This window comes from Gopherus flavomarginatus, chromosome 5, assembly GCF_025201925.1.
Source record: "Gopherus flavomarginatus isolate rGopFla2 chromosome 5, rGopFla2.mat.asm, whole genome shotgun sequence".
NCBI lineage: Eukaryota > Metazoa > Chordata > Testudines > Testudinidae > Gopherus > Gopherus flavomarginatus.
Window position 1 is genome coordinate 158,586,437 of NC_066621.1, and position 241,245 is coordinate 158,827,681.

The following is a 241,245-nucleotide window of genomic DNA, read 5'->3' on the forward strand; positions in this document are numbered from 1 at the left end:
GAGCAGAGTGGAAGAATTCTCTTGTCTTGCTTACAACGCTCCTGCTAATACATCCCAGAATGATGTTTGCTTGTCTGCAACAGTGTGACACTATTCACTCACATTTAGCTTGTGATCCACAATGACCCCCGGAACGCTTTCCACAGTACTCCCTCCAAGGCAGGCGTTTCCCATTTTGTATGTATGCAACTGATTGTTCGTTCTTAAGTGGAGTATTGGCATTTGTCCTTATTGAATTTCATCCTATTTACTTCAGACCATTCTGAATTTTAATCCTACCCTCCAAAACACTTGCAACCCCTCCCAGCTTGATATGGTCTGCAAACTTTATAAGTGTACTCTCTATCCCCTTGTCTAAATCACTGCAGAAGATATTGAACAGAAGCCAACCCAGAACTGACCTGGGTGAGACCCCACTCAATATATGCCCTTCCGGCTTGACTATGAACCACTGTTAAATGTGCTCTGGGAACCCAAATATGGGTTTAGGGCTCACCACAGTCTTTCCTCTTGATTTAGCATACTCTTCTCCCCCTCCCCTGCCCTTTGCTTTCTGTATTGTAACTTATGTCAATATATTTGAAAAAAGAAAACATCCAAAAATATTTAAATAAATGGTATTGTTATGTTTAACAGCGTGATTAATAATGATTGATTAATTAATCACTTGACTGACCTGCTAGCAATACCATCCTTACTTCTGTGCTGCTGGTGGCGGCACTGATGCCTTCAGAGCTGGGCTCCCTTCCAGCAGCTGCTCTCTGGGTACCCAGCTCTGAAGGCAGCACTGCAAAAGTAAGGTTGGCAATACCCTGTCCCCCTTCCAGTCACCCTGTGCCTCCCCTCCCCTGCAAACCCTGTGGGTCAGGACCCCTACAGTTACAACACCATGAAATTTCAGATTTAAATATCAAATCATTATATTTACAAATCCTATGATCGTGAAATTGACCAAATTGGAGTATGAATTTGGTAGGTCCCTAACAATAAGCTATGCGACTTAAAAGAACCTACCTGCTTGTCACTTCAAAAGCATCCAGAGGGAGGAATAGCTCAGTGGTTTGAGCATTGGCCTGCTAAACCCAGGGTTGTGAGCTCAATCCTTGAGGGGGCCACTTAGGGAGCTGGGGCAAAAATTGGTCCTGCTAGTGAAGGCAGGGGGCTGGACTCAATGACCTTTTGAGGTCCCTGCCAGTTCTAGGAGATTGGTATATCTCCAATTATTACCATGAAACTTTACTGTAATGGAGTAGAGCCATTTTCTAAAATTTAAACATGAATCAGTGAAGTAATCATCAGATCTAGGTTATGAGAACTAGATTCAAACCACAGTGCTTATGGAGACCTCCACTGTTAATCACATTTCACTACAACTTGTTCTGCAGCCTAGCAGGGCCTGGGATGAACAAATGGGGTGTAGAAAGGCCAACCGAGTCTTCAATACTATGTTAGAAATAATCACTTATGAGCAAGAATTTCTACTTTTGTTGCTTACCTTAAAATCCATACAATCGTCTTTCTGAAAGCTAACTATGGTTGCTGTGGAAAAGAAACAGGAAGGCTTTCACTGAGATATAATTAGTAGTATCTTTCTTAGGAAGATGGGTAAAGACAAAGATTTCTAATATTAAGCAAGGGAGGACATCTACTAATAGATTCCCCCACCCCCCCCCCCAATTTCCACAAGGTGGCAGCAACATACTGAGCATTGTTCCCTGGTCTTAGGGCTAGTGTTTTCCAAAATGATTTTTCATTTCTGGAATTGCAAGTCAGAGTGGGTGGGGTATGCAGGGTCACATTCCCTCCCACCCTCCTCCAGATTTTTGCCCAGGGACACCTGACCGATGGAGCTTCCCCTGGGTGGGTAGGGCACTTGGCAGCAGGATGCTGAGCTTTCTCACTCTGCTGCGGAATGGATGGTGCTTGCACCTGCTCTCAGCAGTGCCCACAGCACCTCACCCCTCTGCCCAGCAAACAACTGTCCTGGCTGTATTCCTGTGCCCAGCATCTGTCCCCTTCCCCTGCACACAGTTGGCTCTAGGACAGAGGCCTGTGCCCAGCATCTGTCCCCCGCCTCTCCAGCATAGTTGCCTCTAGCATTTTTTTGTATTAACATAATACATATCCAAAATTATTCTGTTTTCGTTGCCAGGGAACACTGGCCCTGCTGGTTTGTATCATTACATCAAATGGTTCCTAGATACACATTGCCAAAGAACAAAATGACAAATGGATCAGCACCAGGATACTGACACTTTTTACATCATGTTTCTGCATTTGAATAATGTTTCAAGAGCGGAAAGCCATGGGGTACAATGAGCTACCACAGTTTTTACTCCTGACGCGAGAACTCAGTTTGAAGGTGTACTAGATGTGGAAGGATCAGTTTGGTGTGGAGCTTAATATTTTTCTATAACCCAGCAAAGACCCCAGCTTTAGTCTACCTGTGGAATACCACCATCCAGCTGCGGTGCCAGACCATTCTATGTGGACAAGTACCTAGAATTCATGAACAGCATGTTAATTCGACATGCTTTGGGCAAGAGGAGCCACATGTACCACTCAGCTGACAACCTTGCTTCACTATTAACCAGTTCAGCTGTAACAATGCTGTAACCCTGACGTAGTAATAAGCTATATATATTATTAGCAAGAGACAGGGAGAATTCAGATGGTTCTGGAAATCATTTTGGCATCTTTACACAATGATCAGCTTGCCCACGTGATGGACATCTGCCAGGGAAAGTTTTAATGACATGATCCCTGCCCATCTTTGGCATACATACTTACAGTAACACCTTTCAAGTAACATCTAGCTATAAAAAAGGATAAAGTAGTACCTTTGTCACCATCTCATTCCTGTAGTGAAGGGGCCCATGTAATGTGATGCCCCTCGCATAACACAAGAAGGTTTATTGCCCAAGTTATAGAAGCCTTCTTCTGTAAGTCAAAGGCAGAAGTAGACTCATACATTCCTGTGTATGGCCCAGCCACTAGCGGAGGACTGAGCCACATAGCTCACCATGCAAGACAGATCTTCTCTTCCAAAAATTATTGTAAGAGGGATGGCTAGAGTGGCCCTGGTCCAGCAAATGCTTCCCCCAAGTACCAACATGGTAGATATTTACCATCTCATTCTGTCACAGCAGCACAACTCAACATCCCCTCTCCCTCTATAAAGAAATATATTTTTTGTGCAAGGATTTATTTACATATTTTACAGTAAATCATATGTAACAATAATAAAGTGCACTGTTTAAAAATATATTGCCTCAAGTTCCAGAGTCCAGACTTGTGTCTCTCTCAGTGTGTTGCTGTTATGTGTTACTCTTCCCTTTGGTGTGAAGTTTTTCAGGCAGCATTTGCAAGTCAAAGCCAGAATGGATATAGCGGTAGATCTCCTCAGCCTTCTGCTGACTCACTTTGGCACCGGTGGCTATGTCCTTCGGGGAGCTGTAAAAGACATTACACAAAAGAGGATATTTCAGATGCCGCTCTGAGCTCCAGCACACACTAGGGGAAATGCCAAGTGGGACAAACGAAACAGGTGCCTGTTCAATCTGCTACATGTATCTGGTACAGGTAAGTAAGGGACCAGAGATGCCAGGGAACTTCTCATAGTATTCTCTCATTGGGACTTGAGGGAACTCCCCCATATCAAATGAGGCCAGCCCAATGCAGAAAACAACTTGGGACACAATGAGGTGAGAGCAAAGGCCAGGCTGAGGAAGGGGGCTTATGTCACATTCCAGAGCTAGGCTGATTGGTTAGAAAGGGAAGATTAGCAGGGAGCCTAGAGAGAAGTACTGGGGGGAGACACCTGGAAGCAGTGAAGCAAGGAAAGCACATGTTAGGGCAGGGCGTTCTCAGCACATTTTTTGGTAGCCTCAAAGTACGGCCACCGACACTGGTGGCTGCTCTGACAATTTTTTCCTAAAATACTTAACTTTAGGAAAAACAAATAAATACGCATAGATACACACCCAAATCAGTGTAATTTATTTATGTAAGGTTTTTTTGTTTTTTTTTTCCCCCAAAACTCAATCAAAATAACGTACAATTCTTTACTGGACCTAAACAGAATAGAATAAAAAATAAGGTGCTTTGCATGTTCTTGTCTTTTATTGTTGTTGTTTTGCTTTTTTGTTTTAGACTTGCTAGTTAGTAAGTGAAAAGCAATATTTGTATGTCTGTTAATAGCATTTTTCACAAAAGCAGTCTTGCTAGCTAGCTGAGAGGCAGTGAAAAATTGTATTAATTTACAAATATCACTTTTCACAGCAAATTTACTCAGACCTGGCTGGGGGACAAATTAAGCCCTGGATGGGGAGGTGGGTAGAGAGGCAGTGGGGGCCAGGGGCAATAGGGGGGTAGAGAGGCAGTGGGGGCCAGGGGCAATAGGGGGGTAGGGAGTCTGGGGCCAGCGCCTGAAGCCCAGGTCTGGGCTGAAGCCCTGCAGCCAGAGACCACAGTCTGCTGCCTCCCATCCCAGGGCTGAAGCCGGAAGCCTGAGCCCCACCGGCCCCAGGAAGATGGGGAACTCACACCAATTGCCTGCTCCTCCAGCACTTCTGGCTCCAGAGGGGGGCAGGGCCCAAGCTCTGCTGGCGGCCTAGGAGAAGAGTCACCGTTCTCCCCCGCCCCATCACTGCCCAGGAGGTTGTGGCTGCAAGAAAAGCCCCTGGTACATTTGAGAAATGCTGTGTTAGATTAACTTTATTATGAGCAGTGCTGTGGCAGAGGCCACGTCCAGACTACCCGCCGTATCGGCGGGTTAAAATCGATTGCTCGGGGATCGATATATCGCAATATATCGATCCCCGAGCGCGCTTATATCGATTCCGGAACTCCATCAACCCAAACGGAGTTCCGGAATCGACACGGAGAGCCGCGAACATCGATCACGCGCGGTGTGGACGGGTGAGTAATCCGATCTTAGATATTCGACTTCAGCTACGTTATTCACATAGCTGAAGTTGCGTATCTAAGATCGATTTCCCCCCCTAGTGTGGACCAGCCCAGAGATTGCTACCCCAAGCCACTCTAGATGATCCCTGCCCTGGCAAGAGATCCTGTGTGAGAACATCAAGGAAGTGGCATGAAAAGCAAGGGCACAGAGGGAGGTAAAAGGATCACCTGCCAACTTCACTTTCCCCTGTAAAATGAATCCTGAGGTATTTGCAATGCAATCTTGTCATAAACAGATAGCTAAGGGTTAACGTCTCTTTCACCTGGAAATAAGTATCTGAAGCACCTGACCAGAGGACCAATCAGGAAACAGGATTTTTTCAGATCTGGGTGGAGGGAACTTTGTGTGTGAGTCCTTTGTTCTTGGTCTTCTGCCTGCACTCTCTCGGCTATGAGGGGATTTCTATTTCCTGCTTTCTAATCTTCTGTTTCCCAGTTGTAAGTACCAAAGATCAGATAGGGATTTATGTGTTCTTTTGTATTTACATGAATATAGTTGCTGGAGGGCTTTGAATTGTATTCTTTTTGAATAAGGCTGTTTATTCAATATTCTTTTAAGCAAATGACCCTGTATTTGTCACCTTAATACAGAGAGACCATTTTTATGTATTTTTCTTTCTTTTTATATAAAGCTTTCTTTTAAGACCTGTTGGAGTTTTTCTTTAGTGGGGGACTCCAGGGAATTGAGTCTGCAGCTCACCAGGGAACTGGTGGGAGGAGGAAGTCAGGGGGAAATCTGTGTGTGTTAGATTTACTAGCCTGACTTTGCATTCACTCTGGGTGAAGAGGGAAGTGCTTGTGTTTCTAGGACTGGAAATAGAGAGGGTGGACTCCCTCTGTTTAGATTCACGGAGTTTGTTTCTGTGTATCTCTCCAGGAACACCTGGAGGGGGGAAGGGAAAAGGTTTATTTCCCTTTGTTGTGAGACTCAAGGGATTTGGGTCTTGGGGTCCCCAGGGAAGGTTTTTGGGGGGACCAGAGTGCCCCAAAACACTCTAATTTTTTGGGTGGTGGCAGCTTTACCAGGTCCAAGCTGGTAACTAAGCTTGGAGGTTTTCATGCTAACCCCCATATTTTGGACGCTAAGGTCCAAATCTGGGACTAGGTTATGATATCTACCCTGCCATTACCTGTTAACCATCTTCTTCACAGAATCAAAGCCATGACACATGTTCAGTGCAGCTAAGTAGCTGATGTTGGGAATACTCAGATAGAACCGGAGAGCGTCTTCTTTGGCCCCTTTCACTTCTGTTGGCACACAAATAGCAACATTCTTTCTCTGTTCTATCAGAGCCAGATCTTTCAGCAAATGGGCAGATTCCTCTTGGCAAGAGCTGAAAAGGATTCGGATTCCAGCCCGGATTAAAGCTGAGAGCATGGTATCATAGTACTTCGTCCTTTGGAATAATCTTGAAGTCTCTCCTGCATATTTAAAATAGAAGAGTTGAGAATCAGAGTTTTCAGAGAGACTGAATTCTGTTAAAATCTGGGATTGTTAAAAAGGAATATTTGTGGCACCTTAGAGACTAACAAATGTATTTCAGCATGAGCTTTCGTGAGCTACAGCTCGCTTCTTTGGATGCATAGAATGGAACACACAGACAGGAGATATTTATACATACAGAGAACATGAAAAGGTGGACGTATGCATACCAACAGGAAGAGTCCAATCAATTGAGATGAGCTATCCTCAGCAGGAGAAAAAAAACCTTTGAAGCGATAATTGAGATGACCCATAGAAGGTGTGAGGAGAACTTAACATAGGGAAATAGATTCAATTAGTATAATGACCCAACCATTCCCAGTCTCTGTTTAAACCTAAGTTAATTGTATCTAATTTGCATATTAATTCGAGTTCAGCGGTCTCTCTTTGGAGTCTGTTTTTGCAACAAAAGAACTTCAAAAACTTGAATCTATTTCCCTATGTTAAGTTCTCCTCACACCTTCTATGGGTCATCTCAATTATCGCTTCAAAGGTTTTTTTCCTCCTGCTGATGATAGCTCATCTCAATTGATTAGACTCTTCCTGTTGGTATGCATACTTCCACCTTTTCATGTTCTCTGTATGTATAAATATCTCCTGTCTCTGTGTTCCATTCCATGCATCCGAAGCAGTGAGCTGTAGCCCACGAAAGCTCATGCTGAAATAAATTTGTTAGTCTCTAAGGTGCCACAAGTACTTCTGTTCTTTTTGCGGATACAGACTAATATGGCTGCTACTCTGAAACTTAAAAAGGAATATACATCAATAATCATGATCAGAACTTTGTAGGCTACTTTACAAACAACAAGACTGTTTTAGAGAACTCACTACATAAGACGACGAAATGAGGGAAAACTACTCACATAAAGAGACTATTGGGGAGAAGGCTGGTTTCTTGGAAGAGGGAAAGAGAAAATGTGGCAGAAACGAAGTAGGAAGCTGTACCAAATACAAGGGCTAGATGACAAAATGCTAGGTTGAAAATGCAAAACAGATGAAGAGCAGTTAACATGAGGGATTGGGAGGAGACCAGGCGCAAGCAATGGAGGAGAAGAAAAAGCCAAAGATGAAGAGAGATTATATAGGGCCATGAAGGTAGGGACTAGGTGCTTTTCCACAAAGTGGTAAGAGATGAGTAGCCAGTGAAGAAACTTGAGCAGATAAGTAACATGGATGAGTAATGGGGAAGGAAAAGGAGGAGAGCAGCAGCATTTTGGAAACAGTGGAATGAGGAAAAGTGAACAGGATGTTACAGGAATGAACAATGTGTGCAACAGCATCAGCAGTGGGATAGTGAGGCACCTTTAAATAAGTCAAGCCACTTATTTTTGTGACTACATAGAATTTAAGCACTTCACCCTCAGTGTCTGTGTCCAAAGCTTGCATCAATCCCATAGTCCTCTGCCAGTTTGTTACATAGGGCAGGGATCAGGAGTACTGGGAGTTACAGATTTAAGCATTTATACTTCACATAAAACAAAGCTACATTTACAAAAATGTTTGGTTTCAATAATTCAATACCTACAACGGCTGGACAGTGTCTCTTCTCTCACTGATTTCAAAGCAAGGCCATTGTCTACATAATCTGTTAGATACTAAATGTCTTGGCAGCAACATGGCAATTTTGATGGAACAAATTGTCTTCTTAATGCTAAGTAAGCTTTAGTTAAAAAAATATACAGTATCCCGTTTTGAAGGAACATTGGCGTTTACCTTTATAGCGCTACTTAAAAAATATTTTCAGCTAAACAAATAAGAGAAGGTAAATTGCCTTCCTCTCACTGGGCAAAGCTGGCTTTTGGCTGCTTCAGGGACTAGCCTTGCTAGGAATCATTGTTTGATTTTGCAAATAACTTTACATCCATTTATAAAACCTTTCACTATACAGCAAATTATATTGCTCAGCTTGTAGAGATGGGTTCTGGCTTACGTAAGTTCTAAAACAAATGTTCTTAAATCTCCACTGATTCCAGTAGTATATAAAGCCAATGCTGTAATTATTAATTTTGCCAGTCACAGCAGCAGTGTGAATACTAGCTAACCTGCTTTAATCCTGTCCTTTTCCACAATCACACATATCCTCTCGAACATGCTCTGCAAATGCTGAATCCGTTGTGTAACTCTGTTCCTGTTCATACTGTTCAGCAGTTCTGACTGCGTTCTCCTTTCCACTGCCATTCGATTGCTCACAATGTAATCACAGCCACCGAGAGAGCAAACCTGCACCTTTACTCCATGAACTGCTTTTAGGGAGGAAATTATTTCCGATCCAGAGGAGATCTCACGACTGTCGACCAGAATACAAAGGGAGGCTTTTCTCTCCAGAAGACCAGCTGAAATAGGTGTTGCAGCAGCAGAATTTCCCTTGGAAGCAGAGCACCATGTATCTGAAGTGTTTGCACAGTGGTTTTTTGAAGAACCTTCCACCTGCAAACATAAAAACCACATACCACACCATGTTTGTAATAGCAATATGGAGCAAAAGGATGGCACTCCCTAAGAATGTGGATTTAAATACAGCAACAGACTAACAGACGTTTTGGAGCATGACAGACGTTTTGGATGTCCCATCATCTCGGGCATTGGCACTCTCACTGAAGGACTGTCTGGATATGTGGACTCTCTACTCAGACCCTATGCCACCAGCACTCCCAGCTATCTCCGTGACCAGACTAACATGGCTACCCCTCTGATACTTGATTTAAATATAAAAACTTAGCCACATCAAGTTTTGTTTCACGCTCATCCTGGCTTTCTCTCAGAAATCATTCAGTTGCATCTTTTGATGAGAAATTCACTTTTATCTCATTTGTAACTTTTCTGTACTGCAGAGACTTAAGCTTCAAGGTCAACATTTTCAAATCTGTCTGTCTAAAGTTAGGCTCCCAAATCTGTATTAGGTACCAGATGAGTGGCCTGAACTTTAAAAGTAATCAGCACTCACCAATACCAGTGGCATCATTGGTGCTGCAGGTACTCAAGCACCTTTGACAACCAGGCCACCTTTATTTGGATGCCTACATAAGGATTTAGGAGTCAAATTTTAGGGTTTGATTTTGGACCAAGTGTACAAACCTATTATAGGAATTATAAATACAGGAATTATAACAGAACCCTGATTACACCCCAAACTATCTGAAGCTCCCCATGATCAGAAATGTGATCATGTCCCTCAACGACTTAACTGACAATTCTGTCAGTTTCCAACATCTTGACATTGACCATCAAAGGCAGACTGTATGCAGCAAAGCTCCACTTAGTGAGTGATAAGGGGATATGGCCACTTAGCACTACACTGCACTGCCCCTTTAACGTTCTCTCGAATGGCACCAGATTCACAGTCATTATTATTACCTGTATGTACAGCAGCACAAGTAGCTAATCGATAGGGTCGGGGCCCCAGTTTGCAAGGCACTCTATAAATACATGTGAAGTGAAGTGGCGGTCTTATGCCTTTGAAATAATACGTACCTTGAGTTTTGCCTGAAAATCCACATCTCCTCTCTCGGAATCATGGCTGGCAATAGCCAGCGAAGGCAGCCTGCCTCTGTCCCTATTTTCTGGCTGAAAGTCCAGCACTTCAGACACTGAAGTCTTCAGGTTAATTAGTCTCTGACCCTTGTTCTCCTGGGGCGGAAGAATAGGGTTCTTTCTAGCAGGAGTGTTATGCTGTCCAGGAGAGTCTGAGGGAAATGACATGGGTAAGTGAACATGGCTGTAATCTGTCCTGGGAGAAGCTGTTTTTACCGGCCTCTGATTACTGACATTTGTTTCATCCCCACTAGAATCATCAAGAACAATAATTCGGGACCTTTTCTTTGTCAATGGAACTGCACAATTTTGTTCCGTCTTGGCCTGGTTTAGTTTTACTCTGCGGCGAGTGAAGTATTGTTTCCTTCCACTAGCAGAGCGCTCATCCATTACAAGGTCAGAATTGACACAGGCTTCCTCGTCTTCACTAGAGTCACTTTTCCTGAGACTTTCCTCTTCCTCCTCCTCAACACAGAAACTATCTGCTAAGTAAGCCTCATCTTGCTCAGGAATCTGGAAGGAATTAGAACATGATCACTTTGGCCTTGCACTATACGTAAGTGGTTTGTTCATTTATCTGTTTTATACAAACTGCTGAATGCAAAACAGGTACCTAATATTTGAGCTATTTGCAGTAGCCAACCCTGCAGCCCCCACAGGTGTGTGATTCCCCAGGGAGTATGTGGGAAACATGCCAGTACTGCAGGCTCAGGCCCATCATTTGTCACTAGAAAATATTTATAGTGAATAGGACTGTAATATAGCAGGAGAAATTCAATGAGATTTACTGGCTAACAGTGCTTAGACTGCATTTTAAACAGGCAATCCTAATTTCAGTTTTCAGTATGTGTTATAGCTAAATATTTCAGATGATAAAAAAATAAATATTTGTAATTTCATTCTAGAACCTCAAACTTGTACCCAAAAGACAAAATTCTACATTTTTTTACATGAAACAATGCTGATGACACACAACCCACATTCTACTATCTATACAATGCAAATTCCACAACATCTGCAAAATTGCTTCCACTAGGCTTATACAACAGATTTTACAATAATGAGATAGGCATTTTGCTAGACGTGTTTTCAAAACAAGCTATTTACTCCGCACAACACATCTCAATGCACAAAGATTTGGGAAATGCAAAATTAAATTCCAGAATGCGGGCAAGTTCGGAACATAAGCTTCACAGTTTACAGATACTCCACAACCTTTGCAGATTCAGAAAAAAGTAGCTTCTGCACAGATTGTGCAGTCTATGTGTGCGTTGTGTATGCGTTGTGTAATTTATCTGCATGAAAGTAGGAGACAAGCTTAATTACTATGCTAGTTTAATTTTTCATTTATGAATAGCAAAATGTTAAGTTTCCACCTACAAAATCAGCTTGGTCATGTAATATAGTTGCTCAGTTACAGCAGTGATGAGGGCAATGTAAGGCCCTATATTGACTCTGAAGAGGCCACCGGCAATAATTAATACAATTGTCCATTTTGCATTGTTCAATAAATGGAAGATGACTAAATATTGGAAACCAAACCATTTAACTTCGGATGAGGTAATGAGCTCTCTCTGACGGAAAGGAGAGTAGTATAAACGTATAGACGCATGCACATTCATCAATGTATGCATTTTGGTCTCTTTTGTAATAAATAATAAAACCATAAACTGGGATTTTGCTAGAACTCACTATTTAGGACCAATGGGTTGCAAACAAACCTTAATGAAAGATTAAATAGAAACACAGTCTTACACGTTACATTTCATGAGGAAAGCAGAGTCATTTCACTTCATACCTGTGAGAAAACTGCAATACTATTGAATCCTCTGTGCACCATTTTATACCTGTTGCCGAGAGCTGGGCTACGCACAGATTTTAGATAAACTCCTTCCATCTCAGAATCTGAATAAAAATTATGAAAACAGAGAGACACAACATTTTATTAAGGGTTTAATTACACAATGGTTTTTCACCAACAAAATAAACATTTCCATAAAGGTATCGCCCAAAGTAACATTCCATACCAAAACAAACTTCAAATTTTTCCTGACTTGATAAAGACTCAAGATTCTCCCACAAAATCCTCACATGCTCTTGGCAAAATAGGGGACTGGACCTACCCAGTGTTCTATCAACAGAGAACTAGGAGTCATTGAATTAAATGAATAGGCAGCAGGTTTAAAACAAACAAAAGGAAGAACTTCCTCACACAACACAGTCAATCTGTGGAACTCCTTGCCAGGGGATGTTGTGAACGATAAAACTATAAAAGGATCCAAAAAAGAAGTAGATACGTTCATGGAGGACAGGCCCATCAATGGTTATTAGCCAGAATGGTCAGGGATACAACCCTATGCTCCAGGTGTCCCTAGTCTGTGTTTGCCAGAAGCTGGGAGTGGATGACTGGGAATGGATCACTCAGTGATTGCCTATTCCGTTCATTCCCTCTGAAGAACCTGGCTTTTGCCATTGTGGGAAGACAGGCTACTAGGCTAGATGGACCATTGGTCCGACCCCATATGGCGCGTTGTTTTGTCCCATAAGATTTCTCCAATAGGCAGACCTCATGAAGCTCATTATAGCTCCCAATAGAGAGAAGGCTGACATCATGCATCTGTAATATCCAAATCATCCACTTCTCCACTCTGCAAGTCTCCGTGAAAATGGATCTAACCATCATCTCTTCATGGTGACAGGTTTTGGAGTGGTAGCCCTGTTAGTCTGTATCAGCAAAAATAACAAGCAGCCCTTGTGGCACCTTAGACACTAACAAATTTATTTCTCTTCTCTTCATGGGTCACTCTGAAAACAAAGGATGGCATTATCGAAATCCAATATAAACAGGGAACAATTGAGACCTGAGCTGCAGGAGAAAACTCCTCAGTAACCGCCTTTAAGAATCTATCAAATCAAAGTGAAGATGAATCCATTCTCCTACATCTCTCCCTCAAAGACGAAATTAGCCTTCCAGACTCAGAGCACCTAATTATTTAAACTGAACATGACGCCCTCCATTAGCATCAATTTCTTCCCACCTTCCTACATGAAATGTTTGTTTCCAAAGCTGGTGATTTCCAACATTTTGCTGGCCGATAGTCCACAAATCTCACACTTACTTCCTCCCTCATCCCCTTATACAGGACCATTCAGAACTTGGGAGCAGAAAGTGGGGAATGAAACAGATGCAAGTCTGGCATAGTGTATAAAAATGCATCCTTATTGCTAAAAGAATAATTCAGAATAGAAAGCAGAACAGATTTTACAGGCCATCTGCCAGATCTATTCCTTGGGGGAACAAACCTCAGACAGCAATCTACTGGAGTAACCACTCACTTCATTGCGATTACAAGGTCAGCTCCCAGACTGCTGCACTGGGCAGCACAGCATGGGGAGGAGGTGACCAGCCCTCTGTGGAGAAAGAAGTGGTTCAGGACTATTTAGAAAAGCTGGACGAGCACAAGTCCATGAGGCCGGATGCGCTGCATCCGAGGGTGCTAAAGGAGTTGGTGGATGTGATTGCAGAGCCATTGGCCATTATCTTTGAAAACTCATGGCGATCGGGGAAGGTCCCAGATGATTGGAAAAAAGGCTACTGTAGTGCCCATCTTTAAAAAAGGGAAGAAGGAGGATCCAGGGAATTACAGGCCTGTCAGCCTCACTCAGTCCCTGGAAAAATCATGGAGCAGGTCCTCAAAGAATCAATTCTGAAGCACTTCGAGGAGAGGAAAGTGATCAGGAACAGTCAGCATGGATTTACCAAGGACAAGTCATGCCTGACTAACATAATTGCCTTCTGTGACAAGATAACTGGCTCTGTGGATGAGGGGAAAGCAGTGGATGTGTTATTCTTTGACTTTAGCAAAGCTTTTGATACGGTCTCCCACAGTATTCTTGCCAGCAAGTTAAAGAAACAGGCCTGGATGAATGGACTATAAGGTGGATAGAAAGCTGGTTAGATTATCAGGCTCAATGGGTAGTGATCAATGGCTTCATGTCTAGTTGGCAGCCGGTATCAAGCAGAGTGCCCCAACGATCGGTCCTGAGGCCGGTTTTGTTCAATATCTTCATTAATGATCTGGAGGATGGTGTGGACTGCACCCTCAGCAAGTTTGCAGACAACATTAAACTGGGAGGAGTGGTAGATACACTGGGAGGTAGGGATAGGATACAGAGGGACCTAGACAAATTAGAGGACTGGGCCAAAAGAAAGCTGATAAGGTTCAACAAGGACAAGTGCAGAGTCTTGCACTTAGGACAGAAAAATCCCATGCACTGCTACAGACCAGGGACCGAGCGGCTAGGCAGCAGTTCTGCAGAAAAGGACCTAGGGGTTACGGTGGATGAGACACTGGATATGAGTCAACAATGTGCCCTTGGTTGCCAAGAAGGCTAACGGCATTTTGAGCTTTGTAAATAGGAGCATTGCCAGCAGATCGAGGGATGTGATCATTCCCCTCTATTGGGCATTGGTGAGGCCTCATCTGGAGTACTGTGTACAAGACGGATGTGGAAAAATTGGAAAGAGTCCAGCGGAGGACAACAAAAATAATGAGGGGGCTGGAGCACATGACTTATAAGGAGAGGCTGAGGGAACTGGGATTATTTAGTCTGCAGAAGAGAAGAATGAGGGGGGATTTGATAGCTGCTTTCAACTACCTGAAAGGAGGTTCCAAAAAGAGGATGGATCTAGACTGTTCTCAGTGGTGGCAGATGACAGACCAAGGAGTAATGGTCTCAAGTTGCAGTGGGGGAGGTTTAGATTGGATATTAGGAAAAACTTTTTCACTAGGAGCGTGGTGAAGCACTGGAATGGGTTACCTAAGGACGTGGTGGAATCTCCTTCCTTAGAGGTTTTTAAGGTCAGGTTTGACAAAGCCCTGGCTGGGATGATTTAGTTGGGGATTGGTCCTGCTTTGAGCAGGGGGTTGAACTGGATACCTCCTGAGGTCCCTTCCAACCCTGATATTCTATGATAGTCTATGATTACTAATTCCTTGGTCCTGCCTCATCCCCCACACAGCCAACCATTTGCACAGAAGTACTAAACAATGAATCCTCTCAGCAGAAAAACTTTGCTGCCTCAACTTTATCAGTATGTTCACACCATTTTATCTTAAAAAAACACTTGGTCATAATCCTCACTTTATATAAAAAGCATTGTCCTAGGAGACCTGAAAGATCCAGACAGCCTCAAACTAGAATGGAAAACTGAGGGTTCTCTACATTCATAATGGGGGGAAAAATCATGTAAGGAAAGACAGCCTGGTTATAATCGGTCAAACTTTGAAGAGCTTCTTCAACCTTGCACGACATTGTCACACCTCAGAAGCCACCAGTGAGGAATAAACTGCATTGTAAATCGATGTGGACATGAACACAATGACACACAGACACTATAGCAGAGTTAATGCAGTGGCTATTGCTTTATTTAAAACTATTATCCAACTGGAGTGACCACTCCAAACTACCCTGCAGGGTTGTCCCAATGTACCTCATCTGGCACAGACAGCCCTGGTGGATTATAAAACTTGAGGGTGGATTTGAAAGCTGTGCCCCTTTCTGCAGCCTCAAACCTACCCAGACTGGAAGGCAAAGTGCCAACTTGCTCCCTTCCTTCATGTCATAGGTAGGAGAGATGAGAGGAAGGGACCCATACACCATGTCACAAAAAGGTGCACCCTCTCTCCATGCAGGGCTGTGCCCAGCACCAATGTCCAGCAGCTGCATGGGTTACAGGGACCTCACATAGACCATTTCTACCCCTCCACCTGCACTAGAACCTGTCCAGGTTGTGACAACTGTCAGCTGAACCCCTCAAAACCAGACCTCCAGGATATAGAGAGAAGATGAAAACCCCCATAGTAGTTGGTCAGTTTTGGCATATGGGAAAAATCCCTTCTAGACCCCAAAGCTGGTGATCTGCCTACCTCCCAGAATCACAAGAGATCCAGCAACTAGATTAAAGGTGAGGCTGAAACAAGGAGCCCACAAGGCCTACCCCCACCTAAACAGAAAACTGTTTCAATCCTCCACACTCCGCCACCAACAGGACCCAATCACCCAGCTCCAGCAGCAGGACAGGTCCCAGTGCCTGGGGTCAGATGTAGTATGTGATTCCAAGCCTTCCAGAGCCCACATGCCCCGCAGCGTAAGGAAGGAAGGTGGAGGGGTGGGGGACAGAGAAGAGAAGCAGCTGCCCCTACATGATGAAAGCAAATGGGGGAGAGAGAAAGGAAGGAAGAGGGGGCACATAGTGTACTGCCTCAGCTAAAATTCCTCATCCACACACACCTCTCACTTGCACTAGAAAATCTTCCCCTTTTCCTCTCCAACACACCCTCCTTCCTATCGTTCTCCTTTCTTTCTCAGATCTCACATACAACAATTGGACAATGTCTATCTCCCCCTTTTAACACGTTGCTTTCACCGCATGGAAATATTTGGCCTTTTATGCAATATGTTCCTTGATAAAATGTGTCTAATGGTTACCTGTGAGATCAGATCTTCAAGAGAAAAGCCAAATAAAAATCTCAAACACTGTTTTAATAGAAAGGAAATTGATTTTCTTCATTTACCATTTAAAACCTCTGTGAACTGTGTCTCATCATTAAGGAACTGATTGAGTGAGGAGTTTAGTTCGTTCTCTGAATCACTCTCATCAGACGAAATATCCTCTGCCTCTTGTAGGGAAAGCTCAGCTTCTTCATCTAAAAACTCTCTGGCTGCACTCTACAAAAATGCAAACAAGTGAGTAATTTACAGTAGCATATTTCAGAAGAACTCATACCATAGCTAAGTAAAATCAATTAATGAATTCAAGAGACACAGGGCTCTCTGATGACAACAGCTTTTATATGTCAGACTTTGAAATCAAAGGAAGAGAAAGCCATGACAGAGTATAATCAAAGTGCTGCAACTGAGATTAGAAAGGAGTAGCCAAAGACAAAATGGGGGTTGAATCAAACGCTGAAAGCAGAGAGTGTATAATCCCATGCTGAGCTGTTAGAATAACCAGGAGGTGAAAGGCAAAGTTCTGCAAAACATCACATGTGGTTACCTGTGACACTGGGATATTTTAAAGCGTGAAACTGCATTTTCAGTATTTTACTTTTACATTTTACTACTGAATTTACTCACAAAAAAGTTATATTTTAATAATACTATTGGTCTGCATCAAACTCATTAGCACCAGAAATTTTAGATCTGAACTCTACAGCACCTTTTATTTTGCCCTCTTCCATGCTTGCCTTAGATAGGGCCAAATTATTAATTTAATCATTTCAGCACTCGGCAATATGACCTACTATTCCGCAAATATTTACAAATGCAGATTTGTTGCATGGAAGGGTAAATGTCACACACCAATTGCAGTAAAGGAGGAATGTGCTGTAAAATGAAATAAGGTTCCCACAACACTGGACTACAGACTATACAGATGAGGACAAGGAGAAATCACAAAGACATTTAGCATAATGCACTCCAGTGAAAACTAATTTTTGCTCATCATAACTAACATATTACTGTAAAAACTGAAACAATATAAATGGGAAAAGCCAGTATTTAATATTTATCTCATAATTATTCCCAAAAGGTGATTTGTTTTCCAAATCTATTATTTTTTTTAATATAAAAATACTGAACTGTAAACTTTACTGCACACAAATGAGATATATAGTTTAGAACAGGTTCCAAGTGCTTGAATACCTTTCTCTGTGGATGGCATCATGTGTACTTCAAATAAAATCTGCTTTTCTGAGTCTCTCAAGACCCATTTCTTTTAGGACCAATCCTTGTCTATCTCAGCTGCCTAAATCAAGCAGTGGGGAGGACTTTGCTCACAGGCATTATTCACACTTCTTTGCCAGAGGCTTCTGATAGTTCTCAAATACATGGAGGTCCACTCACTTCAAAGAACAGCACTTAATGCCACTTGCCAATTGCTGGCTAATCTTAATTCTTCTATTAGGGAAAGATGACTGAGCTGACCTAAGCTTTGCAGGTCTACATGCATTTGGACTCCAGAGACTATCAATCTAGGGTCTGGTCTTCATTTGAGTATAAGACATTATCAGGGTCCTTGAATCATCTCTACTGGTTTTAATTTGGTACCAGCTAGTTACCCTCATATCCTCATCACACTGGCCTTCAGCACACTTTTCATACAACTGATCATGATTTATTGCTTCAATATTTAAGAGTACTATTGACATGCCTGGACCTTCAAGTCTGTGTTCTAATCAGACATAGAAGATAGGCCCCCATAACCAATGCAAATTGAGTGTCAGAGTGATCTTGACATGATGAGTCTTTTGGAGATCCTCTACACTTCTTCTCACCATTGTGGGAGGATCTGCAAGGACTAGAACCCAGTCTGTGGGATGCAGGATGTCTGACATCTCCACGCCACTACCCACCAGCTGGAATAGGGCCTTTGCATTGTCACATAGACCCTGTGATGATAAATACCACAGGAAGTACCACCTTGAATGGCTGAACTGACAGCTTCCCTAGTGCCCTCTGACTGATCCAAACCCCCTATTTAAGCCCAGGAGGAGTCACAGGAAGTGTCCGTGCAATAGAGCGGACTCCCCTGCCAGCTGTAGCAATGGACCTGCCTCTCAGCTCCTGGCTTTGACCCCTGTCTCTGACTTCTGGCCTGGCTCTGACCTTCAATTCTTTTCCTGGCCTCTGACTGTGACCATTAGGCCTCACCACTCAAGCCCTGGTCATGACACATGGGCTGGAATATCATCAGTACACAGAATATATAGTTATAAAGAGTTGTACCAATTTTGCTTCAGGGACACTGCACTTTCCGTCTCAGACCTGCAGAAATGCTTAGATGATGGTGCCAGCTGGATGAATCAGCGGCCTTATTTCTGCTCTTCCCTCTCCAAAACCCTACTCCCACGAAAACAATATGTTGGTGGCTGATAGAGATCTCCATTACAAGGATGATGTTGCCTCCTTTGAGTACCACTTACCAAGGAGACTCATTCAACATAGCCAATGGAGTTAAGAACCTCAACATCACTTTCAGTCATGCCCTTTCCTTGTGTTGGACCTAGGATTAAATTTTAACAATCTGTGCAGACTGGGCACCAATATTTATCCTGGAACAATCCAGAAGCAACAAAACATGCCCTTGTGATCAGGAAGCTCGATTAATCCCTCCTAGCAGGATTCATACCAATGCATCTCCTTCATTTGCAGATTGTTCAGAATGCAATAAGCATTGTTCCTCCGTGGCTTATTGTGGTTATACTAAACCTACCCAGGTTCCTTTACATTGGATGCCTAGGTAGTAGTGGATTAACTTTAAACTGTCACTGTTTTTTAAACCCTTTAATGGCATAGGCCCTGGTTATGCACAAGACCTCCCTGAGTCTCACTCTGAGGAGACAACATAACTTTTTGGGATCTCGTGATTTGCAATTTACATTTTTAATGTGTTTCAGAATGTGACTGTGTTGTTAATGCACGGACGCCCTCCACTGAGGATGAGGGATGGAAACAGTGAGAGCTTAGCAAACAAAATTATGGTCCAGTGTTCTGAGAACCGACCTTATTGTATAATTTACTAAAAATGTGCAAGAAATATGTATCAAACTCAGCATCATTATCCCATCACTGAAAAATGAGCATTTGTCCAACTGTTACATGTTGCCTAGTGAGATACAGGACATGTATACATGCACAGTGCTGCAGCTGCACTAACGCAGCATGTCTGGAGAAGATGCTCTATGCTGATGGGTGGGAGAGCTCTCCTGTTAACATAATAAAACCACCTCCACGAGCGGTGATAGCTGTGTCGGCAGAAGAAGCTCTCCCGTCAATATAGCGCTGTCCACACCAGCACTTATGTTGGTGTAACTTATGTCGCTCACAGGGGCTGGTTTATTCACACCTCTGAATGACATAAATTAAGCCGACATAAGCTGTAGTGTAGACACAGCCACAGGCATACAGTGGTACCCCAAGGCCATAACATATCACATATGCATACAGGGCAGAGTTAAAGATTCTGTGGCACTCAGTTCTAAGGCAATGGCTACACTGGAGTTTTTGCACTGTCAGTTTCAATTGTGATAGTGAACTGGTGAGAGAAAAGTGCTGATTTGTGGCCTCACTCACTTCCACATGTGTTAGAGAGTGTTTACATTTGCAGCACTTCCGCGCACTGAGGGCAGCTATTCCACAGTGCAGCTCTCTCCATTTTGATGACAGGTCTTGTGGGCGGGGAGGGGGATGATTGCGGGCACAGCCTCCTCTTTCCAAACACTGATCAGGTCCAGTAGCTCAGCATTGCTCCAAGCAGGGGATCGTTTGCTCCATGGAGCAGGCATTGTCACCTGGCCAGATGATAAGTGAGCACTTGCCAAGAAAACAGGAAGGGGAGTTTCAAAGTTCCCAGGGCTTTACAGGGAGAGGGGAGCATGTCTGTTTACCTGGCATCAGAGCAGCAGAGCTGCTGGCCAGAGTGGTCACCTAAGCACTGTGGGATATCCTGCAGAGACTAAAAGCTCTGTAAACAGGAAGAACACATGTCTTCACTTGCACATCACTGCAAAAGCATCACCAGTAAGAGCTGTATGCCTCTCGTCAAGGTGGTTTTCTTGGAAAGAGTCATTGTGCAAAAATGGGACTTTTTCCACTTTAAATGGCAAGTGTAGACATGTCCTAAGTCACATGTCTTCTGGCCTTGAGAACTATCCTTAATGTCATTTTTATTTTTAAATAAATTTCCCAAGTTAGACTATTAAAACTGACAAGTTAGAAAACATGGACATCAACATTCACCATTTAAGCTGTTGGTTTACTTCCTTCAGCTTGAGCACACTGCCTGGTTTCTCATACATTAACACAATTTGGTTATTTGTGTTCAGAATAACAGAGGGGAATATATAAATCTAAACAAGAAAAAAAATGTACTGAGTTGCTTAAGAAAAGTCACAAAAGCATTTCTGTTTATTAGGTTTTCCAGTATTACACACACATGTAGTTGTGTTGTGATAAATGAGAGCGGGGGTAGTTCCCTTTTGTGGGCATCCAGCCAAGCAGTTGGCTATGGAATCCCTCTTGGTGGTTGTTCTCTACTTGCTTTATTTATAAAGGGTTAACAAGCCCACAGGTAAAAGGAAAGGTGTGGGCACCTGACCAAAAGAGCCAATGGGAGGGCTAGAACTTTTTAAAATTGGGAAAACACTTCCCTTTGTCCCTGTGTTGTGGTTCTCCGGGAAACAGGGGAACAGTTATGCTGTGAGAAGTTTTAAGCCAGGTATGAAAAACCATCAGATCATATCTAGAGATTGCTTATCTGAAATGCCAGATATGTAAGTAAATCAGGGAATGTCTAGGAACACGCGATTAGGGTTATTTCTTATTGGCTTGTTGACTCCTCTGTGCTTTTTGTTTTGCTTGTAACTTTTAATTTTTGTAAGTGGGATTTTTAAATCTAGTAAGAGCCTAAGATCCAGATATATTTTCTCTCTTCTTGTTTTTAATAAAATTTACCCTTTTGTAAGAACAGGATTGGATTTTTGTGTCTAAGAGGTTTGTGCATATGTTGTTTAATTAGCTGGTGGCAACAGATGATTTCCTTTGTTTTTCTTTCTCAGCTCTTCCCTGGAGGGTGGGGGGTGAAAGGGCTTGAGGGTACCCCACAGGACGGAATTCCCAACTGCACCTTTCTGGTTTCACAGGAATTTTTTGCACTTGGGTGGTGGCAGCATCTACCCATCCAAGGTCAGAGAGGAGCTGTAACCTTGAGAGTTTAATACAAGCCTGGAGTGGCCAGTATTAAACTTTAAAAATCCTTGCAGGCCCTCACTTTCTGCACACAAAGTGCCAGAGTGGGGAAATCAGACTTGACGTGTGTATATAATATTGCAAAATCTAATAGTTAACTATATTATAATTTAAATGTAAACTATTCCAAGCCTTTAAGATCCATACAAAAAGCATATCAACAGCAACATGTAAAGCTCTTACCTTGAACATAAAGTTGTCATCACTCTTTTGCCTTTTGACACCTTTTAGTTGTTTCCTCTTACGGCTCATGTCGCAATCCACAGTCCTGTTTGATTTCTTGTGAAAATCCATGCCCTCATCACTAGATAAGTCTGACTAGAGTATGTTACAAACACTTCAGTGAATAGGAAAAAGACTGTCATGTAACCATCCATAATTACTAAGTTGCTCTTCTTCAATATTAACTATTATCTAAGAAAGTGGTTCTCAAACTTATTTGATTGTGCCATCCCCCTTTGTGTCTGTAGTCATTCCTGCCACACAAGTACATATATGGCTGCCCAGCTCTGAAGGCAGTGCTGCCATGAGCGGCAGTGCAGAAGTAAGGGTGGCATAGTATGGCATTGCCACTCTTACTTCTCTGCAGCTGGTGGCGGTGCTGCCCTCAGACCTGGGTACCTGGCCAGCACCCACTGCTCTCTGGTTTCTCACGCATCCGTTCCCCCCCCACCCCCAAAATATATTCCAAGACCCCCAAGGGAGGCATGACCCTAGTTTGAGAATCTCTGACCTAAGTAATCTGTGAGTCTGATATGTTGATTATTATACTCCCACATAAAGAACATTAATAGTAATCTTTCAATGAAATAAGGAAACCATCCATTTTTGAGGAAGGGAGACGAAAGCGTATGTCATTTGGAAAAGAGATCAAGTCAAATATGATATGAAAGCTTTGTGGGCTTACTGCACGACTCTTATTTTACTAATCCTTATAAGGAGAAAGGCTCTGTTCTTAAAACTGTGAATGTATATTTCTTTGCCACATACACCTCCATATGCATCTTATATAAGATATTCAGAGGACAAAGGGAGAGAAAAAAGAAACATTCTAGTGAGTTTGGGTCAGATGTTTTTGGTCCTGTAGCAGGCCCCTGATGAGCCAGTTCTTGAAGTCCAACATAAATGATTTAACTTTATAAACAACTTAAACAAGTGCATCTTTGTTTCCAGTTCTGAATACTATTCCCTTTGATTAGGTTTTGCAAAAGGCAAGCCAAAAGATCTATTAATTCATTGTCCAATTATCTTTTTAAACAAAATCTTAAAACCCCAAATCAGTTTTATTTAACCATTTGGTATTTTTTAAATATACTGCTGAATATAAATGGTATTTAAATTAAAATGGCTAAACTGGTATAAATTGGCTTAAACCAATATAAGTGTGTTCACGCTAGGAGTACGTAGAAATTTAATTAAATTAGTTTTTACAACAATTTTGTAAAATCAGTGCAAAAAACTGTATACACAAGCCTCAGTTTAAATCATCCGAGCTACTGCAGAGTCTGCTGCTATTTGCCTACCTGAAACTGGAAATTCATTCTAGTTTTACTTTGTAATTAAAGGACAACATACAGATGAGCCGTGGAACTGAAATCCAACAGTTCCCAGAATTGTATCGTCTTTGTTATTTCCAGAAGGGCAGGGGTGACAGCAACTGGCTTGCTGGGCCTCACTCCAGAGAATGCCAAAGTTGCCAGTTAATGTCATTTGCAATGCTGGTTTGAGTGATGTGGAAGAGATCTATCCAACTAGCAACTGGACCAGACAGCTTTGGAGGCAGGAAGAGGGGAGTGAGGGGGAAAGGAAGACACTAGCATAGCTACTCTGCAAAATAATCTACCATACATACCCTAAGACTGGCTCCCCCAATTTTATTTTCCAAATGCTGTTTTTCAAAAAGTTTCAGATATCTTCTAAGACCTTTAGAAAAGCTGGACTTTCACCCTGAGGAGGGAGTATTTCAGAAATTAAGTTTGCGTCCAAAAATGTGACCAAGAGCCAAAATTTGAGAAATTAAAGATTAGCATTAGAATGAAAAGGAGGCCATTTTGCAAGAGATGCTGTCCCTCAGCACATTTAAAAATGCACTGTAAACTTTACTTTGCTGCATTTTGCATGCTTTCTGTTAGTGAGTCAGCGTCTCTTATAGTACACCAAAGCAGTTTTTTTTCTTTAAGTAGGAAAGATTCTATAGTGATTGGGAAAGTGTTTGCCATTTTAAAATAAGCTGAGTGAAACTTTTTTTTTTTTTTTTTTTTTACACATTTTCTTTGTGTCTTGTTCAAGCATTTACTTACTGTGTTAAGTGGATGCCTACGCTTCTTGACAGCATGAACTGGTGATTCAAAATCACTGTTATTCTTAACCTTGGTAAACAGAAATAAATTAAAATGTAATTACAGATTCCAGATAGGAGTTTTGCTTTGGCGTTTAATGAAACTTTCTTTCTTTTTTTTTTTTTTTTTTAAATGACTCACATCAGGAGACTTCAAAACATTTCCTTTTTTCTTATTTTTCCTTTGGAAAACAATCTCTTCTTCACTTTCGCTGCTACTTCCTACTGAGGAGCAGTAAACAGATAACAATCATAAGAAAATGTATTCTCCACAACACAATATAGCTCTAACCAAACAATCAAAATCTATCTGGCTTTGAAGAGGACTAAAAAAATTACTTACTTATTGATGTATGTACTAAGTATTGTTCCTGTTAGCCCTAGTAACCAAAACAAGTATTTTCCTACTGAGATACACTGTAAACCTCACTTTCCTTGTATTCCTTTGCACTGAAGTAATTACCCATGCAGCACAGAAGATGCAGAGTGGAGGGAATAAAGTAAGAGAGGGTAAAACCCATATTAGTAGGGAACAAGTATTCATTTTCTTTTTAGTCACCACATTCTTCTTTTGTTTCAGCACACCCAGGAAAGTGGAACTGACTGAAAACTCTTCTTACCAAATCTGCAGCAGTCTGTGTATTCATTTTCTAGTGAACTACAAAGAATTATATCCTCTTTGATGTATTCTGAAAGATACCATATTCCCTATACTGCCCAAAATATAGCTGTCCATTGTGACTCTTACATGGAGTTCCTTGACCGAGAGATGTTCTCTGATGAGTTTTCTAATTTGCCAGTAAGAGCTATGAAGAGGCTATTTTAGCAGTCCTTTCACCTTCTCTAATTTCTTTCTCCAAGGTGTGCCTGAGATTTGCTATAGCCACAATTGGCAAGGTTATTTATTTATTTATTTATTTTTAATTTTGGTGCTTGCAACAGAACAAAATTGAAGTGAACACTGGTTTTATTACTTTAGGGAGAAGCACTAATAAGTCATAATACCTACAACTTCTATAGCAAGGACTTCAAACATTAAATTGTAATGATCCTTATTCTTGCCAGCAAGTTAAAGAAGTCTGGGCTGGATGAATGGACTGTAAGGTGGATAGAAAGCTGGCTAGATCGTCAGGCTCAACGGGTAGTGATCAATGGATCCATGTGTAGTTGGCAGCCGGTATCATGCAGAGTGCCCCAAGGGTCGGTCCTGGGGCCGGTTTTGTTCAATATCTTCATTAATGATCTGGAAGATGGCGTGGACTGCACCCTCAGCAAGTTTGCAGATGACATGAAACTGGGAGCAGTAGTAGATACGCTGGAAGGTAGGGATAGGATACAGAGGCATCTGACAAATTAGAGGATTGGGCCAAAAGAAATCTGTTGAGGTTCAACAAGGACAAGTGCAGAGTCGGACGGAAGAATCCCATGCACTGCTACAGAGTAGGTACTCTATGGCTAGAATCATAGAATATCAGGGTTGGAAGGGACCTCAGAAGATCATCCAGTCCAACCCCCTGCTCAAAGCAGGACCAATCCCCAGCTAAATCATCCCAGCCAGAGCGTTATCAAGCATGACCTTAAAAACCTCTAAGGAAGGAGATTCCACCACCACCCTAGGTAACCCATTCCAGTGCTTCACCATCCTCCTAGTGAAAAAGTTTTTCCTAATATCCAACCTAAACCTCCCCCACCGCAACTTGAGACCATTACTCCTTGGTCTGTCATCAGGTACCACTGAGAACAGTCTAGATCCATCCTCTTTGGAACCCCCTTTCAGGTAGTTGAAAGCAGCTATCAAATCCCCCCTCACTCTTCTCTTCTGCAAACTAAACAATCCCAGTTCACTCAGTCTCTACTCACAAGTCATGTGCTCTAGCCTGCTAATAATTTTTGTTGCCCTCCACTGGACTCTTTCTAATTTTTCCACATCTTTCTTCTAGTGTGGGGCCCAAAACTGGACACAGTACTCCAGATGAGGCCTCACCAATGCCAAACAGAGGGAAATGATCATGTCCCTCGATCTGCTGGCATATGAGTCAGCAGTGTGCCCTTGTTGCCAAGAAGGCTAACAGCATTTTGGGCTGTATAAGTAGGGGCACTGCCAGCAGATCAAGGGACATGTGTTTCTATGATTATTCACTACATCTTGTTCTAGTTGGAAATAACTGACCAAATTCACTAACTCTATTTTTTTTTTTACTAGGTTTAATTTTAACTAGTCTTTTTTAATTTAGCGAATTTAAGTGTTTACTGAAGTTGCTTGCTCAAACATTCTGAAGATTGACCAGATATAGACATAGCACAGGGAGAAGTGTGAGTCCCAGAAATGTGCCTCAGACAGATTCTACAAGGAACCTATGTTTCTGACAAAAACAAACAAAACAAAAACAAACAAGGTGTGTTGTAAACAAGACACGAGAAGTCATTCTTCTGCTTTACTCTGCGCTGGTTAGGCCTCAACTGGAGTATTGTGTCCAGTTCTGGGCACCACATTTCAAGAAAGATGTGGAGAAATTGGAGAGGGTCCAGAGAAGAGCAACAAGAATGATTAAAAGTCTTGAGAACATGACCTATGAAGGAAGGCTGAAGGAATTGGGTTTGTTTAGTTTGGAAAAGAGAAGACTGAGAGGGGACATGATAGCAGTTTTCAGGTATCTAAAAGGGTGTCATCAGGAGGAGGGAGAAAACTTGTTCACCTTAGCCTCTAATGATAGAACAAGAAGCAATGGGCTTAAACTGCAGCAAGGGAGATTTAGGTTGGACATTAGGAAAAAGTTCCTAACTGTCAGGGTAGTTAAACACTGGAATAGATTGCCTAGGGAGGTTGTGGAATCTCCATCTCTGGAGATATTTAAGAGTAGGTTAGATAAATGTCTATCAGGGATGGTCTAGACAGTATTTGGTCCTGCCATGAGGGCAGGGGACTGGACTCGATGACCTCTCGAGGTCCCTTCCAGTCCTAGAGTCTATGAGTCTATAAGAGACTTGAGAGAATCCAGTAACCGGAGAGACTGAGAAGGTGCGGAGCAGGCGTAGGGGGAGAAAAGAAAGACTCTTCAGTTGCAAGAAAAGACTGCTCAGCAGTGGGTTATTTTCAACATTTAAGAGTAATGATGAAACCATGATGCAAACCTCAGTATTCCCTAGGAATCAGGTTCAGTGAAGGACAGTCACCTGTTCCGTAACTGGCGTTCTTCGAGATGTGTTGCTCATGTCTATTCCACAGTAGGTGTGCGTGCTCACCATGTGCACTGGTGCCAGAAGTTTTTTCCTTAGCAGTACCCATACTGGGGGAGCACCGTGGCGATCCCTGGAGTGGTACCTGTATATCGCACTATAAGGGGCGCTATGAGCTCCCGCCACCCTCGGTTCTTTCTTGCCGGACAACTCCGACAGAGGGGAAGGAGAGCGGGGTGTGGAATAGACACAAGCAACACATTTCGAAGAATGCCAGTTACGGAACAGGTAACTGTTCTTTCTTCTTTGATTGTTTGCTCGTGTAGGTGATTCCAAGCTCTATCTGTTGGAGGTGGGGAGGAGTTCACGATAGACCGGGACGGAATACTGCCCTGCCGAATCCAGCGTTGTCCCTAGACTGGGAGACAATAGTGTAATCCAAAGTAAATGTGTGAACTGAGGCCCAAGTGGCTGCCCTACAAATGTCTTGGATAGGGACATGGTCTACGTAGGCAGCTGATGAGGCCTGAGCCCTTGTAGAGCGTGCCCTAAAGATCGGAGGCGGGGGAATCCCTGCCAGATCGTAATATGTGTATGCATGAGGTGATCCGGCAGGAAAGACGCTGGGTGGAGATAGGCTGCCCCTTCACTCTCTCAGCCAAGGCGACAAAAAGTTGTGAGGATGTCCTCAACAGCTTAGTCCGTTCCAGATAAAAGGCCAGCACCCTATGCACATCAAGCGTGTGGAGGCGGTGTTGCTCGTTGGAGGAATGGGGCTTAGGACAGGGCACTGGGAGAAAGATGCTCTGTTCCATATGGAAGGCGGAGACCACCTTCGGGAGGAATGCTGGGTGTGGGCGAAACTGGACTTTATCCCTGTGGAAGACCGTATGGGGGGCTCCAAGGTCAAGGCCCTAAGTTCCGAGACCCGCCGGGCCGACGTGATCGCTACAAGGTCACCTTCCATGAGAGGTGAGACCAGGAACACGTGGCCAGGGGCTCAAAAGGGAGGCCCCATGAGTTGGGACAAAAACAGGTTTAGGTTCCATTGCGGCACGAGGGGTCTAGCGTACAGAAATGAACGGTCGAGGCCCTTCAGGAAACGGGAGGTCATAGAGCAGGAGAAGACCGAATGCCCTTGCACTGGCGGGTGGAAGGCCGATATGGCCACCAGGTGTACCCTGACCAACGCGGGTGCTGGTCCTTGGGCTCTAAGGGACAGGAGGTAATCTAGAATGAGCTGGAGGGGTGCAGAGGAGGGGGAAACTCCTCGCCCATTCGCCCACTTGGAGAACCTGGACCACTTCACCAGGTACGTCTGGCACGTGGACAGCTTCCTGTTTTCCAGGAGGACCCGCCTTACCTGCTCCGAACACTTGCCCTCCTCCTCGTCTAGCCATAGAGCAAATACGCTGTCAGGTGGAGCGCAGCTAGATTGAGATGGAGGAGGCGGTCCCCATCCTGGGAGAGGAGGTCCGGGCGCAGTGGCAGCATCCTCGGGGGCGCCACCAAAAGGTGAAGAAGGGTCCTGTACTAGAGCTGGCGGGCCCACACTGGGGCTATGAGGATGACTCTCACCTTATCTGCTTTTATCTTTTGCAGGACTTTGTCGATGAGGGGAAATGGCAGGAAAGCATAAAGGAGCTCGCCTGACCACCACGGGAGGAACGCATTGGAGATCGCACCCCTCCCTACCCAGCCTCTGGAGCAGAACCGAGGGCAACACTGGTTCTGGCAAGTTGCAAAGAGGTCAACCTGGGGAACTCCCCACTCTCGGAAGAGCCAGTGAGCGACCTCCGAGTGGAGCGACCACTCGTATTGAGGGGAGAAATGCTGCTGAGGCAATCCGCCTGCGTATTGCGGACGCCCAGGAGGTGTACAGCCCTCAGAGAGATATTGTGGGCTATACAGAACTCCCACAGGCTCAGAGCTTCCCGGCAGAGGGCCAGGGAGCAAGTCGCGTCTTGCCTGTTGATATAGTACATGACAGCAGTGTTGTCCGTGAGGACTCTGACCACCTTGCCGCAAAGGTGTGTGTGGAAGGCTACGCAAGACAACCTCACTGCTCTGAGCTCTTTGCCCTTTATGTGGAGGACAGATTCGGGATCGACCACGTCCCTTGAGTCTGTGTGTTCCCTGTGTGGGCCCCCCCAGCCCAAGTCTGACGCGTCGGTTACTGGGTCTACAGATGAGCTGGCATCCCGAAGAGGAATCCCTTGCAGCCTATTGCTTGGGTAAAACCACCATGGAAGGGAAGCCAGTATCAGGGACGGAACTGTGAGAACCTTGTCCAGCCGTTCACAGGCCTGAGAGAATTGGGAGGCTAGTCAGAACTGGAGGGGCCTCATTCTGAATCTGGCATGGTGGACCACATACGTACTTGCCGCCATGTGGTCCAGAATTCGAAGGCACTCTCTCGCTATTGTCACCGGGAAGGCCGTGACCGAGGCGATGAGATCTTTCAGTGCCTCGAACCTGTCTGTGGGGAGAGAGGCTGTGGCCGTCGAGGAGTCCAGTAGTGCTCCAATGAACTCTATGCGCTGAACTGGAACTAAGGTTGATTTGATCTCATCCACCACTAGGCCGAGACTGGCGTATGTCGAGAGGAGCAGCCCCACATGGGCCTTTATCTTGGAACTCATGTTGCCCTTGAGAAGCCAATCGTCCAGGCTTGGGAAGATCTGGACCCCCTCTCTCCTGAGGTAGGCCGCTACCACAGCCATACACTTTGTGAAAACCCTGGGTGCCACAGACAGGCCAAACAGGAGGACTGCAAACTGATAGTGGTCTGACCCCACTAAGAAGTGAAGGAAGCGCCTGTGCCCCTTGAAAATATGGATGTGAAAGTACGCATCCTAGAGGTCCAGGGACGCATACCAATCCCCTGGCTCCAGGGAGGGGATAAGAGAGGCCAGGAACACCATAAGGAATTTGGAGTGGGCCAGAAAACGGTTTAGGCCCCAGAAGTCCAAGATGGGTCTGAGGTCCCCTTTGGCTTTAGGGATCAGGAAGAACCGGGAGTAGAACCCTTTGCCTCGGAATTCTACTGGTACTCTTTCCACCGACTCCAGGTGCAGAAGACGGTTCACCTCCTGACCTAGGAGGAGGGTGTGCTCTGGGTCTCTGAGGACTACCAGGGAGGGTGGGGGGGTTTGGTGGGGATGAGGTGAACTGCAACATGTAGCCCCTGGAAATGGTGCTGAGGACCCATTGGTCCGATGTTATACCGGATCACGCCATGCGGAAGGCAGACAAACGTTTGCAGAACACAAACTTTATTAACTGGGGGGGTCTCCGTGGCAACTGGCCCGGTGCCCCGCTGCAAACAGTCAAAACCGCCTCTTCCCCTGTCTCTTGCCCTTAGAAGGTCCAGGCTGTGGGGCAGAGTGGGACTGTTTGGTCTCTTATGCGGGGGCTCATATCTGCTCCTCGCAGGTTGAGCCAACAGTTGCGGCCTGGCCCTGTCCTTAGCCGGAGGGACATAGAGGCCCAAGGTCTGCAGGGTGGTACAGGAATCCTTTATCCCCTGCAGTCTGATGTCTGTCTGGTCCGCAAAGAGTGCCCTTCCATTGAATGGAAGGTCCTGCATCAGGGATTGGGCCTCCAACGACAGACCCAACAAGAGAAGCCACGATGCCCTACGCATGGAAATTGCAGAAGCCATCGAGCGGGTCACAGTGTCTGCTGCATCCGCCACCGCTTGCAGGGCCGCTTTAGCCACCACTGCCCCCTTGAAGTCCTTCCTGTCCTGATCTGGGAGGAGGGCCTCAAAACTTAGACAGAGACTCCCAAAGGTTAAAGTTATATCTGCTCAGTAAGGCCTGGTGGTTGGCTACCCTAAGCTGGAAACTGGCAAAGGAATAAAGCTGTCTACCGAAGGAGTCCAGTCATCAGGTGTCCTTATTTTTGGGGGTGGGCGTGGGCTGGCCCTGTCGCTCCCTGTAATTCACCAACTCTACTACAAGTGAGTTAGGTGCTGGGTGGGAATAGAGGTATTCGTGGTCCCTGGCTGGCACAAAGTACTTCCTCTCAGCCTTCTTGGAGATTGGTGCCAAGGAGGCAGGAGTTTGCCACAGGATGTTAGAAATGTTGGCTATACCCTGGTGCAGGGGCAGAGCCACGTGGCCCGGTGCCGAAGGAGACAACACATTGAAGAGGGAATTGGACGGGCCCTCCATCTCCTCGGCCTGCAGCTGAAGGCTGGATGCCACCCGCTTTAGCAGGTCTTGGTACACCTTGAAGTCCTCCTGTGGGACTGAAGGTGGAGGTGCCGTTATGGTGTCATCTGGTGTGCTGGAAAGGGCCCACATAGAGCTGAGGGACTCGGTCGATACCGGGGGGGTCGAGCCCCAGATCAGAGTCCGTGTGTGGATCCGCTGACTCTTGGCCTGCCGACTTGTCTCGCAGGCGTCCGGACTAGGACGATGGAGCCTGAGACGCTCTGGCAACCGAGTGGGTTCTCATCTGGGCAGGCATCAGTGGCCATGGGGCCCATTGGCACCACTGCCCTTGTCACGGGACCCCTTGCCACTGACCCGGCTGGGAGCCCGGTGGCACTATCTGTCTCGGATGAGCAGCGTGGACCGAGGACAGGCGGCTGGATGCTGAGGCCACCGTCGAGCACGTTGTCTCGCGAGAGAGGTAGGAGCGGCGGTGCTTGCGATGCCATCTCCCTCTGGATCCAGACCTTAATGTCGAGTAACGGTACCTGCCCAAAGTGCTGCTTGGGTACCAGTGACGGTGTCGGGAAGTCCAGAGCCCCTGTGCCGAGGCATTGCCGGGGGGAACCTTGAGCGCGACATCTAGGCGAGTGGGAAGCGGAATAGGAACGACGACATCTATCCCATCGAGAGTGGCTGTGGTAGTCACGCCACGAAGGGGAGCCTCCCCGGTGCCTACGCTCGCTGGCAGGCAGCGTCGAAGGTCCCTGAGGCTCCCGTCTGGGCAGTGGCCGGGATGGCCTGGCCGGCATCGAGGGTGGGCGCATGCTATAGGAAGACTGGTCGCTGAGCGCCGAGTGGTGCGGGAAGTGGCCCTCGGAGTGGGACTGTGTCCCACCAGGGAGGCTTGATGTGCACCCAAAGGAGGCTTGCCGCGGGAACGGGGGCCCGTCGGCTCATCCCCTGCTGCATGCCTGGGATTGGCAGGCTCATGATGTCTTTTGCAGCCTGCATTGCCTCTGGCATCGACAGCATCTGTACCAGTGGGGATGCGTGCATGGACGGCATCGGGCTGCTCCACTCAACCCAAGCCGGAGGCCTTGAGCCCAAGGGGGATCGAGGGCTGCCCGCAGCAGGACCAGCCTCCCCTCTATCCTTGTCTCGGCATTGCTGCAAGGTAGGGCCCTTCCCTTGTTTCTTGGAGGGAAAGCAGTGACGGTTGGTCGAGGGGGCCTTGCTACGCCCAGACGACGCAGCAGCAGGTGCGGAGTCTGCTCAGCACGCCGGAGTTGGGGCCAGCGCCGACTCCATCAGGAGAGCTCTAAGTCTAATGTGTCACTCCTTAGTCCTTGGCTTAAACAACCTCCAGATCTTGCAACCGACGCTGATGTGAGTCTCACCAAGGCAGTGGAGACACTCATCGTGCGGGTCACTCCTAGGCATAGAATGGCAACAGGAGTCACATGACTTGAAGCCTGGGGTTTGGGGCATGCCCCAAGCCCACTCTAACAACTGAAGTAAACAATCCACAAATGGTACCACTAAGGTTGAGAAGAAAAGCTGCAGCAGAGCTGGAGCACAAAGTTCTTACTACCTTCACTGGCGACAAAACAGAACTGAGGGTCGGGGGAGCATGTAGCTCCCTTTATAGTGCAATATACAGGAGCCACTCCAAGGGTCACCACTGTGCTCCCCCAGTACGGGTACTGCTAAAGAAAAAACATCCAGCACCGGTGCACATGGCGAGCACACACACCTACTGTGGAATACACATGAGCAATCACTCGAAGAAGAACATTCGATCTTGATTATTGTCACAAGCAGTTCAAGGTTATTTTGCGATAAGTGGGACTGGAGGGACAGAGGAGGGAAGAGAAGACTGGTGGCCCTGATCAGTTGGGAAGTTTTGGGCTTTTAAGGACAGGATTATGGAATTTATGAATTTTGTGGTATAGATGCACCTAGAACAATACATCTATCTAGATAGATAGAGAGGGAGAGAGATACACACACACATACAGAGTGGGGGAGAAAGAGAGAGACAGAGACCTTTATAAACTGACATTTATAAAAGCAACCCACGTTCCAGCAGAAGTTGTCGTCAGGAAATATTTACCATGCAAGTCAGTCACAGTGCAATTAAAATGAAACAGATCTGTCAATACAATTTCTGTCCCATTTAGAACAATGATACAGAAATGTGAAGGCATGGATTTAGGGGTTACACAGTAACAGATCAGGATGATTACAAATAAGACACAGAGGATTAAAAAGAGGCTTTAAAGGCAGCTACAGTTCACATAACTGCATCTCACATGTTCACACTATCAGTACGTGTGCACAGATTTTAGAGGTTTAACCTAGATTGCAACTGCTGCAGTACTCAGTCATTCAGCCTGAAACAGAAACGTTTAAATAGGTATTCTGCATGTTAACCAAGAAAAGCCAAGTGAAATCTGAGGCAAGCTTTATAAAAACTAAAAGTTCCTTAGGATTATGCTCAAACATTTCTCTTCCTTCTTCCCTCAAAAATCAGATTGTATAACCCACTGCTGAGTCTGAATGCTTCCAATAAAAAACACATTCTCAGCTGTAATCCAAAGGAACCCTTATTGAACAAAGAATAATTCTTTCATTTATGATAGCTCAAGGGTGATGAGAAAGTAATTTATTCCTATTAGTAAAACTGATAGGAGTTATTAGCTGATGTTCTGGCAATCTGCATACAATGTTATCCATACTGTGTTAATCATCCAAGAGAGTTTTGGGGACCATCCTCACCTAGCCATAAAAGTTGCCCCTCCCACCCACCCCAAGAAATCTAGGGGTTGTGATTTTTCCCACACTCCTGATGTCACAACCTAAAGGTTGAGGATCTATGAATTATTGAATTCTACAGGAAGATTTTTTTTTTAAATGGAAGTATGAGCAACCTTTTAATTAACTACACCTGACACCTTACCTTCAACAGGAAACTTCTGTGGAACATGAAGGTGTTTATGGTCAAGGTTTTCAGTCTTTCCTGAGGGGAGGTCTGGTGTATCAAAAGTTGAATTTAGCAAGACTTTAACAGTATTGGTATTTACTTTATTTGTAGGCAGCATCTGGGGAATTTCCTGCCTGACTCTAGAAAAAGCATTCATAGAAATTCTTTTGAGGACTTTAACATTCATAACCTTTCTACCTTTCGGTGTGGAAAATGCAGAAGCTAAAGAATTATATGATCCATGTTCCTTTTCTTTTGTTAGCTTCATAGGAGAAATGATTGGGATACAGTTTTCAGTCAGTTTTACTCGATTAGTTCTCTGATTTTGGGAGGACAATGGTGTAGAAGAGTTTGTTCCTGCAATGCTTTCATCTTTCAATTTTGGTGGAGATGGATGTCTCAAGTTATCATTTGGTAACTCATTTTCACCGGTAGTAGGTTTAACATCTACATGAGTGCCAAAGATACCATCTGAGTTTTGAATACTACTACTATTCATATCTGTCTGTTCATCCTCAGACTCTTGAATAGAAAACCCTAGATCAAAGTTAACAGAGAACAATTCCTGAGAATAGTCATAAAGATCTTCATTATCCAGAAACTGTTTGCTTATAATATTCATATTTTCAGATATTTTCAAAGTTCTGGTTCTATAGCTTATTAATGATTCCTTGGGGTTTGCATCACTGTCTAGAAAGCACTCATCTGAAATATGCCCTTCAGAAATTTGTCCAGCACTTGGTGCATCTTTATCACACAAATCTGATGTCATTAAAAGTTTGTTGCAATTGTACTTAGAAAGGCTTGTGTTGTTAGCATCAGAAAAATGTTCATCTTCAAATAAATTTATGCTCTCATCTTGGTCAATGGTCATATTTTCCTGGAACTTTTCAGAATCTTCTTTATGCCCATCAACCGAATTTCTGTTCGAAAGGCTATTTGTCAGAGCATGATCTACCATTGTCAGATTGTCCTTTTGAATTTCTGTGTGCTCTCCATTGTCACAGCTGAAGATGTCGTCCCAGCTAACACCATTATTTGTCTTGCCAACAAAAGTCTCAGAAAGGAAGCTTGGTTCTGAATGACAATTACTTATAGAGGAACACAATTTACTGGAGACATTTGATTCTGAGCATTTCTGAGGGGGAAGTGATGGATTCTGGAACTCTGTGAAAGAGACAGAGGTTTTGCCCTGCAATCCCTCTGTGAATGTGCTGGAAATAACTTTTTGAAAAGGAACAGGCTGCTGGATTTCATTTTCTCTGGTTCTCTCCAATCCTTCACAATCGTGGAGTTTATTCAAAGGTGGAGGAGACTGTGACAAAAGCCTTTTTACATTTGTTAATATTTTTATCAATGAAGGATCCTCAGCTGGAGTTGTGAGTGCAAATGAATCCAATGCTGCTTCAGGTAGGTAAAACAAGCTACATGAAACTGGTGATTTCTCTTCTGTGAAGCTACTGTAACCAGAATCTGCACAGTTTCTGTCCAGTGAACTACAGGCTTGATTTACAGGTTGACATTCCTTTACTATTTCATTTGCACAACTAGTGACATTTCCACTGAGATCACTTGGGGCAGTAAGTTCATTTAAGTGAAATGTCACATTTTCTCTGTTATCATCTGGTAGACTTTTATGTACAGTACATTCAGAAACAGGGTCCTCTGCAGTTGAAAAAGAATCTAAAGTGTTAACTTCTGTACACGGTGCAGGCACTTTCAAATTTAATGCAGATGTTCTTTTTGTGGTCTTGAAGTTGGATGTTTTAAACAGTGAAATACATTCTGTATCAAGTTCGCTTAAGGAATATGAACCAAGTTTTACTTTTGATCCTCGTGTCACGTTTTTTCTGGATGAAAATGCTTTCTGAGCCTTGGAGTTGCTGGTGGAAAGACATTTACTCCTTTGAGCATTTGAGGTTTTAACATCGTCCATATTTAAATAAGGCTGAATTTCCAGTTCATAGCTGCAGTCTCCCTGGTGAGAAACAAACAAATGGAACATTTAAAATCAGATAAAAACAAATAGATTTTTTCTCTCTCTCACACACTCATTTAAATAAGAGAAAGTGATCAAAATTTGAACCTAAACTCTACTCTCATTTAGGGAAACCACAAGAAGCTTATTTTCTGTAACCACCAGCAAGCGGAAAGTAGTAATGAAGGACGGGGAAGGGATTACGGAAGGGGCTTCTATACTGTGGATTTGAAGAAAACTGTACCCAAAACAGTATGTATGTGCATTTACAATCCCTGCCCCACCAAAATTACTAATTACTCTGCAAACAGTTCTGTCTCTTCTGTGACAGGGTATGCAATTTCTACAGTCTGAGGCAATATCATGAAGGAAAAAGCAAAGACATGAAGTTTTATCATAGCTTTTAAGAAACTCTGAAGAATCAATGACACTTAACAAAAGCTATTAGTTTGTAATATACTTTCAACTCTGGGATCCATTTTCACCAATGCTTGATAGACTTTAAAGGAATCTAAGATATAGGGATTTCAGCAGGCTTCATTCTTAGTTGTCTGTGCATTAAGTATAGCTATATACACTGGAAAACCAATTTAAGAATCAAAAGGTAATTTGACAAATTAACATCTAAAGATATAAGTGTAGATCTCCCAATATCCAGTAGAATATGTATAATGTACAGCCAATTTATATATGAACTACTTAAAACAGGCATACAGAACTGTGTGTCATGTCTACCTGGCCAGTGCTCAAAAATCTTCTAACATCTAGGTTACTGACATCTGTCCTAATTTCAGGCTTACAAGGAGTTACATAAATGTTCTAGTTTGCTATAGTGCAATGCTAAATCATACAAAGTGGTTTCTCCAAAGAAGACTGCTTACTACTTACTGATGAGTGCAAAGACAGAGTTACAAAAGTCACATTTTAGCCTGAATACATACAATTTCTAAAGACTTAAAATGTCATCTGATAAACTACTCCACAATCTAGCAAGTTTCAACAGTGCATCAGCTGCTCGGTAAAGTAGGTCATGAGAAAGAGGAAAACAACCCTCTCTCTCACAATGTTGTATTAAACCAACAACCTTGTCAGAATTACTGAGTTTAGTTTTTCCTAATACACAACTGGTTGATTTGGATACAGAAGACAATGCCCTATACTGCACTGTTCAGAGGAAAATACTGTAGTTCTCTTTTAAAAAAGAAATAACAAGGCTTGTTTCAGTGGAAGTTGTTGTACGTTCCAGTATTTCTTTGATTATTACATCCAGTAAACAACAAAATGGACCTTACTAATAAGCTGTAACAATAAAACGGTAAAGTCAAACGATCTCTCAGAGAGGATTCATAGCAGCAAAATATGACAGCCATGGTAGCAGCTAAAGTAGCCAGTATCATCAATGTGGTTCTACAGAGGTTAAGAGGATCTCAAAGAACAAATGAAATATTAGACTAATAGATTAATATGAGTTGGAGTGGTTATACTGTAGAATTGTAGACCATTCTGCATGCAAATGATAGCTAGTTTGTATTACAAATGCCTGAAATGGTGTGGCTTCAATGATTTTCTCCTGTATGGAAGACAGGCCTAACGAGCACCTGAGAAAGTCCCCTGAAGCTAACATGTTGGAGTTCCCAGTAGTCCACAATTCACCACTGTTGGAGTGCTATCATCATGTATTTTAAAACTCTTCAGGTATGATGAAAAATATAGATAAACTAAACCTAATAAAATATGGATCCCAAACTGTTTCAAACAAGTTTTCAAGTACATAAAACTATGTTCCCCCTCAGTCTTCTCTTCTCCAGACTAAACAAACCCAATTTTTTCAATCTTCCCTCATATGTCATGTTTTCCAGACCTTTAATCATTTTTGTTTCTCTCCTCTGGACCTTTTCCAGTTTGTTCACCTCTTTCCTGAAATGTGGTGCTCAGAAATGGACACAATACTCCAGTTGAGGCCCAATCAGCATGGAGTAGAGCGGATTAGAACAGGAGTGATAGGAACCCCACACTGATATTTATTTTACTCTCTACGTGACATGCTGAATAAAAATTATGTCCTTAGTAAGATGAAAGCACAAGGGTGCAGTGGTGGTCGTGGGGTGTGCTGGAAGCTGAGGGAGCAGTGCCAGGGGAGCACTTAACACGTTAATGCCTCAGTATAGAGGCACTAGGTTCCCCCTCACAACACTGAGCGCACAGCCCCCAGGTCCCACAACTAAAACTCTTTCCCTGAAACCACATAACTTGCTAACTCCCCGTGCCCCTACACCTGGCTGCTCATCTCCCCAATGTCTGTACTTTTCCTTACCTTAAACACAAAAAATCTGGACAGTTAATAAAAATAAGAACTGCCTGCATTTAAGGCCAGTAGCAGTTTTAACACGTGCCTAGTTAAAATATGGCACAGTCTCAAACTATTTTAACTATCTGTCAACAGGATCAGAATGTTGGCAATATTGCAAAAGGGAACTATCATAATCAAAAGGCTGTAGGGTAGATTTTCTCCTTTGTCTATAGCTCAACTTCTCTCCCACTGCAATTTTCAAGATCCATAATTGTAATATTTACAATAATGCTAAAGCACCCTACAGTACACACTTTATCCAGAAAGCAATTTTTAAAAAAATTAATTGAGCCAAAGGAGGACAATGCAAGTAAATACTATTGTAGGCAAAGTATTAGCCATACCAAAAGTATTCAGTTAAGCACTGTGTATATCTGCTCATGATTCTGTCCTGCATTCAGCAGAATTTCCAATTTTGAAAGAACACATAAATCTGTCTTGTTCATTCCAGATGGAAAACATATTATTTTAATTATTTTCCTTTATTTGTACAGAAATACTTAAATTTACACAAATGTATTCTAATTATTAGTCTGTTCTGACCTTGTATAATTTAATCTTCAAGATGTTTAAATGCTATTAAACTGTTTTGGAGTTTAAGGGTCAACTTGGTTTGTTACCATGTTACACAGAAATCCTTGTTAACAGTCAGTCTCCACTCCATCTGCCCAGTTCTCGTTGCCTTAGTAATAAAGCCACACAAGCATTAAAAGCTTCCTGCAGTACATATGTTTGTTACAAAGGGTCAGATATAAATATATATTTTTAATGTTCCAATTTCTTCTTTGAATACATGGCAAACAGGCTAAAATGGATAACACTTACTAGGTTCTCAATTGCCATAAAACAAAATAAACTCAAAACTCTATTAAATGCAACATAAAAATACAACATAATCTATTTTTAGTTTTAAATGTTTTAATTGTATTTGTTTAGTCTTTTTCGTATGAAAACAGCTGCAGGGTAAATTTGAGGTTTCTTCAAAATCAGATTAAAAGGGCACAATGACAGGAGAATAATAGTTTGTTTTCCTCTTTGCAACAAGCCTATAGAGAATACACAAAACATCTACAGAGCAAGTAAGTCTTCAAACATTTATATTAGAATCAGGTATTTTAAATTACACTGTTCCAAGTAAGTGCTTAATAGTCTCACCATGTACTTCCAGTTTATTTGCTGGTTTTGAACAAAACAGTGTTGATTTCCTTATACAAACCATTGTTGTCTGAAGTGCAACATCTTGGTTATTTAAAGTGGTGGCTCTGACTTGCATTTGCCTTAATATTTCTATTATTAAGGGCTGTAAATTAACGTTACAGGAGGATTAGTAGCAGAACATTTGGCTATGTATATTTATCGTAGGTACCTGGTAGTACCCCATAATACCTGAGACTGCAAAGTGATTTCACTTATAACCACACCACTCACTTTCTTAAAAAACAGCCTTTTTAGGTTGCAGTTCTACAGGCTTGGTCTCTGCCTAAAGGTTAATTCTCAAGAAGTTACAGTAAAACCCATTCATCCATTGTTGCGAGCAGTGGGGAAGGGTCTATACATATAACCACCTTAAGGTACGTCAAAACATCTGAAAAGTGACATGGTTGGAGTCCTCACTGAGGACTAGTGCCTTAACTTCATTTGAAGAACAGTGGTCTTGATTAAAAGAAAGTGCTGATAATTTTAAAATTACATCCTGACCACATATAATACACAGTCCACAGGTGCATACCTAGATGCACTATGTCTGCCACAATTCAGGGCCACTGCACCTTTATTCCCCATTAGTAGTCCAGCTAGGGCATGCACACTCTCAGGCTTCCAGCCCCCAAGCTGTTGCCTCTCAGGTGATGACACACGTCTCTCTTACTGCTGACCAGGGCATTTCCAGGCTGAACGGTTCCCTGAATTCACTGTTATTCCCAGCAAAACACAATTTGCTTCAGCAGGCCTGCTTCACTTCTCCCCTCAGAGACTGTACAAAGTGCAATTGTCCCAGTTATATGGTACCACACAGTTCTTTCTAAATAAGCATATTTTATTCTTAAGGTAAAAGCTCTACACTGAAAACATTAAAACCAATTCAAGAACCTATATGCATGCTAATAATCTTACCAGCGATTTCCCCCACCCCCCCATATTTTTCCAATAAGGGCTCCAGCAAGTGAGTCCTTCACTCCCACTTCTCCCCACCCCCTCCCCCCAAGAGATCTCTTTTGTGGTCACAAGTTCATAACAGCCTCGGCTCAGAACTAACTCTCAGGTCTTATGGGGCGTCAGTAAGCCAAGTCCTTTCAACTCTTCCTTAAGGATTGGGGCCTTCTATGCAGGGACAGCTTTAGGAACTGCAGGGCCCAATTTAAATACTTGGCGGCGGTCCGGATCTTCAGTGGCACTTCAGTGGCGGGAGGTCCTTCGCTTGCTCCAGACCCCTGCTGCCAAAATCCCGGAGCGAGTGAAGGACCCCCCACTCCCGAAGTGCCAAAGAAGACCTGGAGTGCCACCAGGTATGTGAAAAAATTAAAAAGGCACTTAAGGCGCGGGGCCCTCCTAGACGTGGGCATGGGGATCTCTTCGGCGCGGGGTCCAATTCCAGGGAATCGGGGGAATTGGCTAAAGCTAGCCCTGCTTCCATGAACCAGAGGTCCTGCCCATTTGCTGGATCAGAACAAAGGCCCTGAATCAGTTTAAGCTGGGGTTAGATATTCAAAAGTCCTTTCCTTTGTCTGATGGTCTCTGGTGAAACTACATTGGTTCTTTGAACTGTCCTTATGTCACAGGTGATCAGCAAACAAAAAGATCCTCCCCTCTACAACGCTTCAAAGACAGTCTGTAGGTGGGGTTTTGCAATATCCTCCTCCCCAGTACTTCCTAGAAATTTCACTTCATACTTATTGTCCCAAAGAGAAATCACATCTGCTATATTGTTCAACAGTCATTTGAAATTCACCTTATTTCCCAGAGATTGCATTAATCCTTTCTCCTACAGAAGTCCCATACAATTCCCCCACTACCCCAACACAGATATTAAATGTAATTCAGTAAGGTTTAACTTATTTCCATAAGGTTTGCCCAGGATATTGCTGGATATTGTCATATGTGCCACAGTGCCTATATGTTGATGCCTTGATCCTGCAAACATCTAAGCATGTGCTTCAAGTCAGTGGGATTTCTCATGGCGCTTAAAAGTTACATGTGTGTAAATGTTACCAGGATCAGAAACAGGTCATAAATACATTGCTTAGCCAAGTCTGCACTTGTTGGTTCAAAGAAATTTACACGCTTTATTGGCTAAGCCAAAATCTTCAAAACAATTGCTTCCAGATATTCTTATTTTCCTTTTAGATTTTGCAGGTTTTTTTGCATTTAATTTCATAACAAAATGTTAGTCTTGAAAGATTAAAAACTCCTTAACTAGTAAAATCTTAGAACTAAAGTTATTCCAGTATAATCATCTCATCCACAGAACTTTCTGTTAATCTTTCTCTTGTTAACAGCATGTGCAACATCGCCAAGTTAGTTTTGCCAAAGCACGCCAAAATTTTGGAATTTCCTGACTTGACTAACATTGCACACAATATTACTACTGTTTCCCATTATTTCCTATTTCATGAAGGAATTCTGCATGTATGACTGGCTAGGCTTGACTGACTCCTAGACTTTTAGGAGGTGAAGTAATGCCACATTATTTGAAAGGTAATGTCCCTTAGATTTGGGTTCAATCTATGAATTTGAAACCACACTAGTATTCAAGTTGATGCCAATATAACATTTTAGCAAATTAAAATTTTTTCAATTTTATACAATTAGAATAGCTATATATTTAACATTGTATCTCAACTCAGTATACATATTGAGGAGGTGATTCCAGTTGTTCATCAAATAAGCATCAATGTAATGAGGCGATTACGTTGGAATTGTGCTCTCTCTCAAATTACCAGAGGTGGGTACACAATAACGGACAGATTCTTGAGTGTGGTATTCAATTTATACATTTAGATTTTTTTTTTAATTTAAAGGATAAAGGAAAACATCAATTGGCGCATGCATATAACATTTTTAAAAGTCCCCCCCTCTTAAAACCAGTATTTAAAAAGAATACTTATTTTACTTACAGATTATTTAAAAGTTAAATAGTTGTTTCAGCTGCCATCTTTCTGAGGTAACCAAATCCATTGCTGACAACTGTTCCTTATAGGGAGGGTTTTTGTTTTTGTAAGAGTAGTTGATTTATCCATTAAAATGTGGGAGAGCTACACTAATTCCAGCTCTCCCAGTATACTCCCCCTAATGCTGACCTATTATCCGCTCTGGACTCCCCATCCCTGCCGTTGCTGCTTGGATGAACAGTTTAGTTCTCAAAGTGCTACCTGAATTCCATGCATAAATATGTCTCTGTTACTGCCACAGCTAACCAAGCCTTAACACGTAGATACAGCTACAATGAAGATTAAGGGAAAGATTCTTACTGATGATTAAGATTATAACAATCTTCTCTCCTAAAATAAAATCAGAAGAGTTAGCATTAGGACTCCACCTGCCCAGAATCAAGGAGCAGTGCAGCTATCATGGCTAGTATGACTAAGCCTGCTTTGACCTGAGGACATGGAACTCTGTGTCTCAAGGCTCATCTCCTAGTACTAATTCTGTTTATCTGTTGTTATCCTTCAAGATCACTCAAGAAGAAAAGAAAAAGAACGACAGATAAAAGATAATTAGCAATCAGGGTGGATGCACCTCTTAGAAACTGAGGTTGCTAGAGGGCAGGTTTCACCATAAATTTTGAAATCTCTTAGTGAAATGTTATCCATCACAAATTCCAGATTCAAGATGGAGTTGGCTTACAGACCTAAGGCAAGTGCTATTCTCACCACCACAGGTGGTTTTATACATGGCTTTTTCTTTAAAATATTTTATACACAAAGGATCTTCACTCTGCAGCTACCCCGCACTACATAATTATACAAGATGTGCCTGTTTGCTAGCTTTGTTCTCACAGGTCACCCTGACTTACTGATGATCTGCAGCAAATGAGATAGTAGCGAAGACAGTTAGACCAGCAGTGGCATAAGTCTCATGCCAAGGCTGACTAGCTGCAGCAAAAGTTTTTAAAGCTTTCTGCTGTGTGGCCTGGGAGGAAGCAAAAAAGTCATTTTCCTCCACCATAGTATCCACAAAATCTTAGACGGCAGATTTGTTTTGGGTGGAAGAGCCCAGTAAATCCAGACTGACTGAGCTCAGTAGCTGATCTGAGCCCACCCCACTGCAAGAAAATGTGTTATTTTGCAGAGAAGACTGATCAGTTTAGGAATGGGCTGTCTGCTTCTATGGCGAGACAGGGCAAGGCTTCAGGGACCAGGGCCTCACCTTTCCTGCTAGTTTCAATCAGCAATGATCACTGGGGTAATAGAGGTGCTGAGAGAACTTCATCCCAAAACCTATGCATGGGATCCATGTACTTCTTGGCTGGGGAAGGTCAGTTATGAAGTACTGGATCCCTGGCTTGAGAAGACTGTCAATGGTTCTCAGAAAGGGCAGGTTGCCGATTGCTTTGAAAGAAATATTAGTCTGGTTTTTGCTCAGAAAAAATAATCGCTTGATACTGATTGTTTAGTTAAATTTCAGCCAGTAGCGCATCTTCCTTTCTTGAGTAAGTGACACGTTCCCCTGGTGTTATCTGGACCAGAGATCTGCTAGGTCACTCCAATCCTTTACTTTGGGAGCCAGCTTTACCCCGCTCTGCTGTGAAAACCCCTACTCCTGGGCTGTTCATGCACAGTCTCTGTCATGTAAGATGCTCCTTGGATTGTGCAACCAAATGATTTAGTTGGGGATTGGTCCTGCTTTGAGCAGGGGTTGAACTAGATTACTTGTTGAGGTCCTTTCCAACCCTGATATTCTATGAATCTATGAAACTTGCGCAACATTTCATTCTATTTCATTTTATACTTTTTAAAAAAAGTATTATTTCACGTTTTCTCATATTTGCAAAAAAACACCAGGCTCTACCTATGAATTCCTAACTAGCCTAGGTCCAGCCTACTTGAGGGACTGACTCTCTCCCTGAGTCACCCTCGTCAAAAGAGGGGGCTGCTGGAAGACTGCTCTCTGTGACGACCCCAAGATTCTGGGACTTGCTTCCCTGCTTCACCTGAAATGGCCTGCATCCAGTGACCTTCCAGGAATATCGCAAAAACATCTATTTAATAAAAAAGAAAGAGGAGTACTTGTGGCACCTTAGAGACTAACAAATTTATTTGGGCATAAGCTTTTGTGGGCTAAAACCCACTTCATCAGATGCATGCAGACTAACACAACTATCACTCTGAAATCACTTTGATAGGGTTTTTGGAGAGGGCTGTGGATATGCTACTTAGATCATGTCTGGCAAAGTTCCTCCTTGAATTATTTTATTGCTGCTGGGTTTCTGTTGCAATACTCATAAGTTAGGGCACCTACAGCACTGCATAAGCATATTTTGTATTTAAATAAAATAAATAGGAAATTAATCCTCAAAATGCCATAATCAAAATGCAGCAAAGAATCCTGTGGCACCTTATAGACTAACAGACGTTTTGGAGCATGAGCTTTCGTGGGTGAATACCCACTTCTTCAGATGCATGTGCTGGAAATTTCCAGGGGCAGGTATATATATGCTAGCAAGCAAGCTAGAGATAACGAGGTCAGTTCAATCAGGGAGGATGAGGCCCTGTTCTAGCAGTTGAGGTGTGAAAACCAAGAGAGAAGGAAATAAGGAAACAGATCAGCAGAGCCAGACGTGTACCCAGAAGCCTCCTACTGCAAGACAAACCCAAGAAAGAAACCTACAGGACTCCACTGGCCATCACATACAGCCCCCAGCTAAAACCCCTCCAACGCATCATCAAGGATCTACAACCCATCCTGGACAATGATCCCATACTTTCACAGGCCTTGGGTGGCAGGCCAGTCCTTGCCCACAGACAACCTGCCAACCTGAAACATATTCTCACCAGTAACTGCACACCGCACCATAATAACTATAGCTCAGGAACCAATCCATGCAACAAACCTCGATGCCAACTCTGCCCACATATCTACACCAGCGACACCATCACAGGACCTAACCAGATCAGCCACACCATCACTGGTTCATTCACCTGCACATCCACCAATGAAATATATGCCATCATATGCCAGCAATGCCCCTCTGCTATGTACATCGGCCAAACTGGACAGTCTCTACGGAAAAGGATAAATGGACACAAATCAGACATTAGGAATGGCAATATACAAAAACCTGTAGGAGAGCACTTCAACCTCCCTGGCCACACTATAGCAGACCTTAAGGTGGCCATCCTGCAGCAAAAAAACTTCAGGACCAGACTTCAAAGAGAAACTGCTGAGCTTCAGTTCATCTGCAAATTTGACACCATCAGCTCAGGATTGAACAAAGACTGTGAATGGCTTGCCAACTACAGAACCAGTTTCTCCTCTCTTGGTTTTCACACCTCAACTGTTAGAACAGCTCATGCTCCAAAACGTCTGTTAGTCTGTAAGGTGCCACAGGATTCTTTGCTGCTTTTACAGATCCAGACTAACACGGCTACCCCTCTGATACATAATCAAAATGTATAGTCATGATTATACACTAGAACAGCATTTATTAAATCTACACCATGACACCCGTCCTTCCCTATTCCACGACTACCTTATGAGCCTTCTCCCACTTAACAATATGTTCATGACTCCAGACTGAGAAACTATGCTCTAGAAGGGCTCTAGACTTCTAGTGTTCTACGCTGAAATGGAAAAGATTAAGCTGGCCCTAAAATGTACATTTATAATTTACCATTAACTCACTTTCCTGGCAAGAAATGCAACTGCAATGTCTCCATTCTCTCCCAATGATTAACCATGCCTATTCAAGAAACTTTGGCAGCTAAGCAACAGATTCTGATGACCTGGAAAACTTCAGGACACCAAAGAGCAACATTTATGGATTATGCTGAAGCTAAATTGGAGGAAAATGCAGAATAGTGTCCAATTAAAATCTGCAAACTTTGTTGATACATCTATCTGTACATAATCTCACCTACACACGCATTTTACTATAAACAGCTAAATGCCACCAATCAATGACAATCTAAGGAAATCAATAATCCCAACTTAATTTTCATCCCCGTATATTTGATTGGTGTACTCTTGACCTAGCTCTTACCTTTTAAAACCCAATGGAGAAGGTTCTGACTTTTTTTTAGTATTTTATACTGTGATAATTAGAGCACTTTTTGTGAGATATTCCTGAAGTATATTTTCAGTGCTTGTATGTGATACACAAATTCATCATTGTCACGAATGCATTTAATACATGCAAGTGATATGTAAGTACTTCAAAACTTTTCATGTTCTTGGATGATTGGTAGTGTCCCTTTTTGTGATTTTGTTATTATGTTGGTTCCTTGGTATGTATTTATTTATCTTATTGTGGGTTTTCTGAAAAGTGATACCTGGATAAAAATAGTTATTAAAACTAGAATAAACCTATGTCATAACATTCTGCAGAAAAAACCAAAACATTTACCTTTTAAACAACAGTTCAATAGCTCAGGATAAACATTTGAAAATAAAAGACTATAAGTGAGGGATATTTTAAGATGTTCAGTTTTGTAAATATTTGCTTGGCCACTACGCCGTCTTTAAAAACTACATACATTTTTTCCTCCTTTCATCTTGACTGACAAAGATACAGAGACTAAAGCACTATTTGGGCTTGTCTACGCGCAGAAAAAGGCTGTGAAAAGCTAATGCAGTATAGCTATCACTCAGTATTAACCTAAACTGCTATTGTGGTTTAGATTAACCCACTTCTTAATCTAAATTGCAAAAAGGTACTCAGTGTGGAATAAGAATGCCCACATAAGGAATTAGTGTGGAACAACTAACTGCACATTAAATTTACACCCAGCTATTTCACGCTCACCTCTGTGAATTTTAATGTGGATAAGCCCTCAAACATATTAGAATTTCCTTTTTTTATTATTATGCAGTTGATGTATATCTATGCTTGCATCCCTAGTCAAACATAGTAACTCAAACAGCCTACCTCTTCATGTCTCATCAGTTCTATCATTTCCATAACACTAATAAAATGGTAGCAACGATCTGAGTGGTCAACCAGATAGGTAGGAAAGGGACGATTCTGCCAAAGTCTCCATTCAGATAAGGAAAGTTCACGAGTCCCTTCCACTCGAGATGCCTGCAGTTTCAAATAAATATTAACATGAAGATTTCAGTCATGCAATTGGTTCACAAAACAAATAGAAACAATGAAGAGACCTTGTGGCACCTTAGAGACTAAGAAATATATATGGGCATAAGCTGTCATGGGCTAAAACCCACTTCATCAGATGCATCAGATGTTGCATCTGATGAAGTGGGCTTTAGCCCACGAAAGCTTATGCCCAGATAAATTTGTTAGTTTCTAAGGTGCCAAAAGGACTCCTCATTGTTTTTGCTGATACAGACTAACACGGCTACCACTCTAAAACAAATAGAGTCCCAGTTCTCTATGGAAACCACCCTCAAATGTCCTGAACAAAAGAGAAGGCCAATAAACTTATTATTATAAGGGAGATATGTCTGTTTTAATAAAAGGAAATATTCTCTGCTTTTAGTCTTGAACTATGTATTCTGTACTTTTTTCCAAGTAACCAAAAGAAACCCGTAACTATTGCCATTTGTCATGCACAAAGCATGCGGATCTAAAATGTGAAGTGACAGATGGGGATCCCTATTTATTCTTCACATCAAGAAAGAGCCCACTGAGTGGGAGTCTTGCCTTCTCTAAGTTAACAGAGGGATTTCAAAATACCCATAATTACTGATCATCACCACTGAGGATATAGTCTCCTTTTTACAAAGGAGTGTATATAAAACTTTTGGAAGTGTTAACACAAGTTATTTGTATCCAACAGAAATAAGTTTCCTATGCCTATAATAGCAGCAGGAGACGACAATATTCTACAAATATTTTAATTTACAGGAAGTGGATTTCAGGTATTAGAAAAATCTCACATGCTGAACAATCTTGGATTACAATTCCCTGGTTCTTTCTCATATAGATATCAGAATGTCCTTAAATTATATTTTTTAGATAGGCTTCCTTAGAATCTTTTTAATTTTATTCACTACCCAGAAGTCTTTAGGATTATTTTCCCTGTCAAAGGATTTCTTTGAATTGTTCTCAAATATATGAAGAAGAATCTTGATCTGGGAAACACATTAGGTAATATTCTGTCAGCATCTGGCATCACCGCAGCAGAAGTAGTTTAGATTTCTCTATAATATTACAATAATTTCTACACTGTAAAATTATCTGATCAATTCTAATATTAAGGAAAAACACGTCCAAAAATCAGTGGCAGAGATTCACTTCTGTAATTTCTTCTGAGTCTTCTAGTGACATTACATTAAGGTTGAACTTACTGCTATTTCCTCCATATTTTCTAAAGTTTCAAAGCGACTTTGAGACAATATTGGTTCTTTGACTCCATCACTTTCTTTTAGTTTGTATAAGCTGTTCCATACTTCAAATTCCTCTGATGTTAGGAACCAATTTTCATGTGAGTCTGTTAGCTTTGTGCCTGCAAATGGGAAAAAATGAAAACATCTTAGGAAAAATAAACCTATGTAACAAAGAAAAAGACACAGTGATTAATTAGGACCTCATATGATACTAGCCACAGGAAAACAAATTCCTATTGCCACATTGGTAGTAAACATTAACCTTTTCAGTCCTTTTTTTTCTTGTATATTAAATTTGTTTGCATATTAACTTTTCTCCCAGAATCTTTCTGATATCAGTAAAGAATGGGTTTGAATTTGAAGGCCAGAGTGCTAGTTTATAACCTGTGAGTGATCGTATTCACATGACCCAGTATTGGGCTATACTTTAGTATGGCTGGCACCTCCAAATATGTGGGGAAATATATGTCTAGGAAAAAGACCAAAGTACAGAAATATGTATAAACAAGAGTGGGTGGCTGATGAGGGGTGCCTAAGATTTAGTTATGTTGTTTGATTGATAAGAGGTACTTGTTATTGCAGATGTCTTCTGTAATGGATAAAATAAGGATCACTGAAAAGATGTTGATGTTAACTCAAAAAGAACAAGAGTACTTGTGGCACCTTAGAGACTAACAAATTTATGTCAGCATGAGCTTTCGTGAGCTACAGCTCACTTCTTCGGATGCATCTTGTGCATCAAATAGTGCTTTAGTCTCTGTATCTGTCAGTCAAGATGCATCCGAAGAAGTGAGCTGTAGCTCATGAAAGCTCATGCTGAAATAAATTTGTTAGTCTCTAAGGTGCCACAAGTACTCCTGTTCTTTTTGCAGATACAGACTAACACAGCTGCTACTCTGAAACCTATGTTAACTTAGTAAGAACTGGCAGTTGTCACAGCTGTCAGTAATAATGACCAGATTAGAATCCTCTTTAGTTTATCAATCATGCACCTTAAAGATTTCATAAGGAAATTCCATCAATAGTTAGGTAAAAAAAAAAGGTCAAAACAGGTCATAGTAAAGTTAATCATGGGAAGTATTTTCCCTCCAAAAAGAATTTCTCTGTCTCAGAGGTTCTGGGAGTTAGATTGGGAATTAACAATTGGCATTCCAGCAAGTACAGAGGAAGGAACCAAACTACCTTTTCTTCACCTACATTAAATGGTAAAGTATGTCTTCTTTCTGTATTCTGGATAGTGCTGTACTAAACTCTGATTGTTAATCTTTGATTGAATAATTCTATTTCAGCCTGTTATTTGATAATCTCTAATTGCTATTGACTTCAAACATGCAACAACACAAACTGAAATGGATAGGCAGAAGAATCAGTTAAAAGCAAAAAAATTCAAATGTTCTGTTTTATGGAGGAGTAGTGGAGAGAGGTGTGTGTATACTTGTAAACAAACACTGGCATGCCCTGCAGGTGATGATAATTGTCACACAGGGCAAACATAGTCCCTCAGTTAATCATATGTTGTCAAAAGACCAAGGAGAAAACAGAAACTATCAGATGGAATTATTGCACTGCCTAAACAGTGAAAATCTGTTAAAACCAAACAACTGATTAATCCCTTGACTATTTGGGTCCCCATTTTACCTATCAAGGGCATGTGGATGGGGAAGAGAGTACACAGGAAAGAACTAAAGCAATCTTCGGGGAGGAGGAAGAGAAAGTAAGCAGAGTACCCAGAGTGCTAATTCTTGTCCTCAGTTGACACCGTATGTAGCCAACACCAAACTCCTGAAATGAACACTCTGGCATTGGGGCATCAGAACAATGGAGTGAGTCCTCAATTTACAAGGGGCTACCCCACTGTTCATAACTGTCCTTTCCAGGTGCCTCACTCAGATGTCACAATAATGTATGACTTTCATATATCAATTCAAAGGCTGGTTCATGATATATGATCATAGGTAAAAATAAACTGTGGAAGGAAATTGGTTACATGTAACTTTTATACTTATATGAAAGGCATATTTGTCCTCAGTATATTACAGTATAAACATATGCAGTTTTTCAGATTACACATGACATAGAATCAAATCATAGAATCATAGAGTATCAGGGTTGGAAGGGACCTCAGGAGATCACCTAGTCCAAAAAGCCCTGCTCAAAGCAGGACAAATCCTCAGACAGATTTTTTTCCCCAAATCCTTAAATGGCCCCCTCAAGAATTGAACTCACAACCCTGGGTTTAACAGGCAAATGCTCAAATCACTGAGCTATCCCTCCCCACATCCACCTAAATTGCTTTAAGTGCACAACCACACAACACACATCACAATATTAATAAGAGCACAGAATTATTTTTCAAATATCACTTTATGTTGAGACACTAAAAAACTCCCATACCCCCAGAAAAAACCAACCTCTCCCACCTTACCTGTGAGAAAAAATGGGTCGTATAGTGGCATCAGACTTGGAAAAAGGAAACTGGACCAAACACAGAAAGCAAATTCCAGGGTGGACTGTCTTCCAACACCACCACCCTGCTTCCAATCATACAGTACACCACTACCTCGATATAACTCCATCCAATATAACACGAATTTGGATATAACGTGGTAAAGCAGTGCCCCGGGGGGGTGGGGCTGTGCATTCCGGTGGATCAAAGCAAGTTCAATATAACATGGTTTCACCTATAATGCGGTAAGATTTTTTGGCTCCCAAGGACAGCGTTATATCGAGGTAGAGATGAAGTAGGAATCATCCACGCAAGAGAACCAAATTTAAAGGTACAGCATAAAGATCTGCAATATCGAGGGCCAAAACCTACTTGTTTTTAACAGATAAAAAATAAAAATAAAAAAATCCATCCAATTTCACCCATAAACTTTATAGGAGCCAGTGCAATCTTTGGAGCAAGATTAAATATGTTCCCTGCGTTAAAGATCTATGTAAACAGGTAGATTCTGTAGAAGCTGAAGTTTCTCAGCATTTAATGCTTTTAAAATACTCCATTCATCCCATTGCCTGAGACTAACCTTATTTCACCTCTAAAGTGCTTAAGATTAATAAAGATCAACGTTCCTTAAAGACACTTAGTGCCAGAAGAAAGCTGTTTATTACTTTGCTACATTACAATCCATTATATAATAGTACCATGCACCAAGGTTCAATGTTAGGAGGCGAGAAACAGAAGCACTTAAGTAGCACAACCAAAGACTGGCTTTAAAGAAGGCATGACCTAAATAGCAGAGAGAAACAGTTCAGCTTTGTTTAAGTATTAGGAATCAGATTTGCCTCTTTTGTAGTATGTTTCCAAAAATCCACAGAAAGGGAAATTCTTTGTAGTTGTAAACAAAGGATTTAGAAAGCAAACTCCAGTGTTATTAAATGCTGTTACAATGTCAGTTTCAAGAGACTAAATGGACAAGCCCAATATTTAGCAATTTTGAGGGAGATGGAGATGTGGAGTAAGAGAGACACTTTATAAACGAAAAGGGATCAAGGTTGACCACCTCAAAAATGACATACATTAAAAATAAGCTTCTGATTCCATTTAAGAGACACCACAGAACTACAGATATTTCTTTTCCTAAGAAATTGTCATATACATACGCAACAGGAGCACCTATTCCAAGGAGTTTTCAGCCACCTGTAGTGTGGCTTGGGTCTGTGGTCAGTCTGGAGAGCAACTTCTGTCAATGACCAGATGCCCTGAAGATTCTAACAGATACTCAGATACATAAAGAACAAAAAAAAAAAAAAAAAAAAAAAAAAAAAAAAAAAAAAAAAAAAAAATAGGCCCAAAATGAACTATTTACTCCCTTAGAAGAGTTAAGCCTCCCTGCTCAGCTATGACAGAGCTCAGGAAAGAAAAAATATTGCAAGTATGCTACCTTCAAGTTGTCACTAACTTAAAAGAACAGTGAGAGCATATGGAGGATCTCCTGTGGACTGGCTTTGAAACAATAATGCAGTTATGGACAAGATTTGAGTCTCAGAAACCGATACACAGATGATGTTCCTGCTTTTTTGTTTGCAATAATAAAATCTCACTCATAGCAGAAGTGTGATCACCTACCAATGGGCGCATTACATATAGATATACATGTACGCACACATGAGAACAAGTAAGTCTCCAGACCATCCCTGGAACATACACTACTGTTTGTGCTTTTCACAGTGGCATCACTACCTTGAAAATCAGAGGGGTAGCCGTGTTACTCTGGATCTGTAAAAATCAATGAGTCCTGTGGCACCTTAAAGACTAACAGATGTATTGGAGCATAAGCTATGTTGCTTTTTACCCTGAAAATGACTGCTCCACTCAAACTGAAGGTATACCTTGTATTTCTGACCCCTGCCTTCCTGTTAAGGAAGAATTCAATTGCTTAGAATGCATCTCAATATCTAAAGCTATGGGCAAATACAAACTCTGTGCTCCTAAGTCTTTTCATTTTCCATAAAAATTAAGAAAATAAAACTGAAATCAAGTCTCTACTTGCTGTTTACTAATCTTGCTATTTGACATCCAGAATGTGTGTAAGAGCACTTCTACACTACCCGCCGGATCAGTAGGTAGCAATCGATCTATCAGGGATCGATTTATCGCGTGTAGTGTAGATGCAATAAATCGATCCCCGATCGCTCTCCTGTCTACTGCTGAACTTCAGCTCGGCGAGAGCTGGAAGCCTCTGCTTACCAGCCCCAGCTCGGGGCCTGCTGCAGCAGGGGAGGGAGGGCACACCCATCGCATTAGAAAGGTAAGACTACTGATATTAAAATATGAGTTGTGTGCTTTTATTTGTAGAACAAAAAACGTTAATTATTATAAAGTTTTTTTTAATATAGCGCTTTTATCCAAAGCGCTTTACAATAGTTAGTTAATGGTACAAACAACATTTGGAAAGATCATTAGGTGGTCTGCCAAGCAATTTTCAAGTAGTCCATGAAAAAAAAGTCTGAGAATCACTGGACTAGATGATCCTTGTGGTCCCTTCTAACCCTATGGTTCTACGATTGTTTTTCTGCTCTCCTCCTCGTGAAGAGGAGTCATGCAAGCGGACTCCTCCCATCAGCTGAGTTTGCAGCTCAGAGCACATGGCAGAAGAGGAATAAAGACCCCAAACAAAGGAACTAGCTATCTCTATGCTGCTTGGATTCTGGGGAAGGAGGAAGAATGAGGAGTACTTGTGGCACCTTAGAGACTAACACATTTATTAGTCTCTACGGTGCCACAAGTACTCCTCCTTCTTTTTGCTGATACAGACTAACACAGCTACCATTATGAAACCTGTCACCATGGGGGAGTGGAATAAGCAAGAGATCCCCAGCTGCTTAGCCTGGGTTAGCCTAAAGAGCAAATAGAGCTTGCTGATGATAGAAGCCTATATTACTGTAACTCATTTCTGTGTCTATGTTTGCCTGATTTAACCTTGTCAATAACAATCTAATTTCCTTCTCTTCTTTAATAAACCCTAACATAGGTTACTATGTGATTGGCCACAAGCACTGTCTTTGGTTTGAGACCCAAAGTGCAACTGACGTGAAGTAAGTGACTGGGGTCCTTTGGGATTAAGAGTAACTTGAATATTGCTGTGATTCTTGTTGTAAGGGGCCATCACTCATAAAGATACGCTCACTTGGGTGGCAAGACAGACTGCAGTACTCAAGGGGACTGTCTGTAACTCTGTGCTGAGGCTGTTAAAAAGTCTTTGAAGAGTTGGCACTTAGTGCAGTTGGTTGGTGAAATCTAAGCTTGGAACTCACAATCCGTTTGGGGTTTATGCCCTGGTTTTTAACAGTCTGCCCTGAGGTTGGTACTCATACTTTTGCGTCACCTTTGAGTTTGTCACACATGATGCACTTTAACACCCGCTGGGTAAGGTACTTCATTTTTCTGTAGTGTACAAACTTGCAAAGGTAACACAGTGAAGTGAATATCAGAGTGAATAATGACTTGGTCCTGAACTAAGAGAGTGTTTACAATTTAATACCATGTTATTTTCCTGTAATGTTTATCCTTTCTTGAAGGATCCGGGATATGGGGAAAGTGGTGGATGTGATATATCTTGACTTTAGCAAAACTTTTGATACGGTCTCCCACAGTATTCTTACCAGCAAGTTAAAAAGGTATGGACTGGATGAATGGACTAAAAGGTGGATAGAAAGCTGTCTGTCGGGCTCAACGGGTAGTGACTAACTGCTCGATGTCTAGTTGGCAGCCAGTATCAAGCGGAGTGCCCCACGGGTTGGTCCTGGGGTCAGTTTTGTTCAACATCTTTCTTAATGATCTGGATGATAGGATTAATTGCACCCTCAGCAAATTTGCAGATGACACTAAACTGTGGGGAGAGGTAGACACTAAACACACTGGAGGGTAGGGATAGGGTCCAGAGTGACCTAGACAAATTGGAGGATTGGGCCAAAAGAAATCTGATGAGGTTTCATCAAGGACCAATACAGAGTCCTATACTTAGGAAGGAAGAATTCCATGCACCGCTACAGGCTGGGGACTGACTGGCTAAGTAGCAGTTCTGCAGAAAAGGACCTGGGGATTACAGTGGATGAGAAGCTGGATATGAGTCAGCAGTGTGCCCTTGTTGCCATTAAGGCTGACGGCATATTGGGCTGTATTAGTAGGAGCATTGCTAGCAGATCGAGGGAAGTGATTATTCCCCTCTATTCGGCACTAGTGAGGCCACACCTGGAGTACTGCATCCATTTTTGGTTCCCCCACTACACAAGGGATGTGGACAAATTGGAGAGTCCAGTGGAGGGCAACGAAAATGATTGGGGGCAGGGACACATGATTTACAAAGAGAGGCTGAGGGAACTGGGTTATTTAGTCTGCAGAAGAGAAGAGTGAGGGGGGATTTGATGGCAGCCTTCAACTACCTGAAGCAGGGTTCCAAAGAGGATGGAACTAGGCTGTTCTCGGTGGTGGCAGATGACAGAACAAGAAGCAATGGTCTCAGTGTGGGGGAGGGATAGCTCAGTGGTTTGAGCATTAGCCTGCTAAACCCAGGGTTGTGAGTTTAATCCAGGGGTATGCAACCTATGGCACACATGCCGAAGGCGGCACGCAAACTGATTTTCAGTAGCGCTCACGCTGCCCAGGTCCTGGCCACCAGTCCAGGGGGCTCTGTATTTTAATTTAATTTTAACATTCAAAATCTTAAACATTTTAAAAACCTTATTTACTTTACATACTACAATAGTTTAGTTATGTATTATAGACTTATAGAAAGAGACCTTCTAAAAACATTAATGTATTACCGACACGTGAAACCTTAAATTAGAGTGAATAAATGAAGACTTCGCACACAACTTCTCAAAGGTTGCCGACCTCTGATTTAATCCTTGAGGGGGCCACCTAGGGATCTGGGGCAAAATCAGTACTTGGTCCTGCTAGTGAAGGCAGGGGGCTAGACTCAAGGACCTTTTGGGGTCCCTTCCAGTTCTATATCTATCTATCTATCTATCTATGGAGATATACCTAAGTTGCAGTGGGGGAGGTCTAGGTTGGATATTAGGAAACACTATTTCACTAGGAGGGTGGTGACGCATTGGAATGGGTTACCTAGGGAGGTGGTGGAATCTCCATGCTTAGAGGTTTTTAAGGCCCAGCCGGGATGATTTAGTAGATGTTGATCCTGCTTTGAGCAGGGGATTGGACTAGATGACCTCCTGAGGTCTCTTCCAACTCTAATATCACTGCTCTACAGTCAAAATGCTTCTGAAATAAATGTAGTCCAACTTTACTAATTCTGGGTCACTGAGAACGAAAATGATGCTAAAAATTGTTGATTGGCTCTAGTTTTCAAGATATGCTATTGGGTCAGTATATACAACCCTTTACTTGGGAATGGCGGAGGATAAGTGAGTTATAAAGGGAAGGGATCTCAATTTAAACCAGCAATGACTAAAATACATCTTTGACTGGATCTATGAATAAATCTATGACAGGGTTTGGACAGTACTGGCTTTTGAGGCAAAACAATGAATGATGCAATCTGAAGCTGGTATTGCATTATACATGATATGAATTGCATCATGTTATCCCTAGAAGTCATGGATGATGCAATCATAAGGAAGCTTACCTCACTCTGCTGAACAAATTGCCCTGTATCAGCTCTAGAAATCATACAGTGGCATGCTCTCTTATTTGTCAGTGTTTGATTTTGCAAAGGGACACATTTCTGTTTAGCCAGAGTGAGCAGAGATGCCTCGTACTTGTATGAACAGTGCAGATAACTTCTGCTATGTTTGTGGTGAAGTGACTTTTGCATCACAAAAGCGCAATATAACCACTATGGTTAAGAAAGCCTATCCCCTTTATTTTGGCTGCAAAATTGGAGATCAGGACAAGAGGTGGGCCCCACACATATGTTGCAATACTTGTGCAACAAATCTTCGCCAGTGGTTGAACAGGAAAAGGAAATCTATGCCTTTTGCAGTGCCAATGATTTGGAGAGAGCCAACAGATCATACCAGCAATTGTTACTTCTGCATGGTGCCTCCAGTTGGGAAAGGTGTGTCAAAGAAGAAAAAGTGGACTGTGCATTATCCAAACATTCCATCAGCTATACGTCCAGTACCCCACGGAGAAGGACTGCTGGTTCCTGATGCACCAGAATCATTTTCACTTGAGTCAGATGAGGAAGAGGAAGAGGATGAAACTTCTAGTCCTGAACCATCAATGTCACAGGACCCACATTTTCTCCCATCCTCCTCCTCTGAACCACACCTCACAACACAAGGTGAACTGAATGACCTTGTCAGGGATTTGGAACTACCCAAGAGTAAGGCAGAGCTGTTGGGCTCCAGACTACAGCAGTGGAATCTCCTGGCAGGCTATCAGGGCAAATGGAGCCCATCAATGCTTGCAGACTATTGCTGGACAGTGACAAGAGATGCTCCATTTAATGAATACAAGATACAAGCCAAGAAGCGCTGAGTAGACACTGAATAGGACTAAACTATGTACATAATAGTTTATTGCCTTTTGTTTCATAATACATTTTATTAATATAACCCTTTTGCTAATTTTTAAAGTGTTTTACATAAACAGGACAGGTGAAATATTCTCATGTAAAGCAACCATAAACACATGAAAAGACCTAGGTTTACAATTTATGATTAAAACTCTACTATCTACACAATATACATAGACATAAAATGTAAAAACTTAAATATCTTAGAAACAGTAGCCAATCAGTTGTTTTAATTGTCATATATGAATTCAGCACATCAAAATACATAATAAATATCACATTTTATCTCTGAAGCAGATGACTTCTCAAAAATTGTAGACCAGTGTATTCTATGATTCCTTGATCTGCCTTTTGTGAACTATTTTTCAACAGGAATAATCTTCTCTAGTAGCTTTTTAAAAAACAGACTTTTTCCACTGTTGTAGCATGGAGCGGACAAATCTAACAGATATTAAGATATAGGCTTTCTGAGCTCAGTTAAAAACTTCATTGTTACTTAATGACGTGAATGTAATCTGTTTGTTCTGAAGTATAAAGTGTATCACTTGAGATGGAATATGCTAAAGCATCGTGATTCTAAACTTGTTCCTTCAAACAGATTAGAATGGTTAATACTTAGAAAGCTATATGAAAGATTTTCTTGTTAACCAAAATAAATCTATGATGTTCAGCGCACCACACTATTATGTTTGGACCATACTGCAAAATCCCCAAACCCTTCATGCATGTTGTCAGAAAGTAACATAACATTCAGAAGGACTCCTGGAGCCCTTTTTAATTTGCTTTTAAAGCCGAACATTCAGGCAGGATTCCTGAAGTTAAGTTTTACTGAGTTTTTGTAAGTCCCCTTGAACAACAGTGTAATATCACAGGTCAGCATGATTTTGCCTTCAAACTGAATGTGTAGGGAAGTCATGTGACGCAGCCTAGCAGCTAAGCAGTGTTTCAATGAGCTCCCTACTAAATCCATTTAATATCATCTCAATAGCTAATTTTTTGGCTCCTAATAATTATAACATAGAATAGCTTTCTACACTAATATGAATTTTTTTTATGAGCATCAGTGAAGACAAATCCTGCCGAATTTAGTATCAAAACTAGCAGCTGTAGAAGAGTGGGGAGAGACCAGGACGACAGTCAAGGTGACTGAGTAATTTGGTCTGCAACACCCAGCAATGTGGCAACCAAGATCAAGTAAAAAATTAAACAATCAGAAATTACAGTCTTGTCTACATCAGGCTAATTTTTTTAATATTTCCCATTATTAACATCAGTTCTGCTGTATCACTGTTAGCAACATCAGCATCCCACGTGAAAGCACTGGATGATGACACAGTACCAACCAGATGTGCTCTGACCAGAGGGTTAGAAGACATGGTGTGGAGAGTGGTATCTGCAGCAAGGCCAAGCAGTCATATGTCATTTGACTAGTATTTTCATCCTTCCATGACAAATTATTCAACACATAATAAAGTTCTTCAGTACAGCCATAACCAGCCTATAAATATGATATTTAGACATTTTAATTTACTCCATACACTTCAGTCACATAAAACCCTACAGTGACAAGTATAGAAAGGTTTTACTGCCTCAGCATTTTCCATTTTATTTCCAAGGGCCCTTTACCAGTTATGCCTCTGGATTCCAGAGCAGGCTCAAAAGCAGCACTCTCTGATCCAACACATTGGACATTAAAAAGCCAGATTAGGGAATTAGCAGTTCAGTAATATTTTAAAAGTGTTTAAAAAAAAAAAAAGGAATTTTAGAAAAAGATAGCTCATTGCAATGACCATGTTGGTGAGATAGCACAGGGATGGAGGCAATGTAAATACTCTGATTAAATAAAATGGCTGAATCAATCTTCTGGAGAGTAGCTTATGAGTCACAAAAAGTTCCTGGGGAGCACCTGCAATTTGTGTAGATCGGTTTTAAAGTCTAAAGCCTTCCATGAGCTCTTAATCTTCTCAATATCCAGGTCAAGAGGGAAAGCAGACACATTCTTATGTGAGAGTAGCATTCCTTGATGCAAAAGTTCCAATACAAAGGAAACAAGCTCAAAATCCTTGGTTTGGAATTGTCTGGTCGTACCAGGAAAATGATCTTCCTTTTCCTATGGTGTGCTCTAACCTTTCCTTCTAAGTCCTGATATTTCTAACTGCTGGAATGAACCAGCTGGAAACAAATAATCTCTCCTCCCCAAACCCTCATGCTTTCTCAAGCAGGCATCAGCTTCAACAGAGCAGCACCACAGTGGCTGACCATCAGCTGCTGGAAGCCTGGCAAATTCCCAATGTAGACCAGGCCTCAGAGAGGTAAGCTTCTGAGAGGAGAGCTTTCAGCAAGAATCAAACTTGCAGGCAGCTGCTGCTCAAGGAGAGGAAAGTGGCTAATTGAACATGCTCTACCAAGCGACACCTGAGTCTGGCATGGGCAACGGGATGGAAACAAGATGGAGCTGGAGGGAGCAGAGTCTGCAAGTTTTACCAAGTTCCCTTCCTTCCAGGCCTTCTCAGAAGCTGGTTAAGAAACCAAGCCACAGAGGAATTAATCCTACTGAGTTGAAGAGGCTGCAGGCCTCTTTCTTCAGATGCTTACTTCTGAAGCAGGACAGCAGCAATTTTAGGATCCATTTAGATGAGGTACCTCTCAAGTACCTACCAGGACTCAAACTCAATGGATCTTCATCCTCCCAGCGGAGAAAGAGAATGTATCAAGATGAGAGGAGGTGCAGTAAGGGCCGGCAGAAAATGGCATAATGACTGTACTACAGGCTGGGCACCTAATTCCTTCCCTTGACCCTTGCGTACAGTCCTGACCATCTGAACCATATGTTAGGTAGTACTCAGGCTACTGGAGGAAGGTGAGGGCTGGAGTTAAGATGAGGTTGCCAGAACTTCAGAAGTATGATTGCATGCACTTTGGTTGGTGGCAATGGTCAAACAGCTCACTATTCCACACGATGAGTGGGCTATTACAGCAAACACTATATCTAAAAAATAGCCTCTTAAACAGATTACTCAAATAATTAGGATCTCTGGTTTAAAAACAATAATAGATACTGTTCCACTCACCAGCAAGTACATTTATCTCATAGGAAAAGAAATGTGCCAAGCAATTGGAGGACACAGTGCGATTTCACACCAACGAGCAGTGTTGTACTAAAATGTAGAGGAATGGGGAGGCATGTTGGCACATGTTGGCACAAGTTTATCAGCGATCCCTCGAGGTCAAGGATGATCTCTTTCACAGGTTTTATTTTGATGGGTCCTCTGGTGAGTGAGGAATCTAATCTTTGAGCCGCAAACTCATTGGCAGACATTGCAGGTAGTGTTGGAAGTCAGGCTTGGGCCAAGATTGTTGTGTGACAGTCATCTGTCCTTTCTTTTCCGGTGTTTTTCTGCGATCAGGGCAAGGTGATTTTCCTCAAAAGTGGACGGCCCTTTTTTGACAAGTCTTCACTAGTTATCCCTATCCTGGACTGCTGTCTCCCAGTGTGTGGTGTCGATGTCGTGTCTCTTGATGTTTATCTTGAGGATGTTTTTAAAGCGTTTCTTTTGGCCTTCCAGTTTCTTTTCTCCTTTGGAGAGCTGGGCATACAGTAGTTGTTTTGGTAAGCGTAAATCGGGTATGAGCGCACAGTGCCCCCTCCACCGCAGCTGGTGTTGGATAATGAGGAACTCAACACTGACGATGTTGGCCTCTGTGAGGACACTGATATTAGTGCGATGATCCTCCCACTTTATGTTGAGGATCTTCCAAAGAAAGTGCTGGTGCTGGCATTCCATGTTTTTCAGGTGTTTTTTGACAGGCCACCCAGAGTCACAAGCAGAGAGGAGACTTACCACCACTTTGTAAACTAAAAGTCCAGTGTGTGTTCTGATGTCATGATTGTTGGCCAAAAGCAACGCTGGCACAGCAGATACATTTTTACCTTTTTAAAACCCCAAATTAAAGCATTCATTTGCAACAAGAGACATAAGATTTGTCACTACGAAAAACGCATCAGCACTCTTAAATATGATGTAATTAAAAAAAATTTCAGACAAATTGTTGTCTACTGAAACAATCATATATTGGTAATAAGTAGGGAACTTTAGAGCTAAAGAATAACTGTAAAAAAGATATATGTGACATAAGTATATTACTTTAATACAAAACCACAGATCAGAGGCTTACTCAAGTTCAGTATGTGAATGCAGAAGAGTATTTGAAATTACAAGCAAAGTTCTAAGTAAAAAAAATTGAAAAGGCATTTCAAAATACGGTAGTGATTAAATTAATGGAAATAAATGAACATTTTACTGTTGGTCTTATAATTTAGATTGTTGTCTACAACATCTAGAAATATTCATTTGTTTGGCACCATAGCCATAAGACCAGCCATATTGGGTCAGACCAAAGGTCCATCTAGCCCAATATCCTGTCTTTGATCTCAGTGTCTGCCCCCTCCTTCCTCCCCCCAAGTATAATCTTACAAAACTCCATCTTTCTTTGAGAAAAGGGATTAAGAGGGATTTAAAGACATATTCTGTTTATGTAAGTTTTCAGTAGTCCTATAATGAAGTACTAGAATTCATTGACATTTTCCTTTAGGTTGTACACCACTGGAATGAGCCAAGTTGTTTTCAGAGATGAATTATCAACTCTAGGGAGGAGAGAAGAAGGGAAGGGGCTAGATTATGTCTACTACAAAAACTTTTAGGAGGAACCTAATCTCAAGTGGTAGAACAAGCAGTTCCCAGGACACAAGCTGTGGTGTTGATCACACCTTTACCTTTTCTACTATATTAGAAGAGTCTTTGGTCAGAAGAGGGGAACTCTCAGAACAGATAGGAATAACCAAACAGGAGAATGAGAAATAGCCAATGGTATCTACATGAGAAACAAACATTTAATAATGGGTTCTTCAGTTTAAGCAGAGAAAGGTATAACATGACCCAAAGGCTATTAGCTGGTGCTTGACTGGAAATGAGGCATAAATTTTTTGGCAGAGAGTGTACAGGGTAATTAACCGTTTGAACAATTTACCACGGTGGATTCTCCATCATTAATTTTTTTTTTAATGAAGACTGGATGTTTTTCTTAAAAAGATTTGCTCGAGGAATTATTGTGGGGAAGTTCTATGACCGGTGTAATGCATGAGGTCAGATTAGATTATCACAGTGGTCCCTTCTGATTTAGGAATCTATGGTTCCAATGGATCAACTCTAAGTCCTTGCCATTTTTCAGACTGAAACAAGAGCTCTGCAAACAGGGAGCATTGCATCTATAGTTATCTGCTAAAATGTGGTGAATTTTCAGCTGTTTTTCTATTATTATTAAAATTAGTCAAGAAAACAATTTCTGCTTAAGTTACGGAGCCTGATAAAGATGCAAAAACATTTTGATGCAATATTACTTGTTTAAGACCTAGCAAACACTTGGGAGTGGCATTAAGGAGATGTCAAGGTTTTTTCCCCACTCTGAACTTTAGGGTACAGATGTGGGGGACCTGCATGGACCCTTCTAAGCTTAATTACTAGCTTAGATCTGTTAACACTGCCATCACCCAGAATTTCAGTGTCTGGGGCACTTTCTGTCCCCCCGAAACTTTCCCCTACCTGGATTGCCTTGAGAGGCTTCACCACTTCCCTGGTGAACACAGATCCAAACCCCTTGGATCTTAAAACAAGGAGGAATTAACCATCCCCCTTCCTTTCCCCCCACCAATCCCTGGTGAGTCCAGACCCAATCCCCTTGGATCTTAAAACAAGGAAAAATCAATCAGATTCTTAAAAAAAAAGAAAGCTTTTAATTAAAGAAAGAAAGATAAAAATCATCTCTGTAAAATCAGGATGGAAAATGCTTTACAGGGTATTCAGATTCATATAGCCCAGAGGAAACCCCCTTTAGCCTTAGGTTCAAAGTTACAGCAAAGAGAGGTAAAATCCTTCCAGCAAAAAGAAACATTTACAAGTTGAGGAAACAAAAATAAGACTAACACACCTTGCCTGGCTAATTACTTACAAGGCTGGAACATGAGAGACTGACTCAGAAAGATTTGGAGAGCCTGGATGTACGTCTGGTCCCTCTTAATCCCAAGAGCGAACAACAACAACAACAACAACAAAAAGCACAAACAAAGACTTCCCTCCACCAAGATTTGAAAGTATCTTGTCCCCCTATTGGTCCTCTGGTCAAGCGTCAGCCAGGTTTACTGAGCTTCTTAATCCTTTACAGGTAAAAGGGACATTAACCCTTAACCATCTGTTTATGACAGGAGAAGTGATACAAATAGCTGATTCACCCTATACACATTAAGGGAATAACTGATTCAAGGATGCTGAAAGAATTGGAACTTGTATATAAACAACTGGTCTCATCATAATATTGGAACTGAAAAGTTTTGAGTAAGTTAAATTATATTTTTACTAACAACCCATAACACTTATGAACAGTTTTGTGCACGTTTCAGGACCACAATGCAGTCAGGACATCAGTTTACACCAATGGTTCTCAACCTGCGACCCAATGAGCACACAGCTGCGGTCCATGTGACATCCTGAGGGCCATACAGGTAGTATTGGATATGGCCCACAATGGTAACTAGGTTAAGTACCACTGGTTACACTAGGGGTAGGCAACCTATGGCACGCGTGCCGAAGGTGGCACATAAGCTGATTTTCAGTGGCATTCACACTGCCCAGGTCTTGGCCACTGTTCCGGGGGGCTCTGCATTTTAATTTAATTTTAAATGAAGGTTCTTAAACATTTTATAAAACATATTTACTTTTCATACAACAATAGTTTAACCTAGGGACCTGGAGGATGCTGCCAGCGACAGACCACAGTGACGTGCAACAGTCAGGAATACCTGCATCACCTTTGAGGAAGACTGCCAACGGCGTCTATAAGAGGCACGCGAATGATGTCACAGAGCACCAGCAGCACACAACCCACTAACCGCGAACTTCCCATGCATCATCTGCAGCAAAATGTGCACCTCTAGAATTGGCTTGTATAGTCAGCCGAGGGCACACCATGAGACCAACAGATGATCTGCACAGATTTGTCATAATCGGATCGATGGACTACCAAGAGAGTTTAGTTATATATTATAGGCTTAGAGAAAGAGACCTTCTAAAAATGTTAAAATGTATTACTGGCACGTGAAACCTTAAATTAGAGTGAATAAATGAAGACTCAGCACACCACTTCGGAAAGGTTGCTGACCCCTGGGTTACACAATACATATAAAGAAATCATCATAATCTTACTTGTGCCCATGGAAAAGAGAGCGGATTTATGCCGGAGTGAGCTGGATCTTCTCTCTTTGGAAAGTGATCTTGAATTATTTGGTTCATATACTGCGGGAGTGATAAACATTTTGTGCAACTTTGGGTTTATTCCTTCAGGAATCAGACGAGGACTTTGCTGGTAAAAGTGAAGCATTTTGTTTTCTGAAATTGCTTTGTAAATGCTCTTTTTGTTGGACTGGCTTTGATTGTAAGTCTGTAAAACAGAGGATAAGCCACTTGTTACTGGAGAGTTTCACCTTCTAGCTAAGAATTAAAAGGGCACTTAAAAATATAATACGTAACAAAAGTATGAATGTTGGAGTCCCCAAACACATGTTACAAAAACAAAAAAATACAGGCCAAATACACCAAAGCCAGATTGTGAGTCCTTTACTCACATGAATCGCCCCAATGGAGTCAATGGAACTACTTGTGTGAGTAAGGGGTTCACAATCTGACCCCATCTCAGGGCAAACAGAGGAAAAGGAGAGAGATATAGATGACAATCAGGTCATCTGGTTACACAGAAAAACATGTCCACATCTTAAAAGTTCCAATGGGGACAAAAACCCAAAACACAGAACAAAAAAGATTGCCACTCCCTTTCTTCCCACTCCATTCTTGCCGTTCCACTCACTTACCGTAGGCAAGTAAAATGAGGTGAAGAGATGGCCTGACAAATTCATTTATGAAAACCATTCCGAGCATAATATATAGCACTGAAGAACATACAGAGATGTCTGAGAATGTCATCTGAATAAGAAACCCTCAAGTAAGGCATAATGACAACAACATTATACAGAATTTAATTTTTTGTACATAGTATCAAAAGTGGGCATGCCCCTTGGAAGGGGGAGGGGGAAGAGAGAGAGAGACGTAGAAGGGGGAACACCCTTGCCTGTAGTTTAGGGTAATCCAGGTTAGATACAATGTGACTAGGCTTGGCCAAATTTGATTTCTATTTTTCAAATTTCGATTAATAGCTATATTTTAATTTTTTCTTTTTTTTTAGATTTTTGGCTATTTAAATTTTCCCAGTTATGCAAAATTATGGGGTTTAAAACTATAATAGTCTATATACTCTTTCTTCACCAGGATGAAACTTCTGTATAAAACACAACAATGCTATTTCTTTTGTTTTTCTTATTAAAAGCATGAAAGGAGAAGTCCAATAAATGCCAATTAAAAGTGATTGCTTCTGTGATGCAGACATCTGTCTAATAGGACCATACTGAGACAAAAGAGGCCATCAGTTGGCAACCACTTCTGGTCACTGCTAACTTGGACTGTATTTGAAAAGATTACTTACAAGTGAAGAATGCCAGCTCTCAATCAGTTTGCAAGAAGTTTTTGTTAGATGATACTTTTTAAGGGAGAAAATGTATGTAGGGAAACAAACATTGTGCTAGTAGGTCAGCATACTCCTTGAAAAATCTGTATGGAATTGTCTGACAACCATCCTGAATCATTTTTCTCTTCAGAGCCTATGGGGCTGAGATTTCAAATGCCTCTTACACTTGTTACCCCAAAATCTTTGGATGTAAAGCTGAGACCTGATTCCCCACTCCCACCATTCCTATCTTCCTTCCAAAAGTGGGGTTTAAGTTCCTCTGACCAGCCTGTGCTAAAGTTGAATCTAAAGCTTACAAATGTATGATCATACCAGTCTGCCTCAAAGGTTTCCTGAAGGTCACAGGAATCCAATTGCTTCAAAAGGAAGCTTCAGCAAAGGACCACATTAGTAACCCATGACATAGGGAGCTTTTAAACATGTACAATAATCAGGCAGATTTTGTAGGTAGGAACTGAAAATATCTGCTTATGACATTTAAACAAGATATTGCCCACTTTTTTCTTTTCAAATACAATATGCCCTTCTGAGAGGTTCCTCTTCAACAGACAGGAGTGACTTAGGATACCTTGTCTGAGAATCAAATCTCTGTCATCTCAAACTCTAAGCCAGATACAAACATCACGTCTTGGACTGGAATAGTATTGAGTGAGAATGTTAAGCTGGGATGGCATGCTCAGCTCTTTAACAGTCACAGGAGATTTCCATTTACGTAAGTCTCCTCAGACCTCACCTCACACTCGGCACTGCTGTTCCAAGGTGCTTATCACTAAGGCTACTATTTAGTCATGGAGGACACAGAATCCATGACTTCCAAAGACCTCTGTGACTTTAGGCACCACCAGATGGGAGCTGCAGGGTCCCATGCTGCCTGCGGAGGCAGGGAGCTATGAGGTACTCCTACTGCGCTCCCTGCCGCAGCAAGTGCCAGAGGACTGCTGCTGAGCCTTGCTGCCGCCGTGAGTGGCAGAGGACCCCTGCTCCGCCTTGCCGTTACTGAGAGCAGTAAGGGACCCCGGCAGCTTGGAGCCACCAGTGGAGGGGGATCATGGAGCTCCAAGCCCCCACTCTAATGCCAGCTCTGACACTAATCATTTTGTGACCCTGAGCAAGTCACAATCTTATATGCTTCAGTTTACCCATCTGTATAATAGGTATAATTACTTACCTGCCTCAAGGGCTTTGAAAGACTTAAGACTGAAAAAAATCCCAAACACAGATGAAAGCTTGAAGTACTAAAGTTCCACATTTCCAACATTTCTGGAATGTGGCTATACAAAAGGAGGACTATCAAAGTGTATTTGCAAATCCAAAATGGGACATTTGAACTATTAATGCAAAGAGTTCACCACCATCATCAAGCTCCCCAGGATTTTAATTAATCTACACGTAATTGTTTTGTGAGACTAAGTGATGAGACTGAAAAGTTAGAAAATACGAGAGATTTCTTAACTCACCCGTTGTTCCCGTCCTTCTGCAAGTATGACAACAATTCTGCCTTTCCGCTTGCGCCCAGTTCGACCCATTCGCTGCACAAGACGAATTGGACTTTTCTGAGCATCAAAACAGATTATGAGGTCAACTTCTCCAATATCTAAACCTTCTTCTCCTACACATGTAGAGACTAGTGTATTGTAGCCACCTTCACGAAAGCATTTTACCACCTAAAAATGGATTAAAACACATATCTTAAATCTCCTCTACTGTTCAAATAAATTCTCACCATCTTTTTATATTCCAGCCTTGTGATTAAAATTTTTTCGGCTTGTTTAAAAATTGTAGAAGCACAATCTACCTCCTTCCAAAACAGTGAAGTATTTCATTTTAAACTGCCGACTGATAATACTGACACACACAGCATTTGTTAATATTATTCTACCCTTATATACAAAATCAAGACATTTCACACCTTATCCAGCCTCAAACTACCACATACATAAGACCAATCTACTCCTACTAATCAGTTGCTCAATTTTACAAATATATATTTCTGCTACTCCACTAAGTCAAGACATAGCCTAAAATCTTAACTTTTAGAATTCCAAAAAACATAGGGAAAAAAGCACTGTGCTCAATTCATTCCACGCACATTTCCATTCTTTTCAAATATTGCATATTTTTTATTAAAAGAAATCACACAACAAAATTACTAAATGCAAATATTTTCTCTTTTATACATTTCTTTTTGGTCAGATGATCTGAAAGAAAAATACTTTGCAAGTGGATGTCATGCTTCCCAGAGCTGAGAGGCACCTCACTATCATCTGACTTTAGCCTAAGGAAGCCATGTCTGTGTATGCTGGGGGGTCAGCTCCCCAGCCCCACTGGCCATGGGCAACACAAGGACTCCCTCCTCTAGGCCTACGCAGGCCCCACTCTCTCTATACAGGTTAGCTCCAAGCATCTCCCTGGAGTGTCCAGCTCCTGAACCACTAGACATCCACAGCATTCACAGATTTGCTACTTTCAAAGCACAGTACATCCCTGCTTACCACTTCCACGTCAAGTCACTGCTTCATTTAACACACAGAACTTAAATAGGTTTATAGAGAAGTCAAGTATAAGTTTATTTAACGTAGCACAGAGATTTAAGTAATAGCTATGGAAACAAATTGTTACATATAAAATAAAATCATAACACGCATTCTAGAGCCTAAACTTAATTAACTACTCTCATGTGCTATAGACTATTGCTCACCCAAAGTCCTTTCAGTGTTTTACAGTCAGGCTGGCTGTTACCCTCCTTTCATAAAACATACTGTTAGTTTGTCTCCTCAGTGAAGGATCCTGTGTTTTTCTTTGCAATCCTATATAACAGGCTAGTCCTTTGGTCCTAGTCATAAACAGGATACCCCTCCACTGATTATGCAAATAGGCATTCATTGTGAGACACACAATACTTATCACCAAACAGAGGGAAAATCATCTGTTACCTTCTGTCTGAAAAGAACATGTGTGAGGTCTGTCACTTCTTGGTGACTTGCCTCAGCTCCCAGGCCTTAAGAACATAGTTTTTATTATAGATAAATAACTCCACAAATATTATGCATGCCTGCATTTCACAATGATTATGATGACCAGTGGACCCTTGGATTTCAGTAGAGACCACACATGCCACCCTTTGGTGAACTATTATGCATGTATATGATCCAGAGGATCCCTGTAAAATCCTATGCACCCCTTGGGTCCTCTCCAGTTGGCATCAAGAGGTCTAGAGATCACAGTTGTTTACTTAGTACAGTGGTTTACTTAGTACAGCAATTTACTAATGGAACTTGAAACTACACAGTCATTTCTATACAATATATATTAGCACATCACATTCCCTACAGCCATCTTCTCAAACAAGACTGATTACATCTTTACCTCAAGCTGCTCTTTTTGTGTAAAGCCCTTCATGCTCTTTCCTGTGGAGTGGCCAACGAAGGTCATTACTCTGACAATTGGATGGTGCTGAGAAAGCATTTCAGCAATTTCTTGGACGCTGTCTCGAAACGAGGAGAAGATCATAACTCTGGTATCACTGGGTTTGCTTTCAGATATGTTTTCATCTGTTTAAGACAAAATAAGTCTATGAGCTAGAAAAGGATTTTATATACACAATAAATAAAAAACATAGGGCCAGATCACCCCTTCTTTGGGCATGCGTAACTCCCATCACTTCCATAAGGATAAGTTTGTGCCCAAATAGATTCCATTTCATTTTCTTGATTTACACAGTGTGCCTATCCCATTTGTGCTAAGAGCACAAAGCCATTCAAATTAACATAATACTAAGAAAAACGACAATTACAAACTTCCCAACTTATTAAAAAAGAAAACTCTCCTCATTAACTATAGAAATGATACAGTCAATCCCTGGAACATACCAGGCAGAACTAACACTGGCTCTGCTCTGGAATCTGATCCAACAGAGGGCCCTGCATTGAGAATACCTTGTCCCCAAGTCACAATTTATTATAACGTATTGCTTTATAAAGCCCAAAAGTGCACTCAGTAGATGCCTCAAAATAAAATTAAGACATAGTTGTGCAACAAAGAATCTGCAATTTAATTTCAGACCCAAATATATAATGACCAAACAAAAGAGATAACGAAAGTCAGGAGAGACAGGTGAAGTAAGGATGACTTACTAGCAATAAAAATACACTGTACTCAGGAAAGGCTAGTGCACAGCATAGTAGAGCAGAAACATGGGGTTTAAGTTATAAATCAGGACAAATATCTTAGGCCTGGCCTACATTATGCATTTAAACCGAATTTAGCAGCGTTAAACCGATTTAACCCTGCACCCTACCACACAGAGGCCCTTTATATCGATATAAAGGGTTCTTTAAACCAGTTTCTGTACTCCTCCCCGACGAGAGAAGTAGTGCTGAAATCGGTATTGCCATGTCGGATTAGGGTTAGTGTGGCCACAAATCGACAGTACTGGCCTCTGGGTGGTATCCCACAGTGCACCACTTTGACCACTCTGGAAAGCGATCTGAACTCGGATGCACTGGCCAGGTAGACAGGAAAAGCCCCGCGAACTTTTGAATTTCATTTCCTGTTTGCCCAGCGTGGAGCTCTATCAGCACGGGTGGCGATGCAGTCCCAAATCCAAAAAGAGCTACAGCATGGACCGTACAGGAGATACTGGATCTGATCGCTGTATGGGGAGACAAATCTGTTCTATCAGAGCTCCGTTACACAAGACGAAATGCCAAAGCATTTGAAAAAAATCTCCAGACTATGATACAGAGTTCACAGGACAGTGCTGTGTGACAAGCGTAACAGAAAGCCAAAGAATCAAATGGACGCTTATGGAGGGAGGGAAGGGGTACCGAGGACTCCAGCTATCCCACAGTCCCCGAAGTCTCCGAAAAGCATTTGTATTCTTGGCTAAGCTCCCAATGCCTGTAGGGTCAAACATGTTGTCCGGGGTGGTTCAGGATATATCTCATCAATTTACTCCCCCTCTCCTCCCCCCCCGTGAAAGAAAAGGGGAAAAAACTGTTTCTTGACTTTTTTCAACGTCACCGTAAGTCTACTGCATGCTGCTGGTAGACACGGTGCTGCGGCACTGAACAGCAGCATCCTCTCCCCTCCCTTTCTCTAGTGGCAGACGGTACAGTGCAGAAGGACTGATAGCCGTCCTCGTCATCATCCTGTGAGTGCTCCTGGCTGGCCTCAGGTGAGGTCGGCCAGGGGCATCTGGGTAAAAATAGGAATGACTCCCGATCATTCCCGGCAGATGGTACAGAACGGCTGGTAACAGTCTTCATCATAGCAACTGGGGGCTGAGCTCCATCAGCCCCCTCCCTTTCATATGTAAAGAAAAGATTCTGTACTACCTGGACTATCATAGCAGCGGGATGCTGGGCTCCTCTCCCCTCCACCGTTTAATGTCCTGCCTGGACTATCATAGCAGCTGGAGGCTGCCTCCCCCTCACTTTATCTCACTAAAGAGTCAGTGTTTCTTATTCCTGCATTCTTTATTACTTCATCACACAAATGGGGGACCCTGCAATGGTAGCCCAGGAGGGTTGGGGGAGCAGGGAAGCAACGGGTGAGGTTGTTGCAGGGGCACCTCCTAGAATGGCATGTAGCTCATCATTTCTGCGGGATCTGACACTGATCGGTTGTGCTCTCTGGTACACTGGTTCTCTAGTACATTTGCCCCATATTCTAGGCAGGACTGACTCTATTTTTAGATACAACATAAAGGAGGGAATGACCCAGGGAGTCAATTCTCATTTTTGTCTTTGCGTCTCCGGCCGACCTCAGCAAAGGTCAGCCAGGAGCACCCATGACAGCAGCAGATGGTACAGAACGACTGATAACCATCATCTCATCACCAATTTACAATGGCATGGCAGATGGTACAGAACGACTGATAACCATCTCTGCTGTCTTGCAAAGGCAAATGAATGCTGCTGTGTAGCACTCCACTACCGCCTCTGTCAGCAGCATCCAGTACACATACGGTGACAGTGACAAAAGGCAAAACGGGCTCCATGGTTGCCATGCTATGGTGTCTGCCAGGGCAATCCAGGGAAAAAGGGAGCGACATGATTGTCGGCCATTGCTTTCATGGAGGAAGGAATGAGTGACAACATGTACCCAGAATCACCCGCGACGCTGTTTTTGCACTATCATGCATTGGGATCTCAACCCAGAAGTCCAATGGGTGGGGGAGAATGCAGAAACTATAGGATAGCTACCCACAGTGCAACGCTCCAGAAATCAAAGCTAGCCTTTTACATGGATGCACACCACCAAATTAATGTGCTTAGTGTGGCCGAGTGCACTCGACTTTATACAATCTGTTTTACAAAACCAGTTTATGTAAAATCGGAATAATCCCGTAGTGTAGACATACCCTTAGTTGATGAAAAAATCTAGATACTGATAGCCTTTATCAAATACTACTAGAAGTCTGCAACTTTGGCTTCCTGTGTGAGCTCTCAGCTTACTGAGTAACAGAGCAATAAGATAAGCTGCATACCAGGACTTCCATTACGCTGTTGCAGCATCCAAACTGCAAATTACTGAGTGTTCTAGATTCACACCCTGGCTTGCCATGTAAACAAGCCCCTAAGAGGCAGTTGTCCTGCCACTATTTAAAAGGCTCTGCTTTACCTACCATCTTCAGCCAAATGTTTGCTACATGTAGGATCAGCACGTGGTAAAAGTTGTTCCAGTATAAGAATGAGACCCTGTCTCTCCCTGAGCCCCTTTCCCCTAACTGCCAGTGCTGCTGCTGTCACATGGCTAGCACTGGGAAGCTTTCTTTGCCTCTGCTCCAGCAGGGGTCTTTCAGCTGACAGGCTTCCTGCTCAATGCTTCCCCTAGCAGGGAGTCTCTCTGCTCATGGAGGTGGCCTTTCGCAGAGGCACCCAATCCCTGCAGCAACAGGAGCATCAGACACAGACCCACGGTTAAGACACAGGTGATTTTTAAGCCCAATTTAAGAGTCTCAATTAAAAGCAAACAAAAAAATATCAATTAAAAACCTTTTCCAAACAATCGTGGCTCCCCCATGAACCATTTATTTACGAGTTATAGTTTAGTACTGATTTAACAGATGCAAAGGAGGAAAGACAGGTTTTCTTTATTTCTTCCACAGAGAGGGCATAGGCTTACAAAAATTCCTTATGTTGGATGCGGTCTGCGCCTGCCTGTATTTTACACTGCTGATGTACAAATTCTCTTCCTCTGACGCCTGTCACAGATTGCAGAAAACCGGGGAGATCTGTTGGGAAGGATGTCACTTTGCTGTCAGTGTCAATCGCTGTGGTTATGGAATAGTCCCAGTGACTCAGTCAGTTTTTGGTGACGCAGAGTTACATGCAATGATGCTTTGGAATTTTACTAGATCCGGGAGCTTCTAGGGGTGGACTAGTATGATTGCTTCTTGTCTGCAGGAGGGAGATCACCAGAAAGTGTTTCTTGAATTACCTTTATTTAATTAGACTCTGAAAATCTAGTCCAGAGTGTGACTGGCTGCATGCGTGTAGATCAAGATTACATGGAAGAAATCAAGGGTACAAAGGGTAAAAGTGGTGGTTTGGAGCCATTGCAGTGTCAACACAGTGTTTAAATATACGTGGACAACAAGCCTTGGAAACAGCATCACTATTTCACACAGTATCTCAGTCAACTACTTTTCAAAAGTCTATAGATTAGTAGGATGCCCATGTTGCTAGATTCACGGAGCAGGCTGGTGCCCTGTGTTGATTTTTTGATGACGACACTGTGAATTATAAAGGGCTTCCTGATCTCTGACCTTGTGTTGATCAACAGGAGAACTACGCTATGGTGTTTGCCTTTGTTATAAACATGTGCAAAGCAGCTGTTCCATGTTTTAATTTGATTGGCCACAAGTGCCACCTGAACTGCTTTCTGAATGCTCGTTTACACTTCCTGTGGCTGTTCTTTCCAGGAAAGACTTGGACTGAGGAGAAGTGATGGATGTATGTTGTGATGGATCAATGATACTGATGATGCCCAAGATAGCAAGCATATGAATGGCAAACATGGTACAGTAACTTACCTTCTGTGTTACAAAAGACTTCGTAATAATTTGTGTACATTTTAATTTTGCATTGTAACTGTAAAATTGTTAATCTCTTGCTTAGAACTGATCCATAGCACACATTATTCACCCACAAGGTTCAGAAATCTCGGTCCATACTTAAATATTGGAAATCAAACATTTGAATTGAATTGAATATTAATTGCTTTTAAGAGTTCTGGCAAGCCCTCCTGTCCGTGATCTTAAGTAGCCAGGATTTACTGATTTCAGGACACATTGCAGGGCCAACATGTTACAACCTATGACTCTTCAGAGGTCGAATGAAAGGCCAGAAAGGACCATATTATGATCATCTAATATGATCTCTGCATCAAGACAGTAAGTTCTCTCTGAGCAAAAACATCTCCCTTAGAAAGATGTCCAGTGTTGATTAAAAATCTTAACTAATGAAGAATCTACTGCATCCTTAGGTAAGTTATTACAATGAATTACTCTCACTGTGAAAAGTGTGTGCCTTATTTCTAATCTGATTTTGTCTAGTTTTAGCCATTGGCTCTCATCATGCCTTTTTCTGCTAAATTAATAACTGTCTACTATCAGAAATCTCTTCCCCTTGTACTTGTAGACCATGGTCAGTCAGCTCTTAACCTTTTACTTGGATAAACTAAATGTACTGGAGCTTCTTTAGTCTCTCCCTAGTTTTCCAGACCTCAAATAATTTCTGTAGCTCTCTTCTGAAGTCTTTCCAATTTTTCAACAACCCCTTTGAAGCATGGAAACCAGAACTGAACACAGTATTCCAGTATTTATGCAGAACTAATAACCTCCCCTTCTCCTACTTAATATTCCCCAATTTATGCATCTGAAGATTCTGTTCATCCTCTTAGCTCAGACAAGTAGGAGATGAGAAGATGACTGGGTATGTTAACATTAATTATGAGCTGCTGCTTGGTAGATGAGCTGAGCTGATTAAACTTTACTGGATTTGGAAATTTAAAATAATTGACACGGTACTCAGAGCACATATCCAGGAGCTTTTTATGTTTATAAAAGAGAAAAGATTATTTAGCACTACAAACAGCAACTATTGCAGAAAACTGGAAGGTGACTAATGTTGCACACCCAATTGTAAAAAAAAATTGCTTCTCTTTTTCTGTTTCATTACATAGGGAAAAAAAAATCTACAATTTTTTACTTTGTAGGAAGCTTCAATAAAATGTTTTCCAGACCTAGACGTATAAAATGAACAATAAGATCTTTATAACTGAATAAATCATAATAAGTAGCAACATAGCTCCAGTAAAATTTCTGCAGTCTCTCAAACCTCAACTGTCAACACAAGCCTCTTACTTCTATGGTTATTTGGACAAATTATTTTATGTATTATTTTGCTAAGCATACACCAAAAGCATCAAGCTGTTTTATCTAAAATGGGAAAATTAGTGTTTTACTGACAAAATTATTTTTGTGCTTTTGGCAAAAATCCAATGCTGTTACAGTAGAAAAATCTATAAATCAACAAGTGCATATCTGGCAAGAAGGAACTGAGCGTGGGAGGAATTGACAGTGCCCTATATACCGCAGCATGTGCGCGCCACTCCAGGGGGTGCTAGAGCCTGTCCCCTACGGATTCTGCTGAGGGAAAAACTTCTGGCACTGGTGCATGAGGTGAGCACGTACACCTAAGTTGAATGGACATGAGCAATCACTTGAAGAACCAGTCAACTTGGAGAGAGCACTGTTCTTCTGGAACTATTTACCACACATACACTGTCCATCACACTCATAAGTATATGCATATTACACAGATATAGATCACTCTCTCTATATAAATCCATTCTGTACTTAAAGAATAAGTGATATACATTTGAAAAGAATACACTGTACTCTTCATATATAACTAAGAGGTTAAATTCCTGCTTAAAGTATAAAGTTCAGTTTAACCTTACTATGAAGCCATGGCCAGTACCTCCGTATATAAATGACATGTATACATACTCATTGTGACCGAATATACCCCACCACACTATTATTATAATCTTTTCACAAAGAATGCCTTGTAAGGCATCATTTGAAAACTTAATTGTCTGATAAAGTATGTGTGGCAGGATTATACCCTAGTATGTCACATATGACATGATTCCATGTGACCAGAGAGATGAGATCAATTTGCCAAGGTGGCCTACCTTAAATTTGTTTCTTCTCGCATTCCTTAATTTTAGGATTCCTCTGATTGTTCTTTTCAAATCAATGGTTTAGGCACTAAAAACTGTTTTATTTTCAAACATTTAACTTATGCTTCCTGATGCCAGGGCATATAAAAATATATGGAGTAGGACTGAGAGGGAAGAGAGGCTGGTTTTGGTGTCAAATTCTCAATGATGCAAGGACTGATTGCTCTACAAAAAGAAGTCTGAGAAATTCTGAAATTAAGACTGGAAATACTTTTTAAAAAAGTTAGACTTTTTAAGCCTAACTAACTTGATACAGTTGAATCATTTAGCCTTATCTGAAAGTGCTCTTTTCTCTTTAGTATCAATTAAACTATTATATCAAAATAAACATTTTGCATTATTTAAAGCACAAATATATGCATTGATTATCTGAGGTGACTTTTATGGCTTTTCACAGAATCCCAAGTTAGAAATGTCAAGCTTTGTATCCTTGAACTCCATAATGAAGAGTGATACACCTTTTCCTCCCTATTAACTGAAGTTTTCAGTGGGAGAGCTCTTCCAATTCTACTTCCCAAGGAAGAAACTTTTGCATAATTAAAATATGAATTTTAATTTTCTAAACATTATTAACAGCACACAAAATATACCCTATAAATCACACTAAAATGAATCAAGTAAAAATACTACAAAGAAAAAGAAAACTCAAACACATTAAGAATATATCAAGCATATGAGGATTTTGTTTATTTTTAATCCAACTCATTCTTGAAATTTCACATTTTTCCTTTAGTTAGGTAGAAGTCAAGAGCTTCGTTTCAAGTTCTCTTCCACTCAGAAAGATGACATTTCATCAGGTCTTGTTTACACTTTAAATGTTCCCTGCACAACCATACTAACAAAAAAATTTTTTTTTTAATGGAAGCATAGCTTCAGGGGCATAATTCTGCATAGGGAGTTGGATTCCACAGCCTGTCCCATGGCTATGAAATTCTGGAACAAATGAGACCCCAGTAATAAAACTAAAATGTTTATTATCGTTTTAACATTTGGTTAGAGTTGTGCAAGAATTTATAGTAAAATAAGGTTAATGAAACCTATAAGGAAATTTCACTTAATAAACTGTATGATGGCAACTTGTTTTTTCAGTGATTGCAATGGGGTCCACTCACCACTCTGGCACCTTCTCAGCCTACCTTGGGAATTAGCTCTGTGGCTGAGTGCGCCCCCTTCGGGTGATGCATTGCTGCCGTGACTCCTGCTCTTGGACCCACGTCCCTCCAAGGACCATGGCGTCCTCTTCAGTGACACAGCCCTCCAGCCGTGCCACACACTGTGCTCTCCTCTTCTGGGGGACCCTGCAGTCTGCTGTTCAGCCACTTCCCGCCAGTGGCAAACTGCAGTCCACCATCTAGTCATTTCCCAAGTGGCTCCGGCACTCTCTTTACCCTTGTATCAGGGCCTCAGTCTGCAACTCCATGGCAGCCAGCCAGGAGCTGTCTCTGGCCTGGTCTACACTACACGTTTAAACCGATATTAGCAGCGTTAAACCGATTTAACCCTGCACTCGTTCACACAACGAGGCCCTTTACATCGATAGAAAGGGCCCTTTAAACCGGTTTCTGTACTCCTCCCCGACGAGAGGAGTAGCGCTGAAATCAGTATTACCATATCGGATTAGGGGTGGTGTGGCCGCAAATAGACAGCATTGGCTTCCGGGTGGTATCCCACAGTGCACCATTGTGACTGCTCTGGACAGCAATCTGAACTCGGATCACTGACCAGGTAGACAGGAAAAGCCCTGCGAACTTTTGAATTTCATTTCCTGTTTGCCCAGCGTGGAGTTCTGATCAGCACGGGTCGCGATGCAGTCCCAAATCCAAAAAGAGCTACAGCATGGACCGTACAGGAGATACTGGATCTGATCACGGTATAGGGAGACAGATCTGTTCTATCACAGCTCCGTGACACAAGACGAAATGCCAAAGCATTTGAAAAAAATCTCCAGGCTATGATACAGAGTACACAGCACAGTGCTGTGTGACAAGTGTAACGGAAAGCCAAAGAATCAAATGGACGCTTATGGAGGGAGGGAGAGGGTACCGAGGACTCCAGCTATCCCACAGTCCCCAGCAGTCTCCGAAAAGTATTTGCATTCTTGGCTGAGCTCCCAATGCCTGTAGGGTCAAACACATTGTCCGGGGTGGTTCAGGGTATAGCTCATTAATTTACCCCCCTCTTCCACCGTGAAAGAAAAGGGAAAAAAATTGTTTCTTGACTTTTTTCAGTGTCACCTTATGTCTACTGCAGGCATCTGGTAGACGTGATGCTGCGACAGTGAACAGCAGTATCCTCTCCTCTCCCTTCTCCGGTGGCAGACGGTACAATATGACTGCTATCTGTTGTCATCATCATCCCGTGTGTGCTCCTGGCTGGCCTCAGGTGAGGTTGGCCGGGGGGTGCCTGGGTAAAAATAGGAATGACTCCCGGTCATTCCCAGTAGATGGTACAGAACGGCTGGTAATCATCTTCATCATAGCAACTGGGGGCTGAGCTCCATCAGCCCCCTCCCTTTCATGTGTAAGGAAAAGATTTTGTACTGCCTGGACTATCATAGCAGCGGGATGCTGGGCTCCTCTCCCCTCCACCGTTTAATGTCCTGCCTGGACTATCATAGCAGTTGGAGGCTGCCTCCCCCTCATTTTATCTCAATAAAAAGTCAGTGTTTCTTTTTCCTGCATTCTTTATTACTTCATCACACAAATGGGGGGACACTGCAATGGTAGCCCAGGAGGGTTGGGGGAGCAGGGAAGCAACAAGTGGGGTTGTTGCAGGGGCATCCCCTAGAATGGCACGTAGCTCATCATTTCTGCGGATCTGACACGGATCGGCTGTGCTCTCTGGTACACTGGTTCTCTAGTACACTTGCCCCATATTCTAGGCAGGACTGACTATTTTTAGATACCATAAAGGAAGGATTGACTCAGGGAATCATTCCTATTTTTGTCTTTGCGCCCCCAGCCGACCTCAGCCAGGGGCACCCATGACAGCAGCAGATGGTACAGAACGACTGATAACCGTCATCTCATTGCCAATTTACAATGGCATGGCAGACGGTACAGAACTACTGATAACCGTCTCTGCTATCTTGCAAAGGCAAATAAATGCTGCTGTGTAGCGCTGCAGTACCGCCTTTGTTAGCAACATCCAGTAGACATACGGTGACAGTAAAAAAAAAGCTGAACGGGCTCCATGGTTGCCGTGTTATGGCGTGTGCCAGGGCAATCCTGGGAAAAAGGGCGCGAAATGATTGTCTGCCGTTGCTTTCACGGAGGAAGGAATGAGTGACAACATGCACCCAGAATCACCCGTGACACTGTTTTTGCACCATCATGCATTGGGGTCTCAACCCAGAATTCCAATGGGCGGGGGAGACTGCGGGAACTATGGGATAGCTATGGGATAGCTACCCACAATGCAACGCTCCAGAAATCGACGCTAGTCTTGGACCATGAATGCACACCACCGAATTAATGTGCTTAGTGTGGCCGCGTGCACTCGACCGTATAGAATCTGTTTTACAAAACCGGTTTATGTAAAATCGGAATAATCCCGTAGTGTAGACATACCCTCTGTCTTCCTCAGCCCCCGTTTTCAGCACTGCTCTGTCCAGTGTGCTGGCAGTTCTCTTGGCACTTCATGGACACAGTCCTTCCTCCCTGGGCTCCCAGCAGAGAACTGCCTTCCTCTGCCTTGCAGCTCTCTTTTTATATGGGCCTGATTGGCTCTGACTGGCTACTCTTTTCAGCTCACCTCTGATTGGTTGCTTCCGGCGCAGCCTACTTAGGGCTGCTTTTAACCCCTTTTATTCTAGTGAGGGACACCTGCCCCATCACAAGGATATTTTTTCAAGTGGATAAAATAAAAATACCTAGCAAAATATGCAAGAGTTTCAATCAATTAAAGAATAAGAACATAAGAGCAGCCATACTAGGTCAGACCAATGGTCCATCTAGCCCAGTATCCTGCCTTCCAACAGAGGGCCAATGCCAGGTACTTCAGAGGGAATGAACAGAACAGGTAATCAAGTGATCTATCTCCTGTCGCTCATTCCCAGCTTTTGGCAAAATGAGGCTAGGGACATTTCAATTTATATGAATGAAACAATTAAAGAAGAATATTATGGATTCATACCCAGATAGTGTGATTAGATTACATTCTGGAGACTAACATTTACCTGTACATCCCTTCCAGGATTTGAAGTGTTCTACTACGACTTCTTCTAATTTCTTTAATTTTGGATGACTGTAGATGATTTTATTTTTATTTGTAGGTCCTGTAAATCAAATAAGGTCATTTTTAAAAATATACCTTTGTGTCTTTATCTGGAGTAAGTATATACGAGGTTCTGTGAACATTGTTTTCTTATTCTACTTCTCTCTTCCAAATTTGACAAGCATCAATTCCCAACATTTCCAGTCTAATTACAATAACTATCTAGCACATGAACTTCAGGAAACTCATTACTGAAACGCATATTTGCTAAACCCAGTTTTTCAAGACCTGCACATTACTTTTGTTGTGGTCAAATTAAAAAAGTATTGCACAAGGCTAGTTAAGAGATTATAATAATAATTTATCGTTAATTCTAACTGAACTTCACTGCTTCAGTCCTACAAAAGTGTAATTGGAAGGCAGACGAAATTGATTAAATAGAACACGTAAAAGCTGCAATTGAACTACTATCCAGTTTTGTGCTACCTTAACCTTAAAGTGCACTAGGAAAGAGAGAAAATGCTCTTTTAGAAAAAAGCCAGGAAGCAAATATGCTGACATCAAAGGTAAACACTGACCTGTTCTATTGTTGTAAAGAAGATTTCCATTTGCTGAAGTCACAGACGTGTCTGAAAACATAGTTTCAAGTTGGCGATACAATTTCATGAAGTCCTCATTCCGGCTAAGTTCATTCCTGGCACGAGTCAAGCCTTTATAAAAAGATAAAATGGTTTAATATTCAATCTCTTGAGTAATCTTAAAGATTTGGTGTTTTGCTACATATAACTTGAATTTAATTTAGAATCAATTCCACATTTCCTTAACTAAAATACAAATAGAATTTTCTGAAGAAGCTAAAGTTATTATGGAAAGGCTTATGTAATTGGGAGTCAATATTATTTCAGGGAGTTTAGTGTGTACATACGAGGATTAAATGCACATAACAGAAGTCTACATCCTGTTCAGGCAAATCAAAAATTATTATTAAAGAAGTCTTAAGCTTGTCTTTTTCACCAACAGAAGTTGGTCCAACAAAAGATATATCTCACTCACCTTGTCTCTTTAATAGCACCCAGTTTATATTAGGAAACTGGCCAGCTGTTGAAGATGCTTTCTGAACTCAGGGACCCATAGCTGAAAACAGCTGAGCTACTAGTGTAAGCAGGACAGTGTTATATGTCTTCTTGAATGTTTCTGTAACAGTGCAGAAAAAAGGTTTGTCCTGGTTACCCTAACAGCTGAACTATTGCCAGCACTGGTTCAAGGGAACCTGCTGTGACTGAGGATGTTGTCTGTAAATCAACTTCCCATTGTAGAAAGGGCTTAAGGGAGCAGTGAAACTGAAGAACTCTCTATTTATTAAAAATAATGAATGCATACTCCAGTGCATGCATCTACTAATACAACAGTACTATAAAAATGTCAAAGTAAGCATATATGAAAGCAGTACATTGTAAAACTACCGATGCACGAATGTCACAAAACACTAGCATACACATTATTATTTGCTAATCGTTTCTATGATCTGAGGCATTCTGTAAGTTTTGTTTTTTTTTAAATTGGTATCAAACTTCACTCTCAGACAGCAGTAACAGCAGTCACCAATAACTCATTTAGTAATTTTGTAGCTTGCATTCAACCATCCAGAAGTGATAATGGTATCATGAATGCAAGATTCATCAATTCATCAAGACTTGAGCAATAAAATGGTAAGAATCAAGATGGTTGGTCTACCCTACAAACCTGCATCAGCACAGTTGCACTGTTGCAGCTGCGCCACTGTAGCACCTCTGGTGAAGATGCTGTAACCCAACAGGACACAGCTCCTATCAGCTTAACAACTCCACACATCTGCGAGAAGCGGTAGCTATATCAGTGGGAGAAGCTCTCCTGCCGACACAGAGCTGTCTACACAGGGAGTTAAGATAGGTATAACAACATTGTTCACGCCCTAGACTGTTGTAGTTATTCTGAAGTAAGTGTATAGTGTAGACCTGGCCAGATTCATATTAGTTTCTTTCTAAATTAATAAGGGCATTGGAAATCCAGGGGCAGACTTAGATGTAAGCCCAACCCCCCTACCACCCACACACAAATCTTTCTGACTTGGGTCAGCAAGCACTCAGGACCTGGTTCCTTGGATCCATCTGGGGAATGTGTAGAGGGATCCAAGCCCTAGTCCTACTGTGATCTGGGTCCAAGCCCTGTCAGTTTGCGGTGTGGATGCAGTTCAAGCCACAAAATCAAGTCAGAACGTCTGCATAGTGCAGTATGGACATGCTAGCATGGTTGAGAGACCTGGGTCCCACAACTGTAGACACAGGTTTACAATGCAATGTGGACACTCAAGCATGGGCTTCAAAATACCAACTCCACAAGCGCAGGTCCCACAGACCAGGGTTTACAACACAGCGTAGACATACTCTAAGTGGTTAAAATATATTGTGTATCTTACTCCATGCATCTGTTTGTTCCTGCTCCCTTTCTAGATAAGTGGTTCTCAGCTTTTTCCATATCATGGCCCCATGTTACAAAAGAAAGTTTGAGAACCAACATTCCTTTCCATCTAGCCACAAAGAAAGGGTGGGTGAGGTTACTCGCCAATAACTGTTATTGCTTGAGAGTGACACCCCTGCACATTCAGACTTCTGTGGCTGGCATCTTCTGGCATGGAACTGCACAATCATCTTGAGAGCCATTTTGACCAAGGCTCCAACCAGTCCTAGTTCATTGCGAAATTTTGGAATTATTGACTTAAGACTCAAAAGAAGTGGAGGAGAGTTGGTGAGGAGTGGGAATATGCAGAGGTGACATACTTGAAGAATAGTTACTGGTAAATCTCTTTTCGAGTGGCTCTGCATTGTCCCATTTGTGGGAGATTAGTGAGCAGTACCTCTCAGAAAATGGGATGAGAAGTTCCAAGTGAACAAGAACTTAAAAATGAACATCATCTTTAGATGACAGATCAAGAGAGTATTAGAAGTGCCCACAGTCTTGTTCTCCCAAATCAGACCTCAGTGAAGGACAACAATTTTTTTTGCTTTAAGAACATACACAGTTTGTCAAGTAATAGTTTTTCAATTTCTATTAAAACAAACTAGTAAAACTAGTAAGAAGGCCTGTAATATGGGTGCTGGGTTCAGATTAGTTAATATCTTTTGATATAGCCAGGTAATTGTACATGGGGAAGTCATAACAAGGGCATAAATGAGACTTGGAAAATACAGACAGGTTAGTGGCCTGTACAAGATGGAAACAGATGACTTGAGACTGAAAATGGGCATGAGGACACTGACCAAATCACATTTCTCATATGCTCTACAGTTTAGGGAGTATTTGCCATCTGGCCTGTATCTAAGTAAGTCTGTGGGCTGAAACTATGACTATGAGGAATGCCTTCTTCACAGATATCTGCTGAATGGTACAGATGACACTGACAAACCAGAGGTCCCAAGAGCTTTGTGAAACAAGACTCCAATCTCAAAAGCAGAAAAAGAGATACATGAAGCAGAGGAAATATCCCAGGACAGCTACATCCATATCATGATGCCCACAGCACAACCACATGTGTTGCTAGGAGCAAATCAAGTTTCCTTTGGTGTAGCCATCAAAGCAAAGCAATTACCTCAAGCAACCTTAAGAGCCTCGGATCAAACCATCCATAATACACGTCGTAGTAAGGTGAGCAAGGACCGTTGCCCCTAGATTGCAAGGGTAAAAACTGAAATCACAGCCCATGTAGCCTAAATGAACTCAAAACAGTTCTGAATGTTCAAAACATAAGTGATGGCAATGTTAAAAGCAAGAGGTTTGTTTGGTCCAACATTCCTGCTTTTTGATAGGATCCACTGAACTTTTGGAGAGCATCTGAACAATCCAGAAGTCAGAGTGTGTCAACCACTGGAGACTCAGGCTCTAACAGATTTTCTTACTCAGTTTGAAAACAAAGATCCAGTGAATTGAGAAAACATATCATATTCAAAGACAAACCCTGGTAACAATTACTAACAACATCTTGGCTCCAAGCCAGCTGATCTGCAGACAGATCTCCTGAACCAATAGGATCAAAGAGAATACACAGAGGAATTCCTGGTTCCAGCCCAAGAGAAGGGGCTTCTGTCAAGGACATCAGGTCTTGTTTGACCATGTATCAGAACTGGAGACAACGCGTGGTCTCCTTGCCTAGTCAGGACTACTCTTCTTGTACTACATAGTACCTGAACAAAATCTAAGACAGACATCTGTGTCACTGTATGAAAACTCTCTCAAAGTATCTGCCTAGACATAGCTCTCCATCCTACACTACATGACTATTTGGCCAAAGAGAAAGCTTTCATCTGGGACCAGATCCACAAACCTTGAAAAGGTGGGGGTGGGTGGCAAGATAAATATCCCAGTCCACTATCTGGAAATATTCCTTTAGAGATGGTAAGGGAAGTGAGAAGGGAATTTCCTTATATGCATATGTTACCTTCACCTTTTTCATCCTGAATGATCTGAGATTTAAGTGGTTCAGTTGTAAGTAGGGTCAAGAAGAAGTAAAGGTTTTGTAAATCAGTGTTGTGAAGACCACAGATATAGCCTGGGTGCGGTATCACCCAGTTACACTGTTAAGGAGCCTGTCTGTGGGCCAAGGTCCAGATGCAGAAATGAATGAAAAAATGCCCTGACATCTGAGAGAGAGGTGGTCAGAATAGCCAGGTTTTCTTTAATTTTTATTTTTTAAAGGTGCCATTTAAAGCAAAGCATCTCCTGGAGACCTGAGGTTAGTTGTACTGATGTAACAGGGCTGGAGACTGTCCTGTGAAAAGAGGCAATATAAATGCCAGTGTTGATTTATAGGTTGTAATTTTCAGCTACTGTGTTGCCTAGAAACAATTCCTTAATCACAGTTGAGAATGAGAACTTCACAAGTTAAGTGCTTTCCACTGGGCACTGTCAGTACTTGAGTGTGCAGGCTCAGGAAAGTTTAAACAGCAAGAACTCTTCTGAGGCACCTGTGCCTGATATTAGACTGCCTGCTGTGCTCAGATGGAAGACAGGTTGAGGAAGGATGTTCCAGAAGTTAGAGCCCTAGCCTATGACTTGAGAGACCTAGGTTCAAGTCCCTTCTTGTATGACCGTGGGCAAGTCATTTATCTTCTCTGTGCCTCAGGTCCCATCTGTAAAATGGGACCTACAGAACTTCCCTACCTCACAGGTGAGTTGTGAGAAAAAATACATGAAAGATTGTGATGTGCTCAGATACTACAGTAATATGTAAGTACCTAAAATAGGATGAAAGTCTTAATGGCACTGCAGAAGAATAGGTTCCAGGGCTACAGCACTGGAGAAAACGTACCTGAAGACTCACTCCAATTGGAACAGAGGGATTTGGTGCCCAGGCAGCAAGGTCCATGGAATGGCTGCCAACTTTTCTTTTTAATTTATTAAAGTATAGCATCTTAGAAACTCAGAGTTTCAATGAGCAGTTCATTAGACATGAATAGAAAAAAGCATGCCAGTAGTGATGCAGCATTGGCTGATGACAGTGGAGCACACTCCAGGAAAGCTCTTTATGAACTCGCTTCAGAAACAAAGCATTGATGCCAATGTTTGGAACCTAAGTGTCTCTGGACACTAATGGTTTTGGACGGTTTCAAGGTCAGGGCACTGGCACCAGATAATAAGTCTTGGTCACTTTCACAGCCAATAAATAGTGAGGCACTGATGAGAACCAGTAGGAACAAGAGCCACCTCATATTGAGCCTGGGAATGGTTTTCAAAGGTGTTGGTGCAGAGGGTGTCTTGCACTTAAGCACACCTTGCACTTGGTTAAGGAAACCATCTAAAGAATAGTGGAGCTGATAAAGGCCATGCTAGATACTAACCAGAACCTCAACCTGGAAACTTGAACATTTCCACTGATTTCATCTGGAGGACTCCCACAAAAAGAACTTTGATACCCTCAGTCAACTATTTCTGCAGGCACTGAAAGTCAACCATCTGTAACCATCACCTTTGTGTAGTGTTCATCTGAGATTAAGTTTCTGATACTGGAAAGACTCCAGGACAGATCTGGGTATAAGAGTGCCAAGATAGTAGACCCCAAAGGATCAGGGGACTATGGTGCTCCCTCTAAAAGCAAAGTTAACCATGCCAGGTTCTCAACACCAGCTCTAGCCAATTCAGATAGGTCTGGGGACCCATCCTCTGAGTAACTTATGCTAGACAGAGGCTCACTGCTTGTGAATATGCTGTATTGCACTTAGGCTGGTACATCACCAAAGCTGATGCTAGATGAGGAAAGCATCGAGGATCTCGTGTGCAATAACTGCACCTTTGGCAGTAAAGAAGGAACTGAGAAGCAGTTGGGACCATTCCCATTTTATACTCTCAGGACCCATCACCATGTAAATATATGTGTGTGCATATGCGCATTAGGGAAGGGCAAGTGGCCCCAGACACTGCCCTATAGAAGATCACACAGCTTGATGCCAGGAGGTACTAATCCCACACACAGGAATATGCAGGAGGTCAGTCAAAGAAGAATCCAGGTTTTATATCACAGTAAGATAAGACGGTTACTTACCTTTGTAACTGTTGTTCTTCGAGATGTGTTGCTCATATCCATTCCAGTTAGGTGTGCGCGCCGCGCGTGCACATTCGTCGGAAAACTTTTACCCTAGCAACTCGGTGGGCCGGCAGGTCGCCCCCTAGAGTGGCGCCATCATGGCGCTCGATATATATCCCTGCCGGCCCACCCGCTCCTCAGTTCCTTCTTGCCGGCTACTCCGACAGTGGGGAAGGAGGGCGGGTGTGGAATGGATGTGAGCAACACATCTCGAAGAACAACAGTTACAAAGGTAAGTAACCGTCTTTTCTTCTTCGAGTGATTGCTCATATCCATTCCAGTTAGGTGAATCCCAAGCCTTACGTAGGCGGTGGGGTCGGAGTGAAATGTGGCAGAATGAAAACTGCTGAGTCAGAGGCTACAGCATCTCTTGACTGTTGAACCAGGGCATACTGCGAAGCAAAGGTATGGACCGAGGACCAATGGAGCTGCGCGACAGATCTCGTGGGTAGGAACACGAGCCAGCAAGGCGGCAGATGAAGCCTGAGCCCTGGTAAACTGCACGATGATGTGGCTTGGGGAAAATATGAGCCAAATCATAACAAGTTCGGAAGTCTGCCATCACCCGAGATGTGATCCTCTGAGAGGAAAACAAGCAAGCCCTCCCTTTGGCCTGCTACCGTGACAGAGCTGGGGCACCTTACGAAATGGTTCTGGCAGCGCAATATAAATGCGAGCACTCCACAGATGTCCAAGGAGTGCAATGGTTGTGCCCATTGCGTTGAGCTGTGGGTAACATGAAAGGCCGAAACCACCTTAGGGAGGAAAGCCGGGTGCGGTCATAACTGCACCTTGTCTTTGTGAAACCTAGTGTACGGCGGAACCCTCGTACGAGCTCTGAGCTTGGAGACCCGTCTGGCCGATGTAACAGCTACGAGGAAAGTTTGTCGTCCAAGACGGGTATATCAGAGGGCCAGTCGTGAACGGCTCGACTGGGGGAGACATAAGTCTGATTAAAACTAGGTTGAGGTCCCAGGTTGGGGCTGGCGGCGCACCCGAGGGTGCAAGCTCTCCAAGCCCTTGAGGGATCTCGAACCCATAGAGCATGAGAACACGGAACGTCCACCTTAGCCTGGCTGGAAGGTAGAGATGGTTGCTGAGTGTATCCTCAGCGATGATACCGCCAGGACCTGCCGCTGAAGGCCAGAGGTAGGCCAAATAGAGGGGGTCGAGACCTCAGCAGGAGCAAGATCGAGCGTATTGCAGCTGTAGAAGAAACGCTTCCACCTGGCCCGGTACGTTGACCAGGTGGAAGGCTTCCTGTCACCCCGGCTCAGTTACGCAGCGGCCACACCGTGAGGCGAAGAGGCTGCAGGTCCGAGTGACGAAGCCTGTTGTTGCCCTGAGTGATGAGGTCTGGGTGGGGTGGCAGGGTAATTGGGTCTGTTATTGACAGGCCGAGCAACGTGGTATATCAGTGCTGCCTGGACCACTCTGGAGTGATCATGATGATGCGCGCTCTGCCCCTGCGGAGTTTGAGCAGGACCTAATGAACCAGTGGGAACAGTGGGAAGGCATAATGGAGTTGGCCTTTCCACGGCATCAGGAATGCGCCCAGGACCGATCCTGAGGAGAGACCTTGGAAGGAGCAGAACATCTGGCATTTTCTGCTCTCTCGGTGAGCGAACAGGTCTATGTGAGGAAACATCTCCGCTTCTGGACAGCAGAACGCCTCACATGGGGCAGAGTGATCACTCGTAAGACAGGAAAGACCTGCTGAGTCCAAGCGCCAAGACGTTCCGAACGCCTGGGAGAAAGGACGTCACCAGCTCCATCGAGTAGGCCATGCAAAAGTCCCGGAAATGGATGGCCTCCTGACAAAAAAGGGGGGGGGGAGGACCATGTCCCTCCCTGGATACTTATGAAGCACATGGCCGCTGTGTTGGCTGTAAACACCGAGATACAACGGCCTCGCAGCTGCCGCTGGAACCCCTGGTACGCCAGGCGGACTACTCTCATTTTTGGGGCATTGATGTGGAATGCCAGCTCCCGAGAAGACCAAAGGCCTTAAGCTCGGAGGTGACCGTGAGCACTTGAGCAGAGAGATGACGCGTCCGTCGTCAGGGGCAGTGAGGGCTGGGGCGGAGGAAACCGCCTCCCTGCCCACACCAGGGAGGGAGTTAGCCACCACTCTAGGGAGCCTAAGGTGCTCGAGGAAACGGTGACTACCATGACCATTGGCTCCCTGTCCGGGTGGTACGCCGAGGTGAGTCGGACTTGGAAAGGACGGAGGCGGAGCTTGGCATGTTTGGTTACCAACTTGCGGGCAACCATGGACCCAGGAGACTGAGACAAGTACGAGCCGAGGTCGTTGGGAAAGCCTGCAGACCTCAGATGATTGTTGCCATCGCCTAAAACCGCAGTTGTGATAAGCAGGCTCCGGCTAGGTAGGAGACCAAGATAGCTCCTAGGAAGTCCAACCTCTGCGTGGGAACCAGAGTGGATTGCTCTATAGTAATCATCAGGCCTCGACCTGTGAATAAGACCGTGACGATGCCCACGCGCTGAGTGGTTTGTGTCTCAGAGTCTCCTCGGATAAGCGAATCGTCCAGATACGGAAAAACGCATATCCGACATCAGCGAAGGTAGGCGGCGACTATGGCCGTAAACCAGAAGTACTGACAGTCAGCTAGAAAGCGGAGGTATCTCCTGTGCGGAGGGAAGATGGCGTAGCGAAAGTACGCGTCCTTCATATCCAGGGCGGCATAGTAGCCCCCAGGAGGCAAGGATGGAATAATGGTTCCCAGGGATACCGTGCAGAACTTCAACCTTATCCTAAACCGGTTGAGTCCGTGCAGGACTAGGAAGGTCTGAGACCTGCGTTCGAGTGGGGAACTAGGGCATAACGGGAGTAAAACCCCTTGCCCCTTTCGTCCATCGGCGTCTGCACCTCTTGTACGAGGAATTGCTCGTGAGAGGGGTCCCTGAATGGGGACAGGGCTGGAACAAATTAGAGGTGGTATCTATGCTCCACCGTGCGCAGGATCCAGCGATCTGAAATTAACTAGGGCCACGCCAGGAGAAAGCGGGATTGGGATCCCGGTCTGTGACTGGTACACCGCCCTCAGGCGCACCTTGGAAGGTTCGTCTTTGGTCCCAGTGGTAATTGCAAGGGACCTTGACCTGGGCTCTTTAGGGGTCCTGACGTTCGTCTGCGACCGCCTTGGCCTCGCCGTTTGCCAAAGTCCTGTCTCTGGCTAGGCACAGAGTATGGCGGGTGGGGGCAGAAAGGCCTGCGTTTGGTCGCTGGCAAATGCATGCTGAGAGAGCGCATTAGGACCCTATTGTCCATTAGGTTTGGCAGCCTGGGGCTGTCTTTGCCGCGAAAGGCCTTTACCACAAAGGGTAAATCCTGAATGGCATACTGCAGCTCCGGCCGGAGGTTTAAAACCTGGAGCCATGAGATGCACCTCATGGCGACACCAAAGGCCAGAGTCCTGGCCGCAGAGTCTGCTGCATCCAACGAGGCCTGGAGGGATGCTCTGGGTACCTTTTTCTTTTCCCCCGTCCTCCAAGACGGCAGCGAACTCTTGGCCGGTTTCGGGGCTGGCGCCCGCTGGCCATCATATCAGAATCGTGCTCCTGAGCATAAGATCTGCGCATGTGGGATGACACGCATGCGTGTCCGGATGGCCATGGAGGTACTAAAAGAAGGCACAGGCAGAGTCTCTGACTCTATCGGACCTTGCCCAACTCGGCACCGGGAACCAGCACCGGGATGCGTACCGGTACCTGGAACGAGATCCAGACCCGCAACCAGAATGGTGCCTGGAGGTCGACCGAACTCTCGAGGCTCGGGGAGAGGCTACAGGAGTCAAAATACCTGTCGCGGTGCCGGGAGTCGGAACGGTGCCGATAGCGGGTCGGCGAATGGGATACCGACCGGTGCAGCGAGTGCGACTAGTACCGATGAGGAAAACAGCACCGGGACTGCAAGTGGTGTCGGGCGTGCCGACAGGATCTGGAGTGTCTGCGGGACCGTGATCATGAACGGTGCCGCTCTGCTGTGCTGACAGAGGATGGTCACATGAAGAGACTGTATTACCCGCACCGGCGGTGCCGGGGTCAGGCAGCATCGACTCTGTCATGGCAATGAGATCCCTCGCCGTTGGTAATGCCTCCAGCATGGAGGGAACAGCAGGCTCAACCACAGTGCATACTGGGGAGCTGTCAGGCACCGGATTCGACGGCCCTCATGGGACCGGGATCGACGGTACCGAGGTCGTCAGAGCTTCGGTGGGCGTCGGTGCCGGGCGATCCGAGTTAGATGAGCTGTGTGGCTGCGGTGCCGTCGGCACGGAAGCAGCAGGAGCAATAAGCTCAACCACGGCGCGCGCCGGGGAGCCGTCAGGCACCGGATTCCACGGCCCTTGCGGGACTGGAATCGACGGTGCCGACGTTGTTGGTGCCTCAGAGGTGTCGGTGCCGGGCAATCCGACTTAGACGAGCTGGCTGCGGCGCCGTTGGCACGGAAGCAGCAGGAGCAGTAGCTCAACCACGGCGCGTGCCGGGGAGCCGTCAGGCACCGGATTCTACGGCCTTTATGGGACCGGGATCGACGGTGCCGACGTCGTCGGTGTCGCAGCAAGTGTCGGTGCGGGGCGATCCGACTGAGACGAGCTCTCTGGCTGCGGTGCCGTTGGCACGGAAGCAGCAGGAGCAGTAGCTCAACCACGGCGCGTGCCGGGGAGCCGTCAGGCACCGGATTCTACGGCCCTTGTGGGACCGGGATCGACGGTGCCGACGTCGTCGGTGCCGCAGCAGGTGCTGGTGCCAGGCGATCCGACTAGACGAGCTCTCTGGCTGCGGTGCCGTTGGCACGGAAGCAGCAGGAGCAGAAGCTCAACCACGGCGCGTGCCGGGGAGCCGTCAGGCACCGGATTCTACGGCCCTTGTGGGACCGGGATCGACGGTGCCGACGTCGTCGGTGCCGCAGCAGGTGTTGGTGCCAGGCGATCCGACTTAGACGAGCTCTCTGGCTGCGGTGCCGATGGCACGGAAGCAGCAGGAGCAGTAGCTCAACCACGGCGCGTGCCGGGGAGCCGTCAGGCACCGGATTCTACGGCCCTTGTGCGACCGGGATCGACGGTGCCGACGTCGTTGGTGCCTCAGCAGGTGTTGGTGCCAGGCGATCCGACTTAGACGAGCTCTCTGGCTGCGGTGCAGTCGGCACGGAAGCAGCAGGAGCAGTAAGCTCTACCACGGCGCGTGCCGGGGAGCTGTTAGGCACCGGATTCAATGGCCCTGGGGGACTGGAATCGACGGTGCCGATGTCATCGGTGCCTCTGCAGGTGTTGGTGCCGGGCCATCCGACTTAGGCGAGCTCTCTGGCTGCGATGCAGGTGGCACGGAAGCAGCAGGAGCAGGGGGCTCTACCACGGCGCGTGCCGGGGAGCCGTCAGGCACCAGCAGGAATTGTAGGCTCTCTCAACCTCGGAGGAAGGGAGCGGTGCCGAGTCGACTTCGGTGCCGGCGACGGCCGGTGCCGAAAGGCCTTGGCAGTACCGGCGGAGTCCGGTGCCGAGGAGGCGCTTCCGCCAGTCGCTTGATCATCGCTCGGCGCCCAAGGTGGAGGGGTAAGTGAAAGTCCCGCTCCTTTTTGTTCTCGGCTTAAAAGCCTTGCAAATGGGGTACTTAGCTGTCAAGTGATTCCCTGAGGCACTTCAAACAGGAGTCGTGTGGATCTCCCTTCGGCATCGGCTTCTGGCAGGCCGAGCCCATTTTAAAACCCGGTGAGCTGTGCATGGGCTCCGGCACCGGGTTCATGGAAGGGGCTACTTCCTGAACCCCGCTAACAATTATCAATCTAACTATGTTAGCAGAGAAAAACGTATAACTATACAAATATATATATAAAAGAATTATAACTGTATAACTATATACGAGAACTACGAGTAGCTAGGGAAGTGGAGGTCAGCTAAGCCGCGCTCCACTGTTCCAACGACCGACACGGGCGGTAAGAAGGAACTGAGGAGCGGGTGGGCCGGCAGGGATATATATCGAGCGCCATGATGGCGCCACTCTAGGGGGCGACCTGCCGGCCCACCGAGTTGCTAGGGTAAAAGTTTTCCGACGAATGTGCACGCGCGGCGCGCACACCTAACTGGAATGGATATGAGCAATCACTCGAAGAAGAACTTTTCTATACCATCAAAAATGGAACAAGCTATACTCCACTGGTGATGGCAAGATAAGAAGATGTAGTGCAGACAGTGTTCAGGCATTTTACCATCACTCTGCAGGGCCAGGAGACATGATGGTAAAAACAACAGAGTATTGCCATACTGTGTCTCCCACGGCTGCTATTACCAATAGAGCTGAATTGTTGGGAATTACAGGTCCATTTTTTTTTGCCAGCATAGAGATTACCTTAAAGACTTAATCCTTTTCTGCAAAAATCTTTTAATGGCTAGTTCTGTCTCTTTTCATGTCTATTGCTGTATTGGGTGCTGAACTCTGATTACCTCTTCCTCATACTTCATTGATCTATCGCCACACACATCATTGCTTTCTCAATCTAACTACATTATCTCATCTACAGATTATTTCTAAAGGCTTACGTTGAGCATGATATTTTCATCAAAACGTAAGCCGCAAAAAGAAAATATACAAATTTCATGTGCAACCCATTTGTTAAGCTGTTTTTGTTCTAAATAATTTTAAATACTCATATAAACCTGGTACTCAACATAATATGTTTTTATTTCCTGAAAATTAAATTGGAGGAGGAAATAAGGAGCAGAGAGAGTTTGTTTGTGAATGCATTTTACCTTTTGATCCGTCCATAATTCCACACAGGAAGATAAATAATGATCGTGTTCCCATCTGCAGCAGTAGTTCATAACCATGATACAAACTAATGCAAAGAGCAAAATCTCCTTCAATTATGCCCTGTTGTATCCCCTAATAAAAAAATTATGACACATTAGAATAAATTAAAGAGGTCAATAAGCAACAGGAATCATACTGCAATCTTTGATGCCAAAAATCAGTTTAACATTTGAAAAACAAACTGCAAAAGAAAACAATACTGAATTGGTGGTTTGTCTCCCAAAAACCTCATCAACCAGGCTGAAAATGGTTTGGTAAAGTTTCCTAATAATTAACAAAAGTAACCTTTTTTTCTCAAAGGAGTCATGGAAGAATTTTGATAAAAGGAATCACTTGAGAATTATGGACATTGGCAAAAATATTTTCAAAAACACCAATGCTGTTTTGCTTGTCCTCTGGAATGAATTAACCGTCTGCCTTATCAAGGGAATACCATTTTGTCTTACCGCTTGTACTGCTGTTTTTGTTGTACTGCTTATTGTGTTTGGCAGGGTGAAATTTCCTTTACGCTTACCCAACCTAAGCATCTTGAGTTGATAAAATTGTACTAGTTATTATAAGTTACATTCTCTATTATGCTTAAGGCACTCACAGGACTTTTGGAAAACCGTAAATGAACTGAGTTTCTCTGCATAGCTGTCACCCGGCTTCCTGAATAAACAAAGGGCAGATTATAGTAAAAATCCTGTGGCTATTTAGACAAGGAGGTGCATTAGGTGAATTTTCAGACCTCAGTGTAATCTGGGCAGTTATATTTTACATGTCTAGTTCCCTATATAGTTTCAGATGGATACAGTATTCTTCCTTCTTTTCCTAAATGGTCCTGCAGTGATGTTGAGAATGGTTAAACAAGTTGGCACAGTCCATCCCAGGGCTGCATATCTGTGGTAATTTCTATTTATAGTTTGTCAAGCATTTTGAGATCCATTGGTATTTTATGTACTGTGTAAATGTAGGAGTATTACTACTATTTATTGCATACTGTACATTTAGCCAATTACATTACTAAGTAACATTTACCGCATTGTGTGAAGAAGGGTTTTTCCTAAACTGATCTCTTGCTAGAATTATCTGGTACTTTGTAAGGCTGGGAATATCACGCTGTGCCAAAACTCGAATTTTAATCAGGCGGCCAGCAAATGTTTCCAAAACCTGCAGGTAAAACGAAAAGCACATATGTAATACAAAGATAAGAAATAATTATGCTTTTTCAAAATTTTGATTGTATGTCTATAATAAACAGTCAGCTTTAAGGCACAGTTATCTGCCAAACAGAGATAAAATAATCAGAATGTAACTGACTTGCTTAGTCTGTAGGCTAAATGGTAATTTTGTAGAGACTATTTTATGATTAAATTCACTTCAGGAGAGTTTATAGTATAGCAGATGGATATTGCCCACGTTACATCCCATTTCAGTGTTCTCCACTGTCAGTGTAATTTTCTTGCATCTTCCAGGCTGTAAGTTTTGGGGTTTTTTTATTTAATTCTGTTCATACACATTATGCAAGCCTGTTTTCCACTTCAGTGGCGCAAGGGAAATGACCTGCTCCAAGTCATCTTAATACTGTTTTTCTCCTTTGTTCCTTTGCCAAGAGGTGGTCAGGATTTTTTTCTATATACTTAGTTTTGCATGAGCACTAACTCTACAGTTTTATTATTAGAGTACTCAGATTTGCTCTAGACAAATGGCTTTTTCAATATGTTGGTCCTTTTGGATAGCAGTATCAAAAGTGTCTTAGCACTCTGTAACACCATCGCAAGTTTTCTCCAAAGACATCTTTGGCTTAATTTGACAAGAGACCATTAACTCTGAATTCATGCTAGCTGTATGCACTAGGAATTAGACTGAGGTAGTGTCTATACTAACTATGTTTACAAAATTCCCCAGAGGTTGTAGGATGAGTTCAGTTGAATTGGTGTAAAAGCCAGTGAAAGCTGTAACATTCAGAAAGCTCTGAATGGCAAACCTGTTTATAACCATTTTTGTTAAACATGATGAAAAACGAGGCTAACTGCAATAGTAAGTACAGGTCTGCTTGTTGGAATCTCAGGTAACAACAGCTCCCACCAGTTTTAACACTGGTTAAGGCTAAACCAGAGGGAAATGGTTTGGGAAAGTTCCCTCTGTGTCTAGAGTGAAATGTACTAACAGCAGGAAATCAATATCAGATAAATCACAGTTTTAGAAGCAGAACAACATGTTTATTCCAGATGTCAACTATTCCAGTTTTACTTTGCACATACCTACAATATTCTGATCTCTTTAACTACGGGAGTTATCAAGTCTACAATTCATCTACGTGTACCCACTACGATGACAATTTAGCGTAGCTCTTTTTGCCCACTTTGCCCACCTGCCTCCCTCATCTACAGAGATTTCTCCCATACTCCCCAAAGAATCACCAATGAGAAAGGAAAGGGAGTGGGAGAGGAGGGAGTGGGATTCAGTAAGGGAACATATCTCCATCCCTGCAAGTGACAGACCTGTAAGATGTGGAAAACCTAAGTAGGTGACTATAAAGTCAGCAGACTAAGCAGCCCATTACGAAATGAGCTGTGGACTGTTTATTGGAAAATGAGTCTGGAACTCCAACTACCAAAGTAATGGTCTGTTGGGCGGATCTGGGTCTGCTTCTCTTGCCTCCTTCTGTGGTTTTGCATTGGGAGACAGAAATGATCCACCTCTAGGACCATAATAAAATGCTGAGACTAATGTAGCAGGTTCATGCAGCTTGTCAGTAGCAATTTCTACTTTGGGAGAACTGCCTTCATATCATTGTGCCACTTGCTCCCTCCTGGGAGGAAATGAAGCAAAGTAGGAAAGATCAAGGGGATTGCTTGCTGCTTCACTGTTGGGGATTCCTGACTCTTTTCTGGCTCAGGAGAAGGCAACTAGGGTGACTCCTTCCTGAGCTGGCCACAAAACGAGTAGAGCTTATTGTCTATGCACTGTCGGGCAATAAGTGCATGAATATCAATTTTTCCCTCTAGGCTTTTTTCTGCTTGATTGCTAGGCTACAGGGGCATATGCTGCTGCAGTACTTCAGAAAGAAAGGGAAGCCAAGAATCCAATGTTTGTCCTAAAAAAGCCAGTGAAAAACACTTGCCCAGATTTCTGCAACAGAAATTTAAAAACATTACCGTTTATTTTAACTTAGGAAAATAAACAGAACATCCTAAATCTCTTGCAGCAAGGAGTTCTTGTTCACTTTGCCTGTATCTGTGGAGGCAGAATAAAAGTGGCATGCTCTTCAGCAGAACAATTATACCCCATGAGCCAGTAAGTCAGTTCTTCCCCAAAAGACCTATTGTACAATCTGTAGGGACCTTACTGAGCTGAAGAAATACATGTTCTATCGCATATATCAATGTAACCTGTAAATGACAGCCACTAACCACTAAAATTAACAACATGATGGGACTTGAGTGAGATCTGCATTACACATTGGAATAAAATATTTAAATAACCAACATGATTTGAGCATGTCAGGGGAGACATTAACTGCAATGGAGTGCCGTAAACTACTATATTCTAAGAGAAGCAAAAACGTCTATAATGCAATACTACTATGAGATCAAAGAAATACTTCAAGATAAGAACATGAAAGACCTGAATGCAAAAGTATAGTGTGCATTACACCCAAAGACCTATATAATGTACATTAGTATTTGAATATAAGCTAATAAACATAAGCCAGACTTCTAACTAAAAAATAGTGTATACAAAATATAAAAGCAAACATTTTTCCTTTAAAAGGAGCCAATGCCTGGGCTAAATTTTGATAACATCATAGCTGTGGTTTTATGCACAGGTTTTTTTACACTATTATTTCTTGTAATTAGATACATCTTTTTAATTTTTCATTATGTGTGCTCGTTTTCATCTCCTTGACCTAATTTGCAGTATAGAAGAAAATGATATTGTCACTACATACACAGTGTACAAGCACTGACTATCTGATTCAATCATCTTCTACAAAACAAACCAAGAATGACTATTATGAAAGACAGCAGGACTCAATCACCTGGAGCTTCGAAACTGAAGCAGATAAGGACAGTAAACATAACCTACTTAGAAAAGATACAGCAGCATGAATCACTCAGATATAAGTGAACTATTACATTTAACTAATCTTCCAGTATTTGATTTAAATCACCTATAATTAAAAAGCAGAGTAACTTAAAATCATTTCAATCTTTCCAGGACATTTTAGTTATACATAATAGTATAAGATATTTTTTAAAATGGAAGAACTGTAGAACAAGTAAATTTTCTTTCAAATTTAAATATGAAATTCTCAGTAGTGCCTGAGAATTTGTATACCTCAATGAGATCAGTTAAAAAAGCAGTTGAATATATTACCAACAGTACAGACAAAGACATGCATACATAATTATCTCACTCTGTCAAGTGGGAAAGCAGCCAAGAATGCAGTGGAATATGGTATCAAATTAAATAAAATATTTTTCCTTACTGAACAAAATCAACATAACTTTCATCACTTAAAAACTGATCAGTTTTGTCCCCACAGCACCTAAGTTACTAAACCACAAAAAAGTTTCCCATGGCCCACCAATATCCTCAAGTATACATGGAACCATTTGAGACCTGAACTCAAATCTAGCATAGACTGCAATATGGATGTTTTAATATATTTAAGAGTATGTACATTAAGTCAAATCTGATAAGATTTTTTTCAAGAACCCCTGTGATCTCCCACTAGTTCATGACATTAATTTGTTCTCTTTCGGCCTAAATAAAAATAAAGGCTGTAGGATTATTTCTAGAGACAGAAGATTTAGGCAGGAAATAAACCCTGTCATTAGACTGGTCATTTAACTCCACACTACCAAGTTTCCCACAGTTAAAATTATCTTTAACAGTAAACGATGATCCGAAAAAAAAGGTTTAATAGCTTGTGCATAGAGAAGTCAGCCTAAATTGCATCTTTCTGGGGAGAAGGATTAGTTTGAGGGGAACTATCATCTTAAGAACATAACATAAGAACAGCCAAGCTGGGTCAGACGAATGATCCTTCTAGCGCAGTATCCTGTCTTCCCAAAATGCTCGATACTAGCTGCTTCAGAGGCAATGAATAGAACAGGCAGTCATCAAGTGATCCATCCCCTGACGTCGACTCCCAGCTTCTGGAAGTCAGAGGGGCTAGGGACACCCAGAGCGTGGAGTTGCGTCCTTGGCTAATATCCTCCATGAATTTATCTAATTCTTTTTTAAACCCTCTTATAGTTTTGGCCTGCACAACATCCCCTGGCAACAAATTCCATAGGTTGACTGCAGTGTATGAAGATACACTTCCTCTTGTTTTAAACCTGCTGCCTATTAATTTTATTGGGTGACTCCTGGTTCTTGTGTTATGTGATTGATTGTATCCTCTTAAAAATAAAGATGTGAAGATCTAATCCACACCTGGCCTCCCATAAACACAGGAAGTTCAAAGTCTGATCTCCTATCATAACACAAGCTATGGGGCTTCGCCAAAATAATTCCTACAGCATATCTTTTAGAAAAACATCCTTCCCCACTTCCAGGGAGTGGAAGACCTTAAGGTCTTAGGCACACAGAAGCTGTTTATTGTTTTAAGATCTGTTTTCACTTAAATGCTTTGAATTCAAGAAAATCTGGAACATTTTATCCATAGAATTACCAAATATTAAGAGACAAATGATACCTTGAAATCCTTTTTTAAATTCTTCAAAACTAAGTCAACATCCAAAGCTAAATAAACTTGCCGGCAAGTTAAAGAAGTATGGCCTGGACGAATGGACTATAAAGGTGGATAGAAAGCTAGCTAGATCTTCAGGCTCAATGGGTAGTGATCAATAGCTCCATGTCTAGTTGGCAGCTGGTATCAAGCGAAGTGCCTCAAGGGTCGGTCCTGGAGCTGGTTTTGTTCAACATCTTCATTAATGATCTGGAGGATGGCATGGATTGCACCCTCAGCAAGTCTGCAGATGACATTAAGCTGCAGGGAGAGGTAGATACACTGGAGGGTAGGGATAGGCTACAGAGAGACCTAGACAAATTGGAGGATTGGGCCAAAAGAAATCTGATGAGGTTCAACAAGGACAACTGCAGAGTCCTGCACTTAGGACAGAAAAATCCCACGCACTGCTACAGACTAGGGACCGAGTGGCTAGGTAGCAGTTCTGCAGAAAAGGACCTAGGGGTTACAGTGGATGAGAAGCTGGATATGAATCAACAGTGTGCCCTTATTGCCAAGAAGGCTAATGGCATTTCGGGCTGTATAAGTAAGGGCATTGCTAGCAGATCGAAGGACATGATCATTCCCCTCTTTTCAGCACTGGTGAGGCCTCATCTGGAGTACTGTCCAGTTTTGGGCCCCACACTACAAGAAGAATGTGGAAAAATTGGAGAGAGTCCAGCGGAGGGCAACAAAAATGATTAGGGGGCTGAAGCACATGACTTCTGAGGAGAGGCTGAGGGAACTGGGATTGTTTAGTCTTCAGAAGAGAAGAATGAGGGGGGATTTGATAGCTGCTTTCAAAAGGGGGTTCCAAAGAGGATGGATCTAGACTGTTCTCAGTGGTAGCAGATGATGGAACAAGGAGTAAGGGTCTCAAGTTGCAGTGGGGGAGGCTTAGGTTGGATATAAGGAAAAACTTTTTCACTAGGAGGGTGGTGAAGCACTGGAATGGGTTACCTAGGGAGGTGGTGGAATCTTCTTCCTTAGAGATTTTTAAGGTCAGGCTTGATGAAGCCTTAGCTGTGATGATTTAGTTGGGGACTGGTCCTGCTTTGAGCAGTGGGTTGGACTAGATTACCCACTGGGGTCCCTTCCAACCCTGATATTCTATGATACTAAACCCAGACTTGGTATGGAACTCATTGTAGTGTACCCAATAACAGCACCTATATCCCTCCTTAAGTTGTCTTTGTGATAATTGTATACATTCATTCAGATCCTTCAGCCTTTACTTACTTCTCACTTGCTTTCTGGGCAGATGAATATATATTATTCATAAAAAGATTCAGAGGGTTAGGTTCCTTTCAACATCTTGCAGTAATTTTTTTTCTCTTTCTCTTTTTAAAGTTGTCTGAAGCTACACAGAACAGAATCCACATAGTTTTCTTGCCTTTGTATTCATTAAGCTAAAAACAGATATCATACATAGTCTTGTATAACCAATTTTAAACTAAAATGAAAAGGAAAAAACAGTTACCTACCTTTCCTAACTTTGTTCTTCGAGATGTATTGCTCATGTCCATTTAATTCTATGTGTGTGTGCACCCATGTGCACAGTCCTCAGAGATTTTTGCCTCTGCGGTATCCGTAGGGTCAGCTATGGTGGCCCCTTGAGTATCACGCTCATGTGCTGTTATATTAGGTGCTGCCGACCCCATGCCCTCTCAGTTCCTTCTTGCCAGCAACTCCAACAGAGGGGTAGGTGGGTGGGTAATGGAATGGACATGAGCAACACATCTTGAAGAACAACCGTTATGAAAGGTAGGTAACTGTTTTTTGTTTTTGTTTTTTTTGACTGCTTGCTCATGTCAATTACATTGTAGGTGACACATAAACTGTATACTCAGAGGTGGGCTGGGAGTTCAGAGTCTGGCAGCTTGCAGTACTACTTTACCGAAGCCAGCATCGTCCCAGGACTGCTGGATAAGTGTATAATGGGACGTGAACTGTGGACAGATCACCAGGTGGCCGCCCTACAGACGTCCTGGAAAGGCACTTGAGCTAGGAAAGCTGCCAAAGAGACTTGCAACCTGGTTGAGAGGGCAGTTATAATTGCCAGAGGTAGCATCTTTGCCTGATCATAGCATCAGCGAATGCAGGCAGTAATCCAAGAAAAAATTCTTTGAGCCAACACTGGATGACCTTTTATCCTGTCGGTCACTGTAATGAACAATTGTGTTGACTTGCAAAATGGCTTGGTCCTTTCAATGTAGAAAGCGAGTGCCCTCCTGACATCTAGGAATGCAACCTACGTTCCTCCTCTGCCTGATGCAGCTTTGGAAAAAAGACAGGTAAGTAAATGTCCTGGCCAGTATGAAACTGAGACACCACTTTAGACAGGAAAGCCGACTGTGGCCGCAGCTGGACGCTGACTTTGTAATAGACCATATGGGGCGATTCTGAGGTAAGCATTTTAATCTCAGAGACTCAGCAGGCTGATGTTATTCCAACCAAGAATGCCACCTTCCAGGAAACAAGGAGAGAGTAGGAAGCCAGAGGCTCAAAGGGGACACAAGTTTCAGGTCCCATGGAGCAATGGGGTCCCTGCTGTGTAGGTAGAGGTGCTTGAGGCCCTCAAGGAACTTGGCAGTCATGTCCTGGGTGAAAACCAACCTACCCTGGAGCGGCGGATGGAAGATCAAGATAGTGGCCTAGGGCAGTAGTTTTCAAACTTTTTTTTCTGGCAAAGCATTTGAAGAAAATTCTTGATGCTCGTGACCCAGTGGAGCTGAGGATGAGGGGTTTGGGGTATGGGAGGCGCTCAGGGCTGGGGCAGAGGGTTGGAATGCAGGGATGAGGGCTATGAGGTGGGGCTGGGAATGAGGGGTTCAAGGTTTGGGAGGGCTCAGGGCTGGGGCAGTGGGGTGGGGTGCGGGAGGGAGTCAGGGCTCTGGGATAGGGGTGCTGGCTCTGGGGTGGGGTGCAAGAAGGGACTCTGGGTTCGGGGGGGGCTCAGCGCTGGGGCAGGGGATTGCGGTGCAGGCTTACCTCAGGTGGCTCCTAGTCAGTGGTGCAATAGGGGTGCTAAGGCAGGCTTCCTGCTTGTCCTGCCACTGTGGACCACACTGCGCCCCAGAAGCGGCCAGCAGCAAGTCTGGCTCCTAGGCGGAGGCACACAAGCAGCTCCGTGCGGCTCTCACCCCCAGACACCGCCCCTCACCACAAACTGCAGAGTGTAACCTGAAGATATTATATCGAGCACCCAATGATCCGAGGTCAGCCAAGACCAGGCCAACCGGAAATGGAACAAGAGATTGAGGAAAAAGTGGGAGACTGGAGTGCTGTCCTTGAGTGCAACCCCAAAATGTCTGCTTCTAGCCTCCTTGGTTCCCGGGAGGGCCAGGCTGAGCAGATGAATGGGAAGATGATGGCTGTCACCACTTAGACCCCTTGTCTCTATCCTTTCTCCTGTAATTGTTCAGCCGGGGAGTCCCCCAGGATCTGGACTGGGGAGGTGGAGGACGGAACAGCTTCCTGCCCTGGTGAGGGGTATGAAGGCCCAGGGAGTGGAGAGTGGTACAGGAGTCTTTAAGGTCGTGGAGCCTTGTGTTCATGATCTCAGAGAAGAGCCCTGCCCCCTCTAATGGGAGGTCCTGAATAGTGGCCTGCATCTCCTGGAATAACGCGGAGAACTGCAAGCAAGAGCTGCGCCTCATGGCCACTGTAGAGGCAACCACCCTGGCTGCGTCTGCAGCATCCCAGGCCATTTGCAGGGCCCCTCTCGCCACTGCTGTGCCTTTGTCAACCAAAGCGGCGAACTCCTGGGCTCGGTCCTGTGGGAGGGCCTCCTAGTATTTCATAGGATATTAGGGTTGGAAGAGACCTCAGGAGGTCATCTAGTCCAATCCCCTGCTCAAAGCAAGGCCAACACCAACTAAATCATCCCAATCAAGGCTTTGTCAAGCTGGGCCTTAAAAACCTCTAACGATTGAGATTCCACCACCTCCTTAGGTAACCCATTCCAGTGCTTCACCACCCTCCTAGTGAAATAGTGTTTCCTAACATCCATCCTAAACCTCCCCCACTGCAACTTGAGACCATTTCTTCTTATTCTTTCATCTGCCACCACTGAGAACAGCTGAGCTCCATCCTCTTTGGAATCCCTCTTCCGGTAGTTGAAGGCTGCTATCAAATCCCCCCTCATTCTTCTCCTCTGCAGACTAAATGACCCCAGTTCCCTCAGCTTCTCCTTGCAAGTCATGTGCCCCAACCCCCTAATCATTTTTGTTGCCCTCTGCTGGACTGTCTCCAATTTGTCCACATCCCTTGTGTAGTGGGGGGACCAAAACTGGATGCAATAGTCCATATATGGCCTCACCAGTGTCGAACAGAGAGGGATAATCACTTCCCTCAATCTGCTGGCGATTATCCTACTAATATAGCCCAATATGCCATTGGCCTTCTTGGCAACGAGCGCACAGTGCTGACTCATATCCGGCTTCTCGTTTACTGTAATCCCCAGGTCCTTTTCTACAGAACTGCTGCTTAGCCAGTCGGTACCCAGCCTGTAGCGGTGAATGGGATTCTTCTGTCCTAAGTGCAGCACTCTGCACTTGTCTTTGTTGACCCTCACCAGATTTCTTTTGGCCCAATCCTCCAATTTGTCTAGGTCACTCTGGACCATATCCCTACCCTCCAGCGTTATCGACCTCTCCTCGTAGCTTAGTGTCATCTGCGAATTGGCTGAGGGTGCAATTCATCCCATCATCCAGATCATTAATAAAGATGTTGAACAAAACTGGTCCCAGGACCAATCCCTGGGGCACTCTGCTTGATATCGGCTGCCAACTAGATATCAAACCATTGATCACTACCCACTGAGCCCAACAATCTAGCCAGTTTTCTATCTACCTTATAGTCCATTCATCCAGTCTATACTTTTTTAACTTGCTGGCAAGAATACTGTGGGAGACTGTATCAAAAGCTTTGCTAAAGTCAAGATATATCACATCCACCACCTTCCCCCTATCCACAGAGCCAGTTATCTAATCATAGAAGGCAATCAGGTTGGTCAGGCATGATTTGCCCTTGGTGAATCCATGCTGACTGTTCCTGATCATCTTCCTCTCCTCCAAGTGCTTCAAAATGGATTCCTGGAGGACCTGCTCTATGATTTTTCCACAGACTGAAGTGAGGCTGACTGGTCTGTAGTTCCTCGGGTTCTCTTTCTTCCCTTTTTTTAAATATGAGCACTATATTTGCCTTTTTCCAATCGTCTGGGACCTCCCCCGATTTCCAAAAATTTTCAGAGATAATGGCCAATGGCTCTGCAATCACATCAGCCAACTCTCTTAGCACCCTTGGATGCATTAGATCTGGAACCATGGATCTGGGCATGTCTGGCTTCTCTAAATAGTCCTTAACCAGTTCTTTCGCTATTGAGGGCTGCTCACCTCCTCCCAATACTGTTTTGCCCAATGCTGCAGTCTGGGAGCTGACCTTGACTGTGAAGACTGAGGCAAAAAAAATGTTGAGTACTTCAGCTTTTTACACATCATCTGTCACTATGTTGCCTCCCTCATTCAGTAAGGGTCCCACACTTTTCCTGACCACCTTCTTGTTGCTAATATACCTGTAGAAACCCTTCTTGTTACCCTTCACATCCCTTTATTTTTATTAACGGAACCTATCTCCTAGAACTGGAAGGGACCTTGAAAGGTCATTGAGTCCAGCCCCCTGCCTTCACTAGCAGGACCAAGTACTGATTTTGCCCCAGATCCTTAAGTGCCCCCCTCAAGGATTGAACTCACAACCCTGGGTTTAGCAGGCTAATGCTCAAATCACTGAGCTATCCCTCCCCCCTTGCTAGCTGCAATTCCAATTATGCCTTGGACTTCCTGATTACACCCCTGCATGCTCTACCAATATTTTTATACGCCTCCCTAATCATCATCTGTCCAAATTTCCACTTCTTGTAAACTTCCTTTTTGAGTTTAAGCTCACTGAAGATTTCACTGTTAAGCCAAGCTGGTCGCCTGCCATATTTGCTATTTTTTCTGCACTGTGCCCTCGATAAGGCTTCTTTAAAATACAGCCTGCTCTCCTGGACTCCCTGCCCCCTCATATTAGCTTCCCAGGGGATCCTGCCCATCAGTTCCCGAAGGGAGTCAAAGTCTGCTTTTCTGAAGTCCAGGGTCTGTATTTTGCTACTCTTCTTTCGTCCTTTTGTCAGAATCCTGAACTCAATCATCTCATGGTCACTGCTGCCTAAGTTGCCCACTTTTACTTCCCCTACCAATTCTTCCCTGTTTGTGAGCAGCAGGTCAAGAGGAGCCCAGCCCCTAGTTGGCTCCTCCAGAACCTGTACCAGGAAGTTGTCCCCAACACTCTCCAAAAACTTCCTGGATTGTCTGTGCACTGCTGTATTGCTCTCCCAGCAGATGTTAGGGTGATTGAAGTCCCCCATTAGAACCAGGGTCTGTGATCTGGAAACTTCAGCTAGTTGTCCGAAGAAAGCCTCGTCTACCCTATCCTTCTGATCCGATGGTCTATAGCACACACCCACCATGACATCGCCCTTGTTGCTCTTGCCTCTAAACTTAACCCAAAGACTCTCAGCAGGCTTTTCTCCAGTTTCAAACTGGAGCTCTGAGCAATCATACTGCTCTCTTACATACAGTGCAACTCCTCCACCTTTCCTCCCGTACCTGTCCTTCCCGAACAGTTTATACCCCCCATGACAGTGCTCCAGTCATGTGAACTGCCTCACCAAGTTTGTTATTCCAATCACGTCATAGTTCCTTGACTGTGCCAGGACTTCGACTTCTTCCAATTTGCTAAGGGAGTCCCACAGATGAAAACTGTACCTCTTAACAGAGTCTGGTGGCTAGACACCTGAAACTGCAGGCTGGCTGTCAAATAAACTTTTCTGTCAAACAAGTTAAGTCTTTTGACATCTTTGTTTTTTGGAGTGTCACTGACTTGGCCCTACCTGTCCCTTTCATTCACAGTGGACATGACCAGTGACGATGCTGGAGGGTGAGTGTACAAATATTTGAACCCTTTTGCAGGGACGTAGTACTTCTTTTCTGCCTTCTTAGAAGTAGGTAGAATGGAAGAGGGGGGCTGCCACAGTGAGTTGCAAACCTTAAGGACCCCTGGGTGGACAGGCAGTGTGACCCACGCTGAGGTGGAAGAGGATATAATATTAAGAGTCAGACTTCTCCGTGAACTCCTCAATTTTTAAGTTTAAACTGACAGTCACCCTTTTAAAGAGGGCCTAGTGCTCCTTGAAGTCGTCAGGAGGACTCCCCTTTGGGAAGAGACCTGCCACCGCTTCATCCAGAAATGACGATGATTGCACCGCTGGGGAAGGGGCGGGTTCCCCTTCCCTCTCCAGGGATGGCTCGCTTACGTGTTGGAGTTTCCTGCACTGCCTCCATGTCAAATTCAGTTCCACATTCCGACTGTGGCGCCGGCGATGCCGGCGGCAGTTTGTCAGAGGCGGCAAAGGAGGACTGGCGGGAATATGGGACTGGATCATCAGAACAGCCCATGGGTTCCAGCATGGTCATTGAGTGGGCCACTGTCCCTGCCACCATGCTGCTGCTGCAGATGCTACACTGGTCTCGTGGGTCGGCCGCGAATCAGCCCTCCTTGGTAAGGGGCGGAATTCCTGGCATGACTCGTACCATTGCCCTTCCGGCAACCAGAGTGGAGCCTTGGAGGCCTAAGTCTGCCTACTGACCCTGGTTGGTGACTGGTGAGATAAGGGCAAGGATCAGTGCCTTCCTGACAAATGATACTAGGGAGGTGGAGACCAGTGCCGTGAAAGGGAGCAATCCCGCCCGAGGGGGACCAACATCTAAGAAACTATCTAGGTGAAGATGACCTGCGCCACGGCAATCTTTGGCGGGAAACTCGCCAGTACCAGGAATACAGGGATTATTGCCTCAACTCCGGTGTTCCATGTCTTGTAGGGAGAGAGTGCGGCACTGGGGACCTGGGCCTTCTGACCAAAGACCAAGAGTGTGGTGCTGGGGTCCTAGGCCGCAGAGATGGATATCTATGCCTGCGGACCCAAATCCCGGCCTCGAGTCTCAGAAGCCAGGTCATTTGACTTGGGCTTGCAAGGCGAAAAATATCAGTGTAGACATTTGGGCTCAGGCTGGAGCCCAGGCTCTGAGACTCACCCCTGTTATGGGATTTCAGAGGCTGAATATCCACCCTGGAATTTTTAGCCCTGCAGTCAGCGAGACAGCTGACATGGGCCAATCACAGCCATGCTGTGGCTTTTTTATAGCAGTGTAGATATACCCAAAGAGATTACAGTTAAATGGTCAGCAAAGCTTCAGCTGTCTGGATGCACCTCATGCAACATTTCTACATCTGTCCGTATGTGCAGCTTGATTGCTTTGAAATACTACACATCCTGCAATAAGAATCAAAAGCATGCATTGTCCTTTTAACACATGATGACACAAAAAATGCTAGTGATGACAAACTGTAATCTCAGTTTATAAAATTGAATAATTGCTTCTCTGTTGTGTCTTTAATCGCCTTGAGAACAACAAAAAACATTAACTGCAGCACAATTTTCTCCAAACAGCTGTGTTTCTTAGCCAGCATAGATAGAGTCTCGTTAAACTCCAATTGATACTGCTGGAAAGGATGACGGCTAAGCAATGTATTCATGTTGAGCCCATCACCCTGGTATCTGGGCACAAACAGCATGGGTTATGTAGGAGTATTGCAAACATATTGCTTAAGAGTCAGTTTATCCCTACCACCTTAGCCGCCATTAGATATATCAGAAATGCAATGCATTTGATTGTATGTATGCATGTTATATCACTATGTATCAAAAGAGCATCACATTTATCTATAGCATTGGGGTCCTTTTGGAGTCTTTGCTCCTGCTGGAGTCTCAAAGAGCTACAACAGTGAAAGATGACTTTTTCCACTTGAAAATGGCTAAAAGCCCGTGCCCCATCCTGTCTGATGATGACTTGAAAACAGCAATGCATACCTGTGTGACCTCCAGGCTGGAGGTCTAGTACAATTCACTATGACTACCTGTGAGTATGCAGATCTTTACAAAACATCAGTCCAGAACGCAGCCTGCCCCCAGAACACAAACAGTGGGATACAGCAGGTCATCCTGATGTTACCATACTACCAAATCAAATTCAGAGTCTGGTCTTAATTTTCAAAATCCTCTGTGTAACTGTCTGAATAGGACACCTCTCTCAGTGCAATAATTCTCTTTCAAATACATTTCCTCACAAGTTAGGAATTTGTCAACCCGAAGAGTGGAGCCTGTGAAAATGAGAGACCAGGCTTGGCAACAGGGCCACGCCTTTGGCACCTGTGATTGAAGCTATTTAGAATGATGTTGTGGCCTTCAGAACCACATGTAAGACTCACTCATTTGACTTGGCTTTCCTGCAGTCTCAGTTAAAAACAGAAAAGTAGCAAAAAGGAGGATAGACCAAAAGGAGGTGATGTCAAGAAGAAATAAAAGGGACAGAAAAGAGAAGAGAGAGGAACTAAAAACTAATTAAAACTCCAAAAAAGGACACACAAATCCAACTGCCTTGAGGTGAGTAGAGAGGAAATAATGCAATGGGCCTTTTTAAGATTTGGATTTGATTCTTTTCCAGGCGCTTGGATACCACAATGTTGGGTGATGTTATAAGAAAAATATATATGGTGGGCAAATCTATTTGAAGAGTCTGCACAACGTGCCTGGAATTCTGTGCAGACAAGACTGCATCTTGGGTTGTACCCCTGCTTTCCTAATTCCAAACAACAATGCCACATATAGACCAGACCACAAAAAAGTTCCTTTCTGCCCACTCCTAGACTGATTCTGATGGAAAGCCTCCATATGTGCCGAGTTTCTAACGCGCCAGGGGGCAGTCCCCCAGCTCCGCACCTCCTGCGCCCCTTCCCCCAAGGCCCCACTCCACCCTGCCTCTTCCTGCTCCATTCCACATCCTCCCCCATGCATGCCCAGCCCTTGCTCCCCCCCACCCAGAGCCTCCTCCATGCCATGGAACAGTTGATCTGCGGTGGGCGAGAGGCGCTGGGGGAAGAGGAAGGTATTGACTGGTCGGGCTGCCGGCAGGTGGGAGGCACTCAGGGGAGGGGGAGGTGCTGATAAGGGGGCGGACAGCAGATGCTAAGCACCCATCTTTTTTTTTTGTGGGTGCTCCAGGGCTGGGAAACACTGTGGCCCTGGGGGGTGGGGACACTGTGTGGGACAACATGGAGGCAGCATAGGCTGCCCTGGGGCCCTGGAACTCCATCCAGGCCAGGCCATGAGAGCAAGTGATGCAACACAGGTGTAATGTCACAATCTGCTGCTTTGCTGTTACAGTAATATTTGCTGAAGCCACCCCTTCACTCTGCCCTTATTTGGGACTCCAATGTGTTCCCTGCTGTTTACGGGGGTTCAAAGGTGCATGGGGGGAGGAGAAATGAATGAATACACAGGATGGTCAAACAGCTAGAGGAAGGAGAAAGGCAAAATCACAAGCAGGGAGTAGGAGTTGGGGGTAAGAATGGGACAGAGACACTGTCACATATTGGGAAAAGGAGAAAACACTGGGATAGGAAGAGGTAGAGGGGATAAGTTACCATAGATAGAGTGAGCCACCTGCAGTGGTTGCAGAAATAGGTGTGAGTGACACAAATGGAACATCTCAGCACCCACTTCCCAGGACTGTGTTCTTAAAGGCACAGTGCATCCCAATACCTAGACAAAGCAGGTCTTCTCCATCTGAAATGATATGCTGAGCTACTAAAAAGGGACTTAAGTCACTGAAATATTATACACACTTACACTCCTAAAAAAATCAAAATTGCCATACATGTTTTTAGAGTTGAAAATAATTTCTTATTAGTTTATATGTCTGCATAAAACCACACAGCAGTACATAGATTTGTCTTATCTGCTGTTCTGATACCCTGGACTTGAGTCATGATAAAGAGATTGCACTACAGTACTTGTATGAGGTGAATAGAAAAAATACAATTTCGTTTATCATTTTTACAGTGCAATTATTTGTAATAAAAATAATAATATAAAGTGAATACTGTACACTTTGTATTCTATGTTGTAATATAAATCAATATATTTGAAAATGTAGAAAAACATCCAAAAATATTTAATAAATTTCAATTGGTATTCTATTATTTAAGATTGCGATTGTGATTATTTTTTTTAGTTAATTTCATGAGTTAACTGCAAATGACAGCTCTAATTAAAAATAATAATAATTGCTAGTAGTTTTAGCAATCACAATCAAGCAGTTTTAGTATAACATTTTCTATGTTTTTTATTGTGAATTTGTAACTTGCGATTTTTATAGTAATTTTATTATTTAGGACTCAAAAGTCATGACATTAAAAATATTGATTCTTTCAATTTGCCTTTTTGTTCCTGAGCCTTCAGGTGCAGTAGGCCCAGATCCACAATGGTATTTCAGCTCCTAACATCCACTGACTTCAATGGAAGTTAAGAGGCTAAACAGCTTTGTGGATCTGGGTGTAGACTTATTTTTTTGTTATCTCTTCCAAAGAATCCATATACCTAAAACAGTTATATATTCCTATAACATATAATGCTATTTTGGACTCCCTCCACCCCAATTTAAAATTAATTACAAATCCTGATTTCGTTAAGTAATTCCGCCATCTTGCAAACAGTGAAATAAATGCCCTATATTCTTCTATGACTTCATTTGGTGCATACATAGATGCTGATTTTTCTACTGAACTTATTTCTAATATGGTTATAGCAATATATATATGAGATACATACTTGTGCTGTGATACATTTCTGTGGTGTTCTTCCTACTGATGAGATTACTGTTTTGTACTACCAAAATCAAAGATGTTTTAAGAGTGAATCCATTTTATGATGTTACTCCTTTGCACTGGTCAGGCACGGGGGCATAGTGCTGACCTCACCTAGTTTACCCTTCAGTGTAACTGAAGGGCATGGTCTCTGCTATGTTTTTATAGCAGGTCAGGTAATGCATGCTAGTTACTTCATGGTAAAAAACACATCTTGTCATTAGCAAAACATAATGTAAGCCTTTTTTTCATTAATAACATGATCCCAGGAAAACATGACTTACAAACACATTAGAGAGACATTGTAACAGCTTTTATTGGACCAACTTCACTTGGTCAGAGAGACGAGCTTTTGAGCTTATACTGCTGAAGTCGACATACTCAGATCTACTTATTGTGGTGTATTCACTGTGGTAAGTCGATGGCTGGCACTCTCCCATCGACTATGCCTGTGCCTCTCACCCCGGTGGCATATTGGAGTTAATGGGAGAGTGCTTCGCGGTTGATTTATCGCATCTAGACTAGACGTGATAAATCAACCTCCGCTGGATCAATCACTGCCCATCAATCCAGCAGGTAATGTAGACTAGCCCCAACCAGCATGAACCGGAAAGCAAGGGAGGGGGAAAAAACAGCCTGGGGAGGTGGAATGTTAGTGGGTTATAGATTGGGATGACTTAGTTGATGTTGGTCCTGCTTTGAGTGGAAGGTTGGATTAGATGGCCTCCTGAGGTCTCTTCCAACCCTGACATTCTATGATTCTATGACTGTTATAATGAACTGCAAATCTGGTGTCTCTAGTCCATGATTTTTAGAGTCTAGAAAAGTTATGAATTTAAGCTCGTCTTCTGAAGGTGTTCACAGTACAAGAAAAAAGGTTACAGCCCAGTATCCAGACAATTGCATATAGACTCAATGGAATAACTGGATAAGGATCAAATTGTGATAATGTTAGCAAATGTTTCAGCTGTAGCCAGTAGTCATATCTTCACTAATAATTACATGTAGCTGTAAAGTTAAAAAATATAACAGAAGTTCAAGGAATATTATTTTATAATCTTACAAGTTAATTTAGATTATATTTTGAATAATTAATTGCATCATTTTTCATCTGCTATTTTTCAAAGGTACAGTGAGACTCCTGCAAGAGGTGGGAACAGGTGTCCTGCCTTCCAGAGAGAACCAAGGAAGACATCCTAAGCAACAGGAAAGAATACAGCTGCACAAAGCATGTATAGCTGTTTACAAAACACTTACATTGTATAATTATTTGTGAAGATAAATATTTTGGTTTTCTTGCAATCATACAGTTGAAATGCAAATGAGTAATATTTAGAGCAGTTCAATTTGAATGTCTATTTGAATAAAAATAGGAATTGTTTTTAAAACCACACTCAGATGCTTGTTTTGGCAAGAATGCAAGGTAAAGCAAGCCACTCCTTTTTCTACAATGGTCACATTTTCCAGATGAGAACACCCCCCCTCCCTGTCCACATGTCAGACGGTAACAAACTGACGGCTGGGCGACCCCCTGGCCAGAGGGCTGGGAAAGGCAAAGGCAGCAAACGGTGACAGGGACTAGCAGCTGTCAGTAAACGCTCCGAACGGCGGATTGTGCCGGCGCAGCAGTCGCCAAGGCAGCTCCGGGCTGCCCCCGCCTCGCCGAAATCCCTCGGCAGGGCGAGCAAAAGCGCCGCCTTGCCAGCCGCCGCCGCAGGGCGCAGAGCACGTCGTCCCTGGGCCCGGCGCGGCAGGACAGCGACCCCCACACCATGCAGCAGGAAGCGGTCAGCTGCCGCATGAGCGGCGCGGCCGGCGAGCCCGGCGCCCCGGGGGCGATCACCCTGGAGGACCTGGACAGCATGGCCGAGGAGCCGAGCCCCGACTCGCCTTATCACAGCAGCGGCTGCGGCCAGGGGGACGAGGCCGAGCAGGAGCGCCTGCTCAGCTACTGGCAGAGCGTGGGCAGGGGGCACCAGGTGGACGTGCCCAGAGGTAAGAGCCCGGCCCCGAGGCGAGGGGGCTGCACCCCGCTCGCTGCGCGCTGACCGCTGAGGAGTCCCCTGGGCTCCCCACCGCCTAGGTCCCAGAGGCAGAGGGGGGTGGCTATAGCCGAGCGCGGGTTAAAGAGACCAGACGAAACGGCAAGCCTGGGGAAGGGGCAATGCATTATCAAACGGGGTGTTTTTTGTGCTGCAGCCCCACTTCTCAGCTTCATCTCCAGCCTCAGCTAGTTTTTCAGTCTGCCCCCCTAGGCGTGTAAAACGGGCTGGCCCCACTCCGGGTGACACTGGAGGAGGTTGGTGCTCTTACACCCGTTTTAAGGTAATTGAAGGGCCCCTCAGCAGACTGGGCACCAAGTTATAACAAAATACAAATTTAAATCTGAGCCTCTCTCTACAAGTGTATTTAGTTCACTTTAATGTAGTGAACGAATGTGCCTGTAAATGCCGAAACAGTGTCTAGCTAGGTTAAACCTCTTAACAATAAAAACAAACAGTTTAGGATTTAGCCAGATTATGCAGAAGGAACCGAGAAAGAAGGAACATATATATTAGGAACGTGATATTCCATGTTTATCAGAATACCTTTCTAATTCTTTTAGGAATCTTACAATACTGTCCTACCATTAACAATTTTACTTTTGTTTTATGGACGATACAGTTTTTTCAAATGCTTTGGCTGTATAGTGAGATTGAAAAGAAAGGGAATAGGAGCAATGATCCTTCCAACCACTGAGGAGGGAAGAGATTACAACTTGTTTTATCACACTGTGACTCTTTAATAGAATTGGCTTCCACACTGGTGAAACGGAAAACAATTTATGTACAGTTATGAGGCTTGCCTAGGTGAAAGTTTATACTTCTAGGAAGAAAACTGATACATGCCTCTGACTACAGGACAAGGTAGGGAGCGCCATTTAGACTGTGGTTCTACTGTAACTGATCTCACAGCTTGGACAAATAGTTTTGAAACAGTGACTTCTGTAGGGCTGCTGCTAAATATCTGATTTGCCAGCCAGCTTTTGCACCTTCTAATTTATATTTATTGTCATATGTATCAAAAATTTTAGTCACTACCATCATGAAACTTCCCACAGTAATATTTTAATGGGAGGGTGTGGCGAGGAAGAGTTCATATTAAAGTTTGTTGGGTGTTAGCTATTGTGTTACAAATACTGCCTTTTGACTATTGTTAAGGGAAACGTAAATTAGACCTAGTTTCAGGTGTTTTGGGGAAGTTATGCTTCCAATTCTGAGATGTATGACCTGAACCATCAAGAACAGAGCAGTGTTCATATGACGTAACTGGATCAAACCATGGATAAATGAAGTCACAGCTAAATCTTTGTTCAAAATAATTGTAGAATTTTTTTTTTAAAATTGGTCAGAGTAATTTTTCAGGTCCTAGGAACTTGACTCATTTGTACTACAGGACATAACACTAAGTAAACAAATTGGACAGCTCAGCTCTAAAAAGGAGTTTTTGAATTTTCTTTGGTTTTGTTTTTTGTAAACATCTGTGTCACCATCCTTGATCCTCATTGTTTTTTTACACAGTGAACAGAGACAGAATTAGAACAGGGTAAGAAAATTCGGTTTAGTGACCTACAATAGGCAAAAAGTGACTTTTTGCCTCTTTATAATAGAACAAGCCTGAAAGGGGTGGGTGGGTGGGTGGGGGTGGGGGTGTGTGTATTTTTTGTTTTACTTCCATTTTTGAGAAGTTCAGGAAGGTGAGAGACTATAGTTATTAGAGAACTTGTAGGAAGACATGCAAGGAGAAACAAAGATAAGTAGTCTGAATAAAAATCAACCAATCATTCTGTTAACTCTTGTTGGCATTAAAACTGAGAAATACTTGAGAGGGTTTTCCCCCAACATCCCTCCCCTTTCAGCTTAAGTATGAGAAAGCTCAGTCCATAGCTGAGATCAACAAGACTTCAACAAAATCAGCAGAAAAACTAGACTTTATATTCCCAAGATTAAAACACAACACACCAACCAACAAGTCACAAACCCCAAATTATTTTTCATTTCCGGTCATGTTTACATTTCTCTTCCTAACCTTAATTCTCTTCTTTCCTGTATTACAATTAGGGATGGGCAAACCGACAAACCCTTGCCCCTCCCTTAAAACTGAAAAGGCATTATAAATAGATTCAGGCAGATACTGTTTTTGTACATGATGACAACCCACTACACTTTGCCTTCTTTTGGGGGCTTCCTTAGAAGATACTGTGTCTAGGAAGTCATCAGACCTCATGGGGTTTTCAGTGTCTGGCCCAAATCCAGTAGGTAGTGGTGCTGGAGCTATGTCTGTAAGGAGAAGGGAGCAAAACCAAGAACTCAAGCTTTCCATGATGAAAACTGAGCAGAGCCCTTCCCAATTTGAGATTCATATAACCAAGGTGAAGGCATGTCCGTTGTGGGGAAAGGTAACCCCTTCACACAAAAGAAGTCAATTTCCTAATACCTCTATATAATATTTGATTATACAGTTTTACTAAGATTTGCTAGACAATATTACAATATTTACAATATTTTGGAAACATAACAGAAAGGAAATTATTTTGCAGCACCCACACTTTTGTAAATACGACCTTTCTATAACCTATTTTGCAAGGCTGAGTAAAGGTTGAAAAGGGAAACAATGAAAATTCTGGATTGAATTAAAACTATACCTTTGTACTAAGGTAAGATTTTTCCTGAGAGAGAAAAAAGTGACCCAAGTAGACTTCCCTACTTGGGCAAGCACGTTTGTGTTCTGCTCCACCATGACAAATACCACAAAACACTTTTATAGCTATTTTTATCAGAGGATTTCAAAATCCTTTAAGTTAGATATCATTGTCATTTTACAGTTGGGGAAACTAAGGCACAGAAGGCAAGCGTGTACCCTTGGGCCATGTCTTCTATAGGAAATGAGTGAGAATTTGCAAGACTTGAAGAAAGTGGAAGTTCACAGGCATAGCGTACTAGATGATGAGAAGTCAGAGGAGGCACATAAGATGAAATCAAGTTCTGAAGGCAACTGAGGCTGTTGGACTAAAATTAGAGAAAAGTGTTTGCTATGGCAAACCCTATTACAGCTCTTAAGGCATTCAAACAGAGGGGGGTTGGTGGCAGATCCAGAAAAAGTCAAAGCTTTAATTGAGATGCCACCCCCTAAAAATGTGTTTTATAAGATGCAACTCCTTAGTATAATATAATTTTGGAATGAATTCAGACTTGGTCTTCTGAGGACAGACTAAGACAGAGTCTACGTATTGGAGATTAAAACACAGAAGCATTGGCTAACAGAATTTGTTGACTACATCCCTAGTATGGTCTTTTTTTGCTGTTTCCAATTCTACAGCAGTTGACATCCCACCTTTAGCGAGGTCTCTTTGGGAATGTCTTCCACTTCCATAGAGATGAATGGAAGCCCATAGCATTGTTCTAGTTTTCAGGCACTGAGACCAGGTACGCCCAAATACAACTAATACTTTGAGAGCATGAGAGAGGTTCACAAGATATTTTGAGGGTCTTTAGATTATTTTCAAACTTGTGACAGACCACCACCAAACTCATAATAAACACTGGAGACCAAAATAAGGTCCTGCCTTAGATGCCAGAGATTGCTTATGTATTTGAGATTTGAACTTGATTTAATATACACACCAAGAAAGGCTGCAGTGGTAGTTGATACCTTACCATGGAACCCTTTTGATCACCCAGATTCACCAGAGGCTCAGAATGATAAATACACACAAGCCTGTTTAGATTTCCTTTACATCTCTAGAAAGACAGGCAGAATGAGCTGGAGTATGTCCTGGCAGTATCTCTATTGTGAAACAAGGTGAGAGAAGTAGCTTTCAGAAGGATACTGTTTATTCTAATAAGTTATTTATTTTTAGTGTTTGTAGAAAGTGACTGATACTCAGTTACTGTCGCAACAGCAGGCCCAATAGTCAAATCAATACCTATCCACTGGACCATGGCAAACACCTCAATATAACAAATACAAAATCTTCCTTTAGTTATAAACACAGTTCCTTCACTATCATCATCAGAAGCAGGAAACCTATAATAGCAGGTATTTCAGGTTCCTTTATTCCAACTTAAATAAGAGACTCCTTACAAAGCTTTAAAAAACTGGCTAAACCAAGCCTATCCTACTTGCTTTAAGCATCCAGTTGCTGAATTTTAAAGTTATTAGCCAAGATATTTAACGCCATCATAAAAATAAAAGACATTGCGGGTGCCATATACCTACTTAGGTTAGTGACTGCCAAGTAGAATCCTTCTCTCTTTTCTCAAGTGAAGCCTACAGCAGGTATGATGAATTTAGATCAGGTGCCTGGTATGACACTCAGAATCTGGTGAATATACCTGCTAATAAGACCCACCACAATTAGAGGTTACCGAATCTTCATGTTAACGAACTTCTAAACCAAGTTCTGTCAAATATATCAGACTACTCCTATCCTCTTCCCACTGAAATCACACCAGAAAGACTTGCTCCTTGTAGAACACTCACATATAGTGTCAATCCTAATTACCATTTTAAAATTTAAATAATTGAACCTTCAAGATGTACACATACGTATACTGAATCACCATCTAAGTGTAGTGCTGCAATTCATCCTTCTTTAGCCTGTCCCCTCCCAAAGTTATTTCATATCTTACGTCATGTCTGAATGTTAAGCTTTTAAGGACGTGCACCATATGTCTCAAGTACCTAGCACACCTGTGGGCACTATTTTAAAAATATATGATATACTAGTTTTCATGGAATGCTAAATCCATAACAAACGTTCAAATTTAAAAGCAGTTTTAATTGAGCAATACGTATTTTACTTCACAGCTCCACAACACAAGTTGCTTGGCTGACATTCCAAAGACTTACCTTTAGGTTAAACATGAAAAATTTCCTCTAATGGAATTTTTTTAAAAAGGTCACTAGAAGGGATGAAATAGAGCCTATAAAGAATACCTTATGCACCCTTTGCTACAGAGATTTCGATATATCAAAAACCTTATTCCTAAGATAAAGGTTAAAAAATCCTATTACTATAAGCAGCATAGACAGGAATGTTATTCAGTGATTTAGCTTAAATTAATTTGCTTTAGAACAAAGTTTTTCTACCAACTCTCAATTTGGGTAAGGTTATATATTTTATTGGACCAACTTCCCTTGGTGAGACACAAGCTTTTGAGATTATATGGAACTCTTCTTCAGATCTGGGAAAGGTACTCCGAGGGCTAATGCAGCTGCACTGCTGTAGTGCATCTGGTGAAGATGCTCTAAACCAGTGCTTTTCAAACTTTTTGTATTGGTGAGCCCTCTCACATAGCAAGCCTCTGAGTACGACAACCCTCCCCCCCAAAATAAATTAAAAATGGGGAGGTAATGTAATTTAATGGGGACTTGGGGTTGTCAGCCCCACAAAGCTGACAGCTTGCGACCCCCATGTAACTACCTTGTGACCACCTAAGGGGTCACAACCCCCAATTTGAGAACCCCTGCTCTAAACTGACTAGGGAGATCTCTCCCATTGACTTATTTACTCAACCCCTGTGATAGGCGGTAGCTGTGTCAGCTAGAGAAGCTCTCCTGCCGACAATGCGCTATCTACATTGGCGCTTAGATCAGTGTAATTTACATCATTCAGGGGTGTGGATTATTCACACTCTTGAGCGATGTAAGTTGCGGGGAAGTAAGTGGTAGTGTAGACAAGCCCAGAGTGTCACAACTAAATAGAAGGTTGAACAGATAGTTTAGCACAAGTAGTTAGCACCTACTCTAAGGGACTACTCAAGTTGAAGAAGCCCATTAACACTCCCGCAGTCACAGGACAAAAAGGAGGGTTAGTGGGTTACAGATCGTTGTAATAAGTAGTAAATCCGGTATCATTTTTAGACCATGATTTTTAGGGTCTAGTAAAGTTATGAATTTCAGCTCCCAGGCTTGTCTTTTGAATGTGTTCAGATTTCCTTTGAGGATGAGGACTGATAAGTCAGATATAGACCGATCGCTTTGCAAAAAGTGTTCATCCACAGGTGATAGAGTGTTTTTGTCTTTTATCATTTTCCTGTGTGAGGTCATCGAGAACATAGCAATTGTCTGATTTCAAATGGTCCCTTAGAACACGTGCTAACTATGTGTATTACGCTATCTGTTCGAACTTGTATTTAACTGTGACATGAAGTACCTTTCCCAGACCTGAAGAAGAGCTGTGTAGCACAAAAGCTTCTCTCCTCCAAACAGAATTTGGTTCAATAAAAGATATTATCTCACTCACCTTGTCTCTCTAATATCCTGGGACCAACATGGCTACAACTATACTGCATATCAAAATTGTAAGTCAGCCTCCAGTGGTATTAAAGCAAGAGCTTATGTTTTAATTACTAACCAAAATACTTAAGGTTTAAACCAGAGGTCAAAATTAATCAATTAATATTAACATTTTCAATAACAGTTCTCTTCATTAGAAGATGATATTGGATAGAAAATAATAAAATATAAAGAGAACTACTGTAAAGATTTAAAAACGTAACTAAATTTTCCACTCAACAAACATCTATATTTGTGGTAAACAAGATGAAACTCAGTCCTACTAACAAATATTGTTACTTACCTTCCAGTAACTGTAGTTCTTAGAGTTTTTTTTTTTTTTTTTAAACACACATTCCACTCAGTGTCCATGTGGGTGAGTTGGATTCTATTGAGCATCAACGTCTGCTAAGGCCACACTAGGTGCCTACAGTCGAGGACATGAAGGGTGGGGTGGCCACAACCCAAAATCAGTTACTTCACCAATAAGAATCCTGTAGGACCAGGAGTCCTATGAGTAGTGATGGAGGGTGCTTTGTGAAATCTGTGTAGACAACACATCTTGAAGAGCCACAGTTACTGTAGAGTAAATAACTGTTCTCTCTTCTTTCAGGGATTTGTCCACACATTCTACTCTGTGACTAAAATGGTTGCCCGGAGCTAGGGTGAGCAGAGGCTTACCTGAAGAATAGTTGTAGAATCTTCACTCTACCAAAACTAACATCCAACCTGGTAGCTTGTATCAGGGAATAATGAGTGGTGACGGTATGGATTGAACTCCATGTTGATGCCCTGCATCTCTCTCATATGGGGATATTACCCAAGCAGGTCACCAAAGCTGCTTGAGCAGTGAATGAGCTTTAATCTGTCCAGGTAGATCTTTCTTAGCCAAAACTTGTCATAACACAATCAAAGACCTGCTTTGACAGGCTCTGATGACATATGTTGCTCCTTAGCCCATTCCACAAATGCCACACACAGTCCAGATGTACACCTGAATGGCATGGTCATAGCTAAATAAAATGACAATGCTCAGGATTATCCAGCATGTGAAGTCTCATTTTATCTGGAGTGGAATGCAGTTTAGGGAATGTGAAAAAACCGACGCAGAAGTTGGAAACCACCTTAGGCAGAAACTTAAGGTGAGATCTGAGAGTGACAATGTTCTTGTGAAACAATGTTGGGGGGACCCCACTGCAAAGGCCTGAATCTCTCCTATTCCCCTGGTTGATGTGATGGCCACCAAAGAGGCCGTCTTCCTCAACATGTGAGAGAGACCTGGTAGCCAGTGGTTCAAAGGGTGGACCCCTCAGTCCGGTCATCAACAAGTTGAGGACCAAGGCAGGAGAGGGTTCCCACTTCAGACCAGGAGGAAGTTTTGAGCCCTCAATGAAGAACCTTGTGGGATGCTAGAAAATGGTACAGCCTTGTGCAGGAAGATGATTCACCAACGTCTCTATCAAAGTATGGGTCAAGTTTTATTGTTTTAGAGAAAGTAAGTCGTTCAGTATAGCTGAAATCGGGGCTGTTACCAAGCAAGAACTGATGCTGCATTGCCCAGACAGAAACCTTCTTCCATAAGTCAGTCTGGGCAAGAGTTTCCTGTTTTGGAGCAAGATGGCTTGAAATGCAGGAGAGCAGATCCTGTCTGTAGATGTTAACCAGCCAGCCAGCCAGCATCCAGGCTATCAGATGCAGGATTCAGCCATTGTTCTGTAAGACCAGATCTGGTAAGGAGATGAGATATCATCGTGAAAGGTTCACAAGGCTTGAGTACCAAAGCTGTCTGGACTCTGCTAGAATTATGATAACCCAGCCTGCTTCAATTTCCTCAAGACCCTAGGTATCTGACCCTGGGTCTTAATGGAAAGGCATACATCACACCAGGAGCTCACCAGAGGAAAGTGAAAGCATTAAAGACAGCATCTGCGCTTCCCGTGCAACAGAACCTCAGGTACTTATAGGTTGCAAATAATGATAGAACTTTAAGAAATGGACCAACCAGTCCATGCTATGCCTTTTTGAGGTTGGTGTATCTACCAATCTTAACCACCCTTGCAAAGACTGCAGGTGAAGTCTGGCATGCTGCCTGTGATAGATGTCCATTCCAATGTGTACCCCAAGAATCTGAGGCTGTTCATACTCAGAGCGTGTCTCAAGTTGCTCGAGGAGGATGAGTATAGTCTGCAGTTTCATAAAGGTATGCTCTAATATACCTGAAATCTAACAGTACCTCAATAAACTATGCTCAGAGACAGGGTCAGTGTGGATTTTTCCTTGTTTACTCTGAGTCCCAGCATAGTAAAGAGGCTTGGTGTCTTTTGAAATAAGTCTGTCACTTGCTGGGAGGATTCTCCCTGTATCAGCCAGTCATCTAAGTAGGAATACATCTGGATTCCTTGTCTTCTCAGACAGGCCTCAGCTAGGACATGGGGAGTAAATGCGGGGCTGTGGAGAAACCAAAAGGTAGGATTCTACTGATAGTGAATTACATATCAGGAACGTCAGTTATTTTCTGTGAGCAGGATGCATTAGATGTGAAGTTAGGCATTTTGAAGGTTGAGAGCTGGCAAGCCAGTCCATGGGATCCAGACAGGGGATTTACAGAGGCAAGAGTCACAATATGGAATTTGAAGCAACGGACAAAGGTTTAGATGGTGAAGACTGAGGATAGGTCTTCAACCCTCCTTTCTTCTTTGGGACTGAGAAATAGAGGCAAATGGGACAGTGGTTGCCAAAAAGGAGGACAGGAGGCTGATCTGCAGATGGTCTAGCCAGACTCTCAATATACATGTCAAAACTGGTTTAATGTCAGGAGCCCTGGAATGGCATGGAAGAATGTGGTGAAATCACTGCCTCTTCCTCAAGGCTCGGAGGACTGTTAGTGCGGATGACGACTGTGGTCTGTCATACAATTATTATTGTCTCAGGTGCTTCCTTTTTGGGGATGAGATGCACAAGTCTGAAGATCTCAAAGTAGTTCTGGAGTCTTTTAGGACATAGAGAGCCTCATCCATATCACTGTTAAAGAGCTCACTGTCTTTGAATGGGAGGTCCTCTATGGTGACCTAGACTTCCAGTTTCATTTCCAGTGATTAATGCTACCAAGACCTCATCACTCTGGCACTAGCCATTGATCTGGTGGCTGCATCTGATACATCAAGTGCCACTTGGAGCACTGTTTGGGCTGAAAGCTTTCCAGTTCCTCGAGCTGTCCTTTCCACAGTTTGTCTCATAAAGAAAAGATGTATGTGGAGAGCAGCACTTCAACAATCACCACTCCCAACTAAAGTCTTACTTGGTGTCACCATGCGTTCGTGGGTCACAACTGAGAATACCAAATTCAGGACAAGCTGCTGGGGAAAATGGGCAGACATGCCCCAAAACTGGTGGTTATTCTTCCATGAGATATACCAAACCAGCAACAAAAGTAAACTTCTGTCTCACCACACTGGCTAACAAAAAGTCAGAAATGCAACCACCTTAGGTATGCCAGTCCTGGATTCAACACCCAGACACTAGACTTAAAAATTAGTGGTTCTTTAAAAGTCAGTTTAATCAAACAAAAGGTTCTCCTGATCCCAAAGGACCAGCCACACACCCGAGTCAATATATAACTCGGATCTTACCCAATAATCATGCTGTTGCCAATCCTTTAGTATTTACAATCTAAAGATTTATTTATAAAGACAGACAGGAGTTAAAAATGGTTAAAGGTATCAAATACATACAAAAAATTCAAAGTTCTTGGATCAGGATGGAGTAAACTGCTGGCTTAAGTCAAGTCTCTGGTTGCTTCCAAATCAATGGAAGGTCCTCAGTCCCTTGGTTAGCATGCTTAGTATAAGTCCGTAGTCCAGAGGCTAAAGCAGTAAAGAGGCCAAATGGAGATGTTTCTAGGCCTTTTATAGCTTCTCCCACGTGGAGGGAAACTCATTGTTCCAAGCAAAGCCCTCAGCACAGTTTGTGGAAAAGTACAGACATACAAGATGGAATTCAGTACCACATGATCTAGTCGCATGCCCTTGCATGCTTCAGTGAGTCATAGCAGCCATTACCCATAGTCTGGCTGAAACGTCCTCAGGAAAGTCCATCAAGTTCTCTCAAATGAAGCAAAATCCATTGTTCTCACTGTGGAAAATTACAGGTAGCAAGATGGTGTTTGGGGTCACATGTCCAAGTCACATGTCCATGTATGATTTCGCTTAGTCACAGCAGAAGCCATTACCTATATTCCAGATGGAACGTTCATAGGAAAGTCCATTAAGTGTAGATAGGCGACTCCCATGGTACATTGTGAGTTAAGTGTTCCTTGATGAGCCATTTTAACTTGAATAGTCCCTTCAAGATGTGCAGGCTAAATACCTTGTGGGTGCTACCCAGGTGCAAACATTTGAAATCCAGGTATAGAGCCAATACTCCTAACTTTAAATACAAAAATGATACATGCATACAAATAATCATATGCAGCAAATAACTTTTCTATTGACACCTTTTTTGACACACTTTGTACAAGATTTGTTGCAAATATATAACAGTGGTAGCAATAATGATTTACATGGTAATATTTTAATGAGACAATGTCACACTTGGGAATACATTTTCCTCCAAAAGAGGTCTGATTTCTTCAGGTCTTTCTCTTGAGAGGAAGGCTGTGGTTGCCCCTCCTGCTTTGGCTTTGCATGAGCCGCCTATAATACAAGAGTACCGGTAGGTTTTCACAGAAGTATTCAAACCCTTTACCTAGTGCCTGATGTCTACTGTTGAGATCTTTCGATGTTGCTGTGATTAAGACAAGCATATGCCCAATCAATTAGGCTGGTTTGAACAGTCCATCATTAATGGCAATGGCCACTTGCCCCAAGGAGGAAGGCTGTAGGATATCCAGAAGCTTATGTTGATTCTATTGGATGATTCTCCACAGGAAAATATCCAGCATCTCCACTATTCTCTTTAACGGGTGCTAGAAGACCATTAGCTTGTCCATAGAAGCAGTGGATTGAGGATTAACTGCCTCATCTGAGGAGCAGGATGAGATGGCTAAAGGCAGGTGACCTTCAGGAAGTGGTCACCTCCACTGTATTCTTTTTCTCCCTCCATGAATTGAGGTTGAGCCAGGAGAGGGGCCTGGGCTGACAGAAACTGTTTCTTTTGCAAGACAACCTTAGATGAAGCTAACTTTCTCCAGTGCAGAACAAAAAACTTTGAAACCACAAATATTTTTTGTGGGATCGAATTCTTATTTTCTAACCAGCCTTACTTACAAGCCTTAGAAAAGCCACAGTTTGCACATGCTTAGTAGAGACTTATTAGAGAATAACAGCTAAAATTGATGAAGACTCTGTCCTAACTGAGCATGCTCAAGCTTCTCACATATCCTACTACTGTACTGGCCAGACTGCACATGTGAATCCCCACAGAGCAACTGAGCATGTGTCATCCCCTAACAGCTCCTACATGTCACCATACTGCACATAAGCCATCCCCATAGAATGAGTGAACATGCTGCAGTCCACGGTAACAGGGGCAAAGACAGATCTTCCATGAAATGGCTGCTCCAGGCTGGGATGGGGCTGGGCATTGGGACTCGAAGCAGAGCACTTGTCTATCTTGTGTTCTCCAAGATCCTCCTGCTGGCATCCAAGCAGCATGGAGGAGAAAGCTGCCAGATTCAAATGCAGAGTAAAACAAAAGCTAGACCCGGGGAAAGGAAAGTAGCTGGGGAAGGGGACAAGAAGTCTGGTGAGACTGGGACTGTGGGGAGTGGGGTAGGAGAGAAACTGGGACACATTGAGCAAGGAGACTAGGGTGATGGGAGCCAGTAGGCTTTGGGGCACAAACACTGAGATTGGACAAGAAGCTGGGACTGGCTGGACGAGGAGCCTGGGACTAAATCAGCATCGGAAAGAATGGGGGTGCAGGGGAGGGGAGACAGATCTGACAAGGGGCTGGGTGTTCAGGGAGAATGGAGACTGGCTAAACAGAGAGACTGACAAGGAGCCAGGTAGGGGAAAAGGTCAGGGGAGATACGGAGATTGGATAAGGAGCTCAATGAAGGGAACCTAGGACTGGAATCTGGGGAGTGGGCATGGGAGAGAAGAGAAGTTGGATGAGGAGCCTGGAGAGGGACACTAAGACTGGCTAGGCAAGGAGACTGGCATGAAACTGGGTAGGCAAGAAGAATGTGACTGGAACAAGGAGCTTGGGGTGGATAAAAGACTGGAGTGGGACTGGGCAGAAATGTTTGTACCCATTAGAACACACTCCCCTCCAGAGTCTCACCATTCCTCTACTGTTAGCAACTATCTTTGAAACACACACACAAAGTATCTCTCCTTCACCTCGTGCTGACCCACACACAGGATGACAACCTACAACTGCTATCAGTTACTCCATTAGCTCAAGTGGCAGAGGTCTGTGCAGTAGATCTAAAAGGTTCCAATCCAGCAGAGGACCGATGTTGGTGTCCCTATAATGCCACATGAGGGAATTTCTTGTTATTCAATTTGCTTTAAAAAAAACAAACCTAGGAAATTACATACAAAAACATATTAAAAGACTATTAAGGTCACAAAGTCAAGCACTCAGAAGATAATTCTGGCATTGCCTTAGGGACCTCATGCCACCTTAATTCAGCTGCTTTGGTGCCAGGACTGTGAGCACAAGCAACACACACGACACTTAAGAGGCTCATTTTTTATATTCAGTACCCTCTTTACTTACAAACAAAGCAAAGAAGTATGCAAAATGCTAGTGTGCCTTTTAACCCAAACAAAAGTGGTAGCTTTTTTATTTTAGACTTGCCAGTGTCTTCTGTTATGGCATTATGACTAATATTAAAATATTAATCCACTGTGAATTCTTTCTGCATCAGGATGTGAAAAATTTACAAATCTGAAGTTATGAAACCTATTTTGTCCTGATTCAAGCTTTTGTACATTACAGCTTCGTTTTGCTAGAAAGTCAATATTTACTATTACAAAAGTTGACCAATTAATTTAGTCATTTTAAGTATTGTGACAGACCCAGGCCAGTGTGGTACAGGAGTCTGGTAGAGGGCAAATATACTGGTCACTGGGTGAGTAGTTTTCTGTTTCGTGAGTGACCAGAACAGGGGCTGCACTAGAGTAATCAGGAACCTGCTAGAACCAATTAAGGCAGACAAGCTGATTAGAACACCTGCAGCCAATCAAGGCAGGCTAATCAGGGCACCTGGGTTTAAAAAGGAGCTCACTCCAGCCAGGGATAGGGGAGCCAGAGGAGAGGAAGTGTGTGAGAGGAGCTGGGAGCAAGAGGCACAAGGAGCTGAGAGTGAGAGGGTGTGCTGCTGGAGAACTAAGGAGTACAAGTGTTATCAGACACCAGGAGGAAGATCCTGTGGTGAGGATAAAGAAGGTGCTTGGAGGAGGCCATGGTGAAGTAGCACAGGAAAGTGTCGCTGTCATGCAGCTGTTACAGGAGGTACTATAGACAGCTGCAATCCACAGGGCCCTGGGCTGGAACCCGGCGTAGAGGGCAGGCCCAGGTTCCCCCCAAACCTCCCAACTCCTGATCAGACAAAGGAGGAGTTGACTCAGACTGTGGGGAAGGCCACTGAGGTGAGCAAATCTGCCAATAAGTGCAGTACACACCAAGGTAGAGGAGGAACTTTGTCACAGTATCTTCTGCACCTTCAAAGCTAAAGTAAAATCCCTTATCAAAAGTAGGTTATGTATCTAATCACATCATTATGACAAATATGTATAAATTATGATGCAATTGATGGAAACAATTGCAATTTAAAGAGCCTTTGACATTGCAGGTCTTAAAGTAGAGTGTAGAAAAATTCCCCATATTATTTAAATATTGAATTAGGGACCTGTGGCTGTTTAAGATAAGTTTTCAAAGGGCATGGTCTTCAGTGAAACATACAGCTGGCATGTTTCATAAGTTTGGCCATTTTATTCCTTCTTAGTATAACTCAGTGATTCCTCCGTGCAAGAAATCTCAGTCTTTTTTAAGGTTAACAAGACAAAGCAAACTTCTTTTCAAGTAAGCTGTAGTGCCTATCTGTGGTATTTAGATACCATATTAATGTCACACTTAATTCTGTACAAGTTGCACGCATGAACTCCTGATCAGTTCTGTGACTGAAATCCCTTGTTTTGCTTCAGGGCTTTGGGTTATTTTTTAAAATCCTCTCCTACTTCGAACTCCTTGTTATTAGGGAAGGATTGTGTAAGGAGGCAGATATTGCCTCATTCCAGAGGACATGTTTCTATGCTGATGACTCTTGTTAAAAGAAAATGAGTTAATTAAATTTGTTAATGAACTTCTGGGGGGAGAATTGTATGTCTCCAGCTCTGTTTTACTTGGATTCTGCCATATATTTCATGTTATAGTAGTCTCAGATGAAGACTCAGCACATTGTTCTTTTTAAGAACACTTTCGCTGTAGATTTGACAACACACAAAGAAGGTACCAATCTGAGATTTATAAAGATAGCTACAGCACTTGCCCCAAGGTTTAAGAATCTGAAGTGCTCCAAAATCTGAGACACACGAGGTGTAGAGCATACTTTCAGAAGTCTTAAAAGAGCAACACTCCAATGTGAGGACTACAGAACTTGAACTACCAAAAAAGAAAATCAACCTTCTGCTGGTGGCATCTGACTCAGATGATAAAAATGAACATGCATCAGTCCGCACTGCTTTGGATTGTTATCAAGCAGAACCCGTCAACAGCATGGACACGTCCTCTGAAATGGTGGTTGAAGCATGAAGGCACATATGAACCTTTAGCACATCTGGTATGTAAATATCTTGTGATACCAGCTGCAATAGTGTCATGCGAACGCCTGTTCTCACTTTCAGGTGACATTGTGAACAAGAAGCAGGCAGCATTATCTCCTGCAAATGTTAAACATTTGTTTGTCTGAGTGATTGGCTGAACAAGAAGTATGACTGAGCGGACTTGTAGGCACTAAAGTTTTACATAGTTTTATTTTTGAATTTTTTTTTAAAATAATTCTATACTTTTAAGTTCAACCTTCATGATAATGAGATTGCACTACAGTACTTATATTAGGTAAATTGAAAGATACCATTTCTTTTGTTTGTTACAGTGCATATATTTGTAATAAAAAATAAATATGAAGTGAGCACTGTACACTTTGTATTGTGTTGTAATTGAAATCAATATATTTGAAAATGTAGAAAACATCCAAAAATATTTAAATAAATAGTATTTTACTATTAAACAGAGATTAATTACAAAATTTTTTAGTCGCGCGATTAATCGCAATTAATTTTTTAATCGCTTGTCAGCCCTTATAGAGAGAGTATGGATGTGGCCTATATATATAAAAACCCCATATAGCCTTGAGGATGTCACATGGGCCGCAGTTGTACGCTGATTGAGGCCGTACGTTGAGAACTACTGGACTAGACTCTTATCTAGGCATTGCTTCCTGAACAGTTGTACATGTTGGGCTTCTCTACTGGGGCAGTGGGAGTGTCAGTAATCAATAGGGAGTATAGTAAGACTCGGACAGTATGGTACTTTGTGATATGAATAAATAGGAAGTTTCAAATCTGCTATGATTTTAGAGGTGCAAAGGTAAGAAAGTCAACTTACTGTGCCTTTCTACACTGAGGTCAGTCAGGCTCATTTTTTAACAAAAGCAAACTAGACCAAAATAAAACCAGATGTGCTTATTCCTTATTTCTGTAGTTTCAATTCTAAAATTAAAAACATATGATATCATTGCAGACATGGCAGAGCCAATCCAGCAACTGACGAGAAATAATCAACCTCAGGAGAGAGAAAGTATCCCATTTACACTGATACACCGCAAAGAAAAGGTAATTCTTTTCCTGCCAAGTATTTATTCCGGTATTTGAAAAGAGTACACTTTGATAAGCAGTTTAATTTTCTAAGTGTTGCAAGACTGATGAGGTAACTGAAAACATGAGGAAACAAACCTGGCCCTAATGTCTAACAGTCCATAACTGAATAAGGGGAGAACAGTGCACACAACTGATTGAAATCAGTATGCCTAGAATGAAAGTTAGGTGATCCAAAACCACTTCAGTATGTCAACATCCCAAATCAGTAACTGAATGTGTACTTCAGAGTTTAAAGGATATTTTCCCTTTATTTACCTTGCCAGATATGCAACAGATGTTATTTTCAAATATAATTTAAAAAAAAATAAAGTCAGTGTTTTCCCAAGCAATTAGATTAAACCCAAATTAAACAGAAAAAGTTAAGATGAGAGAGTATGAGATTTGTATGAACACTGCATAATAGCTACTGAAAGCTTAATGCAAGCTAAATACTTAGATATTTTAACTTCAAAAGTAAGAGTCCAAAAAAAGACTGCCCTCAAGTGTGCTTTTGATTTGTGAATTTGCCATTTTGTACAATCCATGCTTGCTCTGATCTAGAGAACAGAATACCTTCTCCCTACTCAGAGCCTGGGTCAGTTACAGTCTAGTTCTGCTTTGCAGATTTCAAGAATACATATGTGGATATCATCTTTAAAATGCCTCTGAGATAACATTTCCACTCCTTAACTATTTGAAATTCATTTCTAGTTTTCCATTTCCACTCTCAAAATGTATCACTAAGCTGGCTAATCAAGAGGTGGGATTAACTTCTCTATTTATCGGATCCATTGTTTTATCAGAACACAAAGGCTGTTACCAAAAGTGTGAGTAAAAACAAATATCGACATATTTAAAAGCAAAAAGGTGAAGCCAGCAGAGTTGAATTATCTATCTATAGCTAATTCAATTAATTTCACCCTGTTTACAAATAGACAGTACTAGTTGTTACTGGAATTACAAACAAACATTCAATGCAAACAGATTTCAGAGTAGGGATTTTTCACCAATTGTATGTGCTCTTTACTAGTCATTACAAATATCAGCTTGGTCAAGCAGAAGGGAATCACAGAATAGACTATCAGGCTTGGAAGGGAGATCATCTAGTCCAACCCCCTGCTCAAAGCAGGACCAATCTTTTTTCCCCAGATCCCTAAATGGCCCCCTCAAGGACTGACCTCACAACCCTGGGTCTAGCAGGCCAATGCTCAAACCACTGAGCTATCCCTCCCACGTTGGAGGAGTGTAGGCAGAAGAATCTGTGCTCTGTAGAGCATACTCCCACCCAGAAACTGGACTCTAACCCAAGATTCCTAAGACTGGCTGTTCCTCTCCTATCAGCAACTGTGAAACCCATCAGCAAAGCGTGCATCGCATCCCCCTCAAGTGAAAGTCCATACAGCAGTAGTACGTTATCATCCTCTATCCTTACTCCTTTACTTCAAGTGGCAGAAGATCTAAAGTTTCCACACCTACTGATAAACCATGTTGGTGTCACTATGATGCCAGATGAGGGAATTTTTTTCTTTAGTTGCTTTTTTAAAAGCCTAGGAAATTATAGTGTTATAGCTGTGTTGGTCCCAGGATATTAGAGAGAGAAGGTGCGATTTCATAACCTCCTCCACAGGGCAGGGTTGCTACAGCTCCTCTTCCAGGAACCAGAAACAGTGGGTGGTGATTAAGGCAAACCATGGGATCACAGAATATTAGGGTTGGAAGAGACTCAGGTGGTCATCTAGTCCAATTCCCTGCTCAAAGCAGGACAAACCCCAGCTAAATCATCCTAGCCAGGGCTTTGTCAAGCTGGGCCTTAAAAACCTCTAAGGATAGAGATTCCACTATCTCCCTAGGTAACCCATTCCAGTGCTTCATCACCGGCCCAGTGAAATAGTGTTGCCTAATATCCAACCTAGACCTCCCCCACTGCAACTTGAGACCATTACTTGTTGTTCTGTCATCTGCCAGCACTGAGAACAGCTGAGCTCCATCCTCTTTGGAACCCGCCTTCAGTAGCTGAAGGTTGCTATAAAATCTCCCCTAACTCTTCTCTTCTGCAGACTAAATAACCACAGTTCCCTCAGCCTCTCCTTGTAAGTCACATGCTCAGCTCCCTAATCATTTTTGTTGCCCTCCACTGGACTCTCTCCAATTTGTCCACATCTCTTCTGTAGTGGGAGAACCAAAACCAGATGCAATACTCCAGGGGTGGCCTCACCAGTGTCAAGTAGAGGGGATTTATCACTTCCCTGTATCTGCTGGCAGTGCATCTCCTAATACATCCCAATATGGCATTGGCCTTCTTGGCAATGAGGGCACACTGCTGGCTCATATCTAGCTTCTCGTCCACTGAAATCCCCAGGTCTTTTTCTGCAGAACAGCTGCTTAGCCAGTCAGTCCCTAGTCTGTAGCAGTGCATGGGATTCTTCCGTCCTAAATGCAGGACTCTGCACTTGTCCTTGTTGAACCTCATCAGATTTCTTTTGGTCCAATCCTCCAATTTGTCTAGGTCACTCTGGACCCTATCCCTACCCTCCAGTGTATCTACCTCTCCCCGCAGCTAAATGTCATCTGCGAACTGGCTGAGGGTACAATTCAGCCCATCATCCAGATCATTAAAAAGATGTTGAACAAAACTGGCCCCAGGACCAACCCCTAGGGCACTCTGCTTGATACTGGCTGCCAACTAGACATCGAGCCATTGATCAGTATCCGTTGAGCCCAACAATCTAGCCAGCTTTCTATCCACCTTATAGTCCATTCATCCAGTCCATACTTTTTTAACTTGTTAGCAAGAATGCTGTGGGAGACCATATCAAAAGCTTTGCTAAAGTCAACATATATTACGTCCACCGCTTCCCCATATCCACTGATCTCATCATAAAAGGCAATCAGGTTGGTCAGCATGATTGGCCCTTGGTGAATCCGTGTTGACTGTTCCTGATCACCTTCCTCTCCTCCAAGTGCTTCAAAATGGATTCCTGGAGGACCTGCTCTATGATTTTTCCAGGGACTGAAGTGAGGCTGACTGGTCTGTAGTTCCCTGGGTTCTCTTTCTTCCCTTTTTTTAAATATGGGCACTGTATTTGCCTTTTTCCAATTATCTGGGACCTCCCCTGATCCCCATGAATTCTCAAAGATAATGGCCAATGGCTCTGCAATCACATCAGCCAACTCCCTCAGCACCCTTGGATGCATTAGATCCAGACCCATGGACTTGTGCATGTCCAGCTTTTCTAAATAGTCTTTAACCTGTTCTTTCACCACTGAGGGCTGCTCATCTCCTCCCCATACTGTGTTGCCCAGTGCAGCAGTCTGGGAGCTGACCTTGTCTGTGAAGATCGAGGCAAAAAAAGCATTGAGTACTTCAGCTTTTTTACCCACTGTCACTATGTTGCCTCCCTCATTCAGTAAGGGTCCCACACTTTTCCTGACCATCTTCTTGTTGCTAACATACCTGTAGAAACCCTTCTTGTTACCCTTCACATCCCTTGCTAGCTGCAACTCCAATTGCACCTTGGCCTTCCTGATTACACCCCTGCATGCTCTACCACTATTTTTTCCTCCTCCCTAGTCATCATCTGTCCAAATTTCCACTTCTTGTAAGCTTCCTTTTTGAGTTTAAGCTCACTGAAGATTTCACTGTTAAGCCAAGCTGGTCACCTGCCATATTTGCTATTCTTTCTGTACTTAGGGATGGTTTGTTCCTGCACCCTCAATAAGACTTCTTTAAAATACAGCCAGCTCTCCTGGACTTCTTGCCCTCTCATATTAGCTTCCTATGGGATCCTGACCATCAAATCACCCACATGGCCCCACCACCGTACCACTTCCTGAGAAGGCTCACATATACTAATTCAGACTGGATTCTCCAGAGACCAGGAGACAGAGAAAGTACTGTAGAATAAACCGCCTGAGTTTTAACTGACTTCAGGCTCTTTTTCCTGTTTCAACAAACAGAATTTTTCTGTAAGGGAAGGAGAGGCTGAGACTAATGGGTAACCTTTAGTGAACTTTGGTATACATATAGGAAAACACTTCTTTTTATTTTGTAAGTTCTCTGCATAATGCTTTTAACCTTTTGAACAAAAAGCGCTGTTCAAGAGCTGTGTGGTAACTGACTAATGTATTGCCAGCAGTTCTCAGAAAAAAAAAAAAAGAGCAGACACTAGTCTTTTAGGCAGACTGGCTTGCTGGGGATACACTAGTGTAGATCAGGTAGTGCTGCAGCATTAAAACCTCTGTCAGGAGGGCATGAGACAGTTCCCAGCCAGGAGAGGTGATGGCTGGAACCTGGAAATCTTTAAGCAGGTTCCTGAAGGGACCATAGAGGGATACTACAAGTGCAGTTATCCTGAAAATGTGACAATTACATACTATTTCCCTCTACAGGATCTGTGCCTCATTCAGTGGATGTGATGGAAGGTGCTCTGGGTATGAATCAAGTGTGTAGTACAGGAGGCTGTTGTCTATAGGACCCTTGTCTCATTTGTTGCAGAAATTAGAAGGTGTGTAGGAATGAGGCAGGGGATTGCAAGAAGAGAAAGATGGTCTCACAGTTAACACAGCTGAATGCTGCCCTGGAGAATCAGATTCTATCCCCGCCTCTGCCCCCACGCTCTTATGTAATGCTGGGCAAGTAACTTAAAACCAAACTTTTCAAGGGTGTTCACTAATGGTGCTCCTCATTTTCTGGGTGCCCAATTTGAGACACTAGGGTATTATTTGAATAAATGCTGAGCACTCTCAGCTGCAACTGAAGTCAGTTGGAGCTGTGCTTTGAACATATGAAGTGTTATATAATGCTAAGTACACTGAAAAAATCACATTGTTGGCCTCTCAAATTAAGCACCCAAAATCAGTGGATACTTTTGACCTGTATCTCTGCTTTCAGCTCCTCTTTGGTAAAATGGGGATAGTAATATCCCTTCATCTCACACGAGTGCTGCAAAGATTAATTAATTAAGGTTCATGAAGCACTCAGACACTGTATGATGAGTTCGATAGAAAAGCCCAGGAGGAAATTAATACTGTCTTTAGAGCTGAGTTTGAATAGTGTGGAGTTAATAAGATGTAAAGCCACAAATTGAACCAGGAGGATAAAACAAATACAGAATAGCTGCTCATTAAGTGAGTACTGTCCATCCTGTGCACAGAATGAGGCAGGGGTTCTGGGGGAAAAATAGTAGGTCATCATGTAATTAGAGACTGTACCATAATGCATAGGTGTAAAGGGGCTGAATTAAGGTTGCATGAGCAACTTTAATGCTGGTATTTCTTTATCTTTGAGTGCTTGACATTGAAACCTCAATGTTCTCTGAACATAGTAATTAAGTAATTTACAGTGATACTGCAAACTCACTGAATGCTAAATCAGTGCAAGTTATATTACCTTGCCACTAACCGCCACATAAATCTGTTTTATGATCAAGTTACAGCATCATTGATTATGGCCCTTGTCAAGGTAATCATTTATTTTGATTCGAGTTAATGGAAAACTTGGAAAAAATTAATGTATCAAAATCTGCAGATGGCCCCACTACCAGAGTTTTAAGTCTTAAAAAATCCTGCCACTTACCAGGGTAATAGTCTTTTGAGGCAAGTGGCTAGTACACAGCCATATCTCAGAAGACAAAGCCCATTAGATAACCTTAGTGTTTGAGCTAGCTACAAAAAGTAAACTAAATATTAAGATTTGAAAAGCAATATTCTTTCCAATATTTTTAAATTGAAACATCGAGACTTTAGTATTATCACTAGTCATTCTTTTCATTCTTCCTGCCCGTGTACCAGTTAGCTTATTTCTTTTCAAAACAGGTGAAGGCTCTGACTTAGTCATCTTAAACACTGAGGAGTTCTTTAAATTATGCATACCAAAGCTTAACATCAAATTAAGATACTAACTCATTGTCTGATTTTTTTGTTTGCAGTTTGGGGAAGTGCTTTACGAAAAACGTCAGTATGGAAAAGCTAAATGGGCTTGTATTAAAATGCAAGAAGAACAGTATGAACAGAGCATATGTCTGGGATTCATGAAGCTTATGAAATATATTTGTGAGCAGAACTCTTCAGGTAACTACAGATGCTAGTTTTGAATTAGATCATCATCTGCTATTTATGCTCCAGCACCTCTCTTCAATTCTAGTTTGATTTGCACCAACCAGTTTCAAATACACAATCCTTTATAGTACAAACAGCTTTCTGTGACAGCTTTTTTGTATTGGAAATGAGAAAAAAAAATCCCCAAACTGAAGTGCCTCTTTGCACACCGAGTACACGATCAGCACTAGACAAATGAGTTTTTCCTGAAAGGCTGTCTGGATATTGGTAGTTCAAATATTTCTAACTGTTAGAATACTACTGAAAAATTCTAAGAGTCAGTTTGCACACTAAAGGCCAGAAAAGACCACTGGATCATCTATTTCTAATCTGATTCCTTGTGTAATACTGGCCATTAAATTTCACACAGGTACCTCTGTATTGAGCCAAACATGCTTTAGTCAACACAAGCTATCTTCCTTGTATTGGAAGGCATCCAGTCTTGATTTGGAAATTTGTTCCAATTATTATCACCCTCTCTGTTAAAAAGTTGTGCCTAATTTCCAGTATAAATTTCTTTGGCTTCAGTTTCCATATATTATTTTTGTGCTCTTTTCTGCCACGCTACAAACCCTGTGTACTAAAGGGCTCTTCTTGCCTCAAAAGTATATATACATTAATCAAGTCACCTCCAGTTTTTCAACTTCCTTTCTAAAATGTGGACACCAGAAATGGACAAAAGCATCCCAGTATCAGTCTCATCAATACCCACATACAGAGGGAAAAATCACCTCTCTACGCATATTCCCCTCTTTATCCATCCAAGAATTGAATTAGTCCTTTTTGCCACAGTTATCATATTAGGAGATCACATTGAGTTGCTTGTCCACTATGACCCCTAAATCTTTTTCCAGTCACTGCTTTCCAGGATATAGTCCTTCATTCTGTAGATATGGCCTGCACTACTAGATGTGTAATTCTGCATTTGGCTGCGTTAAAATGCAAAATAATGATCAGGTGTGTGTGTTTGTGTGTAAAAATACATACAAACCCATTAGGTTAATAAACCTAAAAAGACAAGTGTTCAGAATTAAGGCAGTTTGTGTGGTCTTCTCTACACAGGGAGTTATTCCTGTGTAACTCCATGTCTGGAGGCTCCTATTCTGCAATAAAAATGCTCCTATTCCAAATCCAAGTGGATTTAAGTATCAGAGAGGTAGCCGTGTTAGTTTGGATCTGTAAAAGCAGCAAAGAATCCTGTGGCACCTTATAGGCTAACAGACATTTTGGAGCATGAGCTTTCGTGGGTGAATACCCACTTCGTCATGCATGTTAGTCTATAAGGTGCCACAGGATTCTTTGCTCCTTTTAAGTGGATTTAAGTTATTGCAGAACAACAGCATCCACTTATGGAGTTAATTGGGAATAATTAATCCGCTTTAAATTCACACACTACATTACTCCATGATTAACTTTCTTGTGTAGACAAGCCCTGTCTTTGCCAAACCTAACTACATCTAGTCAGGGAAGAGCTCTCAGAACACTTCATTTTAATATATTGTATGTGCTGCAATTCCAGAGCACAGTGGAATGTTAATATCAACAATTGCCTCCAACAGCACCTAAAGCCACCAATTTCTAAATCTACTGAATTCCATTCTGCTATGAAAAACTTTTCCACTCTACAGTACTTGATCTATGCTTAGCTAAAGAATGTTCTATATTAGTTTTAAAACTTCATACATATTAAGTGCAAAAGTTCTCTTCTGTATTCTCTAGAGTGATGGTCCTATATTTTTCTTCAGGATTGTACTTGGGGATGACTATACCTATTGTGACTCTAGTGCAGACTAACGAATCTCACTCAGAGTTAACACGTTCAGTGACAGTCGCATACTACCTGCCTGAACTACTGCAGGAGCAGCCACCTCAGCCTTATGATTCTGACATAATTATTGAAGAGTGGCCTCCTACTGTTGTTTATACTAGGTAAGAAACATATATTAATCCTGTTATAGTAATGCCTTAAGCAGTACAGGTCTCCTTCTATATATTGAAAATAGGATATGACAAATACAAAAAGCTAACATTGAAAATCAAAGCTTGTGTTATATCTTTATTAAATATCACTTGTTTCAGAGACCAAAGTCAAAGTCAACTCAGGAGGTAACTATTACATTCTGTAGATTGTTGCTGACGTTATAGAAGTATTTAAAATTTTTGAAGTAAATTAGTTAATGGTGATACTTGTATTGAGCCTTTCTATAAAAAAAATTGAATGATGAGCGCAACAGAGAACATTACACCTGACAATTGTAAATTTTGGGTTAAGAAACATTTTAGTAGTTATCACCATATATGATGCATACATTAAGCAGTATTATTGAGAATCACCATAGAACCACTGGGAAGAGGGAAAAAATCTAGAGGGGATGCAAGGAAATACAATAAAATAATAGAATATAATTAAAAATTGGTTGTTGCAGGAGCTTCAGAGGGGTCACCAATGAAGACTCTATAATGAGAGAAATAAACTTTTTGGCAGAACTTCTGGAGAGCCCTGAGCTATGTTTGCAGAATATATTCATTGTTGCAGGATACACCAATCCAGCTGCTGCAAATCGACACAATGAAATATGGTTCCTGCAAAGACCGTAGCCTCCCACTTCTGATACCTAGCATTATCCAAATTCAGTATGTACACAATGGCGCACTTAAATTTGCAAGTGAATCGTGTCAAGCTAGTCAACAGCTTTATAAGTCTTTGTGATAAAATATACACAATTTTTAATCCTATTTTCCTAAACTACATATTGCAGTCTGTCAAATTAGCATGACAATCAATCCAATTTAGTTATTGAGCCATCAGTGTTAATATCTGAAATTTTACTGCTAATTTTGAAAAAAAAGTCATTCACAATTTCTTATTAGATACTTCAGTTTTACAGTTTATCCATATTTCTTTGAGATTTATAGTACTTTTCAAATTGATTCATGTGATCTTCTTAAACAGGGGTAAAGTCAAGTCACAAAGGTATACTTTATAAATTCTAGTGTTAAACTGAACTGTTTAGATTTTTTTTTAATATTAACATACTAAATATTTTTCCACTACAGCATCTCTAGGGTGCCCTAAACTTTTAGCTTCAGATTTTCAAAAGTGCTCAGTGTTGGCCCAACTCTGCTCAAATTGAAGACCATAATAAAAGTTGGGAGCAGAGTTTAGTCAATGCTGAGTGCTTTTGAAAAATCCCATTCTTGAGTAGAGGTTTTCCCCACTTTTCTCAAAAAGATATTTAACCAAAGTATTTGTCACCTTCAAAACTGTGTGTCCAGGATGCGAAGAGTCAGTTGCATTGCTCATCCAAGTTTTGTTAGTAAATAGTTCAGTTTTTCATTTTTTTAAAATTCACTACCATACCCCAATATATGACTGAATATGGTACGCAGCAGACAGAAGATAGGCATCATTCCTGCTCAGCTATTCAACTTACTGAGTGACATGAACTTTAAAAACTAGAGCTTTGCCTAGATATTCAGAATATAGTAATCAAGGCAGATTAATTGGCATCACAGAAACTTGAAGGAATAAGTCTCCTGACTGAAATATTGGTATTTAGGGGTACAGCTTGTTCAGTAAGGACAGGAAGGGCAAAAACTGAGGAGGTCCAGACGGAGATGGGAGGCAGACCAGCTGAAAGTCTCTGGGTAAAGATAAAAGGGGGAGAAAATGTGTGTGACATCATGGTAGCAGTCAAATATAGACCACCACGAAGAGGTGATGAGGAATCTCTAGAAAAGACAACAGAAATATCAAACAAGACTGGATGGTAATGGGGGAATAACTAGGTAGACATCCGTTGGAAAAGTAATATGGCAAAGCACAAGTTATTGGAATGTACTGGGAACAACTTGGTGTTTCAGAAAGTGCAGGAAGTAACCAAGGGACAGCCATTTTAGACCCGATTCCAACCAATGGGAAGGAATTGGTAGGGAATCTGAGGGTCGAAGGCAATTTGGGATAGAATCTACCATTTCTTGATCAGTTTAAGGAAAGAGAAGGGAGAGCAGCAGAATAAGGACCCTGCACGTCAAACAAGCAGACTTTAACAAACTCAGAACTGGCAGGTAAAGTTCCATGGGAAGAAAAATCTAAGTGATAAAGGAGTTCAGGAAACCTGGCAGTTTCTCAAGGAGACAATATTATAGGCAGAACAGTCATCTATCCCAAGTGAAGGAAATATAGGAAGAATAGCGAGGGTCAAATATGGCTCCATCATGAGGTCTTCAAGGACATGAACATCAAAAAGGAATCCTACAAAAAGTGGAAACATGGACAAACTACTAGGGAGCAGTACAAAAAGAGGAACAGCACAAGCACGTAGAGACAAAATCAGAAAGGCTAAGGCACAAAGTCCGTTACACTGAGCAAGGGATATAAAAGGCAATAAGAAAATGTTCTTTAGCTATATTAGAAGGAAGAGAAAGATGAAGGAAAGCATAGGTTCTCTACTTAGCAGGGAAAGAAAGCTAGTAACTGATGACATCACCAAGACTGATGTGTTTAATTCCTGCTTTTTTTTTTTGCGTTAATAAATGTCTATTATTCATTAAATACTCAACACAATTAATATTGACAACAAGAGGGAAGGAACACAAGCGAAAAGAAGAAAAGAACAGGTTAAAGAATATTTATCTAATTAGATGTATTCAAGTTGGCAGGGCTGATGAAATTCATCCTGCGGTACTTAAACTAGCTGAAGCAATCTTTGTGCAATTTGCAACTATCTCTGAGATCTTCTGGAGGTTGGGTGAGTCCCATAGGACAGGAGAAGGGACAATGTAGTAAATATTCTCTAATAAACTTTTAAATCTAGCTTTAAAAAGGGAAAAAAGAGGACCTGAGGAATTCTAGACCACTCAGCCTAACATTGATACGTGAAAGATGCTGGAACAAATTTTTAATCAGTTTGTAAGTACCTGGACGATAATAAGGTTATAAAAGATAGCCAGCACAGATTTATCAAGAACAAATCATGCCAAATCAAACAAACTTAATTCTTTGACAGGGTTATTGGAGGGCTATTGGAGGGTTATAGGAGGAAAGATGTGATATATCTTGATTTTATTAAGGCTTTTGACACAGTTCCATATGACATTCTCATTCTCAAACTAAGAAATTGTGGTCTAAATTAAATTACTATAAGGTGAGTGCACAACTGGTTGAAAGACCATACTCAGAGTAGTTATCACTAAGGCTGCAAATCTGTCACAGAGGTCACGGATTCCATGACCTCGGTGATTTCTGCAGTGGCCAAACACTGGCTGCTGCTGGGGCAGTCTGCCCCTCCTCCCCCCGCTCCCAGCAGCAGCAGGAGTTTGGGTGGGGGGGCAGGACGGGGTGAGGGTTCTGAGTGGTGTTTACCCCAGAGGGGCTCCCTGGAAGTGGTGACATCCCCCTTCCTCAGCTTCTAGGGGGAAGTGCAGCCAAGGGGCTCTGCGCACTGCTCCTGCTTGCAGGCACCATACCCACAGCTCCCATTGGTTGCAGTTCCTGGCCAATGGGAGCTGCAGAGCCGGTGCTTGGGGAAGAGGCAGCGCACAGAGTTGCCTGCCATGCTACTGCCTAGGAGCTGAGGAAGGGGGATGTTGCCACTTCCAGGGAGGTATGGAGCCAGGTAGGGAGCCTTCCAACCCCTCCCTCCAGCACCAGTGGGGGTCCCAGGCCGCCCATTCCCCCGTTCACCCTGCCCGCATGCTTCCTCAGGGCTCTCTCCAACCCGAGCACCGGCAGTGCCCCTTGAGCTGCACCTCTGAGAAACCGCAGTGCCCCTCGCCCCATCGAGCATGTGCAACACCCCCAGGCCGTCCCCCCATCCCCGATTTAGTTAGGGGTATATAGTACAAGTCATGGACAGGTCATGGGCCTTGAATTTTTTTTTTTTTTTTTACTGCCCATGACCTGTCCATGGACTTTCACTAAAAAATACCAGTGACTGAAACGTCGCCTTAGTTATCAATGGTTCATTGTCAGATGGTGCAATGTACCTAGTGGGGTCCCCTGGGGGACAGTTCTGGGTCTCGTGCTATTTAGTATTTTCTGTAATGACTTGAACGATGAAGTGCAGAGAATACCTATAAGATTTTCAGATGACACTTGGCGGAGAGGGGCTGCAAACATTTTGGAGGACAGGATTAAAATTCAAAATGACCTTGACAAATTGGAGAATTGGTCTGAATTCAACAAAATGAAATTGAATGAAGACAACTGCAACGTACTTCACTTAGGAAAGAAAAATCAAATGCACAACTACAAAGTGGGAAATAACTAGCTAAGTGGCACTACTGTTGAGAAAGATCTGGGAGTTATAGTGGATCACAAATTGAATACTAGTAAACAATGGGATACTGTTGCAAAAAATGCTAATATTCTGGAATTCATTAACAGAGTTGTCATATTTAAGACACAGGAGGTAACTTAACTGCCCCACTCTTCGAGGCACTAGTGAGGCCTCAACCAGAGTAGTGTGTCCAATTCTGGGTGCCACACTTCAGGAAAGATGTCGACAAACTGGAAAATCCAGAACAGAGCAACAAAAATGATAAAAGGTTTAGAAAACCTAATCTATGAGGAAAGGTTACAAAAACTGGGCATGGTTAGTCTTGAGAAAAGACTAATAAGGGGGAATCTGATAACAGTCATCAAATAGGTTAACGTCTATTATAGAGGAAGTTGATCAATTGCTCTCCATGACCACTGAAGGCAGGACAAGTACTAATAGTGTTACTCTGCAGCAAGGGAGATTTAGGTTAGATATTAGGAAAACTATAATGGTAGTTAAGCTCTGGAACATGCTTCCAAGAGAGGCTGCAGAATCCCCATCACTGAAGGTTTTTAACAAGTAGGACAACCACCTGTCAGAGATGGTCTAGGTTTATTTGGGCCTGCCTGAGCGCAGGGCATTGGACTTGATGACCTCCCAAAGGCCCTTCCAGCTCTACATTGCTACCACACAGACTTATTCTGAAATCCAGTAAGAAGTTCATCACATTACAACTGAAAAAGTGTATTCACGGGAAAAGTTCAGTGGTTAACTGAATACAATATTTATTAGATACATTAAAAGAATTTTCAAAGTAGTTGTTTTTAGATGACGTATTTGTTTCAGTACCTCCAATCACAGTGAATACAGTTTATGTCTCAGTGGGATGTCTGAATGTTACAGAACTATACTTTCCAGAAAGAGCTTAATTTGACAGACTAGGGCTGAAACGATATACTTTTGAAACTTTGCTTTTCAATATCTTAACTGTTTTTCCAAAATATGTTTTATTATATTAAAACATTTTGGTTGATTTCACAACTGTAAAAGCTAATCCCTCCTTTCACCCAAATATTTAAAGAATACCATGAAAATTACAAGTGTACTGGTTTGCCTGAATTTTTCCTCACAAAAATTGCCTTGACTCAATGAAATGTTAATGGCAGATCTGCTCAAGTATATGATCAAATTGCCATCTTGTGGCGACTGCCTACAAGAGATACCTAGGGAACACAGGGACAGAAAGGAGAAAAAGAAAGACGTGGGAGCAGAGGGGAGGAAAGAGTATGAATAGTAGGAAAAGGGAATGGGGAAGCTACCTGTCTCAGGTCTTACAACATCGTGAATTTTTCCTGGGTACTGCTAGCAGCTTTTAGAGAGATTCAGTCTTACTTTGCATCCAGTTGTAAAACTGGCAATTTCCCATTTAGTGATTTACAGTGATTTACTGATTAGAATATTTCACACCAGCTTTGCTTTAAATAGCTATATATTATAAGCTTTTCCCCAGTGTCTCAAAGATATCTGAAGTTATATTAAGTGTAAATATATAGCTTATACAGATCTGATTTCATTACAGGATCCAAAGATGCAGTTAGATTTCAGTTTCTATCCAATCAATTCACATACGTGGGAAATACAGGAAAGGGGAGAAACAGCTTACCAAGATTTCCTGGCAGACACTGAAAACTTTTTCATTTTGATTACTCAGTAGTAATACTATGAAAACATGTTGTTTTTGGCAATTCAAACTTCATAAATCTATGGGAAACAATTCATGCCTATAGTCTGAAAACGTCAGTTTGTATTTAATCTACAGAGCAAATAAAACCTCAAACAAGTCTCAGTTGTTATGCAGTTTTCAGTTCAATTACAGAACTATTTACTACTTTTGTGGGTGTCAAGTAAGGTCACATAAGAACATGCCTGTTAATGTATAAGCTACAAAAAAATCTTCACACAGTATCTGAATGTGTGTTCAACACCTTGAAAACTGCAGTAAAATGTACAGTGTCATTTTCTGTAAAACTATGGATTAATGTAGAACATTAGTATTTATTATGAGTTGTGTTAGATTGCTTAAGATGCTAGAAGCACCAATTAAATTTCAAGTTTGAAGGTACACTGTATGGCTATGGAAAACTATATTATTTCTATAGATGGCCAATACACTAATGGCTGCTAGGAGACATGGTTTCCTCATTTATACACAAATCTATAAAGAAGCATATTTTATAGGAACATTGATTAAGCTGATTGAAATCTTGCTTTTCTTACATACTAACATTTGAGGAGGCTGGGGAATACATTTTTAACAAGTCATAAAATTCACATTTGTCATGCTCTGGTACCTGCTTCCTATTATCTGGGTAGACATTTTATGATGTTCCTGTTGCTATACAGTAGAATCTCAGAGTTACGAACACCTCAGAATGGAGGTTGTTTGCTACTCTGCAATGTTCATAACTTTGAATCAAACATTACTGTTTTTCTATCAAAAGTTTACAACTGAACATTGACTTAATACAGCTTTGAAACTTTACTATGAAGAAGAAAAATGCTTTCCCTTTTTTTGTTTTTTTAAGTAGTTTATGTTTAACACAGAACTGTACCATAGTTGCTTCCCCTTCTCCCAATCTCTGCTGCTGCCTGATTGTGTACTTCCTGTTCCAAATGAGGTGTGTAATTGACTGGTCAGTTCGTAACTCAGCTGTTCGTAACTCTGCGGTTCTACTGTACTTCCTCGAACTGTTTAAATAGTTTGGACACAATACATTGTTAAAAGCCGCTAACAAAACTGCACCCCTCCGATCATACCCCGGCAGTTTAAATATTTCCGCCTTAATACTGAAACATTGTTGCCCTGCCTACTTTGTACTTTTCAAACCAGTATTAGTGCCTAAGAAGTTTAATCCAGTTACTGTGAAACTCAGGGCCTTGCTTATTTACTTTTACAAAAATAACTGTTTAACTACAGAACTACAGTGGGATTTTTCCAGCTTTGTTGCATTACTGCTGTAGCTTGTTTTACGCTGTCCTTCACTTTCTCTGAAACTTGTGTCTTGTTTAATGTTACAGATTGTCATAAATAAAGCTTCAGATTTTATTGTGCATGGTGCACATTGGTCTAACTTTTCAAGCACATTATGTGCTTAGCACGCATATACCAGTATTTTTTTAAAAAAACCTGGACATCTAATCTATGCTTACAGATGCTGAGAAATTTTATTTAACCCACATATGTCTACTCTGGTCTTGCAAGATTTTGCTGAGAACTTGTTGGGAGCTCTTAACTGAAATTTGGAGTTCAGACTTTTCTCCAAACTATTTGAAGAACAAGAATTGTTAAAAAAGCAGTAAACAGTGTCAATCAGATTTTATTTCCTTGGTGCTGTGATGTCATCCTACTAGTTTCTTAGCGGCATAGTCAGAAAATGACATAAAACAAGCTGACTTTTCAAAAAAAAGCTTTTTGGAACTCTGTTCTACTTCAGAATCTAGTTGTGCACCTTTGCAGATCACCTTGAATCCAAAGCATAGCTAGTAATGAAACAGCAAAATCATAAAAGGTATAATTCTACATCTACAAGAACCAGTTAGTCTAAGCTGTAAATTGGTAAAGATTAAAAACCAAAAGGTTTTTTAAGCTAACTTTCTAATAACAAGCCACACACTCCTTGCCCAGCTTGAAAATAGGGAACTAGTACACCTCTACCCCGATATAATGCTGTCCTTGGGAGTCAAAAAATCTTAACGCGTTATAGGTGAAACTGAGTTATATCGAACTTGCTTTGATCCGCTGGAGCGGGAGAGCTGTTTTACTGCGTTATACCTGAATTCGTGTTATATTGGAGTAGAGGTGTATGTACAAATAGTCTTATGACTTTGCTACCTAGAAGCTGTCAGCCTGGAACTGCTATTTGAGGGTACATCTACTGTGCAGCTAGAGGTGTAATTCCCAGCTAGGGTAGATGTGGATATGCTAGCTTTGACTAAGCTAACTTGCTAAAAATAGTTCCAGTGGCATGGGAGGCAGCACAGTCTAGCCACTTAAGTACAATCCCATCCACGCACACACTGGCAGCAAGCCCATGCTGCCGCTTGCACCACTGCAGCTATACTACTATTTTTAGCATGTTAGCACAATCAAAGCTAGCGTGCGAACGTCTATCCAGATAGGAATTGCATCTCCAGCTGCAGTATGCTCTTCAGTGTGGGGAAGGTCTCCTACTATGTGTCTGAAAAGTGCCTAGAACAGAGATGCCCTGATGTTAGTTGGGCATCTCAGTACTATAATAATACAAGTCTTTAACAACAATAGCTGCAGAGGGTCACAAAATCTTAAGAGTGAGTTCCCATGATTCCCACTGGAGGCCAAAGATCTAAGAGTGAGAATAAACAACATAGGATGTTTTAGAATTAATTGTTAAAAAAAAACCCACAAAAAACACCACAAGAGGCATTTAATAAAGAGTGTCATGTGTGCACATTAAAATGTTTTCCTTCCTTGCCCCATCACCATGTATACTTGAAAATGCTGTGATAGTGACTGGCCCTGGAGGAGGACGGAAGGAGCTCTCCCTCTTGTACACCTATCAGGGAAACCACAAACCTGTCCTCAGGGAGTGCAAGGGCCCAGGAAGGCTAAGTGCCAGTGTGTGAGACACCTTGAGGGCCAGCAGGGTCATGACTCCATCCTCTTTTGAAACAGGGGATGCACAAGTGCAAGGAGAGTGCATACTATATCCCTGAAAGGGTACTGGAGTTACCTGAGCCAGTCCCCTGTGCCATCTGAGGCATTTAGCCTGCCTGTGTAACCTACAAGTAGAATGCTGAAGAAAACTGATGCAGTACCCTGTCACTCTACCTCCTTCAGTGCAACTATGCTTAGTGTAGGCACAAAAAACATCTTACATTCCAAATCAAAACAATAAAAACCTCAAGTTCTCAGTGCCAAATCCCAAAAGTAAATTAACACATGACTGACAGCATACTGGCACCCATTACAGAAAATAAAGTTTAGTGTACACATAGAAACTACACTAGTTTAAACTGATACAAATTTATAGTGGACACTAGTTTCAGTTTAGCTTAAATCTGCCCTAAATGGATTTAAATTAAACCAAAATAAGCTATGTTTAAGCCAAAATGAGTGAAGGTTTGCACAGGTTTAAAACTTAATTTAATTAAACCAGTTTGACTGTCTCATGGAGATAATCTCTAAGCTTAAAGATCTGAAAATAGCTCCAAGTTAAAAGCTCTGTCCTAAATCTAAAGTTGTACAAATAAGAAAATGTTCTTCAGACACTTAATATGACTCTTCACATAGACCCTAACAAAACTCATCATTAACTACCCCTTCAACAACACTGTGGATGACCACTTTAAAAAAAAAATACACATTTGGAGAAAACATGTTACTAAATCTAGCAACTTTGAACATGTATAAGCCCCATCCATTAATAAATACCTGATGATTTCTTGAAAGAGCCTCCGTTTTTAAGTTAAGGAATCTGAAATTCATAGCTAGCAGACTGCTTATTTGCTCATTCTGTAAGAACTATTATTCTCTGTATAACTTTTCTTCACAAAGATAAAACTTCTGTATAAAACACAACAATACTACTACTTTTGTTTTTCTTATTAAAGAAGTCCAACAAGACGCCAATTATAATGATTACTTCTGTGATGCAGACATCTGTCTAATAGAACTTGACTGAGAACAGACAGGCCACTGAATAGCCATCAGTTGGCAGCCACTTCTGTCCATTGCTAACCTGGACTGTATTTGAACAGATTACTCATAGATGAAGACCACCACCTCAGTCAGCTCCTCAATCATACAGTTTGCAATAATTTTTTGCTAGGCAATACTTTTTAAAGAAGAAAAATCTATTTAACAGTACACTTACAAAGCAGCTAAATCAAAAGTTACATTTTTACAGGAAGACAGACAAGCATTTAATTCAATACTCATAGTATAGGAATAACTTCTGTTTAAGTATAGCAATGAAATGGATAGCTTGAGAATTTTACCCATCATGTTAATACTCTTACACCAACCCACTTAAAATAAGCTGTCAATTTAGTGTAGGCTCAAATGTAGGTTCTGCAAATTTTTTTATTTTAATCAAAGTTTAAACTTAAACATTACCTCATGCCCTTGTGAAGCCAAACAAAAACTTGAAGCAAGTGAATCAGAAGCATTAAGTGATACAGTAGTAACAAAAGTGAAATTGGCCATTCTGTTTTACTATCTGGGCTAAATATAAGCAAAAAGCCAACTGCATAAATAATGTAAGTTAGCTTAACAGAGTACTTGTCTTAGTATTTAGAGGCATTAACGACATGGATTACTATTTCTATAGTGACATGAGCTCTTTAATAGTAAAAAAAAAAAAAGTAGTAACTCACCCTGATGTAAGCATTCTGAATTTCTGCTAGTTCTTTACCAAGTGGAACAACAATTTTTTCAACTTGTCGCTCGTGAGAGTAAGGCTGAATATCTGGGGAATCTTCAGAACATAGCTCTATCTGTGCTATCAATAGATTGGAAATAACTTCCTGTACAGCCTATGAAGAAGTCACAGGAAAAGAGTGTTTTACATAGTCTATGTTTCTTAATGTCATCTCACTGCTGTAAATCACAGATATGTGAAAGTTATTAACACAGGGCCTGTAAAACTATTTGAAATAGCAAAGAAACATTACCTGTATTGAGGGATCTGCAGACAGCAATTTATTTTTCAGCAGTTTCCACTACAACTAAGGGCCCTGATTTATCATTTCAGCCATTTTAAACATAAGACAAAACAATGTAGTCAGGAAATTGCCCTATCACATCATATACATAGCAAGTAAAATAATCACTAAAATAGCAATAAGAAAAAATACTTGAGTTAGAACTATTCTAGCACCATTTGTTAAAAGTTTTGCTATAAAAATTATGTCTATATTAGCTGCCATAACTCTCCCTTGCTCCACCTCATCAGGCCAGTAGTCCAGTACATACAAGTGCATTAATATGAGAGGGTATCAGAGGGTAGCCGTGTTAGTCTGGATCTGTAAAAGCAGCAAAGAATCCTGTGGCACCTTATAGACTAACAGACGTTTGGGAGCATGAGCTTTCGTGGGTGAATACCCACTTCCTCAGATGCATGTAATGGAAATATCCAGGGGCAGGTATATATATGTGTACTAGCAAGCAAGCTAGAGATAACGAGGTCAGTTCAATCAGGGAGGATGAGGCCCTGTTCTAGCAGTTGAGGTGTGAAAACCAAGAGAGGAGAAACTGGTTCTGTAATTGGCAAGCCATTCACAGTCTTTGTTCAGTCCTGAGCTGATGGTGTCAAATTTACAGATGAACTGAAGCTCAGCAGTTTCTCTTTGGAGTCTGGTCCTGAAGTTTTTTTGCTGCAGGATGGCCACCTTAAGGTCTGCTATAGTGTGGCCAGGGAGGTTGAAGTGCTCTCCTACAGGTTTTTGTATATTGCCATTCCTAATGTCTGATTTGTGTCCATTTATCCTTTTCCGTAGAGACTGTCCAGTTTGGCCGATGTACATAGCAGAGGGGCATTGCTGGCATATGATGGCGTATATTACATTGGTGGATGTGCAGGTGAATGAACCAGTGATGGTGTGGCTGATCTGGTTAGGTCCTGTGATGGTGTCGTTGGTGTAGATATGTGGGCAGAGTTGGCATCGAGGTTTGTTGCATGGATTGGTTCCTGAGCTAGAGTTATTATGGTGTGGTGTGCAGTTACTGGTGAGAATATGTTTCAGGTTGGCAGGTTGTCTGTGGGCAAGGATTGGCCTGCCACCCAAGGCCTGTGAAAGTGTGGGATCATTGTCCAGGATGGGCTGTAGATCCTTGATGATGCGTTGGAGGGGTTTTAGCTGGGGGCTGTATGTGATGGCCAGTGGAGTCCTGTTGGTTTCTCTCTTGGGTTTGTCTTGCAGTAGGAGGCTTCTGGGTACACGTCTGGCTCTGTTGATCTGTTTCCTTATTTCCTCGTGCGGGTATTGTAGTTTTGAGAATGCTTGGTGGGATATGAGAGGGATAATTTGTGACATTATAAATGTGAGTTTGGGAATTCCTTGTTTCCTCTGATATTATTTGGGAGAAAGTAGCATAACATATTCAGACTAGTACTGTACAGCACCATTAACACTGCCGCAGAAGCCATTTGTGCCTGACTGGGATCATGCAATTCTAATCAGCAAACTGCTGCTGCCAAGAAACCACCACTCATGTGATGATCACTCTTCTGGGGGGCTCTGTGTAAGAAGGTGGGTGAGGGGGGGGAAAAAAAAAAAGAGGATGAAACACTATGGATGCAAAGAGGACACCATAGAAAGCATGGTGATGTGGAAAGGAGACCCAGAGGAAAAGGTGTAAGCAAAAGGATAATAGCATTTTGCTCAAATGAGCTGCACTACAGATGAAAACTGACATTACAATACCAAGCCTTAGGTAAGCACTGCTATGAGTCTCAGTTAATTTTTTTCTTGGATCAAATAAGCAATTTATCTGAAGTATTTTAATCAAAGATTTCTATCAAAAAGCTAAAATAATTCATAAAATGGGAAGTGCCAACTCAAGCGAAGTAGGAAGCATTGTACACCACGTGGAAATTTCTCCTATGATGGTGTCTTTTTTATAATGCCCCCATGTACAGGATAGTGTATCAATAACACTAATTGTTATCAACCGTGGGATGCTATGCCTACTTGCAACGGGGTTAGTGAAGCACTGTCAACCTAAGCCAGATTGCTTTGTTTCTATTAAATCCCAAAATGAACTAACAGTCAGGAGACAGCATGGAAACACAGAACTTCCTTGCATTTCCAGATACAGTGTGTACAGGATAGAGGAAAAAAAAACCTGAATAGTACCAAACTTATTTCCTAAATACATTATTTTCATGTTCAGTACTTAATTTTTAAGTAGAAATAATTTGGGAAACTTCATATAAGGAAAGCACCTTACTTTTATTTTAAAGAGTAAGGTGCCCAATTGCCTTAAATTCTGAAAATTCCAGCCTTAATTGTCCAGTCACACTGTGCTGGATAGAGTAAAAACTATTTTACTTTGAGCACACATTCTTTTCAATCAGTACAAGCAACTGAAAGTTTATCATCATTATTATTTTTTAGCACACAAAAATATGCTAGGCACTTCACTGTACAAAGAAGCCAGGGTCTTTGTCTGGAGAGTTTACAATCTAATTTCAGACAAGATATCATGAAGGGATAAATGTAGGAAAAGGCAGAGATTATAACAATAAGAATGCAGTTACTCAAAGGCTTCTGCATAGCATAGTGGAATAATCTTTATTTGGTGCATTTGAATAGATTTTTCACTGCCTTCCATGGGATGCAAACTGGTAGTAAAAATAGCTTCTACTGAAGCCACTCTAATTCTCAGTCCACTAATGCAGTACTTGACTCACCTTTGTGTCACTGCCTGGTGTGGCACTTAAAGCCAAGATTCTAAATTGGTTTGTGTATTTGCTCAGTTCCTTCACAACCTGACAAAAAACACAAGAATTACATTAATACCCTTAAAGCAGAAAAGCTCTTACTCTCAATGGTTTACATATGTGAAAAATTAAAATTTAAATGTTCAGAAAAGTGTTCTCACAAAGTTAGTATCTAGCCTAGAAACAGAATCCAACAATAAATGATTGTCAATGCCCTCCCACCCCATCCCAAAAAACTTTAGATTATGTGCACTAGCTTTAAGAGCTAACTCTGCATAGTAGAATAGGGGTATTTTGGGGGGGCGGGCAGGATCAAGGTCAAATTTATTAGTCAAGGTATAGTCAACATCCAGACTCAAGAGAAAATAATAAAAAAAAGTAAATAAAAAAAGATTGCGGGGTCCGCTGAAAAGCATCCGGCAGTCTGGATTTGGTCCGCTGTTTTGACTATTGACTACCCCTGTACTAGAATTACTTGGGTGAGCACTGAAAGGATTATTACTGGATTCAGCAAGTGGATTCACAGCATATTAGCCAAATGAGCTGCCAAAAAGCAAATCTGGAGGAGCACTCTGAAAAGCCAGCATTTGCAACCAGAGTGCAAAACTAGTCTGAAATTATGAAGAAAATGGCATGACAAAGAGCTGGACTAGGGGGCAAGAGCTGCATAAAACCACATGCACCATCTGCCTCTCATTGTGAACTTGTTTTTATGGCAACTGGGAAACTGGCAGGCTGTTCCTTTGAAGCCATCTATATTCCCGTCCTTCACCCAGATCAGCTCAAAGTCAAATACACAATTAATACACAGGGCTAGAGGATCAAGCAGCAGCCTGGCAACACAAGCATCTATAACACTTTGATATACTGTGACCAATAGGCAGTCTTCTGCTGAGTGGGGAAAAGTATGTGAACCACTGGAAGGGCACAGAAAAATGCTACAAATATCAAATAGAAATTTCAAAAAAATACAGAAAATGAAAGTCAACAGATACAGGACAAGGGAATTAAATATACACATTAAAAAGAGATGGTAGCCATGCCCAAGGATAGCAAGACAGGACAAGGAAAAAAGCATTAGAGAAGCATTTTATATAGCAATGCCACAGCAAAGGTGACTAACAAAGGAAGCTGGGAACCACTACTCTGCATTAAGTAAGCTCACAAAATTCTCAATGAAATGTGAATCTTGTTTCCACATAACACAATGGTAAAAAAAAAAATAATAATAATAATTTAGACTAATTGAATAAAAAAGTATTTCAGCCTTTGTCAGATACTCAGAAAGCAACACAACCTATACATTTACATTATTACAAAATGAAAACAAGTTACTAAAGTGTTTGAAATTGGGGAGGGCTGCAGGAAGGAGGAGGTGCAGCTATGGTGAACAAGCTTGTTCTCTGCTTTAATTCTAATAAAAATGGAAGCCTCAACATTTTCCTTTGTGCACCATATTACACAAGTCTGCTGCTTGTCAGCTTTCCTATGCTAAGATCTAATAGGAAAGCCACATGAGTTTACTGCAAATTGCTCAATACATGACTTGCTTCATAACTTTAAAACAAAATATTGATAGAGAGGGATTTAACCAAGATACTTCAAAGCATTTTTCACTGCATGAGACAAGACCTCAACTGAACGGACAACAGTGGGTCATACTGGACTCAGAATTTAGTTCAATTCAAATAAAGTGGTTTTTGTTTGTTTGTTTGTTTGAGAAATGTGGTTTAATTTGCAATCTCTAAGATTGCTGCCACCAGGGTCTCCTGTTTAAATTTTTAATTCCTTGCCGATACATGCCACACAGACTGCAGTAGATTGTGTGCTCATAAACATGCCCGTGCCCTGTAGAAACAGCCCCTCTCTACAAATGCAATTTTAATTTCTTACAATCTAGAGTTTAAAATTAATTTCTGAACAGAAAATGCAGTTCTATACCTAACCATACAAAATTCTTATCTCCCCATCTACTTAAGATTTCATAATACAGTTAGAATGCTCAGCATCTTGTGTACTCTTGTTGCATGCAATTTATCCATGACTGGTATCAAGGTATTGTAAGCTATAAAATAATGTTTTGTCTTTGCTAATTTCTTACCAAAATCCTCAGTTTAAAAAACTGCAGAGCAATCTGCCTACTGTAATACATTTGTGCTTAAATTATCCATGATTGCACAAGGAATGGCTCAAAAGATTGTGCAGTTCACATTAGTCTACCATTACCTGGCAGTAGGCGTAGTTTCCAAGAGCTTTGTGGGCTTCATCAATAACCAGACATTTTATTTCTGCAGCAAGGCAGGTTCCACGAGAAAGATCGTTTACCATTACTTGAGGAGTAAGAAAAAAGACCCTCTTATTGTGCCAGATTTCCTTCCGATTGTGAACCTGGGTACCCCCTGAAGAAAAAAAAAAAGCACTGTTACAGATTACAATCAGTTAACACCACTCAAGAGAGAAATCTTGGAGTCATTGTGGATAGTTGTCTGAAAACATCCATTCAGTGTGAAGCGGCAGTCAAAAAAGTGAACAGAATGTTGGGAATCATTAAGAAAGGGATAGATAGTAAGACAGAAAATATATTGCCTCTATATAAATCCATGGTCATCCTATCTCAAAACAGATATATTAGAATTGGAAAAGGTTCGAAAAAGTGCAAAAAAATTATTAGGGGTATGGAACAGCTGCCATATGAGAAGAGATTAATAAGACTGGGACATTTCAGCTTGGAAAAGAGTCGACTAAGGGGGGATATGATAGAGGTCTAGAAAATCATGACTGGTGTAGAGAAAGTAAATAAGGAAGTATTATTACTCCTTCTCAAAACACAAGAACTAGGGGTCACCAAATGAAGTTAATAGGCAGCAGATTTAAAACAAACAAAAAGAAGTATTTTTTCGCACAATGCACAGTCAACCTGTGGAACTCCTTGCCAGAGGATGTTCTGAAGGCCAAGATTATAACAGGGTTCAAAAAGGAACTAGATAAGTTCATAGAGAATAGGTCCATCGATGGCTATTAGCAAGGATAGACAGGGATGGTGTCCCTAGCCTCTGTTTGCCAGAAGCTGGGAATGGGCAACAGGGATTCCCTGTTCTTTTCATTCTCTCTGGGGCACCTGGCATTGACCACTGTCAGAAGACAGAATATTGAGCTAGGTGGACCTCAGATCCAACCCAGTATGGACTTATGTTCAACAGGGGAATGTGCCTTTTTAAGTCTGAACAGTTTTACTAGCATTTCACCTGCTGAGTGACTCAAGGCTTAAGTTTATTGTAATCAGTAAGAAATACTTCACTTAAAACAATAGGATGCCCCAAAGGTTCCATGGAGAGTACAATCTGCTATGATACAGGCGCCATAGATCAAGCTCAAGTTTAGATCAGTGACAGCTTGAAAGGAGGAAAGTGAAAATTAGTTTGAGAATAGGAGTAATGCAGTCTGTTCCCAAGGTTACATCCACACTACATGCTAGGGGTGTGATTCCCAGTTCACATACACATATTCATGCTCACTCCCATCGAGCTAGCACAGGTATAAATAGTAGTGTAGCTGTGGTAGCATGGGCAGTGGCACAGGCTAATCGCCCAGAGCATAAACCCACCTGAAAACAGTGGGTACATCCTTGGCACAGCTTGCCACCGCCCATGCTGGGTCACCGATGCCCAGGCTACCACGGCTACACTACTATTTATACTTACCTTAGCGCTCACTGATCTAGAATGAGCGTGCATACATGAGCTGGGAATCACACCCCTAACTTGACATGTAGATATACCCTGAAGATCCCCTCATCAGTGGCAAGCTATACACACAGGTATTACAAGTTGAAGTTCATGCTCACCCTCTGCTTCAGGAAAGAAGGAAAAAAAACTTTCAAACATGGATAATATAGTTTTCTAGAAATATCTAGCCCACCTTTTGGATAATATGTTTGAGAAGAGATTACTTTGTGTATTGATTAAGCCAGTAAACATCACAGATTTACAGTTTAGATAAGAGGTGTGAGCATCCTGCTAAGCTGAAAACTGATACAACCTGGTCTCCCTACTGCTCCAATTGAGAGTAGTTCATCACTAAGGTTGCAAGTCTGTCATGGTGGTCACAGAAGTCACAGATTCTGCGACTTTCTGGGACCTCTATGACTTCCACAGTTGCCGGTGCGGCTGACCCTGGGGGCTGGCCACTCTGGAGGCCCTTGGACTGCCTGAGCAGCGGCTAGTGCCACTGGAGTAGCAGTGGTCCTGGAGCAGCAGCAGTCCAAGGGGACGCTCTGGAGGCTGTCAGAGCAGTGGTCTCTAGGGGCCTTGAATCCACAGGCAGTAGGAGGCGGCCAGCCCCCATGACAAGAGCAGCGGCCAGACATCAATTGCCAGTGCCCCAGGAGCTCCTAAATTTTAGTCAGGGGCATTTATACTGAAAGTCATGAATAGGTAATAGGCTGTGATTTTTTATTACCCAGGACCTGTTCATGACTTTTATTAAAAATATCCATGACTAAATCTTAGACTTATTCAACGCCCATACTTCTGTCAGCTACTAAATCAGAGGTGTTCTAAATATATCCTGAGAGTTGGATCTAGGCCCGTGTCATTCAGTTTCTTCAGAACTGAGTTTTTTTCTAAGCAGCAAAGATAACCTTTCAAATGTGACTTGAGTGTAACTGTTGCAGTAATGTCCGAGTCTGTAGGCAGCCTGATACAATGATTCCAAGGTATGAACTGCACTGTCTCCTATTAATGTGATTCAAGTATCTTTGTCATGACATTTTAGTGTCAATATTAACTACTGACAAGTGTTCACTTTAACAGATGAAAGGAGGGTACTGAGTAATACAGAAAGCTGCAAAATGGAAGTTGCTGCACAGAAGGAACTGCAGAGAAAAGAACAAAAGAAACACAGGAACGGGAGGGAAGAAAGATGAGAATGGGAAAGGAAAGAAAAATAATGGTAAACCTAAAGCATATTTTCCTCACTGAGTGATGATGAATGTGATAAGGCACTGAACAAATAAAACTACTAAAACATTTAGTTACTACACAGATGCCACATTACCCCCTGGGCCTTAAGCACAAGCCTCAAGACCAGTACGCATCCCACTGTGAGGAGTAACCAGTCCTGAATTTCTCTCTCAGTCCACGGGACATAATAAATAGAATTAAGCCCTCTCCTCTGAATGAGTTTAATATTACCACACTAAACTACCAGAACAGCATAAATGAACAGCTGACTTTAAGGTTATCATGATCAAACATACTGCTCACAAGTGCACTTACAATGCACATTTCAGATTCCTTTTAAACAAACTCATTGGTTGACAGATAAAAACCAATATTCCTCTTAATTTAACCCATCTAAATTTCAAGTGATAAGTTTTAATGAGGCTATGCTTTTTCTTACTCAGGAAATATGGATTAATACCTGTCTGGTGTAACAGGTGGATGAAGTTTTTTGGCCTGTCAACCTTACCACATCCATTTAAGTTGAGCACTTTCCAGTTCCATGTGCAGAGCCAGTTAGACAGGCAGAACTGCAGGGTCCCTATGCGTGGATAAGACAATGGTGTAGGGAGGAGGTGTTGTCTTGATTTATTAGGAACTGGGGATACTTTGGGGAAAGTGAGAGCCTATACAGGAAGGATGGGCTTGCTGTATCAAGTAGGCAAGGTACTAACAAGCTTCAACAGGACTTGATTTTTACAGTGGAAACCTCTTTACCAAGCTGCTGCTGCACCCTCTGTAACTCTCACTCAGCCTCCTCACCTCTTCCCATCCCCTTCCTGTCCTTCCAGACTCCCAACAGCCAGTGCTCCCAGTTCTCATAATTACAAGCAACATCCAAATACCACATTCCCTCCTCTCTTAAGAAACTTTCCCAATTAAAATAAACATTGTTGTTCTAACCACAGGAACAAATAGGAAACAAGATACTATACTACTGGTAGAAATTTTACACTGGAAACACTGTAGATACTACATAACATAGCCTTTAGTCCAGACAGGTGGCCGTCTGGGTCTGACAGGCTGTCTCTCAAGCCCCGGTTCCAGTGCAATGTCTTGTGTTGGTTCTACGGTGAAGTCATCCAATGCAGACTGGGTGATGCCATAATCTCCTCTTGGTGCATAGGTAGGTGCAAAATAAGAAGCATTCCATACCTGCCCATCAGAAAGTCCATAGGTGTAAGGTCCCTTCTTCTCTATGATTTTACGAGGAGCTGTGAATTTATGGTCCCCTTTGCATAAAATTCCAGGTTTTCGTATTCTAATGAAGGAACCACACTCAAACTTTGGTTCCTTAGCACCCCGTTGCTTGTCTGTGAAAGCCTTATACTTTGCTTGGTTCTGTTCAACTGTTTTCTCACATCATCCTCGTTTGGGGCACCAGGTCGTGCCTTAGGAATCCAGCAACGTTCAGTTTAATATTCATCTGTTTCCCATGCAGTAACTCTGCGGGTGATCTTTGTGTTGTGGCATGCTGTGTAGCCCGGTATGCTTGCAAGAAATCAGTAGTCCTGTTGGTATCCACAATCGCCCTTCCAGTTTAGCTATTTGCAAACTCTCTTTTAAACTTCTGTTAAACCATTCGATTTCCCCATTGGCTTGAGAGTAATATAGGGATGACCTTCTGTGTAAAGTGTTCCTCTCTGTTAGAAAGGTTTCAAACTCCAGGGAAGTAAATTGACTACCATTATCAGAAACCAGTTCTTTGGGGTTACCTTCCCTGCTGAAAACTGAAGAGAGGAACTTAATTACTGTAGCAGAAGAGATTTGTGATGTAAACGCTACCTCAGGCCATTTACTGAAATAGTCTATTAAAGTAATGTCATAACAACAGTCAATTGGAGCAGTATCAAAGGGTCCTACAATGTCAATCACCACTTTTTCCCCATGGAGATCAGGAAGAGGAACAGGCTGTAATGGAGGGGTACATATCACTGCTGTCTTATGCATTTGCAAGTGACACAGGATTTTATGAATGCTTCAGCTTGAGAGTCCATCCTTGGCCACCAGTACAGATCCTGTAGTCATTGTTTGGTTCTGACAATGCCTTGACGAGTATCGTGTGCCAGGTGTATGAGTTTTGACTGTAATTATTCTGGAACAAGTAGCTGGTGTGTACCTCATAGCACACAGCCATCGAGCAAAAAAAGTTCATCCCAAACTCTAAAATAAGGCAGCAAAACTGGGTCAAGGTTTTTAGGGTTACTGGGCCATCTCTTTATCAGAAATTCCCATAGTTTTTGTTGAATTGGACATGCTGAACAAGCAGCGTGAAATTGCTCTCTTGTAAGTGCAATAAGAGTGCTTGTAATAAGCACAACTACTACATCCTCATCCTCCGGTGGAGCACCTGGTGAAGGCGAAGGCAGGCGAGAAAGGCTATCAGCTACCACATTTGTGTTTCCAGGCTTATATTCCAGGTCATAATTGAAAGAGAGTAGTCTTGCAGACATCTAGCAATACGATATCCTGCTCTTCCCAGTCTTTCATGGTGAGCAACGTCATTAAAGGGCTGCGGTCTGTGCGCAACTTGAACGTGTGGCCCCACAGGTAAGTTCTCCATTTTTCAGTAGCCCAGACACAAGCAAGTACTTCTTTTTCGACTGTAGAATATTTTCTCTCAGCATTACTCAGTGTCCTTGAAGCAAATCCAACAGTCCTCTGTGTTGCCCTCATGAAGTTGTGTGAAGACAGCCCCAAGTCCATAATCAGAAGCATCAGTAGTTACAACTGTGGACAATGCGGGACTGAATAGTGCAAGTACTGGACTATGTACAATCAAGTCTTTCACCGTTTCGAAACTAGCTTGTGCATCCATTGTCCACACTAAGGTTGAACTTCCCATAGTAATTCTCGTAATGGTTCAATGACAGAAGCGTAATTGGGAATGAATTTTGCACACCAGGAGGTAAGACCCAAGAAGGAACACAAGGTTTGCAAATCTGTTGGAGGAGGAGCATTTGAAATTGCCAGGATATGATCTGGATCAGGTCTTAGTCCAGCCTGTGAACTTGTATGCCCCAGAATGGAGAGTTCAGTTTGTCAAAATTTGCATTTGGACCTATTGAGCTTGAGGCCTGCTTCTGCTGATGCAGTTTAGTACAGACTGCAGGTTATTGTCATGCTCCTCAGTAGTATTTCCAAACACGATAATATCATCCAAATAGCACTGAGCTCCATGTTGATTCTTCGGAATCAATTACATCATTTTTTGGAAGGCACTTGGGGCTGATGCAAGACAGTATGGAATAAGTTTAAAACAAAATAGTCCCTCATGTGTAATAAATGCTGTAAGGTCTCTGCTGTCTTCATGCAACATAACCCGGTGGTATGTGCTCTGCAAATCAGGAGTAGAAACTTTTATGTGAGGAAGAGGATGGCTGTCAATCACAATAGCTTTATTTGGCTTCCTTAAGTCCACACAAAGCGAATGCCCCCACCCTTCTTCTGCATCACCACTATACGTGAAACCCCTTCCGAGAAGTTATTCTCTTCAATAAAGCAATTTTGAACAAGTTTTCTAAGTTCCTCTGAAACAGCTTCCCTGACTGAAAATGGTAAGCGCCATAATTTCTGTCATGTGAGCATCACATTATTCCGCATTTTAACTTTATGCAGAAACCCATAAATACAGCCGAGTTTCTCCTCAACCTGGTGTTGGGTCCCAGCTGAAACTGGTGTGTGTACCGCAAGAGTGCTTTGCTGAGGAAGATCAATTCATCCATTAACTATCCTGAGATTTAAAGCAGCCAATAAATCTCTGCCAAGGATAGGAGTGCCATTCTGGACAATGTAGAACTCTGCAGTTACACAGCAATCACCAAAAGTAACTATTGCTGGCACGCAGCCATGTACTGGAATATGTTTTTTCAAATAGCACACCAGCTGAATTTGGGTTCAGTAAGAGGCACATCTTTAAAGTAATGCAAATAAATGAAATCAGGTAGTATAGATACTGCTGAGCCAGTGTCCAACATTAGCTGAATAGAGTGTGATTTGCCTGGGGGGGGGGGGGGGGGGGGGGGGATAGCTCAGTGCTAAACCCAGGGTTGTAAATTCAATCCTTGAGGGGGCCACTTAGGGATCTGGGGCAAAAATCAGTACTTGGTCCTGCTAGTGAAGGCAGGGGGCTGGACTCGATGACCTTTCAAGGTCCCTTCCAGTTCTAGGAGATAGGTATATCTCCAATTATTATATTATTTATTATATCATAGGGTATGGCAGAAACATTTACAGCACACTTCAGCTGTTCTGGAATATGTGCAGTAGTGATTTTGTCCACACACAGCACAGTAACATCTAGTATTGGGACTGAATGCACCTGTTGATTGAACTGGCTACTGTGACATACTTTAGCAAAATGCCCAATCTTTTTTCAATGATTGCACTGAGCTACTTTTGCTGGACATCCTGTGTAGCTTTCAAGATGTTGCGGAGAGCCACAGCAAAAGCCATTTGCTGATTCAGCGGCTTTTTATTAGTTTTCCTCTTGCAATTGTTTGCCTGCAGCAATAGTGAACTTTTCTGCAAAGGAATCATAGCCTGGACTGTGCCTCGTGTATCGTTGCTCATTATTTTTGGCTTCAGCTGTAGCTGACTCAATCTGAGTAGCAATGGTTATTGCTTTTTCTAGTATAAGTTGTGGTTCTAGAAGCAGGGCCGGCTCCAGGCCCCAGCGCGCCAAGTGCATGCTTGGGGCGGCATGCCGCGGGGGGTGCTCTGCCGGTTGCCGGGAGGGCGGCAGGCGGCTCCGGTGGACCTCCTGCAGGCATGCCTGCGGAGGGTCCGCCGGTTCTGCGGCTCTGGTGGAGCTGTCATAAACAGATAGTTAAGGGTTAACGTCTCTTTCACCTGGAAAAAAAGTAACCTGAAGCACCTGACCAGAGGACCAATCAGGAAACAGGATTTTTTCAACTCTGGGTGGAGGGAAGTTTGTGTCTGAGTTCTTTGTCTTCTGTCTGCCTCTCTCTCAGCTATGAGGAGTGATTTCTATTTCCTGCTCTCTAATCTTCTGTTTCCAAGTTGTGAGTACAGAGATCATAAAAACCATAAGGGTTATTGTTTTTTTCTTTTGTATTTACATGTGTGTAGTTGCTGGAGTGCTTTAAATTGTATTCTTTTTGAAAAAGGCTGTTTATTCATATTTCTTTTAAGCAATTGACCCTGTATTTGTCACCTTAATACAGAGAGACCATTTGTATGTATTTTTCTTTCTTTTTTATATAAAGCTTTCTTTTAAGACCTGTTGGAGTTTTTCTTTAGTGAGGGACTCCAGGGAATTGAGTCTGCAGCTCACCAGGGAATTGGTGGGAGGAAGAAGTCACGTGGAGATGTGTGTGTGTTAGATTTACTAGCCTGACTTCGTATTCCCTCTGGGTGAAGAGGGAAGTGCTTTTGTTTCCAGGACTGGAATTAGAGAGGGTGGACTCCTTCTGCTTAGATTCCCGGAGGTTGCTTCTGTGTATCTCTCCAGGAGCACCTGGAGGGGGGAAGGGAAAAGATTTATTTCCCTTTGTTGTGAGACTCAAGGGATTTGGGTCTTGGGGTCCCCAGGAAAGGTTTTTGTGGGGACCAGAGTGCCCCAAAACACACTAATTTTTTGGGTGGTGGCAGCAGTACCAGGTCCAAGCTGGTAACTAAGCTTGGAGGTTTTCATGCTAACCCCCATATTTTGGACGCTAAGGTCCAAATCTGGGACTAGGTTATTGACATGGTGTGCAGTGGTGGGATAGACAGAATCCAGAAGCCAGTAGGAATATTATATTTTTCTTTTCTCTGCTAGGGGCTTTTTAGCAGAGAGAAACAGTTTGGTTTTAAAAGGGAACCAGAAAATTTTTTTTTCTGCTCTCTCTGGCAGCTGTGGCTTGCATATTAAGCAACCAACCATTAAGGAGCTGTTAAGGGTCTTTTGTGACAATAACACTCCCATTAGGAGGCAGATACCAGCACTATACTCATGCAAATAAAGTGGTTTTTCTGGTTTACTTTACATTGAAAAAATTAGCTAGGAAGACAGGGAAAAAGGCACTGTTGCTAGGCAGACCCCAGGAGGCAACAGAACCTGCAGTTCAGAAGATAAACACCAGAGGGCACCCCAACACAAGAAAACAGGAACCATGACTTCTAAGGCAAAAATGGAGGCCGAAGTACAAATAAAAGACGCCGAGCACAAGCGAGATATGGAAAAAAAAAATACAGGAACTAGAAATAAAACAAAGAGAGATGGAGCTAAGAGAAAGAGAAAAAGAGGCTACCCACAGGAGAGAGTTGGAACTCCTGAAAGAAACCCACCGACAGGCCATGGAATTAGAAAAGGCTAAGCAACAAAACCCAGCCAATCCTAACAACCCTTCGCCAATTATTGTTCCACAGCACAGGAAATTTCCCACCTACAAGGCAGGTAATGACACCGAGGCCTTCTTGGAAAATTTTGAAAGAGCCTGTCCTGGGTACAGCATCCCTGAAGACCAGTACATGGTAGAATTGAGGCCACAGCTCAGTGGACCTTTAGCAGAGGTGGCAGCTGAAATGCCTAAGGGGAACATGAACAACTATAAACTTTTTCAAACCAAGGCCAAATACAGAACGGGGATCACCCCGGAGCATGCCCGTCGGCATTTCAGAACCCAAAAGTGGAAACCAGATGTGTCATTTCCCAAACACGCCTACTACGTTGGGAAAAATTATGAGGCCTGGATATCAGGACACAATGTTAAAACCTTGGAAGAACTGCACCTCCTCATACAAATGGAGCAGTTCTTGGATGGTGTTCCTGAGGACATAACACGGTACATACAAGATGGAAAACCCAAAAATCTCGCTGAGGCGGGGGAGATTGGAGCCAGATGGATGGAAGTGGCAGAAAGCAAGAAAGCTACTGTCAAGGGGAACGAATACACCAGTGGGCACACCGACCATAAACCCTACAACCGAGGACAGCCAAAGACCCCACATACAACCCAAGTAAAGCCACAGACGCCCTATTCTTCCACCTCACCAGTCTCCAGTAACTCACCTCGGCCCAGTGATCCATCAGATGGAAGATGCTTTAAGTGTAATGAACTGGGACATATCAAGGCCAACTGTCCAAAGAACGCCATCCGAGTGCAGTTCATTACACCACCATCACACCAAAGATCCCCAGGCCCGGATGCCTCTCTAATACCCTTGGAGCGAAGGGAAAATTTGAGAGTGGGCGGAAAGAAGGTTACTGCGTGGAGAGACACGGGGGCACAAGTGTCAGCTATCCACCAATCCTTCGTAGACCCCAAATTCATCAACCGAAAGGCCCAAGTGACAATTTACCCCTCCATGTCACAAGCTGTAGACTTGCCTACAGCTCAACTGCCTGTCCAGTACAAAGGCTGGTCAGGAACGTGGACTTTTGCAGTCTATGACAATTATCCTATCCCCATGCTACTGGGGGAAGACTTGGCCAACCAGGTGAAGCGGGCCAAAAGAGTGGAAATGGTTACACGTAGCCAAACCAGGCAAGTTTCCAGACCCATTCCTGTTCCTGAGCTGTCCACAGAGGCCCCGTCTGTGTTACCAGAGACCCAGACAGAGGAAGTGGACCCGGATTCCATGCCAACCACTGAAACAGCCACAGCTCCTCCAGTCCCAGGCCCGGAACTGGAACAGCAACCAGTACCAGCAATTGCAACCACATCTTCAAACTCAACGCCAGAGGGCGCCAGCGAGCCAAAACTGGCAGAAGCAACAGACAGCGATACCCAAAAGGCTCAGCCAGAGCCTGAAATACCCTCAGGTGCACCAGCGGAAAGCGGTTCACCAGCAACGGAAACAACCCCATCACCTACATCGCTTCCAGAGGGACCAAGCCCAAGTCCACAGTCTGAGGAAGAACTGGTGACCCCAGCCTCAAGGGAACAGTTCCAGACTGAGCAGGAAGCAGATGACAGCCTTCAGAAAGTTTGGGCAGCAGCACGGAGCACCTCACTGCCTCTCAGCTCTTCTAATCGATCCCGGTTTGTTATAGACCAAGGACTTTTATACAAGGAGATTCTTTCTGGTGGACACCGGGAAGAATGGCAGCCGCAAAAACAGTTGGTGGTTCCAACTAAGTACCGGGGGAAGCTCTTAAGCTTAGCCCATGATCATCCCAGTGGCCATGCTGGGGTGAACAGAACCAAGGACTGGTTGGGGAAGTCCTTCCACTGGGAGGGGATGGGCAAGGACGTTGCCAAGTATGTTCGGTCTTGTGAGGTATGCCAAAGAGTGGGAAAACCCCAAGACCAGGTCAAGGCCCCTCTCCAGCCACTCCCCTTAATTGAGGTCCCATTTCAGCGAGTAGCTGTGGATATTCTGGGTCCTTTCCCAAAAAAGACACCCAGAGGAAAGCAGTACGTACTGACTTTAGTGGACTTTGCTACCCGATGGCCGGAAGCAGTAGCTCTAGGCAACACAAGGGCTAACACTGTGTGCCTGGCCCTAACAGACATCTTTGCCAGGGTAGGTTGGCCCTCCGACATCCTTACAGATTCAGGATCTAATTTCCTGGCAGGGACCATGGAAAAACTGTGGGAAACGCATGGGGTGAACCACTTGGTTGCCACCCCATACCACCATCAAACCAATGGCCTGGTGGAAAGGTTTAATGGAACTTCGGGAGCCATGATACGTAAATTCGTCAACGAATACTCCAATAATTGGGACCTAGTGTTGCAGCAGTTGCTGTTTGCCTACAAGGCTGTACCACATCCCAGTTTAGGGTTTTCACCGTTTGAACTTGTGTATGGTCACGAGGTTAAGGGGCCATTATAGTTGGTGAAGCAGCAATGGGAGGGGTTTACGCCTTCTCCAGGGACTAACATTCTTGACTTTGTAAGCAACCTACAGAACACCCTCCGACACTCTTTAGCCCTTGCTAAAGAAAACCTAAAGGATGCTCACGAAGAGCAAAAGGCCTGGTATGACAGACATGCCAGATAATGTTCCTTCAAGGTAGGAGACCAGGTTATGGTCCTGAAGGCGCAACAGGCCCATAAGATGGAAGCATCATGGGAAGGGCCATTCACGGTCCAAGAGCGCCTGGGAACTGTAAACTACCTCAGAGCATTTCCCAATTCCCCACTAAAGCCCAGAGTGTACCATGTTAATTCTCTCAAGCCTTTCTATTCCAGAGACTTACAGGTTTGTCAGTTTACAGTCCAGGGAGATGATGCTGAGTGGCCTGACGGTGTCTACTAAGATGGGAAAAAAAGACGGTGGCGTGGAAGAGGTAAACCTCTCAACCACCCTGGAACGTCTGCAGCGGCGACAAATCAAGGAGCTGTGCACTAGCTTCGCCCCATTGTTCTCAGCCACCCCAGGACGGACTGAACGGGCATACCACTCCATTGACACAGGTAATGCTCACCCCATTAGAACCCCACCCTACCGGGTGTCTCCTCATGCCCAAGCTGCTATAGAGCGGGAGATCCAGAACATGCTACAGATGGGTATAATCCGCTCATCTACTAGTGCATGGGCATCTCCAGTGGTTCTGGTACCCAAACCAGATGGGGAAATACGCTTTTGCGTGGACTACCGTAAGCTAAATGCGGTAACTCGTCCGGACAACTATCCAATGCCACGCATCGATGAGCTATTGGAGAAGTTGGGACGTGCCCAGTTCATCTCTACAATAGACTTAACCAAGGGGTACTGTCAAGTACCGCTAGATGAACCTGCCAAGGAGAGGTCAGCATTCGTCACCCATGCGGGGGTGTATGAATTTAATGTCCTTCCTTTCGGCCTTCGAAATGCACCCGCCACCTTCCAGAGGCTGGTAGATGGTCTACTAGCAGGACTGGGAGAATTTGCAGTTGCCTACCTCGATGATGTGGCCATTTTTTCGGACTCCTGGCCCGAACACCTACTACACCTGGAAAAGGTCTTTGAGCGCATCAGGCAGGCCGGACTAACTGTTAAGGCCAAAAAGTGTCAAATAGGCCAAAACAGAGTGACTTACCTGGGGCACCAGGTGGGTCAAGGAACCATAAACCCCCTACAGGCCAAGGTGGATGCTATCCAAAAGTGGCCTGTCCCAAGGTCAAAGAAACAGGTCCAATCCTTCTTAGGCTTGGCCGGGTACTACAGGCGATTTGTACCACACTACAGCCAAATCGCTGCCCCACTGACCGACCTAACCAAAAAGACCCAGCCAAATGCTGTTAAGTGGACTGATAAGTGTCAAAAGGCCTTTACCCAGCTTAAGGCAACGTTCATGTCTGACCCTGTACTCAGGGCCCCGGATTTTGACAAGCCATTCCTAGTAACCACGGATGCATCTGAGCGTGGTATAGGAGCAGTACTCATGCAGGAAGCAACGGATCACAACTTCCATCCTGTCGTGTTTCTCAGCAAGAAACTGTCTGAGAGGGAAACTCACTGGTCAGTCAGCGAAAAGGAATGCTATGCCATTGTGTACGCCCTGAAAAAGCTACGCCCATATGTTTGGGGATGGCGGTTCCAGCTACAAACTGACCATGCTGCACTAAAGCGGCTTCATACGGCCAAGGGGAACAACAAGAAACTTCTTCGTTGGAGTTTAGCTCTCCAAGATTTTGATTTTGAAATTCAGCACATCTCAGGAGCTTCTAACAAAGTAGCTGATGCACTCTCCTGTGAGAGTTTCCCAGAATCTAGTAGTTAAAAAGCGTTCTTACACTGTAAAAGTCTGTTAGTTATATACTTGGTGGTATATGTAACGGTGCATGTGTTGTATTAATCTGTTTAGTTTAAAGTTCTAGGAGGAAATCGCCGCCAGTGAGCTTCCCCACTGTCTGCAATTTGGGGGGCGTGTCATAAACAGATAGCTAAGGGTTAATGTCTCTTTCACCTGGAAAAAAAGTAACCTGAAGCACCTGACCAGAGGACCAATCAGGAAACAGGATTTTTTCAACTCTGGGTGGAGGGAAGTTTGTGTCTGAATTCTTTGTCTTCTGTCTGCCTCTCTCTCAGCTATGAGGAGTGATTTCTATTTCCTGCTCTCTAATCTTCTGTTTCCAAGTTGTGAGTACAGAGATCATAAAAACCATAAGGGTTATTGTTTTTTTCTTTTGTATTTACATGTCTATAGTTGCTGGAGTGCTTTAAATTGTATTCTTTTTGAATAAGGCTGTTTATTCATATTTCTTTTAAGCAATTGACCCTGTATTTGTCACCGTAATACAGAGAGACCATTTGTATGTATTTTTCTTTCTTTTTTATATAAAGCTTTCTTTTAAGACCTGTTGGAGATTTTCCTTTAGTGAGGGACTCCAGGGAATTGAGTCTGCAGCTCACCAGGGAATTGGTGGGAGGAAGAAGTCACGTGGAGATGTGTGTGTGTTAGATTTACTAGCCTGACTTCGTATTCCCTCTGGGTGAAGAGGGAAGTGCTTTTGTTTCCAGGACTGGAATTAGAGAGGGTGGACTCCCTCTGTTTAGATTCACAGAGGTTGCTTCTGTGTATCTCTCCAGGAGCACCTGGAGGGGGGAAGGGAAAAGATTTATTTCCCTTTGTTGTGAGATTCAAGGGATTTGGGTCTTGGGGTCCCCAGGAAAGGTTTTTGTGGGGACCAGAGTGCCCCAAAACACACTAATTTTTTGGGTGGTGGCAGCAGTACCAGGTCCAAGCTGGTAACTAAGCTTGGAGGTTTTCATGCTAACCCCCATATTTTGGACGCTAAGGTCCAAATCTGGGACTAGGTTATTGACAGGAGCATCCACAGGCAAGCCTGCAGGAGGTCCACCGGAGCCGTGGAACAGGCGAGCGGCAGAGCGTCCCCCGCGGCGTGCCACCGTGCTTGGGGCGGCGAAATGGCTAGAGCCGGCCCTGTCTAGAAGTAAGCGTTCTCTTACACAAAGTATGGTTGTTTTCTCAATGAGCTGGTCTCTAATCATCTTATCTGCCATATTCCCAAAGACACAAGTTACAATCAGACTCCTCAGGGAAGCAATATACTGCATTGCAGTCTCCCCTGGTTTCTGCTCACGCTGGCAAAATCTGTAGCGATTAGCTACTAAATTCACTTTTGGCACAAAAAAGTTCTTTAATGTAGTGAGTGCAGTCTCATTTATTATCTCCAAGGGGAAAAGTGTAAAATATACGCTGCCCTTCTGCTCCAAGGCAGTGGATTAGCAGACAACACTTTCTTACTTCAGAAATCTCTGTAACATTGATTGCAAGCAGATAAGTCTCAAACATATGGATCCAGACAGCAATTGGAGGCTCACCTGGGCTTTACAGAAAGGGTACAAGTGGGTTCAGAGGCAGAAGATCCATCCCATCCTCATCGCCAAAATGTTGTATCAAGCAGGCAAGATACTAACAAGCTTCAACAAGCTTTATTTTTACAGTGAAAACCTCCTTACCAAGCTGCTGCTGCACCCTCTGTAACTCTCACTCAGCCTCCTCAACTCCTCCCCCTTCCTTCTCGGTTCCTGTCCTTTCAGACTCCCAACAGCCAGTGCTCCCAGTTCTAATAATTACACGCACATCTAAAAACCACCTAAACCAAGATGGAACCAGATTGCTGGCACTTAAAATTAAAAAGGCCATAGAGCAGTTTTTAAACTAAGGACTAGGGGGGAAGCCACAGGTGCAGAAGAGCACGTGGTTCGGACAGGGACATCCCTTAGGAGAAGATCTTCTAATGGAGATTCTCTATGTCCCAGTAAGGAGAAGAGGATGGAAGATGATCAAATACAGGTAGGATCTGATGAGGAACAGCCAAATGAAAAAAATCCCATTCAATTACATCATGTAATGGGAGACAGCTGAAAAGTGACACGTTTTTAAAGTGCTTATATACAAATGCTAGAAATCTAAATAATTAGATGGGTGAACTAGAGTGCCTTGTATTAAATGAGGATATTGATATAAAAGGCATCACAGAAACTTGATGGAATGAGGATAATCAATGAGACACAGTAATACCAGGGTACAAAATATAATGGAAGGACAGAACAGGTTGTGCTGGTGAGGGAGTGGCACTATATGTGAAAGAAAGCATAGAATCAAATTAAGTAAAAATCTTAAATGAACAAACTGTACCATTGAATCTCTATGGATAGTAATCCCATGCTCTAATAATAAGAATATAGCAGTAGGGCTATATTACCGACCACCTGACCAGGATGGTGATAATGACTGTGAAATGCTGAGGGAGATTAGAAAGGCTATTAAAATAAAAAAAACTCAATAATAATGAGGGAATTAAACTATCCCCATATTGACTGGGTAACATGCCACCTCAGGTTGGGATGCAGAGATAAAGTTTCTTGACACCTTAAATGACTGCTTCTTGGAGCAGCTAGTCCTAGAACCCACAAGAGGAGAGGCAATTCTTGATTTCGTCGTAAGTGGAGCACAGGATCTGATCCAAGAGGTGAACATAGGTGGATCACCTGGTAATAGTGACCATAATATAATTACATTTACCATCCCTGTGGTGGGGAAAACACCACAGCAGCCCATCACAGTAGCATTTAATTTCAGAAAGGGGGACTACATAAAAACGAGGAGATTAGTTAAACAGAAATTAAAAGGTAAAACAGAAAAAGTAAAAAAAGTTTCCATGCAGCTTCCAGGGATTTCAAAGACACCACAATGAAGGCTCAACTTAAATGTATATCGCAAATTAAAAAACATAAGAGAACCAAAAAAGTGCAACTCTGTCTAAACAACAAAGTAAAGGAAGTAATGAGAGGCAAAAAGGCATCCTTTAAAAACTGCAAGTTAAAGCCTAGTGAGGAAAATAGAAAGGAGCATAAACTCTGGCAAATGAAGTGTAAATAATACAATTAGGAAGGCCAAAAAAGAATCTGAAGAACAGCTAGCCAAAGATTCAAAAAGTAATAGCAATCTTTTTTTTTTTTTTAAATACATCAGAAGCAGGAAGCCTGCTGAACAACCAGTGGGACTACTGGACGATTGAGATGCTAAAGGAGCACTCAAGGCCGATAAGGCCATTTCAGATAAACTAAATTAATTCTTCGCATCGGTCTTCACAGTTGAGGATGGGAGGGAGATTCCCAAACCTGAGCATTCTTTTTAGGTGACAAATCTGAGGAACTGTTCCAGATTGAGGTGTCATTAGAGGAGGTTTTGGAACAAATTGATAAACAAAGCAGTAATAAGTCACCAGAGTCAGATGGTTTCATCAAAGAGTTCTGAAGGAACTCAAATGTGAAATTGCAGGACTACTATCTGCAGTCTGTAACCTATCATTTAAATCAGCTTCTGTACCAAATTACTGGAGTATAGCTAATGTAACACCAGTTTTTAAAAAGGACTCCAGAGGTGACCCCAGCAATTACAGGCCGGTAATCCTGACTTCATACCAGGCAAACTGGTTGAAACTATAGGAAAAGAACAAAATTGTCAGACACCTAGATGAACATTATTTGTTGGGGAAGAGCCAACGTGTTTTTTGTAAAGGGGAAATCATGCCTCACCAATCTACTTGAATTCTTTGAGGCAGTCAACAAGCATGAGGACAAGGGGGATCCAGTGAATATAGTGTACTTAGATTTTCAGAAAGCCTTTGACACGGTCTCTCACCAAAGGCTCTTAAGCAAAGTAAGCTGTCATGGGATAAGACAGAAAGTAAATGAGGAAGTGTTATTTACTCCTTCTCAAAACACAAGAACTAGGGGTCACCAAATGAAATTAATAGGCTGCAGGTTTAAAACAAACCAAAGGAAGTATTTCTTCACACAACACAGTCAACTTGTGGAACTCTTTGCCAGAGGAATCTGAAGGCCAAGACTATAATAGGGGTCAAAAAAGCACTAGATAAGTTCATGGAGAACAGGTCCACCAATGGCTATTAGCCAGGATGGGCAGGGATGGTGTCCCTAGCTTCTGTTTACCAGAAGTTTGGAATGGGCAATGGGATGGATCTCTTGATGACTACTTGTTCTTCTCCTTCCCTCTGGGGCACCTGGCATTGGCCACTGTCAGAAGACAGGATTCTGGGCTAGATGGACCTTTGATCTGACCCATTATGGCCTTTCGTATGTTCTTACGTTTTTAAACTATTCAAGAAATCTCATGCACCTTCAGACACAATCTACCTTAGACTGCAGACAATATATACAAATACTAACAGGCATGCTCATCTGAATATGAGAGCAGGATGCCTCTGAATTTCAATGTATTGTCTCTATCGGCTCCTAGAAATGGAGCACACCAGCATAGCCACAAAAAGCCTACAGGTCAGCAAAGAAAGGGGTGGATGAGAAGACTGGCCTATCCTGTGGCTTCTGCTGATGTTAGACAGCACCAGCTGGAGTTTCCCGGTAAATTTCCCATGTACACAGTGGGGGGATGAGATCTCTGAATGGATGGCACCCAGAGAAAGACTGAGCACAGCCACAGCTGTGCTAAGGACCATCTCCATAGCGCTTCACAACGCTAGTGTTCTGTGGCCCAGACTTTAAAGGCCTATGGCTACTACGGATGCAATGAGTTTCTGCTGGCCTCTCATCTATGCATTCTGCCACTGGTGCCTCTGCCATAGCTATATGGACTATCAGGGTTGGAAGAGACCTCAGGAGGTCATCCAGTCCAATCCCCTGCTCAAAGCAGGACCAACATCTACTATTTTTTTGCCCCAGGTCACTAAATGCCCCCCTCAAGGATTGAACACACAACCCTGGGTTTAGCACGGCAGTGCTCAAAGCACTGAACTATCCCTCCCCATGAGAGGCAGCACTGGGCCGGGCTGTCACAGCACACGGGGCCTGTGGCTCCGCGTGGGGCCTGGAGTCGCCTGGCTTCCGTGCCCGAGCTGCGAGGCAGTGGGTGGGCTCGGGGGGCCGGGGACCCTCCGTACCTGTCATCTCGGCCATGTGGTGCTGAGGGATGCCCATGACGCGGGCGCAGGCCTCCATCTGCTGCGCCACCAGCGGCTTGGTGGGCGCCAGGAAGAGCACCTTGGCCGAGGGGAACCAGCGGTAGAAGTTGTACATGACCACGGCGGCGATGAAGGTCTTGCCCAGCCCGGTGGGCAGGCACACCAGCGTGTTGGCCAGCAGCGCCGCCCGCGCCATGCGCACCTGGTAGCCGCGCTCCGGCCAGTTGGTGGGGTAGATCCACAGCGCGCCCGCCGCCGCGCAGAACCCGCCGCCCGCGGGGGGCTCCGCGCCCCCGCCCGAGCCCCGCTCGGCCTCGTCCGCCGCCGCCAGCAGCAAGTCATCGTCCGCCTCCGCCTCCTCCTCAGGGCAGGGCCGCGGTCGCTGGCGCCGCACCCCTCCGCCGGGGCAAGGCGCGGGACGGGGAGCCGCCTCCTGCCGAGGCCCTGAGGGTGGCCCCGGGGCGCGGCTAACGCGGGACCCCCAGCTCTGGAACAGCGTCCTCTGCCCGCCGCCGCCGCTCATGCTCTGTGGGGAACGCCCGGGCCCCTCAGTCAGCGCCGACCAGAGCCCCCGCCGCCATCTTAGGGCCGCCTGCAGCTCTCCTGGAACGCTTGAAAACCCCGCCACGCTCTGAGGGCTGCCGCGTGAGAACCGGCCCCCGCAGCACGCTGGGAAATGTAGTCATTTAGGGCCGCTCCGTGCGGCCAGAGGCGCTGCGGAATGCTGGGAAATGTAGTCATGGGGGGGCTTACTGCTAGCTGGCGGTGCGGCATGCTGGGAAATGTAGGCCGTGGTCTAAGGGCCTGACTAACTCCCCTAAAGGGAAGGCAAGTGCAACCCTGCAACCACCAGGACTCAGTCCCGCCTTCTTACGTGCTCCAATCCCGGTGCATTTTGTTTAGGAAGGCTGTGCTGGAAGACTGCCCACAGCATTGCCATTGCTTAGAACTGAACAGAAGTTAGTCACCTATTTCACTGACCCGTAATGGTCCCATTTCAAACAATGGCAAAACCTTAATCAGGCATTTTATCAGACTCTCTGTTAAACCAAGGTCACTGATTATAACACGGTAAAGAAAGATAAACACCGCACAACCTGACAAACAGCTGGTCAGGTACCACAAGGGTTCAGCACACTATAAGAAAATAGATTGACTACCAGTACACAATGACAAGCACCATTACATACTTTTTGTCAATATTTAGGTTATAAATTCTTCTAATGACAGCTCTAGGATAGTTGTGTTTTCATGTCATCCCATTATTTACAATTAAAATCTGTTTCCTTATCCTCTTCAGAGTTACGGAACAGCCCACCTGGAAGCTGGACTGCTGCAGATGTGGCTGTTTAGAAAATAATACCGGATACTCTGGAGAAGTTTGAAAAGTAGAGTTGCAGTGGGGACCTGCCTCCTAGTCCCACTATCAGAGGGTAGCCGTGTTAGTCTGGATCTGTAAAAGCAGCAAAGAATCCTGTGGCACCTTATAGACTAACAGACGTTTTGGAGCATGAGCTTTCGTGGGTGAATACCCACTTCCTCAGATGCATGTAATGGAAATATCCAGGGGCAGGTATATATATGTGTGCTAGCAAGCAAGCTAGAGATAACGAGGTCAGTTCACTCAGGGAGGATGAGGCCCTGTTCTAGCAGTTGAGGTGTGAAAACCAAGAGAGGAGAAACTGGTTCTGTAATTGGCAAGCCATTCACAGTCTTTGTTCAGTCCTGAGCTGATGGTGTCAAATTTGCAGATGAACTGAAGCTCAGCAGTTTCTCTTTGAAGTCTGGTCCTGAAGTTTTTTTGCTGCAGGATGGCCACCTTAAGGTCTGCTATAGTGTGGCCAGGGAGGTTGAAGTGCTCTCCTACAGGTTTTTGTATATTGCCATTCCTAATGTCTGATTTGTGTCCATTTATCCTTTTCCGTAGGGACTGTCCAGTTTGGCCGATGTACATAGCAGAGGGGCATTGCTGGCATATGATGGCGTATATTACATTGGTGGATGTGCAGGTGAATGAACCAGTGATGGTGTGGCTGATCTGGTTAGGTCCTGTGATGGTGTCGCTGGTGTAGATATGTGGGCAGAGTTGGCATCGAGGTTTGTTGCATGGATTGGTTCCTGGGCTAGAGTTATTATGGTGTGGTGTGCAGTTACTGGTGAGAATATGTTTCAGGTTGGCAGGTTGTCTGTGGGCAAGGATTGGCCTGCCACCCAAGGCCTGTGAAAGTGTGGGATCATTGTCCAGGATGGGTTGTAGATCCTTGATGATGCGTTGGAGGGGTTTTAGCTGGGGCTGTATGTGATGGCCAGTGGAGTCCTGTTGGTTTCTCTCTTGGGTTTGTCTTGCAGTAGGAGGCTTCTGGGTACACGTCTGGCTCTGTTGATCTGTTTCCTTATTTCCTCGTGCGGGTATTGTAGTTTTGAGAATGCTTGGTGGCATTCTACAATACCCGCACGAGGAAATAAGGAAACAGATCAACAGAGCCAGACGTGTACCCAGAAGCCTCCTACTGCAAGACAAACCCAAGAGAGAAACCAACAGGACTCCACTGGCCATCACATACAGCCCCCAGCTAAAACCCCTCCAACGCATCATCAAGGATCTACAACCCATCCTGGACAATGATCCCACACTTTCACAGACCTTGGGTGGCAGGCCAATCCTTGCCCACAGACAACCTGCCAACCTGAAACATATTCTCACCAGTAACTGCACACCACACCATAATAACTCTAGCTCAGGAACCAATCCATGCAACAAACCTCGATGCCAACTCTGCCCACATATCTACACCAGCGACACCATCACAGGACCTAACCAGATCAGCCACACCATCACTGGTTCATTCACCTGCACATCCACCAATGTAATATACGCCATCATATGCCAGCAATGCCCCTCTGCTATGTACATCGGCCAAACTGGACAGTCCCTACGGAAAAGGATAAATGGACACAAATCAGACATTAGGAATGGCAATATACAAAAACCTGTAGGAGAGCACTTCAACCTCCCTGGCCACACTATAGCAGACCTTAAGGTGGCCATCCTGCAGCAAAAAAACTTCAGGACCAGACTTCAAAGAGAAACTGCTGAGCTTCAGTTCATCTGCAAATTTGACACCATCAGCTCAGGACTGAACAAAGACTGTGAATGGCTTGCCAATTACAGAACCAGTTTCTCCTCTCTTGGTTTTCACACCTCAACTGCTAGAACAGGGCCTCATCCTCCCTGAGTGAACTGACCTCGTTATCTCTAGCTTGCTTGCTAGCACACATATATATACCTGCCCCTGGATATTTCCATTACATGCATCTGAGGAAGTGGGTATTCACCCACGAAAGCTCATGCTCCAAAACGTCTGTTAGTCTATAAGGTGCTACAGGATTCTTTGCTGCTAGTCCCACTGACAACAGATTCTTCCTGTTATCCACCTGTGCTTCATAAACAAGGAAATTTTAGACACAACAAATCCTGCATGTTGGTAGGCAGTTAAACCAGATGACCCTTGCAGTTCCTTCTAACCCTGTGATCAGGGCCATCCCTAGCTATTCTGGGGCCCTACGCAGCCCTTCTGCAGGCAGGAGTGGTGGTGCAGGCCTCCGCAGGGGGAGGCTGGCTTGGGGGACAGGGGAAAACCACCCCCCAGCACTCACCAGCAGCACAGCTGGGCCAGGTTGCTGCACATTCCGCTGCTGGTGAGTGCAGGCCCGGCCTTGCAGCATTCCTTAGGGGCGGGATGAGGCAGGGCTGGGGCGGAGCAGGGTCCAGATGAGGCAAAGGCGGAGCAGAGCGATGGCAGGAAGCCTGGGGAAGAGGCGGAGCAGGGTATGGAGCAGTATGCAGCTGCACAGGGCACCAGGAAATTTGGTGCCCCAAGTTTCCTGGTGCCTTATGCGGCTGCGTACTTTGCGTATGGGTAAGGACCGCCTTGCCTGTGATTCTATGATTTACTTACTTTACTTGCCCTGTTAGCTTTCTACCACTTTGAACAGCGTCACGGTAATAAAGTGAAGCACAATAAAGTTTCCACTGCAGAGTGCCAGTCACCACAAGATGTTGCTTCTCTTTCCTTGTACCTGCATATTTAATAGCTTCTTCATTCCTGTAGGTGGGTGTCTTGAGAGCAGCTCTTCCCTTCAGCCAGGAGGACCCAACTGCTAATCTTCAAGAGCTCTGTGTGGCTTGAAAGGTTGTCTCTTTCACCAACAGAAGTTGGTCCAATAACTATATTACGTCACCCACCTTGTTTCATAACATTCAAACTGTCCTTTGTCATTACCGGTACAACTTCACCCACACAATGGGGGTTGTACTGCTTTAATTATACCCAGAGAGTCAAAATGGATACAGGCTTACTCTACCTACCACCCCACTGGCCCTGCCCACCAACCCCCAGCTCCTCCCTTACCCCTTCAGCCCCTCCCATCAACCTCAGGCCCCTCTCTTACCCCTTCGGCACCGCCCACCAACCCCCAGCACCTCCCTCACCCCTTCGGCCCCTCCCACCAACCCAGGCCCCTCCCTTACCCCTTTGGCCCCGCCCACCAACCCAGGCCCTTCCCTTACCCCTTCGGCCCCGCCCACCAACCCAGGCCCCTCCCTTACCCCTTCGGCCCCGCCCACCAACCCCAGCACCTCCCTAACCCCTTCAACCCTGCCCACCAACCTAGGCCCCTCCCACCAGCCCAGGCCCCTCCTTTACCCCTTTGGCACCGCCCACCAACCCCAGGCCCCGCCCTTACCCCTTTGGCCCCGCCCTTACCCCTTCGGCACCGCCCACCAACCCCCAACACCTCACTCACACCTTCGGCCCCTCCCACCAACCCAGGCCCCTCCCTTACCCCTTCGGCCCCGCCCACCAACCCCAGCACCTCCCTAACCCCTTCGGCCCCGCCCACCAACCCAGGCCCCTCCCACCAGCCCAGGCCCCTCCTTTACCCCTTTGGCACCGCCCACCAACCCAGGCCCCGCCCTTACCCCTTCGGCCCCGCCCACCAACCCCCGGCAGTGTCCGCAAGGCGCTGCCGTGCCTGCACTTGGCCACGCGCTGCGCGGGAGCCGCTGCGGCGGAGTCCGGGGGCGCGGCAAGATGGCGGCGGCGGCCCCGCCGCGGCAGTGGAGCGCCGAGGAGCTGCGCAGCGAGGCGCTGCCCAAGAAGGACCTGATCAAGTTCCTGCAGGAGCACGCGGCGCAGGCGGTGCGGGGGAGGGGCGGGGCTCGCGGCGGGCCGCTCCCCAGGGCAGCTGCACAGAGCTCGGCCGGACCCTGCGGCCACCCAGACCGGCCCCCCCGCCTCTCCCCGGCCGGACCCCTCCCCGCCTCACCCCGACTGGATCTCACCATCCTCCCCCTCCGGCCGCACCCCACTGTCTGGACCTGTCTCCCTGGCCCACCCCCCCGTACCCCACCATTCGCCCCAGCCCCCCGCCTCACCCCGACTGGATCTCACCATCCTCCCCCTCCGGCCGCACCCCACTGTCTGGACCTGTCTCCCTGGCCCCACCTCCCCCGTACCCCACCATTCGCCCCAGCCCCCCCGCCTCACCCCGGCCGGACCTGCCCCCCCGCCTCACCCCGACTGGATCTCACCATCCTCCCCCTCCGGCCGCACCCCACTGTTTGGACCTGTCTCCCTGGCCCCACCTCCCCCGTACCCCACCATTCGCCCCAGCCCCCCCGCCTCCCCCCGGCCGGACCCCTCCCCGCCTCACCCCGACTGGATCTCACCATCCTCCCCCTCCGGCCGCACCCCACTGTCTGGACCTGTCTCCCTGGCCCCACCTCCCCCGTACCCCACCATTCGCCCCAGGCCCCCCCGCCTCACCTTGGCCGGACCGCATGAATCTCTCCAGCCCGCACCCCCTAACTCACCCTAGCTGGATCCCATGCCCACCCCTGACTCCCTCCTCCTGCCCAGCCCCCAGACTCCACCCCAGCAGGACCCCATGACCAGCCCCATCTCTGCCTTGGCTAGATTCCATGACAGACACACACACACCCCCGGGCTGCCTCCTCTCTTGACTCCACCAATGACACTTTCACCTCCCGATTCCACCCTGGCTGGGCGCACACCGCCCCAGCACCCCAAGGATGTGACAGGTCTATCCTCTGAGTGCAATCTGCCACCCCCAGCAATGCCAGCACCTTGGCACTTTTGGGGCAGACTGCAGGCATGACGCTCGACACGGAACGCCCTGCCAACTCAGCTAAATTTCCCCCTCTTGTCTCTAGTTTCTTGCAGAACACAAGTTACTGGGGCAAATAAAAAATGTGGCCAAGACTGCAACCAAAGACCAGTTAGTTACGGCCTATAACCAGCTCTTTGAAACTCAGGTGGGTACCTGCCTCTCCTGGGCCTGTGTGGGACAAAGTGCCCCTTGTTATAGTGCTTGCTTGTGACTGAGAACACAGATGGTTTTCACTCTAGCCTCATTTCCGTTTTCTCCAAACCATTTGCCTGTTTGGCTGAATTGTTCTGTAGCTGAAGCATATTTTTGTTTTTGAAACTGAGCAAAATTTTTGCTGCTTTTCATTTGTGTGGGAAAATAGTCTTCATCTATTTAAAGGGATACTGTCAACTTCACAGTCACACTTGCAGTGGAATAGTGTGTGCCTGTTGTGACTCCTAAGGCAGTCATTTTTAATTGAAAGATGAGATTTTTCTCTGTCCTTCTCTTTATGTGTTTGACAGCACTCCCTATAGTCAATTCCATCATTTGTTGATCATTTGTTCTTCCCCTCTCATGCACACTTTTGCTAATAACTTTAGCAACAAAATTGGAACTGAAGAGAGAGATGGTGTGTGCTCATAGAGGAAGGGGCTAGAGGGGAAAGTCTGATACTGCTTTCAGATCTCAGCAAAGGGCCTTCTGAACATCATTATGGGAACAGAAATACCCAGATATTTGATAAAAATAACTTTAAAATTATGTGCATGTTATTTATACGGTGTGCTATCAGAAACACTACTTGTTCACGTTAGTTGAAAAAAAAACAAGTTGATAGAACTTTTTAAAAGGGTATTACCATGATTCACAGAATAACACAAACACGGATAAAGTTTGATAGCTGACACTTGGTATATAAGCAGCTCTCAGTGAGTGGTGGTTTTGCTGGGTTTTGAATTTTTCCTTTGACCCATCAAAATCCAGAGCATCTGAATATATATATTTTTTTAATCTAGAGGAACATATTTTGAATGTGCATGCCCCTCAAAACAAATTAAGATAACCAGTCATGCAAATTCATCCTGTGCATCTTCATTTGTCAGAAACAGTGTGACATCTTTTATCCTTTATAAATATCCTGCATTATTATACGTATTTAAATAACTTTCAGTTTGCAGTGTTTTAGCCATGTTGATCCCAGGTTATTAGGGAGATAGGGTGGGTGAGGTGGTATATTTTATTGGACCAATTTCTGGTGGTGAAAGAGGCCAGCTTTCAAGCTACACAGGCTCTTCAGGTTTGGGAAAGGTACTCAAAGCATTGCAACTAAATACAAGGTAGAACAGATTGCTTAGTGTAAGTAGTTACATATTCTAATCTAAGAGACCATTCAAGCTAAAGCGGCCCTTTAGTACCCCCCATAGCACACCTCTCAAGATCCCTGGGTCCTGCACATGCCTATCACAACAGGCGGCATACTTCATCCAGTACACTAAATGCTCCCATAACAACTTTGTGGGTGAAAGCAGACAGTCACTATTCTCTTGAATGAACTCTCACAGAAAAATGGTAGAAGATCACCTGTGGGCACTTTTCATGAAATGATCTGACCTCAGTTCTCATCGTCAAAGGAAACCTGTACAACACCTTCAAAAGACGAGCCTGGGAGCTTGAATTCATAATTATGCTAGACATTAAAAAAAATCATGGTCATAATAAAGACACTGGATTCCAGGCTTATGACAACATTCTGTAACCCACTAATCCTCCTCCTTTGTCTTAGGACTGGAGCAGTGTTATCTGGCCACTTCGCCTTGAATGGTCTTTTAGAGTATGTTAACTCCTTATGCAGGACCGGCTTTAGGCCCATTTGCCCGATTCCTGGGAATCGGGCCCCGCGCCTAAGAGGGCCCCATGCTTTAGGCGCCTTTTAAATTTTTTTACTTACCCTGGCTGCGGTCTGCTCCGGGGTCTTCCATGGCCCCGCTCCCCTGACCAAAGCGCCGGCGGGAGCGTGGCTGCCCCGCGGCCCCGGCGGGAGCTCCGGCCAGAGCACCGCAAGCCCCGTGGCCCCGGCTGGAGATCCAGGCCCTTTAAATAGCCCCCAGAGCCCTGGGGTAGCAGGAGGCTCTGGGGGCTATTTAAAGGGCTAGGGCTCCAGCTGCCTCTGTCACCCCGGTCCTTTAAATAGCTGCCAGAGCCCCACCACCCCCATGCATTCCCCAGGGCTCCCGCGGCTATTTAAAAGGTCTGGGGCGGGGTAGAAGCAGGGGAGCCCCGGGCCCTTTAAATAGCCTCCAGAGCCCTGGGATAGCGGGGGGCTTGGGGGCTTTTTAAAGGGCCGGGGCTACAGCTGCCTCTGCTGCACTCCCTGCCCTGCCCGTGCCTGCACCAGCCCCGCCCCCCGCTGCCTGCAGCCAGCTCTGCACCCCCTGCCCACAGCCAGCCCCTACCAAACCCCCTGCCCTGTCTCCAGCCAACCCCTGCCACACACCCCTGCCCGCACCCCTGCACTACCCGCCCTGCCCTGTCTCCAGCCAGCCCCTGCTGCACCCCCCTGCCTGAAGCCAGCCAGTCCCATACTCCTGTCTCCAGCCCTGCCAACCCCTGCTGCACCCCCCTGTGGCCCTGCCTGAAGCCAGCCCGCCCCACACTCCCCTGTCTCCAGCCAGCCCCACACCCCTTGCCCTGCCTGCAGCCAGACCCTACCTCCAGTCAGCCCCTGCCCTGCCTCGAACCAGCTCTATGGCCACTGCTGCCCTGCAGTTCCCAGGCCGGTAACCTGCACACCTGCTTCAATGAGGGGGGCAGGAAGCAGTGGGGACCCACACATGTGCACACCCCCAGGGAGTGGCGGGGACTCACACATGTGAAACGGCAGTCATTAATAACCAATCAACAGCATATATGATGCAATGTACATAATATATAATTTTATTATTTATGTAGTTATGGAAAGTAAATAATACATGGAAGAAATGGAAGGCTTTTTTTACACTTTTTTCTTTTTAAGTCATCCCTGCCAGGGCCCCGCCGAAAGTGTTCGAATTGGGCCCCGCACTTCCTAAAGCCGGCCCTGTACTTATGCTAAACAATCTGTTCCACCTTGTATTTAGCTGTGACACTCTAAGTACCTTTCCCAGATCCGAAGAACTCTTTGTAGCTTGAAAGCTTCTTTTTCACCCACAGAAGTTGGTCCAATAAAGGATATTACCTCACTCCCCTTGTCTCCCTTGTATTTCAGTTACATTATAGAGCCTTAATACTGCTGACTATTGGAATCCATGGTTGTTTTGCCTCCAGAATTGGTCCTTAAGTATATAAAACCTGTAAAGTAGATTTTTGACAGCCTTCTGAAGGATTTCCTATCCTGTTATGTAGCAGGTAATGATAAATGCTTTCCTTACAGCGCTTTAAAGGCACGGAGAGTGCAGAGAAAGTGACGGAACAGGTAAAGAATATCAAGATTGATGAAGACAAGGCAAAAGAAACTAAGCCTGAAGAGACTGTTGATGAGGTTTGTATAGAAAACTACTTTCTTAGATTAGAACGATTGCCTGAGTCAGTGATTCTTAACCTGGGGTGCACACACCTGCTGGGGGTGCGAGACATGCCAGTTTTTTTAGAAGGTAAATCATCAAAAACACAAATTAAGCACAGGCACATAAGTACAACTACTTTGTTTCATCAAGCCGATGTGTTTATTAACATTATACATTTTTTTAATGATTACTGTAATATGCAAACAAATATATCTAGGTTTAAGGGGTGCGAGAACATATTTTGATTTTTGATAAGGGGTGCGAGGACATATTTTGAGAACCAAAGGGGTGCAGGCTGCAGTAAAGGTTAAGAATCACTGGCCTATGTAGTAGCACAAACGCTTTTGAAACCGTGAATGATAAAAGGTAGAGAATTTGAGTGGGCTGGGTTGAGGAGAATTGCTAATAGTGTGCGCAGCCTGGAATGGATTCAGACATTGATTCTGAAATTGTTTAAAGTGAACAGAACAGTTCTTGCAGTGAAGTGATATGGTGGACAAACATTCACTAGTGAGATCTTTGGTTGGATGGCAATATCCAAGCAGAAAGTGTTAATATTACTGCAGAATGTTTCTTTTATGGGTACAATCTATCCCCTCAGCATTTTCTCTCTTGTTGGAATAGTCACCAGCTGGACAGGGGTACATTTGAGGGCCAAAACCCTAATGAAGAAACTTTCAGTGATGTTAAGAGAGCTGATCAACTTAGCATACAAACTGGTAAAGAGAAATTGAGTGCTCTTGGCTTGCTTTCTCACCAGAAGTGACTGCAGTGAAGTGTTTATTTACAAGTTGTTCTTCATAAGTCTGTATTTGCAGTTTTCTTGAAGACCCTCATCTGATTAAAAAATTGGACCTTGATTCAACTTCTCACTTATCCAGCATATTTTGAGCCAGTAGTCATTCTCATGCAGATTTCTCTCCAAAGTTTTAAATAACTTGGACGTCAGGACCAATCTTGGTTTGGCATAGACTACATTTATATAACCCTTTCCTTCCCAAAGGATGCTGAAGTACGGTACAGACTATATTAATTTAAAAGCATATATGGGTGCTGTTCACCTTAGTATCTGAAAGTGGTTCATTCAGTGGCTTAAACTCAATTAACTTCAGCTGGTCCATCTTGTGCTTTGTTGGTAACTTGGGATGAGTCATTAAAGTTGTGGTAATTCTCTATTTCTGTCTTAATTTAGGGTCCACCAAAATATACGAAGTCAATTCTGAAAAAGGGGGATAAAACTAACTTCCCCAAAAAAGGAGATGTTGTTCATTGCTGGTATACGGGAAAGTTACAGGATGGGACTGTCTTCGATACCAATATTCAAACAAGTAAGGTCACACGGATAACAAGGTCTTGCAGGTTTAAAGAGTTCAGATAGTTTACACTACATAGGAGTGGAAAAAATTAGCTGGAACGCTAGTCACCACGTTGTCTTGTTGGACAGTGTTTATGCTTCTTAAAGGCTTGAATGGCCTGGGTCCTCAGAAACTGCTTCTGCCCACGTGTCCTGTTGAGATCAGGGTTGTCTTGCTGTCAGTTCTTGGGATGAATCTTTCCAAGAGAGAAAACAGGGTATACTCTGAGGACTCACTTTTATAACATGATCCCTGCATCTTGCCATAGGCTAAGTATGGTATTTCCAGGCCATGGATAGTGTGAGAGATACTGATTTAATCAGGCCTGTGGCTCTGCAGAGGGGCAGAGATAAAGGCTTTTAATTCAGAAAACTCTGTTTAGCTATAGAACCTGAGTGGTGGTAGCTTATTTAGCTCCCCAAGCAGACAGCTGGTATAATATTTATCAGTTTAATGCAGAGCTTTGGGGAGAAGCATGTAAAACACATAGCTTATGGGGGAGACAAGTGCTAGAAATGTACATTTTGCAGCAGTTTTATAGCACTGTTAAAAGTAATAGGTTGTAATTGCAATACTATGCAAGGTTCAGCTCACTGTTTTACAATCTGCTTTTCTACTCCAGACACGCCATAGAAAGAGATCTCTGTTTGTTACATCAATATCCGCTCTGGTGTTGGTGCAACTTAACTGATTTAAAGAAACTATGGGCACTTGCATCAAGACTGAATTTGCCCCCATTGTTTTTCTATTTAGCTGCTATTTTGAATGATTACATTATATGAAACATGGACAAATCCATTTAAAGCTCATCTATAATGTATATCGTGGGGCAGTAGATGCTTGTGGTGCATAACCGTAGTGGTAGTTCTAATCAGAAATATTAGTGTGAGCTATTTAAGGATTTAACTCTGGCTGAGTAAATCCTATATACAAGTGTCTTTCAGGTTCAAAGAAGAAAAAAGGAGCCAAACCTTTAAGCTTCAAAGTTGGTGTAGGAAAAGTTATCAGAGGCGTAAGTAAACCATATAAAAGTGTGTCAAAGTCTGATGAAGTCCTTGGTCTGTAGGATTACCCCTTGATGTGCATCTGTTGGGTGCATCTCTGGATTGTCTAGGGAAGTAAGTGAGTTTACAGCTCTTATGCCAGTAATGTGTTATATTTCAGGTTTTATATAAATGCTCTTCTCTAACTTCTCAGTCTAGGCCCTCCCCATAACTAAACCTGTGGACAGCAATATTAGAGTGTATGATCTTTGGGTCAGAGATAGTGTTTTAGATATGTCTACTGCACTTAGCATGGTGAGCCTTGATTGGAGCCCCTGCGTGTGACAGGCTGCGTTCACAAAGACATCTAACTGCTTGGGGTCCTACCATCTAGTAGAATTCACAGCCCTGAGTGAGGTGCCTAAGAAAGGGATTCTCAGAACTCGGCAAGCTGAGTGGGGAAGCACCTAAGCAGAAGTGTGAAATGCAGAAGAAAGGACAGGCGCTTAGGGCCCAGATCCACAGTGGTATGCAGGTGCCTAATCCCCATGGGCCCAGACCTTAGGCACCTGATAGACATCTCTCTCTGCTTGGAATTCTCCACTGTGATACCTCTCCTGGAGTCAGGGCCTAAGTGACATCAGCCCTTTCATGTGATATGGAGAGGGACAGGCCACCATCCCACTGTAGCCAATAGCCCAGTGGTCAGGGCACTCATGTGGGATGCAAGGGTCCTGTTTTCAGATCCCTGGGAGGAGGTCTCCCATGTTCCAATTGAGAGCCCTACTGCGGCGGGGTGTGATTCTCTACAAGTAATTAATATTCATTAGGCCAGAGAGAGAGAGTTAGCGAGTATCTCAGTACCCAAATGGTTGGTGAGTCAGGTTCAGGTCCCTGCTCCAGTGAATAGTCAGGTTTTTTTTACACAGTGGACCAGCACCAACAGAAGAGAGAGACCAGCCACAGACTAGTCAGGCACTCTCCTGGGATGTGGGGGTCCTGGGCCCAAGTCTCTGATCTAGATCAGGCTGAGGAGCCATCACACTAGCCAGGTCAGGGCCCTAACCATGGAGCTGTTGGGTATTCTGATACAGATAGACAGCCCCCAGAATTCCCAGCTTTGCCCTGGGCTGTTGTATGCAGGTCAGGTCTGCTGAGAGCAGACCAGATGCCCAGCAGGTGAGAGATGCGGAGGAATCTGATAAGGCTTGTGTCAAGGTTCTTTCCCCACTTTGAACTTTAGAGTACAAAAGTGGGGACCTGCATGAACACTTCTAAGCTTAATTACTAGCTTAGATCTGGTACGCTGCCACCAGCCAGAAATTCAGTGTCTGGCACACTCCCTGTCCCCCCAGAACCTTCCCTGGGGAACACAGATCCAATCCCCTTGGATCTTAAAACAAGGAGAAATTAATCATCCCACCTCCTTTCCCCCCTCCAGACTTTCCCCTCCCTGGGTTGCCTTGAGAGGCTTCCCACAGATCCAAACTCCTTGGATCTTAAAACAAGGAGGAATTAACCATCCCGCTTCCTCTCCCACCCCCCACCAATCCCTGGTGAGTTTAGATCCAGTCCCCTTGGATCTTAAAACAAGGAAAATCAATCAGATTCTTAAAAAGAAAATTTTTACTTTTTTCTTTCTTTAATTAAAAGCTATCTCTGTAAAATCAGGATGGAAAATGCTTTACAGGGTACTCAGATTCATGTAGACCAGAGGGGAGCCCCCCCAGCCTTAGATTCAAAGTTTCAGCAAACAGAGGTAAAAATCCTTCCAGCAAAAAGAAACATTTACAAGTTGAGAAAAAAAGCATAAGACTAATCCACCTTGCCTGGCTATTACTTACAATTTTGAAACATGAAAGACTGATTCAGAAAGATTTGGAGAGCTTGGATGTACGTCTGGTCCCTCTTAGTCCCAAGAGCGAACAACAAACAAAACAAAAACAAACAAAACAAAAAGCACAAACAAAGACTTCCCTGCACCAAGATTTGAAAGTATCTTGTCCCCTATTGGTCCTCTGATCAGGTGTCAGCCAGGTTTACTGAGCTTTTTAACCCTTTACGGGTAAAAGAGATATTAACCCTTAACCATCTGTTTATGACAGCTTGCCTGAGCCAGGACTCCAGCCGGCTTGCCCACCACTGGAAACCTATGCACGTAGTGGTGATTTAGGTGCCTAGAATAGTGGTAGCCAGACTTTAACAACCTGTGGACCCCTTTACTAACATGTCAAGTCTTGCGAACCCCTCCTAAAAACAAATATTTCCAGGGATTTTCTCCTTTACTTGAGTATAAATTATAAAAGCATGCTTATTACACACTATTTACTATTTATTAATTATCATTACAGTATTTTTATAACATTATGAAAACAGCAACACTCTTCTAAGATCTCTTTCGTAGCTTGTATCACTTTGAATAAGCCTGTTATAAGACAAGGCTCCTATGTTTCATCAAGGAGTATCAGATGTGAAACACCACAAAGGTATTTAAGAAGCCAACTCAAAGATCTCCTCCTACACAAGCATTCAGGTCTTGAGCAGTCCAGGCAAACAACTTGTTCTTCATAACCATTTTAAAAACAAGACTAGCTGCCTATTTAATTTTAAAAACAGCAAAAAATATCCACCTCCCTTTCCATTTCTTATAAGGAGTCTTAAAGTTGAAATCTCAGTGTGATAGACATGCTTGCTTTGATCTGCTTAGCTCTTGGAAGTCCAGGGGCTCCAGGCTGCTGGCCCCATGTTGCCCAGAGTCCCTAGGGACAGTTCTCTCCGCCATTAGGGATTTTTTTCCCCGAGAACCCCCTGTAACATTTTGTGAATCCCCAGGGGTTCACGAACCCCAGTTTGGGAACCACTGGCCTAAGGATTTGGTGGCATTTGAGTGGTAGTTGTGCCTAAAGAAGTATCTAGGCACCCAAGTTTCTTGTGCATCTAGCTCTACCACAGTGCAGTATGTGCTGGTTCCAGTAACCCGACAAGTCAGTCAGCATATCCTTGTCTCCCACCAGAGCCCCTCTTCTACACACTCAGTCACTCCTCATGCCAAAGCTAAACAGACAAGCTAAACAGTATCCTGGAAGTCCCCACGCTCTGGTGCGTGTCGTATTGTCAGAAGAACAGTTGTGTGTCTGGATTTCACTTCAGAACTCTGAAGAGCTGATCACACTTCTTTGTACTTAAGCTTGATCCTTGCACAGGGCACAGCATGGAGCTCCAGATTGTCACTAGTGCACGTGAAGGCTGCTTTTAAAAGAATGGGTAGCTGGGTATAGTCCTCTGGGCAAAGCAGATGTGTGAAGCCCTTTACACAACTGTCTGCCTACTTTCCCTAGAGAGCCTAGAGAATGGGGGCAGGTGTGGATGTAGTGTGGGTGTGTCTGAGGAGATGGTGGTGTATCCTCTTACAATGAAATGCTTCGCTACAGCCCTGCTCTTTGCCTCCCATCTGCTAGTGGGCAGCAGGAACTTGGTGGCTTCTCAGTGCAGGATCAGTTCCTCACTAGTGCTGTGTATCACCGCTGTGGCTCTGCGTGGATGTACTGTGACAGCTAGTCGGGGTAGGGGACCCCCAAAATGTCGTTGGTCTTGTGCCCACTGCTGCAAGGAAACACTTGTTTCAGTTTTTTGTTACAAACTTTAGTGTTGCTGTGACACTTCCATGCTTGGATTGTTGCCATAACCTCAAACAGCTGAGATCTGAACACCACCTGTTCATTGTGATAAGCTGATACGGTGCTAAACTCTGAAGACTAGCTAAGAAGTTTGGCATGGGGCGGGACAAGCACTGAGATAAAATTAGTATCAAACTTTATAAAGCCTGGCTGGATAACAGCTTATCTGTACATCCCAAAATAAGTGGAATCTCTAAAAACAAACACTCTGAGTTTCATACTCTTATTGAAATAAGAAAGATTCAGCCTACTAATATCTCCACATTAGGGGGATAATAACCTTCGAGACTAGTTTCCACTGTTCTGTGTGTTCCTGGGCTATAAATCCCGATCAGTGGCAGTAAATCCTAGACCAGCTCTTGAGCAGGTGTTACTGTGGAACATTTTCATTTTTTAAAAGGAAAAGTCCAGTTGTCAATCACTACTGCTTGGAAGGCCATCTGCAGTTAGTTAAGCTGCAAGCTGGGAAGCATTTACTGGCTCAGAGCCCAGGCACTTAAAAGGATAGAGTTGGAAATATGGAATTCATATTGGTTTTTGAAGTTCATATTACAACATAGTTTTTTTTTTTTTAGTGGGATGAAGCTCTGTTGACGATGTCTAAAGGGGAGAAGGCTCATCTGGAAATTGAACCTGAATGGGCTTATGGGAAGAAAGGACAGCCTGATGCCAAGTATCCTTTTACTTGAAAATATGAACAGGATTGAATGTACCTTTTGGGAATGTACTTGTTGTTCTTAAAGTCTCTGTGCAGTAAGATCTTTCCTTCTGGAAACATATAACCAAGGCAAAGATGGATTTCTGGCAGGGTGTACCTTGGCAACACAGTGCTTGAGACAATGGTGTAGGTAGGAAGGGTTTAGATTTATTAGAAACTGGGGAAACTTTTGGGATGGAGGAGCCTATACAGGAAAGATTGGCTCCACCTAAACCAAAGTGGATCCAGACTGCTGGCACTTAACATTAAAAAGGTTGCAGAGCAGTTTTTAAACTAAGAGCTGGGGGAAAGCCAATTGCTGCAGAGGAGCACATGGATCGGACAGAGACCTCTCTTAGAGAAGAGTCTATTGATAGAGATTCTGTAGGTTTTAGTCAGGAGGTGATGATGGAAGAGGATAAAGTAAGGGCCAGATCAGACGAGAAACATTCACATAAAAAAGAATCTGACACATCAGAAAAGGGCAGACAGATAAACAGCGACAAGTTTTTAAAGTGCTTGTACACAAATGCTAGAAGTCTGAATAAGATTGGTGAACTAGAGTGCCTTGTGTTAAAGGAGGATATTGATATAATGGGCATCACAGAAACTTGGTGGAATGAGGACAATCAATAGGACACAATCATTCCAGGGTACAAAATATATCGGAAGGACAGAGCAGGTCGTGCCGGGGAGGAGGGGGGAGAGGGGAGTGACACTATATGTAAAAGAAAATGTAGAATCAAATGAAGTAAAAATCTTAAACGAATCCACATGTTCCATAGAATCTCTATGGACAGTAATTCCATGCTCTAATAAGAATATAACAGTAAGGATCTATTATCGACCACCTGACCCAAACAATGATAGTGATGATGAAATGCTAAGGGAAATTAGAGAGGCTGTCAAAATAAGGAACTCAGTAATAGTGGGGGATTTCGGTTGTCCCCATATTGACTAGGTACATGTCACCTCAGGATGAAATGCAGACACTAAATTTCTCGATACTTTAAATGGCTGCTTCTTGGAGCAGCTGGTACAGTAACCCACAAGGGGAGAGGCAATTCTCAGTCCAGTCCTGAGTGGAGCACAGGATCTGGTCCAAGAGGTAACTATAACAGGACCGCTTGGAAATAGTGACCATAATGTAACAATATTTAACATTCTTGTGGTGGGAAGAACATCTCAACAGCCCAACACTGTGGCATTTAATTTCAGAAAGAGGAACTATGCAAAAATGAGGGTTAGTTAAACAGAAATTAAAAGTATCAGAGGGGTAGCTGTGTTAGTCTGGATCTGTAAAAGCAGCAAAGAATCCTGTGGCACCTTATAGACTAACAGTCACTCCCATGCATCTGAAGAAATGGGTATTCACCTACGAAAGCTCGTGCTCCAAAACGTCTGTTAGTCTATAAGGTGCCACAGGATTCTTTGCTGCTTTTACAGAAATTAAAAGGTGCAGTGACTAGAGTGAAATCCCTGCAAGCTGCATGGACTCTTTTCAAAGACACCATAATAGACGCCCAACTTAAATGTATACCCCAATTTAAAAAACACAGTAAAAGAACTAAAAAAGAGCCACCATGAATTAATAACCATGTAAAAGTAGCAGTGAGAGATAAAAAGGCATCTTTTAAAAAGTGGAAGTCGAATCCTAGTGAGGTAAATAGAAAGGAACATAAACACTGCCAAATTAAGTGTAAAAATTTAATAAGAAACTCCAAAAAGGAGTTTGAAGAACAGCTAGCCAAAAACTCCAAAAGTAATAACAAAATGTTTAAGTACATCAGAAACAGGAAGCCTGCTAAACAACCAGCGGGGCCCCTGGGTGATCGAGCTACAAAAGGAATGCTTAAAGATGATAGTCATTGCGGAAAAACTACATGAATTCTTTGCTTCCGTCTTCACGGCTGAGGATGTTAGAGAGATTCCCAAACCTGAGCTGCCTTTTGTAAGTGACAAATCTGAGGAACTGTCACAGATTGAGGTGTCACTAGAGGAGGTTTTGGAATTAACTTAAAACTTAACAGTAACAAGTCACCAGGACCAGATGGCATTCACCCAAGAGTTCTGAAAAGAACTCAGATGTGAAACTGCAGAACTATTAACTATGGTTTGTAACCTGTCCTTTAAATTGGCTTCTGTACCCAATGACTGGAAGATAGCTAACATAACACCAATATTTAAAAAGGGCTCCAGAGGTGATCCAAGCAATTACAGACCAGTAAGTCTAACATCAGTACTGGGCAAATTAGTTGAAACAATCGTAAAGAATAAAATTCAGACACATAGAAGAACATAAATTGTTGGACAAAAGTCAACATGGTTTCTGTAAAGGGAAATCGTGTCTTACTAATCTATTAGAGTTCTTTGAAGGGGTCAACAAACGTGGACAAGGTGTACTTGAACTTTCAGGAAGCCTTTGATAAGATTCCTCATCACAGGCTCTTAAGCAAAGTAAGCTGCCATGGGACAAGAGTTAAGTTTCTTTCGTGGATCAGTAACTGGTTAAAAGGAGGGTGACCATATTTCCCTATGCTGAATATAGGACACCTGGTAAAATAACTTGTATTCAAGCAAGTTCAATGGCAATCAGTGAGAACTGTGCAGTACAAACATTCAAATTAACATCCAGTTGACTGAGCCCCTGTTAAAAAAAAAAAAAAATCCAACTCCACAGTATTTCTTTTTATTTACCTTCTTATCTTTAAAGCTTTAGGGTTCACATGGGGAGAGGTGACATACACTCCCATACACCTCTCACATGGGCCGTGGGTGATCAACTGACCTGACCCTCCCTGCCCAGCCCTCTCCGCCCTCAGTGCCTGCCTGGGCCTTTGGGACAGACCTGCCTCTCCTGGTACCTGGCATGTGGGGTGCACACAGGGTCACATGCCTCCCCCTCCCCCCAGATTTCTGCCAGGGTTCACACCAGAATGTAGCCGGCAGCAACCTTTCAGCACTGTGTGGGAGGGAAGGGATGGGATGGGATCTGCTTCCAGCTGTGGGCAAGGGATGACCTGGCCTGAGTCTCTGCAGAGCTTATCTCTTCTCCCCTTCCCCAGTGGCTGGAAGCAGCTTGTCCCTTCCTGCCTGCACAGTGTTGAAAGGCACCTGACATCTCCAGGCTGCTGCTGGCCACCAAGATAACCTAGCTACTCTCTGTCTCCTGGTTACGGTGCAGGCAGGAAGGGGTTAAGCCCTATGGATGCATTGTGCACCAGAGAACCTGACTGCAGGGGCTTCAGCAAACCTGAGCAGGGGAGAGTGCCTAGGAGACAGAGCAGCCCTTCACCCCTTGGGGGCAAGATCCAGGGCAGGGGTGGGGGGTGAAGAGGGTACTAAGCCCTTATCTGTGGGGCTGCTGTGGAGCCTGAAGGTTCAGCGTGCAAACAGGCTGGAAATTGCTTGTCCCCCCACTCCAGAGCTTTGCTGAGGGGTGGAGAGGCTGCCTTGTGCTAGTGCTTTGTGGGGCTTTGGCACATGCAGGGCTTGGCTCCTCCTGGCCAGTGCCCTAGGCTGGAGGGTCTTGGGCTTTCCCGGGGTGCCGACCCAGCCAGAGGCAGTGGGGGGAAGGAAGGAGCCTGCCGGCCAGGCTGTTGGTGAGCTGAGTGCTCCGACCAGGGGCTGGTTCTCCGCACAGCTCTGGGAGTGGCATGCGCCCCGCTGGGGAGGATATGGGGGAGCAGCAGGGCTGGGGAGGGGGTGAAAGGGCAAAGCAGAGGACAGCGAGAGGGGGAGCATGTAAAGGGCCAATGGGTGGGCAGCAGAGATGACATGTAACTGGCTGCTACCTGGCGTCTGCTCCCACTCACCAGCTACCGCAGTGTGGGCTGTCTGGAAACAGGATGGGGGGTGGGTCCCTGCTGGCCAAGGGCCAGCATGGAGCAGGGGGAGCGGCTGTCCCCATGCACTGCCTCTTCACCCCATCGCCAGCCTTGCACAGCCACCCTCATCGCTGGCCACTGGACCCCCCACTCACCACGGGTGGGTGGGCGGCTGGTGAGTAGTGAACTGGCCAGCAGCAGGATGTGCCAGTACTGTTGGGGATGGGAAACAGAAAATACCGGATAATTTGCCTGTTTTTAAGAAGTTGGGACACCTGCAAGCAGGGCTTAAATATGGGACTGTCCCTTTAAAAATGGGACACGTCACACTAGTTAAAAGAGACACAAGCACAGTCAATCAGTGGAACTCCTTGATCGGATGTTATGAAGGTCAAAACTATAACTGGGTTCAAAAAAGATAAGATCATGGAGGACAGGTCCATCAATGGCTATTAGCCAAGATGGTCAGGGATGCAGCCCCATGCTCTGGGTGTCCCTAAACCTGTGACTGCCAGAAGCTGGGAATGGATGATGGGCTGGATCACTTGATTACCTATTCTGTTCATTCTCGCTGGCAGTGACCACCGTCAGAAGACTGGACTACATGGACCACTGGTCTGACCCAGTCTGGTCATTCTTATGTTCTTACCAGTCAGGAGGTGGGAGACAGCGAGAAGTCTGCTGCCATTGCTTCAGCAGCAGTTAGGAAGCGAGGCAGTAGTGAGATTCAGATGCGCTTATGTTCCAGGATGCCTCTGGATGGAGGACACAAGGAGCAAATGGGAGTAGGCTGACCTGCTGAACACTCGCTACATCCTACTTGGCTCTGTTCCTTGCTAGCTGGTAGGAGGAGAAAGGAAAAATGCCCCTTCTTTGTTTCCAGCCTCGCAACTTGTCCCCCCTTTCCCAGAATAATGGAAAGGAGACAGGAATCCCACTGCAAAACTGCTCGGCAGACTCCTAGCAGTGTCCCCTCCCCCCCGCTGACATGACTGTTTGGAGGCTACAGTTCTCCCCTTGCTCCTGCTTTCTGGCTCTTTTTGGACCTGCCAATGAGACATGTCGATGCTCTGTCCAGAATCTTGTGCTACTTTCGCCCCACCTTCCTTCTAGAAGCTAAATCAGCACCATTAATAGTACCCTAAAATGGGAAGAGTTATGGGGTTATACTCCTGACTTGCTTACGTCACTACCCTAACTGGGCTTTACAAGAGGGAAAGTCTCATGCCACAAGCATTTCATTAAGAGCTTGTGGAAACCTGCCTGCCAAACGGTTGGCACTGAGTGTTTCATATGATCACTGCCATGTTATAGATACAGTGAGTGATTTAATAGCTTGGTTTTAGTATATAAACTAGTGGAGGTGAAAACTTCTTGCCAGAGGTTACTGAAATGTCAAACTTAACTTTGAAGAGTCAGGTTGAACAGCTGGGGGTAAATCACAAGTTATGTCTAGCCAGGTTATACATCCACCTGGATTGTATTAAAAAGTCTTTAACTCTTGTGCAAACAGGATTCCTCCAAACGCAAAGCTCTTTTTCGAAGTTGAATTGGTGGATATTGATTGATATGAAGAATTTGTTTCTTCAGTGCTGTGAATTCATCAATAAGTGAGAAGACATCTGTCCACTGCAGTTCTGTTCTTACAGCTTCAGGAAATAGTCCCAACGGTGGCCTTCTGTTTTGAAAATCATTTTGTTTTTCCCCCAATTGCTGTACAGTAAAACATCACTAAAGAAAATAGATTATACATACAGGTAGTTTAACTGACTTTTTTTTCGCTTGTGCTTCCATACTTCAGTAAACTTATCTGGAAAATCTGTTGTTCTGCAGTGGAAGCGGACACTGGGTTTATTTGTACATGTGATTTACACAATCTGTTGCAACCAGCGGGAAGGGAAACACACAAATTTTGTCAGCATTTTTTCCCTCCCTGTTGGCCTGGATGCTAAACATTCCCTCCTATGCTGTTGTACTCTCTGCCTTCCATTAAGCCCCACAGCAGTGCCTGGTTCAGATCCATGTAAGCTGGGTCTTTCTTTCCACTTTTGTAGTTTAGCTCACGGAAAACACTGTTTAAGGCTCAGCACGCAATGTATTAGCCTCTTCAGCCTTGCCAACCTCTTACTGCAGTTGGCTAAGTTGTCTTTAGTTTAGCTTCCTGATCACAGCAGTGACATGAGTGAATTTTTTTTTTAGTGGTCAGCAAACTGGACTCTATTTGGAAAGGAGGGAGGGTGGAAAGAAACACCACTAAGAAAGAAATGAGTAAGAAGCTCATAGTAACCTTCCAGGCATTGCTCAAGATTTAGCTGAACCCTCTGGAGGTGACAGCATCTGGTTCTTCTTGACCTTTTTGGAACAATTGACCAAGGGTTGCTGTGGATTCTCCATCTGACAATTTTAAAATCCAGAATGGATGTTTTGTGGGAGTTGGGGAGAGCATGTACTTAACTTTTCTGTGTCTAAGTTTCCCCATCTATGAAGTGCATTATGTGCTTACCTCCTCATTTTAAGACTTTCAGATACACAATAGAGGTGGTATCTAGGGTTGATTTGCATTTGTTTTTTATACATCGGAAATGTGGCGTCCCAAGCGTTGCAGTATTGAAAGAGTAAGAGGTCCATGCGGTGGTGGTATACCTACAGAGTTTACAGCTGAGTGAAGTCAGGGAGCAGGTTTGCAAGGTGGTTGTGTCAGGCCTGGTCAGGCAAACCCCACAATCCCATCTCATTGCTCTGGTGACTAGGTTGAGCACTGCAGAATACCAACTATGTTTTGTAGCCTTGACTTCCATTGTAGGACTCTTGTATTGCTGCTTCAGAATTTAGGTCTTCTCAACTAACAACCATCTGGCATCTGGGGATGTGAGGCAGATCCAGCAGTAGAAAATTACATACAAGTTTTACATACTCAATACTGCCATACTAGTCTCTCATGGAGGTTTAATATAAGGTGTCTGGGGGTATGGCTACACTTACAGTTTTGCAGCGCTGGTAGTTACAGATGTGTTCGTACAGCTGTGTAGGGCCAGCGCTGCAGGGTGGCCACACTGACAGCTACCAGCGCTGCAGTGTGGCCACATTTACAGCACTTGCAGCGCTGTTGGGAGTGGTGCATTGTGGGCAGCTATCCCACAGAGCACCTCGTCCCATTTTGGCGCTGTGGCTTGTGGGAAGGGGAAGGAAGTGTGCGGGTCTTTCCGCTTCCTGTTCCAACGCCCCGTGGTGCTTTGCTACATATTCCGAGCAGTTTGGCGGCATTGTGATTCTACAGCGCGATTTCTGAGATTTCTGTTACAAATGGAGCCTGAGCTGCTGAGGACCTTGCTGATGAATGTTGCCAGCACATCACGCATGGCAGTGGAGCTATTCCTTCAGCTGCAAAGTGACAGTGAGGAGTCAGACGATGATATTGAAACGCCTGACGCTCAAGACACTCAATTGCTTGTGGCAGTAACAGACGTGCTCAGCACCATGGAACGGCGCCTTTGGGCTCGGGAAACCAGCACTGAGTGGTGGGATCACATCGTCCTGCAAGCCTGGGATGACGAGCAGTGGCTACAGAACTTTCGGATGAGAAAAGCCACTTTCATGGCACTGTGTGCTGAGCTCGCCCCTACCCTGCGGCGCAGGGACACGAGATTGGGAGCTGCCCTGCCAGTGGAGAAGCGGGTGGCTATTGCAATCTGGAAGCTGGCAACTCCAGACAGCTACCGATCGTTGGCGAACCAGTTTGGAGTGGGAAAGTCCACCGTTGGAATGGTGCTGATGCAAGTTTGCACAGCCATTAATCGCACCCTGCTAAGAAGAACTGCGACTCTGGGGAACGTGCAGGACATTGTGGATGGCTTTGCAGAAATGGGTTTCCCTAACTGTGGAGGGGCAATAGATGGGATGCATATTCCTATTCTGTCCCCACCCCACCTGGCATCAGAGTACGTTAATCGCAAGGGGTATTTCTCCGTGGTTCTGCAAGCGCTTGTGGATCACCGTGGGCGTTTCACTGACATTTACTCAGGATGGCCTGGAAAGGTGCACGATGCACGCATCTTTCGGAACAGTGCCCTGTTCAGGAGGCTGAGGGCCGGGACTTTTTTCCCAGACCACAAGATCACAGTAGGTGACGTCGAAATGCCCACTGTGATTCTTGGAAACCCCGCTTACCCCTTAATGCCATGGCTCATGAAACCGTATACAGGGAAGCTTGACAGGAGCAAGGACCAGTTCAACTACAGGCTGAGCCGGTGCAGAATGACTGTGGAGTGTGCTTTTGGCCGTTTGAAAGCCCGCTGGAGGTGTCTTTATGGGAAGCTAGATTTGGGGGAAAGCAGCATCTCCGCTGTTATATCCGTGTGCTGTACCCTCCATAATATTTGTGAAGGGAAGGGTGAAAGATTCAGTGAGGAATGGACCTCCGAGGTTCGACGCCTAGAGGATGAATTTGCACAGCCAGAGAGTAAGGCTACTAGGGAGGCCCAGGAAAGGGCTTCAAGGATTAGGGATGCTTTAAGGGAGCAATTTGATGCTGAGAGCCAACAGTAATGTTTGGTGCCTTTGCTGTGCTCCTTTCTACCTTGGGATACAATATTTACCACTTCCTGCAATAATAAAACGTATTGTAAAAGCCATAAAATCCTTTATTCAAAGTACAGTACATAAAAGGCCAGGGGGGTTAGGGTGGTGGACTGTACATTCAGAGGTTTGAATATGTCCTGTTTTGATTACTGTTCAATGTCTGCTGCACTTCAGGATTACTACGCTGCAGGGTAATGGGGGTGGAGTGCACAGGGTAAGAATTATAGTTATCAGGGCTGGTAGGTGATCGTACAGGTGTTGGGGGCAGCTGGGGGTAATAAGAAACTGGCTGCTGGAGAAAGGTGCAAATACAGTATTTTGTGCAAATACTGGGGAACAAGAAAGAGAGCTTTGGGAGGGGTGTGGGTTACCACGGTACAGATCTGCCTGCATGGCTACGAGAGACTCAAGCCTCCTGGCTCGCCAAACTGAGTCTTTTATCATCTGCTTTGAGGTTTTTTTGATAGCCAATTCCTTTCTCCTGCTTTCTGTTTGCCTCCATTCATACACTTTCTCTCTCCATTCCTGTCTTCCTATTTTCTCTGTTGTAGTGAATCATAACTGCTTTGATCAATTCTTCTTTTGATTTTCGGGGATTTTTTCTCAAGTTCTGCAACCGACGTGAGGCCGGTGATCCGGCTGCATTAGTCAGGGTCACTAAAATAAACATAGATAGAAACATGTAATACACAGAGGCTACATGGTTTATTATCACACAATGAAGGAGTTTTTAGACTTTTTGTAGCATCCTTCCCACATACCTCACATAGCACAGAGAGGGCAGGGAAGCGAAGGCATGGCGAGCAATGGGGTGAGTGTTTCTGCCCCGACTGCACCGGGGAGGGGGAATTGACCGATGGGTCACTGGGGTTTATCTGCACTGGGTTCAGGAGGTAGCTGGTGTCCTGCACAGGGGACAGTAGTGAACAGGAAGGTGGCGAGCTGCTGGCGGGGGGGGCGGTCCGCGTAACTGCCGGCCTGCTGGTGAAGGGGGGGGGGAAAACCGGAGGGCACCGCAGGGCTGGCTGCCTGCTGGGAAGGGTGGGGGAAGACCGGAGCGCACCGCGGGGCTGTTTACGTGCTGGGAACGGGGGGGGGGGGGAGACCGGAGGGCTCCATGGGGCTGGCTGCCTGCTGGGAAGGGGGTGGGGAGACCGGAGCGCACCGCGGGGCTGGATGCCTGCTGGGAGGGGGGGGGGAAGACCGGAGCGCACCGCGGGGCTGGATGCCTGCTGGGAGGGGGGGGAAGACCGGAGCGCACCGCGGGGCTGGCTACGTGCTGGGAAGGGGGTGGGGAGACCGGAGCGCACCGCGGGGCTGGATGCCTGCTGGGAGGGGGGGGAAGACCGGAGTGCACCGCGGGGCTGGCTACGTGCTGGGAGGTGGGGGGGAGACCGGAGCGCACCGCGGGGCTGGATGCCTGCTGGGAGGGGGGGGAAGACCGGAGCGCACCGCGGGGCTGGCTGGCTGCCTGCTGGGAGGGGGAGGTGGGGAACACCAGAACGCACCGCGGGGCTGGGGGGGGAACGCGAACCTGGCGCCCTGCACTCAAGTATCCCTAAATTCTCAACAGGGTTTCCTACTGCCAGATATATCACTGCTGCGTGTTACCTGGGAAGAGAGGGAGGGTCTTCTACAGCAATGTGGATTCCGCCCTGGCCCCTATGCAGCTTGCCTGTGTGCAGCCATGGTCACCCCACCCCTCGCTGCACAGTGGATCGGACAATTTAGCCTGACCGGGACAAGGACCACAGTGGCTCTCCCGATAAACTTGAGAAAGCACATTGCGCACGCTCTGGCTGCAACTTTTCAAGAGATTACCGAGGCAGATTACAGAGACGTGATAGAGCAAATCAATGGGCTATTCCACGTTTAGGCATGCATGCAGGCAGCCATAACCCAAACCCTCCTCTCCCAAAACATAAAAATCTGCTTACCCCGAGCACGCTCCTCTGGTTCTTCCTCACCAGCAACTTCCCGCTGCTGCGACTGGCTAGCCTCCTCCTGGCTTGAGAAGAGCTCCTGGCTGCATGCCTCCTGGGACTCCGGGGTGTCTCCCTCCACGCCAGTAGCCTCACTCTCTGCTTCCTCTACACCCTCCCCCACTTCTCCCTGCTCTGAACTCTCCATCGTGGTCCTCGGATTGGCAGTGGGGTCACACCCAAGTATGGCATCCAGCTCCTTGTAAAAACGGCAGGTTGTGGGGGCAGCTCCTGAGCAGCGATTTCCCTCACGGGCTTTGCAGTAAGCACTCCTCAGCTCTTTTATTTTGACCCTGCACTGCAACGCGTCCCGTTCATGGCCCCTTCTCAGCAAGGACTGTGATATCTGCCCATAGGTATCATAATTTCTCCTGGAGCGCAGCTGTGCTTGCACAGCCTCCTCACCCCAAACACTGATGAGGTCCTGCAGCTCAGAATTGTTCCATGCTGGGGCTCGTTTGGGGCGTGGAGGCATGGTCGCTGATTGATTGAATGATTGATTGCACTCCACACCCGGCTGAGCAAACAGGAAGGGGATTTTTAAAATTCCAGGGGGCATTTAAAGGAGGGGTCAGCTGAGCCCAGGGCAGTGGAGTGTGCATGATTACCAGAGAGGCTTCTAAGGTATGCTGGGATACCTCCTTATACCCCGGAGGTCAATAAAAGCGCTGGTGGGCGTCCACACTTGCTGACCAGCGCTGGATCACCAGCGCTGGAATCCCTACACCTGAGGCTCGACCGAGTGTACAGCCAGCGCTGCAACCAGGGAGTTGCAGCGCTGGCCGTGCTTTGCAAGTGTGGCCACATCCTAAGTTGCAGCGCTGTAACCCCCTCACCAGCGCTGCAACTCTCTAGTGTAGCCAAGCCCTGGGTGAGGATGGTTAAGTTCCTTGAGATCTCCACCGCAAGATTCCAGGATTGTTAACTATGCATGTCACTCTGAACCTTATATCTGCAGAAAGACATGGTGGGTGAGGTAATGTTATTGGAGCAATGTCTGTTGGTGAAAATGAAGCTTATACAGAGCTCTTCATTAGGTCTAGGAAAGGTACTTAGCTGGGATCTACAAATACTGATTTGTCAGCATAACAGGCTTTGTCTACACTAGCACTTTCCTTGTTAAAGCTTTTGTCAGGTGTGTGAAAAAATGCCCCTCTGAGCAAAAGTTTTAACGATGCAAAGTGCTGGTATGGAGAGAGCTTCATTGGCAGGAACTGCTCTCCGGGCAACAAAGCTACTGCCCCTTGTCAGGTGGTTTTATTTTGTTGTTGGGTGAGAGCTCTCCTAGCCCCAAAGAGCAGCTGTACTGCCTGTTGTAAGGTATATGGTGTAGACGCAGCCGAAGTCGCTCAGGGAAATACACCTTGAGCAACAGTTATACCACCATAAGTCCTGGTGTAGACAGCGCAATGGTGATAGGAGGGCTTCTCCCATCAACATAGCTCCTACCTCTCCGTGAGGTGGAGTACCTGCCCCTGGAGACGCTCTCCTGTCAGCACGGGGAGCACCTTCACTAAATGCTCCAGGGGCACAACTGCAGCCCTGTAAGTGCAGACAAGCACTTAGTGTCACAGCTTAATACAAGGTAAAACAAATTGTTAATTCCTTTGCTTAACTGCCTATTTCACCTTGAATGGTTTCTTGTAATGTGTTAACAGCTCCCCATCAGAGGACAAAGGAGAGTTAGTAGGTACAGATGGTTCTAGTACACCTTAAATCCAGTGTCTTTATGGGGGTCTAGGATAGATGTCTATAGCTGTCAGCGTGAAGTGATGGAAACAGCTACAACTGTAGTTGAGAGCTCTTGTTCAGATCATCACTAGGGCTTGCAGTGTGTTCTCATCCAACTTAAGTTCTCAGCCAGTTTTGGCTTTTAAAAAAAAAAAGCAAAAAACCACCACCACCACCCATGAGCTGTGTGACAGCTTCAGCTTTCAAGCACCAGCAAACACTTAAAAGAAATTGTTCACTTGTGGGTCAAATCCTTTGCTAGTATATCTAAACATTAATTTATGATTTGATGCGTAGCTGCAGGGGTTATACACAATTTTTCAACAGTAGTAAACAGACCAGAATAAAAGACACTCATTAGGAGCCATCAGTAATTAATGGTACATAATTTAAAGCATTTTTAGGCACATAAGGTCCCTTCCAGTTCAGCCTAGAAAAGTTTTTTCTAATTTGAAGGTTTAGGTGCTGTATGTGGACAGACACATAAGAGTTTCCTGAATCCAGTTCAGGTCCACATGGCATATCATAAATCAAAAGCTAGATAAGCCCAAAGCACTCTCCTCCCATACTTCCTCCCCCTTAAACTGTAGATCAGGTCTGCACAACATGCAGCCCCTGGGGGCTCACTGTGCAGCCCGCGGGTGGCGAGTAGGCAAGCAGCGGGTGAGGGAGGGGGGCCGTGGCGGAGGGAATGGGTGAGGCGGCGAGCGGGTGGGCAGTGGGGGGGGGGGCAAGTGAGACAGAGAAGGGGGGGCTGAAGAGGCAAGCAGGCAGTGGCAGGGGGGTGAGGTGAGCCAGAGGGGTGGGGGGCTGAGGAGGTGAGCAAGGAGCTAGTGGCTGACCTGTTCTCCTGATCTGGTCTGGCTCCCATCCCCTCTCCAAGGGTTGCAGCTGGCTGGAGGTGCTGCCTTCCTCAGTCACACCTCATTCATTCAACAGGGCAACTGATTACAGAGTTGGGGGGAAGATCTTATTCTACTTCTAGCAAAGAGACATTTTTCTTTTACCTTAATTATACTACCTTAGGGGCCCGTTATAACATATTACCAAGCTTCAATACTGCTGTTTCGGTGGGGCAGCGCTGGGGCAGGAGGGTTTGTTTCTGTGGGGCAGGCGGTTCGCGGGGGGGGCAAGTATTTCAGGGGGGCCTGGGGTGTTGTTTCAAGGGGGCTTGGCAGGGTCGGGGGGTTCAGCCCTCAGCTGTTTTCTTTGGAGTAATATGGCCCTCACCCCTTTACAAGTTGTGCAGGCCTGCTGTAGATGGAACTTAAAAGGTACATTTGCACCTCCACTGTATAGGGGTTTAGTTCAAATCCCTGCACCTATCTAGATGACACCTCTCCCCCTCTCACACACTTTTAATTCAGCACAATATGTGCTATAAGAATGCTGCTCAAAAGTGTGCTCTACAAAGCTTAACCCTAGAGGTGGCCTCTAGAAGAGAACAAGTGGAGAACCTCTGTGCTGCAGAAGTTCCGTGTGCACTTCAAAATACCAGTGACTTGCTAGCTTAATTTTGGTGTTCAAACCCCATCTGCATTATAGGAGAGCAAAGGTCAATGTAGAACCTCAGTTAATAGTACTTCCATTTTTAAAAGATGTTTTTGCCCAGAGTTGGTTGATTTTAAACCTAGGGTGACCAGACATTCCGATAAAATTGATATTTGAGTGGTTGTCCCACGTCCCGACTGATCTTTGGTCGGGATGTAATTTGTCCCGATATTTCGCTCTGCTGGCAGCACTGAGGTGGGTTTTTTTGCAGTCCGCTGGCAGACATCCCCCCCCCCCCCCCAGTGTGTCCCGCTATTTCTTCATCTCATCTGGTCATCCTATTTAAACCATAGAAAATGTGGTAGTAGTAGTTGCATTGTTAAGGACATAGGTACATCACACTGCAATTAAACACCCTGGCTGTCATGTCAGCTGACTTGGGCCTGAGCTCAACTGTCAACACTGCAATTTTATAGCCCCATGAGCCTTAGGCAACTGACAGAGACCAGCTGGGGGTGTTTAACTGCAGTGTAGACACACACACGTTTTTCAACTGCATAACACTGAGTTTTGACATTCACAAAGTTTTAATGGGATAGCAAAGAGAAAATCCAACAAAGCTCAGAGAATTACTGAATTCCTTGGTTTTATTACAAAAGAGAATGATCACTTTGATCAAAATGAAAAAGTTTACTCAACTTGTACATGAGAATTCTAAATTACAAACATCCACCCCAAACACCATAGTTTCAGTGCCTTTTTAAAAAAGGGATGCAACCATTTTGCACTGCATTTAATTTGTGACCCCATGTAAAATATAAAATACACAACTTTCAAATGTTGACATTCCTGTATGCATTATGATCATGGCAATAAACAGACTCATTAGGGCACTGCTCACTGAGACCATGAAAAATTTCACAGGAGGAGCTGGGTAGGAAATGAGGTTTTTGGATGGTGAAGAGGAGAGCAGGTAAAGATGAAAAAAATTAAAGGGGGCTGCTCATGTTCATAGACCTTTCCATACTGTTCATCTCCTGTATTGGCTACTGTGACAAACACTGGACATCAGAATTTCCTCATTGCTTAAAAGAAGATTGTAGCTTGAGGGATTTAAAAATACCTACTGAAGCAATGCTGACTCAAAACAACAGAACAAAAAAAGCCTCCAGATAATTTTTCCATAAGTTAGTGTGGGAAATAAAGTTACATTTATGGTAACTAGCAGTGTACAGAGCTCAATGTATCTACCAACACACAAATCTTGCTTCACGTACCCCGTGAACATGGGCTCGTTTCACATGCAAAAAGACAAAACTGCAGGTATTACAATAGTTCATTTGTTCACATCCCTAATTTAAAAAAATATATTTTCATACTCCATCTTCGCTGAAACACCACAATGAACTCCAGTCTCTCTTCTGATCAGGTTGGCGGCGGTGCATAATACTGTCCATAATTCCATGCGTTCTGGTAGTTGTACTAGAAGAGACATCAGGGGGAAAATGAGCAGAAATCATTTCTCAAATATATTTGATAAGTTGCAGTTTCAACAGAATCAGCAAAGCGTCCTGTGGCACCTTATAGACTAACAGATGTATTGGAGCATGAGCTTTCGTGGGTGAATGCACGCATCTGACGAAGGGGGTATTCACCCACGAAAGTCATGCTCCAATACGTCTGTTAGTCTATAAGTTGCCACAGGACGCTTTGTTGCTTTTTACAGATCCAGACTAACACGGCTACCCCTCTGATACTTGAGTTTCAACAGACTACCTCCACACATCATGTCAGGAAAGAATACTTACCCTGCACTGATTGGGATGATTTAGTTGGTTTGGTCCTGCTTTGAGCAGGGGGTTGGACTAGATGACCGCCTGAAGTCTCTTCCAACCCTAATACTCTCTGATTCTATGACTGTTTCTTCATGGTGGTATGGTCAGTGTGCATCTCATTGTAGGTAAACATGTGCCACAAGACTGGAAGCTTTTGAACTGCTGTGGCCATCAGGGCTGGACGTGCATCCTGTGCCCTCATGTTAGAGCATTAAGGGCAGGGAGGCCATAACCTTCCAGCAGCTCCCTCACAAATCAAAGCCTGTGGTTGGTATGGACTCTGGAAAGCAGGGCTAGAGGGCAGATCTGTAAAGACTGCAATATCTCAAAGACCCACAGTTACTGTACAGTATGTACCATTCTCTCAAAGTACATGTCAGTGGATCCCAACGTAAGTGACTGGCAAAAAGTCCCCTCACTGGAGAACAGGAATGAGAAATTGTAAACTATTTTAGTCAAAAACTGAAGCATCGTTCCGTCATGGGCATATTGTTTGACCATTTGGTTGGTGGGTTCCTGCCTGGCAGATCTCTGATACTGGAACATTGCTGAAGTAGGTTAGAGAGAGAGAGAGAGAGAGAGAGAGAGAGAGAGAGTTTCCTTAAGTCTAGGACAGGACAAACCCTTTCTTTGTACAGGGTACTGAAGGAATTAGCTGAAGAAATCTCAGAACTACTGACAATAATATTTGCAAACTCATGGATGACAGGAGAAGTCCTGGAAGACTGGAGAAAGGCTAACATATAGTGCCCATCTTTAAAAAAGGAAAAAAGGAGGTGCCAGGGAACTACAGACCAGGCAGCCTGACCTTGGTAGCTGAGAAGCTACTAGAGCTATGTATAAAACATTCAATTTGTGAATACCTGGAGGATGAAGGGGTGATCATTAGCAGCCAGAATGGATTTATCAAGTACAAATCATGCCAAACCAGCCTGATTTCCTTCTTTGACAGAATAAGTGGTTTGGTGGATAGGAGGAATGTGGTGGACGTAATATACTTGGATTTCAGCAAGGCTTCTGATATAGTCCCATGTGACATTCTAATAAGTAAGCTGGAGAAATGCGAACTCTCTGGAACTACCATTAAGTGGATATATAATTAGTTAACTGCACAGAAAGAGTAACTATTAATGGAATGATGTCAGATTGGAGAGAGGTCTCAAGTGAGGTTCCCAGAGATCTGTTCTAGGTCCGGTATTATTTAACATCTTTATTAATAACCCGTATGTAGGACTGGAGATCAAATTTGCAGGTGAACAAAGCTGGGGTGAAGGGGGTGGGTTGCCAACACTTTGGAGGATAGAGCTAAAATCCAGAGGGATGATAAACTGGAGACCTGGGCTATAGACAACAAAATGAAATTTAACAAAGACAAACGTGAGGTGCTACACCGGGGGGGTGGGGAGGGAAGGGGAGGGAGGGGAAATGCATGAATACAGAATGGGGAATAACTGCCTTATAAGCAGCACTGCTGAGAATTATTTGGGAGTTGTGGTAGATCACAACCTCAACATGAGTCAGAAATGCAATGCAATGCTCTTGCAAAATAAGCCAATGAAAGTTTAAGTTGCATTAACAGAGGCATAACATGCAAGTCACAAGAGGTGCTAGTACCACTCTTCTCAGTGTGGTTAGACCTCAGATGGAGTACTGTGTCCAATTTTGGTCAACAACGTATAGAAAGGATGTAGTGAAACTGGAAAGGATCCAGAGACAAGTGACAAAGATGATCAAAAGGACGGAATGCAAATCATATGAGCAAAGGCTGAAGGTATGTTTAGTTGGAGGTTAAGGGGGAAGACAAGATATGGTCTTCAAATACCTGAAAGGCTGCCGTCAAAAAGATGGGAGAAAAGTGGTTCTTTCTTGCCACACAGGGTAGGACAAGAAGCAGTGGGTTCAAACTACAGCATAGCAGACTTAGATTAAATCTCAAGAAAAAACTTTCTAGTTGTAAGAACTGTAGGACAATGGAACAGACGCCTAGGGAGTTTGTGGAAGCTCCTTTACTGGAGGTTTTCAAAAGGAGGCTGGATAGCCATTTGCCTTGGATGGTACTTCCTTTTTGGCTCCTAGATGAAGCTACGAATCTACTTCTGTTTGCAGCAGGCTCTTGTGAGAAAGATCCAGTGAATGAAATTGGATGGAGCAACCATGGGCACTGATCTCTAACACCTACCATTCAGATGTTATGGCACACCACACCTTGTGGAACAGGGTAAGGCAACTTACAAAGGTTACCTGTTCTGAACGGGCCCTAAGCCAACTCCTGACAGTCTCGTCAAATTTACTAATGTGCCACTAGTGCTGAATGTATCACCGAAGAGGAGGAAGATGTGTCTCCTGGCATATCTAGCCTTTATCTTCAGAGTACGATCAGGCTGCTTGGTGGGATATAACTCATTCCGCTATCGGATCTGAGGTTGGCAATGGTACAGTTTGTGTTAAGGGGCTATAGTAAACATTCCCAAGCAGCACAGGGTAGTCTTCGGGTATGCCTTCACTACTGGCTGGATCGGTGGGCAGCGATCGATCCCCGAGTGCTCTCCCATTGACTCCTGTACTCCAGCTCCGCGAGAGGCGCAGGCAGAGTTGACGGGGGAGCAGCAGCAGTCGATTCACCGCGAAGACATCATGGTAAGTCGATCTGAGTACGTCGAGTTCAGCTACGTTATTCACATGGCTGAAATTGCGTAACTTTGATCGATCCCCCCCAGCCAGTGTAGAACAGGCCTTCAGGTCCTTTTAGGAATGCAGGGCATTGTCTGTGTGCTGGCTGTCCAATTCTATCCCCTCAAAGAGTAGATCCTATATCATGGCCTGTATCTCGTTGGGAACCACTGACATCTGGAGCCAGGAGGCATTTCATATAATAACCACTATAGCCATGGACCTGGATGCCACGCCCGAAGCATCCATGGCTGCTTGTAGGGCCATCCTAGCTCCTAACTGGACCTCTTTGATGACCTCCTTGAGCTCATTCCTGTTCTCTGATGGAAGGTTGGACAACAAAGGCTGTTACTATGTCCCAAGTTAGAAAATTACATTTGGCCACAAAGGCTTTGTAGTTTGCCACTCAAACATGGAGGAAGGCAGAAGAGTAGGCTTTCCTCTCAACCCAACAGAGTTTCTTTGCATCTTTATCACTCAGGGTGCTCTTTGTTAGACTTTTCTTGCACCACTGAGACTGCCAACAAGCCCAGAATGGGGTGGGCATAAATATATTCATAGCCTTGTGCACAACTTGGTATCACTTCTCCAATCCTTTTGCTGTGGCCAGGATAGTGGCAGGTTGACGCAGTGAATAGCAGACAGACACTCTTGAAAAAGATGTCAGTCATACAAACTCTGTATGCTGACACCGAGCCTGGCCAGGTGAAGAGAGGTTTGACCTCACTAAGACATTACGTCAAACCACCCTTCAGTTATTGAAATGGCAATCCTGGCTGGGCTTGGTGCCATCAGCATAACAAATTTACAGGATTTGTCTTGGTTAACTGACATCTATTTCAGGAGTCTCTGCTAGTCTCTTAAGCAGATTTTGGAATGTCCTAAAGTCAGCCAGCGCTCGGGTCATTGTTTTGTCTTGTGACTAGGCTGAAACATCCTTACAAGGCAAGGTAAGATCCTGTTGTTCCTCTGATCCTACATTCAGGAATTCCTGGCTTTGTTCCAGGCCCACTGTCTGTGGTCTAGCAAGCCACACAATTGGGGAGTGCAATCTTAACCTCTTCCTAGAATGGGATGGGGCTCTGCGCCTGGAATTATGCAAAGGAGGACCCCACTAAACCCAGGAAATCAATGGTAGCATTCCATACGGCTATGGCTGGGCTTGCCTGATGATGGCAGTCCAATACTAATCTCCACGTGGCTGCAGGCCCTTTAGGGAGATCCACCTGGTCTATCCATGGTCTCACAAGTCAGCCTCAGGGAAGAAGATTACCTGCTTGAGGGAGGTGAGGAATAGATTTCTTCTAGAAGTGGTGCCAAGACATATGACATTCTCTGTATCAGGGTCCAGGACAGTGGTTGTCTCAGAACCAGGGTCCTTTTCAACATGGGACCAGAATCCTCCACAAATACATATATCAGTGTTGTCAGTGACTTTTGCTGCGGTGAATGTTGATGGTTAACAAGGAGCCATCTCTAGCTCTAGATTTAGCGTGAGGCTCAGTGATCTCCCTGCCTCCCCTCAAGGCTTTATGCAGTCTTTCCCCTGGAAGATCCCAAGCATTGCCTAGAGTCTCTGCCCTGATGTTTGGAGTGGCCTCTTGATGCCAGACTTTGCTACCATTGATGTCTGCATTTGCTCTGCCACCAAACTGGGCATCTTACGTCTACTGGAGGGGTTGCTTGTAGATGTTCTATCTGGTACCTGACTCCTGGATCCAGAGAGGCCCTTCATCGACTGCTCCAGTGAATGGAGCTTCAGTTCAGTATCCTGCAATTCGTCAAAGAAAATGATCGGAATATGCAGAACATCTATCTGGTGCGTGATTCGCTCCCAAGCAGAAGAGGCATATGCTGTGCCCACCTATTAGCAGAATTAGCCTACTGCAGAAAGAGCAAAGCTTGAAGCCCAAAGATTTAAGAGTCCACCATTAGGTAGGTGGTTGAACCATGCTATATGGGGGCATGTCCAGCTGTCAGGAATCAGTCTATGTGGGTCATAGTTTATCTGTTGTTTCTACAGCAAGTAGAGTGTATTTTGGAAAGTTCTGAACAGTTTAGTGGGAGCAAAAGCCTAACAGTTTGGACATTCGCTAGGTTCTGTCTTGCTACCATGGGTGGAGAGAGCAGATTAAGTGAGGGTCGCAGCTGCCCTGCCCCTACAGGAGCATGAGACAGCACAGGGGGCACACACACCAAGACTGGCATCCACACAAACACACTCAATGACGAAATGACTTACTCTCAGATGAATAACTGTATAAAAAGCAAGTCAGACCTCACGTAAGTGTTGAGGCATTTTAAGAAAAACTCACTAACATGGCAACCCTGAGATGGCCTTTCTGCAGAAATGTGTAGTCCTCCAACTGCAGGGTAGAAGGTTCCAGCATGAAGAGAGGCTGATTTCCCTCAACTGTTTGTGTATTTTGGCATCTTTTTTATGCAAGCAGACCCATATAAGAAGAGTCAAGTCGCAGAAGAGCCAGTCTTTGCCACTCTTGGTCCACGACAGAGGAACAAATTCATGTAAAGAGGCAGTGTGGATGCAAAAGGAAAGTTTCATCAGAAACATTAAATATCTAGCTGCAGATAAATAAGGTCCTTGGGGGTAAAACAGACCATATACATTCAGAACGTACAGTCACAGAAAGTGATCGCCTCATACCCACCTGATACCATGCATTATAATTATATGCAACCTGATTTGCTTGCATGTCTCCATCCATCATTTGGGTAGATGCTAACGTCACATCATCTGTATGTGCTTTCTTCTCATCTGGTTCCCCCGAGCTGCAAAATTAAACAAATGTGTTTTGTTTAACAAACTTGAAAACACTGTCTAGAAAAGCTTTAATTCCTACATGAATGCGTATTTGTATACTTTATAAGAATCAAAGTGACATTTTCAAGCCCGGGTTTCTGAGGTGGGAACCCAAAGATGGAATCCAATTTTGAGAGGTCAGGCACCAGGTCCCTTCCAACCCTGATAATCTATGATTCTATGCTGCTTACCCCAAGATTTCGTTATTTTTTGCAGCAGTGCTCTTTACCCTGTCTCTGCCCTGTAACTTGTAAGTTCCTGACTTTGCCAACAAGTCCTTTATGTTGAAGAAGGGAATATTCTAACGTTCCTAAACATCTGAGGCACACACTTCACTAACACAAGACTAATGAGTGATGATAACTAACTTCTTGTCTTGGGTCGCACTTAAACCTAAAAATGCATCCTATTTTGAAAGGAGGTATTCAGTTTAGAATGGTATAATGAGTGATGATAACTAACTACCATTCTAAACTGAACACCTCCTTTCAAAATAGGATGCATTTTTAGGTTTAAGTGCAGCCCAAGCCAAAGTTCCAGGAAATCTTCCTGAGATGCCACACTCCATGTTATTTTAACTACACGTAGTAATCCTCCATGCCTGGCAATCACAGTTAGGACTGTTAGTTCCAGTCTTGTAAGGGCGATCTCTAAAACTCTCACGTGAGACGACTCGTGTACAATGCTGTGATGTGTGTCTTTCAGGATCAGAAAGTCACTGCAGAAGGGAGGTGGAGGGGCCCAGGGAGTAGTTATGGAGTACTCTGTCCCCAGTACTCCCGTCTGAAAGCAAAGGGAATACATGTGCTTGATCAATGGATTTTCCTGCCTCCCAGGCCTATTTCTGCAGATAGTCAGGCCTGGCTGTAGACACATTGACTGTTTGGTCTGAAAAGAGATTCACACCTTTGAAAGCCCTGGGCTTACCCCTGGCAGTCTGGATCCAGGTTTTGCTTCTGGTTCTCCCTTGTATGCCAAACAAGTGTTCTCTCAAAAGAAACAGCCTCAGGGGCCAGGGGCCATTCACACACTGAATGTGGAAATAAGTCTGTGCAGTGTTTAATACCATCTTGGCATATAATCTTATCCTGAACACACACATCTTTTGTAAGGTCATGGATACTGTTGCGCCTATTATACACAGTGGTAATATAGGACATACTTTAAAATGCTCTAGTTTGTTGAAAGGATATTTTCTCCTGGTATCCTTTCACCTACAAACAGTCCCAAACCAACTACTGAGATTCCTGTAGCTGTCAGGCATCATCAGCAAAGATTAAAATCCCTGAGCTCCAATCTAAAAAGGCTTATAAAGAAGTAAAAGTTGCTTTGAGACTTGGTAATTTAAGATTGGCATCCCTCACTTTAGAGTTATAAGGACCAAGTTATTCCACAATTTTCCCTCGTACTCTATTTAATTCTTGCTCCAAAAAATGATTTTGTGTGAGGCACTTTAACCTCTGGATCCAACCAGTCACAGATATTGGCACAAGATGCTTGATGCAGCTTCTGGAAGATTATTTAATACCATTTTAATTATTTTTTTGGTTATTTGTGAAAAGGCCAACTGAATCCGGCCTACCGCTTTTCAACTAGTTATACCCAAGACTTATGTCCTGAATTCGAATATAAATTTTGTTTGCAGGATTAAAGACAGGTACATTAACCCTTTTCTACTCCCAATCAAGAACTTCTATTAACTTTCAGATTATTCCAAAAATGAATACACATTTTGTACTCATTGACTTCAATATTGTGTGAAGTTTATTCTAGATTTTAAGCATGTCGTATTAGTGGGGTTTAATTTATGCAAGTTAAGTGCCAGCTTGTAATGTTCCCGTTCATTGGCATGTACTGCTCTGTTCCACACTGGTTAGGCCTCAGCTGGAGAACTATGTCCAATTTTGGTTGCCAGTATAGAGAAAGGATGTAGAGAAACTGGAAAGGATCCAGAGGCTTCATCCATTCACCATATCCCACAATCTGTTTAGATCAAAGGATGTTTGGAAGCCACTTCTATCTGATAATTTTCACTCCATTTTACTAGACATGTAAACTCTTACAGGTTTTCATCCCAGACTTTTCATTACTCCAAAGGAATCCTAAGACTGAAGTTTTTGGCTATTTGATTTATGCAGCCAGACTATCTAAAACCGACATTGGGAATAATTAGAGACACGTTGGAGATGTAATCATTTTCAACTGCACTTAGTCTTCCTTTATATTCTTGTTAACTAGGGCCAAAATTTTCCTTAATCAAAACTGACCTTTTGTAAAGCACTTTGAGATCTATGGATGAAGCCCTCTGACTGAAAGTTCTCACTTGGAAAGGGTCATGGCTGGTGAGATGAAGCAGCTGGGGGACTAAGGGAATCAGCCAGCTGGTACTCGACAAGGAAGAACTTGCAATGGGAGGGAAATGTGTCACCAAACACCACTGCTAGCTCTTTCTCTGCCTTCAGACAGTCTTCCTGACCCTGGCGGCTTCCTGGTCTTGACTTGCTGGAAATGCCTGCATCTCCTCACTGATGAGAGCCAAGCCGCGAGAACCACCCCATGTGAGTGGAATCTGTCGATGGCGTCCCTCAGGAAGCAGGTGAGAGATGCGCAGGTGGCGGCGGCTCCCGAAGAGAAGGGCTTCATTAGTCGGATGCCCGTGGAAACATCTGGGATGAAGGATGCTAGCTGACTACAGTGGCACCAGGGGAGGACGGAGAACCAGTTGCTGTATGGGGAGGAGACTGGTCACTGGCCACCTCAGCCAGTAAGCAGTGTTCCACCTTCCACCCAAGTCCCCCGTCCATCGAGGTGAAGAAATGGTACACTGTACTGGCAATGAGCGACAAGAAGCACACCTCAATAGCTACGGACAAGGAGCCACAAGCCCGAGGCTGGGAGGCTCACAGCCATGGCACCCAAGAAGAGGCAGTATAGGGTACTGGTGGTCAGGGATTGCTGAGGGGAACAAAGGCATTCATCTGACAACCTGATATAATGTTCTGGGAGGTGGGCTGCCTGCCTGAAGCCTGCATCCAAGATATTACGCAAAGATTGTCAAGGCTTATCTGACCCTCTGATCGCTACTCCATGCCTCTCATCCACTTGTGCACTAGCAGATCAGCAGCAACTACTAGACTCTGGGAACAAGGGTGAGAGTCAGGAGCTCAGGTTGTATTCTTGTCCATCCTTCTGGTTGAGGGTAAGGGCCCGGGCAGGCACATGTGCATCCTGGAGATGAATGCATGGCTGCACAGCTAATGTCAGCAGAAGGTTTAAAACAAACAAAAGGAAGTATTTCTTCACACAACACACAGTCAACCTGTGGAACTCTTTGCCAGGGGATGCTGTGAAGGCCAAGATTAAAACAGGGTTCAAAAAGAACTAGATAAATTCATGGAGGATAGGGTCCATCAACGGCTACTGGGCAGGGATGCAAAACCATGCTCTGAAGTGTCCCTAGCCTCTGTCTGCCAGGAGCTGGGAATAGGCAACAGGGGATGGATCACTTGATTCCCTGTTCTGTTCATTCCCTCTGGGGCACTTGGTATTGGTCACTGTCAGAAGACAGAATACTGGGCTAGATGGACTTTGGTCTGACCCAGTATGGCCGTTCTTTTGTCAATGGGAGGGCTTTGGCTTCCCTGACCACGGGATGCTGTTCTGAGAAGAGATAGGACCCACCTGACCAAGAGGAAAAGCATCTTTGCACACTGACATCCTAACCTGGAGAGGAGGGCTTTAAACTAGGTTCAAAGAGGGCAGGTGATAAAAACCCACCAGGTAAGCATAAAAAAGGCAACTCTAACAGAGAGCTAGATGTTGGGAAGGGGAGACATGGAAATTTACAATAAGATCACAGGACCCACAAGAGGCAAACCAGTGGGGGAAGCTGCTCAACATCTTAGATGTCTACACACAAATACAAGGAATATTAGGAATAAGCCAGAAGAACTGGAAGCATTAATCCATAAGCTAAATTATGACTTAACTGGCATCACAGAGACCTGGTGGGATAAGTCCCATGACTTGAATACTGGGATAAAGGGATATAGCTTGTTCAAGATGGACAGGCAGGATACAACTGTTGCATTATACCTCAAGAATATATACACATGCTCTGTGGTCCAGAAGCACAGCAGAGGCAGACCAGTTGAAAATCTCTGGGAGAAGATAAAAAGAAGGAAAAAAATAGGGGTGACATCAGGGTGGGATCTCCTACAGACCACCAAATCAGGAAGAGGAGGTGGATGAGACGAAACATTTCTAGAACAAACAATACATATCCAGAACACAAGACCTAGTAGTAACTGGGGACTTTTCCTACCCAGATATCTGTTGGAAAGATAATATGGCAAAACACAATTTCCAGTAAGTTTTTGGAATGTATTGGAGACAACTTTTTGTTTCAGAAAGTGCAGGAAGTAACCGGGGAGACAGCCATTTTAGATTTGATTCTGACCCACGCAGAAGAATTGATTGCAAACCTGAAGGCGGAAGGCAATTTGGGTGAAAGTGATCATGAAATGATAGATTTCATTATTGTGAAAAAAAAGGAAGGAGGGAGAGCAACACAATAAGGACCATGTACTTCAAAAGACGCAAACTCCGAGAACTTGTAGGTAAGCTCCCATGCAAAGAAAATCTAAGGGAAAAAAAGAGTTTGGAAGAGCTGACAGTTTCTACAAGTGACAATATTAAAGGCACAACTGCAAACTATCCCCATGTGAAGGAAAGATAGAAGACTTGTAAGAAATCAGTATGGCTCCGTCAGGTGCTTTTTAAGGACACGAACATCAAAAAGAAATCCTACAAAAGGGGAAGCATGGACAATTACTAAGCAGGAGAACAAAAGAATAGCACAAGCATGTGGAGACAAAATCAGAAAGGCTAGGCACAAAATGAGTTGCACTTAGCAAGGAACACAAAAGGCAAGAAGAATAAATAATTTAAATACATTTAGGAGTAAGAGAAAGATGAAGAAAAGTATAAGTCCTCTCCTTAGTGGGGAAGGAAAGCTAATAACTGATGACATCACCAAGGCTGGGGTGTTTTATTTTGAGGTGCCTATTTTGCTTCAGTCTTCACTAAAAAGGTTAATGGTGACCAGATGTTCAACACAATACTAACAAAAAGGGGGAAGGAATGCACCCCAAAGTAGGGAAAGTACAAGTTAAAGAATATATTGATGAAGTGGGTGTATTCAAATAAGCAAGGCCTGATGAAATTCATCCTAAGGTATTTAAGGAACTAACTGAAACACTCTCGGAACTGTTAGCAATTATCTTTGAGAACTCCTGGAGGAGAGGTGAGGTCCCAGACAACTAGAGAAGGGCAAACGTACAAAGAGGAACAAAAAGAACCCAAGGAATTACAAACTAGTCAGCCTATCTTTGATACCTGGAAAGATACTGGAACAAAATTATTACACGATCAATTTGTAAGTACCTAGAGGATGATAGGGTTATAAGGAATAGTTAGCATGGACTTGTCAAGAACAAACAATGCCAAACCAACCTAACTACCTTCTTTGACAGGATTGCTGGTGTAGTGGATGGGGGTGGAGGAGAGAGCATTAGACATGGTATATCTTTATTTTAAGTAAGCCTTCTGAGACAGTCCCACATATTCTCATAAACAAATTAGGGAGATGTGGTCTAGATGAAATTATTGTAAGGTGGGTGCACAACTGGTTGAAAGACAGTACTCAAAGAGTAATTATCAATGGTTCGCTATCTGGTGTATCTAATGAAAATATTGAATAGTACTGGACCCTGTGAGACCCCATTATTGACTTAAAATGTGCAGATGACACCAAGTAGCATAGGTTGCAAGCACTTTGGAGGATAGGATAAGAATTAAAAATGACTTTGACAAACTGGAGAATTGATCTGAAACAAGCTGAATTTCAGTATAGACAAATGCAAAATACTTCACTTAGGAAGGAAAAAAAAAAATCAAATGCACAACTACAAAATGGTGAATAACTGGCTTAGGTGCTAGTACTGTTGAAAAGAACCTGTGGTTATAGTGGATCACAAATAGAATATGAATCAACAGTGTGCGCAGTTGCAAAAAAGGCTAATATTCTGGGATATATTAACAGGAATGTCATATGTAAGACAAGTAGTAACTGTCCTGCTCTGCTAGACACAGGTGAGGTACTGTGTCCAATTCTTGGGCCCACACTTTAGGAAAGACCTGGACAAATTACAGAGTGTCCAGTGGAGAGCAACAAAAATGATAAAAGATTTAGAAAACCTGACTTACGAAGACAGGTTAAAAAAAACTAAGAAAAGAAGATTTATATTAACCCTCCCACACCAATCTTCAAATGTGTTACGGAATGTTATGAAGATGACAGTGATCAATTGTTCTCCATGTCCACTGAGGGCAGGACAAGTAGTAATGGGTTTAATCTACAACAAGAGAAATTTAGGTTGAGTAGCAGGAAAAACTTTTTAACTATAAGAGTAGTTAAGCTCTGGGATAGGCTTCCAAAGGAGGTTGTGGAATAGCTGTCATTGGAGGCTTTTAAAAGCAGGTTGGACAAACACCTGTAAGGGATGGCTTAGGTTTACTTGCTCCTGCCTCAGTGCAGGAGGCTGGACTCGATACTTCCTGAGGTCCCTTCCAACCCTACATTTCTGTGATTCTATGGGGAGGGTTTTGTGTTTTTTTTTGGTTTTGTGTTTGTTTTTTTTTGTTTTTACACACATTTCCAGGAATTCTAGCAGCTTCCAGCATAAGCATTTGAGTTTACATACTTCTGGGGCAAATGCTGTAAATTAAGGCAAAAAACATTACAGTCAAGTTAGAGCTATAACTAGATACACTACACTCTATTTGATATTTAGCACCACTCCCTTTTCTTTTGGGCCTCCTGACAAGACAGTACAAAGCCCAAAATAGTTGTAAGGGCTTTAAAAAAACACTCAACTTGAAAAACCCAAAGTACTTAATGCTGAGTATGGGGCAGTCAGTGACGTTCTCTGAATGTTTTGGAAACATTTCAAAATGTTTTGTCCCAAACACACTACACAAAGTCTATATACTGACTTCTACAACACCCCAGGATCCTGTCTTTGCTACCCTGGAATTCAAAGCAATGCCACTATTGCATGAACTATTAATTGACTGAGGAGCATGGGGTGAATACAGTTCATACCCATTTTCAGCTTTCCTTTTTAAAGAATCCTGCTCTTTTAGAAGTGTTTGATGTTCATCATAGGCATCCAAAAGCCTGGGGGAGGAAAAAAAAAATCACAAACACACCCCACAAACTTTGTTTAGCATGCATGTTGAATTTTCAAAACAGTACAGCCTGTAAATAATTAGGCTATCAACCAGTACATCTTCCATCCATGATCAATCAAAGGCTGCTGTATAGCAACAATTGTTAAGTATGTCTATTTCAGACTGTAAAAATTCTTTATTATGATGAAACGAAGCAAAGGTAAACTAATTTTTTTAATTGAATTAAGACCGAAAGATTAAAGCTATCCGCTATGACGTGAGGAAGACCAAAAAGCTTGCTAGTTTGAATGATTTTCATAATGCACAGCATGTATTTAGAAGTGTTAATATAGTGAACAACATTTTCAGTGGCACGTGAAGACATTTTTCCCCACAAAAATACCAACCTACCATTACTTACAGTTGTGTTTACATTGAGCATTTATACTGCCCCATAAATATACATGCTGTTTTACATGTGTTGCTATCATTCATAAAAATATATGAAGATCTTTCACAGGTAGTATGAAAAATAGAGGAATTCAGTGCTGCATGAAGAGCCATACAGCTATCAAGTGACAGTGTATAAAACAGCCCATCTTTCAATAGGCGCAACAACAATTTTTATGTTTCCTAGATACGTCATTTAATATAGGCTCAGCTACTGGTTCAGATTCCTCTTACTACTGCAGTTCAAAAGGTGACAGACCAAAACTGCTTCTTCCATCAGCCATCTCCTTTGACACAAGTAGGTCTGGAGTTCCATCCCCGGCCCCTGATCTTTTCGTTCTGCACATCTCAGATATTTTGTCCTGCAGCACTATATCAGAACCTAAAAGCTTGTTTTCTCTTAGCCAATTTCCTTTCTGCGAGTTACATGCATAGTTTCCGTGAAACTCAGCGCACATCAGAAGACAGAATGTTACCATAGGCTATTAGCAGCAACGTGCAGTGCAGAAAAGCTAACTTATGGCTTGGATTTTCCAAGCTAAAAACAGGAAAATTACACTTTATGGTAGTATTGAAAATGAAGAGAATAAAAAGTATTTAATTAAAAGTTGCACTTGTGTAAATGTCCAATGCCCAAAGAAGGCTCAATGCAGAGCACACAATTAGAAAGCCTGTGATTTCTGAACACATTAATGATACTAGTCCTCAAGGATAAGCCAAGTTAGGGCAAGTTTGAAAATGTAAGATGTGTGGTTGTGGGTGAAGTTAGAGTACCGAAAAAAAAAAAAAAAAGCACCAAACACTTTTCTTTGTGTCCTCTTTCAAGAATATCCCCCACTATAAAGCGTAGACACAGCTTTCAAAGAAAAAGACAACACTTTTTTGAGCTGAGAACAAGCATGAGACAAAATGGCAGCTTTTCCAGAAAGTTGATAATACTTGAAAATAGGAACTTGTTACGAATTTGTCTGTCGTCAACTCTAGCAGTGTCACAACTGCAATGCTAAAATAATAGTTTAAGGAGCATGTCTAACTGAAACTCTTCCTCCAACATTATAAACAGCACCTCATTTGGTGACCCCATTATAGCCATAGTGTAGGTTAAATCTTACTTGTTGACGTCAGAACCAAAATCTTCCAGAAATTCCACTTTTCGTTGAGAAAATGTAATCCTCATTTTTATAGACAATGCACCATTGACAGCTTTGTCAAAACATGTGAGGATGTTTTCTTCATTTTGCTTAAGATCCCCACTATACTCCATTTCAAGCAAGTTGAGATACAATTTAGTGTTCTCCTGTGCAAAACAAGTTACAGTGATTGTTGTAAAATACTGTTTGCCCAAGTACATCTCCAGCATTTCTTTCAAATAAGTTAGACAGCTCTGTACACCAGTGTCCTACATTGTAAATAGATGTTATAGTGTAGTCACTACAAAGGTTTCCTGTCCAAAAGTGTAAACATAGGTGCTCTTTGATCTGTGTCATTTTATAAATAGACGCACATGGTCTACAGTAGAGATGAGGGTATGTGCATCCTTGTGATTAGCATGAGGGCTCGAAGACCAAGCAGTTCTGACACCCAAATAAAGTGATCCCGCACTAACACGACCAATGGTATTTAATAAATTCCTCCCACGCAATGTCAGCAGCCCTGCATTGTTTGTGATTTTTGAAAGGGAGCAGGACAGAGAAAAACAAGGATGTTTCAGAACAGTAGGGGAATCATGGATGCTATCTGAAGAGTGATAAAGGTAAGATTCATAACCTGAAAATCTGGCAACGTCAGCTTAGAGGGACTGGTGTCTCCATGTGGCAATAAAATGCTTTACATACAGTCTGAAAACCTGTCATCATTGTTGCCATGTTTTATTTAATGCACTGACTAAAAGGAGGAGGAAATTAAATATCATATAAAGCTTTTAGGAAACACATACTTTGTCTCTCTCAATGGCATCCAACAGCACTTTTCTTGCTTTTAGAAGGTTCTTCTGAACTTTGAAAAGATGTCGAGCTAGTTTGATGGCATAAAATGACGATTCACCACTTGATTTAGCATTCTTAACAGCTTCCTGAAGCAGGTGCTCAGCTTCTTCCATGTTTCCATGTCGGCGTTCTAAGCTAACTCTTCGCAAGCGAACCATTGCAAGTCCCAGAACACACTCTTCAAACGTTTTCAAAATTCTTCTGGCTTCATTGATGTTCCCTAAAAATGTTGGATAAGTATTTAATGCAGACACCATGCATCCATCAACTCTTAATAAATAAATAAATAAATCTCTGCCAGCAACAATCAAAAGGCTAATTTAACTAGAAAAGCCTCACTAATTTGGCTCTTACCCTGCTGTTCTTCAAAGGCAGCCCATAGCATATGAACCATTGGTTTCTTAGGAAGGTGTATTGTACAGGCCCTGCTGTAGACATGTCTCACTCCTTCAATACTGTGATTCTCCATATACTTGGCATACTACATTTGAAAACAGAGTATAGATTGAATAATTTAAAGCTTATTTTTGGTCTTTAAATACATGACAGAACGATAAAATTCTTTTGTTTAAACCCATTCAGCACCTTTATTGAACCACTAGACTAGTTTCTGTAAGGAAGGACGTAGAGAGGCAACGAAGTTGGCATATGCAGCAGTCAAATCTGGTTGCAAGCAGACCATCTCCTAATGCAACAGATATAGTTATATATGAACAACATTCAACAAGAGTACAAAAGGTTAGTCACTAGATCAATGTTTGCAATCAGTAAGAATTCACTAGTAAATCACTTCCCTTACCTTAATCCAGAAGTCCTCATAGAGGGCACATGAAATAACACATCTTTCAAAGAGGACCACAACTCGCTCATGAGTCCCATTTTCTATCTCAAACTCTAAGTATTCTTTCCAGTTTTTCAACTGGGCTTTCTCCAAAGGTTTTACATGGAAGTAAGGTCGTTTTATCTGCAACAGATGAGTAACACTGGAGTCAAATTCAACAACTTCGTCAAAAATACAGAGCAAGATAAACTGTTTGGATGTTACTTTTTATTGGAATTTATAACACACCCTTTGACTTTTCAGAATAATCATCTTACGTAGGTTATTCAAATATCCAGATCTGAATGGACTTCAGGGTATGACTAATTTTAAAAGGATACTATAATTGCAAATTCAAGTTTGGGCCAAAATCTAGGTCTTGTAAAAACAGCTTTTCCAAAAGAATCTTTTTTAAAATAAATTACCCACAACAGTAATGCTGTTAGTAATTAATCAATCCTCTGCCTTGTCTGCAACCCAAACACAGCAGCACTGAGAACCTGTAAGAGACTAAGGGGGGATATGATAGAGGTCTATAAAAATCAAGAATGGTGTGGAGAAAATAAATAAGGAAGTGTTATTTACACATTCACATAACACAAGAACCAGGGAACACTCAATGACATTAATATGCAGCAGGTTTAAAACAAACAAAAGGAAGTACTTCTTCACACAACACAGTCAACCTGTGGAACTCATTGCCAGGGGATGTTGTGAAGGCCAAAACTATAGCAGGGTTCAAAAAAGAACTAGATACACTCATGGCGGATAGGTCCATCAATATGTATTAGCCAACATGATCAGGGAATTAACCCCATGCGCCGGCTGTCCCTATCCCCTGAATGCCAAAAGCCAGAAGTAGACAACAGGGGATGGACCACTTAACGATTGCTGATCTGTTCATTCCCTCCAAAGACCTGGTATTAGCCTCTGTCTCTAGACAGGATACTGGGCTAGAATGGACCATTGATCTGACCCTGTATGGCCATTCTTATATAAAAATGTTGATCAGGTTCCTCAGATCAGACATGGCCATTCTGCATGGTATTGCCAGCATATTATGGTCCCAAAAGGAAGCATTCACTCTGGCACAAGGGTGATCTTGCACTGGTATATAGTGAGCCCTGTATCCATAAACCCTCTAAGTTGCTAACATGGCAAGGAGAGGGGGGATCCATGGTCAGGCGTACCCTCTGGTTTTTGAGCCTTTATGGCTACTACAGACCACTGTAAGGTTGTACAGACCTTGTACTGCTCAAACACAGAACGGAGAACTCGAAAACATGGACTGGAATCCATGCAATGCAAGTAAGAGCTTTAGTGCAGCTTTACACACTGCCTGACCTACACTTATTTGCTCTGAAGTACCAGCTCCACTGTTTTGTTCATGATAAACTTTAATTTAAAATCATCTTTTACCATAAGAATATAAGAACATAAGAGCGGCCATACTAGTCTAGACCAAAGGTCCATCTAGCCCTGTATCCTGTCTTCTGACAGTGGCCAATGGCAGGTGCACCAGAGGGAATGTACAGAACAGGTAATCGTCAAGTGATCCAACCCGTCGCCCATTCCCAGCTTCTGGCAAATAGAGGCTAGGGACACCATCCCTGCCCATGTCACAATGTCCATCTGAAATAATACAACTGCTAGTTTAAAACCAACAGAAAATTACTGCCAGATGAACAGCAGCAAGACCAGGAACTCCCCCTATTTTCCATTCCCTTCAATGGGACATGAAGGTCACAGCCCAATCTGAGACCACTTAAATGCAAACACTAGACATAAGCAAGTTTTTCCTCTTTAAAAATAAAGACAATTGAAGGCAAGAATAACGTCCTATTATATTTACATGGTAAATTAATGGAGAATTCAGAAGCTGAAGTTGCAAAAGTAACTCAGCTTCACTGAATATATACAATTTCATATGCCTGCTTAGTTTAATTACTGTTTGTTACAAAGCATGTGCAGCACAACATGGTGTTATTGGATGAATAGTTAGTTTTTGCCAGTCTCAACTGAAATTTTAGTTGTGAAATTCTAACACAGTAGTATCAGATTTTTGCACCTAGCTGTACTCTTTACAGTTTCTATCTTGGTGACAACATAATTTTTAAGATACCATTATAAGAAGCTTGTCTTTCTATTGACCAGTTTTAAATCTGTAACATACCACATTTACGAAGTAGTACCCTCTTTTTTATACATGGTATGAAAGATGCTATATGTAAAGTTTACACTTAGTAAAATGTATTTTCCCCACGTTGCCTCTCTCAAAATAAAACTTAGTACCTACCTCACAGAGCTGCTGTGAGAATTAGTTATTAATAATGGTATATTTTTAAAAAGTACTCTTTTTTGAAGACAGAAAAACTGAGGAAGCGGGTAAAACCATTTATTTGCCCAAAGCTTTACAGTAATTTAGTCAGAATAAGAAACACCAGGAGTTTCTGGTTCCCAGTCCCATGTTCATGCCTTTAGACCACGCTGCCTTTTATACAAAAAAGGCTAAGAAAACTTACTCCTTCTTCAAAGGTCCACCTCTTGCTGACTTCATGTTCATTGTGATTGAACATTTCTTGATGAATCTCTTGGATTCTATGTCTCATGTTTTCTATCTCAGTGATTAGCTAAAGATACATGATAAAAGCAAGTGATTAATATTGGTCTATAAAATATCAAGTTTACAACTGCATTGTATTATTGACGTGATCTGCATAAATTAAAATATGAAGGTACACAGCTACTTTAGGTGCTGTCCTGAACAAGAGGGATAAAAATGCACATTGTCTTAGCTCTTAGTGCAATGGACCTAAGGAAGTCTTGGATCCAGCGGTCAGCCTCTTAATTTCTGAAGTGATACAAATCTGAGATGCGTCATATCCAAACAAGATTCCATCTTTAGTTTGGTACAGCTCCAAATGGGCACTTTTTTCTAGCTCGTTCCATGCTTTTGCAAGGATCTGCACAAGCCATTACTAAATAAATAAAAACTCACAAAACATGCCGTAACTCTTACCCCATTTATTTGAAAGAGTCAATATTCTGCTACAATTTTGTAGATCACTTTTAAGTTTAAAATGTTAACAACATTTCTTTCAAACCTATGTAGTGCAAGGGAGATCTCCTCTGGTCTATACAGCCAATCACACACTAACTGCTGCTCTTTGGCTCACATGTAGGAGTTGACACTCTACACTATGGGATCAGCTCAGCCAAAAACACAGTACAGTACCTGCAAATAAAACAAAACTCTCTTCTCAGCAGCAGCAGATTGAACAAACATGCAAAGGTGTTCTGCAACCTTGCCTGCACATTTACCTTTGCAGGGTCAGTTATGTCCTCAATTCCAGTAGGAAGGTCATCTCCGGGTGGTGCATCATCCCCACTATGGCCATTGACAGACGCCAATTCCCGGCGCAGCTGAATAAACTGCTCAGGAGTTAGAAGGTCTCGAGGCAAATTATTTTGTATGTGTTCTTTAAATCTGCAAAGAAACAGGATTTCTTCACTTAACAAATACACAATTTTTACATTATATTTTAAAAAATACTCACTTATTCTAAATTATATGACAAAAGCGAGGAAGTCACTCATCTTGTGCAGTAACAGAGGTTCTTCAAGGTGTGTCCCCCTGTGGGTGCTCCACTTTAGGTGTCGCTGCGCCCCTGTGCTCATAGCCAGAGATTTATGATAACAGTGCCCTGGTTGGGCCACACATGCACAGTTCCTATCTTATGCCACTTCAGGCGGCTAACTGGCACTGTGCGACCAACCCCCTCCCTCTGAGCCCCCCATTCCTTGTCTACTGCAGAGTCTGTATATGATAGAACTTCAAAGCAGAGGGGAGGAGGGAAGGTAGTGGGACATTCACAGGGATACACATCTCGAAGAACCTGTTACTGCACAATGTAAGTAACTTCCTCTTCTTCTTCCAGTGGTGTCCTGTGGGTGCTTCACTTTAGGTGACTGCAGAGCAGTGCCCTCCGGTGGAAGGAGGGGGCTTCGGAATTGAAGTTGTAGCAGATGAAAACACTGTGTGACCAAACAAGGCATCAGAAGATGTGTGTTGTTGCAACACAGTGTTGTGTAAAAGTGTCTGGTGAGACCCAGGCTGCAGTCCTACAGATTTCCGCAATAGGGATGTTGTTGAGAAACACTATGGAGGTTGAAAGACTCCTAGTAGAATGCCTATGGATCCCAGTAAGGGGCTGTCATTTATACTGGAGATAACAGAGTTTGATAGAGTCTGATATCCATTTGAATAGGCATTCTTTGGAAATGGCATGCTCTTTAGAGCGTTCGGTGATAGAAACTAATAATTTTGGAGACTTGCGAAAGGATTTTGTTCTATTCACATAAAAGACGAGAACCCTGCAGATATCCAAGGAGTGTAGTCTGGGTTGTCTACTGTATGTAGTTTTGAAAAAAATGTAGCTAAGTATATAGGCTGGTTAAGATGAAATGATGAATCCATCTTGGGCAAAAGCTTAGGATAGGGTCTGAAGATACTTTATCTTTAAAAAATATCATATAGGTGGATCCCTCACGAGAGCAGCTAGTTCTAACTGCCTGGCCAATGTAATGACCACTAGAAATGCAACCTTCGTAGAGAGGCGTAGTAAGGAGCTTGTAGCTATGGGCTTGAAAGGGGGCTCGAAAGGGGGCTCGGTGAGGGCATGGAGGACTAAGTTGAGGACCCATGGTGGAGTGGGTTTTCAATGCGACAAGTAAGTCTGTGTGACAGGAACTGCTGTGACGTGTCTGATCTCAGTGGGATGGTGGAGCTCGGTCCTGTATGCTGGAATGAGCTTATCGGTGCTGGTGTGTGGCTGGTGTGCATAGTACCAGCAGTAGGTGGCAGCATTAGCACAGGAATGCTCAGTATCGATGGCTTGCTTGCTGCTGTCGGTGCCGTGGCATGGGGTTTCACTTTCCCCTTAACGCCTGTGGCAGAGCTCGACTGCGTTGGTGCTCTGGGTTTCTTAGTACCATCGGGACGTGGTCTGTCGGCAGTTGATATGGCCGGCGCGGTCAGTACCGGGAGCATCTGGCCACTATTGGAGCACCTTTACTTGGCCGATTCCGGAGTCGGGGACATGGTGCCCCGTTTCTTTGCTGTCTTCTTGGCAGGTTGTTCAGGATCATTTCCCCTGAAAGAAGAGCCTCTGTCCAAGGCGGCAGTTGGCGATTTCTGTCTGGGAGGAGTTCGTACCTCAGGCTCGGACACCGGGTGAAGAGATTTCTCCATAATGAGAAAGCTTTAGCTGTAAATCCCTTGCCTTTTTCGTGCTGGCTTTCGAGTTTAGACAGTGCGAGCACTTTCGCGGTATATGTCCCTCACCGAGACAGCAGACGAATTGAGAGTGTTCGTCCGAGAGGTGTATTGAAATCTGGCACGTAGTGCAGCATTTAAACCCTGGGGAGCCAGGCATACCCTGAGGAAGCTTATTCTCACAGTGATGCAGAGATATAAAAGTATAGTGCCACTGTAATTAGGAAGACCAGAAAATTTATGATCCTATGAGGAAATTTTATTTATTTATTTATTTAAGGATGGAGATAAGGTAGGAAGAGGGAAAAAAGAGTCTATTGTATTCTAATTAAGAACCATGAACAATTGCTAAAGGGACAGGAAAACGAATTATTTCTCGCTGTGAGGCGCTGCTGAGTACTCCGATGTCAGGAGAGAAGGAACTGGGGGGAGAAGGGAGGATTGGTCGTACAGTGCCAGTTAATCACCTGAAGCAGAGCGAGATGGGGACTGTGCATGTGCAGTCCAACTGGGGCACTACTACCATAAATCTCCGGCTACGAGCACAGGGGCACTACGACATCTAAAGTGAAGCACCCAGGGGACACCACTTGAAGAACTGATTATTAGCACAAGTGGATGGTTTAAGAACCTAGAACTCTGCTGGAAATGCAACTTCTCACAGTGTACATAATACATAGGTAGTATTTACTAGGTGTGCAAAGCAGCTTCCTGTTTCAAAGGATCATGAAAGGCAAACATTAATGAGTGGCATGTAACTTTGAATACTTTTGCAAACTGTGGTGGGAAAAAGCTATCTACTCAGTGAATAGGATGGCATAGGATGTTAATTCTCAGAGAATGACCACTTGCTTGGGAATTCCTAACAAAAAACTTCTTTAGAAACAACTAGGAAGACTGCTGTACCTCTTAACTAGGGTTTCTGGTTTTTAATGTTTACCCTATCCAAATTAACACAGATGATATTTACTATTTAAAACTGAATGAAGTATTTTTCTTAAATTAGTTTATGGTAAAAAAAACAGTTCATCTGAGAATTGAAGGAGGATATGGAATTAGAAAGCTGAACAACATAACTTTCTGGTAAGATGCACCCTTTTCTGGGTTCACCCCATTTTTCTTCCTGCTAACAATTCTCACAACTTCCTTTTTACAAGAAAGTTGGTCATAGGTGAATTTGTAAATTTTGATTTTTCTGGTTTTTCTCTGGACATCAGTTCCTAACCTTTGCGTCAGCGCTCAAAAGAATAAAAAGATCTAAGTCTGTACAACACTCAGCTGGCTCGCAGTTCCAGGCAATACTGATTTCAATACATTTTATTGTGTTGTACATTTTGCATCAGTTTGAGGTCTTGCGGCTCCAAAGATCACTTCCATGGCTCCCTAAAAAGAAGTCTCTGTCCATTCTTAATGAAAATGAAAACACTTTCAGTCTCCAATTTTCTATTAGCCCTCGTTTTATTTATTTAAAGAAATGCTAGCATGTGAAACAGTGCACTCACAGTATCAACATAAGAACTAAAATATAGACGGTAGAGTAAAACACTATACAAATGTATTTACTCTTAATAAGGAGTGAAGTTTACCCAGAAGCTTTGTTTTTTGGAGCGACAATCACTTTTATTACTGGCTTAAGTGTAATAACTTTCCAAGTTCCTGTTTGGATTAAACAATTTTGAGTTTTACAAAAATATAAAAAATTAATTATATTATTTATGCCTATTTAGCACAGTTAATAGCATGAAGTTAACTAAAGCTTTAAGCTGTCCTTACCTCTGGAAGTGATGGCTATAGAGCTGCGTTGGAATCCCCAGGATACGATCATATATAGCTGTAACTTCTCGCAGGTTGCCTTGTTCATTTTCCCAATTTATATACATTTCCCATAGTCTGTCAGAGCGGAAATCTGTCCCTGCAGCTAAGACTGCATGTTCATAGGCTCTGAAAAAATGTTTAATAGCCATTTCTGAATGTAGTACCTCAACTATTCAAGGAGCAAGAAGAATTAGGTGGATTTTCATTTTTTTTTGTAAGAGCCTCTGAATGTTCTATTTAGCTTTTACTGCATTCTTTTGGGGATTCAAGCAATGCACATTACCAAATATGTTCTCTAGATACATGATAAATACAAGACCTTTTTAATAAGCAGCTCTACAGTGATTTTTCCTAATATTTTCACAATAAAAGGAATAAGAGCAACATAAAAATAAGCCATAAAAAAGAAATCAAACCACTAAAACCCATGAGGACTTTCTTTCTAAAGAGCCTATTCCCAAGGCTCTGAGGAGTGAATGGAACTATTTTATCAGACAAAAATAAAGAGACATCAATATAGCTAGATGCTACTTCAGCTTTGCTCTCATGGTTAAAGATTTTACTTTTTCATGTAGCTATATATCATTTACAACAGTGCTCATGTGTCCCCCACCCACCCCTTTTTTTTTTTTTTTTTAAACACAAACAACTTACCCTCTTACGGTATTATTAGTTTCAGGGTCAACAGGATCCAGTGTCTCTTTTAAGAAGTTTATATAATGTATCCAAAGATCAACACTAAGAGGTATTGCCTGTAGCCCTCTCCGATACACCTATGAAGAGAACAACATAAACTGTACTTCAAATATTTAATAGTGTCCTAAGAGAGAGGCAACACTGTGTTATCCGGTGAACCTTAGAAATACTAATTACTGGAATTTTGTTTAAATAATCTACCATTACCATTTGGGTGGAGGTTGGATAGAACATGGCAATGTTCTGATCTCCACGTGCAGAGTCTTGATCTTCAAAGCGCAGCGGTCCCTGCATTCTGACCAGGTTGTGTGGGCAGGCTTTGGGGTACAGACCATAGGGCACAGACCCATTAGAGCATCATTGACAGCGTCTGACCAAAAATGCAATAAGATGTAGCAATTGTGACCAGCAAACCAACTATATTGTTTTGAAAATGAGAAATAAATGTAAGTGACAGAAAAGCCCTGCCCTACTTGTTAAGCTGCAGTGTAATACAGAGGCTTGCACTGCAAAGCTTGACAAACTGTAGAGGTTTAACGCACCTGCCAACAAAGAGAGAAAATATTAGCTACAAATGCCACAAAAAAAAGTGACAAATGCAAACAAAATCCCTATAAATCTGACCATATATGGTAGGTACTGGCAGCCAAAATGACTTGCAGTGGTTTAGTCATCATTTGGCTTACAGGACCAAATGGTGATAGCTATATCCAGCTACCAACGTACCTCATCAGACTGTTTAATGTTGTCATGTCGCTTTTCAAGGTCTGCATACTTTTTCCAATATCCATAGCAATATGGATAATGTGTGAAAAATCTGTCAAATGCTTTCCTGGCAGCCAGCAAGTGGTTCTGTAAGAAACATACAAAAGAACTGTAGTTACAGTTCTTAAGAGAAGATTTCAGATAACTAGAGAAGAGCATGAATTCTTACATGGAGAACACCATTCCAATTCAAACACAGAAAGCCACGTGGTAAAATCAGGTGCTTTTCCATAGTTTTATAAATAACTTTGAATATATGTGAGCACAAATAATTACAACACAAAGACCTATGCTAACTTAAGTTACAGGTCTACAAAGCTGCAAGCAGACACAGCTTAAGTATTCCCACACTACTCTGCAAGCATCTTCTATCAGAACCTGTTTCTCTCCACTTCAGCCACTGAACTTGATTCTTTAGACCAGTGGGTCTCAAACTTTTTTTACTGGCGACCCCTTTCACATCACAAGTGACCTTAGAGATAAATTTGTTAGTCTCTAAGGTGCCACAAGTACTCCTGTTCTTTTTGCGATTTTATAGGGACAGTCCTGATTTTTGGGTCTTTTTCTTATATAGGTTCCTATTACCCCCCACCCCCGTCCCGATTTTTCACATTTGCTGTCTGGTCACCCTCTCCAAATCTCAACAAGTTGTCAGTAGGACTCTGAGTTTTCAGTGATTCTATAGACAATGACATCAATGTAACTCAGCAAGCCATGGAAACAAAAATTTCCACACAAAACTAGACTAGCATTTGAACTTTTAAAAATAGACTGAGAAAAAGCCATTATCTGTTAGCATCTGATGTCTGCATTACAAGCTGTCAGTAGTAACACTTAGAAGGTGTAAAACATTATCTGAGTGCTAAGAGCTGGACAAGCAATATTCATTTACTAGCTTGATCGTAATGCAAGTAAGATGAGTGTGTTTTTGTAGCTAGGTAGAGCTACTCTTAAAAAGGATTTTACAAGATATAACAATGCTATTTTAAAAATCTAATTAGAAAGTTTCACAATATTAGTGCTCTCAAGACTTAATCATCTTTATTTTTTCCTCTCAACCAGTTGATGACATGGCACAATCACAACTGGCCACAAAAATTGGCCAGAGCTGCAGTGTCCTCATGCTCTGATTGTCCCTAACCTGTGACTGCAGAAGTCAGGGCTGGATCACTCAATAATTGCCCTGTTCTGTTCATTTCTTCTGAAGCTTCTGGCCCTAGCCACTGTCAAGAGATGTGCTAGATGAACCACTGGTCTGACCCAATATGGCCATTCTTATGTCCCCTTTTTGAAGTGACTAGAATTCTACATGCATAAAGCACAGAGATTTGAGAACTGAAGTCAGAGCTTGTACCTTTAAAAAAGAATATGGCCCAGTAGTACAGCAGAAATCCAGAACCACTGTCTTCAAACAATACCTGCTAGGGACTGAGATACAACTTTAAATTTAAGACTGGAATCACAGGACAATGCGTTAATTCATCCTTCTATGCATTCTGGGAAAAAAGATGTACTAACCTCCTGCTCTACGTACTGCAGCAGATATACCCAACCTGTGAAATCCTGGGGATTCTCCTCTACTACTTTCCAGAACTTCTCATATTCAGGAGGGAAATGAGCCTCAACATCAGTCGTGTGTAAACTTTGAATATTTGGTATTCCACTCTCGTGTGTGATCTCCTCATTTACATCAGGAGAGCTATCAGGAGACTGTTCCATCTCTGTGACACTCATAATCTCTGTACTAAAGTCCGTAAGCTGCTCTCCTGCTGCATCAGTGCCATTGACTGTGTTGTCATTACTTAGGTTACAGTCATCCTCTGTATGATCTGAGTTCTGCATAGCTGCTGTTTAATGTTGTTCTGTTGAATGATATCCTGTGGAAATACAGATTAAAGGTTACCATCTTCCAGATGCCAGTACAATTTAGCTGTCAATTTTTAAATTGTCCCACTTGGTGTAGCAAAACATTTCCGGTAATTCAACTGAACTACAGGAAGAACATAATTTTAAAAGATGTATAATCAATTCCATTTGATTGTAAAAATGTATCCTTGTTAAAAAGTAAAACATTATTAAATAACTAATAAACTGCTGTGTTGCCTCTGATGAAATGAAAAGAATTGCTCGGCATCTCACTGCAAGTAAAAGAGCTGGCAACTGTGTTCTCAGGTGCATCCAGTACTTTTTAAATTAACTGATTTAATATGAATCTTCTGTACTTCTGTGTAAAACCAAAGAAGAAAGTTCACAGAAGCCTGCCAGAGACAAAAAGGATCTTAACCCACAATCAAACAATCTCCAGCTGTGCAATATGACGGGCCATGGATTAATCCAAGTTAGATAAATAATTATACTTGAATGAAGAGTTGTAGCGATGTTGGTCACATTACTACTTCACCTATCTTTTATTGGACAAACGTCTCTTAGTGAGAGAGAGAAGTTTTCAAGCTTACACAGAGCTAACCTGAAGAAGAGCTCTGTGTAAGCTCAAAAGACATCCTTCTCACTAACAGAAGTTAATCCAATAAAAGATATTACCTTATCCACCTTATCTCTCTAGTTATACTTGAACAGTTTACTTTCAACCATCTGAGAAAGCATCCTAAGTGCCTCACACATTCATCTGCTTTGTCACAAACTTAGACTTTCCACACTCACTAGCAACATTCACATTTACAGAAACACTGACAGTGATGGGCATCTCTAGACTTTTGGGGACAGTCAGATGCAAAATCTTTTGTAAATATCCCACATAGCTATCCAGTTATTAGAACCAACCACTGCAATTTCCTTGTAAGAGGTCGAGGTATTTTACCCTGTATAAAATATCTGTTTAAGTCTATTTACTACTGCTAGTTAATACAGAATACTATATTCCAGTTATACCCCAAAGTATATCATCAACTGTAACTTCTAGATGAATTGGCTCAAACTATGATTTCACCCCGAAAAAAAAGTACCACCATCAGCAACACATTCCATCAGGATTCAAGATGGCTAGATAGGATCAAACAACATAGGGTCGCAAAAAAGATTTGGTCCAGACCCTGCCACACAGACTTTCTTCCAGGCAAAAGTCACAAGCAGAAGCTTCTCCCTAGTTCTCCAGGAGGGATTCATCCATCATCCCACTCTGCATCCTTGATATTCCTGCCAAATGAAGCAGCCCAAACCAACAGACACTTGCCTGGCATAACTCAGCAGCATGCTGCATCATTGCTTGCTGTTCTGTCTCTGCTGCATCCAAGCCCCTTACAAGAGAGATCTCGATCTCAAGGATCCTGCATTTATCTTTCTCTGAACTCAATGGGAGAGCAGTCTAAAGTCAGAACCACCCAGTCAGCTCCTTAGTAATAATGAATTTTATCACTACAGTTTCATAGATTCCAAGGCCAGGAGGGACCATTGCAGTCATCCAGTCTGACTTCCTGTACAACATAGGCCAGAGAACTGCCCCAAAATAATTCCTAAAGCATTTTTTAGAAAAAAATCCAATCTTGATTTAAAAATTCACAGTGATGGAGAATCCATCTCAACCCTTGGTAAACTGTTTCTTAATTACTCTCACCATTAAGAATGTATGCCTTTGTCTAGCTTCAACTTCAGGCATTAGATTGTTATACCTTTCTCTGCTAGATTGAAAAACCCATTATTAAATGTTTCCCAGGTACATACTTACAGATTAATTAAGTCACCCTTTAACCTTCTCTTTGTTAAGCTAAACAGATTGAGCTCCTTGAGTCAATCACTATAAGGCATCTTTCCTAAACCTTCCATCATTATTAACATAATGGGGCTCTTCTCTGAACTCTCTCCAATTTATCAACATCCTTGTTGAACTGTGGGCACCAGAACTTCATTATATACCACTCCCCCACTTTTTGTGTCTTCGGAGAACTTTCAGTGATGGTTTTATGTTTTCTTCCAGCTCACTGATAAAAATGTTAAACAGCCATGGGATCAAGATCTGATCTTTGCAGGACCCCACTGAAAACATGCCCCACTCTAGAACTATTCCCCCTTTCAATTAAAGCAGATGCATTCTCTTATATGCTACCTCATCCTCAACAAGAATTGCATAACTAATATGGCTCTCGTCTAAGATAGAAACTCCAGATATTGTCCAGGCTTAGTTTTCTATACCTATCTTTTCAGTCTGAGGGAACTTTCCTCCCTTCACATTCACAATCCATGCCCAATCCTTCAAAATGGCTGTGGATTTTATACCAGCCTGATGGTAACAAACATGACTCCAAAACCTGCAATTAGAGGGTGATGCTCCGACTTCCTAGGTCCAAAGCATTGGGGGTGGGGCGTGAAATCGTTCTACAAATTTTAACTGAGGGCTTGTCTACACATACAGTGCTGCAGCTGTGCCACTGTAGAGTTTAGTGAAGATGCTACCTATGCCAACGGGAGAGACTCTCCCATTGGCATAGGTACGCCATCTCCCCAAGAGTCAGTAGTTATGTCAACAGGAGAAGCCCTCCTGTGAACATAAAGCTGTCCACACCAGGCGTTCAGTTAATATACCTGCATCACTCAGGGGTGTGGATTTCCACACCCCTGAGCGACACAGTTATACAGACATAAGTCTGTAGTGTAGACCAACCTTGAGTTTGTAACCAGGCTATAACAAAAATTAACACGTTGTTCCTAACACTGCAGCTATACTATGTTTCCAACTGATTTATCAGCAAGGAAGTACCAACAGCATAGATAACCAGTTTCTAGATAGGACTGTCAACCACATACAAACAACTGGGCTGACAAGTCCTACCCTCTCTCAGATCCTTTCTGTGGGAAAATATTCCAGTCATCCTCTGCACATCCAAAATGAAATCTAAAACCCACTTCTTGAAAGCATAATTCCTGTAACTTGGGAGGGAGAAACAAAAACTGGTGTGTTCAATAAGTAAATGCTCAGATACCATGTTGAGAAGCACAGTAGAAAAAGCCTAGACAAAAAGCATACTGCATCAGTGGAGAAACACTGAGTCCTGTGTCCCCAGCATCAGCAGCTGAGACTGTGTGAGACAGCTGCCCAAATTTCTCAGAAAGCATCAACACAAATCCGACTGTGCCAAGTAATGTGAAAAGGCAGATACATGGCATACCAGAAACTGGTTGCTTTTTGGATCCTCTGAACGGTGTTCAGTGGAACTGTTAAATGAGTATGTCTAAACTTGACCATACTTATAATGATTCTGTCTACGGTGAATATAAGCAAAAGTCTGCCATGTATAGATGACTGCATTACTGACTGGGCCAGATAGTCAGCCACAATACTTACGATTGTTAGTGTAAGATAACTGTATCTTTAAAATGAAAGTTCCTTGTTTTCTTGCCTGTAAAAGACTGCATGTATCCTTCACCTTGTGTATTTTGCCATGAGTTAGCATGTCAGTAAGTTTTAAATTATCTCTGGGAGGGACGACCATACAGTCTTGTAGTAGAGACAGTTAACAGCATGGAGCTGACAGCTTTTTTTCACAATACTCTAGACAAACATTTCAGCCTTTATCCTCCATGCCCCTTTCAAAAGGCCTGTATTTTAAGTTGAGGTCACAGTAATCACACCCAGGGGGTTATAGAGGCCAAGCTTTCTGCCCTTGCCATTGACCATGCTAGAGAACTGCAAATTACAGACATGCTGGCTGAATAGAGTGGTAGCCAGGCTTTTGTGTCCTCCCATGAAAAAACAGAAGCATCAAGCAAAGGCCCACAGAGTGCAGGAGAAAAGCGCTGTGTTAATGTAAACTCTCGGTCAGTCCTAAGTTTCTGAGAAAAGAACCTTTGAGCCAAACTGCACCCCAAAAGGGAGAGTAAGATCCCCAAAGAAGCCTCCAATGAAAGGCACTTGGCACAGGCAGGAAGTGGCTGCTTTACAAACCAGAAGTGAACTGGAGTTCACAGAGGTACCAGGTGTATCATGTCAGCAAGCGTTGCCACAGAAAAAGGATTAGTAGCCATATCTGGAGAAGAGGAAATGATGAATATGCTGTAGTGAGGGGCAGAGCAGTAGATTCTGTCTGAGAAATATGGTAACATATTGTGTTGGAGAATTGATATATGCTAATATAATTAAAGACTATTGCACATACAAACGCAGGCAGCTATTTACAATACATAGCTAAGAATGCAAAAGTTCGGAAACTGTTTAATCTGTGTAATCCCAACATTTTATTACTATTCGGGATGCAGGTGTCACATCGGGGGGGGGAGGAGTTTGTTTCAGAAAAACTTAGAAAAAAGGATTAATTCCACAAAATGTTAAAGCTTTGTTGACTTGCAACAAATTGGCAATAATGCATGTAAATTCTCTAATACAGAATAATACGGCTATACGCTGCTAGAATGCCATGTCCCGTACCCCAAGAGACCCACCAGAGGAAGTGCCTCTCCTGCAAACTTAAGGAATTTTAACTACAATTAGTGCCCTCTCATGAACCTTACATATTGTGCTACTGCCCTCCCTAAGGATCCTCAATATCCCAACAAGGTCCACGGGGACTGAGCCAACAGTTCTTGTGTAGCCCTAGTCTCAGTCCTCAATATGCTTTTCACCATGAAACTAAACTCACCATGCATGCATGCACAATAAAGCCTTTTACATGCATATATTACAAAACAGCTAAAAGTTCATACCTGGTATATTGCATGTGATCGCCAAAGGTTCATAATTCAATCAATTCTCTTCAGAACAAAGGCATTTTCAAGTAAGGATGGTAATTCCATGCTAAGTTTCACTTTCAACTCGCTTTCAGGGTATTTCACGCTGTAGAAAGTCCACAACGTTCACACATGGGTTGGGTTGTTTTTTTGGGGGTGAGGGGGGTGTTTTGTTTATTTTTAAATTGGAAAAGTATTTTTCACTCTCCCCATAATCAAACGTGACTACACCATTTTTGCCTAGACTTGGAAAAACAAGGGGTAAAACTGCAACGTAAGCACAATTAACTGTAGTGGTCACTCCCTCTCTTTCTACAGTGCTGCAAACCAGCTTGCTGGTTAGGGTTATTAGCAAGGGTACTCAGGATTACCACCTTATTTACATAATGGTCTAGGACAGCATTACTTCAGTAACATCTTCTAAATAGCTTGAAATACACATACTATTTGTAAAATTCTCAATCATAAGGGTGCCTCAAAAAGGGCACATATTGTAATGTTAAAAAACCTTTGAGAAAAATGCAGTATTTGTATGATAGAAATGGTTCTGTAAAATTGCATTACTACACTGCACAGCATACTATACCATATCTATTACAGTATAAAAGACTTGTGTAGAAGATGGTCAATCTATTAAGAGACTGATCACTACGTTTCCATTTTGCCAATATATAGAATACTGGAGTGATTTAGCAATTTCAACTGCAATTATATTAACTTCTGTTTTAAAAATGTGAAGTAGTGAACTAAGCCATCATATTCTTTTATAAGAGCTTAAAATCTACTTGTCATTTTATTTTTAACTTGCAAAATGAGTGTAGACAAGTGCTGAGGCAGAGCAGTGGCTTACCAGCAGAATAGGAGTTCAAGTTTTGGTAGTGGGAGATCATCCTCTCTGTGGAGCTCAGAGAGAGGGAGAGGAAGCCAATAAATATATGGAGCATAGAGATTCTCCTCTTGTTTTTGAGATTCACTACTGTGGACCATTTGAGCTGATATATGGCTTCATCACCACCAGAACAGCTCAAACAACTCATCAGAACTTGGCTTGGCGTAATTAATATCTGCAGTGTCCAATATATTTTAGACTAAAACGTGTTCTTTGAAATTACACAGCAATTTGACTATTACACTGTAGTTTTCCTTTAAAACATTTAACATAATCAGTGCTGCTGCATTAGAACACCAACATCCTATAATATATGCACTCTGGAAGCAGATTTATTTTGCTGAGTTCCAGAGATGTGCCTTCTCTTCACACATGGTCCCCATGCTTCTGTAGCTATGTGGTACCAGTTACTACTGAGAAGATGCTGACTTTGGGACTAAAAAGGCCATTTTGAGAGAAATAAAACTCACTTGCAAAATTCAATAATTTTATTAAGCTTTAAAACTGATCTCATTCATGAATTTTTAAATAATCTCCACTGTATCTAATATTATCCTGCAAGAATGCAATCTCTGTAGTAATTATTTCTTCTTCCATACAGTAACATTTTCCCTTTAAGGAGAAAAATTGTTTACCAATACTATCAAGAATATCAAAACGCTACACAAATAGAATTTGTTGATGAAGTGAAAAATTACTGTACATTCTGCTCTAGAGTGGATTAACACACACAGTAGGTCCTACACAGTATCACCTATTTAAAGTTTCTCTGGGATTAATATCACCTCAAACCACACACAAAGGTATTGAAGATACCCATTCAGTCTCTTGAAGATATCCATTCAGTACTGAGATCAATTTAAAAATATCACTGAAAATCAAAGTGGAATTTCACGGGGAAGTTGAATGTTTGACCACTCCTTTCCAAGAAGTAATGAAGTAGTAACACTGTGAACTGTCAGTACAGTACAGATTGTATTGTTACATGGAAACAGATGTTACCAGTCAGAGTTGAATACACTATCTTAGCAAACTCAAAAAACAAAAAAATTTGTAAGTGGTTACAAGAGTACAGTATATAACGGGTGGCCAAACTGCAGCTCCTGAGCCATATGCCACAAGCAACTCTTCTACAGTTGAGTGTGTGACTGGAAAAGCCTTCCCTGCCTCCCCATTCTCCATCTTGGGGAGGCGGGGGGAGGAATTGGAGAGAGCTAGCTCCGGATCTCTGCCTTGCAGCAAAGTAGTGGGAAGGGAGGGGCGGTGTCTTGAGGCTTCAGTCTGCAGGGCACACCTGCCAGGGCTTGGGCTTCAGCAGGAGCACAGCCCCAATAGGAGCCTCCGGGGGGCTGAAGCCCTGAGCCCTGGCAGGACCATCCCAGCTCTCCAGCTTGTGAGGATTGTCCTCCGCGGCTCTGAGCGTCAGTACTTTTGGCACCACCCGCTTTCTGCAACCACCCCCAGCCCTTCTCAATTCCCCCCACCCCGCGTTCCCCAGGCACCACCACCCCCGCTCCCCCCTCGGTTCCAGACACCCCCCAGCCTTCAATCCCCCCCCCGCTCCCCAGGCACCACCACCCCCGCTCCCCCCTCGGTTCCAGACACCCCCCAGCCCTCAATTCCCCCCCCCCGCTCCCCAGGCACCACCACCCCCGCTCCCCCCTCGGTTCCAGACACCCCCCCCAGCCCTCAATTCCCCCCCCCCGCTCCCCAGGCACCACCACCCCCGCTACCCCCTCGGTTCCAGACACCCCCCAGCCCTCAATCCCCCCCCCGCTCCCCAGGCACCACCACCCCCGCTCCCCCCTCGGTTCCAGACACCCCCCAGCCCTCAATCCCCCCCCCGCTCCCCAGGCACCACCACCCCCGCTCCCCCCTCGGTTCCAGACACCCCCCCCAGCCCTCAATTCCGCCCCCCCGTTCCCCAGGCACCACCACCCCCGCTCCCCCCTCGGTTCCAGACACCCCCCCAGCCCTCAATTCCGCCCCCCCGTTCCCCAGGCACCACCACCCCCGCTCCCCCCTCGGTTCCAGACACCCCCCAGCCCTTCTCAATTCCGCCCCCCCGTTCCCCAGGCACCACCACCCCCGCTCCCCCCTCGGTTCCAGACACCCCCCCAGCCCTCAATTCCGCCCCCCGCTCCCCAGGCACCACCGCCCCCGCTCCCCCCTCGGTTCCAGACACCCCCCAGCCCTCAATTCCGCCCCCCGCTACCCCCTATTCCGCACACACCCCCAACCCTCCTCCGCTCCCCAGGCGCGCGCCATTGCCGAGGCTCACACCGCACCGAGGCGCAGCTCCCGCGCGCCCCAGCCCAGCACTCACCTGGCGCCAAGTTCCCTGCCATAGGCCCGCTGCGGCCGCACCGACTCTGCCGGACCCTTCTGGAGCGCGCACTACGCTTGCGTACCAGCCATTCCGAAACGTAACTGCGCATGCGCCGTCACCCCGAAAGGCGAAAGCAACTCACTACGCATGCGTCGAAGGCCACAGGCTGAAGCGGCGCGCCGCCTGTCCCACGGAAGGTATGCGCCAGCCCCTCAACTCTTGCTGTGCGCATGCGTCAGCTAAACGCTGGGCTGAGCTGAGCTGCTTGCTCGGTGGGGGGGACGTCAGGCTGTGGCTCCGCCCCCCTCGGTGGCTGGCCTCTGGCGGCGACGCTGCACGTGCCGAGGCTACGGGGGCCGACGTGTCACCTCACGCCAGGGCGGCTCACTGAGTCCTCAGCTTCGCTCCTTCCCCTCCCCCCAAGCATGGCTCCGCTCCCCCCAGCCCAGCTCCGCTCTCCTCAGCTCCCCCCACTGAGCCTGACGCTGCCCCCCCCCGCCCAGTCTGGCTCCGCTCTCCTCAGCCCCCTCCCTCTCTCCAGGCCTTAGCTCCCCCCAGCTCCGCTCTCCTCAGCCCTCCCTCAGCTCCCCCCACCCAGCCTGACTCTGCCCCCCCTGCCTGGCTCCACTCTCCTCAGCCCCCTTGCTCCCCTCAGGCGTCAGCTCCGCTCTCCTCAGCCTTCCCCCCTAGACCGGCTCTGTCCCCCCCCCAGCTTTCCTCAGTTCCCCCTAGCCAGGCCCCGCTCTCCCCAGCCCTCCCTCAGCTCCCCGCACCCAGCCTGGCTCCGCTCTCCTCAGCCCGCCACTCCCCAGGCCTCGGCTCTGCCCTCCTCAGCCCTTCCTCATCTCCCCCCAAGCCCGGCTCCGATCTCCCCAGCCCTCCCTCAGCTCCCTGCACCCAGCCTGACTCTGCCCCACCCCTTGCAGCCTGGCTCCGCTCTCCTCAGCCCGCCACTCCCCAGGCCTCGGCTCTGCCCTCCTCAGCCCTTCCTCATCTCCCCCCCCAGCCCGGCTCTGATCTCCCCAGTCCTCCCTCAGCTCCCCCCACCCAGCCTGACTCTGCCTCCTCCACCTGGCTCTGCTCTCCTCAGCCCCCCCCCCCACTCCCCAGGCCTCGGCACCGCCCTCCTCAGCTCCCCTCAGCCCCGCTCCGCTCTCCTCAGCCCTCCCTCAGCTCCTCTCAGCCCGGCTCCGCTCTCCTCAGCGCCTCAGCTCCCTCCAGGCCTCAGCTCCGCTCTCCTCAGCCCCCCCACCATCCCCCCCTCTGCTCTCGCCAGCCCCCAGCCCTCAACTGCCCCCAGCCCGGCTCTGATCCCAGTCATCCCTCATCTGCTCCCGCCAGCCCCTCCTCCCCCCAGTCCAGCTCTGCTCTCCCTAGCCCGCCATAGCTCTCACCAGGCCCGCCCCCCTCCCAGCCCCTCTGCTCCCCCCAGCTAACAGTAGTCGTTAGCTTTCCACACCCCCAGGGAGCTGTGCCCACTGTTTATCATGCTGACCAGTAGTTTCATTGTTTGCTGTACTCTCCCCATTAGGTTGTAAGCCTTTTTGGGTAAGGGCTGCATTTTTAAGAATATAAGAACGGCCATACTGAGTCAGACCAATGGTCCATTTAGCCCAGTATCCTGTTTTGCCCCCATGGCCAATGCCAAGCACTTCATAGGGAATTAACAGAACAGGTAATCAAGTAATCTATCCCCGTCACCCATTACCAACTTCAGGCAAACAGAGGGTAGGGACACT

General features: G+C 43.6%; 4 protein-coding genes and 1 non-coding gene across 10 annotated transcripts; 2 read left to right on the forward strand and 3 right to left on the reverse strand.

Annotated features, from left to right (window-relative positions):
* Positions 1-2,498: 2,498 nt before the first annotated feature.
* Positions 2,499-173,955, reverse strand: FANCM (FA complementation group M). The gene is given in 25 exon segments (XM_050954582.1): positions 2,499-3,453; positions 6,099-6,390; positions 8,494-8,878; positions 9,923-10,495; positions 11,781-11,887; positions 16,561-16,714; positions 21,977-22,111; positions 24,094-24,162; positions 24,274-24,356; positions 34,431-36,432; positions 47,865-48,017; positions 49,247-49,404; positions 65,526-65,760; positions 68,355-68,561; positions 70,264-70,448; positions 81,329-81,427; positions 81,945-82,076; positions 94,750-94,882; positions 95,831-95,962; positions 149,299-149,457; positions 152,337-152,414; positions 154,593-154,765; positions 173,194-173,806; positions 173,808-173,864; positions 173,866-173,955. Coding segments are annotated over 25 exon segments (6,540 nt in total). The 3' UTR covers positions 2,499-3,317.
* Positions 114,052-141,138, forward strand: LOC127051839 (heme-binding protein 2-like). Its single transcript, XM_050954739.1, has 5 exons — positions 114,052-114,335; positions 130,410-130,501; positions 136,453-136,594; positions 138,367-138,550; positions 139,048-141,138. The coding sequence occupies exons 1-5, from the start codon at positions 114,113-114,115 to the stop codon at positions 139,217-139,219; spliced, it is 813 nt and encodes a 270-aa protein (XP_050810696.1). The 5' UTR covers positions 114,052-114,112; the 3' UTR covers positions 139,220-141,138.
* A 4,322-nt stretch (positions 173,956-178,277) lies between the features above and the next one.
* On the forward strand, positions 178,278-195,220 carry FKBP3 (FKBP prolyl isomerase 3). The gene is made up of 7 exons (XM_050954744.1): positions 178,278-178,415; positions 179,450-179,551; positions 182,795-182,902; positions 184,120-184,255; positions 185,227-185,294; positions 189,518-189,615; positions 194,980-195,220. The coding sequence occupies exons 1-7, from the start codon at positions 178,308-178,310 to the stop codon at positions 195,032-195,034; spliced, it is 675 nt and encodes a 224-aa protein (XP_050810701.1). The 5' UTR covers positions 178,278-178,307; the 3' UTR covers positions 195,035-195,220.
* Positions 195,221-203,877: 8,657 nt separating this feature from the next.
* Positions 203,878-239,633, reverse strand: PRPF39 (pre-mRNA processing factor 39). Of its 6 annotated transcripts, none has more exons than XM_050954676.1 (14): positions 239,504-239,633; positions 231,132-231,490; positions 229,575-229,700; positions 228,807-228,925; positions 228,111-228,278; positions 224,384-224,549; positions 223,585-223,692; positions 221,042-221,206; positions 220,597-220,723; positions 220,194-220,462; positions 219,370-219,554; positions 217,740-217,814; positions 210,423-210,543; positions 203,878-204,730 (listed from the first exon to the last, which is right to left on the reverse strand). In XM_050954676.1, exons 2-14 carry the CDS (start codon positions 231,453-231,455, stop codon positions 204,674-204,676), a joined length of 2,010 nt encoding a protein of 669 aa, XP_050810633.1. In that variant the 5' UTR covers positions 231,456-231,490; positions 239,504-239,633; the 3' UTR covers positions 203,878-204,673. The 6 variants fall into 6 exon arrangements, with proteins under 6 accessions (XP_050810633.1, XP_050810639.1, XP_050810635.1 ...); XM_050954682.1 differs by lacking the exons at positions 231,132-231,490; positions 239,504-239,633 and adding exons at positions 229,056-229,218; positions 229,322-229,390 and having other exon boundaries at positions 229,575-229,670; XM_050954678.1 differs by lacking the exons at positions 231,132-231,490; positions 239,504-239,633 and adding an exon at positions 229,056-229,390 and having other exon boundaries at positions 229,575-229,670.
* Positions 220,034-220,121, reverse strand: LOC127053027 (small nucleolar RNA SNORD127). The gene has a single exon (XR_007774949.1). It is a non-coding gene; the product is annotated as a small nucleolar RNA SNORD127 (small nucleolar RNA).
* Positions 239,634-241,245: the final 1,612 nt, after the last annotated feature.

Excerpts from the sequence above, each read along its gene's own strand:
- LOC127051839 (XM_050954739.1), top strand. The coding sequence starts at position 114,113 with ATGCAGCAGGAAGCGGTCAGCTGCCGCATGAGCGGCGCGGCCGGCGAG. Across the intron at positions 130,502-136,452 it reads TGATACACCGCAAAGAAAAG|TTTGGGGAAGTGCTTTACGA; the intron begins GTAATTCTTTTC and ends TTTTGTTTGCAG. Across the intron at positions 138,551-139,047 it reads CCTACTGTTGTTTATACTAG|GAGCTTCAGAGGGGTCACCA; the intron begins GTAAGAAACATA and ends TGGTTGTTGCAG.
- FKBP3 (XM_050954744.1), top strand. The coding sequence starts at position 178,308 with ATGGCGGCGGCGGCCCCGCCGCGGCAGTGGAGCGCCGAGGAGCTGCGC. Across the intron at positions 185,295-189,517 it reads TAGGAAAAGTTATCAGAGGC|TGGGATGAAGCTCTGTTGAC; the intron begins GTAAGTAAACCA and ends TTTTTTTTTTAG. Across the intron at positions 189,616-194,979 it reads AAAGGACAGCCTGATGCCAA|GATTCCTCCAAACGCAAAGC; the intron begins GTATCCTTTTAC and ends TTGTGCAAACAG.
- PRPF39 (XM_050954676.1), bottom strand. The coding sequence starts at position 231,455 with ATGCAGAACTCAGATCATACAGAGGATGACTGTAACCTAAGTAATGAC. Across the intron at positions 220,724-221,041 it reads ATGAGGACTTCTGGATTAAG|TATGCCAAGTATATGGAGAA; the intron begins GTAAGGGAAGTG and ends TTTCAAATGTAG. Across the intron at positions 220,463-220,596 it reads TGCCTTTGAAGAACAGCAGG|GGAACATCAATGAAGCCAGA; the intron begins GTAAGAGCCAAA and ends CAACATTTTTAG.